We start from the raw sequence: 288358 nt of genomic DNA, 5'->3' as shown, positions 1-288358 counted from the left end.
CCCAGGACCCGAACAGAGCCCCCAGGACCCGAACAGAGCCCCCAGGACCCGAACAGAGCCCCCAGGACACCAACGAAGACACCAGGACCCGAACAGAGCCTTCAGGATCCCAACACAGCCCCCAGGACCCCCACAAAAACACCAGGACCCGAACAGAGCCTTCAGGACCCCAACAGAGCCCCCAGGACCAGAACGAAGACACCAGGACCCCAACAGAGCCACCAGGACCCCAACGAATACACCAGGACCCCAACGAAGACACCAGGACCCCAACGAAGACACCAGGACCCCAACGAAGACACCAGGACCCCAACGAAAACACCAGGACCCCAACGAAAACACCAGGACGCGAACAGAGCCTCCAGAAGCCCTACAGACTCCCCAGGACCCGAACAAACCCCCAGGACCCCAATGAAGACACCAGGACACGAACAGAGCCCCCAGGACTCCAACAGAGCCCCCAGGACACCAACGAAGACACCAGGACCCCAAAAGAGCACCCAGGACTCCAACAGAGCCCCCAGGACCCCAACGAAGACACCAGGACACGAACAGAGCCCCCAGGACAACAACAGAGGCCCCAGGACCCAAACGAAGACACCAGGACCACAGCGATGACACCAGGACCCCAACACAGCTCCCAGGACCCCAACGAAGACACCAGGACCCCAACGAAGACACCAGGACCCCAACAGAGACACCAGTAATCCAACAGAGCCCCCAGGACCACAACGAAGACTCCAGGACACCAACGAAGACACCAGGATGCCAACGAAGACACCGGGACCACAACGAAGACACCGGGACCACAACGAAGACACCGGGACCACAACGAAGACACCGGGACCTGAAGAGAGATCCCAGGACACAAACAGAGCCCCCAGGACCCCAACGAAGAAACCAAAAACACAACAGAGCCCCCAGGACCCGAACAGAGGTCCCAGGACCCAAACAGAGCCCCCAGGACCCGAACAGAGCCCCCAGGACCCGAACAGAGCCCCCAGGACCCGAACAGAGCCCCCAGGACCCGAACAGAGCCCCCAGGACACCAACGAAGACACCAGGACCCGAACAGAGCCTTCAGGATCCCAACACAGCCCCCAGGACCCCCACAAAAACACCAGGACCCGAACAGAGCCTTCAGGACCCCAACAGAGCCCCCAGGACAACAACGAAGACACCAGGACCCCAACAGAGCCACCAGGACCCCAACGAATACACCAGGACCCCAACGAAAACACCAGGACCCCAACGAAAACACCAGGACGCGAACAGAGCCTCCAGGAGCCCTACAGACTCCCCAGGACCCGAACAGACCCCCAGGACCCCAATGAAGACACCAGGACACGAACAGAGCCCCCAGGACTCCAACAGAGCCCCCAGGACACCAACGAAGACACCAGGACCCCAAAAGAGCACCCAGGACCCCAACAGAGCCCCCAGGACCCCAACGAAGACACCAGGACACGAACAGAGCCCCCAGGACAACAACAGAGGCCCCAGGACCCAAACGAAGACACCAGGACCCCAACAGAGCGCCCAGTACCCCAACAGAGCCCCCAGGACGCCAACAAAGACACCAGGACACCAACAGAGCCCCCAGGACCACAACGAAGACTCCAGGACACCAACGAAGACACCAGGATGCCAACGAAGACACCGGGACCACAACGAAGACACCGGGACCACAACGAAGACACCGGGACCTGAAGAGAGATCCCAGGACACGAACAGAGCCCCCAGGACCCCAACGAAGAAACCAAAAACACAATAGAGCCCCCAGGACCCGAACAGAGGTCCCAGGACCCAAACAGAGCCCCCAGGACCCGAACAGAGCCCCCAGGACCCGAACAGAGCCCCCAGGACACCAACGAAGACACCAGGACCCGAACAGAGCCTTCAGGATCCCAACACAGCCCCCAGGACCCCCACAAAAACACCAGGACCCGAACAGAGCCTTCAGGACCCCAACAGAGCCCCCAGGACCACAACGAAGACACCAGGACTCCAACAGAGCCACCAGGACCCCAACGAATACACCAGGACCCCAACGAATACACCAGGACCCCAACGAAGACACCAGGACCCCAACGAAGACACCAGGACCCCAACGAAGACACCAGGACCCCAACGAAAACACCAGGACGCGAACAGAGCCTCCAGGAGCCCTACAGACTCCCCAGGACCCGAACAAACCCCCAGGACCCCAATGAAGACACCAGGACACGAACACAGCCCCCAGGACTCCAACAGAGCCCCCAGGACACCAACGAAGACACCAGGACCCCAAAAGAGCACCCAGGACCCCAACAGAGCCCCCAGGACCCCAACGAAGACACCAGGACACGAACAGAGCCCCCAGGACCACAACAGAGGCCCCAGGACCCAAACGAAGACACCAGGACCCCAACAGAGCGCCCAGTACCCCAACAGAGCCCCCAGGACGCCAACAAAGACACCAGGACACCAACAGAGCCCCCAGGACCCCAACGAAGACACCAGGACACGAACAGAGCCCCCACGACCCCAACAGAGCCCCCAGGACCACAACAGAGCCCCCAGGACCACAACAGAGCCCCCAGGACCACAACAGAGCCCCCAGGACCCCAACGAAGACAGCAGGACACGAACAGAGCCCCCAGTAGGCCAATAGAGCCCCCAGGGCTCGAACAGAGCCCCCAGGACGCGAACAGAACCCCCAGGACACCAACGAAGACACGTGGACCACAACGCAGAAACCAGGACCACAACAGAGCCCCCAGGACCCCAACAGAGCCCCCAGGACACCAACAGAGCCCCCAGGACCCCAACGAAGACACCACGACCACAATAGAGCCCCCAGGACCCCAACAGAGCCCCCAGGAATCCAACGAAGACACCAGGACCCGAACAGAGCCCCCAGGACACCAACAGAGCCCCCAGGACCACAACAGAGTTTCCATAAGTCCAACAAAGACACCAGTACCACAAAAGAGCCCCCAGGACACCAACAGAGCCAACAAGATCTTAACGAAGACACCAGGACTTGAACAGATCCCCCAGGACACCAACGAAGACACCAGGAACACAACAGAGCACCCAGGACACGAACAGAGTCCCCAGGACCCAAACAGAGCCCCCAGGACCCAAACAGAGACCCCAGGACCCCAACAGAGACCCCAGGACCCCAACAGAGACCCCAGCACCTGAACAGAGGCCCCAGGAAGCAAACGAAGACACCAGGACTCCAACAGAGTCCGCAGGACCCAAACAGATCCCCCAGGACCCCAAGAGAGCTCCCAGGACTCCATGGAAGACACCAGAACCACAACAGAGCCCCCAGGACACCAACAGAGCCCCCAGGACACCAACAGACCTCCCAGGACCACAAAGAAGACACCAGGAGACGAAGAAAGCCAGCAGCACCCCAACAGAGCCCCCAGGACCACAGCGATGACACCAGGACCCCAACAGAGCTCCCAGGACCCCAACGAAGACACCAGGACCCCAACGAAGACACCAGGACCCCAACAGAGACACCAGTAATCCAACAGAGCCCCCAGGACCACAACGAAGACTCCAGGACACCAACGAAGACACCAGGATGCCAACGAAGACACCAGGACCACAACGAAGACACCGGGACCACAACGAAGACACCGGGACAACAACGAAGACACCGGGACCTGAAGAGAGATCCCAGGACACGAACAGAGCCCCCACGATCCCAACGAAGAAACCAAAAACACAACAGAGCCCCCAGGACCCGAACAGAGGTCCCAGGACGCAAATAGAGCCCCCAGGACCCGAACAGAGCCCCCAGGACCCGAACAGAGCCCCCAGGACCCGAACAGAGCCCCCAGGACACCAACGAAGACACCAGGACCCGAACAGAGCCTTCAGGATCCCAACACAGCCCCCAGGACCCCCACAAAAACACCAGGACCCGAACAGAGCCCCCAGGACACCAACAGAGCCCCCAGGACCACAACGAAGACACCAGGACCCCAACAGAGCCACCAGGACCCCAACGAAGACACCAGGACCCCAACGAAGACACCAGGACCCCAACAGAGCCACCAGGACCCCAACAGAGCCACCAGGACCCCAACGAAAGCACCAGGACCCCAACGAAAACACCAGGACGCGAACAGAGCCTCCAGGAGCCCTACAGACTCCCCAGGACCCGAACAGACCCCCAGGACCCCAATGAAGACACCAGGACACGAACAGATCCCTCAGGACCCCAACGAAGACACCAGGACACCAACAGAGCCCCCACGACCCCAACAGAGCCCCCAGGACCACAACAGAGCCCCCAGGACCACAACAGAGCCCCCAGGACCACAACGAAGACAGCAGGACACGAACAGAGCCCCCAGTAGGCCAATAGAGCCCCCAGGGCTCGAACAGAGCCCCCAGGACGCGAACAGAACCCCCAGGACACCAACGAAGACATGTGGACCACAACGCAGAAACCAGGACCACAACAGAGCCCCCAGGACCCCAGCAGAGCCCCCAGGACCCCAACAGAGCCCCCAGGAATCCAACGAAGACACCAGGACCCGAACAGAGCCCCCAGGACACCAACAGAGCCCCCAGGACCACAACAGAGTTTCCATAAGTCCAACAAAGACACCAGGACCACAAAAGAGCCCCCAGGACACCAACAGAGCCAACAAGATCTTAACGAAGACACCAGGAATTGAACAGATCCCCCAGGACACCAACGAAGACACCAGGAACACAACAGAGCCCCCAGGACCCGAACAGAGTCCCCAGGACCCAAACAGAGCCCCCAGGACCCAAACAGAGCCCCCAGGACCACAACGAAGACAGCAGGATGTCAACAGAGACCCCAGGACCCGAACAGAGCCCCCAGGACCCAAACAGAGACCCCAGGACCGCAACAGAGCCCCCAGGACCCCAACAGAGCCCCCAGGACCCCAACAGAGACCCCAGGACCCCTAACAGAGCCCCCAGGACCCCAACGAAGACACCAGGACCACAGTAGAGCCCCCAAGACACCTACAGAGCCCCCAGGACCTCAAGGAAGACACCAGCATCACAACAGCGCTGCCAGGACCCGAACAGAGCCCCCAGGAACCCAGCGAAGACACTAGGACCCCAACAGAGCCCCCAAGACCCCAACAGAGCTCCCAGGACAACAACAAAGCCCCCAGAAGCCCAACGAAGACACCAGGACCACAAGAGAGCCCCCAGGACCCCAACAGACCCCCAGGACCCCAACGAATACACCAGGACCCCAACAGAGGCCCCAGGACACCAACGAATACACCACGACCCCAACGAAGACACCAGGACGCGAACAGAGCCTCCAGGAGCCCTACCGAGCCCAACAGAGCACCCAGTACCCCAACAGAGCCCCCAGAATCTTAACGAATACACCAGGATTTGAACATATCACCCAGGACACCAAAGAAGACACCAGGACCACAACACAGCCCCCAGGAAACCAACAGAGCCCCCAGGACCCCAACAGAGCCCCCAGGACCCCAATGAAGACACCAGCACACGAACAGACCCCCACGACCCAAACAGAGCCCCCAGGACCCAAACAGAGCCCCCAGGACCACAACGAAGACAGCAGGATGTCAACAGAGACCCCAGGACCCGAACAGAGCCCCAGGACACCAACAGAGCCCCCAGGACCCAAACAGAGACCCCAGGACCCCAACAGAGCCCCCAGCACCTGAACAGAGGCCCCAGGAAGCAAACGAAGACACCAGGACTCCAACAGAGTCCGCAGGACCCAAACAGATCCCCCAGGACCCCAAGAGAGCTCCCAGGACTCCATGGAAGACACCAGAACCACAACAGAGCCCCCAGGACACCAACAGAGCCCCCAGGACACCAACAGACCTCCCAGGACCACAAAGAAGACACCAGGAGACGAAGAAAGCCAGCAGCACCCCAACAGAGCCTCCAGGACCACAGCGATGACACCAGGACCCCAACAGAGCTCCCAGGACCCCAACGAAGACACCAGGACCCCAACGAAGACACCAGGACCCCAACAGAGACACCAGTAATCCAACAGAGCCCCCAGGACCACAACGAAGACTCCAGGACACCAACGAAGACACCAGGACGCCAACGAAGACACCAGGACCACAACGAAGACACCGGGACCACAACGAAGACACCGGGACAACAACGAAGACACCGGGACCTGAAGAGAGATCCCAGGACACGAACAGAGCCCCCACGACCCCAACGAAGAAACCAAAAACACAACAGAGCCCCCAGGACCCGAACAGAGGTCCCAGGACGCAAATAGAGCCCCCAGGACCCGAACAGAGCCCCCAGGACCCAAACAGAGCCCCCAGGACCCGAACAGAGCCCCCAGGACACCAACGAAGACACCAGGACCCGAACAGAGCCTTCAGGATCCCAACACAGCCCCCAGGACCCCCACAAAAACACCAGGACCCGAACAGAGCCCCCAGGACACCAACAGAGCCCCCAGGACCACAACGAAGACACCAGGACCCCAACAGAGCCGCCAGGACCCCAACGAAGACACCAGGACCCCAACGAAGACACCAGGACCCCAACAGAGCCACCAGGACCCCAACAGAGCCACCAGGACCCCAACGAAAGCACCAGGACCCCAACGAAAACACCAGGACGCGAACAGAGCCTCCAGGAGCCCTACAGACTCCCCAGGACCCCAACAGACCCCCAGGACCCCAATGAAGACACCAGGACACGAACAGATCCCTCAGGACCCCAACGAAGACACCAGGACACCAACAGAGCCCCCACGACCCCAACAGAGCCCCAGGACAACAACAGAGCCCCCAGGACCACAACAGAGCCCCCAGGACCACAACGAAGACAGCAGGACACGAACAGAGCCCCCAGTAGGCCAATAGAGCCCCCAGGGCTCGAACAGAGCCCCCAGGACGCGAACAGAACCCCCAGGACACCAACGAAGACATGTGGACCACAACGCAGAAACCAGGACCACAACAGAGCCCCCAGGACCCCAACAGAGCCCCCAGGACCCCAACAGAGCCCCCAGGAATCCAACGAAGACACCAGGACCCGAACAGAGCCCCCAGGACACCAACAGAGCCCCCAGGACCACAACAGAGTTTCCATAAGTCCAACAAAGACACCAGGACCACAAAAGAGCCCCCAGGACACCAACAGAGCCAACAAGATCTTAACGAAGACACCAGGACTTGAACAGATCCCCCAGGACACCAACGAAGACACCAGGAACACAACAGAGCCCCCAGGACCCGAACAGAGTCCCCAGGACCCAAACAGAGCCCCCAGGACCCAAACAGAGCCCCCAGGACCACAACGAAGACAGCAGGATGTCAACAGAGACCCCAGGACCCGAACAGAGTCCCCAGGACCCAAACAGAGCCCCCAGGACCGCAACAGAGCCCCCAGGACCCCAACAGAGCCCCCAGGACCCAAACAGAGCCCCCAGGACCCCTAACAGAGCCCCCAGGACACCAACGAAGACACCAGGACCACAGTAGAGCCCCCAAGACACCTACAGAGCCCCCAGGACCTCAAGGAAGACACCAGCATCACAACAGCGCTGCCAGGACCCGAACAGAGCCCCCAGGAACCCAGCGAAGACACTAGGACCCCAACAGAGCCCCCAAGACCCCAACAGAGCTCCCAGGACAACAACAAAGCCCCCAGAAGCCCAACGAAGACACCAGGACCACAAGAGAGCCCCCAGGACCCCAACAGACCCCCAGGACCCCAACGAATACACCAGGACCCCAACAGAGGCCCCAGGACACCAACGAATACACCAGGACCCCAACGAAGACACCAGGACGCGAACAGAGCCTCCAGGAGCCCTACCGAGCCCAACAGAGCACCCAGTACCCCAACAGAGCCCCCAGAATCTTAACGAATACACCAGGATTTGAACATATCACCCAGGACACCAAAGAAGACACCAGGACCACAACACAGCCCCCAGGAAACCAACAGAGCCCCCAGGACCCCAACAGAGCCCCCAGGACCCCAATGAAGACACCAGCACACGAACAGAGCCCCCACGACCCAAACAGAGCCCCCAGGACCCAAACAGAGCCCCCAGGACCACAACGAAGACAGCAGGCTGTCAACAGAGACCCCAGGACCCGAACAGAGCCCCAGGACACCAACAGAGCCCCCAGGACCCGAACAGAGGCCCCAGGAAGCAAACGAAGACACCAGGACTCCAACAGAGTCCGCAGGACCCAAACAGATCCCCCAGGACCCCAAGAGAGCTCCCAGGACTCCATGGAAGACACCAGAACCACAACAGAGCCCCCAGGACACCAACAGAGCCCCCAGGACACCAACAGACCTCCCAGGACCACAAAGAAGACACCAGGAGACGAAGAAAGCCAGCAGCACCCCAACAGAGCCCCCAGGACCACAGCGATGACACCAGGACCCCAACAGAGCTCCCAGGACCCCAACGAAGACACCAGGACCCCAACGAAGACACCAGGACCCCAACAGAGACACCAGGACCCCAACAGAGACACCAGTAATCCAACAGAGCCCCCAGGACCACAACGAAGACTCCAGGACACCAACGAAGACACCAGGACGCCAACGAAGACACCGGGACCACAACGAAGACACCGGGACCACAAGAGAGCCCCCAGGACCTGAAGAGAGATCCCAGGACACGAACAGAGCCCCCAGGACCCCAACCAAGAAACCAAAAACACAACAGAGTCCCCAGGACCCGAACAGAGGTCCCAGGACCCAAACAGAGGCCCCAGGACCCCAAGAGAGCTCCCAGGACTCCAAGGAAGACACCAGAACCACAACAGAGCCCCCAGGACACCAACAGAGCCCCCAGGACACCAACAGACCTCCCAGGACCACAAAGAAGACACCAGGAGACGAAGAAAGCCAGCAGCACCCCAACAGAGCCCCCAGGACCACAGCGATGACACCAGGACCCCAACAGAGCTCCCAGGACCCCAACGAAGACACCAGGACCCCAACGAAGACACCAGGACCCCAACAGAGACACCAGTAATCCAACAGAGCCCCCAGGACCACAACGAAGACTCCAGGACACCAACGAAGACACCAGGATGCCAACGAAGACACCGGGACCACAACGAAGACACCGGGACCTGAAGAGAGATCCCAGGACCCGAACAGAGCCCCCAGGACCCGAACAGAGCCCCCAGGACCCGAACAGAGCCCCCAGGACCCCAACAGAGCCCCCAGGACCACAACGAAGACACCAGGACCCCAACAGAGCCACCAGGACCCCAACGAAGACACCAGGACCCCAACGAAGACACCAGGACCCCAACGAAGACACCAGGACCCCAACGAAGACACCAGGACCCCAACAGAGCCCCCAGGACCACAACGAAGACACCAGGACCCCAACAGAGCCACCAGGACCCCAATGAATACACCAGGACCCCAACGAAGACACCAGGACCCCAACGAAGACACCAGGACCACAATAGAGCCCCCAGGACCCCAACAGAGCCCCCAGGAATCCAACGAAGACACCAGGACCCGAACAGAGCCCCCAGGACACCAACAGAGCCCCCAGGACCACAACAGAGTTTCCATAAGTCCAACAAAGACACCAGGACCACAAAAGAGCCCCCAGGACACCAACAGAGCCAACAAGATCTTAATGAAGACACCAGGACTTGAACAGATCCCCCAGGACACCAACGAAGACACCAGGAACACAACAAAGCCCCCAGGACCCGAACAGAGTCCCCAGGACCCAAACAGAGCCCCCAGGACCGCAACAGAGACCCCAGGACCCCAACAGAGCCCCCAGGACCCCAACAGAGCCCCCAGGACCCCAACAGAGTCCCCAGGACCCCTAACAGAGCCCCCAGGACACCAACGAAGACACCAGGACCACAGTAGAGCCCCCAAGACACCTACAGAGCCCCCAGGACCTCAAGGAAGACACCAGCATCACAACAGCACCGCCAGGACCCGAACAGAGCCCCCAGGAACCCAGCGAAGACACTAGGACCCCAACAGAGCCCCCAAGACCCCAACAGAGCTCCCAGGACAACAACAAAGCCCCCAGAAGCCCAACGGAGACACCAGGACCACAAGAGAGCCCCCAGGACCCCAACAGACCCCCAGGACCCCAACGAATACACCAGGACCCCAACAGAGGCCCCAGGACACCAACGAATACACCAGGACCCCAACGAAGACACCAGGACGCGAACAGAGCCTCCAGGAGCCCTACCGAGCCCAAGAGAGCACCCAGTACCCCAACAGAGCCCCCAGAATCTTAACGAATACACCAGGATTTGAACATATCACCCAGGACACCAAAGAAGACACCAGGACCACAACACAGCCCCCAGGAAACCAACAGAGCCCCCAGGACCCCAACAGAGCCCCCAGGACCCCAATGAAGACACCAGCACACGAACAGAGCCCCCACGACCCAAACAGAGCCCCCAGGACCCAAACAGAGCCCCCAGGACCACAACGAAGACAGCAGGATGTCAACAGAGACCCCAGGACCCGAACAGAGCCCCAGGACACCAACAGAGCCCCCAGCACCTGAACAGAGGCCCCAGGAAGCAAACGAAGACACCAGGACTCCAACAGAGTCCGCAGGACCCAAACAGATCCCCCAGGACCCCAAGAGAGCTCCCAGGACTCCAAGGAAGACACCAGAACCACAACAGAGCCCCCAGGACACCAACAGAGCCCCCAGGACACCAACAGACCTCCCAGGACCACAAAGAAGACACCAGGAGACGAAGAAAGCCAGCAGCACCCCAACAGAGCCCCCAGGACCACAGCGATGACACCAGGACCCCAACAGAGCTCCCAGGACCCCAACGAAGACACCAGGACCCCAACGAAGACACCAGGACCCCAACAGAGACACCAGTAATCCAACAGAGCCCCCAGGACCACAACGAAGACTCCAGGACACCAACGAAGACACCAGGATGCCAACGAAGACACCGGGACCACAACGAAGACACCGGGACCACAACGAAAACACCGGGACCTGAAGAGAGATCCCAGGACCCAAACAGAGCCCCCAGGACCCCAACCAAGAAACCAAAAACACAACAGAGCCCCCAGGACCCGAACAGAGGTCCCAGGACCCAAACAGAGCCCCCAGGACCCGAACAGAGCCCCCAGGACCCGAACAGAGCCCCCAGGACCCGAACAGAGCCCCCAGGACACCAACGAAGACACCAGGACGCGAACAGAGCCTCCAGGAGCCCTACAGACTCCCCAGGACCCAAACAAACCCCCAGGACCCCAATGAAGACACCAGGACACGAACAGAGCCCCCAGGACTCCAACAGAGCCCCCAGGACGCCAACGAAGACACCAGGACCCCAAAAGAGCACCCAGGACGCCAACAGAGCCCCCAGGACCCCAACGAAGACACCAGGACACGTACAGAGCCCCCAGGACCACAACAGGAGCCCCAGGACCCAAACGAAGACACCAGGACCCCAACAGAGCGCCCAGTACCCCAAGAGAGCCCCCAGGACGCCAACAAAGACACCAGGACACCAACAGAGCCCCCAGGACCACAACGAACACTCCAGGACACCAACGAAGACACCAGGATGCCAACGAAGACACCGGGACCACAACGAAGACACCGGGACCACAACGAAGACACCGGGACCTGAAGAGAGATCCCAGGACACGAACAGAGCCCCCACGACCCCAACGAAGAAACCAAAAACACAACAGAGCCCCCAAGACCCGAACAGAGCTCCCAGGACCCGAACAGAGCCCCCAGGACCCCAACAGAGCCCCCAGGACCACAGCGATGACACCAGGACCCCAACAGAGCTCCCAGGACCCCAACGAAGACACCAGGACCCCAACGAAGACACCAGGACCCCAACAGAGACACCAGTAATCCAACAGAGCCCCCAGGACCACAACGAAGACTCCAGGACACCAACGAAGACACCAGGATGCCAACGAAGACACCGGGACCACAACGAAGACACCGGGACCTGAAGAGAGATCCCAGGACCCGAACAGAGCCCCCAGGACCCGAACAGAGCCCCCAGGACCCGAACAGAGCCCCCAGGACACCAACGAAGACACCAGGACCCGAACAGAGCCTTCAGGATCCCAACACAGCCCCCAGGACCCCCACAAAAACACCAGGACCCGAACAGAGCCCCCAGGACCCCAACAGAGCCCCCAGGACCACAACGAAGACACCAGGACCCCAACAGAGCCACCAGGACCCCAATGAATACACCAGGACCCCAACGAAGACACCAGGACCCCAACGAAGACACCAGGACCCCAACAGAGCCCCCAGGACCCCAACAGAGCCCCCAGGACCCCAACAGAGCCCCCAGGACCACAACGAAGACACCAGGACCCCAAAAGAGCCACCAGGACCCCAATGAATACACCAGGACCCCAACGAAGACACCAGGACCCCAACGAAGACACCAGGACCACAATAGAGCCCCCAGGACCCCAACAGAGCCCCCAGGAATCCAACGAAGACACCAGGACCCGAACAGAGCCCCCAGGACACCAACAGAGCCCCCAGGACCACAACAGAGTTTCCATAAGTCCAACAAAGACACCAGGACCACAAAAGAGCCCCCAGGACACCAACAGAGCCAACAAGATCTTAATGAAGACACCAGGACTTGAACAGAGCCCCCAGGACACCAACGAAGACACCAGGAACACAACAAAGCCCCCAGGACCCGAACAGAGACCCCAGGACCCAAACAGAGCCCCCAGGACCGCAACAGAGACCCCAGGACCACAACAGAGCCCCCAGGACCACAACAGAGCCCCCAGGACCCCTAACAGAGCCCCCAGGACCCCTAACAGAGCCCCCAGGACACCAACGAAGACACCAGGACCACAGTAGAGCCCCCAAGACACCTACAGAGCCCCCAGGACCTCAAGGAAGACACCAGCATCACAACAGCACCGCCAGGACCCGAACAGAGCCCCCAGGAACCCAGCGAAGACACTAGGACCCCAACAGAGCCCCCAAGACCCCAACAGAGCTCCCAGGACAACAACAAAGCCCCCAGAAGCCCAACGGAGACACCAGGACCACAAGAGAGCCCCCAGGACCCCAACAGACCCCCAGGACCCCAACGAATACACCAGGACCCCAACAGAGGCCCCAGGACACCAACGAATACACCAGGACCCCAACGAAGACACCAGGACGCGAACAGAGCCTCCAGGAGCCCTACCGAGCCCAAGAGAGCCCCCAGTACCCCAACAGAGCCCCCAGAATCTTAACGAATACACCAGGATTTGAACATATCACCCAGGACACCAAAGAAGACACCAGGACCACAACACAGCCCCCAGGAAACCAACAGAGCCCCCAGGACCCCAACAGAGCCCCCAGGACCCCAATGAAGACACCAGCACACGAACAGAGCCCCCACGACCCAAACAGAGCCCCCAGGACCCAAACAGAGCCCCCAGGACCACAACGAAGACAGCAGGATGTCAACAGAGACCCCAGGACCCGAACAGAGCCCCAGGACACCAACAGAGCCCCCAGCACCTGAACAGAGGCCCCAGGAAGCAAATGAAGACACCAGGACTCCAACAGAGTCCGCAGGACCCAAACAGATCCCCCAGGACCCCAAGAGAGCTCCCAGGACTCCAAGGAAGACACCAGAACCACAACAGAGCCCCCAGGACACCAACAGAGCCCCCAGGACACCAACAGACCTCCCAGGACCACAAAGAAGACACCAGGAGACGAAGAAAGCCAGCAGCACCCCAACAGAGCCCCCAGGACCACAGCGATGACACCAGGACCCCAACAGAGCTCCCAGGACCCCAACGAAGACACCAGGACCCCAACGAAGACACCAGGACCCCAACAGAGACACCAGTAATCCAACAGAGCCCCCAGGACCACAACGAAGACTCCAGGACACCAACGAAGACACCAGGATGCCAACGAAGACACCGGGACCACAACGAAGACACCGGGACCACAACGAAGACACCGGGACCACAACGAAGACACCGGGACCACAACGAAGACACCGGGACCTGAAGAGAGATCCCAGGACACGAACAGAGCCCCCAGGACCCCAACCAAGAAACCAAAAACACAACAGAGCCCCCAGGACCCGAACAGAGGTCCCAGGACCCAAACAGAGTCCCCAGGACCCGAACAGAGTCCCCAGGACCCGAACAGAGCCCCCAGGACCCGAACAGAGCCCCCAGGACCCGAACAGAGCCCCCAGGACACCAACGAAGACACCAGGACGCGAACAGAGCCTCCAGGAGCCCTACAGACTCCCCAGGACCCAAACAAACCCCCAGGACCCCAATGAAGACACCAGGACACGAACAGAGCCCCCAGGACTCCAACAGAGCCCCCAGGACGCCAACGAAGACACCAGGACCCCAAAAGAGCACCCAGGACCCCAACAGAGCCCCCAGGACCCCAACGAAGACACCAGGACACGTACAGAGCCCCCAGGACCACAACAGAGGCCCCAGGACCCAAACGAAGACACCAGGACCCCAACAGAGCGCCCAGTACCCCAAGAGAGCCCCCAGGACGCCAACAAAGACACCAGGACACCAACAGAGCCCCCAGGACCACAACGAAGACTCCAGGACACCAACGAAGACACCAGGATGCCAACGAAGACACCGGGACCACAACGAAGACACCGGGACCACAACGAAGACACCGGGACCTGAAGAGAGATCCCAGGACACGAACAGAGCCCCCACGACCCCAACGAAGAAACCAAAAACACAACAGAGCCCCCAAGACCCGAACAGAGCTCCCAGGACCCAAACAGAGCCCCCAGGACCCGAACAGAGCCCCCAGGACCCGAACAGAGCCTTCAGGATCCCAACACAGCCCCCAGGACCCCCACAAAAACACCAGGACACTAACAGAGCCCCCAGGACCCGAACAGAGCCCCCAGGACCCGAACAGAGCCCCCAGGACCCGAACAGAGCCCCCAGGACACCAACGAAGACACCAGGACCCGAACAGAGCCTTCAGGATCCCAACACAGCCCCCAGGACCCCCACAAAAACACCAGGACCCGAACAGAGCCCCCAGGACCCCAACGAAGACACCAGCACACGAACAGAGCCCCCAGGACCCAAACAGAGCCCCCAGGACCCAAACAGAGCCCCCAGGACCACAACGAAGACAGCAGGATGTCAACAGAGACCCCAGGACCCGAACAGAGCCCCAGGACACCAACAGAGCCCCCAGCACCTGAACAGAGGCCCCAGGAAGCAAACGAAGACACCAGGACTCCAACAGAGTCCGCAGGACACAAACAGAGCCCCCAGGACACCAACAGACCTCCCAGGACCACAAAGAAGACACCAGGAGACGAAGAAAGCCAGCAGCACACCAACAGAGCCCCCAGGACCACAGCGATGACACCAGGACCCCAACAGAGCTCCCAGGACCCCAACGAAGACACCAGGACCCCAACAGAGACACCAGTAATCCAACAGAGCCCCCAGGACCACAACGAAGACTCCAGGACACCAACGAAGACACCAGGATGCCAACGAAGACACCGGGACCACAACGAAGACACCGGGACCACAACGAAGACACCGGGACCTGAAGAGAGATCCCAGGACACGAACAGAGCCCCCAGGACCCCAACGAAGAAACCAAAAACACAACAGAGCCCCCCAGGACCCGAACAGAGGTCCCAGGACCCAAACAGAGCCCCCAGGACCCGAACAGAGCCCCCAGGACCCGAACAGAGCCCCCAGGACCCGAACAGAGCCCCCAGGACACCAACGAAGACACCAGGACCCGAACAGAGCCTTCAGGATCCCAACACAGCCCCCAGGACCCCCACAAAAACACCAGGACCCGAACAGAGCCTTCAGGACCCCAACAGAGCCCCCAGGACCAGAACGAAGACACCAGGACCCCAACAGAGCCACCAGGACCCCAACGAATACACCAGGACCCCAACGCAGACACCAGGACCCCAACGAAGACACCAGGACCCCAACGAAAACACCAGGACCCCAACGAAAACACCAGGACGCGAACAGAGCCTCCAGGAGCCCTACAGACTCCCCAGGACCCGAACAAACCCCCAGGACCCCAATGAAGACACCAGGACACGAACAGAGCCCCCAGGACTCCAACAGAGCCCCCAGGACACCAACGAAGACACCAGGACCCCAAAAGAGCACCCAGGACCCCAACAGAGCCCCCAGGACCCCAACGAAGACACCAGGACATGAACAGAGCCCCCAGGACCACAACAGAGGCCCCAGGACCCAAACGAAGACACCAGGACCCCAACAGAGCGCCCAGTACCCCAACAGAGCCCCCAGGACGCCAACAAAGACACCAGGACACCAACAGAGCCCCCAGGACCACAACGAAGACTCCAGGACACCAACGAAGACACCAGGATGCCAACGAAGACACCGGGACCACAACGAAGACACCGGGACCACAACGAAGACACCGGGACCTGAAGAGAGATCCCAGGACACGAACAGAGCCCCCAGGACCCCAATGAAGAAACCAAAAACACAACAGAGCCCCCAGGACCCGAACAGAGGTCCCAGGACCCAAACAGAGCCCCCAGGACCCGAACAGAGCCCCCAGGACCCGAACAGAGCCCCCAGGACCCGAACAGAGCCCCCAGGACCCGAACAGAGCCCCCAGGACCCGAACAGAGCCCCCAGGACACCAACGAAGACACCAGGACCCGAACAGAGCCTTCAGGATCCCAACACAGCCCCCAGGACCCCCACAAAAACACCAGGACCCGAACAGAGCCCCCAGGACACCAACAGAGCCCCCAGGACCACAACGAAGACACCAGGACCCCAACAGAGCCACCAGGACCCCAACGAAGACACCAGGACCCCAACGAAGACACCAGGACCCCAACGAGAACACCAGGACCCCAACGAGAACACCAGGACCCCAACGAAAACACCAGGACGCGAACAGAGCCTCCAGGAGCCCTACAGACTCCCCAGGACCCGAACAAACCCCCAGGACCCCAATGAAGACACCAGGACACGAACAGAGCCCCCAGGACTCCAACAGAGCCCCCAGGACGCCAACGAAGACACCAGGACCCCAAAAGAGCACCCAGGACCCCAACAGACCCCCAGGACCCCAACGAAGACACCAGGACACGAACAGAGCCCCCAGGACCACAACAGAGGCCCCAGGACCCAAACGAAGACACCAGGACCCCAACAGAGCGCCCAGTACCCCAACAGAGCCCCCAGGACGCCAACAAAGACACCAGGACACCAACAGAGCCCCCAGGACCCCAACGAAGACACCAGGACACGAACAGAGCCCCCACGACCCCAACAGAGCCCCCAGGACCACAACAGAGCCCCCAGGACCACAACAGAGCCCCCAGGACCCCAACGAAGACAGCAGGACACGAACAGAGCCTCCAGGAGGCCAATAGAGCCCCCAGGGCTCGAACAGAGCCCCCAGGACGCGAACAGAACCCCCAGGACACCAACGAAGACACGTGGACCACAACGCAGAAACCAGGACCACAACAGAGCCCCCAGGACCCCAACAGAGCCCCCAGGACACCAACAGAGCCCCCAGGACCCCAACGAAGACACCACGACCACAATAGAGCCCCCAGGACCCCAACAGAGCCCCCAGGAATCCAACGAAGACACCAGGACCCGAACAGAGCCCCCAGGACACCAACAGAGCCCCCAGGACCACAACAGAGTTTCCATAAGTCCAACAAAGACACCAGGACCACAAAAGAGCCCCCAGGACACCAACAGAGCCAACAAGATCTTAACGAAGACACCAGGACTTGAACAGATCCCCCAGGACACCAACGAAGACACCAGGAACACAACAGAGCCCCCAGGACCCGAACAGAGTCCCCAGGACCCAAACAGAGCCCCCAGGACCCAAACAGAGACCCCAGGACCCCAACAGAGCCCCCAGCACCTGAACAGAGGCCCCAGGAAACAAACGAAGACACCAGGACTCCAACAGAGTCCGCAGGACCCAAACAGATCCTCCAGGACCCCAAGAGAGCTCCCAGGACTCCATGGAAGACACCAGAACCACAACAGAGCCCCCAGGACACCAACAGAGCCCCCAGGACACCAACAGACCTCCCAGGACCACAAAGAAGACACCAGGAGACGAAGAAAGCCAGCAGCACCCCAACAGAGCCTCCAGGACCACAGCGATGACACCAGGACCCCAACAGAGCTCCCAGGACCCCAACGAAGACACCAGGACCCCAACGAAGACACCAGGACCCCAACAGAGACACCAGTAATCCAACAGAGCCCCCAGGACCACAACGAAGACTCCAGGACACCAACGAAGACACCAGGACGCCAACGAAGACACCAGGACGCCAACGAAGACACCAGGACCACAACGAAGACACCGGGACCACAACGAAGACACCGGGACAACAACGAAGACACCGGGACCTGAAGAGAGATCCCAGGACACGAACAGAGCCCCCACGACCCCAACGAAGAAACCAAAATCACAACAGAGCCCCCAGGACCCGAACAGAGGTCCCAGGACGCAAATAGAGCCCCCAGGACCCGAACAGAGCCCCCAGGACCCGAACAGAGCCCCCAGGACCCGAACAGAGCCCCCAGGACACCAACGAAGACACCAGGACCCGAACAGAGCCTTCAGGATCCCAACACAGCCCCCAGGACCCCCACAAAAACACCAGGACCCGAACAGAGCCCCCAGGACACCAACAGAGCCCCCAGGACCACAACGAAGACACCAGGACCCCAACAGAGCCACCAGGACCCCAACGAAGACACCAGGACCCCAACGAAGACACCAGTACACGAACAGAGCCACCAGGACCCCAACAGAGCCACCAGGACCCCAACGAAAGCACCAGGACCCCAACGAAAACACCAGGACGCGAACAGAGCCTCCAGGAGCCCTACAGACTCCCCAGGACCCGAACAGACCCCCAGGACCCCAATGAAGACACCAGGACCCGAACAGAGCCCCCAGGACCCGAACAGAGCCCCCAGGACACCAACGAAGACACCAGGACCCGAACAGAGCCTTCAGGATCCCAACACAGCCCCCAGGACCCCCACAAAAACACCAGGACCCGAACAGAGCCCCCAGGACCGCAACAGAGCCCCCAGGACCACAACGAAGACACCAGGACCCCAACGAAGACACCAGGACCCCAACGAAGACACCAGGACCCCAACGAGAACACCAGGACCCCAACGAAAACACCAGGACCCCAACGAAAACACCAGGACGCGAACAGAGCCTCCAGGAGCCCTACAGACTCCCCAGGACCCGAACAAACCCCCAGGACCCCAATGAAGACACCAGGACACGAACAGAGCCCCCAGGACTCCAACAGAGCCCCCAGGACGCCAACGAAGACACCAGGACCCCAAAAGAGCACCCAGGACCCCAACAGAGCCCCCAGGACCCCAACGAAGACACCAGGACACGAACAGAGCCCCCAGGACCACAACAGAGGCCCCAGGACCCAAACGAAGACACCAGGACCCCAACAGAGCGCCCAGTACCCCAACAGAGCCCCCAGGACGCCAACAAAGACACCAGGACACCAACAGAGCCCCCAGGACCCCAACGAAGACACCAGGACACGAACAGAGCCCCCACGACCCCAACAGAGCCCCCAGGACCACAACAGAGCCCCCAGGACCACAACAGAGCCCCCAGGACCCCAACCAAGACAGCAGGACACGAACAGAGCCCCCAGTAGGCCAATAGAGCCCCCAGGGCTCGAACAGAGCCCCCAGGACGCGAACAGAACCCCCAGGACACCAACGAATACACGTGGACCACAACGCAGAAACCAGGACCACAACAGAGCCCCCAGGACCCCAACAGAGCCCCCAGGACACCAACAGAGCCCCCAGGACCCCAACGAAGACACCAGGACCACAATAGAGCCCCCAGGACCCCAACAGAGCCCCCAGGAATCCAACGAAGACACCAGGACCCGAACAGAGCCCCCAGGACACCAACAGAGCCCCCAGGACCACAACAGAGTTTCCATAAGTCCAACAAAGACACCAGGACCACAAAAGAGCCCCCAGGACACCAACAGAGCCAACAAGATCTTAACGAAGACACCAGGACTTGAACAGATCCCCCAGGACACCAACGAAGACACCAGGAACACAACAGAGCCCCCAGGACCCGAACAGAGTCCCCAGGACCCAAACAGAGCCCCCAGGACCGCAACAGAGCCCCGACGACCCCAACAGAGCTTCCAGGACCCCTAACAGAGCCCCCAGGACCCCAACGAAGACACCAGCATCACAACAGCGCCGCCAGGACCCGAACAGAGCCCCCAGGAACCCAGCGAAGACCCTAGGACCCCAACAGAGACCCCAAGACCCCAACAGAGCTCCCAGGACAACAACAAAGCCCCCAGAAGCCCAACGAAGACACCAGGACCCGAACAGAGACCCCAGGACACCAACAGAGCCCCCAGGACCCCAACGAAGACACCACGACCACAATAGAGCCCCCAGGACCCCAACAGAGCCCCCAGGAATCCAACGAAGACACCAGGACCCGAACAGAGCCCCCAGGACACCAACAGAGCCCCCAGGACCACAACAGAGTTTCCATAAGTCCAACAAAGACACCAGGACCACAAAAGAGCCCCCAGGACACCAACAGAGCCAACAAGATCTTAACGAAGACACCAGGACTTGAACAGATCCCCCAGGACACCAACGAAGACACCAGGAACACAACAGAGCCCCCAGGACCCGAACAGAGTCCCCAGGACCCAAACAGAGCCCCCAGGACCGCAACAGAGCCCCGACGACCCCAACAGAGCTTCCAGGACCCCTAACAGAGCCCCCAGGACCCCAACGAAGACACCAGCATCACAACAGCGCCGCCAGGACCCGAACAGAGCCCCCAGGAACCCAGCGAAGACCCTAGGACCCCAACAGAGACCCCAAGACCCCAACAGAGCTCCCAGGACAACAACAAAGCCCCCAGAAGCCCAACGAAGACACCAGGACCCGAACAGAGACCCCAGGACACCAACAGAGCCCCCAGGACCCCAACGAAGACACCACGACCACAATAGAGCCCCCAGGACCCCAACAGAGCCCCCAGGAATCCAACGAAGACACCAGGACCCGAACAGAGCCCCCAGGACACCAACAGAGCCCCCAGGACCACAACAGAGTTTCCATAAGTCCAACAAAGACACCAGGACCACAAAAGAGCCCCCAGGACACCAACAGAGCCAACAAGATCTTAACGAAGACACCAGGACTTGAACAGATCCCCCAGGACACCAACGAAGACACCAGGAACACAACAGAGCCCCCAGGACCCGAACAGAGTCCCCAGGACCCAAACAGAGCCCCCAGGACCGCAACAGAGACCCCAGGACCCCAACAGAGCCCCCAGGACCACAACAGAGACCCCAGGACCCCAACAGAGACCCCAGGACCCCAACAGAGCCCCCAGGACCCCAACGAAGACACCAGGACCACAGTAGAGCCCCCAAGACACCTACAGAGCCCCCAGGACCTCAAGGAAGACACCAGCATCACAACAGCGCCGCCAGGACCCGAACAGAGCCCCCAGGAACCCAGCGAAGACACTAGGACCCCAACAGAGCCCCCAAGACCCCAACAGAGCTCCCAGGACAACAACAAAGCCCCCAGAAGCCCAACGAAGACACCAGGACCACAAGAGAGCCCCCAGGACCCCAACAGACCCCCAGGACCCCAACGAATACACCAGGACCCCAACAGAGGCCCCAGGACACCAACGAATACACCACGACCCCAACGAAGACACCAGGACGCGAACAGAGCCTCCAGGAGCCCTACCGAGCCCAACAGAGCACCCAGTACCCCAACAGAGCCCCCAGAATCTTAACGAATACACCAGGATTTGAACATATCACCCAGGACACCAAAGAAGACACCAGGACCACAACACAGCCCCCAGGAAACCAACAGAGCCCCCAGGACCCCAACAGAGCCCCCAGGACGCCAATGAAGACACCAGCACACGAACAGAGCCCCCACGACCCAAACAGAGCCCCCAGGACCCAAACAGAGCCCCAGGACACCAACAGAGCCCCCAGGACCCGAACAGAGGCCCCAGGAAGCAAACGAAGACACCAGGACTCCAACAGAGTCCGCAGGACCCAAACAGATCCCCCAGGACCCCAAGAGAGCTCCCAGGACTCCAAGGAAGACACCAGAACCACAACAGAGCCCCCAGGACACCAACAGAGCCCCCAGGACACCAACAGACCTCCCAGGACCACAAAGAAGACACCAGGAGACGAAGAAAGCCAGCAGCACCCCAACAGAGCCCCCAGGACCACAGCGATGACACCAGGACCCCAACAGAGCTCCCAGGACCCCAACGAAGACACCAGGACCCCAACGAAGACACCAGGACCCCAACAGAGACACCAGTAATCCAACAGAGCCCCCAGGACCACAACGAAGACTCCAGGACACCAACGAAGACACCAGGACGCCAACGAAGACACCAGGACCACAACGAAGACACCGGGACCACAACAGAGCCCCCAGGACCTGAAGAGAGATCCCAGGACACGAACAGAGCCCCCAGGACCCCAACGAAGAAACCAAAAACACAACAGAGCCCCCAGGACCCGAACAGAGGTCCCAGGACCCAAACAGAGCCCCCAGGACCCGAACAGAGCCCCCAGAACACGAACAGAGCCCCCAGGACACCAACGAAGACACCAGGACCCGAACAGAGCCTTCAGGATCCCAACACAGCCCCCAGGACCCCCACAAAAACACCAGGACCCGAACAGAGCCCCCAGGACCCCAACAGAGCCCCCAGGACCACAACGAAGACACCAGGACCCCAACAGAGCCCCCAGGACCCCAACGAATACACCAGGACCCCAACGAAGACACCAGGACCCCAACGAAGACACCAGGACCCCAACAAAGACACCAGGAACCCAACGGAGACACCAGGACCCCAACGAAAACACCAGGACCCCAACGAAAACACCAGGACGCGAACAGAGCCTCCAGGAGCCCTACAGACTCCCCAGGACCCGAACAGACCCCCAGGACCCCAATGAAGACACCAGGACACGAACAGAGCCCCCAGGACTCCAACAGAGCCCCCAGGACGCCAACGAAGACACCAGGACCCCAAAAGAGCACCCAGGACCCCAACAGAGCCCCCAGGACCCCAACGAAGACACCAGGACACGAACAGAGCCCCCAGGACCCCAATGAATACACCAGGACCCAAACGAAGACACCAGGACCCCAACAGAGCGCCCAGTACCCCAACAGAGCCCCCAGGACGCCAACAAAGACACCAGGACACCAACAGAGCCCCCAGGACCCCAATGAAGACACCAGGACACGAACAGAGCCCCCACGACCCCAACAGAGCCCCCAGGACCACAACAGAGCCCCCAGGACCACAACAGAGCCCCCAGGACCACAACGAAGACAGCAGGACACGAACAGAGCCCCCAGTAGGCCAATAGAGCCCCCAGGGCTCGAACAGAGCCCCCAGGACGCGAACAGAACCCCCAGGACACCAACGAAGACACGTGGACCACAACGCAGAAACCAGGACCACAACAGAGCCCCCAGGACCCCAACAGAGCCCCCAGGACCCCAACAGAGCCCCCAGGACCCCAACGAAGACACCAGGACCACAATAGAGCCCCCAGGACCCCAACAGAGCCCCCAGGAATCCAACGAAGACACCAGGACCCGAACAGAGCCCCCAGGACACCAACAGAGCCCCCAGGACCACAACAGAGTTTCCATAAGTCCAACAAAGACACCAGGACCACAAAAGAGCCCCCAGGACACCAACAGAGCCAACAAGATCTTAACGAAGACACCAGGACTTGAACAGATCCCCCAGGACACCAACGAAGACACCAGGAACACAACAGAGCCCCCAGGACCCGAACAGAGTCCCCAGGACCCAAACAGAGCCCCCAGGACCGCAACAGAGACCCCAGGACCCCAACAGAGCCCCCAGGACCCCTAACAGAGCGCCCAGGACCCCTAACAGAGCCCCCAGGACCCCAACGAAGACACCAGGACCACAGTAGAGCCCCCAAGACACCTACAGAGCCCCCAGGACCTCAAGGAAGACACCAGCATCACAACAGCGCCGCCAGGACCCGAACAGAGCCCCCAGGAACCCAGCGAAGACACTAGGACCCCAACAGAGCCCCCAAGACCCCAACAGAGCTCCCAGGACAACAACAAAGCCCCCAGAAGCCCAACGAAGACACCAGGACCACAAGAGAGCCCCCAGGACCCCAACAGACCCCCAGGACCCCAACGAATACACCAGGACCCCAACAGAGGCCCCAGGACACCAACGAATACACCACGACCCCAACGAAGACACCAGGACGCGAACAGAGCCTCCAGGAGCCCTACCGAGCCCAACAGAGCACCCAGTACCCCAACAGAGCCCCCAGAATCTTAACGAATACACCAGGATTTGAACATATCACCCAGGACACCAAAGAAGACACCAGGACCACAACACAGCCCCCAGGAAACCAACAGAGCCCCCAGGACCCCAACGAAGACACCAGGACCCCAATGAAGACACCAGCACACGAACAGAGCCCCCAGGACCCAAACAGAGCCCCCAGGACCCAAACAGAGCCCCCAGGACCCAAACAGAGCCCCCAGGACCCCAACGAAGACAGCAGGACACAAACAGAGCCCCCAGTAGGCCAATAGAGCCCCCAGGGCTCGAACAGAGCCCCCAGGACGCGAACAGAACCCCCAGGACACCAACGAAGACACGTGGACCACAATGCAGAAACCAGGACCACAACAGAGCCCCCAGGACCCCAACAGAGCCCCCAGGACCCCAACAGAGCCCCCAGGACCACAACGAAGACACCACGACCACAATAGAGCCCCCAGGACACCAACAGAGCCCTAAGGAATCCAACGAAGACACCAAAACCCGAACAGAGACCCCAGGACACCAACAGAGCCCCCAGGACACCAATAGAGCCCCCAGGACCCCAACGAAGACACCACGACCACAATAGAGCCCCCAGGACCCCAACAGAGCCCCCAGGAATCCTACGAAGACACCAGGACCCGAACAGAGCCCCCAGGACACCAACAGAGCCCCCAGGACCACAACAGAGTTTCCATAAGTCCAACAAAGACACCAGGACCACAAAAGAGCCCCCAGGACACCAACAGAGCCAACAAGATCTTAGCGAAGACACCAGGACTTGAACAGATCCCCCAGGACACCAACGAAGACACCAGGAACACAACAGAGCCCCCAGGACCCGAACAGAGTCCCCAGGACCCAAACAGAGCCCCCAGGACCGCAACAGAGCCCCGACGACCCCAACAGAGCCCCCAGGACCCCTAACAGAGCCCCCAGGACCCCAACGAAGACACCAGCATCACAACAGCGCCGCCAGGACCCGAACAGAGCCCCCAGGAACCCAGCGAAGACCCTAGGACCCCAACAGAGCCCCCAAGACCCCAACAGAGCTCCCAGGACAACAACAAAGCCCCCAGAAGCCCAACGAAGACACCAGGACCCGAACAGAGACCCCAGGACACCAACAGAGCCCCCAGGACCCCAACGAAGACACCACGACCACAATAGAGCCCCCAGGACCCCAACAGAGCCCCCAGGAATCCAACGAAGACACCAGGACCCGAACAGAGCCCCCAGGACACCAACAGAGCCCCCAGGACCACAACAGAGTTTCCATAAGTCCAACAAAGACACCAGGACCACAAAAGAGCCCCCAGGACACCAACAGAGCCAACAAGATCTTAACGAAGACACCAGGACTTGAACAGATCCCCCAGGACACCAACGAAGACACCAGGAACACAACAGAGCCCCCAGGACCCGAACAGAGTCCCCAGGACCCAAACAGAGCCCCCAGGACCGCAACAGAGACCCCAGGACCCCAACAGAGCCCCCAGGACCCCAACAGAGACCCCAGGACCCCAACAGAGACCCCAGGACCCCAACAGAGACCCCAGGACCCCAACGAAGACACCAGGACCACAGTAGAGCCCCCAAGACACCTACAGAGCCCCCAGGACCTCAAGGAAGACACCAGCATCACAACAGCGCCGCCAGGACCCGAACAGAGCCCCCAGGAACCCAACGAAGACACTAGGACCCCAACAGAGCCCCCAAGACCCCAACAGAGCTCCCAGGACAACAACAAAGCCCCCAGAAGCCCAACGAAGACACCAGGACCACAAGAGAGCCCCCAGGACCCCAACAGACCCCCAGGACCCCAACGAATACACCAGGACCCCAACAGAGGCCCCAGGACACCAACGAATACACCACGACCCCAACGAAGACACCAGGACGCGAACAGAGCCTCCAGGAGCCCTACCGAGCCCAACAGAGCACCCAGTACCCCAACAGAGCCCCCAGAATCTTAACGAATACACCAGGATTTGAACATATCACCCAGGACACCAAAGAAGACACCAGGACCACAACACAGCCCCCAGGAAACCAACAGAGCCCCCAGGACCCCAACAGAGCCCCCAGGACCCCAATGAAGACACCAGCACACGAACAGAGCCCCCACGACCCAAACAGAGCCCCCAGGACCACAACGAAGACAGCAGGATGTCAACAGAGACCCCAGGACCCGAACAGAGCCCCAGGACACCAACAGAGCCCCCAGGACCCGAACAGAGGCCCCAGGAAGCAAACGAAGACACCAGGACTCCAACAGAGTCCGCAGGACCCAAACAGATCCCCCAGGACCCCAAGAGAGCTCCCAGGACTCCAAGGAAGACACCAGAACCACAACAGAGCCCCCAGGACACCAATAGAGCCCCCAGGACACCAACAGACCTCCCAGGACCACAAAGAAGACACCAGGAGACGAAGAAAGCCAGCAGCACCCCAACAGAGCCCCCAGGACCACAGCGATGACACCAGGACACCAACAGAGCTCCCAGGACCCCAACGAAGACACCAGGACCCCAACGAAGACACCAGGACCCCAACAGAGACACCAGTAATCCAACAGAGCCCCCAGGACCACAACGAAGACTCCAGGACACCAACGAAGACACCAGGACGCCAACGAAGACACCAGGACCACAACGGAGACACCGGGACCACAACAGAGCCCCCAGGACCCAAACGAAGAAACCAAAAACACAACAGAGCCCCCAGGACCCGAACAGAGGTCCCAGGACCCAAACGGAGGTCCCAGGACCCGAACAGAGCCCCCAGGACCCGAACAGAGCCCCCAGGACACCAACGAAGACACCAGGACCCGAACAGAGCCTTCAGGATCCCAACACAGCCCCCAGGACCCCCACAAAAACACCAGGACACGAACAGAGCCCCCAGGACCCCAACAGAGCCCCCAGGACCCCAACAGAGCCCCCAGGACCCCAACGAAGACACCAGGACCCCAACGAAGACACCAGGACCCCAACGAAGACACCAGGACCCCAATGAATACACCAGGACCGCAACGAAGACACCAGGACCCCAACGAAGACACCAGGACCCCAACGAAGACACCAGGAACCCAACAGAGCCCCCAGTACCCCAACAGAGCCCCCAGGACGCCAACAAAGACACCAGGACACCAACAGAGCCCTCAGGACCCCAACGAAGACACCAGGACACGAACAGAGCCCCCACTATCCCAACAGAGCCCCCAGGACCACAACAGAGCCCCCAGGACCACAACAGAGCCCCCAGGACCCCAACAAAGACAGCAGGACACGAACAGAGCCCCCAGTAGGCCAATAGAGCCCCCAGGGCTCGAACAGAGCCCCCAGGACGCGAACAGAGCCCCCAGGACACCAACGAAGACACGTGGACCACAACGCAGAAACCAGGACCACAACAGAGCCCCCAGGACCCCAACAGAGCCCCCAGGACCCCAACGAAGACACCAGGACCACAATAGAGCCCCCAGGACCCCAACAGAGCCCCCAGGAATCCAACAAAGACACCAGGACCCGAACAGAGCCCCCAGGACACCAACAGAGCCCCCAGGACCACAACAGAGTTTCCATAAGTCCAACAAAGACACCAGGACCACAAAAGAGCCCCCAGGACACCAACAGAGCCAACAAGATCTTAACGAAGACACCAGGACTTGAACAGATCCCCCAGGACACCAACGAAGACACCAGGAACACAACAGAGCCCCCAGGACCCGAACAGAGTCCCCAGGACCCAAACAGAGCCCCCAGGATCGCAACAGAGCCCCGACGACCCCAACAGAGCCCCCAGGACCCCTAACAGAGCCCCCAGGACCCCAACGAAGACACCAGGACCACAGTAGAGCCCCCAAGACACCTACAGAGCCCCCAGGACCTCAAGGAAGACACCAGCATCACAACAGCGCCGCCAGGACCCGAACAGAGCCCCCAGGAACCCAGCGAAGACACTAGGACCCCAACAGAGCCCCCAAGACCCCAACAGAGCTCCCAGGACAACAACAAAGCCCCCAGAAGCCCAACGAAGACACCAGGACCACAAGAGAGCCCCCAGGACCCCAACAGACCCCCAGGACCCCAGCGAATACACCAGGACCCCAACAGAGGCCCCAGGACACCAACGAATACACCACGACCCCAACGAAGACACCAGGACGCGAACAGAGCCTCCAGGAGCCCTACCGAGCCCAACAGAGCACCCAGTACCCCAACAGAGCCCCCAGAATCTTAACGAATACACCAGGATTTGAACATATCACCCAGGACACCAAAGAAGACACCAGGACCACAACACAGCCCCCAGGAAACCAACAGAGCCCCCAGGACCCCAACAGAGCCCCCAGGACCCCAATGAAGACACCAGCACACGAACAGAGCCCCCAGGACCCAAACAGAGCCCCCAGGACCACAACGAAGACAGCAGGATGTCAACAGAGACCCCAGGACCCGAACAGAGCCCCAGGACACCAACAGAGCCCCCAGGACCCGAACAGAGGCCCCAGGAAGCAAACGAAGACACCAGGACTCCAACAGAGTCCGCAGGACCCAAACAGATCCCCCAGGACCCCAAGAGAGCTCCCAGGACTCCAAGGAAGACACCAGAACCACAACAGAGCCCCCAGGACACCAATAGAGCCCCCAGGACACCAACAGACCTCCCAGGACCACAAAGAAGACACCAGGAGACGAAGAAAGCCAGCAGCACCCCAACAGAGCCCCCAGGACCACAGCGATGACACCAGGACACCAACAGAGCTCCCAGGACCCCAACGAAGACACCAGGACCCCAACGAAGACACCAGGACCCCAACAGAGACACCAGTAATCCAACAGAGCCCCCAGGACCACAACGAAGACTCCAGGACACCAACGAAGACACCAGGACGCCAACGAAGACACCAGGACCACAACGGAGACACCGGGACCACAACAGAGCCCCCAGGACCCAAACGAAGAAACCAAAAACACAACAGAGCCCCCAGGACCCGAACAGAGGTCCCAGGACCCAAACGGAGGTCCCAGGACCCAAACAGAGCCCCCAGGACCCGAACAGAGCCCCCAGGACACCAACGAAGACACCAGGACCCGAACAGAGCCTTCAGGATCCCAACACAGCCCCCAGGACCCCCACAAAAACACCAGGACACGAACAGAGCCCCCAGGACCCCAACAGAGCCCCCAGGACCCCAACAGAGCCCCCAAGACCACAACGAAGACACCAGGACCCCAACGAAGACACCAGGACCCCAACGAAGACACCAGGACCCCAATGAATACACCAGGACCGCAACGAAGACACCAGGACCCCAACGAAGACACCAGGACCCCAACGAAGACACCAGGAACCCAACAGAGCCCCCAGTACCCCAACAGAGCCCCCAGGACGCCAACAAAGACACCAGGACACCAACAGAGCCCCCAGGACCCCAACGAAGACACCAGGACACGAACAGAGCCCCCACTATCCCAACAGAGCCCCCAGGACCACAACAGAGCCCCCAGGACCACAACAGAGCCCCCAGGACCCCAACAAAGACAGCAGGACACGAACAGAGCCCCCAGTAGGCCAATAGAGCCCCCAGGGCTCGAACAGAGCCCCCAGGACGCGAACAGAGCCCCCAGGACACCAACGAAGACACGTGGACCACAACGCAGAAACCAGGACCACAACAGAGCCCCCAGGACCCCAACAGAGCCCCCAGGACCCCAACGAAGACACCAGGACCACAATAGAGCCCCCAGGACCCCAACAGAGCCCCCAGGAATCCAACGAAGACACCAGGACCCGAACAGAGCCCCCAGGACACCAACAGAGCCCCCAGGACCACAACAGAGTTTCCATAAGTCCAACAAAGACACCAGGACCACAAAAGAGCCCCCAGGACACCAACAGAGCCAACAAGATCTTAACGAAGACACCAGGACTTGAACAGATCCCCCAGGACACCAACGAAGACACCAGGAACACAACAGAGCCCCCAGGACCCGAACAGAGTCCCCAGGACCCAAACAGAGCCCCCAGGATCGCAACAGAGCCCCGACGACCCCAACAGAGCCCCCAGGACCCCTAACAGAGCCCCCAGGACCCCAACGAAGACACCAGGACCACAGTAGAGCCCCCAAGACACCTACAGAGCCCCCAGGACCTCAAGGAAGACACCAGCATCACAACAGCGCCGCCAGGACCCGAACAGAGCCCCCAGGAACCCAGCGAAGACACTAGGACCCCAACAGAGCCCCCAAGACCCCAACAGAGCTCCCAGGACAACAACAAAGCCCCCAGAAGCCCAACGAAGACACCAGGACCACAAGAGAGCCCCCAGGACCCCAACAGACCCCCAGGACCCCAACGAATACACCAGGACCCCAACAGAGGCCCCAGGACACCAACGAATACACCACGACCCCAACGAAGACACCAGGACGCGAACAGAGCCTCCAGGAGCCCTACCGAGCCCAACAGAGCACCCAGTACCCCAACAGAGCCCCCAGAATCTTAACGAATACACCAGGATTTGAACATATCACCCAGGACACCAAAGAAGACACCAGGACCACAACACAGCCCCCAGGAAACCAACAGAGCCCCCAGGACCCCAACAGAGCCCCCAGGACCCCAATGAAGACACCAGCACACGAACAGAGCCCCCACGACCCAAACAGAGCCCCCAGGACCACAACGAAGACAGCAGGATGTCAACAGAGACCCCAGGACCCGAACAGAGCCCCAGGACACCAACAGAGCCCCCAGGACCCGAACAGAGGCCCCAGGAAGCAAACGAAGACACCAGGACTCCAACAGAGTCCGCAGGACCCAAACAGATCCCCCAGGACCCCAAGAGAGCTCCCAGGACTCCAAGGAAGACACCAGAACCACAACAGAGCCCCCAGGACACCAATAGAGCCCCCAGGACACCAACAGACCTCCCAGGACCACAAAGAAGACACCAGGAGACGAAGAAAGCCAGCAGCACCCCAACAGAGCCCCCAGGACCACAGCGATGACACCAGGACCCCAACAGAGCTCCCAGGACCCCAACGAAGACACCAGGACCCCAACGAAGACACCAGGACCCCAACAGAGACACCAGTAATCCAACAGAGCCCCCAGGACCACAACGAAGACTCCAGGACACCAACGAAGACACCAGGACGCCAACGAAGACACCAGGACCACAACGGAGACACCGGGACCACAACAGAGCCCCCAGGACCCAAACGAAGAAACCAAAAACACAACAGAGCCCCCAGGACCCGAACAGAGGTCCCAGGACCCAAACGGAGGTCCCAGGACCCGAACAGAGCCCCCAGGACCCGAACAGAGCCCCCAGGACACCAACGAAGACACCAGGACCCGAACAGAGCCTTCAGGATCCCAACACAGCCCCCAGGACCCCCACAAAAACACCAGGACACGAACAGAGCCCCCAGGACCCCAACAGAGCCCCCAGGACCCCAACAGAGCCCCCAGGACCACAACGAAGACACCAGGACCCCAACGAAGACACCAGGACCCCAACGAAGACACCAGGACCCCAATGAATACACCAGGACCGCAACGAAGACACCAGGACCCCAACGAAGACACCAGGACCCCAACGAAGACACCAGGAACCCAACAGAGCCCCCAGTACCCCAACAGAGCCCCCAGGACGCCAACAAAGACACCAGGACACCAACAGAGCCCCCAGGACCCCAACGAAGACACCAGGACACGAACAGAGCCCCCACTATCCCAACAGAGCCCCCAGGACCACAACAGAGCCCCCAGGACCACAACAGAGCCCCCAGGACCACAACAAAGACAGCAGGACACGAACAGAGCCCCCAGTAGGCCAATAGAGCCCCCAGGGCTCGAACAGAGCCCCCAGGACGCGAACAGAGCCCCCAGGACGCGAACAGAGCCCCCAGGACACCAACGAAGACACGTGGACCACAACGCAGAAACCAGGACCACAACAGAGCCCCCAGGACCCCAACAGAGCCCCCAGGACCCCAACGAAGACACCAGGACCACAATAGAGCCCCCAGGACCCCAACAGAGCCCCCAGGAATCCAACGAAGACACCAGGACCCGAACAGAGCCCCCAGGACACCAACAGAGCCCCCAGGACCACAACAGAGTTTCCATAAGTCCAACAAAGACACCAGGACCACAAAAGAGCCCCCAGGACACCAACAGAGCCAACAAGATCTTAACGAAGACACCAGGACTTGAACAGATCCCCCAGGACACCAACGAAGACACCAGGAACACAACAGAGCCCCCAGGACCCGAACAGAGTCCCCAGGACCCAAACAGAGCCCCCAGGATCGCAACAGAGCCCCGACGACCCCAACAGAGCCCCCAGGACCCCTAACAGAGCCCCCAGGACCCCAACGAAGACACCAGGACCACAGTAGAGCCCCCAAGACACCTACAGAGCCCCCAGGACCTCAAGGAAGACACCAGCATCACAACAGCGCCGCCAGGACCCGAACAGAGCCCCCAGGAACCCAGCGAAGACACTAGGACCCCAACAGAGCCCCCAAGACCCCAACAGAGCTCCCAGGACAACAACAAAGCCCCCAGAAGCCCAACGAAGACACCAGGACCACAAGAGAGCCCCCAGGACCCCAACAGACCCCCAGGACCCCAACGAATACACCAGGACCCCAACAGAGGCCCCAGGACACCAACGAATACACCACGACCCCAACGAAGACACCAGGACGCGAACAGAGCCTCCAGGAGCCCTACCGAGCCCAACAGAGCACCCAGTACCCCAACAGAGCCCCCAGAATCTTAACGAATACACCAGGATTTGAACATATCACCCAGGACACCAAAGAAGACACCAGGACCACAACACAGCCCCCAGGAAACCAACAGAGCCCAAAGGACCCCAACAGAGCCCCCAGGACCCCAATGAAGACACCAGCACACGAACAGAGCCCCCAGGACCCAAACAGAGCCCCCAGGACCCAAACAGAGCCCCCAGGACCACAACGAAGACAGCAGGATGTCAACAGAGACCCCAGGACCCGAACAGAGCCCCAGGACACCAACAGAGCCCCCAGGACCCGAACAGAGGCCCCAGGAAGCAAACGAAGACACCAGGACTCCAACAGAGTCCGCAGGACCCAAACAGATCCCCCAGGACCCCAAGAGAGCTCCCAGGACTCCAAGGAAGACACCAGAACCACAACAGAGCCCCCAGGACACCAATAGAGCCCTCAGGACACCAACAGACCTCCCAGGACCACAAAGAAGACACCAGGAGACGAAGAAAGCCAGCAGCACCCCAACAGAGCCCCCAGGACCACAGCGATGACACCAGGACCACAACAGAGCTCCCAGGACCCCAACGAAGACACCAGGACCCCAACGAAGACACCAGGACCCCAACAGAGACACCAGTAATCCAACAGAGCCCCCAGGACCACAACGAAGACTCCAGGACACCAACGAAGACACCAGGACGCCAACGAAGACACCAGGACCACAACGGAGACACCGGGACCACAACAGAGCCCCCAGGACCCAAACGAAGAAACCAAAAACACAACAGAGCCCCCAGGACCCGAACAGAGGTCCCAGGACCCAAACGGAGGTCCCAGGACCCGAACAGAGCCCCCAGGACCCGAACAGAGCCCCCAGGACACCAACGAAGACACCAGGACCCGAACAGAGCCTTCAGGATCCCAACACAGCCCCCAGGACCCCCACAAAAACACCAGGACACGAACAGAGCCCCCAGGACCCCAACAGAGCCCCCAGGACCCCAACAGAGCCCCCAGGACCCCAACAGAGCCCCCAGGACCACAACGAAGACACCAGGACCCCAACGAAGACACCAGGACCCCAACGAAGACACCAGGACCCCAACGAAGACACCAGGACCCCAATGAATACACCAGGACCGCAACGAAGACACCAGGACCCCAACGAAGACACCAGGACCCCAACGAAGACACCAGGAACCCAACAGAGCCCCCAGTACCCCAACAGAGCCCCCAGGACGCCAACAAAGACACCAGGACACCAACAGAGCCCCCAGGACCCCAACGAAGACACCAGGACACGAACAGAGCCCCCACTATCCCAACAGAGCCCCCAGGACCACAACAGAGCCCCCAGGACCACAACAGAGCCCCCAGGACCCCAACAAAGACAGCAGGACACGAACAGAGCCCCCAGTAGGCCAATAGAGCCCCCAGGGCTCGAACAGAGCCCCCAGGACGCGAACAGAGCCCCCAGGACACCAACGAAGACACGTGGACCACAATAGAGCCCCCAGGACCCCAACAGAGCCCCCAGGACCCCAACGAAGACACCAGGACCACAATAGAGCCCCCAGGACCCCAACAGAGCCCCCAGGAATCCAACGAAGACACCAGGACCCGAACAGAGCCCCCAGGACACCAACAGAGCCCCCAGGACCACAACAGAGTTTCCATAAGTCCAACAAAGACACCAGGACCACAAAAGAGCCCCCAGGACACCAACAGAGCCAACAAGATCTTAACGAAGACACCAGGACTTGAACAGATCCCCCAGGACACCAACGAAGACACCAGGAACACAACAGAGCCCCCAGGACCCGAACAGAGTCCCCAGGACCCAAACAGAGCCCCCAGGATCGCAACAGAGCCCCGACGACCCCAACAGAGCCCCCAGGACCCCTAACAGAGCCCCCAGGACCCCAACGAAGACACCAGGACCACAGTAGAGCCCCCAAGACACCTACAGAGCCCCCAGGACCTCAAGGAAGACACCAGCATCACAACAGCGCCGCCAGGACCCGAACAGAGCCCCCAGGAACCCAGCGAAGACACTAGGACCCCAACAGAGCCCCCAAGACCCCAACAGAGCTCCCAGGACAACAACAAAGCCCCCAGAAGCCCAACGAAGACACCAGGACCACAAGAGAGCCCCCAGGACCCCAACAGACCCCCAGGACCCCAACGAATACACCAGGACCCCAACAGAGGCCCCAGGACACCAACGAATACACCACGACCCCAACGAAGACACCAGGACGCGAACAGAGCCTCCAGGAGCCCTACCGAGCCCAACAGAGCACCCAGTACCCCAACAGAGCCCCCAGAATCTTAACGAATACACCAGGATTTGAACATATCACCCAGGACACCAAAGAAGACACCAGGACCACAACACAGCCCCCAGGAAACCAACAGAGCCCAAAGGACCCCAACAGAGCCCCCAGGACCCCAATGAAGACACCAGCACACGAACAGAGCCCCCAGGACCCAAACAGAGCCCCCAGGACCCAAACAGAGCCCCCAGGACCACAACGAAGACAGCAGGATGTCAACAGAGACCCCAGGACCCGAACAGAGCCCCAGGACACCAACAGAGCCCCCAGGACCCGAACAGAGGCCCCAGGAAGCAAACGAAGACACCAGGACTCCAACAGAGTCCGCAGGACCCAAACAGATCCCCCAGGACCCCAAGAGAGCTCCCAGGACTCCAAGGAAGACACCAGAACCACAACAGAGCCCCCAGGACACCAACAGAGCCCCCAGGACACCAACAGACCTCCCAGGACCACAAAGAAGACACCAGGAGACGAAGAAAGCCAGCAGCACCCCAACAGAGCCCCCAGGACCACAGCGATGACACCAGGACCCCAACAGAGCTCCCAGGACCCCAACGAAGACACCAGGACCCCAACGAAGACACCAGGACCCCAACAGAGACACCAGTAATCCAACAGAGCCCCCAGGACCACAACGAAGACTCCAGGACACCAACGAAGACACCAGGACGCCAACGAAGACACCAGGACCACAGCGAAGACACCGGGACCACAACAGAGCCCCCAGGACCTGAAGAGAGATCCCAGGACACGAACAGAGCCCCCAGGACCCCAACGAAGAAACCAAAAACACAACAGAGCCCCCAGGACCCGAACAGAGGTCCCAGGACCCAAACGGAGGTCCCAGGACCCGAACAGAGCCCCCAGGACCCGAACAGAGCCCCCAGGACACCAACGAAGACACCAGGACCCGAACAGAGCCTTCAGGATCCCAACACAGCCCCCAGGACCCCCACAAAAACACCAGGACCCGAACACAGCCCCCAGGACCCCAACAGAGCCCCCAGGACCACAACGAAGACACCAGGACCCCAACGAAGACACCAGGACCCCAATGAATACACCAGGACCGCAACGAAGACACCAGGACCCCAACGAAGACACCAGGACCCCAACGAAGACACCAGTTCCCCAACAGAGCCCCCAGGACCCCAACAGAGCCACCAGGACCCCAACAAAGACACCAGGAACCCAACGGAGACACCAGGACCCCAACGAAAACACCAGGACGCGAACAGAGCCTCCAGGAGCCCTACAGACTCCCCAGGACCCGAACAGACCCCCAGGACCCCAATGAAGACACCAGGACACGAACAGAGCCCCCAGGACTCCAACAGAGCCCCCAGGACGCCAACGAAGACACCAGGACACCAAAAGAGCACCCAGGACCCCAACAGACCCCCAGGACCCCAACGAACACACCAGGACACGAACAGAGCCCCCAGGACCACAACAGAGGCCCCAGGACCCAAACGAAGACACCAGGACCCCAACAGAGCGCCCAGTACCCCAACAGAGCCCCCAGGACGCCAACAAAGACACCAGGACACCAACAGAGCCCTCAGGACCCCAACGAAGACACCAGGACACGAACAGAGCCCCCACGATCCCAACAGAGCCCCCAGGACCACAACAGAGCCCCCAGGACCACAACAGAGCCCCCAGAACCCCAACGAAGACAGCAGGACACAAACAGAGCCCCCAGTAGGCCAATAGAGCCCCCAGGGCTCGAACAGAGCCCCCAGGACGCGAACAGAACCCCCAGGACACCAACGAAGACACGTGGACCACAACGCAGAAACCAGGACCACAACAGAGCCCCCAGGACCCCAACAGAGCCCCCAGGACCCCAACAGAGCCCCCAGGACCCCAACGAAGGCACCACGACCACAATAGAGCCCACAGGACCCCAACAGAGCCCCCAGGAATCCAACGAAGACACCAAAACCCGAACAGAGCCCCCAGGACCCCAACAGAGCCCCCAGGACCACAACAGAGTTTCCATAAGTCCAACAAAGACACCAGGACCACAAAAGAGCCCCCAGGACACCAACAGAGTAAACAAGATCTTAACGAAGACACCAGGACCTGAACAGATCCCCCAGGACACCAACGAAGACACCAGGAACACAACAGAGCCCCCAGGACCCGAACAGAGTCCCCAGCACCCAAACAGAGCCCCCAGGACACCAGCGAAGACACCAGGACCCGAACAGAGCCTTCAGGATCCCAACACAGCCCCCAGGACCCCCACAAAAACACCAGGACCCGAACAGAGCCCCAGGACACCAACAGAGCCCCCAGGACCACAACGAAGACACCAGGACCCCAACAGAGCCACCAGGACCCCAACGAAGACACCAGGACCCCAACGAAGACACCAGGACCCCAACGAAGACACCAGGACCCCAACGAAGACACCAGGACCCCAACAGAGCCCCCAGGACCCCAACAGAGCCACCAGGACCCCAACAAAGACACCAGGAACCCAACGGAGACACCAGGACCCCAACGAAAACACCAGGACACCAACGAAAACACCAGGACGCGAACAGAGCCTCCAGGAGCCCTACAGACTCCCCAGGACCCGAACAGACCCCCAGGACCCCAATGAAGACACCAGGACACGAACAGAGCCCCCAGGACTCCAACAGAGCCCCCAGGACGCCAACGAAGACACCAGGACCCCAAAAGAGCACCCAGGACCCCAACAGACCCCCAGGATGCCAACAAAGACACCAGGACACCAACAGAGCCCCCAGGACCCCAACGAAGACACAAGGACACGAACAGAGCCCCCACGATCCCAACAGAGCCCCCAGGACCACAACAGAGCCCCCAGGACCCCAACAGAGCCCCCAGGACCCCAACGAAGACACCAGGACCACAATAGAGCCCCCAGGACCCCAACAGAGCCCCCAGGACCCCAACGAAGACACCAGGACCCGAACAGAGCCCCCAGGACACCAACAGAGCCCCCAGGACACCAACAGAGTTTCCATAAGTCCAACAAAGACACCAGGACCACAAAAGAGCCCCCAGGACACCAACAGAGCCCCCAAGATCTTAACGAAGACACCAGGACTTGAACAGATCCCCCAGGACACCAACGAAGACACCAGGAACACAACAGAGCCCCCAGGACCCGAACAGAGTCCCCAGGACTCAAACAGAGCCCCCAGGACCGCAACAGAGCCCCGACGACCCCAACAGAGCCCCCAGGACCCCTAACAGAGCCCCCAGGACCCCAACGAAGACACCAGGACCACAGTAGAACCCCCAAGACACCTACAGAGCCCCCAGGACCTCAAGGAAGACACCAGCATCACAACAGCACCGCCAGGACCCGAACAGAGCCCCCAGGAACCCAGCGAAGACACTAGGACCCCAACAGAGCCCCCAAGACCCCAACAGAGCTCCCAGGACAACAACAAAGCCCCCAGAAGCCCAACGAAGACACCAGGACCACAAGAGAGCCCCCAGGACCCCAACAGACCCCCAGGACCCCAACGAATACACCAGGACCCCAACAGAGGCCCCAGGACACCAACGAATACACCACGACCCCAACGAAGACACCAGGACGCGAACAGAGCCTCCAGGAGCCCTACCGAGCCCAACAGAGCACCCAGTACCCCAACAGAGCCCCCAGAATCTTAACGAATACACCAGGATTTGAACATATCACCCAGGACACCAAAGATGACACCAGGACCACAACACAGCCCCCAGGAAACCAACAGAGCCCCCAGGACCCCAACAGAGCCCCCAGGACCCCAATGAAGACACCAGCACACGAACAGAGCCCCCAGGACCCAAACAGAGCCCCCAGGACCACAACGAAGACAGCAGGATGTCAACAGAGACCCCAGGACCCGAACAGAGCCCCAGGACACCAACAGAGCCCCCAGGACCCGAACAGAGCCCCCAGGACCCCAACAAAGACACCAGGACTCCAACAGAGTCCGCAGGACCCAAACAGATTCCCCAGGACCCCAAGAGAGCTCCCAGGACTCCAAGGAAGACACCAGAACCACAACAGAGCCCCCAGGACACCAATAGAGCCCCCAGGACACCAACAGACCTCCCAGGACCACAAAGAAGACACCAGGAGACGAAGAAAGCCAGCAGCACCCCAACAGAGCCCCCAGGACCACAGTGATGACACCAGGACACCAACAGAGCTCCCAGGACCCCAACGAAGACACCAGGACCCCAACGAAGACACCAGGACCCCAACGAAGACACCAGTAATCCAACAGAGCCCCCAGGACCACAACGAAGACTCCAGGACACCAACGAAGACACCAGGACGCCAACGAAGACACCAGGACCACAACGGAGACACCGGGACCACAACAGAGCCCCCAGGACCCAAACGAAGAAACCAAAAACACAACAGAGCCCCCAGGACCCGAACAGAGGTCCCAGGACCCAAACGGAGGTCCCAGGACCCGAACAGAGCCCCCAGGACCCGAACAGAGCCCCCAGGACACCAACGAAGACACCAGGACCCGAACAGAGCCTTCAGGATCCCAACACAGCCCCCAGGACCCCCACAAAAACACCAGGACACGAACAGAGCCCCCAGGACCCCAACAGAGCCCCCAGGACCCCAACAGAGCCCCCAGGACCACAACGAAGACACCAGGACCCCAACGAAGACACCAGGACCCCAACGAAGACACCAGGACCCCAACGAAGACACCAGGACCGCAACGAAGACACCAGGACCCCAACGAAGACACCAGGACCCCAACGAAGACACCAGGAACCCAACAGAGCCCCCAGTACCCCAACAGAGCCCCCAGGACGCCAACAAAGACACCAGGACACCAACAGAGCCCCCAGGACCCCAACGAAGACACCAGGACACGAACAGAGCCCCCACTATCCCAACAGAGCCCCCAGGACCACAACAGAGCCCCCAGGACCCCAACAAAGACAGCAGGACACGAACAGAGCCCCCAGTAGGCCAATAGAGCCCCCAGGGCTCGAACAGAGCCCCCAGGACGCGAACAGAGCCCCCAGGACACCAACGAAGACACGTGGACCACAACGCAGAAACCAGGACCACAACAGAGCCCCCAGGACCCCAACAGAGCCCCCAGGACCCCAACGAAGACACCAGGACCACAATAGAGCCCCCAGGACCCCAACAGAGCCCCCAGGAATCCAACGAAGACACCAGGACCCGAACAGAGCCCCCAGGACACCAACAGAGCCCCCAGGACCACAACAGAGTTTCCATAAGTCCAACAAAGACACCAGGACCACAAAAGAGCCCCCAGGACACCAACAGAGCCAACAAGATCTTAACGAAGACACCAGGACTTGAACAGATCCCCCAGGACACCAACGAAGACACCAGGAACACAACAGAGCCCCCAGGACCCGAACAGAGTCCCCAGGACCCAAACAGAGCCCCCAGGATCGCAACAGAGCCCCGACGACCCAAACAGAGCCCCCAGGACCCCTAACAGAGCCCCCAGGACCCCAACGAAGACACCAGGACCACAGTAGAGCCCCCAAGACACCTACAGAGCCCCCAGGACCTCAAGGAAGACACCAGCATCACAACAGCGCCGCCAGGACCCGAACAGAGCCCCCAGGAACCCAGCGAAGACACTAGGACCCCAACAGAGCCCCCAAGACCCCAACAGAGCTCCCAGGACAACAACAAAGCCCCCAGAAGCCCAACGAAGACACCAGGACCACAAGAGAGCCCCCAGGACCCCAACAGACCCCCAGGACCCCAACGAATACACCAGGACCCCAACAGAGGCCCCAGGACACCAACGAATACACCACGACCCCAACGAAGACACCAGGACGCGAACAGAGCCTCCAGGAGCCCTACCGAGCCCAACAGAGCACCCAGTACCCCAACAGAGCCCCCAGAATCTTAACGAATACACCAGGATTTGAACATATCACCCAGGACACCAAAGAAGACACCAGGACCACAACACAGCCCCCAGGAAACCAACAGAGCCCCCAGGACCCCAACAGAGCCCCCAGGACCCCAATGAAGACACCAGCACACGAACAGAGCCCCCAGGACCCAAACAGAGCCCCCAGGACCACAACGAAGACAGCAGGATGTCAACAGAGACCCCAGGACCCGAACAGAGCCCCAGGACACCAACAGAGCCCCCAGGACCCGAACAGAGGCCCCAGGAAGCAAACGAAGACACCAGGACTCCAACAGAGTCCGCAGGACCCAAACAGATCCCCCAGGACCCCAAGAGAGCTCCCAGGACTCCAAGGAAGACACCAGAACCACAACAGAGCCCCCAGGACACCAATAGAGCCCCCAGGACACCAACAGACCTCCCAGGACCACAAAGAAGACACCAGGAGACGAAGAAAGCCAGCAGCACCCCAACAGAGCCCCCAGGACCACAGCGATGACACCAGGACCCCAACAGAGCTCCCAGGACCCCAACGAAGACACCAGGACCCCAACGAAGACACCAGGACCCCAACAGAGACACCAGTAATCCAACAGAGCCCCCAGGACCACAACGAAGACTCCAGGACACCAACGAAGACACCAGGACGCCAACGAAGACACCAGGACCACAACGGAGACACCGGGACCACAACAGAGCCCCCAGGACCCAAACGAAGAAACCAAAAACACAACAGAGCCCCCAGGACCCGAACAGAGGTCCCAGGACCCAAACGGAGGTCCCAGGACCCGAACAGAGCCCCCAGGACCCGAACAGAGCCCCCAGGACACCAACGAAGACACCAGGACCCGAACAGAGCCTTCAGGATCCCAACACAGCCCCCAGGACCCCCACAAAAACACCAGGACACGAACAGAGCCCCCAGGACCCCAACAGAGCCCCCAGGACCCCAACAGAGCCCCCAGGACCACAACGAAGACACCAGGACCCCAACGAAGACACCAGGACCCCAACGAAGACACCAGGACCCCAACGAAGACACCAGGACCCCAATGAATACACCAGGACCGCAACGAAGACACCAGGACCCCAACGAAGACACCAGGACCCCAACGAAGACACCAGGAACCCAACAGAGCCCCCAGTACCCCAACAGAGCCCCCAGGACGCCAACAAAGACACCAGGACACCAACAGAGCCCCCAGGACCCCAACGAAGACACCAGGACACGAACAGAGCCCCCACTATCCCAACAGAGCCCCCAGGACCACAACAGAGCCCCCAGGACCACAACAGAGCCCCCAGGACCCCAACAAAGACAGCAGGACACGAACAGAGCCCCCAGTAGGCCAATAGAGCCCCCAGGGCTCGAACAGAGCCCCCAGGACGCGAACAGAGCCCCCAGGATGCGAACAGAGCCCCCAGGACACCAACGAAGACACGTGGACCACAACGCAGAAACCAGGACCCCAACAGAGCCCCCAGGACCCCAACAGAGCCCCCAGGACCCCAACGAAGACACCAGGACCACAATAGAGCCCCCAGGACCCCAACAGAGCCCCCAGGAATCCAACGAAGACACCAGGACCCGAACAGAGCCCCCAGGACACCAACAGAGCCCCCAGGACCACAACAGAGTTTCCATAAGTCCAACAAAGACACCAGGACCACAAAAGAGCCCCCAGGACACCAACAGAGCCAACAAGATCTTAACGAAGACACCAGGACTTGAACAGATCCCCCAGGACACCAACGAAGACACCAGGAACACAACAGAGCCCCCAGGACCCGAACAGAGTCCCCAGGACCCAAACAGAGCCCCCAGGATCGCAACAGAGCCCCGACGACCCCAACAGAGCCCCCAGGACCCCTAACAGAGCCCCCAGGACCCCAACGAAGACACCAGGACCACAGTAGAGCCCCCAAGACACCTACAGAGCCCCCAGGACCTCAAGGAAGACACCAGCATCACAACAGCGCCGCCAGGACCCGAACAGAGCCCCCAGGAACCCAGCGAAGACACTAGGACCCCAACAGAGCCCCCAAGACCCCAACAGAGCTCCCAGGACAACAACAAAGCCCCCAGAAGCCCAACGAAGACACCAGGACCACAAGAGAGCCCCCAGGACCCCAACAGACCCCCAGGACCCCAACGAATACACCAGGACCCCAACAGAGGCCCCAGGACACCAACGAATACACCACGACCCCAACGAAGACACCAGGACGCGAACAGAGCCTCCAGGAGCCCTACCGAGCCCAACAGAGCACCCAGTACCCCAACAGAGCCCCCAGAATCTTAACGAATACACCAGGATTTGAACATATCACCCAGGACACCAAAGAAGACACCAGGACCACAACACAGCCCCCAGGAAACCAACAGAGCCCAAAGGACCCCAACAGAGCCCCCAGGACCCCAATGAAGACACCAGCACACGAACAGAGCCCCCAGGACCCAAACAGAGCCCCCAGGACCCAAACAGAGCCCCCAGGACCACAACGAAGACAGCAGGATGTCAACAGAGACCCCAGGACCCGAACAGAGCCCCAGGACACCAACAGAGCCCCCAGGACCCGAACAGAGGCCCCAGGAAGCAAACGAAGACACCAGGACTCCAACAGAGTCCGCAGGACCCAAACAGATCCCCCAGGACCCCAAGAGAGCTCCCAGGACTCCAAGGAAGACACCAGAACCACAACAGAGCCCCCAGGACACCAATAGAGCCCCCAGGACACCAACAGACCTCCCAGGACCACAAAGAAGACACCAGGAGACGAAGAAAGCCAGCAGCACCCCAACAGAGCCCCCAGGACCACAGCGATGACACCAGGACCCCAACAGAGCTCCCAGGACCCCAACGAAGACACCAGGACCCCAACGAAGACACCAGGACCCCAACAGAGACACCAGTAATCCAACAGAGCCCCCAGGACCACAACGAAGACTCCAGGACACCAACGAAGACACCAGGACGCCAACGAAGACACCAGGACCACAACGGAGACACCGGGACCACAACGGAGACACCGGGACCCAAACGAAGAAACCAAAAACACAACAGAGCCCCCAGGACCCGAACAGAGGTCCCAGGACCCAAACGGAGGTCCCAGGACCCGAACAGAGCCCCCAGGACCCGAACAGAGCCCCCAGGACACCAACGAAGACACCAGGACCCGAACAGAGCCTTCAGGATCCCAACACAGCCCCCAGGACCCCCACAAAAACACCAGGACACGAACAGAGCCCCCAGGACCCCAACAGAGCCCCCAGGACCCCAACAGAGCCCCCAGGACCCCAACGAAGACACCAGGACCCCAACGAAGACACCAGGACCCCAACGAAGACACCAGGACCCCAATGAATACACCAGGACCCCAACGAAGACACCAGGACCCCAACGAAGACACCAGGACCCCAACGAAGACACCAGGAACCCAACAGAGCCCCCAGTACCCCAACAGAGCCCCCAGGACGCCAACAAAGACACCAGGACACCAACAGAGCCCCCAGGACCCCAACGAAGACACCAGGACACGAACAGAGCCCCCACTATCCCAACAGAGCCCCCAGGACCACAACAGAGCCCCCAGGACCACAACAGAGCCCCCAGGACCCCAACAAAGACAGCAGGACACGAACAGAGCCCCCAGTAGGCCAATAGAGCCCCCAGGGCTCGAACAGAGCCCCCAGGACGCGAACAGAGCCCCCAGGACACCAACGAAGACACGTGGACCACAACGCAGAAACCAGGACCACAACAGAGCCCCCAGGACCCCAACAGAGCCCCCAGGACCCCAACGAAGACACCAGGACCACAATAGAGCCCCCAGGACCCCAACAGAGCCCCCAGGAATCCAACGAAGACACCAGGACCCGAACAGAGCCCCCAGGACACCAACAGAGCCCCCAGGACCACAACAGAGTTTCCATAAGTCCAACAAAGACACCAGGACCACAAAAGAGCCCCCAGGACACCAACAGAGCCAACAAGATCTTAACGAAGACACCAGGACTTGAACAGATCCCCCAGGACACCAACGAAGACACCAGGAACACAACAGAGCCCCCAGGACCCGAACAGAGTCCCCAGGACCCAAACAGAGCCCCCAGGATCGCAACAGAGCCCCGACGACCCCAACAGAGCCCCCAGGACCCCTAACAGAGCCCCCAGGACCCCAACGAAGACACCAGGACCACAGTAGAGCCCCCAAGACACCTACAGAGCCCCCAGGACCTCAAGGAAGACACCAGCATCACAACAGCGCCGCCAGGACCCGAACAGAGCCCCCAGGAACCCAGCGAAGACACTAGGACCCCAACAGAGCCCCCAAGACCCCAACAGAGCTCCCAGGACAACAACAAAGCCCCCAGAAGCCCAACGAAGACACCAGGACCACAAGAGAGCCCCCAGGACCCCAACAGACCCCCAGGACCCCAACGAATACACCAGGACCCCAACAGAGGCCCCAGGACACCAACGAATACACCACGACCCCAACGAAGACACCAGGACGCGAACAGAGCCTCCAGGAGCCCTACCGAGCCCAACAGAGCACCCAGTACCCCAACAGAGCCCCCAGAATCTTAACGAATACACCAGGATTTGAACATATCACCCAGGACACCAAAGAAGACACCAGGACCACAACACAGCCCCCAGGAAACCAACAGAGCCCCCAGGACCCCAACAGAGCCCCCAGGACCCCAATGAAGACACCAGCACACGAACAGAGCCCCCAGGACCCAAACAGAGCCCCCAGGACCCAAACAGAGCCCCCAGGACCACAACGAAGACAGCAGGATGTCAACAGAGACCCCAGGACCCGAACAGAGCCCCAGGACACCAACAGAGCCCCCAGGACCCGAACAGAGGCCCCAGGAAGCAAACGAAGACACCAGGACTCCAACAGAGTCCGCAGGACCCAAACAGATCCCCCAGGACCCCAAGAGAGCTCCCAGGACTCCAAGGAAGACACCAGAACCACAACAGAGCCCCCAGGACACCAACAGAGCCCCCAGGACACCAACAGACCTCCCAGGACCACAAAGAAGACACCAGGAGACGAAGAAAGCCAGCAGCACCCCAACAGAGCCCCCAGGACCACAGCGATGACACCAGGACCCCAACAGAGCTCCCAGGACCCCAACGAAGACACCAGGACCCCAACGAAGACACCAGGACCCCAACAGAGACACCAGTAATCCAACAGAGCCCCCAGGACCACAACGAAGACTCCAGGACACCAACGAAGACACCAGGACGCCAACGAAGACACCAGGATAACAACGAAGACACCGGGACCACAACAGAGCCCCCAGGACCTGAAGAGAGATCCCAGGACACGAACAGAGCCCCCAGTACCCCAACGAAGAAACCAAAAACACAACAGAGCCCCCAGGACCCGAACAGAGGTCCCAGGACCCAAACGGAGGTCCCAGGACCCGAACAGAGCCCCCAGGACCCGAACAGAGCCCCCAGGACACCAACGAAGACACCAGGACCCGAACAGAGCCTTCAGGATCCCAACACAGCCCCCAGGACCCCCACAAAAACACCAGGACCCGAACACAGCCCCCAGGACCCCAACAGAGCCCCCAGGACCACAACGAAGACACCAGGACCCCAACGAAGACACCAGGACCCCAATGAATACACCAGGACCGCAACGAAGACACCAGGACCCCAACGAAGACACCAGGACCCCAACGAAGACACCAGGACCCCAACAGAGCCCCCACGACCCCAACAGAGCCACCAGGACCCCAACAAAGACACCAGGAACCCAACGGAGACACCAGGACCCCAACGAAAACACCAGGATGCGAACAGAGCCTCCACGAGCCCTACAGACTCCCCAGGACCCGAACAGACCCCCAGGACCCCAATGAAGACACCAGGACACGAACAGAGCCCCCAGGACTCCAACAGAGCCCCCAGGACGCCAACGAAGACACCAGGACACCAAAAGAGCACCCAGGACCCCAACAGACCCCCAGGACCCCAACGAACACACCAGGACACGAACAGAGCCCCCAGGACCACAACAGAGGCCCCAGGACCCAAACGAAGACACCAGGACCCCAACAGAGCGCCCAGTACCCCAACAGAGCCCCCAGGACGCCAACAAAGACACCAGGACACCAACAGAGCCCTCAGGACCCCAACGAAGACACCAGGACACGAACAGAGCCCCCACGATCCCAACAGAGCCCCCAGGACCACAACAGAGCCCCCAGGACCACAACAGAGCCCCCAGGACCACAACAGAGCCCCCAGAACCCCAACGAAGACAGCAGGACACAAACAGAGCCCCCAGTAGGCCAATAGAGCCCCCAGGGCTCGAACAGAGCCCCCAGGACGCGAACAGAACCCCCAGGACACCAACGAAGACACGTGGACCACAACGCAGAAACCAGGACCACAACAGAGCCCCCAGGACCCCAACAGAGCCCCCAGGACCCCAACAGAGCCCCCAGGACCCCAACGAAGGCACCACGACCACAATAGAGCCCACAGGACCCCAACAGAGCCCCCAGGAATCCAACGAAGACACCAAAACCCGAACAGAGCCCCCAGGACCCCAACAGAGCCCCCAGGACCACAACAGAGTTTCCATAAGTCCAACAAAGACACCAGGACCACAAAAGAGCCCCCAGGACACCAACAGAGCCAACAAGATCTTAACGAAGACACCAGGACCTGAACAGATCCCCCAGGACACCAACGAAGACACCAGGAACACAACAGAGCCCCCAGGACCCGAACAGAGTCCCCAGCACCCAAACAGAGCCCCCAGGACACCAGCGACGACACCAGGACCCGAACAGAGCCTTCAGGATCCCAACACAGCCCCCAGGACCCCCACAAAAACACCAGGACCCGAACAGAGCCCCAGGACCCCAACAGAGCCCCCAGGACCACAACGAAGACACCAGGACCCCAACAGAGCCACCAGGATCCCAATGAATACACCAGGACCCCAACGAAGACACCAGGACCCCAACGAAGACACCAGGACCCCAACGAAGACACCAGGACCCCAACAGAGCCCCCAGGACCCCAACAGAGCCACCAGGACCCCAACAAAGACACCAGGAACCCAACGGAGACACCAGGACCCCAACGAAAACACCACGACACCAACGAAAACACCAGGACGCGAACAGAGCCTCCAGGAGCCCTACAGACTCCCCAGGACCCGAACAGACCCCCAGGACCCCAATGAAGACACCAGGACACGAACAGAGCCCCCAGGACTCCAACAGAGCCCCCAGGACGCCAACGAAGACACCAGGACCCCAAAAGAGCACCCAGGACCCCAACAGACCCCCAGGACCCCAACGAACACACCAGGACACTAACAGAGCCCCCAGGACCACAACAGAGGCGCCAGGACCCAAACGAAGACACCAGGACCCCAACAGAGCGCCCAGTACCCCAACAGAGCCCCCAGGACGCCAACAACGACACCAGGACACCAACAGAGCCCCCAGGACCCCAACGAAGACACCAGGACACGAACAGAGCCCCCACGATCCCAACAGAGTCCCCAGGACCACAACAGAGCCCCCAGGACCACAACAGAGCCCCCAGGACCCCAACGAAGACAGCAGGACACGAACAGAGCCCCCAGTAGGCCAATAGGGCCCCCAGGGCTCGAACAGAGCCCCCAGGACGCGAACAGAACCCCCAGGACACCAACGAAGACACGTGGACCACAACGCAGAAACCAGGACCACAACAGAGCCCCCAGGACCACAACAGAGCCCGCAGGGCCCCAACAGAGCCCCCAGGACCCCAACGAAGACACCAGGACCACAATAGAGCCCCCAGGACCCCAACAGAGCCCCCAGGAATCCAACGAAGACACCAGGACCCGAACAGAGCCCCCAGGACACCAACAGAGCCCCCAGGACCACAACAGAGTTTCCATAAGTCCAACAAAGACACCAGGACCACAAAAGAGCCCCCAGGACACCAACAGAGCCAACAAGATCTTAATGAAGACACCAGGACTTGAACAGATCCCCCAGGACACCAACGAAGACACCAGGAACACAACAGAGCCCCCAGGACCCAAACAGAGCCCCCAGGACCCAAACAGAGCCCCCAGGACACCAACGAAGACACCAGGACCCGAACAGAGCCTTCAGGATCCCAACACAGCCGCCAGGACCCCCACAAAAACACCAGGACCCGAACAGAGCCCCAGGACCCCAACAGAGCCCCCAGGACCACAACGAACACACCAGGACCCCAACAGAGCCACCAGGATCCCAACGAAGACACCAGGACACCAACGAAGACACCAGGACCACAACGAAGACACCAGGACCCCAACAGAGCCCCCAGGACCCCAACAGAGCCCCCAGGACCCCAACAGAGCCCCCAGGACCCCAACAAAGACACCAGGAACCCAACGGAGACACCAGGACCCCAACGAAAACACCAGGACCCCAACGAAAACACCAGGACGCGAACAGAGCCTCCAGGAGCCCTACAGACTCCCCAGGACCCGAACAGACCCCCAGGACCCCAACGAACACACCAGGACACGAACAGAGCCCCCAGGACCACAACAGAGGCCCCAGGACCCAAACGAAGACACCAGGACCCCAACAGAGCGCCCAGTACCCCAACAGAGCCCCCAGGATGCCAACAAAGACACCAGGACACCAACAGAGCCCCCAGGACCCCAACGAAGACACCAGGACACGAACAGAGCCCCCACGATCCCAACAGAGCCCCCAGGACCACAACAGAGCCCCCAGGACCCCAACAGAGCCCCCAGGACCCCAACGAAGACACCAGGACCACAATAGAGCCCCCAGGACCCCAACAGAGCCCCCAGGACCCCAACGAAGACACCAGGACCCGAACAGAGCCCCCAGGACACCAACAGAGCCCCCAGGACACCAACAGAGTTTCCATAAGTCCAACAAAGACACCAGGACCACAAAAGAGCCCCCAGGACACCAACAGAGCCCCCAAGATCTTAACGAAGACACCAGGACTTGAACAGATCCCCCAGGACACCAACGAAGACACCAGGAACACAACAGAGCCCCCAGGACCCGAACAGAGTCCCCAGGACCCAAACAGAGCCCCCAGGACCGCAACAGAGCCCCGACAACCCCAACAGAGCCCCCAGGACCCCTAACAGAGCCCCCAGGACCCCAACGAAGACACCAGGACCACAGTAGAACCCCCAAGACACCTACAGAGCCCCCAGGACCTCAAGGAAGACACCAGCATCACAACAGCACCGCCAGGACCCGAACAGAGCCCCCAGGAACCCAGCGAAGACACTAGGACCCCAACAGAGCCCCCAAGACCCCAACAGAGCTCCCAGGACAACAACAAAGCCCCCAGAAGCCCAACGAAGACACCAGGACCACAAGAGAGCCCCCAGGACCCCAACAGACCCCCAGGACCCCAACGAATACACCAGGACCCCAACAGAGGCCCCAGGACACCAACGAATACACCACGACCCCAACGAAGACACCAGGACGCGAACAGAGCCTCCAGGAGCCCTACCGAGCCCAACAGAGCACCCAGTACCCCAACAGAGCCCCCAGAATCTTAACGAATACACCAGGATTTGAACATATCACCCAGGACACCAAAGACGACACCAGGACCACAACACAGCCCCCAGGAAACCAACAGAGCCCCCAGGACCCCAACAGAGCCCCCAGGACCCCAATGAAGACACCAGCACACGAACAGAGCCCCCACGACCCAAACAGAGCCCCCAGGACCACAACGAAGACAGCAGGATGTCAACAGAGACCCCAGGACCCGAACAGAGCCCCAGGACACCAACAGAGCCCCCAGGACCCGAACAGAGCCCCCAGAACCCCAACAAAGACACCAGGACTCCAACAGAGTCCGCAGGACCCAAACAGATCCCCCAGGACCCCAAGAGAGCTCCCAGGACTCCAAGGAAGACACCAGAACCACAACAGAGCCCCCAGGACACCAATAGAGCCCCCAGGACACCAACAGACCTCCCAGGACCACAAAGAAGACACCAGGAGACGAAGAAAGCCAGCAGCACCCCAACAGAGCCCCCAGGACCACAGTGATGACACCAGGACACCAACAGAGCTCCCAGGACCCCAACGAAGACACCAGGACCCCAACGAAGACACCAGGACCCCAACAGAGACACCAGTAATCCAACAGAGCCCCCAGGACCACAACGAAGACTCCAGGACACCAACGAAGACACCAGGACGCCAACGAAGACACCAGGACCACAACGGAGACACCGGGACCACAACGGAGACACCGGGACCACAACGGAGCCCCCAGGACCCCAACGAAGAAACCAAAAACACAACAGAGCCCCCAGGACCCGAACAGAGGTCCCAGGACCCAAACGGAGGTCCCAGGACCCGAACAGAGCCCCCAGGACCCGAACAGAGCCCCCAGGACACCAACGAAGACACCAGGACCCGAACAGAGCCTTCAGGATCCCAACACAGCCCCCAGGACCCCCACAAAAACACCAGGACACGAACAGAGCCCCCAGGACCCCAACAGAGCCCCCAGGACCCCAACAGAGCCCCCAGGACCCCAACGAAGACACCAGGACCCCAACAGAGCCACCAGTACCCCAATGAATACACCAGGACCGCAACGAAAACACCAGGACCCCAACGAAAACACCAGGACGCGAACAGAGCCTCCAGGAGCCCTACAGACTCCCCAGGACCCGAACAGACCCCCAGGACCCCAATGAAGACACCAGGACACGAACAGAGCCCCCAGGACTCCAACAGAGCCCCCAGGACGCCAACGAAGACACCAGGACCCCAAAAGAGCACCCAGGACCCCAACAGACCCCCAGGACCCCAACGAACACACCAGGACACGAACAGAGCCCCCAGGACCACAACAGAGGCCCCAGGACCCAAACGAAGACACCAGGACCCCAACAGAGCGCCCAGTACCCCAACAGAGCCCCCAGGATGCCAACAAAGACACCAGGACACCAACAGAGCCCCCAGGACCCCAACGAAGACACCAGGACACGAACAGAGCCCCCACGATCCCAACAGAGCCCCCAGGACCACAACAGAGCCCCCAGGACCCCAACAGAGCCCCCAGGACCCCAACGAAGACACCAGGACCACAATAGAGCCCCCAGGACCCCAACAGAGCCCCCAGGACCCCAACGAAGACACCAGGACCCGAACAGAGCCCCCAGGACACCAACAGAGCCCCCAGGACACCAACAGAGTTTCCATAAGTCCAACAAAGACACCAGGACCACAAAAGAGCCCCCAGGACACCAACAGAGCCCCCAAGATCTTAACGAAGACACCAGGACTTGAACAGATCCCCCAGGACACCAACGAAGACACCAGGAACACAACAGAGCCCCCAGGACCCGAACAGAGTCCCCAGGACCCAAACAGAGCCCCCAGGACCGCAACAGAGCCCCGACAACCCCAACAGAGCCCCCAGGACCCCTAACAGAGCCCCCAGGACCCCAACGAAGACACCAGGACCACAGTAGAACCCCCAAGACACCTACAGAGCCCCCAGGACCTCAAGGAAGACACCAGCATCACAACAGCACCGCCAGGACCCGAACAGAGCCCCCAGGAACCCAGCGAAGACACTAGGACCCCAACAGAGCCCCCAAGACCCCAACAGAGCTCCCAGGACAACAACAAAGCCCCCAGAAGCCCAACGAAGACACCAGGACCACAAGAGAGCCCCCAGGACCCCAACAGACCCCCAGGACCCCAACGAATACACCAGGACCCCAACAGAGGCCCCAGGACACCAACGAATACACCACGACCCCAACGAAGACACCAGGACGCGAACAGAGCCTCCAGGAGCCCTACCGAGCCCAACAGAGCACCCAGTACCCCAACAGAGCCCCCAGAATCTTAACGAATACACCAGGATTTGAACATATCACCCAGGACACCAAAGACGACACCAGGACCACAACACAGCCCCCAGGAAACCAACAGAGCCCCCAGGACCCCAACAGAGCCCCCAGGACCCCAATGAAGACACCAGCACACGAACAGAGCCCCCACGACCCAAACAGAGCCCCCAGGACCACAACGAAGACAGCAGGATGTCAACAGAGACCCCAGGACCCGAACAGAGCCCCAGGACACCAACAGAGCCCCCAGGACCCGAACAGAGCCCCCAGAACCCCAACAAAGACACCAGGACTCCAACAGAGTCCGCAGGACCCAAACAGATCCCCCAGGACCCCAAGAGAGCTCCCAGGACTCCAAGGAAGACACCAGAACCACAACAGAGCCCCCAGGACACCAATAGAGCCCCCAGGACACCAACAGACCTCCCAGGACCACAAAGAAGACACCAGGAGACGAAGAAAGCCAGCAGCACCCCAACAGAGCCCCCAGGACCACAGTGATGACACCAGGACACCAACAGAGCTCCCAGGACCCCAACGAAGACACCAGGACCCCAACGAAGACACCAGGACCCCAACAGAGACACCAGTAATCCAACAGAGCCCCCAGGACCACAACGAAGACTCCAGGACACCAACGAAGACACCAGGACGCCAACGAAGACACCAGGACCACAACGGAGACACCGGGACCACAACGGAGACACCGGGACCACAACGGAGCCCCCAGGACCCCAACGAAGAAACCAAAAACACAACAGAGCCCCCAGGACCCGAACAGAGGTCCCAGGACCCAAACGGAGGTCCCAGGACCCGAACAGAGCCCCCAGGACCCGAACAGAGCCCCCAGGACACCAACGAAGACACCAGGACCCGAACAGAGCCTTCAGGATCCCAACACAGCCCCCAGGACCCCCACAAAAACACCAGGACACGAACAGAGCCCCCAGGACCCCAACAGAGCCCCCAGGACCCCAACAGAGCCCCCAGGACCCCAACGAAGACACCAGGACCCCAACAGAGCCACCAGTACCCCAATGAATACACCAGGACCGCAACGAAAACACCAGGACCCCAACGAAAACACCAGGACGCGAACAGAGCCTCCAGGAGCCCTACAGACTCCCCAGGACCCGAACAGACCCCCAGGACCCCAATGAAGACACCAGGACACGAACAGAGCCCCCAGGACTCCAACAGAGCCCCCAGGACGCCAACGAAGACACCAGGACCCCAAAAGAGCACCCAGGACCCCAACAGACCCCCAGGACCCCAACGAACACACCAGGACACGAACAGAGCCCCCAGGACCACAACAGAGGCCCCAGGACCCAAACGAAGACACCAGGACCCCAACAGAGCGCCCAGTAACCCAACAGAGCCCCCAGGATGCCAACAAAGACACCAGGACACCAACAGAGCCCCCAGGACCCCAACGAAGACACCAGGACACGAACAGAGCCCCCACGATCCCAACAGAGCCCCCAGGACCACAACAGAGCCCCCAGGACCCCAACAGAGCCCCCAGGACCCCAACGAAGACACCAGGACCCGAACAGAAACCCCAGGACACCAACAGAGCCCCCAGGACCACAACAGAGTTTCCATAAGTCCAACAAAGACACCAGGACCACAAAAGAGCCCCCAGGACACCAACAGAGCCCCCAAGATCTTAACGAAGACACCAGGACTTTAACAGATCCCCCAGGACACCAACGAAGACACCAGGAACACAACAGAGCCCCCAGGACCCGAACAGAGTCCCCAGGACCCAAACAGAGCCCCCAGGACCGCAACAGAGCCCCGACAACCCCAACAGAGCCCCCAGGACCCCTAACAGAGCCCCCAGGACCCCAACGAAGACACCAGGACGACAGTAGAACCCCCAAGACACCTACAGAGCCCCCAGGACCTCAAGGAAGACACCAGCATCACAACAGCACCGCCAGGACCCGAACAGAGCCCCCAGGAACCCAGCGAAGACACTAGGACCCCAACAGAGCCCCCAAGACCCCAACAGAGCTCCCAGGACAACAACAAAGCCCCCAGAAGCCCAACGAAGACACCAGGACCACAAGAGAGCCCCCAGGACCCCAACAGACCCCCAGGACCCCAGCGAATACACCAGGACCCCAACAGAGGCCCCAGGACACCAACGAATACACCACGACCCCAACGAAGACACCAGGACGCGAACAGAGCCTCCAGGAGCCCTACCGAGCCCAACAGAGCACCCAGTACCCCAACAGAGCCCCCAGAATCTTAACGAATACACCAGGATTTGAACATATCACCCAGGACACCAAAGAAGACACCAGGACCACAACACAGCCCCCAGGAAACCAACAGAGCCCCCAGGACCCCAACAGAGCCCCCAGGACCCCAATGAAGACACCAGCACACGAACAGAGCCCCCACGACCCAAACAGAGCCCCCAGGACCACAACGAAGACAGCAGGATGTCAACAGAGACCCCAGGACCCGAACAGAGCCCCAGGACACCAACAGAGCCCCCAGGACCCGAACAGAGGCCCCAGGAAGCAAACGAAGACACCAGGACTCCAACAGAGTCCGCAGGACCCAAACAGATCCCCCAGGACTCCAAGAGAGCTCCCAGGACTCCAAGGAAGACACCAGAACCACAACAGAGCCCCCAGGACACCAACAGAGCCCCCAGGACACCAACAGACCTCCCAGGACCACAAAGAAGACACCAGGAGATGAAGAAAGCCAGCAGCACCCCAACAGAGCCCCCAGGACCACAGCGATGACACCAGGACCCCAACAGAGCTCCCAGGACCCCAACGAAGACACCAGGACCCCAACGAAGACACCAGGACCCCAACAGAGACACCAGTAATCCAACAGAGCCCCCAGGACCACAACGAAGACTCCAGGACACCAACGAAGACACCAGGACGCCAACGAAGACACCAGGACCACAGCGAAGACACCGGGACCACAACAGAGCCCCCAGGACCTGAAGAGAGATCCCAGGACACGAACAGAGCCCCCAGGACCCCAACGAAGAAACCAAAAACACAACAGAGCCCCCAGGAGCCGAACAGAGGTCCCAGGACCCAAACGGAGGTCCCAGGACCCGAACAGAGCCCCCAGGACCCGAACAGAGCCCCCAGGACACCAACGAACACACCAGGACCCGAACAGAGCCTTCAGGATCCCAACACAGCCCCCAGGACCCCCACAAAAACACCAGGACCCGAACACAGCCCCCAGGACCCCAACAGAGCCCCCAGGACCACAACGAAGACACCAGGACCTCAACGAAGACACCAGGACCCCAATGAATACACCAGGACCGCAACGAAGACACCAGGACCCCAACGAAGACACCAGGACCCCAACGAAGACACCAGCTCCCCAACAGAGCCCCCAGGACCCCAGCAGAGCCCCCAGGACGCCAACGAAGACACCAGGACACCAAAAGAGCACCCAGGACCCCAACAGACCCCCAGGACTCCAACGAACACTCCAGGACACGAACAGAGCCCCCAGGACCACAACAGAGGCCCCAGGACCCAAACGAAGACACCAGGACCCCAACAGAGCGCCCAGTACCCCAACAGAGCCCCCAGGACGCCAACAAAGACACCAGGACACCAACAGAGCCCTCAGGACCCCAACGAAGACACCAGGACACGAACAGAGCCCCCACGATCCCAACAGAGCCCCCAGGACCACAACAGAGCCCCCAGGACCACAACAGAGCCCCCAGGACCACAACAGAGCCCCCAGGACCCCAACGAAGACAGCAGGACACAAACAGAGCCCCCAGTAGGCCAATAGAGCCCCCAGGGCTCGAACAGAGCCCCCAGGACGCGAACAGAACCCCCAGGACACCAACGAAGACACGTGGACCACAACGCAGAAACCAGGACCACAACAGAGCCCCCAGGACCCCAACAGAGCCCCCAGGACCCCAACGAAGACACCACGACAACAATAGAGCCCACAGGACCCCAACAGAGCCCCCAGGAATCCAACGAAGACACCAAAACCCGAACAGAGCCCCCAGGACACCAACAGAGCCCCCAGGACGACAACAGAGTTTCCATAACTCCAACAAAGACACCAGGACCACAAAAGAGCCCCCAGGACACCAACAGAGCCAACAAGATCTTAACGAAGACACCAGGACTTGAACAGATCCCCCAGGACACCAACGAAGACACCAGGAACACAACAGAGCCCCCAGGACCCGAACAGAGCCCCCAGGACCCCAACGAAGACACCAGGACCACAATAGAGCCCCCAGGACCCCAACAGAGCCCCCAGGAATCCAACGAAGACACCAGGACCCGAACAGAGCCCCCAGGACACCAACAGAGCCCCCAGGACCACAACAGAGTTTCCATAACTCCAACAAAGACACCAGGACCACAAAAGAGCCCCCAGGACACCAACAGAGCCAACAAGATCTTAATGAAGACACCAGGACTTGAACAGATCCCCCAGGACACCAACGAAGACACCAGGAACACAACAGAGCCCCCAGGACCCAAACAGAGCCCCCAGGACCCAAACAGAGCCCCCAGGACACCAACGAAGACACCAGGACCCGAACAGAGCCTTCAGGATCCCAACACAGCCCCCAGGACCCCCACAAAAACACCAGGACCCGAACAGAGCCCCAGGACCCCAACAGAGCCCCCAGGACCACAACGAACACACCAGGACCCCAACAGAGCCACCAGGATACCAATGAAAACACCAGGACCCCAACGAAGACACCAGGACCCCAACGAAGACACCAGGACCCCAACAGAGCCCCCAGGACCCCAACAGAGCCCCCAGGACCCCAACAGAGCCCCCAGGACCCCAACAAAGACACCAGGAACCCAACGGAGACACCAGGACCCCAACGAAAACACCAGGACCCCAACGAAAACACCAGGACGCGAACAGAGCCTCCAGGAGCCCTACAGACTCCCCAGGACCCGAACAGACCCCCAGGACCCCAATGAAGACACCAGGACACGAACAGAGCCCCCAGGAACCCAACAGAGCCCCCAGGATGCCAACGAAGACACCAGGACCCCAAAAGAGCACCCAGGACCCCAACAGACCCCCAGGACCCCAACGAACACACCAGGACACGAACAGAGCCCCCAGGACCACAACAGAGGCCCCAGGACCCAAACGAAGACACCAGGACCCCAACAGAGCGCCCAGTACCCCAACAGAGCCCCCAGGATGCCAACAAAGACACCAGGACACCAACAGAGCCCCCAGGACCCCAACAGAGCCCCCAGGACCCCAACGAAGACACCAGGACCCCAACGAAGACACCAGGACCCCAACGAAGACACCAGTAATCCAACAGAGCCCCCAGGACCACAAAGAAGACTCCAGGACACCAACGAAGACACCAGGACGCCAACGAAGACACCAGGACCACAACGGAGACACCGGGACCACAACGGAGACACCGGGACCACAACACAGCCCCCAGGACGCCAACGAAGAAACCAAAAACACAACAGAGCCCCCAGGACCCGAACAGAGGTCCCAGGACCCAAACGGAGGTCCCAGGACCCGAACAGAGACCCCAGGACCCGAACAGAGCCCCCAGGACCCGAACAGAGCCCCCAGGACCCGAACAGAGCCCCCAGGACGCCAACAGAGCCCTCAGGACCCCAACGAAGACACCAGGACACGAACAGAGCCCCCACGATCCCAACAGAGCCCCCAGGACCACAACAGAGCCCCCAGGACCACAACAGAGCCCCCAGTACCCCAACGAAGACAGCAGGACACAAACAGAGCCCCCAGTAGGCCAATAGAGCCCCCAGGGCTCGAACAGAGCCCCCAGGACGCGAACAGAACCCCCAGGACACCAACGAAGACACGTGGACCACAACGCAGAAACCAGGACCACAACAGAGCCCCCAGGACCCCAACAGAGCCCCCAGGACCCCAACAGAGCCCCCAGGACCCCAACGAAGGCACCACGACCACAATAGAGCCCACAGGACCCCAACAGAGCCCCCAGGAATCCAACGAAGACACCAAAACCCGAACAGAGCCCCCAGGACCCCAACAGAGCCCCCAGGACCACAACAGAGTTTCCATAAGTCCAACAAAGACACCAGGACCACAAAAGAGCCCCCAGGACACCAACAGAGCCAACAAGATCTTAACGAAGACACCAGGACTTGAACAGATCCCCCAGGACACCAACGAAGACACCAGGAACACAACAGAGCCCCCAGGACCCGAACAGAGTCCCCAGCACCCAAACAGAGCCCCCAGGACACCAGCGAAGACACCAGGACCCGAACAGAGCCTTCAGGATCCCAACACAGCCCCCAGGACCCCCACAAAAACACCAGGACCCGAACAGAGCCCCAGGACCCCAACAGAGCCCCCAGGACCACAACGAAGACACCAGGACCCCAACAGAGCCACCAGGATCCCAATGAATACACCAGGACCCCAACGAAGACACCAGGACCCCAACGAAGACACCAGGACCCCAACGAAGACACCAGGACCCCAACAGAGCCCCCAGGACCCCAACAGAGCCACCAGGACCCCAACAAAGACACCAGGAACCCAACGGAGACACCAGGACCCCAACGAAAACACCAGGACACCAACGAAAACACCAGGACGCGAACAGAGCCTCCAGGAGCCCTACAGACTCCCCAGGACCCGAACAGACCCCCAGGACCCCAATGAAGACACCAGGACACGAACAGAGCCCCCAGGACTCCAACAGAGCCCCCAGGACGCCAACGAAGACACCAGGACCCCAAAAGAGCACCCAGGACCCCAACAGACCCCCAGGACCCCAACGAACACACCAGGACACTAACAGAGCCCCCAGGACCACAACAGAGGCGCCAGGACCCAAACGAAGACACCAGGACCCCAACAGAGCGCCCAGTACCCCAACAGAGCCCCCAGGACGCCAACAACGACACCAGGACACCAACAGAGCCCCCAGGACCCCAACGAAGACACCAGGACACGAACAGAGCCCCCACGATCCCAACAGAGTCCCCAGGACCACAACAGAGCCCCCAGGACCACAACAGAGCCCCCAGGACCCCAACGAAGACAGCAGGACACGAACAGAGCCCCCAGTAGGCCAATAGGGCCCCCAGGGCTCGAACAGAGCCCCCAGGACGCGAACAGAACCCCCAGGACACCAACGAAGACACGTGGACCACAACGCAGAAACCAGGACCACAACAGAGCCCCCAGGACCACAACAGAGCCCGCAGGGCCCCAACAGAGCCCCCAGGACCCCAACGAAGACACCAGGACCACAATAGAGCCCCCAGGACCCCAACAGAGCCCCCAGGAATCCAACGAAGACACCAGGACCCGAACAGAGCCCCCAGGACACCAACAGAGCCCCCAGGACCACAACAGAGTTTCCATAAGTCCAACAAAGACACCAGGACCACAAAAGAGCCCCCAGGACACCAACAGAGCCAACAAGATCTTAATGAAGACACCAGGACTTGAACAGATCCCCCAGGACACCAACGAAGACACCAGGAACACAACAGAGCCCCCAGGACCCAAACAGAGCCCCCAGGACCCAAACAGAGCCCCCAGGACACCAACGAAGACACCAGGACCCGAACAGAGCCTTCAGGATCCCAACACAGCCCCCAGGACCCCCACAAAAACACCAGGACCCGAACAGAGCCCCAGGACCCCAACAGAGCCCCCAGGACCACAACGAACACACCAGGACCCCAACAGAGCCACCAGGATCCCAACGAAGACACCAGGACACCAACGAAGACACCAGGACCACAACGAAGACACCAGGACCCCAACAGAGCCCCCAGGACCCCAACAGAGCCCCCAGGACCCCAACAGAGCCCCCAGGACCCCAACAAAGACACCAGGAACCCAACGGAGACACCAGGACCCCAACGAAAACACCAGGACCCCAACGAAAACACCAGGACGCGAACAGAGCCTCCAGGAGCCCTACAGACTCCCCAGGACCCGAACAGACCCCCAGGACCCCAACGAACACACCAGGACACGAACAGAGCCCCCAGGACCACAACAGAGGCCCCAGGACCCAAACGAAGACACCAGGACCCCAACAGAGCGCCCAGTACCCCAACAGAGCCCCCAGGATGCCAACAAAGACACCAGGACACCAACAGAGCCCCCAGGACCCCAACGAAGACACCAGGACACGAACAGAGCCCCCACGATCCCAACAGAGCCCCCAGGACCACAACAGAGCCCCCAGGACCCCAACAGAGCCCCCAGGACCCCAACGAAGACACCAGGACCACAATAGAGCCCCCAGGACCCCAACAGAGCCCCCAGGACCCCAACGAAGACACCAGGACCCGAACAGAGCCCCCAGGACACCAACAGAGCCCCCAGGACACCAACAGAGTTTCCATAAGTCCAACAAAGACACCAGGACCACAAAAGAGCCCCCAGGACACCAACAGAGCCCCCAAGATCTTAACGAAGACACCAGGACTTGAACAGATCCCCCAGGACACCAACGAAGACACCAGGAACACAACAGAGCCCCCAGGACCCGAACAGAGTCCCCAGGACCCAAACAGAGCCCCCAGGACCGCAACAGAGCCCCGACAACCCCAACAGAGCCCCCAGGACCCCTAACAGAGCCCCCAGGACCCCAACGAAGACACCAGGACCACAGTAGAACCCCCAAGACACCTACAGAGCCCCCAGGACCTCAAGGAAGACACCAGCATCACAACAGCACCGCCAGGACCCGAACAGAGCCCCCAGGAACCCAGCGAAGACACTAGGACCCCAACAGAGCCCCCAAGACCCCAACAGAGCTCCCAGGACAACAACAAAGCCCCCAGAAGCCCAACGAAGACACCAGGACCACAAGAGAGCCCCCAGGACCCCAACAGACCCCCAGGACCCCAACGAATACACCAGGACCCCAACAGAGGCCCCAGGACACCAACGAATACACCACGACCCCAACGAAGACACCAGGACGCGAACAGAGCCTCCAGGAGCCCTACCGAGCCCAACAGAGCACCCAGTACCCCAACAGAGCCCCCAGAATCTTAACGAATACACCAGGATTTGAACATATCACCCAGGACACCAAAGACGACACCAGGACCACAACACAGCCCCCAGGAAACCAACAGAGCCCCCAGGACCCCAACAGAGCCCCCAGGACCCCAATGAAGACACCAGCACACGAACAGAGCCCCCACGACCCAAACAGAGCCCCCAGGACCACAACGAAGACAGCAGGATGTCAACAGAGACCCCAGGACCCGAACAGAGCCCCAGGACACCAACAGAGCCCCCAGGACCCGAACAGAGCCCCCAGGACCCCAACAAAGACACCAGGACTCCAACAGAGTCCGCAGGACCCAAACAGATCCCCCAGGACCCCAAGAGAGCTCCCAGGACTCCAAGGAAGACACCAGAACCACAACAGAGCCCCCAGGACACCAATAGAGCCCCCAGGACACCAACAGACCTCCCAGGACCACAAAGAAGACACCAGGAGACGAAGAAAGCCAGCAGCACCCCAACAGAGCCCCCAGGACCACAGTGATGACACCAGGACACCAACAGAGCTCCCAGGACCCCAACGAAGACACCAGGACCCCAACGAAGACACCAGGACCCCAACAGAGACACCAGTAATCCAACAGAGCCCCCAGGACCACAACGAAGACTCCAGGACACCAACGAAGACACCAGGACGCCAACGAAGACACCAGGACCACAACGGAGACACCGGGACCACAACGGAGACACCGGGACCACAACGGAGACACCGGGACCACAACGGAGCCCCCAGGACCCCAACGAAGAAACCAAAAACACAACAGAGCCCCCAGGACCCGAACAGAGGTCCCAGGACCCAAACGGAGGTCCCAGGACCCGAACAGAGCCCCCAGGACCCGAACAGAGCCCCCAGGACACCAACGAAGACACCAGGACCCGAACAGAGCCTTCAGGATCCCAACACAGCCCCCAGGACCCCCACAAAAACACCAGGACACGAACAGAGCCCCCAGGACCCCAACAGAGCCCCCAGGACCCCAACAGAGCCCCCAGGACCCCAACGAAGACACCAGGACCCCAACAGAGCCACCAGTACCCCAATGAATACACCAGGACCGCAACGAAAACACCAGGACCCCAACGAAAACACCAGGACGCGAACAGAGCCTCCAGGAGCCCTACAGACTCCCCAGGACCCGAACAGACCCCCAGGACCCCAATGAAGACACCAGGACACGAACAGAGCCCCCAGGACTCCAACAGAGCCCCCAGGACGCCAACGAAGACACCAGGACCCCAAAAGAGCACCCAGGACCCCAACAGACCCCCAGGACCCCAACGAACACACCAGGACACGAACAGAGCCCCCAGGACCACAACAGAGGCCCCAGGACCCAAACGAAGACACCAGGACCCCAACAGAGCGCCCAGTACCCCAACAGAGCCCCCAGGATGCCAACAAAGACACCAGGACACCAACAGAGCTCCCAGGACCCCAACGAAGACACCAGGACACGAACAGAGCCCCCACGATCCCAACAGAGCCCCCAGGACCACAACAGAGCCCCCAGGACCCCAACAGAGCCCCCAGGACCCCAACGAAGACACCAGGACCCGAACAGAAACCCCAGGACACCAACAGAGCCCCCAGGACCACAACAGAGTTTCCATAAGTCCAACAAAGACACCAGGACCACAAAAGAGCCCCCAGGACACCAACAGAGCCCCCAAGATCTTAACGAAGACACCAGGACTTTAACAGATCCCCCAGGACACCAACGAAGACACCAGGAACACAACAGAGCCCCCAGGACCCGAACAGAGTCCCCAGGACCCAAACAGAGCCCCCAGGACCCAAACAGAGCCCCGACAACCCCAACAGAGCCCCCAGGACCCCTAACAGAGCCCCCAGGACCCCAACGAAGACACCAGGACGACAGTAGAACCCCCAAGACACCTACAGAGCCCCCAGGACCTCAAGGAAGACACCAGCATCACAACAGCACCGCCAGGACCCGAACAGAGCCCCCAGGAACCCAGCGAAGACACTAGGACCCCAACAGAGCCCCCAAGACCCCAACAGAGCTCCCAGGACAACAACAAAGCCCCCAGAAGCCCAACGAAGACACCAGGACCACAAGAGAGCCCCCAGGACCCCAACAGACCCCCAGGACCCCAGCGAATACACCAGGACCCCAACAGAGGCCCCAGGACACCAACGAATACACCACGACCCCAACGAAGACACCAGGACGCGAACAGAGCCTCCAGGAGCCCTACCGAGCCCAACAGAGCACCCAGTACCCCAACAGAGCCCCCAGAATCTTAACGAATACACCAGGATTTGAACATATCACCCAGGACACCAAAGAAGACACCAGGACCACAACACAGCCCCCAGGAAACCAACAGAGCCCCCAGGACCCCAACAGAGCCCCCAGGACCCCAATGAAGACACCAGCACACGAACAGAGCCCCCACGACCCAAACAGAGCCCCCAGGACCACAACGAAGACAGCAGGATGTCAACAGAGACCCCAGGACCCGAACAGAGCCCCAGGACACCAACAGAGCCCCCAGGACCCGAACAGAGGCCCCAGGAAGCAAACGAAGACACCAGGACTCCAACAGAGTCCGCAGGACCCAAACAGATCCCCCAGGACCCCAAGAGAGCTCCCAGGACTCCAAGGAAGACACCAGAACCACAACAGAGCCCCCAGGACACCAACAGAGCCCCCAGGACACCAACAGACCTCCCAGGACCACAAAGAAGACACCAGGAGATGAAGAAAGCCAGCAGCACCCCAACAGAGCCCCCAGGACCACAGCGATGACACCAGGACCCCAACAGAGCTCCCAGGACCCCAACGAAGACACCAGGACCCCAACGAAGACACCAGGACCCCAACAGAGACACCAGTAATCCAACAGAGCCCCCAGGACCACAACGAAGACTCCAGGACACCAACGAAGACACCAGGACGCCAACGAAGACACCAGGACCACAGCGAAGACACCGGGACCACAACAGAGCCCCCAGGACCTGAAGAGAGATCCCAGGACACGAACAGAGCCCCCAGGACCCCAACGAAGAAACCAAAAACACAACAGAGCCCCCAGGAGCCGAACAGAGGTCCCAGGACCCAAACGGAGGTCCCAGGACCCGAGCAGAGCCCCCAGGACCCGAACAGAGCCCCCAGGACACCAACGAAGACACCAGGACCCGAACAGAGCCTTCAGGATCCCAACACAGCCCCCAGGACCCCCACAAAAACACCAGGACCCGAACACAGCCCCCAGGACCCCAACCGAGCCCCCAGGACCACAACGCAGACACCAGGACCTCAACGAAGACACCAGGACCCCAATGAATACACCAGGACCGCAACGAAGACACCAGGACCCCAACGAAGACACCAGGACCCCAACGAAGACACCAGCTCCCCAACAGAGCCCCCAGGACCCCAGCAGAGCCCCCAGGACGCCAACGAAGACACCAGGACACCAAAAGAGCACCCAGGACCCCAACAGACCCCCAGGACCCCAACGAACACTCCAGGACACGAACAGAGCCCCCAGGACCACAACAGAGGCCCCAGGACCCAAACGAAGACACCAGGACCCCAACAGAGCGCCCAGTACCCCAACAGAGCCCCCAGGACGCCAACAAAGACACCAGGACACCAACAGAGCCCTCAGGACCCCAACGAAGACACCAGGACACGAACAGAGCCCCCACGATCCCAACAGAGCCCCCAGGACCACAACAGAGCCCCCAGGACCACAACAGAGCCCCCAGGACCACAACAGAGCCCCCAGGACCCCAACGAAGACAGCAGGACACAAACAGAGCCCCCAGTAGGCCAATAGAGCCCCCAGGGCTCGAACAGAGCCCCCAGGACGCGAACAGAACCCCCAGGACACCAACGAAGACACGTGGACCACAACGCAGAAACCAGGACCACAACAGAGCCCCCAGGACCCCAACAGAGCCCCCAGGACCCCAACAGAGCCCCCAGGACCCCAACGAAGACACCACGACAACAATAGAGCCCACAGGACCCCAACAGAGCCCCCAGGAATCCAACGAAGACACCAAAACCCGAACAGAGCCCCCAGGACACCAACAGAGCCCCCAGGACGACAACAGAGTTTCCATAACTCCAACAAAGACACCAGGACCACAAAAGAGCCCCCAGGACACCAACAGAGCCAACAAGATCTTAACGAAGACACCAGGACTTGAACAGATCCCCCAGGACACCAACGAAGAAACCAGGAACACAACAGAGCCCCCAGGACCCGAACAGAGCCCCCAGGACCCCAACGAAGACACCAGGACCACAATAGAGCCCCCAGGACCCCAACAGAGCCCCCAGGAATCCAACGAAGACACCAGGACCCGAACAGAGCCCCCAGGACACCAACAGAGCCCCCAGGACCACAACAGAGTTTCCATAACTCCAACAAAGACACCAGGACCACAAAAGAGCCCCCAGGACACCAACAGAGCCAACAAGATCTTAATGAAGACACCAGGACTTGAACAGATCCCCCAGGACACCAACGAAGACACCAGGAACACAACAGAGCCCCCAGGACCCAAACAGAGCCCCCAGGACCCAAACAGAGCCCCCAGGACACCAACGAAGACACCAGGACCCGAACAGAGCCTTCAGGATCCCAACACAGCCCCCAGGACCCCCACAAAAACACCAGGACCCGAACAGAGCCCCAGGACCCCAACAGAGCCCCCAGGACCACAACGAACACACCAGGACCCCAACAGAGCCACCAGGATACCAATGAAAACACCAGGACCCCAACGAAGACACCAGGACCCAAACAGAGCCCCCAGGACCCCAACAGAGCCCCCAGGACCCCAACAGAGCCCCCAGGACCCCAACAAAGACACCAGGAACCCAACGGAGACACCAGGACCCCAACGAAAACACCAGGACCCCAACGAAAACACCAGGACGCGAACAGAGCCTCCAGGAGCCCTACAGACTCCCCAGGACCCGAACAGACCCCCAGGACCCCAATGAAGACACCAGGACACGAACAGAGCCCCCAGGAACCCAACAGAGCCCCCAGGATGCCAACGAAGACACCAGGACCCCAAAAGAGCACCCAGGACCCCAACAGACCCCCAGGACCCCAACGAACACACCAGGACACGAACAGAGCCCCCAGGACCACAACAGAGGCCCCAGGACCCAAACGAAGACACCAGGACCCCAACAGAGCGCCCAGTACCCCAACAGAGCCCCCAGGATGCCAACAAAGACACCAGGACACCAACAGAGCCCCCAGGACCCCAACAGAGCCCCCAGGACCCCAACGAAGACACCAGGACCCCAACGAAGACACCAGGACCCCAACGAAGACACCAGTAATCCAACAGAGCCCCCAGGACCACAAAGAAGACTCCAGGACACCAACGAAGACACCAGGACGCCAACGAAGACACCAGGACCACAACGGAGACACCGGGACCACAACACAGCCCCCAGGACGCCAACGAAGAAACCAAAAACACAACAGAGCCCCCAGGACCCGAACAGAGGTCCCAGGACCCAAACGGAGGTCCCAGGACCCGAACAGAGACCCCAGGACCCGAACAGAGCCCCCAGGACCCGAACAGAGCCCCCAGGACACCAACGAAGACACCAGGACCCGAACAGAGCCTTCAGGATCCCAACACAGCCCCCAGGACCCCCACAAAAACACCAGGACACGAACAGAGCCCCCAGGACCCCAACAGAGCCCCCAGGACCCCAACAGAGCCCCCAGGACCCCAACAGAGCCCCCAGGACCACAACGAAGACACCAGGACCCCAACAGAGCCACCAGTACCCCAATGAATACACCAGGACCGCAACGAAGACACCAGGACCCCTACGAAGACACCAGGACCCCAACGAAGACACCAGGACCCCAACGAAGACACCAGGAACCCAACAGAGCGCCCAGTACCCCAACAGAGCCCTCAGGACGCCAACAAAGACACCAGGACACCAACAGAGCCCCCAGGACCCCAATGAAGACACCAGGACACGAACAGAGCCCCCACTATCCCAACAGAGCCCCCAGGACCACAACAGAGCCCCCAGGACCACAACAGAGCCCCCAGGACCCCAACCAAGACAGCAGGACACGAACAGAGCCCCCAGTAGGCCAATAGAGCCCCTAGGGCTCGAACAGAGCCCCCAGGACGCGAAAAGAGCCCCCAGGACACCTACGAAGACACGTGGACCACAACGCAGAAACCAGGACCACAACAGAGCCCCCAGGACCCCAACAGAGCCCCCAGGACCCCAATGAAGACACCAGGACCCCAATGAAGACACCAGGACCCCAACAGAGCCCCCAGGACCCCAACGAAGACACCAGGACCCGAACAGAGCCCCCAGGACACCAACAGAGCCCCCAGGACCACAACAGAGTTTCCATAAGTCCAACAAAGACACCAGGACCACAAAAGAGCCCCCAGGACACCAACAGAGCCAACAAGATCTTAACGAAGACACCAGGACTTGAACAGATCCCCCAGGACACCAACGAAGACACCAGGAACACAACAGAGCCCCCAGGACCCGAACAGAGTCCCCAGGACCCAAACAGAGCCCCCAGGACCGCAACAGAGCCCCGACGACCCCAACAGAGCCCCCAGGACCCCTAACAGAGCCCCCAGGACACCAACGAAGACACCAGGACCACAGTAGAGCCCCCAAGACACCTACAGAGCCCCCAGGACCTCAAGGAAGACACCAGCATCACAACAGCACCGCCAGGACCCGAACAGAGCCCCCAGGAACCCAGCGAAGAAACCAAAAACACAACAGAGCCCCCAGGAGCCGAACAGAGGTCCCAGGACCCAAACGGAGGTCCCAGGACCCGAGCAGAGCCCCCAGGACCCGAACAGAGCCCCCAGGACACCAACGAAGACACCAGGACCCGAACAGAGCCTTCAGGATCCCAACACAGCCCCCAGGACCCCCACAAAAACACCAGGACCCGAACACAGCCCCCAGGACCCCAACCGAGCCCCCAGGACCACAACGCAGACACCAGGACCTCAACGAAGACACCAGGACCCCAATGAATACACCAGGACCGCAACGAAGACACCAGGACCCCAACGAAGACACCAGGACCCCAACGAAGACACCAGCTCCCCAACAGAGCCCCCAGGACCCCAGCAGAGCCCCCAGGACGCCAACGAAGACACCAGGACACCAAAAGAGCACCCAGGACCCCAACAGACCCCCAGGACCCCAACGAACACTCCAGGACACGAACAGAGCCCCCAGGACCACAACAGAGGCCCCAGGACCCAAACGAAGACACCAGGACCCCAACAGAGCGCCCAGTACCCCAACAGAGCCCCCAGGACGCCAACAAAGACACCAGGACACCAACAGAGCCCTCAGGACCCCAACGAAGACACCAGGACACGAACAGAGCCCCCACGATCCCAACAGAGCCCCCAGGACCACAACAGAGCCCCCAGGACCACAACAGAGCCCCCAGGACCACAACAGAGCCCCCAGGACCCCAACGAAGACAGCAGGACACAAACAGAGCCCCCAGTAGGCCAATAGAGCCCCCAGGGCTCGAACAGAGCCCCCAGGACGCGAACAGAACCCCCAGGACACCAACGAAGACACGTGGACCACAACGCAGAAACCAGGACCACAACAGAGCCCCCAGGACCCCAACAGAGCCCCCAGGACCCCAACAGAGCCCCCAGGACCCCAACGAAGACACCACGACAACAATAGAGCCCACAGGACCCCAACAGAGCCCCCAGGAATCCAACGAAGACACCAAAACCCGAACAGAGCCCCCAGGACACCAACAGAGCCCCCAGGACGACAACAGAGTTTCCATAACTCCAACAAAGACACCAGGACCACAAAAGAGCCCCCAGGACACCAACAGAGCCAACAAGATCTTAACGAAGACACCAGGACTTGAACAGATCCCCCAGGACACCAACGAAGAAACCAGGAACACAACAGAGCCCCCAGGACCCGAACAGAGCCCCCAGGACCCCAACGAAGACACCAGGACCACAATAGAGCCCCCAGGACCCCAACAGAGCCCCCAGGAATCCAACGAAGACACCAGGACCCGAACAGAGCCCCCAGGACACCAACAGAGCCCCCAGGACCACAACAGAGTTTCCATAACTCCAACAAAGACACCAGGACCACAAAAGAGCCCCCAGGACACCAACAGAGCCAACAAGATCTTAATGAAGACACCAGGACTTGAACAGATCCCCCAGGACACCAACGAAGACACCAGGAACACAACAGAGCCCCCAGGACCCAAACAGAGCCCCCAGGACCCAAACAGAGCCCCCAGGACACCAACGAAGACACCAGGACCCGAACAGAGCCTTCAGGATCCCAACACAGCCCCCAGGACCCCCACAAAAACACCAGGACCCGAACAGAGCCCCAGGACCCCAACAGAGCCCCCAGGACCACAACGAACACACCAGGACCCCAACAGAGCCACCAGGATACCAATGAAAACACCAGGACCCCAACGAAGACACCAGGACCCAAACAGAGCCCCCAGGACCCCAACAGAGCCCCCAGGACCCCAACAGAGCCCCCAGGACCCCAACAAAGACACCAGGAACCCAACGGAGACACCAGGACCCCAACGAAAACACCAGGACCCCAACGAAAACACCAGGACGCGAACAGAGCCTCCAGGAGCCCTACAGACTCCCCAGGACCCGAACAGACCCCCAGGACCCCAATGAAGACACCAGGACACGAACAGAGCCCCCAGGAACCCAACAGAGCCCCCAGGATGCCAACGAAGACACCAGGACCCCAAAAGAGCACCCAGGACCCCAACAGACCCCCAGGACCCCAACGAACACAACAGGACACGAACAGAGCCCCCAGGACCACAACAGAGGCCCCAGGACCCAAACGAAGACACCAGGACCCCAACAGAGAGCCCAGTACCCCAACAGAGCCCCCAGGATGCCAACAAAGACACCAGGACACCAACAGAGCCCCCAGGACCCCAACAGAGCCCCCAGGACCCCAACGAAGACACCAGGACCCCAACGAAGACACCAGGACCCCAACGAAGACACCAGTAATCCAACAGAGCCCCCAGGACCACAAAGAAGACTCCAGGACACCAACGAAGACACCAGGACGCCAACGAAGACACCAGGACCACAACGGAGACACCGGGACCACAACACAGCCCCCAGGACGCCAACGAAGAAACCAAAAACACAACAGAGCCCCCAGGACCCGAACAGAGGTCCCAGGACCCAAACGGAGGTCCCAGGACCCGAACAGAGACCCCAGGACCCGAACAGAGCCCCCAGGACCCGAACAGAGCCCCCAGGACCCGAACAGAGCCCCCAGGACACCAACGAAGACACCAGGACCCGAACAGAGCCTTCAGGATCCCAACACAGCCCCCAGGACCCCCACAAAAACACCAGGACACGAACAGAGCCCCCAGGACCCCAACAGAGCCCCCAGGACCCCAACAGAGCCCCCAGGACCCCAACAGAGCCCCCAGGACCACAACGAAGACACCAGGACCCCAACAGAGCCACCAGTACCCCAATGAATACACCAGGACCGCAACGAAGACACCAGGACCCCTACGAAGACACCAGGACCCCAACGAAGACATCAGGACCCCAACGAAGACACCAGGAACCCAACAGAGCGCCCAGTACCCCAACAGAGCCCTCAGGACGCCAACAAAGACACCAGGACACCAACAGAGCCCCCAGGACCCCAATGAAGACACCAGGACACGAACAGAGCCCCCACTATCCCAACAGAGCCCCCAGGACCACAACAGAGCCCCCAGGACCACAACAGAGCCCCCAGGACCCCAACCAAGACAGCAGGACACGAACAGAGCCCCCAGTAGGCCAATAGAGCCCCTAGGGCTCGAACAGAGCCCCCAGGACGCGAAAAGAGCCCCCAGGACACCTACGAAGACACGTGGACCACAACGCAGAAACCAGGACCACAACAGAGCCCCCAGGACCCCAACAGAGCCCCCAGGACCCCAATGAAGACACCAGGACCCCAATGAAGACACCAGGACCCCAACAGAGCCCCCAGGACCCCAACGAAGACACCAGGACCCGAACAGAGCCCCCAGGACACCAACAGAGCCCCCAGGACCACAACAGAGTTTCCATAAGTCCAACAAAGACACCAGGACCACAAAAGAGCCCCCAGGACACCAACAGAGCCAACAAGATCTTAACGAAGACACCAGGACTTGAACAGATCCCCCAGGACACCAACGAAGACACCAGGAACACAACAGAGCCCCCAGGACCCGAACAGAGTCCCCAGGACCCAAACAGAGCCCCCAGGACCGCAACAGAGCCCCGACGACCCCAACAGAGCCCCCAGGACCCCTAACAGAGCCCCCAGGACCCCAACGAAGACACCAGGACCACAGTAGAGCCCCCAAGACACCTACAGAGCCCCCAGGACCTCAAGGAAGACACCAGCATCACAACAGCACCGCCAGGACCCGAACAGAGCCCCCAGGAACCCAGCGAAGACACTAGGACCCCAACAGAGCCCCCAAGACCCCAACAGAGCTCCCAGGACAACAACAAAGCCCCCAGAAGCCCAACGAAGACACCAGGACCACAAGAGAGCCCCCAGGACCCCAACAGACCCCCAGGACCCCAACGAATACACCAGGACCCCAACAGAGGCCCCAGGACACCAACGAATACACCACGACCCCAACGAAGACACCAGGACGCGAACAGAGCCTCCAGGAGCCCTACCGAGCCCAACAGAGCACCCAGTACCCCAACAGAGCCCCCAGAATCTTAACGAATACACCAGGATTTGAACATATCACCCAGGACACCAAAGAAGACACCAGGACCACAACACAGCCCCCAGGTAAACCAACAGAGCCCCCAGGACCCCAACAGAGCCCCCAGGACCCCAATGAAGACACCAGCACACGAACAGAGCCCCCAGGACCCAAACAGAGCCCCCAGGACCCAAACAGAGCCCCCAGGACCCAAACAGAGCCCCCAGGACCACAACGAAGACAGCAGGATGTCAACAGAGACCCCAGGACCCGAACAGAGCCCCAGGACACCAACAGAGCCCCCAGGACCCGAACAGAGGCCCCAGGAAGCAAACGAAGACACCAGGACTCCAACAGAGTCCGCAGGACCCAAACAGATCCCCCAGGACCCCAAGAGAGCTCCCAGGACTCCAAGGAAGACACCAGAACCACAACAGAGCCCCCAGGACACCAACAGAGCCCCCAGGACACCAACAGACCTCCCAGGACCACAAAGAAGACACCAGGAGACGAAGAAAGCCAGCAGCACCCCAACAGAGCCCCCAGGACCACAGCGATGACACCAGGACCCCAACAGAGCTCCCAGGACCCCAACGAAGACACCAGGACCCCAACGAAGACACCAGGACCCCAACAGAGACACCAGTAATCCAACAGAACCCCCAGGACCACAACGAAGACTCCAGGACACCAACGAAGACAGCAGGATGCCAACAAAGACACCAGGACACCAACAGAGCCCCCAGGACCCCAACGAAGACACCAGGACACGAACAGAGCCCCCACGATCCCAACAGAGCCCCCAGGACCACAACAGAGCCCCCAGGACCCCAACAGAGCCCCCAGGACCCCAACGAAGACACCACGACCACAATAGAGCCCCCAGGACCCCAACAGAGCCCCCAGGAATCCAACGAAGACACCAGGACCCGAACAGAGACCCCAGGACACCAACAGAGCCCCCAGGACCACAACAGAGTTTCCATAAGTCCAACAAAGACACCAGGACCACAAAAGAGCCCCCAGGACACCAACAGAGCCCCCAAGATCTTAACGAAGACACCAGGACTTGAACAGATCCCCCAGGACACCAACGAAGACACCAGGAACACAACAGAGCCCCCAGGACCCGAACAGAGTCCCCAGGACCCAAACAGAGCCCCCAGGACCGCAACAGAGCCCCGACGACCCCAACAGAGCCCCCAGGACCCCTAACAGAGCCCCCAGGACCCCAACGAAGACACCAGGACCACAGTAGAACCCCCAAGACACCTACAGAGCCCCCAGGACCTCAAGGAAGACACCAGCATCACAACAGCGCCGCCAGGACCCGAACAGAGCCCCCAGGAACCCAGCGAAGACACTAGGACCCCAACAGAGCCCCCAAGACCCCAACAGAGCTCCCAGGACAACAACAAAGCCCCCAGAAGCCCAACGAAGACACCAGGACCACAAGAGAGCCCCAGGACCCCAACAGACCCCCAGGACCCCAACGAATACACCAGGACCCCAACGAAGACACCAGGACGCGAACAGAGCCTCCAGGAGCCCTACCGAGCCCAACAGAGCACCCAGTACCCCAACAGAGCCCCCAGAATCTTAACGAATACACCAGGATTTGAACATATCACCCAGGACACCAAAGACGACACCAGGACCACAACACAGCCCCCAGGAAACCAACAGAGCCCCCAGGACCCCAACAGAGCCCCCAGGACCCCAATGAAGACACCAGGACACGAACAGAGCCCCCACGACCCAAACAGAGCCCCCAGGACCACAACGAAGACAGCAGGATGTCAACAGAGACCCCAGGACCCGAACAGAGCCCCAGGACACCAACAGAGCCCCCAGGACCCGAACAGAGGCCCCCAGGAAGCAAACGAAGACACCAGGACTCCAACAGAGTCCGCAGGACCCAAACAGATCCCCCAGGACCCCAAGAGAGCTCCCAGGACTCCAAGGAAGACACCAGAACCACAACAGAGCCCCCAGGACACCAACAGAGCCCCCAGGACACCAACAGACCTCCCAGGACCACAAAGAAGACACCAGGAGACGAAGAAAGCCTGCAGCACCCCAACAGAGCCCCCAGGACCACAGCGATGACACCAGGACCCCAACAGAGCTCCCAGGACCCCAACGAAGACACCAGGACCACAACAGAGCCCCCAGGACCACAACAGAGACCCCAGGACCCCAACAAAGACAGCAGAACCCCACCGAAGACACCAGGACACGAACAGAGCCCCCAGGACCCGAACAGAGCTCCCAGGACCCCAACGAAGACACCAGGACCCCAACGAAGACACCAGGACCCCAACGAAGACACCAGGACCCCAACAGAGACACCAGTAATCCAACAGAGCCCCCAGGACCACAACGAAGACTCCAGGACACCAACGAAGACACCAGGACGCCAACGAAGACACCAGGACCACAGCGAAGACACCGGGACCACAACAGAGCCCCCAGGACCTGAAGAGAGATCCCAGGACACGAACAGAGCCCCCAGGACCCCAACGAAGAAACCAAAAACACAACAGAGCCCCCAGGACCCGAACAGAGGTCCCAGGACCCAAACGGAGGTCCCAGGACCCGAACAGAGCCCCCAGGACCCGAACAGAGCCCCCAGGACACCAACGAAGACACCAGGACCCGAACAGAGCCTTCAGGATCCCAACACAGCCCCCAGGACCCCCACAAAAACACCAGGACCCGAACACAGCCCCCAGGACCCCAACAGAGCCCCCAGGACCACAACGAAGACACCAGGACCCCAACGAAGACACCAGGACCCCAATGAATACACCAGGACCGCAACGAAGACACCAGGACCCCAACGAAGACACCAGGACCCCAACGAAGACACCAGGACCCCAACAGAGCCCCCAGGACCCCAACAGAGCCACCAGGACCCCAACAAAGACACCAGGAACCCAACGAAAACACCAGGACCCCAACGAAAACACCAGGACGCGAACAGAGCCTCCAGGAGCCCTACAGACTCCCCAGGACCCGAACAGACCCCCAGGACCCCAATGAAGACACCAGGACACGAACAGAGCCCCCAGGACTCCAACAGAGCCCCCAGGACGCCAACGAAGACACCAGGACACCAAAAGAGCACCCAGGACCCCAACAGACCCCCAGGACCCCAACGAACACACCAGGACACGAACAGAGTCCCCAGGACCACAACAGAGGCCCCAGGACCCAAACGAAGACACCAGGACACGAACAGAGCGCCCAGTACCCCAACAGAGCCCCCAGGACGCCAACAAAGACACCAGGACACCAACAGAGCCCTCAGGACCCCAACGAAGACACCAGGACCCGAACAGAGCCCCCAGGACACCAACAGAGCCCCCAGGACCACAACAGAGTTTCCATAAGTCCAACAAAGACACCAGGACCACAAAAGAGCCCCCAGGACACCAACAGAGCCAACAAGATCTTAACAAAGACACCAGGACTTGAACAGATCCCCCAGGACACCAACGAAGACACCAGGAACACAACAGAGCCCCCAGGACCCGAACAGAGTCCCCAGCACCCAAACAGAGCCCCCAGGACCCAAACAGAGCCCCCAGGACCCAAACAGAGCCCCCAGGACACCAACAAAGACACCAGGACCCGAACAGAGCCTTCAGGATCCCAACACAGCCCCCAGGACCCCCACAAAAACACCAGGACCCGAACAGAGCCCCAGGACCCCAACAGAGCCCCCAGGACCACAACGAAGACACCAGGACCCCAACAGAGCCACCAGGATCCCAACGAAGACACCAGGACCCCAACGAAGACACCAGGACCCCAACGAAGACACCAGGACCCCAACAGAGCCACCAGGACCCCAACAAAGACACCAGGAACCCAACGGAGACACCAGGACAACAACGAAAACACCAGGACACCAACGAAAACACCAGGACGCGAACAGAGCCTCCAGGAGCCCTACAGACTCCCCAGGAACCGAACAGACCCCCAGGACCCCAATGAAGACACCAGGACACGAACAGAGCCCCCAGGACTCCAACAGAGCCCCCAGGACGCCAACGAAGACACCAGGACCCCAAAAGAGCACCCAGGACCCCAACAGACCCCCAGGACCCCAACGAACACACCAGGAACACAACAGAGCCCCCAGGACCCGAACAGAGTCCCCAGGACCCAAACAGAGTCCCCAGGACCCAAACAGAGCCCCCAGGACCCAAACAGAGACCCCAGGACCCAAACAGAGACCCCAGGACCCAAACAGAGACCCCAGGACCCCTAACAGAGCCCCCAGGACCCCTAACAGAGCCCCCAGGACTCCTAACAGAGCCCCCAGGACCCCAACGAAGACACCAGGACCACAGTAGAGCCCCCAAGACACCTACAGAGCCCCCAGGACCTCAAGGAAGACACCAGCATCACAACAGCACCGCCAGGACCCGAACAGAGCCCCCAGGAACCCAGCGAAGACACTAGGACCCCAACAGAGCCCCCAAGACCCCAACAGAGCTCCCAGGACAACAACAAAGCCCCCAGAAGCCCAACGAAGACACCAGGACCACAAGAGAGCCCCCAGGACCCCAACAGACCCCCAGGACCCCAATGAAGACACCAGCACACGAACAGAGCCCCTAGGACTCCAACAGAGTCCGCAGGACCCAAACAGATCCCCCAGGACCCCAAGAGAGTTCCCAGGACTCCAAGGAAGACACCAGAACCACAACAGAGCCCCCAGGACACCAACAGAGCCCCCAGGACACCAACAGACCTCCCAGGACCACAAAGAAGACACCAGGAGACGAAGAAAGCCAGCAGCACCCCAACAGAGCCCCCAGGACCACAGCGATGACACCAGGACCCCAACAGAGCTCCCAGGACACCAACGAAGACACCAGGACCACAACAGAGCCCCCAGGACCCCAACAGAACCCCCAGGACCACAACGGAGACACCAGGACCACAACGAAAACACCAGGACGCGAACAGAGCCCTCAGGACCCCAACAGAGCCCCCAGGACGCCAAGGAAGACACCAGGACCCCAAAAGAGCCCCCAGGACCCCAACGAATACACCAGGACCCCAGCGAAGACACCCGGACCCCAACGAAGACACCAGGACCCCAACGAAGACACCAGGACCACAACGAAGACTCCAGGACACCAACGAAGACACCAGGACACCAACGAAGACACCACGACCACAACGAAGACACCGGGACAACAACAGAGCCCCCAGGACCCCAACGAAGACACCAGGACCCCAACAGAGCCCCCAGAACCCCAACGAAGACACCAGGACCCCAACGAAGACACCAGGACCCCAACGAAGACACCAGGACCCCAACAGAGCCCCCAGGACCACAACGAAGACTCCAGGACACCAACGAAGACACCAGCACGCCAACGAAGACACCACGACCACAACGAAGACACCGGGACAACAACAGAGCCCCCAGGACCTGAAGAGAGATCCCAGGACATGAACAGAGCCCCCAGGACCCCAACAAAGAAACCAAAAACACAACAGAGCCCCCAGGACCCGAACAGAGGCCCCAGGACCCAAACAGAGCCCCCAGGACACCAACGAAGACACCAGGACCCGAACAGAGCCTTCAGGATCCCAACACAGCCCCCAGGACCCCCACAAAAACACCAGGACCCGAACAGAGCCCCCAGGACCCCAACAGAGCCACCAGGACCCCAACAGAGCCACCAGGACCCCAACAGAGCCACCAGGAACCCAACGGAGCCACCAGGAACCCAACGGAGACACCAGGAACCCAACGAAAACACCAGGACCCCAACGAAAACACCAGGACCCCAACGAAAACACCAGGACGCGAACAGAGTCTCCAGGAGCCCTAGAGACTCCCCAGGACCCGAACAGACCCCCAGGACCCCAATGAAGACACCAGGACACGAACAGAGCCCCCAGGACTCCAACAGACCCCCCAGGACGAATACGAAGACACCAGGACTCCAAAAGAGCCCCCAGGACCCCAACAGAGCCCCCAGGACCCCAACGAAGACACCAGGACAGGAACAGAGCCCCCAGGACCACAACAGAGGCCCCAGGACCCAAACGAAGACACCAGGACCCCAACAGAGCGCCCAGTACCCCAACAGAGCCCCCACGACACCAACAAAGACACCAGGACACCAACAGAGCCCCCAGGACCCCAACGAAGACACCAGGACACGAACAGAGCCCCCAGGACCCCAACGAAGACACCAGGACACGAACAGAGCCACCAGGACACGAACAGAGCCACCAGTACCCCAATGAATACACCAGGACCGCAACGAAGACACAAGGACCCCTACGAAGACACCAGGACCCCAACGAAGACACCAGGACCCCAACGAAGACACCAGGAACCCAACGAAGACACCAGGAACCCAACGAAGACACCAGGAACCCAACGAAGACACCAGGACCACAACAGAGCCCCCAGGACCCCAATGAAGACACCAGGACACGAACAGAGCCCCCACTATCCCAACAGAGCCCCCAGGACCACAACAGAGCCCCCAGGACCACAACAGAGCCCCCAGGACCCCAACGAAGACAGCAGGACACGAACAGAGCCCCCAGTAGGCCAATAGAGCCCCCAGGGCTCGAACAGAGCCCCCAGGACGCGAAAAGAGCCCCCAGGACACCTACGAAGACACGTGGACCACAACGCAGAAACCAGGACAACAACAGAGCCCCCAGGACCCCAACAGAGCCCCCAGGACCCCAACGAAGACACCAGGACAACAATAGAGCCCCCAGGACCCCAACGAAGACACCAGGACCCGAACAGAGCCCCCAGGACACCAACAGAGCCCCCAGGACCACAACAGAGTTTCCATAAGTCCAACAAAGACACCAGGACCACACAAGAGCCCCCAGGACACCAACAGAGCCAACAAGATCTTAACGAAGACACCAGGACTTGAACAGATCCCCCAGGACACCAACGAAGACACCAGGAACACAACAGAGCCCCCAGGACCCGAACAGAGTCCCCAGGACCCAAACAGAGCCCCCAGGACCCCTAACAGAGCCCCCAGGACCCCTAACAGAGCCCCCAGGACCCCAACGAAGACACCAGGACCACAGTAGAGCCCCCAAGACACCTACAGAGCCCCCAGGACCTCAAGGAAGACACCAGCATCACAACAGCACCGCCAGGACCCGAACAGAGCCCCCAGGAACCCAGCGAAGACACTAGGACCCCAACAGAGCCCCCAAGACCCCAACAGAGCTCCCAGGACAACAACAAAGCCCCCAGAAGCCCAACGAAGACACCAGGACCACAAGAGAGCCCCCAGGACCCCAACAGACCCCCAGGACCCCAACGAATACACCAGGACCCCAACAGAGGCCCCAGGACACCAACAAATACACCACGACCCCAACGAAGACACCAGGACGCGAACAGAGCCTCCAGGAGCCCTACCGAGCCCAACAGAGCACCCAGTACCCCAACAGAGCCCCCAGAATCTTAACGAATACACCAGGATTTGAACATATCACCCAGGACACCAAAGAAGACACCAGGACCACAACACAGCCCCCAGGAAACCAACAGAGCCCCCAGGACCCCAACAGAGCCCCCAGGACCCCAATGAAGACACCAGCACACGAACAGAGCCCCCAGGACCCAAACAGAGCCCCCAGGACCACAACGAAGACAGCAGGATGTCAACAGAGACCCCAGGACCCGAACAGAGCCCCAGGACACCAACAGAGCCCCCAGGACCCGAACAGAGGCCCCAGGAAGCAAACGAAGACACCAGGACTCCAACAGAGTCCGCAGGACCCAAACAGATCCCCCAGGACCCCAAGAGAGCTCCCAGGACTCCAAGGAAGACACCAGAACCACAACAGAGCCCCCAGGACACCAACAGAGCCCCCAGGACACCAACAGACCTCCCAGGACCACAAAGAAGACACCAGGAGACGAAGAAAGCCAGCAGCACCCCAACAGAGCCCCCAGGACCACAGCGATGACACCAGGACCCCAACAGAGCTCCCAGGACCCCAACGAAGACACCAGGACCCCAACGAAGACACCAGGACCCCAACGAAGACACCAGTAATCCAACAGAGCCCCCAGGACCACAACGAAGACTCCAGGACACCAACGAAGACACCAGGACGCCAACGAAGACACCAGTACCACAACGAAGACACCGGGACCACAACAGAGCCCCCAGGACCTGAAGAGAGATCCCAGGACACGAACAGAGCCCCCAGGACCCCAACGAAGAAACCAAAAACACAACAGAGCCCCCAGGACCCGAACAGAGGTCCCAGGACCCAAACGGAGGTCCCAGGACCCGAACAGAGCCCCCAGGACCCGAACAGAGCCCCCAGGACACCAACGAAGACACCAGGACCCGAAAAGAGCCTTCAGGATCCCAACACAGCCCCCAGGACCCCCACAAAAACACCAGGACCCGAACACAGCCCCCAGGACCCCAACAGAGCCCCCAGGACCACAACGAAGACACCAGGACCCCAACGAAGACACCAGGACCCCAATGAATACACCAGGACCGCAACGAAGACACCAGGACCCCAACGAAGACACCAGGACCCCAACAGAGCCCCCAGGACCCCAACAGAGCCCCCAGGACCCCAACAGAGCCCCCAGGACCCCAACAAAGACACGAGGAACCCAACGAAAACACCAGGACCCCAACGAAAACACCAGGACGCGAACAGAGCCTCCAGGAGCCCTACAGACTCCCCAGGACCCGAACAGACCCCCAGGACCCCAATGAAGACACCAGGACACGAACAGAGCCCCCAGGACTCCAACAGAGCCCCCAGGACGCCAACGAAGACACCAGGACACCAAAAGAGCACCCAGGACCCCAACAGACCCCCAGGACCCCAACGAACACACCAGGACACGAACAGAGCCCCCAGGACCACAACAGAGGCCCCAGGACCCAAACGAAGACACCAGGACCCCAACAGAGCGCCCAGTACCCCAACAGAGCCCCCAGGACGCCAACAAAGACACCAGGACACCAACAGAGCCCTCAGGACCCCAACGAAGACACCAGGACCCGAACAGAGCCCCCAGGACACCAACAGAGCCCCCAGGACCACAACAGAGTTTCCATAAGTCCAACAAAGACACCAGGACCACAAAAGAGCCCCCAGGACACCAAGAGAGCCAACAAGATCTTAACGAAGACACCAGGACTTGAACAGATCCCCCAGGACACCAACGAAGACACCAGGAACACAACAGAGCCCCCAGGACCAGAACAGAGTCCCCAGCACCCAAACAGAGCCCCCAGGACCCAAACAGAGCCCCCAGGACCCAAACAGAGCCCCCAGGACCCAAACAGAGCCCCCAGGACCCAAACAGAGCCCCCAGGACACCAACAAAGACACCAGGACCCGAACAGAGCCTTCAGGATCCCAACACAGCCCCCAGGACCCCCACAAAAACACCAGGACCCGAACAGAGCCCCAGGACCCCAACAGAGCCCCCAGGACCACAACGAAGACACCAGGACCCCAACAGAGCCACCAGGATCCCAACGAAGACACCAGGACCCCAACGAAGACACCAGGACCCCAACAGAGCCCCCAGGACCCCAACAGAGCCACCAGGACCCCAACAAAGACACCAGGACCCCAACGGAGACACCAGGACAACAACGAAAACACCAGGACACCAACGAAAACACCAGGACGCGAACAGAGCCTCCAGGAGCCCTACAGACTCCCCAGGACCCGAACAGACCCCCAGGACCCCAATGAAGACACCAGGACACGAACAGAGCCCCCAGGACTCCAACAGAGCCCCCAGGACGCCAACGAAGACACCAGGACCCCAAAAGAGCACCCAGGACCCCAACAGACCCCCAGGACCCCAACGAACACACCAGGAACACAACAGAGCCCCCAGGACCCGAACAGAGTCCCCAGGACCCAAACAGAGCCCCCAGGACCCAAACAGAGACCCCAGGACCCAAACAGAGACCCCAGGACCGCAACAGAGCCCCCAGGACCCCTAACAGAGCCCCCAGGACCCCTAACAGAGCCCCCAGGACTCCTAACAGAGCCCCCAGGACCCCAACGAAGACACCAGGACCACAGTAGAGCCCCCAAGACACCTACAGAGCCCCCAGGACCTCAAGGAAGACACCAGCATCACAACAGCACCGCCAGGACCCGAACAGAGCCCCCAGGAACCCAGCGAAGACACTAGGACCCCAACAGAGCCCCCAAGACCCCAACAGAGCTCCCAGGACAACAACAAAGCCCCCAGAAGCCCAACGAAGACACCAGGACCACAAGAGAGCCCCCAGGACCCCAACAGACCCCCAGGACCCCAATGAAGACACCAGCACACGAACAGAGCCCCCAGGACTCCAACAGAGTCCGCAGGACCCAAACAGATCCCCCAGGACCCCAAGAGAGTTCCCAGGACTCCAAGGAAGACACCAGAACCACAACAGAGCCCCCAGGACACCAACAGAGCCCCCAGGACACCAACAGACCTCCCAGGACCACAAAGAAGACACCAGGAGATGAAGAAAGCCAGCAGCACCCCAACAGAGCCCCCAGGACCACAGCGATGACACCAGGACCCCAACAGAGCTCCCAGGACCCCCACGAAGACACCAGGACCCCAACGAAGACACCAGGACCCCAACAGAGACACCAGTAATCCAACAGAGCCCCCAGGACCACAACGAAGACTCCAGGACACCAACGAAGACACCAGGACGCCAACGAAGACACCAGGACCACAACGAAGACACCGGGACCACAACAGAGCCCCCAGGACCTGAAGAGAGATCCCAGGACACGAACAGAGCCCCCAGGACCCCAACGAAGAAACCAAAAACACAACAGAGCCCCCAGGAGCCGAACAGAGGTCCCAGGACCCAAACGGAGGTCCCAGGACCCGAACAGAGCCCCCAGGACCCGAACAGAGCCCCCAGGACACCAACGAAGACACCAGGACCCGAACAGAGCCTTCAGGATCCCAACACAGCCCCCAGGACCCCCACAAAAACACCAGGACCCGAACACAGCCCCCAGGACCCCAACAGAGCCCCCAGGACCACAACGAAGACACCAGGACCCCAACGAAGACACCAGGACCCCAACGAAGACACCAGGACCCCAATGAATACACCAGGACCGCAACGAAGACACCAGGACCCCAACGAAGACACCAGGACCCCAACGAAGACACCAGGACCCCAACAGAGCCCCCAAGACCCCAACAGAGCCCCCAGGACCCCAACAAAGACACCAGGAACCCAACGGAGACACCAGGACCCCAACGAAAACACCAGGACGCGAACAGAGCCTCCAGGAGCCCTACAGACTCCCCAGGACCCGAACAGACCCCCAGGACCCCAATGAAGACACCAGGACACGAACAGAGCCCCCAGGACTCCAACAGAGCCCCCAGGACGCCAACGAAGACACCAGGACACCAAAAGAGCACCCAGGACCCCAACAGACCCCCAGGACCCCAACGAAGACACCAGGACACGAACAGAGCCCCCAGGACCACAACAGAGGCCCCAGGACCCAAACAAAGACACCAGGACCCCAACAGAGCGCCCAGTACCCCAACAGAGCCCCGAGGACGCCAACAAAGACACCAGGACACCAACAGAGCCCTCAGGACCCCAACGAAGACACCAGGACCCGAACAGAGCCCCCAGGACACCAACAGAGCCCCCAGGACCACAACAGAGTTTCCATAAGTCCAACAAAGACACCAGGACCACAAAAGAGCCCCCAGGACACCAAGAGAGCCAACAAGATCTTAACGAAGACACCAGGACTTGAACAGATCCCCCAGGACACCAACGAAGACACCAGGAACACAACAGAGCCCCCAGGACCAGAACAGAGTCCCCAGCACCCAAACAGAGCCCCCAGGACCCAAACAGAGCCCCCAGGACACCAACAAAGACACCAGGACCCGAACAGAGCCTTCAGGATCCCAACAGAGCCCCCAGGACCCCCACAAAAACACCAGGACCCGAACAGAGCCCCAGGACCCCAACAGAGCCCCCAGGACCACAACGAAGACACCAGGACCCCAACAGAGCCACCAGGATCCCAACGAAGACACCAGGACCCCAACGAAGACACCAGGACCCCAACAGAGCCCCCAGGACCCCAACAGAGCCACCAGGACCCCAACAAAGACACCAGGAACCCAACGGAGACACCAGGACAACAACGAAAACACCAGGACACCAACGAAAACACCAGGACACCAACGAAAACACCAGGACGCGAACAGAGCCTCCAGGAGCCCTACAGACTCCCCAGGACCCGAACAGACCCCCAGGACCCCAATGAAGACACCAGGACACGAACAGAGCCCCCAGGACTCCAACAGAGCCCCCAGGACGCCAACGAAGACACCAGGACCCCAAAAGAGCACCCAGGACCCCAACAGACCCCCAGGACCCCAACGAACACACCAGGAACACAACAGAGCCCCCAGGACCCGAACAGAGTCCCCAGGACCCAAACAGAGCCCCCAGGACCCAAACAGAGCCCCCAGGACCCAAACAGAGACCCCAGGACCCAAACAGAGACCCCAGGACCCCTAACAGAGCCCCCAGGACCCCTAACAGAGCCCCCAGGACTCCTAACAGAGCCCCCAGGACCCCAACGAAGACACCAGGACCACAGTAGAGCCCCCAAGACACCTACAGAGCCCCCAGGACCTCAAGGAAGACACCAGCATCACAACAGCACCGCCAGGACCCGAACAGAGCCCCCAGGAACCCAGCGAAGACACTAGGACCCCAACAGAGCCCCCAAGACCCCAACAGAGCTCCCAGGACAACAACAAAGCCCCCAGAAGCCCAACGAAGACACCAGGACCACAAGAGAGCCCCCAGGACCCCAACAGACCCCCAGGACCCCAATGAAGACACCAGCACACGAACAGAGCCCCCAGGACTCCAACAGAGTCCGCAGGACCCAAACAGATCCCCCAGGACCCCAAGAGAGTTCCCAGGACTCCAAGGAAGACACCACAACCACAACAGAGCCCCCAGGACACCAACAGAGCCCCCAGGACACCAACAGACCTCCCAGGACCACAAAGAAGACACCAGGAGACGAAGAAAGCCAGCAGCACCCCAACAGAGCCCCCAGGACCACAGCGATGACACCAGGACCCCAACAGAGCTCCCAGGACACCAACGAAGACACCAGGACCACAACAGAGCCCCCAGGACCCCAACAGAACCCCCAGGACCACAACGGAGACACCAGGACCACAACGAAAACACCAGGACGCGAACAGAGCCCTCAGGACCCCAACAGAGCCCCCAGGACGCCAAGGAAGACACCAGGACCCCAAAAGAGCCCCCAGGACCCAACGAATACACCAGGACCCCAGCGAAGACACCCGGACCCCAACGAAGACACCAGGACCCCAACAGAGCCCCCAGGACCACAACGAAGACTCCAGGACACCAATGAAGACACCAGGACGCCAACGAAGACACCACGACCACAACGAAGACACCGGGACAACAACAGAGCCCCCAGGACCCCAACGAAGACACCAGGACCCCAACAGAGCCCCCAGAACCCCAACGAAGACACCAGGACCCCAACGAAGACACCAGGACCCCAACGAAGACACCAGGACCCCAACAGAGCCCCCAGGACCACAACGAAGACTCCAGGACACCAACGAAGACACCAGGACGCCAACGAAGACACCACGACCACAACGAAGACACCGGGACAACAACAGAGCCCCCAGGACCTGAAGAGAGATCCCAGGACATGAACAGAGCCCCCAGGACCCCAAAAAAGAAACCAAAAACACAACAGAGCCCCCAGGACCCGAACAGAGGCCCCAAGACCCAAACAGAGCACCCAGGACACCAACGAAGACACCAGGACCCGAACAGAGCCTTCAGGATCCCAACACAGCCCCCAGGACCCCCACAAAAAAACCAGGACCCGAACAGAGCCCCCAGGACCCCAACAGAGCCCCCAGGACCCCAACAGAGCCACCAGGAACCCAACGGAGACACCAGGACCCCAACGAAAACACCAGGACCCCAACGAAAACACCAGGACGCGAACAGAGTCTCCAGGAGCCCTAGAGACTCCCCAGGACCCGAACAGACCCCCAGGACCCCAATGAAGACACCAGGACACGAACAGAGCCCCCAGGACTCCAACAGACCCCCCAGGACGAATACGAAGACACCAGGACTCCAAAAGAGCCCCCAGGACCCCAACAGAGCCCCCAGGACCCCAACGAAGACACCAGGACACGAACAGAGCCCCCAGGACCACAACAGAGGCCCCAGGACCCAAACGAAGACACCAGGACCCCAACAGAGCGCCCAGTACCCCAACAGAGCCCCCAGGACGCCAACAAAGACACCAGGACACCAACAGAGCCCCCAGGACCCCAACGAAGACATCAGGACACCAACAGAGCCCCCACGACCCCAACGAAGACACCAGGACACGAACAGAGCCCCCACGACCACAACAGAGCCCCCAGGACCACAACAGAGCCCCCAGGACCCCAACGAAGACAGCAGGACACGAACAGAGCCCCCAGGAGGCCAATAGAGCCCCCAGCACTCGAACAGAGCCCCCAGGACGCGAACAGAACCCCCAGGACACCAACGAAGACACGTGGACTACAACGCAGAAACCAGGACCACAACAGAGTCCCCAGGACCCCAACAGAGCCCCCAGGACCCCAACAGAGCCCCCAGGACCCCAACGAAGACACCAGGACCACAATAGAGCCCCCAGGACCCCAACAGAGCCCCCAGGAAACCAACGAAGACACCAGGACCCGAACAGAGCCCCTAGGACACCAACAGAGCCCCCAGGACCACAACAGAGTTTCCAAAAGTCCAACAAAGACACCAGGACCACAAAAGAGCCCCCAGGACACCTACAGAGCCCCCAGGACCTCAAGGAAGACACCAGCATCACAACAGCGCCGCCAGGACCCGAACAGAGCCCCCAGGAACCCAGCGAAGACATTAGGACCCCAACAGAACCCCAAGACCCCAACAGAGCTCCCAGGACCACAACAGAGCCCCCAGAATTTTAACGAATACACCAGGATTTGAACATATCACCCAGGACACCAAAGAAGACACCAGGACCACAACACAGCCCCCAGGAAAGCAACAGAGCCCCCAGGACCCCAACAGAACCCCCAGGACCACAACGAAGACAGCAGGATGTCAACAGAGACCCCAGGACCCGAACAGAGCCCCAGGACACCAACAGAGCCCCCAGGACCCGAACAGAGGCCCCAGGAAGCAAACGAAGACACCAGGACTCCAACAGAGTCCGCAGGTCCCAAACAGATCCCCCAGGACCCCAAGAGAGCTCCCAGGACTCCAAGGAAGACACCAGAACCACAACAGAGCCCCCAGGACACCAACAGAGCCCCCAGGACACCAACAGACCTCCCAGGACCACAAAGAAGACACCAGGAGACGAAGAAAGCCAGCAGCACCCCAACAGAGCCCCCAGGACCACAGCGATGACACCAGGACCCCAACAGAGCTCCCAGGACCCCAACGAAGACACCAGGACCACAACAGAGCCCCCAGGACCCCAACAGAGGCCCCAGGACCCAAACGAAGACACCAGGACCCCAACAGAGCGCCCAGTACCCCAACAGAGCCCCCAGGACGCCAACAAAGACACCAGGACACCAACAGAGCCCCCAGGACCCCAACGAAGACACCAGGACACGAACAGAGCCCCCAGGACCACAACAGAGCCCCCAGGACCACAACAGAGCCCCCAGGACCCCAACGAAGACAGCAGGACATGAACAGAGCCCCCAGGAGGCCAATAGAGCCCCCAGCACTCGAACAGAGCCCCCAGGACGCGAACAGAACCCCCAGGACACCAACGAAGACACGTGGACTACAACGCAGAAACCAGGACCCCAACAGAGCCCCCAGGACCCCAACAGAGCCCCCAGGACCCCAACAGAGCCCCCAGGACCCCAACGAAGACACCAGGACCACAATAGAGCCCCCAGGACCCCAACAGAGCCCCCAGGAAACCAACGAAGACACCAGGACCCGAACAGAGCCCCTAGGACACCAACAGAGCCCCAAGGACCACAACAGAGTTTCCAAAAGTCCAACAAAGACACCAGGACCACAAAAGAGCCCCCAGGACACCTACAGAGCCCCCAGGACCTGAAGGAAGACACCAGCATCACAACAGCGCCGCCAGGACCCGAACAGAGCCCCCAGGAACCCAGCGAAGACATTAGGACCCCAACAGAGCCCCCAAGACCCCAACAGAGCTCCCAGGACCACAACAGAGCCCCCAGAATTTTAAAGAATACACCAGGATTTGAACATATCACCCAGGACACCAAAGAAGACACCAGGACCACAACACAGCCCCCAGGAAACCAACAGAGCCCCCAGGACCCCAACAGAGCCCCCAGGACCCCAATGAAGACACCAGCACACGAACAGAGCCCCCACGACCCAAACAGAGCCCCCAGGACCCAAACAGAGCCCCCAGAACCACAACGAAGACAGCAGGACGTCAACAGAGACCCCAGGACCCGAACAGAGCCCCAGGACACCAACAGAGCCCCCAGGACCCGAACAGAGGCCCCAGGAAGCAAACGAAGACACCAGGACTCCAACAGAGTCCGCAGGACCCAAACAGATCCCCCAGGACCCCAAGAGAGCTCCCAGGACTCCAAGGAAGACACCAGAACCACAACAGAGCCCCCAGGACACCAACAGAGCCCCCAGGACACCAACAGACCTCCCAGGACCACAAAGAAGACACCAGGAGACGAAGAAAGCCAGCAGCACCCCAACAGAGCCCCCAGGACCACAGCGATGACACCAGGACCCCAACAGAGCTCCCAGGACCCCAACGAAGACACCAGGACCACAACAGAGCCCCCAGGACCACAACAGAGACCCCAGGACCCCAACAAAGACAGCAGAACCCCACCGAAGACACCAGGATGCAAACAGAGACCCCAGGACCCCTACAGAGCTCCCAGGACACGAACAGAGCCCCCAGGACCCGAACAGAGCCCCCAGGACACCAACGAAGACACCAGGACCCCAACGAAGACACCAGGACACCAACACAGCCCCCAGGACCCCCACGAAAACACCAGGACCCGAACAGAGCCCCCAGGACCCCAACAGAGCCCGCAGGGCCACAACGAAGACACCAGGACACCAACAGAGCCCCCAGGACCCCAACGAAGACACCAGGACCCCAACGAAGACACCAGGACCCCAACGAAGACACCAGAACAACAACAGAGCCCCCAGGACCCCAACAGAGCCCCCAGGACCCCAGCGAAGACACCCGAACCCCAACAGAGTCCCCAGGACCCCAACGGAGCCCCCAGGACCCCAACGAAAACACCAGGACGCGAACAGAGCCCCCAGGACCCCAACAGAGCCCCCAGGACGCCAAGGAAGACACCAGGACCCCAAAAGAGCCCCCAGGACCCCAACAGAGTCCCCAGGACCCCAACGGAGACACCAGGACCCCAACGAAGACATCAGGACCCAACAGAGCCTCCAGGACCCCAACAGAGCCTCCAGGACCCCAACAGAGCTTCCAGGACCCCAACAGAGCCCCCAGGACCACAATGAAGACACCAGGACCCAACGAAGACATCAGGACCCAACAGAGCCTCCAGGACCCCAACAGAGCGCTCAGCACTTCAACGAAGACACCAGGACTCCAACAGAGCCCCCAGGACCCGAACAGAGCCCCCAGGACACCAGCAGAGCCGCCAGAACCCCAATGAAGACACCAGGACCACAACGACGCCACCAGGACAACAACAGAGCCCCCAGGACCCCAACAGAGCCCCCAGGACCCCAACAGAGCCCCCAGGATCCCAACGAAGACACCAGGACCACAACGAAGACACCGGGACAACAAAAGAGCCCCCAGGACAAAAACAGAGCCCCCAGGATCCCAACGAAGACACCAGGACCCCAACAGAGCCCCCAGGACCCCAACGAAGACACCAGGACCCCAGCGAAGACACCAGTAATCCAACAGAGCCCCCAGGACCACAACGAAGACTCCAGGACACCAACGAAGACACCAGGACGCCAACGAACACACCAGGACCACAACGAAGACACCGGGACAACAACAGAGCCCCCAGGACCTGAAGAGAGACCCCAGGACAAGAACAGAGCCCCCAGGACCCCAACGAAGAAACCAAAACCACAACAGAGCCCCCAGGATCCGAACAGAGCCCCCAGAAAACAAACAGAGCCCCCAGGACACAAACAGAGCCCCCAGGACACAAACAGAGCCCCCAGGACCCAAACAGAGCCCCCAGGACCCAAACAGAGCCCCCAGGACACCAACGAAGACACCAGGACCCGAACAGAGCCTTCAGGATCCCAACACAGCCCCCAGGACCCCCACAAAAACACCAGGACCCGAACAGAGCCCCCAGGACCCCAACAGAGCCCCAGGACCACAATGAAGACACCAGGACCCCAACAGAGCCACCAGGACCCCAACGAATACACCAGGACCCCAACGCAGACACCAGGACCCCAACGAAGACACGAGGACAACAACAGAGCCCCCAGGACCCCAACAGAGCCCCCAGTAACCCAACAAAGACACCAGGAACCCAACAGAGTCCCCAGGACCCCAACGGAGACACCAGGACCCCAACGAAAACATGAGGACGCGAACAGAGCCTCCAGGAGCCCTACAGACTCCCCAGGACCCGAACAGACCCCCAGGACCCCAACGAAGACACCAGGATCCCAACAGAGCCCCCAGGAAACCAACAGAGCCCCCAGGAAACCAACAGAGCCCCCAGGATCCCAACGAAGACACCGGGACCACCACGAAGACACCGGGACAACCACGAAGACACCGGGACAACCACGAAGACACCGGGACAACAACAGAGCCCCCAGGACCCCAACGAAGACACCAGGACCCCAACGAAGACACCAGGACACCAACAGAGCCCCCAGGACCCCAACGAAGACACCAGGACTCCAAAAGAGCCCCCAGGACCCCAACAGAGCCCCCAGGACCCCAACGAAGACACCAGGACACGAACAGAGCCCCCAGGACCACAACAGAGGCCCCAGGACCCAAACGAAGACACCAGGACCCCAACAGAGCTTCCAGGACCCCAACAGAGCCCCCAGGACCACAATGAAGACACCAGGACCCAACGAAGACATCAGGACCCAACAGAGCTTCCAGGACCCCAACAGAGCGCTCAGGACTTCAACGAAGACACCAGGATTCCAACAGAGCTCCCAGGACACGAACAGAGCCCCCAGGACCCGAACAGAGCCCCCAGGACACCAACGAAGACACCAGGACCCCAACGAAGACACCAGGACACCAACACAGCCCCCAGGACCCCCACGAAAACACCAGGACCCGAACAGAGCCCCCAGGACCCCAACAGAGCCCCCAGGACCACAACGAAGACACCAGGACACCAACGAAGACACCAGGACGCCAACAAAGACACCACGACCACAACGAAGACACCGGGACAACAACAGAGCCCCCAGGACCTGAAGAGAGATCCCAGGACACGAACAGAGCCCCCAGGATCCCAACCAAGAAACCAAAAACACAACAGAGCCCCCAGGACCCGAACAGAGGCCCCAGGACCCAAAAAGAGCCCCCAGGACCCAAACAGAGCCCCCAGGACCCCAACAGAGCCACCAGGACACCAACAAAGACACCAGGACCCGAACAGAGCCTTCAGGATCCCAACACAGCCCCCAGGACCCCCACAAAAACACCAGGACCCGAACAGAGCCCCCAGGACCCCAACCGAGCCCCCAGGACCACAACGCAGACACCAGGACCCCAACAGAGCCCCCAGGACCCCAACGAAGACACCAGGATCCCAACGAAGACACCAGGACCACAACAGAGCCCCCAGGACCCCAACAGAGCCACCAGGACCCCAACAGAGCCACCAGGACCCCAACGAAGACACCAGGACAACAACAGAGCCCCCAGGACCCCAACAGAGCCCCCAGGACCCCAGCGAAGACACCCGGACCCCAACAGAGTCCCCAGGACCCCAACGGAGACACCAGTACCCCAACGAAAACACCAGGACGCGAACAGAGCCCCCAGGACCCCAACAGAGCCCCCAGGACGCCAAGGAAGACACCAGGACCCAACGAAGACATCAGGACCCAACAGAGCTTCCAGGACCCCAACAGAGCGCTCAGGACTTCAACGAAGACACCAGGACTCCAACAGAGCCCCCAGGACCCGAACAGAGCCCCCAGGACCCGAACAGAGCCCCCAGGACCCCAACGAAGACACCAGGACCACAACGACGCCACCAGGACAACAACAGAGCCCCCAGGACCCCAACAGAGCCCCCAGGACCCCAACAGAGCCCCCAGGATCCCAACGAAGACACCAGGACCACAACGAAGACACCGGGACAACAAAAGAGCCCCCAAGACAAAAACAGAGCCCCCAGGATCCCAACGAAGACACCAGGACCCCAACAGAGCCCCCAGGACCACAACGAAGACTCCAGGACACCAACGAAGACACCAGGACGCCAACGAACACACCAGGACCACAACGAAGACACCGGGACAACAACAGAGCCCCCAGGACCTGAAGAGAGACCCCAGGACACGAACAGAGCCGCCAGGACCCCAACGAAGAAACCAAAACCACAACAGAGCCCCCAGGAGCCGAACAGAGCCCCCAGAACACAAACAGAGCCCCTAGGACCCAAACAGAGCCCCCAGGACTTGAACAGAGCCCCCAGGACCCGAACAGAGCCCCCAGGACCCGAACAGAGCCCCCAGGACCCGAACAGAGCCCCCAGGACACCAACGAAGACACCAGGACCCGAACAGAGCCTTCAGGATCCCAACACAGCCCCCAGGACCCCCACAAAAACACCAGGACCCGAACAGAGCCCCCAGGACCCCAACTGAGCCCCAGGACCACAATGAAGACACCAGGACCCCAACAGAGCCACCAGGACCCCAACGAATACACCAGGACCCCAACGCAGACACCAGGACCCCAACGAAGACACCAGGACCACAACGAAGACACCAGGACCCCAACAGAGCCCCCAGTAACCCAACAAAGACACCAGGAACCCAACAGAGTCCCCAGGACACCAACGGAGACACCAGGACACCAACAAAGACACCAGGAACCCAACGAAGACACCAGGACCCCAACGAAAACACCAGGACCCCAACGAAAACACCAGGACACGAACAGAGCCTCCAGGAGCCCTACAGACTCCCCAGGACCCGAACAGACCCCCAGGACCCCAATGAAGACACCAGGACCCCAAAAGAGCACCCAGGACCCCAGCAGAGCCCCCAGGACCCCAACGAAGACACCAGGACACGAACAGAGCCCCCAGGACCACAACAGAGGCCCCAGGACCCAAACGAAGACACCAGGACCCCAACAGAGCGCCCAGTACCCCAACAGAGCCCCCAGGACGCCAACAAAGACACCAGGACACCAACAGAGCCCCCAGGACCCGAACGAAGACACCAGGACACGAACAGAGCCCCCACGACCCCAACAGAGCCCCCAGGACCACAACAGAGCCCCCAGGACCACAACAGAGCCCCCAGGACCCCAACGAAGACAGCAGGACACAAACAGAGCCCCCAGGAGGCCAATAGAGCCCCCAGGGCTCGAACAGAGCCCCCAGGACGCGAACAGAGCCCCCAGGACACCAACGAAGACACGTGGACCACAACGCAGAAACCAGGACCACAACAGAGCACCCAGGACCCCAACAGAGCCCCCAGGACCCCAACAGAGCCCCCAGGACCCCAACGAAGACACCACGACCACAATAGAGCCCCCAGGACCCCAACAGAGCCCCCAAGAACCCAATGAAGACACCAGGACCCGAACAGAGCCCCCAGGACACCAACAGAGCCCCCAGGACCACAACAGAGTTTCCATAAGTCCAACAAAGACACCAGGACCACAAAAGAGCCCCCAGGACACCAACAGAGTCCCCAAGATCTTAACGAAGACACCAGGACTTGAACAGATCCCCCATGACACCAACGAAGACACCAGGAACACAACAGAGCCCCCAGGACCCAAACAGAGTCCCCAGGACCCAAACAGAGCCCCCAGGACCACAACAGAGCCCCGACGACCCCAACAGAGCCCCCAGGACCCCTAACAGAGCCCCCAGGACCCCAACGAAGACACCAGGACCCGAACAGAGCCCCCAGGACACCAACAGAGCCCCCAGGACCACAACAGAGTTTCCATAAGTCCAACAAAGACACCAGGACCACACAAGAGCCCCCAGGACACCAACAGAGCCAACAAGATCTTAACGAAGACACCAGGACTTGAACAGATCCCCCAGGACACCAACGAAGACACCAGGAACACAACAGAGCCCCCAGGACCCGAACAGAGTCCCCAGGACCCAAACAGAGCCCCCAGGACCCCTAACAGAGCCCCCAGGACCCCAACGAAGACACCAGGACCACAGTAGAGCCCCCAAGACACCTACAGAGCCCCCAGGACCTCAAGGAAGACACCAGCATCACAACAGCACCGCCAGGACCCGAACAGAGCCCCCAGGAACCCAGCGAAGACACTAGGACCCCAACAGAGCCCCCAAGACCCCAACAGAGCTCCCAGGACAACAACAAAGCCCCCAGAAGCCCAACGAAGACACCAGGACCACAAGAGAGCCCCCAGGACCCCAACAGACCCCCAGGACCCCAACGAATACACCAGGACCCCAACAGAGGCCCCAGGACACCAACGAATACACCAGGACCCCAACGAAGACACCAGGACGCGAACAGAGCCTCCAGGAGCCCTACCGAGCCCAACAGAGCACCCAGTACCCCAACAGAGCCCCCAGAATCTTAACGAATACACCAGGATTTGAACATATCACCCAGGACACCAAAGAAGACACCAGGACCACAACACAGCCCCCAGGAAACCAACAGAGCCCCCAGGACCCCAACAGAGCCCCCAGGACCCCAGTGAAGACACCAGCACACGAACAGAGCCCCCACGACCCAAACAGAGCCCCCAGGACCACAACGAAGACAGCAGGATGTCAACAGAGACCCCAGGACCCGAACAGAGCCCCAGGACACCAACAGAGCCCCCAGGACCCGAACAGAGGCCCCAGGAAGCAAACGAAGACACCAGGACTCCAACAGAGTCCGCAGGACCCAAACAGATCCCCCAGGACCCCAAGAGAGCTCCCAGGACTCCAAGGAAGACACCAGAACCACAACAGAGCCCCCAGGACACCAACAGAGCCCCCAGGACACCAACAGACCTCCCAGGACCACAAAGAAGACACCAGGAGATGAAGAAAGCCAGCAGCACCCCAACAGAGCCCCCAGGACCACAGCGATGACACCAGGACCCCAACAGAGCTCCCAGGACCCCAACGAAGACACCAGGACCCCAACGAAGACACCAGGACCCCAACAGAGACACCAGTAATCCAACAGAGCCCCCAGGACCACAACGAAGACTCCAGGACACCAACGAAGACACCAGGACGCCAACGAAGACACCAGGACGCCAACGAAGACACCGGGACCACAACGAAGACACCGGGACCACAACAGAGCCCCCAGGACCTGAAGAGAGATCCCAGGACACGAACAGAGCCCCCAGGACCCCAACGAAGAAACCAAAAACACAACAGAGCCCCCAGGACCCGAACAGAGCCCCCAGGACCCGAACAGAGCCCCCAGGACACCAACGAAGACACCAGGACCCGAACAGAGCCTTCAGGATCCCAACACAGCCCCCAGGACCCCCACAAAAACACCAGCACCCGAACACAGCCCCCAGGACCCCAACAGAGCCCCCAGGACCACAACGAAGACACCAGGACCCCAACGAAGACACCAGGACCCCAATGAATACACCAGGACCGCAACGAAGACACCAGGACCCCAACGAAGACACCAGGACCCCAACGAAGACACCAGGACCCCAACAGAGCCCCCAGGACCCCAACAGAGCCCCCAGGACCCCAACAGAGCCCCCAGGACCCCAACAAAGACACCAGGAACCCAACGGAGACACCAGGACGCGAACAGAGCCTCCAGGAGCCCTACAGACTCCCCAGGACCCGAACAGACCCCCAGGACCCCAATGAAGACACCAGGACACGAACAGAGCCCCCAGGACTCCAACAGAGCCCCCAGGACGCCAACGAAGACACCAGGACACCAAAAGAGCACCCAGGACCCCAACAGACCCCCAGGACCCCAACGAACACACCAGGACACGAACAGAGCCCCCAGGACCACAACAGAGGCCCCAGGCCCCAAACGAAGACACCAGGACCCCAACAGAGCGCCCAGTACCCCAACAGAGCCCCCAGGACGCCAACAAAGACACCAGGACACCAACAGAGCCCTCAGGACCCCAACGAAGACACCAGGACCCAAACAGAGCCCCCAGGACACCAACAGAGCCCCCAGGACCACAACAGAGTTTCCATAAGTCCAACAAAGACACCAGGACCACAAAAGAGCCCCCAGGACACCAAGAGAGCCAACAAGATCTTAACGAAGACACCAGGACTTGAACAGATCCCCCAGGACACCAACGAAGACACCAGGAACACAACAGAGCCCCCAGGACCAGAACAGAGTCCCCAGCACCCAAACAGAGCCCCCAGGACCCAAACAGAGCCCCCAGGACCCAAACAGAGCCCCCAGGACACCAACAAAGACACCAGGACCCGAACAGAGCCTTCAGGATCCCAACACAGCCCCCAGGACCCCCACAAAAACACCAGGACCCGAACAGAGCCCCAGGACCCCAACAGAGCCCCCAGGACCACAACGAAGACACCAGGACCCCAACAGAGCCACCAGGATCCCAACGAAGACACCAGGACCCCAACGAAGACACCAGGACCCCAACAGAGCCCCCAGGACCCCAACAGAGCCACCAGGACCCCAACAAAGACACCAGGAACCCAACGGAGACACCAGGACAACAACGAAAACACCAGGACACCAACGAAAACACCAGGACGCGAACAGAGCCTCCAGGAGCCCTACAGACTCCCCAGGACCCGAACAGACCCCCAGGACCCCAATGAAGACACCAGGACACGAACAGAGCCCCCAGGACTCCAACAGAGCCCCCAGGACGCCAACGAAGACACCAGGACCCCAAAAGAGCACCCAGGACCCCAACAGACCCCCAGGACCCCAACGAACACACCAGGAACACAACAGAGCCCCCAGGACCCGAACAGAGTCCCCAGGACCCAAACAGAGCCCCCAGGACCCAAACAGAGACCCCAGGACCCAAACAGAGACCCCAGGACCGCAACAGAGCCCCCAGGACCCCTAACAGAGCCCCCAGGACCCCTAACAGAGCCCCCAGGACTCCTAACAGAGCCCCCAGGACCCCAACGAAGACACCAGGACCACAGTAGAGCCCCCAAGACACCTACAGAGCCCCCAGGACCTCAAGGAAGACACCAGCATCACAACAGCACCGCCAGGACCCGAACAGAGCCCCCAGGAACCCAGCGAAGACACTAGGACCCCAACAGAGCCCCCAAGACCCCAACAGAGCTCCCAGGACAACAACAAAGCCCCCAGAAGCCCAACGAAGACACCAGGACCACAAGAGAGCCCCCAGGACCCCAACAGACCCCCAGGACCCCAATGAAGACACCAGCACACGAACAGAGCCCCCAGGACTCCAACAGAGTCCGCAGGACCCAAACAGATCCCCCAGGACCCCAAGAGAGTTCCCAGGACTCCAAGGAAGACACCAGAACCACAACAGAGCCCCCAGGACACCAACAGAGCCCCCAGGACACCAACAGACCCCAGGACCACAAAGAAGACACCAGGAGATGAAGAAAGCCAGCAGCACCCCAACAGAGCCCCCAGGACCACAGCGATGACACCAGGACCCCAACAGAGCTCCCAGGACCCCAACGAAGACACCAGGACCCCAACGAAGACACCAGGACCCCAACAGAGACACCAGTAATCCAACAGAGCCCCCAGGACCACAACGAAGACTCCAGGACACCAACGAAGACACCAGGACGCCAACGAAGACACCAGGACCACAACGAAGACACCGGGACCACAACAGAGCCCCCAGGACCTGAAGAGAGATCCCAGGACACGAACAGAGCCCCCAGGACCCCAACGAAGAAACCAAAAACACAACAGAGCCCCCAGGAGCCGAACAGAGGTCCCAGGACCCAAACGGAGGTCCCAGGACCCGAACAGAGCCCCCAGGACCCGAACAGAGCCCCCAGGACACCAACGAAGACACCAGGACCCGAACAGAGCCTTCAGGATCCCAACACAGCCCCCAGGACCCCCACAAAAACACCAGGACCCGAACACAGCCCCCAGGACCCCAACAGAGCCCCCAGGACCACAACGAAGACACCAGGACCACAACGAAGACACCAGGACCCCAATGAATACACCAGGACCGCAACGAAGACACCAGGACCCCAACGAAGACACCAGGACCCCAACGAAGACACCAGGACCCCAACAGAGCCCCCAAGACCCCAACAGAGCCCCCAGGACCCCAACAAAGACACCAGGAAACCAACGGAGACACCAGGACCCCAACGAAAACACCAGGACGCGAACAGAGCCTCCAGGAGCCCTACAGACTCCCCAGGACCCGAACAGACCCCCAGGACCCCAATGAAGACACCAGGACACGAACAGAGCCCCCAGGACTCCAACAGAGCCCCCAGGACGCCAACGAAGACACCAGGACACCAAAAGAGCACTCAGGACCCCAACAGACCCCCAGGACCCCAACGAAGACACCAGGACACGAACAGAGCCCCCAGGACCACAACAGAGGCCCCAGGACCCAAACAAAGACACCAGGACCCCAACAGAGCCCCCAGGACCCCAACAGAGCCCCGAGGATGCCAACAAAGACACCAGGACACCAACAGAGCCCTCAGGACCCCAACGAAGACACCAGGACCCGAACAGAGCCCCCAGGACACCAACAGAGCCCCCAGGACCACAACAGAGTTTCCATAAGTCCAACAAAGACACCAGGACCACAAAAGAGCCCCCAGGACACCAAGAGAGCCAACAAGATCTTAACGAAGACACCAGGACTTGAACAGATCCCCCAGGACACCAACGAAGACACCAGGAACACAACAGAGCCCCCAGGACCAGAACAGAGTCCCCAGCACCCAAACAGAGCCCCCAGGACCCAAACAGAGCCCCCAGGACCCAAACAGAGCCCCCAGGACACCAACAAAGACACCAGGACCCGAACAGAGCCTTCAGGATCCCAACACAGCCCCCAGGACCCCCACAAAAACACCAGGACCCGAACAGAGCCCCAGGACCCCAACAGAGCCCCCAGGACCACAACGAAGACACCAGGACCCCAACAGAGCCACCAGGATCCCAACGAAGACACCAGGACCCCAACGAAGACACCAGGACCCCAACAGAGCCCCCAGGACCCCAACAGAGCCACCAGGACCCCAACAAAGACACCAGGAACCCAACGGAGACACCAGGACAACAACGAAAACACCAGGACACCAACGAAAACACCAGGACACCAACGAAAACACCAGGACGCGAACAGAGCCTCCAGGAGCCCTACAGACTCCCCAGGACCCGAACAGACCCCCAGGACCCCAATGAAGACACCAGGACACGAACAGAGCCCCCAGGACTCCAACAGAGCCCCCAGGACGCCAACGAAGACACCAGGACCCCAAAAGAGCACCCAGGACCCCAACAGACCCCCAGGACCCCAACGAACACACCAGGAACACAACAGAGCCCCCAGGACCCGAACAGAGTCCCCAGGACCCAAACAGAGCCCCCAGGACCCAAACAGAGACCCCAGGACCCAAACAGAGACCCCAGGACCCCTAACAGAGCCCCCAGGACCCCTAACAGAGCCCCCAGGACTCCTAACAGAGCCCCCAGGACCCCAACGAAGACACCAGGACCACAGTAGAGCCCCCAAGACACCTACAGAGCCCCCAGGACCTCAAGGAAGACACCAGCATCACAACAGCACCGCCAGGACCCGAACAGAGCCCCCAGGAACCCAGCGAAGACACTAGGACCCCAACAGAGCCCCCAAGACCCCAACAGAGCTCCCAGGACAACAACAAAGCCCCCAGAAGCCCAACGAAGACACCAGGACCACAAGAGAGCCCCCAGGACCCCAACAGACCCCCAGGACCCCAATGAAGACACCAGCACACGAACAGAGCCCCCAGGACTCCAACAGAGTCCGCAGGACCCAAACAGATCCCCCAGGACCCCAAGAGAGTTCCCAGGACTCCAAGGAAGACACCAGAACCACAACAGAGCCCCCAGGACACCAACAGAGCCCCCAGGACACCAACAGACCTCCCAGGACCACAAAGAAGACACCAGGAGACGAAGAAAGCCAGCAGCACCCCAACAGAGCCCCCAGGACCACAGCGATGACACCAGGACCCCAACAGAGCTCCCAGGACACCAACGAAGACACCAGGACCACAACAGAGCCCCCAGGACCCCAACAGAACCCCCAGGACCACAACGGAGACACCAGGACCACAACGAAAACACCAGGACGCGAACAGAGCCCTCAGGACCCCAACAGAGCCCCCAGGACGCCAAGGAAGACACCAGGACCCCAAAAGAGCCCCCAGGACCCCAACGAATACACCAGGACCCCAACGAAGACACCCGGACCCCAACGAAGACACCAGGACCCCAACAGAGCCCCCAGGACCACAACGAAGACTCCAGGACACCAATGAAGACACCAGGACGCCAACGAAGACACCACGACCACAACGAAGACACCGGGACAACAACAGAGCCCCCAGGACCCCAACGAAGACACCAGGACCCCAACAGAGCCCCCAGAACCCCAACGAAGACACCAGGACCCCAACGAAGACACCAGGACCCCAACAGAGCCCCCAGGACCACAACGAAGACTCCAGGACACCAACGAAGACACCAGGACGCCAACGAAGACACCACGACCACAACGAAGACACCGGGACAACAACAGAGCCCCCAGGACCTGAAGAGAGATCCCAGGACATGAACAGAGCCCCCAGGACCCCAAAAAAGAAACCAAAAACACAACAGAGCCCCCAGGACCCGAACAGAGGCCCCAGGACCCAAACAGAGCACCCAGGACACCAACGAAGACACCAGGACCCGAACAGAGCCTTCAGGATCCCAACACAGCCCCCAGGACCCCCACAAAAACACCAGGACCCGAACAGAGCCCCCAGGACCCCAACAGAGCCCCCAGGACCCCAACAGAGCCACCAGGACCCCAACAGAGCCACCAGGACCCCAACAGAGCCACCAGGAACCCAACGGAGACACCAGGACCCCAACGAAAACACCAGGACCCCAACGAAAACACCAGGACGCGAACAGAGTCTCCAGGAGCCCTACAGACTCCCCAGGACCCGAACAGACCCCCAGGACCCCAATGAAGACACCAGGACACGAACAGAGCCCCCAGGACTCCAACAGACCCCCCAGGACGAATACGAAGACACCAGGACTCCAAAAGAGCCCCCAGGACCCCAACAGAGCCCCCAGGACCCCAACGAAGACACCAGGACACGAACAGAGCCCCCAGGACCACAACAGAGGCCCCAGGACCCAAACGAAGACACCAGGACCCCAACAGAGCTTCCAGGACCCCAACAGAGCCCCCAGGACCACAATGAAGACACCAGGACCCAACGAAGACATCAGGACCCAACAGAGCTTCCAGGACCCCAACAGAGCGCTCAGGACTTCAACGAAGACACCAGGATTCCAACAGAGCTCCCAGGACACGAACAGAGCCCCCAGGACCCGAACAGAGCCCCCAGGACACCAACGAAGACACCAGGACCCCAACGAAGACACCAGGACACCAACACAGCCCCCAGGACCCCCACGAAAACACCAGGACCCGAACAGAGCCCCCAGGACCCCAACAGAGCCCCCAGGACCACAACGAAGACACCAGGACACCAACGAAGACACCAGGACGCCAACAAAGACACCACGACCACAACGAAGACACCGGGACAACAACAGAGCCCCCAGGACCTGAAGAGAGATCCCAGGACACGAACAGAGCCCCCAGGATCCCAACCAAGAAACCAAAAACACAACAGAGCCCCCAGGACCCGAACAGAGGCCCCAGGACCCAAAAAGAGCCCCCAGGACCCAAACAGAGCCCCCAGGACCCAAACAGAGCCCCCAGGACACCAACAAAGACACCAGGACCCGAACAGAGCCTTCAGGATCCCAACACAGCCCCCAGGACCCCCACAAAAACACCAGGACCCGAACAGAGCCCCCAGGACCCCAACCGAGCCCCCAGGACCACAACGCAGACACCAGGACCCCAACAGAGCCCCCAGGACCCCAACGAAGACACCAGGACCCCAACGAAGACACCAGGACCACAACAGAGCCCCCAGGACCCCAACAGAGCCCCCAGGACCCCAACAGAGCCACCAGGACCCCAACGAAGACACCAGGACAACAACAGAGCCCCCAGGACCCCAACAGAGCCCCCAGGACCCCAGCGAAGACACCCGGACCCCAACAGAGTCCCCAGGACCCCAACGGAGACACCAGTACCCCAACGAAAACACCAGGACGCGAACAGAGCCCCCAGGACCCCAACAGAGCCCCCAGGACGCCAAGGAAGACACCAGGACCCAACGAAGACATCAGGACCCAACAGAGCTTCCAGGACCCCAACAGAGCGCTCAGGACTTCAACGAAGACACCAGGACTCCAACAGAGCCCCCAGGACCCGAACAGAGCCCCCAGGACCCGAACAGAGCCCCCAGGACCCCAACGAAGACACCAGGACCACAACGACGCCACCAGGACAACAACAGAGCCCCCAGGACCCCAAAAGAGCCCCCAGGACCCCAACAGAGCCCCCAGGATCCCAACGAAGACACCAGGACCACAACGAAGACACCGGGACAACAAAAGAGCCCCCAAGACAAAAACAGAGCCCCCAGGATCCCAACGAAGACACCAGGACCCCAACAGAGCCCCCAGGACCACAACGAAGACTCCAGGACACCAACGAAGACACCAGGACGCCAACGAACACACCAGGACCACAACGAAGACACCGGGACAACAACAGAGCCCCCAGGACCTGAAGAGAGACCCCAGGACACGAACAGAGCCGCCAGGACCCCAACGAAGAAACCAAAACCACAACAGAGCCCCCAGGAGCCGAACAGAGCCCCTAGGACCCAAACAGAGCCCCCAGGACTTGAACAGAGCCCCCAGGACCCGAACAGAGCCCCCAGGACCCGAACAGAGCCCCCAGGACCCGAACAGAGCCCCCAGGACCCGAACAGAGCCCCCAGGACACCAACGAAGACACCAGGACCCGAACAGAGCCTTCAGGATCCCAACACAGCCCCCAGGACCCCCACAAAAACACCAGGACGCGAACAGAGCCCCCAGGACCCCAACTGAGCCCCAGGACCACAATGAAGACACCAGGACCCCAACAGAGCCACCAGGACCCCAACGAATACACCAGGACCCCAACGCAGACACCAGGACCCCAACGAAGACACCAGGACCCCAACGAAGACACCAGGACCCCAACAGAGCCCCCAGTAACCCAACAAAGACACCAGGAACCCAACAGAGTCCCCAGGACACCAACGGAGACACCAGGACCCCAACAAAGACACCAGGAACCCAACGAAGACACCAGGACCCCAACGAAGACACCAGGACCCCAACGAAAACACCAGGACACGAACAGAGCCTCCAGGAGCCCTACAGACTCCCCAGGACCCGAGCAGACCCCCAGGACCCCAATGAAGACACCAGGACCCCAAAAGAGCACCCAGGACCCCAGCAGAGCCCCCAGGACCCCAACGAAGACACCAGGACACGAACAGAGCCCCCAGGACCACAACAGAGGCCCCAGGACCCAAACGAAGACACCAGGACCCCAACAGAGCGCCCAGTACCCCAACAGAGCCCCCAGGACGCCAACAAAGACACCAGGACACCAACAGAGCCCCCAGGACCCGAACGAAGACACCAGGACACGAACAGAGCCCCCACGACACCAACAGAGCCCCCAGGACCACAACAGAGCCCCCAGGACCACAACAGAGCCCTCAGGACCCCAACGAAGACAGCAGGACACGAACAGAGCCCCCAGGAGGCCAATAGAGCCCCCAGGGCTCGAACAGAGCCCCCAGGACGCGAACAGAGCCCCCAGGACCACAACGAAGACACGTGGACCACAACGCAGAAACCAGGACCACAACAGAGCACCCAGGACCCCAACAGAGCCCCCAGGACCCCAACAGAGCCCCCAGGACCCCAACGAAGACACCACGACCACAATAGAGCCCCCAGGACACCAACAGAGCCCCCAGGACCACAACAGAGTTTCCATAAGTCCAACAAAGACACCAGGACCACAAAAGAGCCCCCAGGACACCAACAGAGTCCCCAAGATCTTAACGAAGACACCAGGACTTGAACAGATCCCCCAGGACACCAACGAAGACACCAGGAACACAACAGAGCCCCCAGGACCCAAACAGAGTCCCCAGGACCCAAACAGAGCCCCCAGGATCGCAACAGAGCCCCGACGACCCAAACAGAGCCCCCAGGACCCCTAACAGAGCCCCCAGGACCCCAACGAAGACACCAGGACCACAGTAGAGCCCCCAAGACACCTACAGAGCCTCCAGGACCTCAAGGAAGACACCAGCATCACAACAGCGCCGCCAGGACCCGAACAGAGCCCCCAGGAACCCAGCGAAGACACTAGGACCCCAACAGAGCCCCCAAGACCCCAACAGAGCTCCCAGGACAACAACAAAGCCCCCAGAAGCCCAACGAAGACACCAGGACCACAAGAGAGCCCCCAGGACCCCAACAGACCCCCAGGACCCCAACGAATACACCAGGACCCCAACAGAGGCCCCAGGACACCAACGAATACACCACGACCCCAACGAAGACACCAGGACGCGAACAGAGCCTCCAGGAGCCCTACCGAGCCCAACAGAGCACCCAGTACCACAACAGAGCCCCCAGAATTTTAACGAATACACCAGGATTTGAACATATCACCCAGGACACCAAAGAAGACACCAGGACCACAACACAGCCCCCAGGAAACCAACAGAGCCCCCAGGACCCCAACAGAGCCCCCAGGACCCCAATGAAGACACCAGCACACGAACAGAGCCCCCACGACCCAAACAGAGCCCCCAGGACCCAAACAGAGCCCCCAGAACCACAACGAAGACAGCAGGACGTCAACAGAGACCCCAGGACCCGAACAGAGCCCCAGGACACCAACAGAGCCCCCAGGACCCGAACAGAGGCCCCAGGAAGCAAACGAAGACACCAGGACTCCAACAGAGTCCGCAGGACCCAAACAGATCCCCCAGGACCCCAAGAGAGCTCCCAGGACTCCAAGGAAGACACCAGAACCACAACAGAGCCCCCAGGACACCAACAGAGCCCCCAGGACACCAACAGACCTCCCAGGACCACAAAGAAGACACCAGGACCCGAACAGAGCTCCCAGGACCCCAACAGAGGCCCCGGGAAGCAAACGAAGACACCAGGACTCCAACAGAGTCCGCAGGACCCAAACAGATCCCCCAGGACCCCAAGAGAGCTCCCAGGACTCCAAGGAAGACACCAGGACCACAACAGAGCCCCCAGGACCCCAACGAAGACACCAGGACCCCAGCGAAGACACCAGTAATCCAACAGAGCCCCCAGGACCACAACGAAGACTCCAGGACACCAACGAAGACACCAGGACGCCAACGAACACACCAGGACCACAACGAAGGCACCGGGACAACAACAGAGCCCCCAGGACCCCAACGAAGAAACCAAAACCACAACAGAGCCCCCAGGAGCCGAACAGAGCCCCCAGAACCCAAACAGAGCCCCCAGGACCCAAACAGAGCCCCCAGGACCCAAACAGAGCCCCCAGGACACCAACGAAGACACCAGGACCCAAACAGAGCCTTCAGGATCCCAACACAGCCCCCAGGACGCCCACAAAAACACCAGGACCCGAACAGAGCCCCCAGGACCCCAACAGAGCCCCAGGACCACAATGAAGACACCAGGACCCCAACAGAGCCACCAGGACCCCAACGAATACACCAGGACCCCAACGCAGACACCAGGACCCCAACGAAGACACCAGGACCACAACGAAGACACCAGGACCACAACGAAGACACCAGGACCCCAACAGAGCCCCCAGTAACACAACAAAGACACCAGGAACCCAACAGAGTCCCCAGGACACCAACGGAGACACCGGGACCACAACGAAGACACCGGGACAACAACAGAGCCCCCAGGACCCCAACGAAGACACCAGGACCCCAACAGAGACACCAGTAATCCAACAGAGCCCCCAGGACCACAACGAAGACTCCAGGACACCAACGAAGACACCAGGACGCCAACGAAGACACCACGACCACAACGAAGACACCGGGACCACAACAGAGCCCCCAGGACCTGAAGAGAGATCCCAGGACACGAACAGAGCCCCCAGGACCCCAACGAAGAAACCAAAAACACAACAGAGCCCCCAGGACCCGAACAGAGGCCCCAGGACCCAAACAGAGCCCCCAGGACCCAAACAGAGCCCCCAGGACCCGAACAGAGCCCCCAGGACACCAACGAAGACACCAGGACCCGAACAGAGCCTTCAGGATCCCAACACAGCCCCCAGGACCCCCACAAAAACACCAGGACCCGAACAGAGCCCCCAGGACCCCAACAGAGCCCCAGGACCACAATGAAGACACCAGGACCCCAACAGAGCCACCAGGACCCCAACGAATACACAAGGACCCCAACGCAGACACCAGGACCCCAACGAAGACACCAGGACCACAACGAAGACACCAGGACCCCAACAGAGCCCCCAGTAACCCAACAAAGACACCAGGAACCCAACAGAGTTCCAGGACACCAACGGAGACACCAGGACCCCAACGAAAACACGAGGACGCGAACAGAGCCTCCAGGAGCCCTACAGACTCCCCAGGACCCGAACAGACCCCCAGGACCCCAACGAAGACACCAGAATCCCAACAGAGCCCCCAGGAAACCAACAGAGCCCCCAGGACCCCAACAGAGCCCCCAGGATCCCAACGAAGACACCAGGACCACAACGAAGACACCGGGACAACAGCGAAGACACCGGGACAACAGCGAAGACACCGGGACAACAGCGAAGACACCGGGACAACAACAGAGCCCCCAGGACAAAAACAGAGCCCCCAGGACCCCAACGAAGACCCCAGGACCCCAACAGAGCCCCCAGGACCCCAACGAAGACACCAGGACCCCAACGAAGACACCAGGACCCCAACAGAGACACCAGGACCCCAACAGAGACACCAGTAATCCAACAGAGCCCCCAGGACCACAACGAAGACTCCAGGACACCAACGAAGACATCAGGACCCCAACGAAGACACCAGGACCACAACGAAGACACCGGGACAACAACAGAGCCCCCAGGACCTGAAGAGAGATCCCAGGACCCGAACAGAGCCCCCAGGACCCGAACAGAGCCCCCAGGACCCGAACAGAGCCCCCAGGACCCAAACAGAGCCCCCAGGACCCAAACAGAGCCCCCAGGACCCAAACAGAGCCCCCAGGACCCAAACAGAGCCCCCAGGACACCAACGAAGACACCAGGACCCGAACAGAGCCTTCAGGATCCCAACACAGCCCCCAGGACCCCCACAAAAACACCAGGACCCGAACAGAGCCCCCAGGACCCCAACGAAGACACCAGGACCCCAACAGAGCCACCAGGACCCCAACAGAGCTGCAAGGACACCCGAGTCAGCGAGTTCGGTGAGGCCATGGGCTGCTGGGATGGGAGGGCATCTGGATGCTCCCCAGGTGACCCTGCTTACACTGGGCCAGCGATTTCCCCTTTGCCCCCTGCCCCACTAAAGGAGAAACTTCCCCAGGGAGTGAACAAACACAACTACTTTTGGGGGGAAGCCTAGCCGAGGGGTAAATCTGTCAAAAACAACAACAGCCACAGTGTGCTGAGGGATGAGCTGTCCTGCAGGCAGCAGGAGAGGCCAGGAGCGACGCCATCTGCTCAGCACGCTCGGGGCACTGCGCATCTGAAGGACACCACGGGTTTGGGCTTGTTGTTCCAGCTTTATTGAAACAGAGCCGCTGTCCCAAGAGGAGCTGCCCCTTTGCCCGGCTCAGTAGCACCAGCAGCACAGCGCCCGCAGGGTCCATCTCGATCTCGGCTGCACCCTGGGAGATCTCAGGATGTGGATGGTCTGGTCTGCCAGGGCACGGATGGAGGGTTCGCTGTCTTCCTCCAAGGTCTGCAAGGCTGTGACGGACAGAAACAGAGCTGAGATGAGCGCCTGTGCCTGCAGAGACCCCCAGGCATCGCCTCCGGACCACGCTCCCTACTCACCGCTGCAGATCTCAGACACCTTCTCCTCGCTCTGGTCCCTCAGCGGCCGCGCAGCAAGCCCTAGACACAAAGCTGCGTCAGACCCCCTGCTCCCCAGCACACTCCCACCAGCGCAGCCCCTGGCCCTGCCTGCTGGGCTGCACCCCCTCTCCCCCTCAGCAGGGTGACCCCCAGCAAGAGCAGCAGCCAAGGAAGGGTGAGCAAGGTGCCCCCAAGCCCACCAGCGTGGGCAGGGAGGCAGAGGGAGGCCCAGACCCCGCACAGGGCAGCCAGGGCTCCAGCAGCCCCAGGGCTGCTCCTCGCTGCCAGCGCAGCGGCGGGGGCTGGGGCCAGGCTGCCCAGAGAGGGACCGGGGGCAGTGGCTCACCAATGAATCTGACGGCCGCCTCTCGCACAGGGGCCTGGGCATGCTGCAGGTACGGCAGGCTCTGCTCCAAGTATTCCTCAGCACTGCTCCAGTTCTGCGCCAGCTGCAGAGAGAAATGGGCATGGGCATGTCGCAGAGCCTCCCCGGTCAGTCGGTGCAGGCCCTCCTCCCCGCACCCCTTTTCCCCTTTCCCCCAAGGCTGTTCCCTTCTCCCAGCCGGGAGCCCTGTGGGGCTGAGGTCCAGAAAGAGCCCCAGGCAGAGCAGGGCTGGAGGTGCAGAGACCTGTCTGTCCTGCTGCCAGCCAGGGTGCAGGTGGGCCAGGGTCTCCTTCAGCACCTTGGTGGCAGGGAGAGGAGAGGGGCCTGGAGACGAGCCCCTGGGGGCTCCGTGCTTGAGGGCAGGGAAGGAAGATGCAGCTCCAGGCTCTGGAGACATGGCTGCACAGCCCAGACCATGGGCGCACAAGGCAGCCCTTGCCCAGCCTGGGCCCTGGAGCTTAGGGGTTGTCCTCACCAAGCACTCTCTGATCCTCCACGTCTGCTCCGTCCTGGCCAGGTACTTGAGCTGTTTCTGCTCCAGGAGCTCTGCAGCTGCTAGGAGGGCTTCCCTGGAGGCCTGCAGAGAAGCACAAGCTGGGAGATGGCATCACAGCCCAGGGACAGAGACCTGGTGTCCCCTTTCTCTTGGCCAGGTTCTGAGCTTTTCCCAGCCCCTTATGGGAAGAGGTGGTGGGGGACCGAGTCTGTACTGGGTTCAATGCCCAGGGGAGGGATGCAGGGCAGCCACCACCTCAGGTATCTCATGCTGCCGGCCAGCAGAACAGAGAGCCTCAAGAGCTGCTGAGCTGCCGCCAGGTATGGGGCAGGCTGAAGGGCACAGGAGGTGTGGGCCCACAGCTGCAGGCAAGGGAGTGCTGGAGTCCCAGAGACGCCGAGGCAGGACAGAGCCGGCAGCATCTCCTATGGGCATTCCCCAGTGCAACGCTTGGCTCTCCAGACAGGGCTGCCCCAGCTCCTTCACACCCAGGCTCTGGGTGGGCAGACTGTTGGTCCTGGGATGCAGGGCCAGTGCTCCTCCGGCTGCATCTCCCTTCCCACCGCTCCCCCGCCCCAGGCTGGTCTCTCCACCCCTCATGGTAACTGCACCTCTCTGCAGGGGCCAAGTTCACCAGCCCCACATGAGGGGACCTGGGCAAGCAGGGCTTTGTTCCTGCAGCAATCCTGTGCTCCAGGAGCTGGGACATGCCCTGGCCCAAACATCTGGGGGTCTCTTGGGCACAGCCCAGGGGGATGGGGCTTGGGGCTCAAAGCCCTGGCCTCCCATGCCTGCAGGGACAGCTGGGAAGCCTACAGGGACTCATGTGTTTGGTGGCCACGGGCAGCTGCTGAGCCCTGCTGGACCAGCCAGGGCAGGTCTGAGAAACATCTGTGCCAGGTTGTCTGGCCCTGCTCGTGCTGGCTCTGCAGGGAGCCTTCCTCTGGGCTCTGCCAGAGGAGGGCTGAGTGGGGAGAGGGAGACTTGGAAGTGACCTCAGCGCCCCACCCACCGCTGCAGCAGGGGGGAAAGGAGGAAGGGGTGGGACCAGTGAGGGGCAGGAGGGGAGCAGTGGGACCCGGAGATGACACACAATCCCAGACTCTGACGTCCACAAGCCCTTGTCCCTTATGCCCAGGCCACCCCTGTGGTGTTAGCACGCCCTTCCCTGCAACACCGGTTGCTTGGTCACTGCACCTTGGCCACACTCTCCATCTGGTCGTTCATCTGGAGGAACAGTGGGACCAGGACCCTCTGTACTTTCTTCTTCATCTTTTTCTTGTTTCTCCCCACCACAATCTTCATCATATCTTTGAGGAGGCTGATGGAGAGCTCCCGCACCTGGCTGCACTCCTGGTAGGAAGGAGGACAGGGGGACTTCAGCCACAGCTGCTTCCTGCCCATGGTGAGCAAGGGTGTAGGCGTGGCTAATGTGAGGGGAGATGCTCCAGAGTTGGGTTCTGAACATGGGAGCTGTGGGCCAGGCCTGCAGCTATGGCTGAATGGCCCCAGACCCATGAAAGGCCATCAAGAGGTTTCCGTCAGGTGGTGCCTGTGCCTCCGACTGCTGCCCCAGCCACCCAGCGTTCCCCAACAGCCGCACCAGCCAAGCCAGAACAGAGCTCCCTGGGGACCGGCTGAGCAGGAAACCAGACTGGCCCTCAGCAATGCCTCCAGAGCACACGTTGCCTGCTTAGCCTCAGCCCCCTGCCACGGTGCCCGTGGAGAACGTCTGGTGCTGCCTGGCAGCACAGTTGGGGCAGCCCTCAGGGCTCTGAGAGCAGATCTTCGGCTGCCCGTGCTCTGCACAGGGGCCGGGCTGGGCCCCAGCACAGGTTCCAGCTCTCCTGGAGCTATTAACCTGTCAGGGAGAAGCCGTGCTGGGCTGCAGAGCCTGGGGCAGTGAGGAGGGGAGCAGCCCTACCCGAGGGCTGACTGCAGGGCTGGGCTGACAGGTAGCTTTCTTTGCAGGATGCCCATTGCCGTGGCTCAGGGTCCCACAGCAGCCTTACATTGTTGAAGAGTGGCAGGAGCTTCTCCACCAGCTGCAGAGCAATGGGGCTGGCCTCCTCCCTTGTTATACGGCCCAGCGCGTTTCTGAAGACAAGCAGGGCCTTCATCTGGATATCCTCACTGTCATGCTGCAGGGTGCCCATGACGTCTTCCAGCAGGACCTGCATTTTTCTAGCCTGTATGTAACATAACATTTCTTTTACGTGAAGCAGTGAAAGACCAACCTGGCAAAAACGCTCTGGTCCCCGAGTGCCAGCCTTCTGCCCAGCTTATTGGCAGCGGGCTCAGGAACTGCTGCAGCAGCCTCCTGGACAGTGGTGCCCATGGACGCACGGATGGGGATGCGGGGAGAGCGGGGGGCAGGGCAGGGAGGGCAGGAGAGCAAAGGCTCCATGTCCCCTGCTCAGCCAGCCCCTTTTCCAGCCGGCCTGAAAGGCAGATGGGTTGGTAACGCCCTGTGCCTGGAGACCTCCGCAGGACACCAGCAGGCCACTCCAAGGTAGGGAGGGTGTTTGGAGCCATCACCCCGTGCCCTGACTCCCAGCCCAGGCCAAGCCACCACATTACCCACTGCCTGAGCTCCAGGCTGCCAACGTGGCTCCACTCAACTGTGCCCCACTCACCATATAAGGTCTCTGTGACAGTGTGACAAGGCCTTGGAGCACCAACGAGAGTATCTCCAGGCTTGCATGCCTCAGAGAGCTGTAGACATTGTACATGGCAGCAAAATCTTCTGATAGAACGTCACTGGCAGCCAGCAGCTGAAACAAAGATGTCAGTGAGAGTCTGGCAGAGCCCACAGGGCTCCCCACACCGTGCGGCTCCTGGTTGCCACTGGCAGCTCAGGGCAAGGGCAGTGGGGCCAGACAGCCCATCCCGGGCACAGCTCTGCTGGTGGAGGGCCGCTTGGCCCCTCCATGCCCTGCACCTCGCCGCGCACCGCACGGTGTCTGCGTCGGCTCCTCCTATACTCTGACCACCGTCAGCCTCTTGTTCTCACACCTCGGAGGAGTGACCGAGCAGCGTTTGGGGGCTGACGGGAGGGGAGAGGGCACACACAACCCTGCGGGTGAGCAAGGCTGGCCTGGTCTGGTCACTCACAGCCAGGTGGAGGACACAGGCGTCCTCTGTGATGGTGCCGAACAGACTGTGCTCCTCCTGGTTCTCAAGTTCACTGCGCAGCTCCCGCAAGACCTTCTGCAAAGGTTGGGGCATGGAGAATGTCACCTCCAACATGGCCAGGGCAGCGCTGCAAGCGACAGCATTTCATCAGCAAGGCTGCCTTGGCCACCACGCTGGGACCAAGCCAGCCCCGCTGGACCCAGGCAGTGCTGCAGCCCTGTCCCTGGCCACCCGCCTCACTCAGGGTGCCCAGGGGCCCTGCCCGGGACAGCAGCAGGAGAGGGCTGAGGTGGTGTCCCTATGGGGCTGGGGGAGCATGGTGACAGGGCTCTGGGCTGGCTCGGCCAGCTCTGGCTGCTGTGGGCCTGACTGGCCCAGCCGCGCTGGGAAGCGTGGTGGGATGGAGGGCCCTGCTCCTCGGGGGTGTGCTTCGGTGTTCCTTGGGTCTGGCAGCCAAAGTCTCTGGGATCCTCTCACAACAGAGAACAAGCCCTCAGGGCTGCCGGGGCCATTACCTGTCAGCTTGTGGAGAGAAACTCAGCAGGCTCCCAACCACTTCCCTGGAGCACCAGTTGGTCAGCACGAGAAGGAGCGAGTCCAGGCTGTACCTGGCTGGCTCTGTGAGGATGCGCTTCAGGTTTCCATGGATGCCACTTATGATCTTTGGCACCTGGAGGGGATGCAGGTGAGGATGGTGTTGTCACTGGAGTGCAGCCATTTCCTCAGCTGCTGCCAGCAAAACTGATGCCCTTCCCATCCCTCTCTGCTGGCTTAAGAGAGTTTCAGATGCCCACGACACCAGGGCAAGGGGAGGAGGGAGGGATTGAGGGGTGGGAGGAAGAAGGGAAGGAGGGAGGGATGGAGGAACAACCCCTGAGAGGGTTTATGGGTAGGGCAATCCAACCACAGGCCACTTACATCCACCAGCCAGAAGTCAGGGTCTTTCATGGCCTCATCCAGCATGCTGCTGGCCCCCTGCTTGTCAGAAATGCTGTCATCTGTCATGGCCTCAACAGCCGTGAGGATGACATCTGTCCTTTCAAAAGGCTGGAGGTGTTTTCCAAACGCCTATGGGAGGAAGTCAGAGAGCGAAGATGTGTCACACTGAGTGTCCTGATGGTGATGCTGAGCTGGGCAGCATGAGCAGCCCTGGTGAGAGATGCCCGGCCGTGCTGGCGGCAGTGCCCGCAGGAAAGCTGGCAGCAGGGGCTGCAGTCACTGCACCAGTGAGGATGAGAAGGGAGGGCCCCAGGGGGAGAGAGGAGGTTGGGCTCCTGGGCACAGTGTGCTGGCCCTGCAGAGAACCAGGGCTTGCTGGTGGCCAGGAGCTGGTGCTGGGACACTGGAGTGCAGCCCTCGCATTGTCCCTGCTTGGGGATAGCAGCAACCCTCTCACCAGGGACACTGCCACCCTCACTGATTCTGGGTCCCTCTGCTCGCACAAATCTGCTGCCAATGCCTTGGATAAGAGTCCCAGCAAGGGGGGAGCTCATTACCTCAGTAACCTGACTGGCACTGGCTGAAGAAAGCCAGGAGGTGTTCTCGGCTTCCAAAACCCTTTGGACCTGTTCCTCAGCCTCTGGAACTGTCCTGCCTAAATGGAGAGAAGCACAGAAGCGTCCGTAAGACACAGCATCTTTGCCAACAAGCTTCCTAAACTGTGAAAAGAGCTTGGAACTAGGAATGGCTGATGGGGGAGATTACAACCCAGAGTCAGGGGAGGTGGTGGTGGATGAGTGTTAAGCAAAGGGTGACGGGCAATGGGAACAAGATGGGAACAGTCCTCAGGAATGATGGGGAAGGATTAGGAGAAGGGACAGCTTCTTGCTACAGGCACTGGAGAGACCAGCTGGCATGATGGCCAGCTGGATCTGCTCTTCACTGACAGGGAAGAAGTGGTTTTGGGACATAGCTATCAATGGTAGCTGCAGCTGCAGCACCCATGAAAGAGCCAGGTTTGAGATTCTGAGAGGAGTGAGGAAGGAGAGCAGCAGAGAACAGATCCTGGACTTCAGGTGAGCATTCAGCCTCTGCAGCAAAATGACAGAGTTGGATCCCATGGAAAGCAGCTGTGAAGGGCAAAGGAGGTCGGGGAAGCTGGCCGACTTTCACGGACTGCCTCCGCCAAACACAAGAATGGTCCATTTCAGTGCTCCAGGCGTATCAAGAGATGTGTGTGTGCGGAGGTACACAGCCCACCACAGCTTCTCTTACATCCTTGCTGCAGGATGAATCTGAAGAGGTGGTGAAGAGCATCCAAAGCTGCACCGTTGGCCTCTTCTTCCTTGCAGGAGCTGAAAAGGATGAGGCGCCCCAGCAGCCGTCCCAGGATGGGGATGTGTGCGCTTCCAAAGGGGTACCAGGCCTGGGTGAAGGAGGCAGAGCATCAGAAGAGCTGAGGGGCAGCAGCTTGGGCCAAAGCCCTGTACCCCAGAGCGTGTCCAGGGCAGGGTGCAGGTAGGTCAGAGCTTTGCAGGGCCCTGATGGCCCCATCTCCCAAAGCAGCTCGAGCTGGGCAGCAGCCCCATGCAGGGAAAGCTGCCAGGCCTGGGCTCCCACCACGCTCCTTGGGCTGTCCCATCCCAGACAGGACTGGGGACAGAGCTGGTTCCTGGCACAGAGGGGCTGGGGAGAGCAGCCCATGGACCAAGACCGCTGCATCAGCACAGAGGCTGGGAGAGCAGCCAGACCTGTGCCCAGGCTTGCCTTGCAGGCACCTCTGAGCTGCCAGCTGCCGCGCTGGGCAGGGGATGGAAGACGGTCTAGCTGGCAGGTGCCTTGTCCTTACCTTCAGGGAGGGATAGATGGTGAGCAAGTGGCTCAGCGTCCTGATCCTCCCTAAGGCCCTCTCACGCACTGCTGCGCTCGAGGCCTTGGTGAAGGCCAGCAGCATCTGGGAAGAGAGAACCTGCTGGTGAACCCTGAGAGTTGATGGCCCTGCCAGAAGCAGCAGCACTGCTCAACTCCTGGCTGGACTGATGCAGTCACTCCAGGCTTCCTCCAAGTTTGAGCAAAGCCTGTCGTGAGGTTCCTGCTCTGAGTGTCCCCGCAGGCTTGGCACCTTGTGGCCAGACAGGCAGGCAGATGCCACCCCCAGTGCAGCCTCTGCTCCTTTCTCTGCCCTCCCCCAGAACACAGCCCTGTGTCCCCCCTCTCCAACGGAGGCAGGGCTTGCAGGCAGGAGCCTCGCTGGGGGTCTGCAATGGGGGATGGGGATAGGACCCCCTGTGAAGCCAGGACAGCAGAGCTTCAGGGCTGGGCTCCCCGTGTGTGACAGGCAGGTCCCCACGGGTCTCTGCACCATTCAAGTCTGGGGAGGAAAGCACGAGAGGCTGCGAAGCAGGGGAACAGCAGCACCAGCTGCCACTGCAGCGATGCCTAAATCAAAGGGGTCAAATTCTTCCAAATGCTTTCGTTCCAGGAGAACTTGGCGGGGGCAGAGCTGTCCCAGCTTTGCTGTGACACAAGAGGATCCTGTGGAGGGGAAAGGGACTTCAACCGCAGCCAGGTGACACTGGGCTCCAGAAGTGTGTGGTCTCTGCATAGCACTGGAGAGGGGACCGCCCGATCAGGAGTGGACACTTTCTGTCCTCCAGGCTGGAGAACAGCCCCTGCGAACCCCACACATTGCCCATGCCAGACCTGGAAGATATTCTGCAGCTCCTTGCTGAGGCTGGAGGCGGGAGAGCTGAGTACCAACGTCTGCAGCATGGTGTCCATGGCGTGCAGTGTCTGCAGGGAGCACAAAGGGTGGTGGCAGTCTTTTGGTGGTCCCTCTCACCTCCAGGAGATAGATCTGAACTCCTCGTGCAAGGGGAGGACAACCACACTTCCTCATGGTGCCCGGGTGAGGCCTCAGGGCAGACAAGCTGCTGCGGGCAGCACAGCAGCTGCCTGGACTTGCCCAGGCCCACGAGAAAGGAATGAAGAATGAGGGTGGGAAAGCAAAGGCAAGAGCCGGCCCTGCATTGCACACCCAGTCGTCTCTCAGCACAGGGCACCCAGGCAGCCCCAGAGCTCCTGCAGCTCACCCAGCGCTTACCTTCTGGTAGAGGGAAGTGTCCAGGCCCTGCATGTCCTCTTTTGGAGGAAGCCAGAAGACTCTTTTGAAGCAGATGCTTAAGAGGTGCTTCTTTTCGCCCTCCAGCACCATCTGCAAGGCGCTGCAAAGAGAGAGAGGGGCCTGTCGGGCACAGGGGCTGGGAGCGGTGCCCCAAGGCACCTCTGGGGAAGGGGCCCCTGGGAAGGACGGAGGCTGTGGTGTGGGAGCCCTGCCTGGAGGCACCCCTCCCTCCCTGACACTGCCCTGGGCCAGAGGACAGTCCTGATGCCTCCCGCTCTCTGGACAAGCCCCAAGCAGGGGAGAGCAGAGGCCCTGCAGTCAGTACCGTCTGGCTCTGCCCAGACGGGTGATGCCCCCCCTGGCCCAGGGCTGCTGGCTGTGGAGAGGTGCCACGCAAAGCAGGGGCTGGGCTGGTACCTCAAGGCGGCAATGGCAAGCATGGCTTGCTGCCGCACTGCCGTGTGCAGGTGGTCCCTGGGCTCCTCTTGCAGCAGCTCCTGCAGAGCACAACCAGGATGGGACCTGTCAGCCGCCAGCACCCCGTGCCACCAGACCTGGCGCTGGTCGGCAGGGCTGATGGAGCCCCCTTGCCCTCACCCCAGTGCTGGCCCCCAAAATAGCCTCCCTCCCGACCCTGGTGCTGGGTTCTCCTCTGGAAGGGCTTCTCCACAGCACCTGCATTCCCTCAGGGGCAGTTTGGTGTCTACACACGCTTGCCACCACCTCCTCCCCCCTTCAGCACTGTCGTCACAGCGTGCCAGTGCCTGGCAGCCTGGCCCCCTTCCCCAGTGCTGCCGGGTGTCCCCTCACCTTGATACACAATGCCAGTTTGTATCTGTAGCAGAAGATGTCCAGGCCCTCCAACAAGTCCTTGTGCCTGGCGGCTCTGCACAGCTTGCGGATGCTTCTCAGAAAATTGATCTTCTGGGCCTCGTCCTGGCAGCCGAGGGACAGGGAGACAAAGGGGGAGACACATGGCCAGCATGACCGGAGCACTGGGGGTGCGGTAGCTGTCGGGAGACCTGGGAGGTGCTGCTCTGCACAGCCAGCAGCCCTCCAGCAGCCAGGCAGCAGAGCTGGGGGGGCTGTCAGGAGACGCAGGCACTGCTACCAGGGAAATGACCACGGTTACCTGTTCTTTACTGTTGAGGAAAACCCAGATGCTGCGTACAGTTTGCTCTTCCTCTTCATACACAGCTAACCAGCTTGCATCTAGTCAAGGAGGAGAGCAGGGAGGGCTGCAGAGAGGGCCCCAAGGCAGGAGCGAGCAGAAGAAGGAGCTCGGCCCTCTGTTCAGCCCAGTGCCCGCTCCTCAGGCACAGTTTCCCTGGGGGTTTCTGGGCTTGAGGGTGCCAGAAAAAGGGCTGCGATGCTGCAGCACGATGCAGCGGGGAAAGACCTAGGCTCACCACACTGAGGAACTCGCTTGCAGATGGGCTGGAAAGATCCACGTGCTGCAGCATCACCACCTCCTGCCAGCCCAGCTGCCTCCCGCTGCCCATCCCCTGGAGCAGGAGCTGGGTCGCCTCTGCTCGCCCCCACCCTGGGAAAAGCTGTGCTGGGGCTCCCAGCCCTGAGCTGACCCAGCGCTCCACTGTGCCCCACGCCCACGGGATCCCAGCGTTGAGCCGGACGCTTGCTGGCCCAGGCCCTACCCCCAGCATGGAGGCCCCTCACTCACCTTTGCACAGCGGCTGGATCATGGACATCCGGGGCTCCAGGGGAGACCTGCTGTTCTCCGCCCAGGCCACCCTGGGACAGCTGGGGATCTCCTCTGCCATCTTGTGGGATGGAGGAAAGGGTGGAGGAAAGGGTTAGGGGTGGGGAGAGGGAAGTCGCAAAGAAACGCCTTGGCGCTGCAGGGGCAGCAGGCAGAGATGCAGGCTGCGCTCAGGGGCTCCTTGCCAATCCTGCACTCCCGCCCTGTCCTGACGGACACTGCAGGGAAGGGGCTGTCACACGCGGCACCACGGGCTGTCACAAAGTGAGGTCACAAACTGCCCTGCTGTGACCCGTCGCCCGGGCAACCCTTGCCCAGCACTAGCCCTTGGAGTTGGGAGATCTGTCCAAACACTCTCCAAGCCTCCATGCTTGCTCCATCTGTGTCAGATAATTGAGCTGTCTCTCCTCCACAAGCTTCTCAGTGGCTTTCTGCCCTGAAACTGTAGGTTTACACTCTAACATGAAGCTGTGGACCTTCAAACTCAGACTTTGAGCCTTAAAAATGACACTCTGGGCCCTTAAGATGAGTTTTTGCAGATTACAGGCTGGGCTTGGACCTTATATATGAGGGTTTTGACCCTACAAAGACAGACGTCAATGCAAGAATCAAAGCTTTGGACTCTGAAGATGAGACTCTGGGCCCTAAAAGAGGGGTTTGGACCCTGGAAATGAGTGCTTGGAAACTCAAGAAGCAGCTTGGACCCTGAAAATGACTGGCTGGATCCTAAAAATTACACTTTGGATGCTGAAAATAAGGCTTTGGGCACTAATAAGGAGATTTGAAAACTAATACTAAGCCTTTTGACCAGAAAAATGAGGCTTTGGAAGCCAAAACTTGAGACCTTGAAAAGGAAAAATGAGCCTTTGGACACTATAAATGTAGCTCTGGAGCCTAAAAAGAGGCTTTCTGCCTTAAAAGTAAGGATTTGGACCCTCAAAATGAAACTGTGGGTGCTAAAGAAAGGCTATAGGTCATAAAAGACATCTTGAGATCTAAAAAATAGGATTTGAGCCCTAAAAAGCAGGCTTTTGGCACTACAAAGGATGATTTCGATGCTCAAAATGTGGCTTTGGAGCCTGCAAAGGAGGGAGAATTCTTGGTTCATTAATTTCCCCATGAAATTCAGTTTTGGTCCCTGAAACAGCACACTGGGTGCTCCAATGGAGGCTTTGTGCTGTAAAAGAGAGCTTTGGACCCTGTAAATGAGAGTCTGGATGCTCCAAATGAGGCTTTGGGCCTTAAGAATGGGCCTTTGGGCCCTGCAAAGGAGGCTTGGGAAATAAAAATGAGACTTTGAACCTTGACAAAAAGTTTTATTCCCTCAAATGATTCTGTGGTCCCAAACACTAAGGATGTGCAGCCGGAAAATGGGTCTCTGGAAGCTCAAAAACAAGGCTTTGGGCCCTCAAAATGAAGAATTCAGATGTAAAAATGGGGCTTTGGGAACTGTAAAAGATGGGCTGGGTGCTACAGAGGTCACTTTAGACCCCACAAAGGAGGGGAACGTCTTGGTTCCTCTGTGGCCCCCAGGAATGGGGCTTTGGTCCCGAATATAGGGCTTTGGGCACTTGAATGGAGGATTGGAGCTGTAAAAGAGGGCATTAAGAATCTTACAAATAAATAGTTGACGTGGTAAGAAAATTATAAAAGCAAAGGCAACAGAGGGAAAAACACTAAAAAGAGACTCGGCAAACTAAATAGACAAAGACATTGAAAGAAATTTTTAAAAGTGACTTAATAAAAGACAGGCAGAAAGAAATAAAAAACTCTGTCAGGGAACTCGTTGAATGTAGACATAGAGAGAAAACTGAGAATGCAACAGGGTACTGGCCATACGGGTAAGGAGTTAAACATCAGGAGAGGAGCTGGGTAGACACTCCCAGTGAAAGGACGTTGGATGGGCGATGGTGGTGTGCAGAGCAGAGGGAGTCACTGAAAACAGACACAGGTCGCTGGGTAGAGGGAGACCTGGAGCTGCAGTTTACCCAAGCCCTGGGGAAGAAAGCAGTGTGAGAAGAATGAAATAATGGTGGATGGGGAGCCAGAAAGGAAGAGACATGGAAAGGAAAGGTAGAAGCTGACAGGGTGCAGGGCAGTGTTGCAGAAAAGCAAAGAGCTTCAGTGTGCTGGACATCCCGAAGGGAGGTGGAGGCAGGGACAGGCAGGGAGCCAGGAGATCTGGAGGCAGGATCTGGAGAAGCGTGGCAGGGATGGGCCAGGATGCACGACTCACCACAGCTCCTGGGACTGGCAGCAGACCTTCACCGACCCGAGGCCTGTCTCTCTGCCTCTGCCCCTTCCTCCTCTGCCGTGCCGGCTGCCCGACCCTCGCCCAGCCAGGAGCAGGCGGCAGGTGCCTCGACGTTCCTCTCCCGTGACACTTCCTGGACACACAGCATCTCACACGTGCAGCCGATGAGGCACCAAACTCCCAGAGCTGTGTGCTGGTGGTGTGCTCTGTGGGGATGCACGGGAGCGATCCTTCTTCGCCTTGCCATGGCAACCAGCCATTTCTTGCTAGAGGCAGCTGCCTGCGGAACCCCCTCCATTTCACCCCTCAGCCAGCTCTGCCAGGCAGGCATGCCCAGGCAGCCCCCTCCCCAGCCAGAGCCCCTTGGCACAGCAGGGCTGGCCCCATCTTCAGCATCATCAGCCGCACCTGGGGCTGCCCCAGCCCATCCCCACCTGCAGCTTTTGTCACACCTTGGCCCAGCCCCATCATCATATCACAGGTCCAGCCTGGCCTGCCCCAGTCCCAGCATATAGCTGGGGCCATTACCCCAGCCCCGCAGCACATCACCCCCTCCCCTGGACCCAACCACTGTCCTAGGGCCAGGATGCCGGTGATATGTGCCAGAAATTCTTAGGCTGCAGGGACAGTGTTTAATTTACATACGTGCAGCTGCTTCAGGGGAGATGCACCCAGCTGATACAGGACGTATGGACCTTGAAAGCTTGTCTGTTCTGTGGGATTTTGGAGCAGGCTGAAATGCTGGTTTTAACTGGGAATGAATGTAAACATTTGCTGGCACACTCTCACTCACACCCATCGATCCTGGACTGTTGGGGCTGTCTCAAGTTGTTCCATGGCCACCGCATCCAGGTCCTTCCTGCAGGGACAGGGCTAAACAAGGGGATGGCAGGGAGAAGGGGACAGGACATGCAGGAAGATGGGGACAGTGGAGTTGGGGCGGGGGTGCAGGAAGACAGTTGAGTATCAGGGGATCCAGCTAGACAGTTGTGACCACAAGGACCTGGGGAGTCCTGGGAGATAAAATAAGGGGCAGGAAGGATGCAGGGACAATTGGAGACAGTTGAGAATGGGGTAAAGGGGAGATCTGAGGGTGGCTGGGGACAGTAGTGGACATTTCAGAACAGCCTTGGGGCCATAATCACCACACACAGATCTTGGTTTCACGGCACCGGAGCTGGAACAGAAAGAGTGAGGCTGTGAGCACTGGCAGGGCCACTGCCCTCCACCAAGTCCAGGAACAAGGCTGTCCCCAAACCCACCCCTTGCAGGGCGAGCTCCATCCCCACCTATAGTCAGGGACAGGGTGTCTCCAGTCCAGCTGCCACAGCCATTGCTGTCACAACCCCAGGGACAGGTGTCCCCAGCCTCCCCAGCAATGCCACCACTGCTCCCATAGCCAGGTGCAGGGACTGGGTGCCTCCAAGCTGCCAGCCGGGCCACAGCTGTCCCCAGCCCTGGGGCAGAGCTGTTCCCGTCCCCAGCCCCAGCAAAGCTATCTCTGTCCCCAGCCCCAAGGAAAGGGAAAGCTGTCCCAGCTCCTGGTGGACCTCAGTGCTGTCCTGCGTGACGCTGCGGGCGTTGATGATGTGACTGTCACTCAGCAGTGGTGCCACCAACAGGAATGACATCACCAGTGACAAAGACATTGATGCTAGCGATGACTTTGGGCTGGTTTCTGATACTGTTTATGATACTTTTGTGAGCAATGTCATCTACGCCCATAACATCGGTGATGCCTCTGTTGAGGCCCTGCCATCGGACGAAGTGCAGGTGAATCACCGAAGCATCGTATTGCTGCTTTTGTCACGCTTGTTCACAACATGGCTTGCACGTCCCTAACACGGTGTCTAAAGCAATGGCCATGTCACTATCCCTGCTCTGCCGTGGGCGCTGGTGACTTTCCTGCCACAGCAGAAATACTTATGGTAGTGCTAGTCAGCAATTAGTGTTCGCTGCGTCAGGAACCATAGTAGAGGTCCCTTCCAACCCCTACCATTCTGTGATTCTGTGGAGCCCTGGCCCAGGCTGCCCAGGGAGGCTGTGGAGTCTCCTTCTCTGGAGATATTCAAGCCCCGCCTGGACGCGGTGCTGTGCAGCCTGCTCTGCTCTGCATGTCTTTCTTCTCTTTCATTTTCCCCCTTTTTGCCTGTGACATTCTTTTTGCATCCTGCACTGCTTGCACCCTGAGCCACTTGACCAGTGCTCTTCTCTGGGAAAAGAAAAAAAAGAAAAAAAACCCAAACAAGCCATATTTCTTTGGGTGACCTTCCTTTTCTCTGGAGCAATAAACTGGAAGTGGGTACAAGACTTGGGGAAGTTCCTGTTTTGGCATAGTGTATCCAACGTGATGTTAACAGCCACAGCTCTCAGGCAGCCATGGCCACCTTCTCACTTAGCGATGACCCTCCTAGCAAACAATACTTGTTTCTTCTAGAAAACATATCTGAGAATGTATTGATCCTGATTAGTTATTAGTTATTGAGAGCTTTGCGCATGTGGTACAAAACAAACGTTCATCACATTGCCCTTCAGAGAAAAGCCCAGGGATCAGGGCAGAGGCATCAGAGGCTCTCACAGCAGCAGACTGGATTGCTCAAACTGCTCTGAGTTAGGGAATTTCAGGTGATTTTAAATTATGAGCAACCATGGGAGAGAAAAAAGAAAAAAAACAAAGGATCAAACAAAAGCCTTTCTACCTTAAAATTAACTAGAAATGAAGACATGACTTAAAAAGAAGTTTGCTTATTGCTGAGAAAAAAATCTGTCTCTTTTATCACCACAGGTGTGGTTTCCAAGAACCACAGTAGTGTGGTATCAACAATTCCATTCATAAAAGTCAGAAACTACATTGATTTCTCTTCTAATATACAGACAGAGGTGATTAAGAGGTAGAGTTTGCATGGAAAGCTCCACTCTGCCTAGCTTGTTAGATCTATTGTGGTCCTTGAGCCTGGAAGGTTGTCTGTTGATGTCCACAGCAGCTACCTTCAGTCTCAGAGACTTTCTTTTGCTCTGCGCTCAGCTTAAAGATTCTCTTGGAACTGAGAGTAATGACAAAGTAGCAGCTCCTAAAGCTGATGGGTTTACAAAAACACAGCTGTTCAAGAGAATGAATGGATCCTTTCTACTTAAATTCCTTCATAAAATACATTTTACTGGTCCATTACAACACAGACATACTCAGGCCAGCACATGGGCACAAACCACTGCCCTCCCACGGTAAAGCCAGCCAGACTCACCCAGCAGCCGCAAGCACTCCTGCCGATGCCGCTCGTGCCAGGATCTCCTTCTGCAAGCCTCACTGCACGTGAAGACGTCGTGGCAGCACATGCAGAGTGACAGCTGAACACCAGCCGACCGCCCGCACTGGTAGCAGTACTTAAAGAATGGTAATCTAGGACAAAGGTAGTTGTAAAATAAAAACACATTATTGTTTGTTTAGGGTTTTCCTCAAGCCGACAGCATGTATTCAGATCACAGTAAAACTAAATCAGAATGGCTACCGTACAGAAATAATGTTCAACAGAAATGCTGAACAATAAAGAAACAGGAGACTCTGTAGCTGATGGCAGGAGTCTCTGGGAACAGACTGCACACCAGCTGCAACGTGAGCCCCCCGAGAAGCCCAGTGTACTCGGGAGAAGCGTGCCCCAGCCTTTCCCAAACTGACATCCACACCAGCACACTCCTTAGTGCACTCGTGACACTGACTTTGCAGATGCCCGTTTTCAAACTGGCGGGCAGACCAGATCCTAATCTGGCAAGAGACAACAGAGCAAAGCTGGCAAACTTCAAAAAGCACTCACAGACCCCACTGGAATACTGCAGAGACAAGCAGGGGTGCTCACAGGACACTGCAGCACCACAGTTACTCCAATATTGGAACGTAAAATGAAGAGTACCTGGGCTAAGGCTTTCAGTGGGACTGGGAAGTGGAACGTCACACCCAAGTGCAAGCCAGGTTACGTATTTACATCTCTTTCAAAGCATTTAAGAATCTTTTCCCAGTAGCTACCAAGGTTCACAGAGGTTTCATCTGTCTCTGCTAGTCCTTGCTGAGGTCTATTTGTAAAACATTTGTGTGCTACTTTAACCTTCTGGATTTTATTTTAGCTCACTTCACATTCTTCTGGCTATTTCTGCATCTTATGCTATCATTGATCCATCTTGGTTCAAAAAAAATGCGACCTCCAAATTTCTGTCTTCAAAAGCCCCCCAGCTCCCGACACCCATGTTACGGCCTCTTGATTCAAACACTGAGACAAAGCTCGGAAGCCTGAGAATTCCCTGCAGGAGGAGAAACTGATGACAGAATTCAGCATCCCTGAGGCAAGTATTTCCATTATGATTCAAACTTTTGTTAACACACAGTCCCAAGAGTAACATTCAAATAGTACAAGTCGTTCCTGCAATTTCTGGAGAAAAGTAAGCTACAAAATTTGTACGGGCCTATTTCTTAGCACTTGCATGCTACTCTAAGGCACTGATGTCAGGAATTGGTTTGAAACACAAGGACACGCTGCTTCCCGCAAGAAGACTGAGTATTGTGCAGACTCTCCTGGCAAAGTCAAGAGCTGAAAAGGAGCGATGTGATCGGAGCAGAGACAGAAGCGAACTGCAGCCAGTAAGTCTGGATAGACTGGAGAGGAAAATTAGTAAGGAGAAAAATGGGAGGGTGACAATAGTTTTGGTGAGAAAAAAACCAAAGCATGGTATTTTTGACTAAGGACAGTCAATACTTTCTGTGCCCTACCTCGCTTCTTCCACATGATGGCTCCCCGCTTTCTTCTTTGAAACACGAATGCGAACCTGCTACACCAACAAAATGGGGCATGGGGGAATATAAAAATCAGTGTTCTGGCTTGAGAATGATCATACTGGTCACAAGACCCACCCTCATTAAAAGTCTGATTGGCTCTGTCTACTGTATAAAATTTGAATATACATAATAATACGCATCTTCCATCAACAAGCTTCAGAAGCTAAGAAAAAGGAGTCAAGTTGCCACTTCACAGCCAGGAGGAAGAAACCACACAGATTAATTTACTCAGACCTCCTGCTTGTGACAAGCCACAGAGGCACAGGTTACGCTGAAGTGCAAAGGAACAACCTTATGTTCAGACTTCACTTCCCACGTGCGACACATCCTCTGCCCCAAAGACTGGTATTCAGAGACCTAGACTCTGAGCCTGATTTCACCACACATTTGAGCACTACTGAGGATGTAGCTCACATTATCTTAATTTATATATATTCATTGTTGCTACTCTACAGCACGAGCATTGATGGAATGGGAGTGTTAGGAAAGGACCTGAGGGTAAGTTGCCATAAGGAATGAATACACACTGAACGTCCGCAGTCCCCATTGCATGCATCCTGTTCCTCGCACTAAATGCGAAGCCATTCCAAGGTTCTCCCATGAAAGAGGAGAAAGCTCCCCCAGCCACCCCTTCACACACAGTAACAGATCTTGTACAGGGATTTATCAGGAAGCTGCTGACAGCCACTAAACTCACATTCAGATTTTTTCACAATGCCTTGTTCATTCTCTTTTAATGTTTGTCGAATCCCTACATCTCCTTACCAAAAACACAGGAGCAGTTTTTATCAGGAGTTACCTTTTCAGACAGTAACACTGGAATTATAACAATAAATTCCCCTTCATACCAGGTGATGTTACCCTTAATCTCGAACTACCCGTAGGCTGGAACTAACATTTCCTGGATCTTCTCAGCTCTTCTCGATCCCACTCTTTCTCTTTCAGAATGACACGCTCACGGAGCTTCGCTGTAATGTGTTCCAGCAGCAATCGGCACATTTGAAAAACTTTCTGCTCAGATGCCGACAGTACGTGGTACGGTGTGTGCGCAATTCTCCTGTCCTGCAACATGCCATGAGTTACTCCATTCATGTATGGGAACACTAACAAGTATTTCAGAGCTAAAGCCAACCCATTCCAAAGGCACAGCACCATCCTTGCTGGATCCTGGCTTGGAGCTCAGTCTGTGATACGGGTTAATGGACATGTCCAGGTTAGTTGTTCCAATCATCAGTTTGGTGAGTGTTCAACAAGTTAACTAACACAATTTCCAAATGTTTCTTCAAGGGGGAATCACAGAATCACAGAATGCTTTGGGTTGGAAGGGACATTTAGAGGCCACCCAGCCCAACCCCCTGCAGTGAGCAGGGACATCTTCAGCCAGACCAGGCTGCTCAGAGCCCCGTCCAACCCAGCCTGGAATGTTCCCAGGGATGGGGCATCTCCCACCTCTCTGGGCAGCCTGTGCCAGGGTTTCACCACCCTCAGTGTAAAACATTTCCTCCTTATATCCAGTCTGAAGCTCCCCTCCCTTAGTTTAAAGCCATCACCCCCTGTGCTATCACTACAGGCCCTGCTAAAAACCCCGTCCCCACCTTTCCCACAAGCCCCCTTGAAGCACTGGCAGCTGCTCTAAGGTCTCCCCGCAGCCTTCTCCTCCCCAGGCTGAGCAGCCCAGCTCTCCCAGCCTTTCCTCCCAGCAGAGGGGTTCCAGCCCTCGCATCATCACTGGGGCCTCCTCTGGCCCCGCTCCCACAGCTCCAGCTCTGTCCTGTGCTGAGGGCTCCAGAGCTGGACGCAGGGCTCCCGGGGGCTCTCAGCAGAGCGGGGCAGAGGGGCAGAATCCCCTCCCTCGCCCTGTGCCCACGCTGCTGGGGATGCAGCCCAGGGCATGGTCGGCCTGCTGGGCTGCCAGTGCACACTGCGGGGTCATGCCCAGCTTTTCACCCCCCAGTTCCCCCAGTCCCTCTCAACAGGGCTGCTCTCCGTCCCTTCATCCCCAGCCTGATGCCAGGGTTGCCCCACCCCAAGTGCAGGACCCTGCACTGGGAAGCTGCCCTCATCTTGCAGAGCTCCTCCCCAAGCACCTCTGGAAGAACCAAGAAGTTTCTTAGAAAAGACAGCTGGAGGGCACTGCTTGTCCCCTATTACTTTCCTCAATTCCCCACACTGCTTCCCTGCAGCGAGTGCCAGCGAGCAGAGTACAGACTGCAGTCCAGAGTGAGGCAGGAAAGTAAGGTACCTGGAGTATGACGATCAAGTTTGACCTGTGATGACAGCTATAAATTGCTTAATTTATTTTCCTGTTTGAGGATCAGCTGCGATGGCAAGCAAAGAAATCACATTTGAATGTCTACACAGAACATTGGTGTGGGATGCAAAAATCCTTGTTAGCTCTAAGCAGGCTGCTCCATGAAATGAGGTGCACCACTACTTTTGCTCTTTTCAGAACAACTCCTGTTTATGTCAAGAGGTAAGCAATGAGCTTACCATGAAAGCTATTAATATGGGAACTGAGGCCATACCTGGTAATAGCTGCAATAGGCACAGTCAACAGCTGTTCCCATGGCTTTTCTCTGTCCTTCCCTAAGAGTAACTGGTGCAAGGATATCTGCACCAGCTTCAAGCAGCTTATCAACCTGCAGAAAGCAAATCATCACACACCCAAGCAAAAATAAAAGCTTCCCAGAAAAGGTGCATTCACACCACAGCTAAATAGACAGGACTGAGCATCAGAGCTTAACCTCTATTTTTAAGGCTATTTTGTGCAACAAACCAGGCATTCCTCCTGCCCCTGCAGAGCAGATGATGACTTGTCAAATCTACATGTGTTGATTCTCTTCTACACCGACAAGTAAAACCTTCTGGAGGCAGTTCCTATTTGTTTCTGGATATCTCACCACCTTGCAGCCACAAACAAAGCAGGCACAACTCAGGGGGAGGGGGCAGAACAGACCCCAGCTAGGAAAACTGCCTCCGCTCCCACACCCCTCAGCTGGAGCTTTCCTCACCTCGACCCTGAATGAGATCAGCCTGGTGCTCCCTGGGCTGAGGAGAAAAACTCCAGTTTTCACAAGGCCAAACGCTGCCATTGACCTCATCACAGATGAGAAAGTACACTCATCACAAGTGGCACTGACCACCTTGCAACACCAACCAAACACAATGCATCTCTCTCCACATGTGGATGCCAGCTGTGTTTATAAAAAAGGGAACAATCAGACTCGACAGGGCCGTGGACACTACAGCCATCCCATTTGGCTCTAACGTAGTTCTTCCTCTGCTACACAAGCAGGGTACCATCCTCTTTACTCCAACATGCAAATGAATTTCCATACAAAACCCGTGTTCCTCAGGAAAGGCGCAAACAGCATTAGGAACCGACACAAATTCATTGTTCGGGGAGGCGGGGGGCGGGAATCAGCTTACCCATTAAAGAGAAAGGGAACTCAATGCACCTGACAAAAATCACTGGCTTTCTGAAGTTTACAGAAACCACCACACACAGCCGTTTCCTCAGCAAAGCAATCCTCTGTGCTGTTGTTCTCTGCCGCTCATAGGCCGTACTGACCGCTGCGCAGAGGGCATTTCTGACTGCTCCACTTAAGGGCAGATTTGGGTCAGCCCCATGTCTGAGGAGTTCAACCACTGCCTGCAAATGTGCATATGCAAAAGTGACAAATTAGTGACTGGAGAAGACATTATTGACAGTTCTACAGCAGGAAAGCAAGACCCAAGCCAGATCAGTCAAGACCCTGAAGCTTTATGGCATTTACCCCAGCACACCCGAGTATCTGCTGCCACTTGTCACAGCTTCAGCAGCACACAAAAATTTAGCCCACCAGACAGATGTTTTCACTTCTTTTAGCGTGAATCATACTGTCAGCATGGAATACTTTACCAAACAATACCATCAAACGCGTGAGAAGGTAGCTAAAATCACCTGGTCTGATTCATAACTGTATTTAAAAAAAAACCTTTACCACAAAGATAAGGATCAGATAGGTTGATCACTTACAGCCTACTAGATCATTACTTGATCAGATGTTAGCCTCCGAGAAAGTGGGAGAAGCAGTAGATGTTGGTTGATATGGGACTTTCTATTTCATTCAAAATCATGGAATTTAAATTTTTGTGTTCCAAGGAAACACTTTTGCCCAGAAAAATACCCAAATTGTCTTAGAAATTATGAAGACGCTATAAGGAAAAAGGCTCAGGTTCAAACACTTGATACAGAATCTATTTTATATTTCATGCAGTTGTAGCCACTTCTATTATAAGCCCCTCCATAGTCCACATCCTAGGTCCATATTCTATTGTATCCAGTTTTATTTTTATAGACATTTAATAACGTTCCAGTGAACGGAATACAGTTAAAGAACAACACAAAACAGATATTTTCTGCTATGTTCTACCATTTATCCTACGTAAAGTATAAATTTTGAGGCAACAGAGGAAAAGGTAGAATGTTGATTTCATCAAATATACTGAAAAGGGTTTCCCCTAGCTTTGCTCATGGCTGTGTTCTCAAGAGAATACTTCTCTGGATTATTTGTGTGCTTTTGTACTGGAGAAAAGTAAACAGGGAAGCAGAAGTCAGGCTCCAGCCCTGCCCCTTTCCGCTCATCTGAAGTGCCTGGCTCCAGCCAGCCACTCTTGCCCCTTGCTCTCGGCGAGGCCCGGTGCGCTGGCTGTTCAGCAGCCGAGCTCTGCAGGGAGTGGGGTGGCAGCCTCACCCGACACCCTCCTGCCTTGCCCTCCACAGGGAAGATTAGCCCAGATCCTGGACACACCAGTTCTGCCCAGAGAGGCAGAGCACTGCCGGCACATCCGCCTCATCCCCTCTCTGGCTGCTTACCTGCTCTCGTGCCACGCTGGCCATGTGGACCGGCTCTGACCACCCCAAGTGGGAAGCAGAGAGACCATTCCATGCTCCAGAAGACAGGCACTGACTCCACACACTGAATTCTACTGCGTGAACCATAAGCCTCACTTGTGGAGCTCTGAGCCTCCTTACTACCAAATGCTTTCTAAGACTGATCATTGATCTGTTCGTACAGCGGTATGCTTCTTACCATGAACGGCTACACTTTTGTCTCATACCCAGAAGCAAGTGGTTTGGTGTTTGGTGTTTGGTTGGGTTGCTCCGGGCAGGGAGGCAGCCTGTAAGAGAACTGAATGTTCTTGTGATTCCTAAAATGAACACAGTTCTCCAAATGCTAGTCCCTTCTGAGCCCTGCCCAAATGTTTCTGGGTACCTCATACTAGTCCTTTAGGACTTCACTAGTTCAGTTCACGAAACGTCCATAGATTTCAAAGAAAAGTAGAAAATTTATTATTCTCATGAAAATGAATGATGGCAAGTGCCACTCATTATGTAGTTTGGCTGTCATCAGAGAAGGCAGATGTGAATGGAGAAGTACACCCCAAAAATGAAGGAACTTCAAGATGCTCACCAAGTCATTCCCACTGGTAGTTGCTAGGGAAAGCTGTGAATGGCCGCTCCAAAATGTGTTTGGATTTGCCTGGTGCTCTAGCAGGAGGCAGATAACATCTCTGTCATGCTTTGTAGGCAAGTGCGGTGGAAAAAAAGTAGAATTAGATCATAATAAAGTTAACTTTCTAATATTAAATTTAATAATAATAGCATGATTAATGAGCAGCATAAAGCACATTCAAACCTTTCACTTAAACTATGATGTTACAGTAAAAACATACGTCCACTTTCTCATGACTGAGAACCCCAAGCACAGTGGCGTTACACATGAAACCTCTTCACAACAGATTATCAAATCCCATTAACCCTGCCACCAGAAAGCACGTGTATGTTTGCTTCTGAAGAAGCGGGTCTCCTCTCTCAGATACCTTTCCCCAGCTGTATGTAACCCAAATCTGCTAGAAGAATGTTACTATAGTACAAAATCAAATGCACAAAGGTTAGTGCATGCCAAAACTAAGACGGTCTAACTTCAAATTGGCCTTGTGGATGATTAAGTTAATGGTCAATTAAGCAAAGGAAACCTGACTAAAGGAGTTTCTCTTGTCGAACAGAACTCCAAAGATTTAAGAAAATTTTTTCCTCAAATGTTAATAGATTTTTAATCAGTACAATGATAATAATTCAGCAGAAAGGGAGTTTTTTCCTGGTATTCAATCTGCTCCTTACAGAGGGATGAAATGACTTCACTGCCAAGTTGTGTCATTTGAGATTAGCTTAGAACTGCTCCTTGTGAGAAGAGCCGCGATGCCATGATCTTACCTCACTGCTATCCTCTCTCTCGCATGCAATACGCAATGCAGTCCTTCCACCTTCTTCAGGGACAGGGCCACTATAGCAGGAATAGTACTCTTGTGGTGGTCCTGCTTCATTTCTCAGTTGCAAAGTGACAACACCCGTCAAGTTGGCTTCTTTGGCTTGAGGCTAAGGAATCCAAGTGAAACGATGTCCACATTTGCAACACACATTAAAGACAAGTTAACAGAAAACAAACCTGCCTGTTGACCCAATAGTCGGGATCTCAGTCATGGACAAGACTTGCTCAGCCTTACAAAAACAACTGCCACTCTTCTTCTACTTTCTGCTTGACATTCAGGTCTCATCTGCTAGACTGCTCTCACACTGCACACTAAGAAGTTTAATAAAACCACTGGCAAATTTGAGAGATAGATGTTAATAACTTTTACTGGGCCAAACGATAGGGCGTATATTCCAGGTGCCAGCTACGTTTTCATGGAGGCAAACTATCCACATACACCCCCAAAAAAAATCTGACACCATCAAAAGAAAAAAAAGGGCAAACAATACTTGGAAATCACCCAGAAACTCCATCACAAAGTGTTCTCAGCGGAGACTCATCATTTCAGGCATGTTATTAACTCAGCTTTACCCACAAGCCTTACATTCGATCGACCTTTACAGTCCAATGAACGACAGGCAATATGCACAACAGAGCTCATGACAGTTTTGTAGATGGCATCAACTGGCAGACGGGCAAAGGATGCAGATACACCTACCAGCTGTCGGAGATGAAATTCAGGCCAACATAGCCTGGCAGGAAGGCTGCGGTTTGTCCGTGAATTTCTGGAAATTTTTCAGTGACACAGCTTGTTGCTATCAGCGGCAGATTTCATCTGGATTTTTGCAGGCGAAAGATCCAACTCCAGCAGCACTCAGTCCTTGGTCTTTACTACCAGCTCAGGCTAAAGGAAAAGAAAAAGTCACTTTCTACAAGATTCATTTATATTGAAACAAGCAAAACTAAAATAAAGTAAATGTTTGATTAAAGCCTTGTATTCTTCTGAGTAACAAAGTCAGTCAGTAGTCCTACCAAGGCCACAATGGGCATCAAATCAGCAAACAAAATACTGGACTGAGCAGCACATTAGCCAAACCATTAACACCGTATCTGAACCTTTCCTCTCCAGGCTCAACTGAACACTGTCCCTCTGGGTGATACTATTTAACCAGCCTGAAAAGATTTACAGTAGAGTCTCTACAATAGACTTCAGCCCTGCAGGAAGCCAGGGAAGTCTATCCTCCATATCTCCTGAAAATCCAGTCCTTATTCAGCATATAAAAAGGTCCAGCATGGTTTAATGGCTTTTATTGCCCACTACCTGGAGGGAGCCAGAAAACCTGGCCTGGGCTAGGAGTTGTGCTTGACACAACTTGTTTGTGGGAAACAGCTTCCAACTCTAAGCTCTGCAGCTGCTTAACTCTGCAAAGCTACTGGAGGCGAGTCAGGAGAACAGGAAAATCCCCCACTGGAGAGGGAGGAAGCAAATATTATTATGCAGCAGTCACTAAAAGATGGGAATAATAGGAGTGTAATAGGAGTAGTGTGTGGGGTTCGCTGGGTGGAGCAGGGCTTATAGGCCTTGCTTGAACAAAGTTAGTGATCAAAGGATGCCCTGATGAAAGATTCAAGGACTGTGGAAAAGTACAGAAAGAAGTAAACAAGAACGGAAGGAGACTGAGTAGTTGGCCAAAAAATCTAATTGGCAAGTAAAGATGTTACTGGGAGGAAGTTATATCCTGGACTAATGAGAAACTAGATATCAAATATAATCAGTAGTTGTCACCATAAATATCAAGTATAATCTGTAGCTGTCACTAGAGAATTGCATGTTTCGATGAGATAATCTTAAAAATAGTATATAAGGTACTGAATCTATTAATAAAGTTGGACATTTGCAGCATTCATATTGTATGTGTATGCTTTGTCCATCTTCACCACGGACATGTCGCAACAGTAGTGTATGCAAAACCCTCACCAAGAACAAAATCATTTACCTCATGCAGGTATAACTTCCAGTTGTGTGACATTTGTCTGGTCCAGCAACAGGAAAATTGGAAAAACCATCCTGCTGTTTAGCTTTTGCCACCCTTGCCGCTCTGGTGTGCATGCTCTCACCAGATTCCCTTGCAGTAAGAGCCTGCTTTGCTCCTGTCCTGAGCACATTCCTCATCCAAACAAGTTGTGCCGGAGTGACCAGTCCCACCTCTGTCTCCACTGCTCTGTACTTTTGAAAATTGGTATCAGCAAAGAAAAAGGGCTTGGGCATTGCCTTCCCGCTCTGCAAGATTCCTCTGAGCAGGAGGGTGCAGAGCAGTTCTGCCTATCCTCTAAAGCTCGTCTCTGCCTGTCTTCCCTGCTCTCGGCGACGAACAGCTGCCAGCCTTTCACACATTGGAAAAGGTGCTACCAGAGATGATAAAACAAGTTAAAAATGGAATGCAGTAGGAAATAGCTTGTTAAAGCAGAGGCTGATAGGAAAAAAGCCACTAAATGAAATCCTTTTTGACTAGGCTGTCTCAATATGTCACCATAAGGAGAGTTCAGCAAAGGCTCCCCAAGACCAACTCCTAGAGGAAACCAAGCAAATGCCAAACCAGATATTCAGCAAGGGCATGCAGCTGGTGTGCAATAACTGAAAGAGACCTGTCCTAACTGAAATCAGGAAACCACTGTGCCCCAAAATCAGTGTGTGGAAGTATGGGGAAGGCACCCCTAGGTGCAGGTTCAAAGTGGCTCCTCTGCGTTCATAAATCACTGCACCAAGACATGCTACAGCCAGCACCAGTTATAAGCACAGCTGCCTTTGCTCTGCCTAGCACGAAGGGTCTGTGGGCACCAGTCAAGACCAGTGAAACCAGCAGCCTGAGCTCTTCACAGCCAGGAGCTTCCATTGAAGCTGCCCTGGGAAAGCAGAGAGTGAAACCTTGATCAGCAGCGCAGTGTGTGAAACCCAAGGGGTGAGCGAGGGGAAGCCTTCTCCTTTTGCTTCCCCATGTTTCCCCTCTGTGGTAAGAACAGCTGTCTTTAGAAAATCTACAAGTTACCTGTGCATTTTTGGAGGCTCAGGAACTCCTTGGAACTGGTTTAGTAGTAAGGACAAGGGAAAAGTGCAGCAGGGCTTTTAGCACTGAGGACCCCGGGCATTAAAGATGCCATATGTTCACAAAATCCAGAAGCTGAAAGGGAAAACCAAGGGACACCTTTTGAAAAAACAGCTATCTTAGCTTGGGCAAATGTCCCCACCACAGATACTAAGACTGGTTTTGGGCTGAAGAAATTCTCCTTTGGAAATACAAGTGTTCATAATAAAAAAAAAATCTGAAAACATTGTTATTCGAATGTATTTATAGCAAGAGCTATAAATAGCACAGCCCACAGAAGGCTAAGTCAGAAGAACATCTTTCGTTGCTTGTTTGGATGATAACCTACCCTTGCAGGTTGACGTCACTCCTTTCTCAGCAAGGCAAGTCTCCAAAGCACATGGAAGCTCCCCTTGAGCACCCGCCACGGTGCCAACTCTCAATCAAGCTCGTCTTTCACATCGCTTCACACCAGATCTGCCAGACTCTACCTCCCAGCTCCCCGGTGCCAACTGCCTGCCCTTCTTGCAGCTTTAGGAGTTGCATGGCAATGTCCTTAGGTTAGCACAGATCAGAGGAGTGCAATGACTGGGGCTTGCTGATGGCTGTTTTAAATACTTTCGGCTTTTGCAGCTTTCCCCATCCTCCCTGCAAAGCTCTAGCCTCCTGGTGGCAGCAAAGCCCCAGGACCCCACCAGGAGCCATTGTTTCACCTACAGTTTTGCATTAATCAGTGCTAAATCCACTTACACACACAGATGCGATGAACTCACATGAATTTTTTGAAGCTCTTCTGTCATCTGGTTGAGCCCTCTGGTTTGCTAAGCTTAATTTCTTGGAGATTCGATTCTGGTGACTTCACTCTTAGCATTTATGTCTCTAGAGGTGAAGTGATGGGTCACAGTGTTTAGAGTGCTGAAAATTCTTGTTTTCTCATCCCCAAAGTGATCCTGGACTTTCAAGACTCACGGGGGATGTTTCCAAGGCTCAAGGGAGAATCTACATAGAAAAAAGAATTGTTGATGGAGTAAATGATGAGCCCTCTGCTATCTTCACTGGGTCCTGGGATGAGGAAAAGCAATTACGGACACATTGATCACTGGGCCAATTTTAAAATCTACCCTCAGGGGCCTGACCTACTTTGGACTAAGCGTGTTTGTTCATTGGGAGTTTCCCCCTGCTCCCCACAGCAGCTGCAGCCAGAAGGACGCTGCTGCTCTCCTCTGCAGCCGTGCTGACAGACACATCACAGCCCCCTCCACAGCACGCGTCCTCAGCCCGGCCCAGAGCTGGCCACCCCACTAATGGGGCAACTGCGAAAAGCTGGGCAAACACATTCTTACTTTTTTTTTCTTGGCAGGACAAATCTAGCCTGGAGCCCTTGAGAGACTGTAACAATGAGATAATCTCCAAGGTCAGTTTTGCCATTGCTTGTTGGTGTGATTTACCAAGGGAAACAGCTGAGAGCAGCACCTTTTGCCTCCAGACAGCTGGAACAAGGTGTTGCGGCTGTTTCCAGGCCCGGAGCAGAGGATATAAGGCACTGGACAGGAGAAGGCTTCTCGCTAGGGGCTGGCTCTTTTCCATCTCTACCATGAGGCAGACGCAGGTCAGTCCAGATGGGCAGCACAGGCTGTGCAGATGAGGAAAGAGGGGTGCGTAAGTCCCCGGTCACCCTATAGCTGCCCTGCATAGACCTCTCCCTCCCTAGCAGCTCGGAGGCACCTGCTCATCCTTTTTTGCTGTCCTTCTGAAAGGCTGAAGAACAAAGGTACTCTCGTTTCGCCCCAAGAATGGCATGCATAGCGCTTATCCAGCCACAGATGAAATACTTTTTCCCATGTAAAGCAAAACATAAAATTGAGTGCAACCAGTCTGATCACAATCCCGCTGATTTCCCTGCACTTTTCTCAGATGGGGACAGGAAAGTAAGGTGCACATTTCCCTGTCAGAATTGGTTCTCAGGAATGACGATAATCACAACATCTACTGGATTATTATTTTATGTGCATACATATATGACTATGTATAAGAATGTGTGTATGAGTATGCATGTGTGTGGGCTATTGGGTGGACACGGGATTTGAAGTAACAACCACATACTTTTCTCTCCCTGCCTGCTCCCATTTGCTCAGCATTAAAGTAGGCTGTCGTGTATCACTGGGATTTGGGATGTTAGCGGGACCTCATGACAGAAGCGAGTGCCTGAGGGGCAGCTATGTTCTGCCTCTGACACCCTGACAGCTGGGAAAGGCTCCAGGAAATCACAGTCTCCTCCGAACTGGGATGAAACAACAATAAGAGAAACACCTTAAATTCTGCCTGCTGTTGAAATTCATAATCTTTCCAGGCTCTGTGTCTGAAGATAACATGGGGGTCAGACTTGATGCGGCAGTTTGGACATCTAGTAATGCTGCCACAGATGAGCAAAGCACAGGGCACAGCAAAAGGAAAGCAGAACGGAAATCCTGCTCACTGCTGTGACGAACAGGGACTGGAGAAAAAAAAACAGGTGAGGATGAAAAATATCCAGGATTCTGTGCCCACTTAACCTTGCCTGGATACACAGAGTTTGGACTCCGTGTCAGACACGGATCACGTGTAAATGGAAACCTCTGTCTGAAGGGCTGCAAAGTGATGCGGGGCTGCCCGGCAGGCAGCGCGTCGGAGCAGGAGCCAGACTGTTCCTGCCAGTGGCCTCAGCCGTCCCCAGGCTTTTCATGTCCCGGTGCCTCAGTTTGCCCACCTGCACAGTAAGCTCTGCTCTTCATCAGGTACTCGCAGACAGGATGAGGGGAGCTGCCTGCACTTAGCTAAACCGGTGGTTTTGCTGGTTCATTTCCTCTGGAAACACAGTATGGGAGGGGAAAGGCATCCAAAGTCTGCAGAGGTGGGAGGTGAGGCAGGCTGGGCAGCCGGGTGAGAACGTGCCCCTCAGGCTTGTGGAAAGCGGCTGGTCTGGGACACAGCTCGGGACGCAGCAGGAGCCCCATGCCTGGGAGCAGGCAGCAGGCAAGCGCAGAGGTGGAGCTTATGCTGGGTTTTTGTGTTAGATATAAAAGGCTTAGATGGGTCAGTGCCAACCACAGCGCCCGGGACATGGATGAGGAGCGAATGGAGCGGGGAGCGGTGCCGGCCATGGGCAGGGCAGCCCCAGTCCTCCTGGCCCTGCTCAGCCTGGCAGCGGCCGTGTGCGATGCCCAGGACGCCTGCCCAGGTGAGTGTCCCGCAGATCCCGCTGCCATCCCAGACAGTCCACTTCACCCTCCACGGCACAGGGAGCCGGGTGATGGGTACGGCTTTTTGCCTTCCTTGCTTTTTTAAATCCAGCTGCAAGTGGGAGGAGGGAAAGGGGGAGAATGAAGTCTCAGCAGCCACTTTACAGAACTGCTGGCTCCAGCCAAAGATGTGGCATCGTCCCCTGCTCGCCAGTGGGATCTCCAGAAACAGGCTGTCCCGCTGAGGTTTTCCATCCTGGTTAAGGGATTTTGTTCATGGTGCTTTGGCCCAGTTACTAAAGGATGCAGAGCAATATGAAGCATCAGTCGAGTGCTTGCCGGGTGCCAGGCTGCTTGGCAGCTTGAGGACACTGCGCAGCACAGCTTTCCATCTGTATTCCTTGGGAAGGCGATACGGGTGATTTCAAACTGACCTGGTGTCAGGAAATTTGGTAGAACCTTTACTGTCCACAGATCCGTCAATGTCACTTACTCTGCTGTCAGTTCCCCTAGGGCACATCTCAGCTTTTATTTTATTAAGCTATTGTGTATTTGTCGTGCATGTAATGTCATATATAACAACCTCCTCCCTCGCTGAACTCCCCTGAACCCTAAGAGAATCAGTGTCTAGCTCCTCGAATATGAGAGATCCTCAATGCCATCTGTTAATACATACAACACCACCAAACTGCCACCCTCATTGCTTTTGCTTGCACTGCTCCTGAACTCAGAGGGTTCATTTTCCCCTCCAAGACATTGAAAGCCCTAATAATCTCCACAAAGACTGTCTTCATTTCCTTAGAGGTGAGAATAGTGGGACTGGGTGATGCTGACCGGCTCGCCGTTCTCCAAGGATGCCCAGGGATCCCAGGTGCCTCTGGCTCAAAAGGAGAACCAGGTCTCCCAGGAGAAAAAGGTGAGACCCCAAAAGCCAGCAATGGACGCTGTGGTGTGAGATGGCTTTGTTGCTTTGGGCAGGGGAAGCAAGCTGAGGCTGAGCAGTGGCTGGCCTGGCACTGGTGAGCAGCTGGAGAGTCGAGCGGGAGTGGAAACCCCCCATCTAGAGATGTGCTGGCACACATGGAGACGTCTGGTTTTCCCTCCGTCTTGTCACAAGTCACAACTCCCTTGTTTCTTCTACAGTAAAAACATCCATTTGTTTTCTGAGTCTTTACTGAGCAGTCTGGGTGTGAGCAAGGCTGCGACGCTCCTGCACGTCTACCAGGGAACAGTCTGGGAAGCATACCGGCACCCCCAACCCCGGGAAACAAGGGAGATGGAGGTCCATCAGGGTTTTCAGAGTCCACTCATAGAGAAGGTGAATCACATTGACAGAGGGAGCAGATCCCACCACAGCAAAATCCATGGACTGGCTCCAGGCTGTACAAAGATCATAGGAATTCATACGTGAACTGCAAATAGGACTTACACTGGCAGTACCAGTGTGGTGTAGTTTCAATAGAAGAAAAGCAGTAAGATCTGTTGCAAGACTGAATCTAACTGAGAAAACCCAGCTTCCTTGTTTCTGCAGAAGCCAAGGTTCATCTGCCCAGGCTTCTGTATCATCTCCCCTCTGGTCAATGTGCACGCACAAATTGAGTCTTTCCTTGCAGGAGAAATGGGAGCCCAGGGACTCCCCGGGAAAGCAGGACCACCTGGTGCAAAAGGTAATGTGTAACATATTCAGCTTTAATCCATAAATCTACCCAAGTTCAGGACATGCATTGGGATAGTGGGTCTAAAGAGACGAGCTGTAGAGCCGGTCATAGTCTAAGAAACAGCCTTGAAGTAGCGTAGGCAAAGCAGGATTTGAGGGTATTGATCTTGCATGGGGTGAGTACTAGAAATAGTGTCCTTGAGTGGGACCACATCACAGAGGGAGATACTCCTATTCTTCTCGAAGTTCCCCGCTGACCCTTACCAGCCCCTAAAATCAGACCTCTCCCCATTCCCCGCTCCTACCCTACCCTGCCTCCACGGCGTCAAACCTGCCCCAATGATCCCCTCTCTGCGGAGCTCCAGGGAGCTTCAACCAGGAGGCCTGGTGTGCAGACACAACACTGAGTGCTTCCAGCAGCCTCCAGGCCTGGGCTCGGCGTGAGAGGCCATCGCAGCCCACCAGAAGGATGGATCAAACCCCCCGGGAGACAGCTGACATGGGGTGAAGCACGGAGGGAGTGGGGATTTCTTTGCAATGTGATGAGCCACTGAAAAGCAGATGATGTCTGCTGAGAAACCAGCTTTCACTCCACCCAGGCTGTGCTGAAGGTCTTCAGCAGGACCTGTGTGCTGCAAACACTGGGAAAGTGTCTCTTCTAAAGAAAGTAGTTCCCAGCCCAAGGTGGCACAGGTGCACTGACCAGCTGGGAAAACAGCCCCTTTGCAAGATGAATAGGTAGTTATTTCCTGGCCAAAAGCTCCCCAGACTACAGCTGAAACCCCAGCAGGGGATGGATAAACCCAAGGAAAAAGCAGCTATTGCCCAAAATGTCGCAGGTGCCCAAGTGAAAACAGATAGTCCCCTCAAAAAGTCACTGAGATGGATCTGTGAATCCCCATCCACTCCAGCAGACGGAGCAGTTGTTCCCTCTCCCTGATGTCCTGCTCTTCCCGCTGTTCCTGAGAGATGCAGCTGACCAGGAGAGCAGCCAGGCCGGGGTGGCCGCACCAGCTGGGTGCACGGCAGAGCCCTTGGCTTTGCGCCGCTTGGCAGCCTCTCCTGTACATTTGGGACATACGGATGGGCTGCAGCAGCCTCCTGGGGAGCCACGGGAATTCCCTCGCATTGAGTCCTCTGTGATGAGCATTTTCCTCTTGTCTCCTACAGGGGCAGCTGGAGAACCTGGCTTCCCAGGACTGAAAGGTAAGTTATGCTGTGCTGAATTTATCATCTGAGCCTGTTTAGGTAAACTTCCACCCTGTGCTTGTCTGGAACAACACACCAGATGGGAGCAACTATAGAGAAATACAAGTACCCACCAGGTCCTGGCTGGGGCTGTCTGGTGACAGTTGTGCCCCATTGTAGGCTCAGCGCCAGCCCAGGTGCTGTGAGCAGCCCCCCTCCCAGACCAGCTCTTCAGCGACAGGGGCTGCCCCCAGCTCGGGCACCCCATGCCGCTGCTCGGCACCATCAGCTACAGAACCCGCAGGGCTTCTCACGCCCCAGCCTGCGGGACAGCCAGATTTGGGCAGACATCTGGCCTGCCCATGCTACAGCAAAAGGAAGAGGCTGGGATGAAACTCAGTCCCTGCTAGTGCCAGAGGAACACGTCTGTCTACCAGCACTAGCAACAGGGCAAGGGCAAAACAAGTTTATTTCCTGATGCCATCACCCTGCACACGAGGGCCACTTGCCGAGCACTGTCTGCGCTGTGGCTTCCCTCCCTGGAGCTCAGCTGGTGACAGCCAGGGCCAAGTGCTGCTGATCTGGGGCTGGTTCAGCACATTTGCTCCCACTGTCACAGCTGCTCCCAAGCCACAGACTGAGGCCCTCTGCCAGCAGCAGCCATTCCCTGCTCGGGGCTTTCGACCCTGCCTTCCCTCCTCCCTCCCACACCGCCTGCTCCGGCCCCGTGTGTCCCAGCCCAATGGGTCTCACTGGCACCCAACGTTGGCACCCAGCTGCGGGAGCTGGCCAGCAGCAGGCAGAGCAGCCAGGTCCAACAGAGGCACGGCTTGGGTCAGTCTTGCCCTTTGGACTTCCTGGACCCAAATCAGGTGTCAGGGGAAGATATATCCAGGTGACTGAGGATGCTGGGTGCCACTGCTGTAGTTGCAGGAGTTTGTGACTTGGTTTCCCACCTGCCATTGTCCCCGGTGCTCTCGTGGGTCTATGCAGATGGGCTGGTGGGTCTCCTCTCCTGGGCCCAGCAGCAGCCAGGGCAGGACGTTATACTGAGTTATTCCTCCTGCCTGGCTTGTCTGTGCCTCTGTTGTGTGCGCAGATGAGCTAAACACTTCCCCTACCACCACAGACCTCTACCAGTGCAGAAGGATTTGTCTTGAAAAGCAAATGCTGCCAAGTGCTGGAGGAGGGGAGGGCAGGGTGTGGAAGGTGAAGAGCAATTGATGGTGGTGTTTGTCCAAAAGGAACAAAAGGAGAGCCTGGATTTCCAGAAGCATGGGGTGAGTTTCATCCTAGGTCCTTTATGCCACCGTTGGCTTTGCAGAGCAGAGGGAGGTGGAGTCCCTGCACCAGAAGTCAGGACAGGACAATCTGAAAACAAATTCAGAGTGACCCTGAAGGACAGAGTAAGGAAATATCACTGTTAACCCTTTTGCTTCTTACAGCCACATGCACCTTCTGTGTCTACTCTGTAAACCAGCCAGGGCAGGAAAGTAATCTCAGCTGAGCACTGCTCGAGTCACCCGCTCTCTGTGTCTGTTGGAGCATGTCGAGCCTCAGCCTCCTGGTTCCCAAGATGAAAGCAGTAGAAACACCTCTGTAGACATGCTGGTACCTCAAAGGCAATGGTACCACCCCACGTGCAGTGGCAGGTTCCGTAGACGCAGAGTTCACCTGTGTGTGATAGAGCTCAGACTAACTTCATTGTTTGAATAAAAAACAAGAAAGAAAGAAAACAAGCAAGCATCAGTTGACCCATCTGCCTCCATGAGGTAAAGCCAACGCAGAGCTACATCCTGCTCTGGCTACACTTGGGTGCCGTAGGGCCACACTTCGTGCAGAGGCTCGGGCACCTCAGAGCTGCTGTAACGCCTGACAGAGTGAGACTGGGATGCACTGAACCGGCCCCTTGCTGCCACGGGCACTCCTCTGCCCCTTGATGTTTCATGGGCACGTAAAAACATTTGACTAGTAAGGGACAGGCCAAGGCCAAGCCCACCCCTCCGTCAGGAAGGAGACCCCTGCCCACAAGCCAGCCTGTGCGTCCGCGCATCAATCACAGCACGCCCAGACACCCGCACCACCCACAGCCCCGTCTCAGACCATCTCCCAAGGCTTTCCCCTCTGGAAGCCACAGACACAGCTGTAAACTGGGATATCTGGCAGGGATGGTCCCAGTCTATCCTTTGGCATCGTGAATCTGAGCTTCTGTCTTCAGGTATAGCTTTGGGGAGGGAAAATAAATTTATACAGATGTGTGTATTCAAAAGTGCTGTCTGTCCAATCAACAGAGGATGATCTGAACACTGTTTTCTGTACTAAAGGTAGCTGCTTTTCTGTGTCACCACTCCTTTGCTGCCAACTACCCACACACTCCCTGTGTCTCCCCATATGCTTCTGAGCCTGGACAAACTCCTGGGCCATGAGATTGTCATCCAGCTCAGGGCAGCTCCATCACCCAGACCCCCAAAAGGGCCATTGCAGATGAGAGGAGTCTGAGCACCTCAGACCGTCTCTTAGCAGGTGCCCATCTGCCCTGTGAGAAGTGGGCTCAGGAACAGCAGCCGGGTTTGGCTCCCGGTAGCTGCGTGGCAGAGCCCTGCAGTGCACGGAGCCAGCTGGGAGGCTGACGAGTGCAAAGCTTCCAGCTCAGGGCACGAGGCTGATGCGCTCCCCGGATGCGGTGAGCATGGAATCACAATGTCACTGAATCCCAGCATGGCAGGGGTTGGCAGGGCCCTCTGTGGGTCACCCAGTCCAACCCCCTGCCCAAGCAGGGTCACCCAGAGCAGGCTGCACAGCACCGCGTCCAGGCGGGGCTGGAATATCTCCAGAGAAGGAGACTCCACAGCCTCCCTGGGCAGCCTGGGCCAGGGCTCCGTCACCCTCACAGGGAAGAAGTTCTTCCTCGGGTTCAGCTGGAGCTTCCTCTGCTTCAGTTTGTGCCCGGTGCCCCTTGTCCTGTCGCTGGGCACCACTGGAAAGAGTCTGGCCCCGTCCTCCTGACCCCCACCCTGCAGATATTTCGAGGCATTTCTAAGGTCCCCTCTCAGCCTTCTCTTCTCCAGGCTGAACAAGCCCAGCTCCCTCAGCCTCTCCTCATAGGAGAGATGCTCCAGTCCCCTCCTCATCCTTGTAGCCCTCCGCTGGACTCTCTCCAGTAGCTCCTCATCTTTCTTGCACTGGGGAGCCCAGAACTGGACACAGCACTGCAGATGGGGCCTCAGCAGGGCATAGTAGAGGGGAAGGAGAACCTCCCTTGACCTGCTGGTTCTAACTCTTTCCACTTCATCTCTTTCCCTGATTTGCACGGAAGCCAGGAACTGCCAAGAGCTGCTGGGCAGAGGGAAGGTCCTGAGCGGCTGGTACACCATCTACCCCCAAGGTTGCAATGCCACCACTGTCTTCTGCGACATGGACACGGACGGCGGAGAGTGGATTGTGAGTAGGATGAGGAGAGGGAGGTTTCTATGGCCTTACAATGATTTTTTACTAAGGCTGCAAAGGATAGCACCAAAATAGAAACAAAAAAGAGAAGAACACATGCACTGAGGGGACAGCTGAGGTTCACGTCAGCAAGACTGGGTGAGTCCCTGTGGATGCAGGAGATTCTCCCAGGAGATGTCTCTGGAACAAGCTGAGCACAGCAGACCCACTCCCTGCTTAAATCAGCAAACCATTTCCTCCACATCTTGCAGGGCAGATGGAGGCGATCTGTGAGCGAGGGACTCCCCTGGGGCTTGGTCCACAGGGATGGGCAGGAGTGTCCCAATGCAGGGGAAGCGTTTGCTGCGGATGATTTCAGGGTGCATGGCCTGGGGGGCTGAGGATCTCCTTCCCTTCCCTTCAGGTATTCCAGAGGCGCTGGGATGGGTCAGTGAACTTCTTGCGCGACTGGGACTCGTACAAACGAGGCTTTGGGAACCAGCTGACGGAGTTCTGGCTGGGGAATGACAACATCCACTTCCTCACCTCACTGGGTAAGGTCTGCCTCTGTCCTGGGCTGGGGCCCTGGGAGTCCAGCCCCGGGTCATTAAAGGACTCGGAACTTCTCGCATCCGTCTGAGGCCCCAACAGTTATTCCTAAACAGCACGCAGGCTCTTGCAGCCCATTGCACACAGGGAACTGCACTGTGTAAAAAGGAAAAATAGAAATTAGAGAGTGGTGGTGAATGGAGTTAAATCCAGCTGGCGGCTGGTCATGAGTGGTGTTCCCCAGGGATCATTTTTGGGTCCAGTCTTGTTTAACATCTTTATCAATGATCTGGGTGAGGGGACTGAGTGCTCCCTCAGTAAGTTTGCCGATGACACCAAGTTGGGTGGCTGTGTCGATCTGCTGGAGGGCAGGAAGGCTCTGCAGGTGGATCTGCACAGGCTGGATTGATGGGTCGAGGCCAACTGTATGAGGTTCAACAAGGCTAAATGCCAGGTCCTGCACTTCGGTCACAACAACCCCATGCAACGCTCCAGGCTTGGGGAAGAGTGGCTGGAAAGCTGCCCACGGAAAAGGGCCTGGGGGTTCTGGTGGACAGTTGGCTAAACATGAGCCAGCAGTGTGCCCAGGTGGCCAAGAAGGCCAACGGCTTCCTGGCTTGTCTCAGGAATGGTGTGGGCAGCAGGAGCAGGGCAGGGATCATACCCCTGTGCTCGGTACTGGTGGGGCCACATCTTGAGCGCTGTGTTCAGTTCTGGGCCCCTCACTACAAGAAAGACATTGAGTTGCTGGAGCATGTCCAGAGATGGGCTACAAGGCTGGTACAGGAAGTTCTACAGGAATTTCAAATAAACCATGGTCTCTCAAGTAGTAGAAGTTCCTCTCAAGTTAGCTTAGGGATCCTTAAACCCTCTGCCCTGAAATCCAGGCACGTACGTACCATCAGCCCTGCACTACTGCTGTCCACCTTCTCCTCTAGGACCCTGTGAACTCCGCATAGACCTGAGAGACTTTGAGAACAACTACTATTTCGCCAAGTACGCTTCATTCAGAGTTTTAGGAGAGTCTGAGAAGTACAAACTGGTTCTAGGAGACTTCCTTGGTGGAAATGCTGGTAAGTTAGCAGCAGCTCACTGGGAAAGGCTATTTTCTAAACCATTTCAGAAGTGTCCAGCATTCAGGGTGCAAAGCTGTATCATGCAAACTCCTTGTACCATCTACATGCTGGGTCAATTTTTTTAAAACTGGCCATGGTACCCCAGGTGCCGAGTGACCTCTGGGTGCAGGGAAGGACAGGGACACCCATCACCCACAGAGTGTGACCCAGAGCAGTGCCGACAAGCCTAGCCACATGGTTTAGCAGCAAATGTGGAGCATGGTCCTGCTCTACACCTCATCCAATGTAACCTTCCCAATAGCTCTGCAGCAGCCGGGCCAAGGTCTGCTTTCAGTTATATTGGAGGGAAATACGTGCCTGCGAGGTCTGGCATTTCCAGGGCTGGGGTGCTGTGGAATACTTGCAGCTTTGGCACTCCATCCGCTTAATGACTGATGGTTTGTTTTTCTTTAAAAAGCAAACAAATCCTCTGCAAAATTCAATACCACTCTTGAAGGAATGAGTGAAACCAACACCTGACATAGCAGGGCCTTGGGTTTGTGTGGCTCTGTGCACTGCGAGTCTGTCTGATCGTCAGTCCCTCAGTATGTCTGCAGAGAATTGAGCAGTGCAAGAGAAGCGACACCTGTGTAACTGCGAGCAGAATCTGTCCCATTTGATTCATAGGCATAGATAAGGTCTCTGTGTGTTTTAGCAGTCCTGGCAGGATACTCTTTTTCTCCAAGACCAGGGAGGAAACCTGGGCTACCAAGAGAACAGCAGGATTTACAGAATCTGCCTGACACCCAGCAAGGCCCGCTGATCCCCTGCACAGACACGTTAAGTTCCCTTTCGTGCTCTCTGTTGCAGTAACCGTGAACATGTGCTCTCTGCAGGAGACTCCTTGTCGTACCACAAGGACATGGCATTTTCAACAACAGACCAGGACAACGACATGAGCTCCTTTAACTGTGCTGCAGAATACAAGGGAGCGTGGTGGTACAACGACTGCCATTACTCCAACCTGAATGGGATGTACTGGCTGGGCGCTCACGAGAGCTATGCTGATGGCATAAACTGGAAGACGGGCAAAGACTACCACTACTCCCATAAGCGAACGGAAATGAAATTCAGGCCAGTTTAACACAGCAGGAGGGTGTCTAACTAGCACCAACAAGTACCACTCAACAGCCAAGAGAAGACACAAAACATAATGTTGATTGAGGGCAAAATTGGACCAGGAAGGATATTACTGGTTGTGCCTGCAGCCTAGAGCAGACTTTTAGAGAACAAAAGAGATGGGTGCTGGTTTGAGCTCCTGTAAGCACCAGATTCTTGCCCTGGACTACCCCCAGCAGCCCCGCAGATGCTGACTGCACCTGAGCATCTTTTACTGAAAACTGTTTTACCTTGATTTAAAGACAAACTGATGGTGAGGCTACTGCAACTCAGGAAAGCTCTCAGATACTATTACCCTAGTATTACCTTACTGTAATGGTAAGTACTGGTAATTATCAGCCTAATCCACATATATGATGCCTCCCATGTTCTTGCAGCCTCTTTTTCTGTTGGACCCAAGAGCCATTTGAAAGGTACTGAATTCCCAGGCACCACCCTCTCCCTGCAGGCTGTGATGGAGCCACGATGTAGGCCAGCATGGGAAGGACTGAGCTTCCAGCATAGGGCTGTCAGCATTGCCCCCTCCCTTCTTCCCTCCCCACTGCTTCACCCAACATGTGCTGCAGGACCTCAGGTGGGACCTCAGCTCCTGGAACCATAGCATCATTGCCCAGCACTTCCCACCACGGCAGAGCTGCACTGCGCCCAGAGCCGGCTTCAGCCACTCCTCCAGGGCACGTCCCCAGATCTAATTTCTTAGCCGCTGCAGACCAAGACTATAAATATCTTGAGGATGGGTGTCAAGAAGAAGATGGGTCCAGACTCTTTCCAGTGGTGCCCAGCGACAGGACAAGGGGCAATGGGCACAAACTGAAGCAGAGGAAGCTCCAGCTGAACACGAGGAAGAACTTCTTCCCTCTGAGGGTGACGGAGCCCTGGCCCAGGCTGCCCAGAGAGACTGTGAATTCTCCTTCTCTGGAGATATTCAAGACCTGTCTGGACGCGGTGCTGTGCAGCCTGCTCTGGGTGACCCTGCTTCGGCAGGGGGTTGGACTAGATGATCCCCAGAGGTCCCTGCCAACCCCTGCCATGCTGGGATTCGGTGTGATTCTGTGTTTGTCTGCAGCAGAGCCGGTGGTCTGGGCACAGAGAACACCTTCCACCGATTTTCTGAGGTGTCCTTGTGAGAGGGTTGCATCTGAAGAGCAACTAATGCCATGGATGAGTCAGGATAAAACAAGCTGCAGCTGGGGAAGGGAAATCATTTCATTGTGGTTTGGTCCTTTTGGCTTATGTGCTGCTGGGGTGGCAAAGATGAATCCAACACCCTTTGCACCATACTTGTGCTGCTGCCATTCCCTTGTGCCCACCCAACCGAACTGAAGGGGAGATTTAAGACACCAGCTGACCCTGCCACAAACTAAGGGCACATGGGGGCAATGGATTCAAAATGCCACTCTCTCATAGGTAATACTCTTCTGTAAATTACTTTAAACTAAAGGTTTATTATGCTAGCTGTGCTGATGGAGCATGAAGCCATTTGTTTAGTTGTGTTTGGTGCCTGTGTTTGGAAACACGGCATTTCAGCAGCACCGCTCAGCAGACCCAGGATGATTAAACACAGCAGTCAGGGCTGATGTGGAAAAGAACCACAAGACTTTATTCCCAAATGGCATTTATAAAAACAAAGACACAGTGGAGGATGCAGGAATGCATGGCCTGTGGGGCACAGCGTGGCCATGTCCATGCCATTGGCACCTGTGGAGCAAGTGGCCAAAAGAGGGAAGAGAGGCATAGGAGGCAGCTCCAGGCCAGGCCCAGCACCGGTGAGCCTGCTGTGCACCCAGACCCTCCACCCACCATCGCAGCTGCTTCAGTTGAGGGCCAGGAGTCTGAGACATGAAATTCAACAACTGAGCTAGACTTTGGGTCAGAACAGCGTGGGAAAGCCAGGCCCTGCGCTTCCAGCACAAGGGCTCGTACCTGGAGGGCATCTTGGCAGGTTTCCCATGCTCACCTCTCCCTCCAGTTCTGACCAGTGAAGAGAATCTCTTGGTCCATGAGATGCACCAGCCAAATTCCCAGATCATCTCTGCTCTCTGCAGACTCCCACCACTGGCTTTTCTAGTCCATGTGGTGTCTTCAGACAGTCCTGGTCCCATCTACCCCTGCAGCAGGCACCAAAGGTCCTTTTAGCGAGGACCTGATATCATTCGGTCACCTGAGATCCAGCATGTGGCCTCACCATGAGAGTGGATGGGGCACATGGCAAGACCAGAAGAAACACAGTTCTGATCCATTGCAGCTCAGACTGTGCTGACTGACGCTATCCTCTGTGCTCTGTGACGAAAATATCACCCTCAGCCCTAGATCTGTTTAATCCTTGAGCAGGCTTCTTACCCCTAAGCAGATAAATAAAACCAAAAGTCTTCCTTCAAACCACAGCTTGACCAAAGTATACACAACTCCACATGCCTTTTCCACTGTGTTCCAGCCCCGCGGCTGTTGCTCTGCAAGACCAGAGTCAGACGTATGGCTGGAGGATCAGCCCAGTCTGTGGTAGGGCACCACTAGCACCAAGCTTTCCTGGTCCTGGAAACGAGTTGGTCAGCAAGGGGGGCAGCGCTGCAGGGAAGTGCCCCTGGTCCAAGACACCTTCACCCCATAACAGGCCATTAGGATGTTGAGAGATCTTCCTTTGCTGTACTCCTGTGCAGGTGGGTCAGTGGACGAACAGACTCCAGCTTGGCAGACCAGGCAGCATGGGGAAGTCTATGGAAAGACTTTGTGAAAGCAATGCATCTAGCAAGGGACTGAGCCGAGTTGGACAGCTATCCTTCATCCATAGCAGCCTTTGGAAAAGGCTTTGTATCTTTAATGCTTTGGGTGTTGGGACATACTGTTGGATTCCTCATTCTCAAGCCTGTTCCTCTACGGAAGAAGAGCACGGGGGAGCCTGGGAGGTTGCAGTCAGCTCCTCAGGTCCATCTCCTGGTAGCCAAGTACATACCCTGTGGTTTTCATTCAACACATTGCCATGATGCTGGTGGTGGCTGGCTCTCACTGAAGACACACACTTACATCAGTGCTGTCTCCACCGCTGTTGCAGTCCATTTCACTCCACTGGTCTATAGTCCCCAAACCGGTGCAAGTCAAAAAGCGGCCACTCTCCCTCCTCTGGGTTGAAAAGCTTCCCTTATTTGCAATCTTCTACTTCTCAAGGCTTTGCTTCCCCTTGACTGGGAGTACTCAGCTGAGGTGAAGGTATTTGCTGGGAAGTTTACTGTTGAGCAGGAGGTTTTTTGTGCAAATAAGTCAGTATCCCATAAAAGCACAACGGCAGGTCTGGGGAACAAGGAGCTGCAGATGCCTCCTGATGTGGCTGAGCTGGTGACCCTGGTGCTACTCAGTCCGTTTCTTGCCAGCTCCCAGTTCCTTATGACCCCTGGTGAGAATGCACCACGCTCCTCCACTACGTCTCTGTCCCGCGGCACCACCAACACTCCCTTGCGCAGGCACCTCAGCACGGAGATGTTGGGCTGTATGTGACACCAAGTCCGGCTCCAAGAGCTTGACTTGAGGCCCCTAGGTAGGTCTACCACTATGTGGGAGAACAGCCTCCAAGCCATAGGTTGAAGGCCTACTGGGCTAAACACTGTACAAACACTTTTTGGTGGACAAATGAATGATCCTCGCTTCAAGAGCTTTCAGTCTCCAAAAACAAAGCCACAGCTCCACCACTATACATACATTACACCTATTTACACCCACAAACAATTTGGTCCCAGCAGAACATGTCTTTCAGAACAATGGCCCAGCAATCAGCTGATCTGGGGCAGGGACGCGACTGCTCTCCTCTGTCTCTTAATTTGCAATGCCAGGCCATTTCTTTCCACCTTTGGTCTGGATCCGCAGCCCCAGCACCCTCCTCTGGCCCACAGCAGAAAACACAGCATCAAAACAAAGTCCTTTCCTGGCTGCCCAAGCCATGGGGCCCACGAGGGTGTCCGCATCACCGAGGAGGTGATAAGTGCTGGGCCAGGCACAGGAATGGGTGAGATGCTGGATGATGCTGGACCCAGCTCTTCCCTGTTTTGGCCTCACAAGCTGTTGGCACTGCGCTCATTGCCGTGTTTGCAGTGGAACAAGAAGGGGGGAGGCAGATCCCTCCATCTTTGAGCCCCAGAGGAGGGTGGCAGAGAGAAAACCAGACTGCCATGAAGCTGGGACACGTGTCTGACAAAGGTTTTCTGAGAGGAGATGTTAGTCGGTTAGTTCATATCACGGTAAGGCACACCCTCCCCGTTGCCCCAGCTGGCACAGGACGGCACTGCTTGGGCGGCTCCAGCTGACTCTCCAAACCTTGCCAGGTGCCTCCATGCCTGGGAGCACCCCGAGCACAGTGCCAGGAGACCCAGCCAGAGACCCCTCAGAGCGTACCTGGCCCTGCAAGGCTGCCGGGCAGGTGCTTTAAGGCTTTGAAATATAAGGCGACTCCAAGGCTCACCAAGCACCCCAAAGCCCCTCTCCTTCCCTCTGCACAGACCCCAGCCCCTCGCAAGACGATTCCTCAAAGCCATGGGGATGGAGAAGGGGAAGGCCCTGGGTCCGGGGGGACGAGGAAGTGGGAGAGGACGGTGTTTCTTTCAGGGATTTGGAAAGCATCCTCAAGGGAATTCAGGTCCCTCCAGGATCATTTGCTTTTAACAAGCAAACAGACAAAGGCTGCTCAGTGTCCTAACTACATCTGTTATAAACCTCAGCTGGGAAACATATACCCTTCTCCATTTTTAACCATGTTTTCCATCCAAGCTATAAGAGACCAAGACTATGATTAAATAAACAGCAGTGCATCACTTAGCTCTTCTCTTCCCCACCATCCTCCTTCACTCCTGACCCCCCAGACAGTTAATTTACAGTTTGGGTGATTCCCTGCCAAGCCTCACTCGAGGCAGGCAGCTCAGCCGGAAAGCTGGTTGTCCCTCCTAGGCTCCAGGCTCTCCGCGACATCCTCCAGCTCATCCAGGATTTCGGAAAAAGATGGCCTTTTAAACGCTTCCACCTGGAACGAGAAGGGAAAGCTGAAGAGGACAGCCGGGACAGGAGGTGGGTGCTCTGCAGCAGCTCTGCTGGGCTCTCCAAGGCTGGGCAATGGCACCCATCCATTGCCAGCAGTGGTCTGGAACACGCGCCAGCCGCTGGAGCCTGCGGGCATCCCCACGTGGTGATCCAGGCCTGGCTGCTGCAAACGAGCAGACGCAGGACAGGTCCTGTGGTGCGGTGCAGCTCAGGCAAAGGCAGTGAGATGCTGAAAACCAGCCTGGCATGCCCTGACCTGGAGTGGGTGTGGAACTGCTCACCTCAACGTCCACCCAAACAGTGCAGGGCCAGGCACTGCGCAGGGAAAGGCTGCTGGCGGGTATCAGGAGGGAGACGTATCGTTCCCTGAGCCTTTCCATGACAGGCAGGATCTAACTGCCTCGTCTCCCTGGTGCAGCTCACACTCAGTGGGCTGTCATCTCCCAGCCCTCCCAGTGCCAGCGGGGTGTCCTCAAAGCGAGGGACACAGCCCGGGGCACCCCCTCCCGCACAGCCACCATGCCACTGGGGCTGCCCTGCGTGCCCGACCCTGTGGAGCCAGCCTGGGGAGCTGCACCAGAAACTCCCCAGCCCCGCACACTGCCAATCCAATGCCCAAGGGCCATTTCTGGCAGAGGTCTGGGATTATGGCAGCTTGCATTAGGAAGATGCCCGTCAGAGATACAGGATCGGAACACACATAAATCTAAGCCAGTTGCTGACATGAATCACTCCTCTGATTCAGGGCAAGTTACTCACACGTCCTCGGGAATCATGCAAGGGTTTATTTCCATTTGCTGCCTTGAGCTCCTAGCAGTTAGGTGCGTTATGATCACCCAGCTTCTCCACTCTCTGCCTGATTACTGCCTTTGTTTTTCTCTGCCTTTCACGGACCAACTTGAACCCTCACTTTCTGTCTGCTTTGCCTCCCAAGGCTTTGGGCAGCGCAGAGAGGCCCCCAGCTTTCACCATTACCTGTTGTGCTAAAGCAAGGAAGGTTGGAGCACTATGCTCTGATGCTATCTGTAACACCAGGGCTGGTGAACAGCAAGGCAGTGCCCTCCAGAGAGGATCAGCCGGGCACCTCTGCCTGCAGCCTGGCTGAAGGAAGGATTGGACATCACCAGCAACCTGCTTCCCGCGCTGGAGTTGACACACAAGGGAACAGGCAGGACCATGGGATGTTTCAGGCTCTAACACACAAACTAAATGCTTCTCCTAGGGGCAAAACTGCACGGTGGATGACAGCATCCTGCTGGCCCGGGATGATCTGATCACTTCACAGCTCAAGCAGCAGAGCCCTGCCTGCTAGCACTGAGAGCAGCAGGTTCAAGTGCGCCAGGGGTCACAACAATTTTGGTCTCTGTCATACAAGTGTGATACAAATCCAATAAAATTAAAGAAAAAAAAAAAGAAATTAGCAAGAATCTCACCCGACAGCAGCTAGCAGCAAGGTCCATCACCCGCTTGGGGCATTCGCTGATCATCCCTTCGAAGGCAGCAACATCCAAGCCATAATCCTGTGTGGAAGAGAAGTACATAAAAAAGACTTCAGCTATAAAATCCTTTAAAAGCTCTACATCCTTCTCAAGGTGTTAAAGCACAAAATGCTCATGGTTTAAAGCTTTTAGGGTCTCCACCACAGCCGTTTTACTGATGGCTGTGCAAAGGTACCGGGGCAACATCAGCTCTGGCAGACGGTAAATCATGAGCAGAGCTGGGAGCGTGCCGCATCCTTCTGCTCGCTCGGTGCTGTCCCTGTGGAGCAGCACATGTCCTCCAGGAAAAGCTCCGACTCAGGCAGCAAGAGCCACAAAGGGAGAAACCTGTAGAGGAACCCACAGCAGGACCTGAGCAGCGGCTGCTGAGGACAGGAGCTGCGGATAATCTGGGCTTCCAACAGCAACTGGGAGTCAAAGGGGTCCAGCCAGCTGTTGCCATAACTACAGCTTTGTCCCTCCGGACTTCAGACTCTCTGATACGTAATTCTCCTTCATCTTATGAACACAGATGGAGCGTTATTTCCTGGTAAGTCTCACAGAAACATGGAATAATCTCGAGTCACTGCAAGTTCTTTGCTTTGCTCCTTGGAAAGAAGCAATTTGCTGTTCTCCTGTTGGATTTTTCATCCCCGTTCAGGATAAACTTTCCCTTCCCCATGTGTTTAGGGAAGCCCACTGTTTCCACATGAACTGTGTACTAACTGCAACGTATTTGAAAATAAATGCTTGTCATGAAAGTTGTGTTTAACCTGCCACTTCAATGGAGAAGCGGAAATGTCAAAGCAAAATGAAATATTAGGAATCAAGGTCTCAACACAGAAGTGCTTAATCTCAAATTGTTGATCTAACTGAAGTTTTGAAACTATAGATACACTGAGCTCTTGTGAACTGACAATTCTGAGCTCAGATTTTCTCATGGAAAAGCCTCTAGGGAGAAACCTGAGTGTGAACATGTACACGTCTGTCCGGTCCAGAGAGAAGCCACAGCCTGGGACCATGGAGAAAACACCACCAGATTTGGCTGCAAGAGTCATTACCTGAGTCCTGGGAAGCACTTCGGGGTCAGCGGGGATCCTGCCCAGGATCTCACAGAGGACAATGCCGAAGGAAAACACGTCTACCTGCAGGAGGGGTGGGAGAGCGGGAGGTGGGACAGGGCACGCACAGAAGCAAAACATGAGAAAGCGGAGTACCAACAACAAGGTCCTTCCCTTACTCACACAAAAGCCCATCAAAAAAGCCCATTGGAGATGGAAGCAGCAAACCTCTAGACTTCTTCTTCAGAACCAACCCAGAAACACCACAGCCCCACGTGGAGTCCAGCTTCATCTGTGGGAAGCCTGGCCCCATGCCCTTGCTCAATGTGTCTGATGTGTCTGGTGCTCCTACCACAGCCCTGGCACGCCCCCACCCCAGATCCTGCAACAGGCTCATCGGGCTGTAACTCGTCAAGTGTCTTCCTCAGAGAGGCTTCACTCTGTTTGTTCACAGCAGCAATCCATTTCCCTAAAAGTTTGACTTAATAAGGCCACATATGGAACTTGCAAGTTGCTAAGCAGAGCATTAATGGCCTCAAGTTGCTTCAGGAAGGTTTAGATTGGATATCAGGAAAAAATTCTTTACTGAAAGAGTGGTCCAGCATCGGAACAGGCTTCCCAGGGCAGTGGGGGAGTCCCCATGCCTGGAGGGGTTCAAAAAACATGTAGATGTGGCACTTCAGGACATGGTTTAGTAGGCATAGGGGTGATAGGTTGACAGTTGGACTTGATGATCTTAGAGGTCATTTCCAACCTTAATGATTCTATGATTCTGTGATTCTATGTTTACAGAGCAAAGGTCCAGGTAGCAGGGCAGTGTTTCCCAGAGAAGGAGAGGAGGGCTTTTGTGCTGTTGGGACATGCCACCAGCAAGCAGAGGAGACATCTCCCATGCTTGCTTGGGAGCTCTGAGGATGAACAAGGAGCTAGGAAGCAGTGCCATACCTTGCGGTCATAGGGCTCTCCTCGCAGCATCTCGGGAGCCATCCAGAAAGCAGAGCCCACCAGAGACAGCTTCCTCTCCACATCCTTCACAGGCAGCTCCACCACCTCCCGGGCCAGCCCGAAGTCGGTCACCAGTGCCTCACGGCCCCGCGGTGTCACTCGAATGAGGCAGTTCTGAAAGGAGCCCACAGGGCATGGCATGAGTTGCCCGGCGAGGAAGGGCTGGGGGACATCCCCGAGCAGCACCGCGCCGGCCTCCAGCCCACCTCACCGTCACAGGCTCTCACCCCGCAGAAACCGGCACCCCGGCAGCACACATGTAGTGCGTGGGGCAGGTCAGGGAGGGACCAGTCACACCTGCAGCCAGGAAAAGTCCTTTGAAGAAGTTGTTCTACAGACTTGATGATCCACATCCTTTTATCTGATGTAGACCTCGAAATGTGCACAGTGACCTTGTTCACCATCCAGATGAAGGGGGGCAGGATCACAGCCACAGCCCTTCTCACTGCCCACGGCTACACAGCCCTAACACAGCTTTCTGCAGGAATTCCCATAAAATTATATTAAGATTTCTCAAAATCCCAGAGTTTTCAGCTTGCTCAGTGCCCCAGGATTTCCTCCACAGCATCTGCTCCTGGGGAACTAGCAGAAACACAGGTGTCTTCTCCAGACAGCTCTCGCTAACAACTGTATCTCCAGCAAGCATGTGCAGACTGCTCTCCTCTATCTTCAGCCATTACCACTGCAGGCTTCCTAGGTTTCTCTGGGAAAAGATGAACCTCCTTCAGGGTTGAACCACCGCAGCAAGACAGAAGGGACAGGCAGGGACCTCTGGCACTCACTGACTTTCCATGAGCAGACCCGGAAAGCTCCTGAGCTCATCAGTCACCACCAAATAGCAAATTACCTCTCACCTGACTTCAGAGCACACTGGCCAAGAAACCCGCACTCAGAGTGAGCCAGACTCTTGCCTTTTCCTCGCCTGGCGTTTGTGATTACACGGTTAGTAACCACGCCAGGTAAAGAGCCTGAGATCACAAAGCAGATTTTCATTCCTGTGCTGATGTCTTTCAAGACTGTAATGCTTGACTGGCTTCCCTACTGCCAACCTTCATCAATATTTCAAGTTTTTCTTAAAAAGCTCACAGACAACCACAAAAAAGGCCTGTAAGAGACACACCACCATCAACTGCAAGGACTTGCAGGCTCTATTGCCATGAATCAGCAAGCCAGCCTCTGGCATCAGGTGACACAGATACGGACCAGGCTGGTGGCCAGCCCCTCCGCTCACATTCCCCGTGATATCACGGACATGCTGCAGATCCACCTGAGGTTTGGATAGTTTTGCCCAAGACAGACCAACAAGGCACTGCCCCACCATGTTCCTACTGCCCCACCAGTGGCAGAGGAAGAGTCGCATCAAAGCCTGTCCCCACAGACAAACCTGAGAACGGCAAAGCCCCAGGGCTGTTCCTGCCCCCACCAAGCAGCACGAGCCCACGCTGAGGAGAACAGCCGCCCGGCCAGAGGTCCAATACACCAGGAACACGATGAGCCTTTGCCTTACACCCAGAGCCCGTCTCCAGATGCCAGTCTTCACAGGTGCCACCCATGGAGGTGACCATCCTAAAACTGGTGACCTGGACCCCCTGGATCAAGGAAGAGCAACTTCCCTGCACTGGACTGAGGAGACACACATCTCCTGAGCTCTGCCGGTGCTCTGCACGCAGACAGGGACCATCGCACATGGTGCTCGTTCCCAGAGCCTGTGACCAGCTCCTGTTAGCAACAGCTTCCTCCTTGCTGTGAGCAGGAGATAAAATCTCTATGTCTGGCAGAGTTTCTCCTGCAACCGTAGGCAAAGAAAATCATGTGCAATCCTGCACATATTTCCATCTGGTTTCTTTTCTGACAGCAACAGCACCAGCATTAATATATTTTTATCTCTATCTGGGTCTCCTGCTTGGCAAGCCATGAACACAGCATAATGACAGGTTTTATCCAGACAGCTTCCTTGCCCACAGAGGATCAGCGTGGAGCAGAAGACCAGTATGAGGCCTGAGGCTGCCTGGTTACAGCCCGAAGTGGTCCCTGTATGGTCCCCTAACGCAGTCGCCTTCAGCCGTCCAGGGGTGACCTCCCCTTTCCAGCTGCCTACCTTGGAGTTGAGATCTCGGTGGTAGATGTTCTTGGAGTGCAGGTAGATCATGCCTCTGGTGATGTCAGAAGCTAAGTCCACTTTTTCCTTCCATGTCAAAGCAACGTCTTTGCTGGCCAGGAGCTCCTCCAGGCAACCCCCGTTCACGTACTGTGAACAGAGACAGAAAGCGAGCGGCTGTGCGGCCGGGCACAGGCTCCCTGGGAGCTTCCCAGGCACTGAACCCTCCCTCACCAGCCCAGGAGCCCCTCCTTGGGGACGGAGGTTGGGAATGCCACCGCACGCAGGGGCTCCTGTGTGTGGTACAATGCAAACACCCCTCCCAGCTCAGCAAATGACTGCGGGTCGCTGGGCTCTGCCCCGCTGCAGGGACGGCCGTGCAAGCCAGCCGTGCTCCTCACTCACGGGCAGGGAACCAGAGGCAAAAAGCCTGGCAGTGGCTCAGCGAACGAACATCTTCTGCCACCAACAGTGTAGGAACAAGGTGACACCTCCCCGGTAGCAGTCCAGGCTTTTCCATTATACCACACCACCATTCCAGAGCCACCTTGGAGGTCCTGCCATTCTCTGTCTGCTGTACTTTCCACTCCTGCCCTCCATCCCTGGCTTCTCTTCTCCCCACCAGCTGGCCCATTCTGGCCCTTTGGTGCTACCAAGCCAACCTGAAACACCTTTTGGCTATCCTGCCTGAATCTCACGGCACTGCAGTGACTGTGCCCCACTCCAGCAGTGACCAGCTGTGGGGCAGAAAGGACCAGAAGCCCCTCCAAGCCAATCTTGCTAGTCCAGAGCCATTCACAGGTGCAGGAGCCACCAAGGCGTAGATATGTGTTACAGAATAACTGCCATCCTCCCTGCCAAAGAACTGCAGAGTCCTTGCTGCCCACAGCACACTGACAAGCAGGAAACCTTTACCTCCAGAATGGGGTACAGCTTGTCATCCTTCACGCATATCCCGAGATACCTAAGCAGAGGAACACACCAAAAAAAAAAGAGAAGCCGTCAAGGTTCAGATCAATCCCTCACTGCAGAACTGCCTTAGAGATACCAAGCCAACTCCAGCCCCGGCCAGTGCCTGCTGCTCATGGCCAAAGGATGCGCCCACCTGACAATGTTGGGGTGGGACAGCTTCTGCAGCAGGCTGATCTCACGCACTATCACCTCTTGGTCCACGTCGTTCTTGTAGATCTTCACCACCATCACTTTAGAAGCAGCGGCCTGGGTCACCTGGAGCCAAGGTTGGAGCAGGATATCTCTTAGCTTCCAGAGGTCTGCCAGCCCCTCTGCACAGCAGCATCCCTTCCCAACCACAGACCTGAACCTCATTTCTCTGCTGCCCAGAGCTCTGCACAGTCATTTGCACAAGCGCAAGGTGCCATTCCTTCCACACAAGCTCCAGTCCAGTGATGCCTGCCTGGGTGACTGGGGACAGCTAGGTCCCTCCTGTCCCAGCATACCACAACACCATTTGTCTGCCAAAATTTGTGTGTTCCTTGGGATGGAGCAGTTTCTCAGCCCACACTGAGTTACCGCAGAGCTGACCTTCGGCCCTCCAGTGCTTTGCATTCAGTGTCCCTTCCCAACCGCTGCCTGCCCCACACCTCCAGCCCTCCTTCCTGCCTGGGTCTGATCATTGCACAAGGCTGCAGTGTGGCCAGCAGGTCGAGGGAGGTCCTCCTCCCCCTCTGCTCTGCCCTGCTGAGGCCCCATCTGCAGTGCTGTGTCCAGTGCTGGGCTCCCCACTTCAAGAAAGATGAGGAACTACTGGAGAGAGTCCAGCGCAGGGCTACGAGGATGACGAGGGGACTGGAGCATCTCTCCTACGAGGAAAGGCTGAGGGAGCTGGGCTTGTTCAGCATGGAGAAGGCTGAGAGGGGACCTTCGAAATGCCTGTAAGTCTCTGAAGCGTGGGTGTCAGGAGGATGGGGCCAGACTCTTTCCAGTGGTGCCCAGCGACAGGACAAGGGACAACGGGCACAAACTGAAGCACAGGAAGTTCCAGCAGAACACGAGGAAGAACTTCTTCACTCTGAGGGTGACGGAGCCCTGGCCCAGGCTGCCCAGGGAGGCTGTGGAGTCTCCTTCTCTGGAGATATTCCAGCCCTGCCTGGACGCGGTGCTGTGCAGCCTGCTCTGAGTGACCCTGCTTGGGCAGGGGGTTGGGCTGGGGGATCCTCAGAGGGCCCTGCCAACCCCTGGCATGCTGGGATTCTGTGAGACTCACGTATCAGTTGTGGCCCACACCGATGTCCCGACAGCTCCCCAGGGCTCGCAGAGAATCCAGCCACATGTTTAGTTTTCTCTCATTTTGAGTTTTGTGGGGTTTTGTTTGTTTGCTTTAAGGGAAAAATAGTTTAGACGCTGCATGAGCTGGCTTAAGAGCAGCACTCCGAGCCCCAGAGTGTCACCTGTTGCCCTCTGTGATGGCCACCTTACAGATAAGGTTACTAGCCCAGGTGAGGAGAACAAAGAGCTGCATGTAAGACCTATCTGGGCTGGAAGGAGAGAAAGTTTCAGTACAATCAGGGTCACAAAACAAACTGTCTCGGGACCAACATGACCTGCTGCTTCCCTTCTGAAGGAACACAACCTGGTAGTCAGTGCTATCGTTGGAGTAGGTCTGCCTCTCCACTCGAGCAGGTTGTAAGGAAGCCAGGGCTTGGACACCCTCACCTGATGGGACTTCATAACCACAGACCACAGGTCACCAATCGGATGTAACTGATTATTAACTGTAATTGCACAGATGTAGATACAAGAGATGCCATCAACCATCTTTGCCCAAAGGCTGTGAGTGCCCAGGACAGAGTACAGAGAGCAGGTGGAATCCGGAAGATTTGAAAAACTTTCAGAAGAGCCAATACCGTGTCTCAGTGAGACCTGTTAGCTCAGCACAGGCTCTGGTGGGGACACTGAGCTACGCTGAGCTTCCAGGTGAGGCTGCACATCCCAGCTGGACACAGCAGAGTCCACACACACTTCCTGGGCTGGTGAGTCGCGGAGCGCCGGAGGAGTTCCTGTCTACAGGGCAATGCAAGGTCCAGCCTGGTCTGGAGAAGAAATGACTGAAAATCAAGGGCAGACCCACACCACAAAAAAAGTAATGGGAGAGATGGGCAAAGGTAGCAGGCTCAGAAGGCCTCTTCCAAGACCACAGGCCCTGCGACTTTGCTCTGGACAACCTAGAGCAGCCCTTTGTCTGCTCTGATTCACACACAGTGTCCAGGTCTGCCCTGGATAGGTGTAAGACCCATGCAGGTGCAGAAGGGCCTCCAAGGTATTGTCATTCCATGCTAATGAGTGATGAAAGGTAAAGATCTGGTGTCAGCCTTGAGTGGAGAAATGAAGGTGAAAAATCTGGCACTGGGAAGTTGCAGAAAGACAGAGCGTGGGTCTGTGCTTCCTAATGTGTGTGAAGCTTTTTGAGGGCCAACAGAAAAAGAGGTTGTTCAGAGGCTCCCTTTGTGAAATGCCTTAAAACCAGCCTCAGAAAAAAGAAGTCGCGTTGCATGTCTCCTCCTTTTGAGCACCTCAAACCCCTCTGTACGAGAGCTGCCAACGAAAGGAGCTTTGTGCTTTCCCTGAGAGAAACTCATACTTGAATAGCTTCTTATTGCACATCAGAAAACTAAGGCAGAAAAAGAGGGAAAGCACCTTGTGCCCAGGTCATGCAACACATATCCCACAGAGTGAAGGCTGTGCCCAGACCTCTCGAGCCTGAATCACCAAGCGGAACCAAGCGAGTCCTCTTTCCTCAGCCAACCCTCACATAACAGCTCCTGAGAATGGGCTTAACCAAATGCCAAAGGAGGGCAGAAGCAATGGGCAGCCAGCGCAGGCAGTGCCAGCACTTCGGGGAGTCCCTGTCCTCGCTGCGGGAGCGCTCTGGAAGGCAGCATCTGCCAGCAAAGAGCTTTGAAGGCCATCGCCAGTGGAGTGCTGCCACACAGGGCTGTCAGCCACAGGGGACCAGCTGACCCAAGAGGACCACAGGTCATCAGAGCCCCTGGTCACGGCTGCGCTCAAGTCCCCAGACAAATGTCATGTCCCCACAAAGGACCGTCATTGTCGCAAGTCGTCCTCCGCTGTCGTCCAACTATTTGACCCATAGCATTTCATTCAAACTTTTTTTCACATTTCTTTTTCTGCTTCTGCTTCAAGAAGTTATCTCATTCTCATTCAAGCTCCGTGTCTCCAGCCTGACTACTGCTGGAATTTCATTCACTGCCAGGGCAGGAGGAAAATGTCACGCACGCAGGAAACAGCAACTGTTACTATGAAAATCTGGTAGATAAAGGAAAGCAAAAGCAATGGCAACAGCACGCTGCGTAGGTGGGGAAAGCAATTACTAGAGGGAGGCTGGGGTGGGGAGAGGTATTTGTCATATGTTGCTCCAGCCTGCAAAAAGCTGCCGTAGACCTTGGGCTGGAGATTCCCCTTGAACAGCTTTGGTGCACCGTCCCTGGACCTGAAGTTCACCCAAAGGCTTTATCACAGCACCAAGCCCAGATGCAGCAGAGGAGGAGACAGAGCCCTGAGGAAGCACGATGTGCTTCTCCATCCAACTTGCATATTTTCTGCAGCTCCCTGGATGGATCCTGCCAGCCTGACTCCATTAGTTCCAGCTGGCCATACCAGCCAGGGATCTCACCCAGAACATGTCAGAGTACTCCTCTGGCCGAAGCATGATATGCTGGCCCAGGAGAAATGTGCTGGCATGATGTTTATCGCGAGGCTGGTCAAGCTAAGGAGCTGAAGCCAATGGCAGAGTCAGGCCCAGTTTGTTTCCACTGGGTCTGTGTTGCATTCCAACAACCACAACCAGCACCAGCAGCCGTCTTCTGGAGGGCTGCTGTGGGCAGAGATAAGGCGGACACAGCTAGCCGCACTGCGAAGCAATGGGGCATCTGCTCTCGAAATGAAGGCTGAGTTTCACTTTCTAACATGAAGCACCTCCTCCTGCTTTGACAGAGCAGCGATCACTGTGGGCTGCAGGGAGAGAGCCCCGTGTCCCATCCACTCCCCGCAATTAAGCCGTGCACTCCGGGCTGAGGAGCAGCACTGGAGGGGGAGCAAAGCCAGCAGCATCCCAGACCTTGTGCTTGCTCAGAGAGGGTTGAGCGAACTCCCACATCACCGGAGCTTGGTGCAGGGAGTGACTCACAACAGCCCCAGTCAGAAAAGCAGCTTTGCTTTGGTGACACACCACCCGCATCATGCGCTGGCTTGCAGGCAGCCATGGCTCTCCTAACACGAAGGCAGCAGAAGCACAAGCAGATGGAGCAGCACTCTGCCCCAGCCTGACTGCCCCAGGTCCCTGCTCTCCCCCAGCACCACCATAACACAAGGCGGCAGCCAGAGAGGGGTGACAGCGCTGGCGTCTCCATGGGGTGTGGGTGGCAGCTACGCTGGGAGACACACAGAGCTTAATTTTACATTGTTTTTCTCTATATATTTTGCTACAGTTTTGACAACAAAACCTGCACAGAGCATAAATATCCCCTAATCTCACCCAATACCCAGGTTAGCTCCCTGACAAGCCTGTTGTATGGCTAGATGACAGTACCAACGGACATTGATTGATCGGGCCCTCCCGTCTCCTTTTTCACTATGGAAGGGGAGATGTGCATCAAAGGTGATGTGCTGGGTACACCAAGGGGGATGTCCCTTCCTCCCTCACCCCATCCAACCTGCCAGAGTGACCTGGGAGGGCTGAAGACAGGGAAATAAGCTGGGGGACAGGCTCCTCAGGTGAGGCACCATCTCCACAGCCTCAGCAGCTGCTCGCACACTGGCCATCGGCTGCCTGCACGTCAGTTTACCTTGTAGACCTTGGAGAAGAAGCCGCTGCCTATCAGCTCGGCGTTGAAGTTTTCCCAGAACTCCAGCTTCCGGACAGCCGTGCGCAGCCTCTGCCAGCGGTCCACATGATAGTAGGTGTCGGACGACTCGCCATAGTACTGCGTGGGGCCGGAGGGCTCCGGTGCGATGAGCCCTGCCTCGCACATCACGGGGGCAGCAGCTAAAACACAGTGCATTTCACAGTGAGCCAACAGTAGCATCTGGACATCAAGCAGACACCTGCACTAGAGACCGGGACTGGGTGAAGCCTCAGGAGCGGAGGGAGAGGAGACGAGGCACAAGGTGATGCGCCCTGCAGCACGTGTCGAGCTGGGAAGCAACCGCGGGCACTGTCTCCTGGATAAGTCACCCTGGGCTTAGTCCTGCCTTATGCAGGTTGTGTTTGGACTTCTTTAGACCAGGACTTTAAGATGTCGAATTAGCATATATTCACTGATGCCTTCTAAAGGTTTACAATAGCTAGGATGCATCACCTTCCACACATGAAGCAGCCCGGGAGAGCTCAGGGGACTCGGCCTTGCTCAGCCAGCTTACGCGGAGTTAAAAGCCACTGTGTCCAAACTGGGCTTTTAGCACCGGTCAGGTGCCAGCGCCACATCCACGGCCCTGGAGCTCTAGGCAGGGCCTGGCTACTGCTGCAGAGAGAGGGTCACGGCCTGAGTGCGCTAGCAGGAGACACTCCGTCTCAAAAGGACCCTCACCTGGCAGGTGCCTGCAGTCCATTACGAGCCCCAAGGCATCACAGAACAAGGAAATGCCCCAGCAACCCTCCTCCTCTCGGAGGATTCGACTCCGAGCCCCAAGTGTCTCTGCTAGACTGCCTTCCTCTTCCACTGCTCCAGTTCCCACGCTTCCCTCTCCAGTCCCGTCCCTCCGCCCCCTTCTCTGCCTTTTACAGCACCAGGCTCACCGCCCTCCAGAGCCATATGCCATCCTTCCCCTTCCATCACCCAGTGGCAAATGGGCTTCTGACACCCTGAGCAAGGCGAATAAGGTGCCTATTTCTGGGTAATTATAAACAACCACTGGTATGCTACAAAGCTGTCTGAGCACCTTCGACTCATAGCATGTGCCCAGATTCCCGGGGCCCGGTGAGCCGCTTTGCCAAGCTGTAACCAGATCATAGGATCATAGAATCACAGAAGCATTAAGGTTGGAAAAGACCTCACAGATCACCAAGGCCAACCATCACCCCAACACCCCCATGCCTGCTAAACCATGTCCTGAAGTGCCACATCCACACGTTTTCTGAACCCCTCCAGGGATGGGGACTCAGCCACCTCCCTGGGCAGCCTGGTCCAAGGCCTGACCACTCTTTCAGTAAAGAAATTTTTCCTAATATCAAACTGAAACCTCCCCTGGCACAACTTGAGGTCATTTCCTCTCGTCCTATCACTGTTTACATGGGAGAAGACACCAACCTCCACCTCCCTACATCCTCCTCTCAGGGAGCTGTAGAGAGCGATGAGGTCTCCCTCAGCCTCCTCTTCTCCAGACTCAACAGCCCCCAGCTCCCTTAGCCGCTCCTCATGGGACTTGTTATCCAGACCCCTCTGCAGCCTCGCTGCCCTTCTCTGGACATGCTCCAGATGAGACAACGGTCAGATTAGGGTGATTCTGCAACGCTTCCAGCTGAAGCAAAGGTAAGCTCTGCCTTCCCTAAGTTTCTGTCCTAGGTCTTGCACCCAACAACATGCTGTATCAGCATGCCTTGATCCCGTGGATTATTTCATGGCTACTTTGCTTCTATAGGGTGAGGCACACTGAGATGTGCATAAAATATTTGCACCGGCCACCTCACCCACCCGCAGTCCAGCCAAGATCCAAAGAGTGAGCTGCCAAGCCAGGACAATGTGGTGGCAGGGCCAAGCAGTGACAAGCAGAGCGGGAGCCCAGGAGGAGCCGAGGGCTGGGGCCTGGGGCGGGCAGCACCAAGCGGGCAGGGATCTCTGGCGCGAATGGCAGGCGAGTTCCAGGCTGTGACCTGGGGAGCTGCAACGCAGGGGAACCACGGCACGAACTCCTGAAAGCAGCCAGACCCCAAAGCTGCCGCCACAGGACAGTCCCACGCAGGCTGCAGGAATCCAGAACCGGCAAAATCACCGTGACACACAGGCTCCTGCCTGACTGCACGGCAAACACTGCAGGACCGAAGTCCCAGCACTGCTCATGAACTGGGGAGCCCGTGGCCACCATCGGTGCAGAGCACCTGGACCAGGCAGGGCACACCACAGAGGTTCCAGGGCTACAGCTTCACCCCTGACCCAAGCACAGGCAGCCAAGGAACATCCCATGATGGGACGTGGCTGCAGGGACCTGCCCAGAGGGTTTCGCCTCGGATCGGTCACTGCTCCCGACAGCCAGCACTGCCCGATCGCAGCCGTGTGGGCACCCTCCCCTCCCACCTGCGCCCATCCACCCCATGCTGGCACCGGGGACCAGGAGGCTCGTGCAGTAGCAGGCGACAGGAGTCACATCCTGTGATTTAGCGCTCAGCGCTGCTAAAGCCACCCGGCTCTGGCTGCGGCATGGGGGGCATTGCCTTTCTCGGGGATGACTCACCCAGACTCGGCAAGGATCTCTCTCTCTGGCACGGGAAACAGCCCCCTTTGCCAGGGCCTGGGGTGCGGGTGCAGCACCGGCACGAGCTGGTGGCAGGATGCAGGCAAAGGGCTGTTCTTGCCCACGGCTGTGCTCAGCACGCAGGGCTGCGCAGCGGGAGGGCAGACACGGGAGGTGCCGCAGCTCCAGGCCAAGGAAATGGCTTCGCGCTCAGTCAGCGAGACACAGAGGAGCTGCTCCACAGCCTGCACAGCTGGCCAGGAGACAAGGGGACCCTGACAGCCTGCTACGATGGCATGACCGGCTGGGTAGATGAGGAGAGCAGTGGATGTTGTCTACCTCGACTTCAGCAATGCTTTCGACACAGTCTCCCATAACATCCTCCTAGGGAAGCTCAGGCAGTGTGGGCTGGGCGAGTGATCGGTGAGGTGGATTGAGAACTGGCCGAATGGCAGAGCTTAGAGGGTTGTCATCAGCGGCGCTGAGTCTAGTTGGAGGCCTGTAACTAGTGGTGTCCCTCAGGGGTCAGTACTGGGCCCAGTCTTGTTTAACTTCTTCATCAACGACCTGGATGAAGAGTTAGAATGTACCCTCAGCAAGTTTGCTGATGACACCAAACTGGGAGGAGTGGTGGATACACCAGCAGGCTGTGCTGCCATTCAGCGTGACCTGGACAGGCTGGAGAGTTGGGCACAGAGGAACCTGATGGGGTTCAACAAAGGCAAGGGCAGGGTCCTGCACCTGAGGAGGAACAACCCCAGGCACCAGTACAGGCTGGGGCGGACCTGCTGGAGAGCAGCTCTGCGGAGAGGGACTGGGAGTGCTGGGGGACGACAGGGTGACCATGAGCCAGCAGCGTGCCCTGGCTGCCAAGAAGGCCAACGGGATCCTGGGGTGCATCAAGAGGAGTGTGGCCAGGAGGTCAAGGGAGGTTCTCCTCCCTCTCTACACTGCCCTGGTGAGGCCCCATCTGCAGTGCTGTGTCCAGTGCTGGGCTCCCCAGGTCAAGAAAGATGAGGAGCTACTGGAGAGAGTCCAGCACAGGGCTACGAGGATGACGAGGGGACTGGAGCATCTCTCCTACGAGGAGAGGCTGAGGGAGCTGGGCTTGTTCAGCCTGGAGAAGAGAAGGCTGCAAGGGGACCTTAGAAATGCCTCGAAATATCTGCAGGGTGGGGGTCAGGAGGATGGGGCCAAACTCTTTCCAGTGGTGCCCAGCGACAGGACAAGGGGCACCGGGCACAAACTGAAGCAGAGGAAGCTCCAGCTGAACCCGAGGAAGAACTTCTTCCCTGTGAGGGTGAAGGAGCCCTGGCCCAGGCTGCCCAGGGAGGTTGTGGAGTCTCCTTCTCTGGAGATATTCAAGACCTGCCTGGATGCGGTGCTGTGCAGCCTGCTCTGGGTGACCCTGCTTTGGCAGGGTGTTTGGGCTGGATGATCCCAGGAGGTCCCTTCCAACCCTGACCACACTATGATTCTGTGTTGTTCTGTGACAAGGTCTGATGGATCCTGCTGTCCTCAAGCTGCCAACGGTTCGTGGAGAAGGAATGGCAGTGGGTCGCCCTGAGCATCGGACCCATCTCTGAGGATGCAGTCTTAGGGTTTACCTGCTCCTGTCTCCAATCCTGGGACACAGTTTGCCCTCTCCTGTTGTGTGGATGGCAAAAAATTAGCGCAGCAAGCTCTAGCCACCAGAGACACACTTACCCGGCAGGCTCCAAAAGCCTCTCCCTCCACTTTAGCACCCTTCAGCACCAAAGGAACGAGGAATAGGAGCCTTTGCTGGGCAGAGCAGCACACGCACAGGGGCCCTGATCCCCGGCCACCTCGGAGCCCCTCCTGCACAGGGTGACCCGGGCACAGGCACGACAGGACCCCGCAGGCAAGGCAGCCTGCCCAGGGCTGCCTCTTCCACCGGGAATGGTTTCCTTCTCAGAGGCCTCTCTGTTCAGTGCTTTTCCCACGTACCATCTTCTCCCGCCATGACCTAGTTCATCAATTGCCTCTTTGTCCAGCAAAGCATCCCTGCAGCATCCCCCGCACGCCAGGAGTGGCCCCTCGCATTACGCCGCCGAGTGGGAGCTGAATCTTTATTTTGTTCTTATAAATGCAGCTGTTTGTCCCCAGATTAGCGATGACAAGTAGGCTGGGGGAGAAGACGGCCTTTCGAAATGCCAGGATTTACTTGCAGGCTTCCTAGGAGCCGGGGAGGGAGGGGGAGCAGGGGGGAGAAGGACGGGGAGCGGGAAGGGGGCACTCGGGGGGCAGCCGGCAGTCCCAGGCAGCAGGGCAGGGCAAATCCTCATGACCCAGCATGGCTTAGAGCACCCAAAGCCGTGCTTTCATCTGAGCAGGCGAAGCACTGGGGCAGCTGCCCGTATCCCCAGTGCTCCCAGCGTGAATCCAACCCACGGCAGGGACGCCAGATTAAAAACACGAAATTAGCAGCCATTTTGAAAAGCAGACCTGGGGCACCATCTTCCTGCGGGCTGTCCCTGTCTGAAGGCACCAGAGAGGCACCCACACACCGCGGGGAAGGGTCCGGCTCCCGCAGGGCTCGCTGGGGCTGCCGGGGCTGGCTGCAGCGCCCGGGCTCGGCGAGGCTCCGGCAGCGGCCAGGGCTGGCGGAGAGCCGCAGGCAGCCCTCTGACGAACCCTGCGACGGCAGTCGCACAGCCCAAAGCCTACGACCGGCTGCAGCCCGGGGATCAGGTACAGAAGGATGTTTAGAAATCCGTAGGTGTTTGTCAACGTTTTGTCAGCGTCCAACACTGGGGTTCACCTGCTGTGTTGCTGCTAACGACCCTGATGCTTCGCTGAGGGCCGGCTGTTCACATCTCAGCAACAACTCGGTCAATCACTTCAGTCCCCAGATGGTTAAACCACGCAAGAGGAGTGGTCTTCTCCTGTGGCACACGCGTGGGGTGCACGGGCAACGCTCCCGACCGCTGTCCCCATCACAGAATGACAGAATCACAGAATCATTCAGGTTGGAAAAGACCTCTCAGATCATCAAGTCCAACTGTCATGCCAACACCCCCATGCCTGCTAAACCATGTCCTGAAGTGCCACATCCACATGTTTTTTGAACCACTCCAGGGATGGGGACTCCACCACTGCCCTGGGCAGCCTGGTCCAATGCCTGCCCACTCTTTCAGTAAATAATTTTTTACTAATATCCAATCTATACCTCCCCTGATGCAACTTGAGGCCACTCTGCCCTGCCTGCACAGGCTCACGCAGACGGAGGGACGAGGGCTCCCCCGCGCCCGGGTGGAAACCCAAGGCAAAGCCAGGCAACGATGGTGACATCGGCTGAGATCACCTCTCTAAGCCAGATGAACAAAGCACCTCAGCAGAGTTACTCAGCATTTAGCTCTGTCAACAGAAATGGACTTTCTTCCATTCTGGCTTTTTCTAACGGACACCAGCAAACCTGCTTGTAGCGTACGGAAAATGTAGGAAGTCAAGCAAAAGCAGAATGGATTTGCTGACCAGTACTATGGTGCTGATCCCTAAAAATTTGTCATCAGTATGTTTGAGTTCTTGACCCACAAAAAAAAGGAAAAAGTACTTCACCAATACCCCCAGCCTGTGGAGGAGGCTGAAGACAGACCACAGACCATGGCTCCTGCTGCCCAGCGAGAGGACAGCTTCCCACGGATAAAACACTGACGTTCCCCGCGTGAGGAGGTCAGGACCAGCCCTGCAGCCAACAGCTCTCAGCAGCACTGGGGGCCAGTTGCCTTCCCCTGGATGCCATCGTTGCACAAGTCAGTGAGTAGCTTTTCATAGGCATCTCACATACATGAGAACATCTCGTCTAAGCTTGGCGGCTTCCCTCAAGCTAACCCAAATATATTTGATTTCTCCCCTCAAAAAGACAATTTTCTGTTCGAAAAAATGAAAGAAAAAAATGGAATCATGAAGACAAATTCCTCTCTCCACAGGAAGGTAAGTTAAAGTAAATTATGCAGCAGGGATAAAGGGATAGTTGCATTTCATTTGAGCATGAACGTATTTTTCATAAAATATAATAAATAAATACTGCCCAGAAAGTAAGACTGAAAAACCTCAGGGTAAGTTACCAGCAGGATAAATCACTTTCCCTTTGCAAATGCAAGCGCTTTTTATGCTGCTGTCAACAAGGACACGTGTGAGCCACAGACCCGGACAAAATCCTGCCGAGCTGGGACGGCATCGTGCTCGCGGGGCCAGGATCGCACCCGGGACTGCAATCCCAGCTTTGATTTAGCTACTTTGATTTCAAACCTACCCCTTCCCAGGTAAGAAAGAAGCCTTAGGAAAGATCTAAAATCTGGGAAATCTGCATCCTTGGGAGACTGAAACACAGAGGAATGTCACGAGAGAACTGACAGTACCCTTTTGCTAAGGGGAAAATGCCAGGTAAGAGGGGCGAGGGCATTGCAAGATCCAGCGAGCAGGAACTCGACGGCCGGCCGGTTCTCGGCACAGGTGAGTACAGGTCTGTTATAACTGGCCACCGTGTGACATAAACCCCCTCTGAAATCTGAAAGAGGTAAGACTCCACACACAGTGTGCTGAGGGAAGACCTAAGCATTGGGAAGCCCAATCAGGACACAGCCTTCACCCCACTTAAATTACAAACGAGACAGATGTTGCTCAGAAAGCAACGTAACCAACAAGCATAAAGCTCCCAGGTGAAGATCTACGGCTGAAGCTGCCTACAAGGGGGAGACAAGCTCTTAAGATCAGTATTTCCCCAAGGCTTTCAAGGAAGAGATGAACTGTCCGTAACTTCAGCTTTAGCAACAAACATATCTGAAGACAAGTGGGGAGGGACCGGCTCCTCCAGCAACCGACCTGCCCCCACAGGTCTACCGGGGAACGAAGACATGGCCGGTCCCCTCCTCATCGCAGGAGCCCAGAGCTCCAGCTCCCCTGTGCCCACACCTGGCGAACCGAGTTCTGCCTGAAATGGCTTCCAGAGAACTAGTAAAGGCTCATCAGGCCAGGATGACATTCAGGCAGCTACGATGCAGCCTGGCCTCTAGAGGGATTAAGGACAGCCAGGCACCCAAGTCTTCCAAGAAGAACTCGGCTGTTCTGCCCGAAGTTTTGGGCAAGTTTAACCCAACCCTCTGTGAGAGTCTGTGTGCAGAGTGCTCCCCAGTAATGCTCCCCGCACCCGGAAAGTGCCACAGCACTGATGGAGAAGCAGGGGCTGCTCCGAAGGAGGAGAAACAAGACGCGGACAAGTGCAAACACGTTCTCCGGGGCACTCAGCAGAGCAGGCTTCAAGCTGGCTCCCCACCTTGCACACGGAGGATGAGCAACCAGGCACACAGATTCCTTTGAGATGGAAAGGTGCAGAAAAGAGCAGAAAAAAAAACAGTCGTAACAACTCAGCAGTCACAAGCCTAATCCCACACATTTGCTGTCTATCTCTGCTCCCTTTGCTGCACTCTTCATGCATTTTCTGTGATTTTTATTTTAATTCTGAAGACTCATGGTACAAGACCCCTAATTGATGTCATACGGTACTTATTTCACCAGCATATATAAACCCTTTTCCCCTGGTATTTAATTGACGCTACACAAATGAAAAAGCAGAGCAGGGCACGTGGGTGTTTAAAAGGAAGCTCAGCGTGTGGGAACTGTCAAGCATTAGAGCTGGCTAGAACCTCCCCAGCCCACCCTCTCCATCAGGAAAAACGCGTTAGGATGAGAAAAGCTCTGTGACCTTGCTGCTGAAATGTTTGAGGCATCATCTGACAGCGACGAACCGTAACTTGCTGCTTGTCACAGCCCAGAGATGGGGGCTGGAGCTGCGGAGGGACTGGGGAGGGAGATAGGGGCCGTGCTGGGCTCCTTGCAAACCCCAGTGTGCTCCACAGCAGGTGAAAGCTGTGCCCCTTAGCCCTGGGGTTTCCACCAAAACCCCAAAGGTAAATCTCCAATCTCAGCCACTCTATGAAGTTCCCAGGAGCCAAGAGATTATTTTTAGCCCAAGGATTGTTCTCGGTGTGGATGGCCAGAGCCCTAAGCCAGAGCCAAAGCTGCTGGAGGATCACCCCACGGTGAAGAACTTCTTCACTCTGAGGGTGACGAAGCCCTGGCCCAGGCTGCCCAGAGGGGCTGTAGAGTTTCCTGCTCTGCAGATATTCAAACCCCACCTGGACGCGGTCCTGCACAGCCTGCTCTGGGTGACGCTGCTTTGGCAGGGGTTGGACTGGGTGATCCCCAGAGGTCACTTCCAACCCCTGGCATGCTGGGATCCTGTGATTCTGAGGGGATGAGCTTGATGAAGAAGATACCTAATGGGGACCCACCTCCTGTCAATCGCTGTATCTCCAGACCCCCAGTGAATGGTGGAAAGAACAGCCCAATGGGTCCCTGTGGCGTCCCCCAACACCGTGGTGCCGGCTGCTGCTGGGGACAGGGACAGCCTGGAGGGACCACAAAACCCCACTCTTCTGAGGCTTTTCCTAGGAAAACACTAACCATGATAAACTGAATTAAACATTTTAAGGTCTTTGAAATCTGTAGGTGGGCAGACACCAGAGTCACCACCATGACCATGCTGCTCCACGAGGTTATTTGCATCCAGCACAGAAAAGTCTTGCAGAAGTGGCACAGCCCAGTGAGTAAGGAGCTGGCTCAGGACATCTGGGCTGCAGCCCCAGCCAGCACCTTCTCGGCATCACCTGTCCTCCTCCTTCCTCTTCTCGGCTTTTCGCAGCCCTTCAAGGTAGGGCCCAGGTCTTAACCCGCACAGAGCTTGCAAAGCAGCGCAAGTGCTACCAGAGCTGGAGGCTCGTGAGGAACAGCAGCCCCAGAGACAACCATTTCCCACCGCTCCTCCCTCTCGTCATGCCCTCGAGCACAGTGGAAAGTCTGGTCTGGGACCCACCGAGCAGAGGGCATGCTAGCCACCTCCACACGCCTGCTTTGACACGCAGTCTGACTGCTTTAGTCAGTCAGTTTGGCTGAAAACCATTTTTGCAGGGTTTGTTCTCAGCCAGAGAGGTCCCTGCCGTGCCTCAAGACCCGCGGTGCGGGCTGACGGGCGAGGACCTGCCCTTCTCTTTCAGCCTGGAGCAACACTGGGCGAGCGCACTGGTCTGCCGCAGCGTTAGTCTGGAGCATAGGTGTCCGCGGCTGTGCAGCGGCGGGTGGGCATGCTTCCCCGCCTGGGCCATGCCCGGGCCGGGCAGAGCAGCCACCGGCAGAACCCCTCGGGGCTGGATCAGCGCAGAGCAGCACAGCCGGCTGCGGGGTCTTCGCAGAGCTTCGTCTCCTCCCAACCAGCAACAGCACCCAGAGCCGGGGCACTGTGCCCTCCCCAGCACCTGACGGCTGGCTCTTGGCTGACATCCACCCAAAGCCATGCTTGCATCAAGCTGGGGAGGAAGGAAGGGACAGCTCTGCATGACGCGTTGCTGCCCTGCTTGCGCAGGAAAGCCACGCTCCGCAGCCTCCTGCAGACAAGGTGGGAGGTGGAAAGCCATGGACACAGCGCAGGGCATCTGTGTCTCCGGGGCTGGGCCAGGGGCTGTGGCATCAGCTGCAGCCAGCTGGGGAACAAGCACCTGCTGTGCCCCTTCTCTGCCTCCAAAGGGCTTCCCGGCCCCATATCCACTCACAAATCGTCATCTCCCACCACCCCCGGGACACAGCCATGCGGGATGCAAGGTGGCACACTTTCCAGACATCTCACGGGCTTGATCATTTTAAAGGAGAGCAAATCAGCCCCTGGCTCCTCAGGCATGAACAGCACTCATTTGTCACCCACACATCCCATCCACCACCCTCAGGTGAGCAAAGTTTCTCCTGTTAAGCCTGAGGCTGCCCAAAGAGCACTGCCATCACCATGGGCCCACCTCTCACGCCACGGCACCGAGCCCCAGCACATGGCGCTCCTCAACGCTTCAAAGCAGCACGCACGGGAGCCAGAATACGCTCTCCGAAGGGCTCCGCGCTGTTCTCCGGCAGGCACACAGGCAGAGCAGAGGGTTCGGCTGAAACCAGCGGGCAGGAAACAGCGGCAGCAGCTGCTCTGAACCACGGCACCCGGAATAAGCCACAGCCAGTTGGGATCCTGTGCCATCAGGGCTGCCGGGAGGCTTGAAGCTTGAGCCAAGAGCGAGAGCTGCATGTGTCAGGGGTTAGAGGTCCGATCATTACATTGCAGTGGGGGGATGCTGCTCTGCTCCGCAGGGGCTCCGGGGATGCTCGCAAGGTGCTGCCAACCTGGGATTGCAGCCATGGGCACAGCCACATCTCCCGGGCAGAATGAGCGAGCCACTGGCTGTGCTCCCACCCGCAGCCCCCAGGATGGTGCCCACCCGGCCCTGGCACCCAGAAGGACCTGCCACGGTGGGACGGACCCCATGCCCTGCCCGCAGTGCCACTGTGGAAGGACACCCCAGGAGGTGGGACCAGTCTTCCTAGGGAAGCGCTGATATTTCTCCAGCAACCATTAAACCCACCAGGGAGACCTGCTCAGACCAGGCACCCCCCTTTCAGAGAACCAAACCCGGCGAGAGGCGACCCTGGGCATCAAACACCCTCGAGGCTCCGGGGCTCCGTTCGCCCTTCTGCTGACAGCAGCCATTCGGGCGGGGAGGACCAGCAGCTGAGAGACACCCGAGGGGAACAACTGGAGAATTAACACAAAGCAAACCCAGCCTTTAATTGAAGGGCCAGCCCCGTTCTGGCAGAGGACCGGCCCTTGGCAGAGGGAGCAGAGCCTGCTGCTGCTGCCCACGGGCTTGGCAGATGAACCAGCCGTACGCAAGAACCACCAGCACGCAGGGAAAGCCAGAGAGTGGCAGCAACTTTCTTAACTCAGGCTCACACCAAAGAACAACCCACTAGATCTGGTCAGAGAAGATGGATATTAAACAGCCTCGCCGTGCGTTCCCCCTCGCTCCACCATCATGGCTTCCAACACTTGCCTGATGCCCTTCCTCGTTCAACGATGCTTGGGCTCTGCTTTGCTTTCCGAGCTCTGCCAGATCTCAGGCAAACCAAAGCGTCATCCTTCTGTTAAGCAGAAACCATTCAGCCAATTCCCTTCCTAAAGAGACCGCTTTTCCCCTCTCCACACTTGCAGGTCGCGGTTCAAAGAAAAACATAAGCCAAAGAGCTGCTGAGAAGATGGAGAAAAGCTGCTGCCCGCAGCCTCCTCGTGCCGAGCTCGGAGCAGCCGCGGCAGCGGTGGGCACGCAGGCGGGTCCCGGCCGGTGGAATGTCACAGCCTGCAGAATCCAGCAGTGAGTCTGCCTCCTGCACAAGGTTCACCCTGCCTCCAGCACAAGGTTCGTGTTCCTCCCTGAGCGCTCCAGCGTTAACTTTAATTTAAACTCTCGATCCACCACGGGAGGAAGGGCCAGGCTTCCCCCGGGCTCAGCCACGCCAAAGCATCCATTTCCCCGGCCCTTTCGGCTCAGCCGCCTCTGGAGTGAAGAGGCGGTCACCCAGAACCAGGACTTCCCACACCCCAAATCGCCCTCTGGATGTGTTTCTCTCCCTCCATCGTTCACAGCAGCCTCTGGGGCACTACCCAGACAACGCACAGCCCAACACTGCACTTCCCACGAGCTCTCTGTGCCCCGTTTCCCAGTCCGTACTCGGAGGAGACGAGCCCAAGCCCTCCCGGATGTGCCACCTCGGACCAAGCCTCCGTGCTGGGCAGGGGAAGGGGTGGTGGTGGGTCCCCAGCAAGAGGCACCCTGGCAGCAGACCCGAACCCAAGGAGGACACGGACAGGCCAGTGAACCTGGTGCAGGGTCTTGCTGGTTCAGAGGGGTCATCCTGGAAGAAATTCCACCCCTTGCAAGCTTAAGCAGCCCCCAGCACTTCTCCCCTTGCACATTTCCACCCTCCAGCCAAAGCTGGACTGTAGCAAATACCCAGCAGATAAAGCTGAAATCCAGTTAGAGCATCTCAGGCATGATTTTTCCCAGCAGCGGAAAATTAATCACGGCAGCCCCATCGACTCCAGCTGGCTCATCCCCAGTGCTGCAGCTACGGCGTTCAGCAGCTCAACTATTGATCTTTCCAGGCAGCTTAAAAAAACTTAATGAAAGACTGAGAATTTGGAGCAAATTTTCTCAACCTTTCATAGATAAAGGGCAGAAAAACCCTTTTCTGCTTCTTAGCCCGGTTCCCGCAGAAAGCTAGAGCAAAATTACTTCAACAGGTTTGGCAGAGACTGCTGTGCTTTGAAGCTTTCCCAACACTGGAAAAACACTTTTTCAGACCCGTTTTCCCTGCATTGTGCAGCGCGTGCAGGGAAACCAACCACCCCCCCCACCCCACCCAGCCGAAGTCAGGAGGGCATGAACCCTCCGAGACCCCCCGGCGTTGAAGAGGGCTCCTTCCCGCCAGCCCGGCCCTCGGGCTCTGCCACCCACGTTTTCCAAGGACCTGCTGCGACGGCGACAGCCAGCCGCACACCGCCGCTACGCCAGCCGCAACGGCAGGCACGCGGGCAACGCGCTGCCTTCGAGACGCGGTGTCATGAGAAGCGTGGCCGAGGCTCCACGTCTCCGCTGTGGCAGAGGTTTTTCAATTGCAAACACAGAGATATTCATTCATCTTTTTTTTTTTTCCCCTGAAACAGATTAATTCATGCTCAGAAAAAAAGCTACTTCGAGAAGCAGCTGCTGAGGGTGGGAGGCCAGCGAGGGAGGACCCGTGGCGGTGGGCCCCTCCATCCCTCACAGCAGTCTGCAGGCACCTGCAGGGTCTGCCAGAGTGCTGGAGAGGGACTTCTCACAAGGGCATGGAGTGACAGGACAAGGGGCAATGGCTTTAAACTGAATAAACTCTTCCCTCTGAGGGTGGCGAGGCCCTGGTCCAGGCTGCCCAGAGGAGCTGTGGCTGCCCCCTCCCTGGCAGGGTTCAAGGCCAGGGTGGACGGGGCTCTGAGCACCCTGGGCTGGGGGAAGGGGTCCTTGCCCAGGGTGGGGGGTGGAAGGAGATGGTCTGTAAGGTCCCTTCCAACCCAAACCATCTGACGATTCTATGGTCCCATCTGTACCCAGAGACTAAAACCACAGTAATCTACCCACCAGAAGCTGCAGGAGGTAAGTAGGTAACAAATAATTTAAAAGCCCGTGCTTTGAGGCGGAGGTAACCAGACCCATCTCAGCACGGTAGGCCAGCGCGTTCTCAGAAGTTCAGCATCCCCTCAGCATTTTTGGGCACCACGTCCCTGCCCTGCACTTGGCCCTTGCCCCGGCCTCCTGCAGCCGGGCTCTGCAGATGCAGGGGAGAAGGTCCCCGCTCTGACAGCCTCCACGATACGTCCTGCAGTTCACGAGTCCTTCCCAGGGGAGGGAAGGAGGGCGAGCTCAAACCCTGCCGTAACAGGAGGGCCTTGTCTGTCTGCCTTGGGGGCAGTACCCCACACTGAGTTTGCCTCAAGCATCCAGGACTGCTCTCCCGTGACACCCTGCTGTCCCCCCGCGCCACGCCGAGCCTTCCTCGTGCCACTGCCTGCTCTATCGAATCCACCACTGGCTTATTAAAAACCGTATGACTTGTGGGAAGTTCAGCTTCAGCTGGCTGACAAGCTGCCCAGCTCTCCTGCACGCCTCAGAAAGCCAGGTTACCCCTGCTAGGGAAATCCATCAATCACCCCCATTAAATCCATTTCCCCATGTCATGCCACATAAACAAGCAGTATTTGCACCACAACACGTTGTAGGAAGTTTCTCAAGGCAAGCAAGCTGCTTCCAAGCGTTCCACACACAAGGTCACAGCCAGCTAAGCCAGCGACACTGCATGCCGTAACGCCTCTCCCCGGGGAACGCGGGATCCCTCAGCAGCTCCCGAAGGGCCAAGGAGAGACAAAGAGATTCGCACCCGAGATGAGCATTTTCTTGTCAACGTAGCACAGCAGACTGAGCCCTGAAGGCAATCCCAGCTCCGTACAGATATTATCTCAGACCAGTCCACTACTGCAAAGCAGCAAGACTTGGCTATCGCTAACACATGGAAAAACTAAAGCTAAAACATGAGAAAAGCAAGTGAAGTGACTTGCCCAAGGCCATGTGCTGAGCCAGTGTCACGGCGCGGTGCCAAGTCCAAGCTGTAAGGGGTGAGCAGGGTCCTGCTCACCCCTGGGCTCACAGACCCGGCTCCGCTCCTCTGCCTGCCGGGCTCCCACCTGCAGCTCGGCACAGCAGGGACACAGCGGACTTGTCCCCTGCCCACAGCGGGTCTGCGCACTGCGGCTTGCTCACTGCCCACGGCCGCGCTGCGCAGCGAGGGCAGCTGGGAGGAACCCGGCAGCCACCAAGCAGCTGCGGAGCAGGAGGCCGGCGAAGACGCCGTCCACGCAGCGTACCTCTCCCAGGACATCACGGCCCCTTCCCACCCCGCTGTAACTCCGGCGGCTCCAACAAACGTGCAGCAGGACGGAGCTGACCCGCGGTTCCCCTAACCACAGCTCCTCTGAGGGCACGGGAGCACCGCCCCAGCCAGCCGCTCCCCGAACCGCGGCACCACGGCTCTTCGCGTTCGACGGAGAGAGCCGCACACCTCCAGCCTCCGGCACTCACACTGCGGAGCGCGTAGGGCGGGAGCCAAAGCATTTGCCATCAGCGCTCGGAGTTGAAAGTCGCCTCAGAAACTGTGCTCCAAGTCAAAACCCCACGGCCTGACTTCATGCAAAGCCAGGCTGCTGCTTTAGATAAAGTTCTCATTGCAAAATCTGCCCTTAAGTGAGAAGATTATGCAAGACTTGATTTGAACATCAGGAATGACCCTGAAGCGTGCTCGTTAAAGGCCCTGATGTTCCAAACTCCGACTGCAGGAAGCCAGCAGGCGCCCAGCCCCCAGCAGAGGAAAACCAGCTCCTGTGCTCACAAACACGACAAAGAGCGGCTTTCTCCACACAGAACGAAGCGGGGAGGTGGCAGAAAAATCACGACTTCTGCCCTAAGTGGGCTTCCCCACCCGCGCTCCGTGCTCTCCGGGTACCTCCTGTGCCACTCCTCGGGACAGGTACACAGGGGAGCAGCCTGAAGATACCGAACGTGCTCCAAAAGCTTTGCCAGCTGGTGTGGAAAGGTGCTTCGGTTACGAGAGGACCTCCCGTGCCAGCTCAGGAGCTTACACGTTGCTTTGGGATCCTCTGGAATGTCACTAGAAAGCACCAAGCCTGACGACCACAGGGCTAGTAAATCAAAGAGAAAATAACAACAGCGTCTCAACAGCAAGCAGCAGCAGCCGGGACTGCTGAGGGATTCACTGCGCGAGGAGGACCTTGCCCGGTGGCCCAGCACGCGGGAGATGCTGGAAGCAGAGCTGCATCTCCCCCTGCACAGCCTCCACACCAGCAGCGACGTTCCTGCGAGAGCGCGGCGGAGTAAGATTCAACGAGAAAAGGACGAGCAAATACACGCCAGGCACCCGGAGTGACGCAGCCCCGACTCGCGGGTGTGGAAGGGCCGGGGGCCAGGTGAGGACCCTCCGGCGGGGACCCTCCAGCCGGGTCCCTGCAGCACCCCGCGGGGCTCTGGGCTGCCGCACGCCGACGGCCCCGTCCCGTGACGAGCTGCCGCCCCGGCTCTGCAGCCTGCTGCGTCCCTCAGGCTCGCTGCTCGGGTTTGTATTCCTCTTCTGCTGCGGGGCAGGAGCCCTGCGCTCTCGCCGTGTGCTTTACAGCCGTCCACCCGCAGGGAGCTCCGCTGCGAGCACCCTGGCTCCAGCAGCATCCATTTGGCCCTGGCAGGTCCGTGCCACGCTGTGACTGACCTTGCGTGGTGACAGCAATCTCTGCACGACAGCTTCTCTATCCCGCAGCTTTACCTGTGCTTTGCACGGAGGCTTCACGCAGCCTCCCACTCCATTTTCCCTGTTGTCTGAGTGTTGGGTTTTTTTTTAAAAAAAGAAAAACAAGACACATTTGGATCGAAGATGAAGGCAGGATCCTGCAGCTCGAGCGTGCTCTCTGCTGGGTACTGTGTCTGCACTGGAATTACAGAACTCGGTAGGGAAATGGAAGACAGAGACCCTGGAGCTGCTGGGCCACCGGCGTGGGAGAATCCTGCCCGAATCACCCTGAGCCGCCGCTCGCCACAGCAGGACCCTGCTCCCAGGGCGGCTCTGGGGCAGATCCGCAGCTCCAAGCCACGAAAGGGCAGGGGAAGAGGGACCTTTGCTGCAGAGCCCGGGCTGAAAACGCATCTCTCCTCCAGCAAACCAGCCCGCGCCAGCGCCCGCGCAGCATGGGCGAGCAGCACCAGAGGCAAACCGCTTGCGTGGACGCCGGGACAGGCGACACGGAGCAGCTGCCTGGGAGCTCCACACCAAGCACACACTCTGCTTCCCTCCCCCTCCCCTTTGGAGCTACTTTTTTACTGCACTCTTCCAAAAAGCCCAGAACCCTTCTCCGAACTCAGACCAGGGACAGTGCTAGAGACGTTGGTCTCCCCGGACCACCGAGCAGCAGGGAACCCACCGCCAGCTCCGCTCGGGACCAGCCCAGGCCAGGAGAACCGCCAAGACACCCCATCCCAAAGCTGCTCCCCATCACCATCTCGGGAGCAGCTCTGCCCCCCGCCATCCCTCTGTCCCCCGCCATCCCTCTGCCCCCCGCCATCGCTCTGCCCCCGCCATCGCCCTCCCCGGCGCTGCCCCAGCAGTATGGCAGGGAGGCTCTCGGGCGGGAGCAGCGCGGTCCCCAGCCCCGAGGGGCCCCCCGCAGCCGGCTCGGACGGGGCGGGGGTGCCCCGGGTCCCGCCCGGTCCCGCCGCCGGGGAGCACCGGGACAGGGCGCGGGGCATAGCAGGGCCCCGGCTCGGCGACCCCCGCGCCCGCTCACCTGCTGCGGCTCGGCCCCGCCGGGCCCGGCTCCTGCGGGACGCGCTGCCCGCGGCTCGGCTCGGCCCCGCCGCCCTCCCGCAGCCCGCCCGGCCCCGCCCGCCCGCGGCGACGCGACGGCCCCGCGCCGCGCTCCGGGACCACCCCCCCCGGACACCCCCACCTCCAGGGACAACCCCCTCCCCTGGACCACCCCCCCCCCCCCCCCGGGACACCTCCTCCCTGGGACAGCCCCCCCCCAAGGACACCCCCCCCCAGGGACAACCCCCCCCCAGGGACAACCTCCGCCCCGAGACCACCCCCTCCCTGGCACTCTCCCCAATCGGGACACCCCCTCCCCGGGACCACCCCTCCCCCGGGGCACCCCCGTGGGGGGGTTGGGGTGATGGTTGGCCTCGATGATCTGCGAGGTCTTTTCCCACCTGAATGATTCTACAAAGCCCGAGGAGCCCCTGCGACTCCAGCCCAAGGGAGGAACGCGCTTTCTATCCCCGATGGCGGGCCAAGCTCTCCCCTGTCCCATCCTGTCCCCCCTGGACAGCCACCCAGCACCCCCCACCCTGCTCCCGCTCCCCACAAACCCACGGGCAGGAGCAGGGCGAGCCCTCACCGCTGCGACGGGCACCGCAACACACCTCCATCGATCTCAACTCTGCTGCAGCACAGGGCAAGGGTGCCCCGCGGGTCACGGCAACCCCCCCGAGCGCACCCACGACTCGCTGCGGTTCCTCAGTGAGGACAAGACGACGAACACCCGGGTGACGGCGGAGCGGGAGGCAGCTGGGGCACGAACGGCGCTGGGGAGCAGGGAGCCGGGCAGCCGCAGGCAGACACTTCCGTGCCGCAGCAGCCGCTCTGGCGAGCTCCGGCGCAGGACGGGGCTCCAGGACAGCACCGCGTGCCCCAGGCGTGTGCCCAGCCCTCCGGCCCTGCCGAAGAGCCGGGGCCAGGCAGAGGCGTGGGCAAGAAGGGGCCATGAGCTCTGCCCTCACCTGCAGCCTCGCCAGCTCCCCGGACGCCCCACGTCCCTGAAACCCCTCTGCCGAGGGATTGACCGCCCAGGGTAGTGTCCTCCAACAAGAACAAAATCAGGTGGTGTGAAGACAGCTGGCTGGATACGGCAGGGAACTTCGTTTTTGGGGTGCCACCAACCCTCTTGCCCCAACGCCCCCCCCGCCAGAGCCGGCACAGGGCACTGACAGGCGGAGAACAGCATGGAGCCGCTGCAGACCACCGGCTTTGCCCCCTCTACCCAAGGCCCCAGCCATGATGTCTTGCAGCCTCTCGTACCTCTGCGTGACAGCCACCAAGAGAGGCAACAGGAGTCCCTTCTCTGGGATGCCCAGGGGTCACGTTCACACAGGTTCCCCAGATCACAACAAGACGCAGCTTCAAAGCCACATACAGAAATACAGCACTGAGATACACCCAGCTGTCCAGGTTCTTCATGGCTTCTCGATACCTCCTGGGCTTTAAGAATATTTACTGCCCATTTACCACTGTCTTGTCAATCCAGTTGCTAAGCTGCAGCTGCACAAGCAGGAGGGGTCTTCCCGCCGCGCAGGCTGGGAGCACCGCACCGAGCCTCAGGGCAGCCGCAGCGCTGCTCGGCCCCGCCGCGGTCAGCGCCCAGGCCGCAGCGCCGGGCCACGCACCGTCCCTCGAGCCGGTGACCATCCCAGACACGTTTCCCTTGCAACCAACTCGCCGCAGGGGGAAGACGCCCATTTCCACGCGTGGCATCGGCAGCTCGGCAGCAGACCGGCACCGCAGGGCTGTCGGTCAGGCTGTGCTCTGGGTACCCACCGCTCCGTGGCTCCGTTTCCCTGCGGGGAAACTGGGAAAGGGATTAACAGCGACTAAACTCAACTCCGTTCACAGGGCAGACGTGTCAGCGGTCCCAGCAAACCCAACAGGTCAGCCAGGAAAGTCCATCTGCGGGGCGAAGCTGCTGTGACCCAAAGCTCACGCCAGGACGCGGCTGAATCCCCGGCCACTCTGGTCAGCCCCAGGGCCGTCTCCCCTCCGCGTGCGGCCGGCTGCCCAGCCAGCCATGCCGCCTTCCCCGCCCCCCTCCTGCCTGCTCCTTCTACAGCGTCCACCAAGAGCGACCTGCTCAGCGCCCAGGCAAGCGGGGACCCCCAGCCCCCCTCGGCAGGCAGACAGCCCTGCACAGGCTGCGTCCCTGTGCCACGTACGCGGCCAAGCGTGAGCAGCCCTGCGACGCCGTCCTGCCTCACGCGCGGCGCAGACCGTTCCCGCTGCGACCGGCAGACGCAGAGCGGCTCCAGCAGCAGCCGCCTGCTCTTGCAGCTGGCGGGGACGCTGCGAGCTACCAGCAGCAAGTCCCAGAGCGGAGAGGTGCCGGCCGTGCGCTCGGGCCCAGTTCAGCCCAGCACCACACCAGCAGCCCCACCAACACCAGCTGGAGGACTCGGTGGCCCCAGCGTCCACACCACCAAGGCGAACGACCACCAGACAGGCAGCCCACCGAGAGCACCGCTGCCGCGCGGACACAGCACCAGCAACACGCCTCACAGCGCTGACAGCCGAGAGGCACCGGCATTACCCCGCAGAAAACCACGAGAAGACCCGGGTGTAAGGGCCACTTCCGTCTCCTCTGGCAAGAACTTCCTTCTCTTGTCCAGGTGCTCTGCTCCTCTGGCAAGACCTTACAGGGTGCCACCAACTCTCCCCGGCTCCCTGGAGCCCCCAGCTCCCCCACGGCCCCAGCCAGGGCTCCAACATGCCTGCAGCAGCACCCTCCGGCAGCAACTCTGCTCCGATGGAGGCTTCAACACCTTCCCCCACCCCTGCCTGCAATCGCCTTAGGATCATCAAGGACCCTGGGAGGCTGTCAAGGATGTTCTCTGAGCTTGCTGTCACTGAAGCAGTCAAACGAAGGGCAAACGGTGTCCACAGAGGAGCTGAGCAGCCCACTACAGCTCTCCCCTGCAGCCCAGCCCAAGATGCCGAGGGGTTCTGGGCATTCCCAAGGCAGCCAGCAGCCAGTAACTTGTGGGGTGACGGCTGCCTGTCCCAAACGCTGGAGGTCTCCGCAGGTGGAGGTTGAAAAGTCACGGGCAGAACCACAGGGGTGACAGCCACAGCCAGGCTCTGGTCCCAAAGCACCAGCCTGAAGAGGAGCCTCTGGCAGATGCAGAAGAGCCCAGCAGGAAAGGCCTGGCATGCAGAACGTCGCCCTGCTGAGGGCAGGTGGGGGCCCAGGCGTGTCTCAGTGAATGCCCTCGTCTTGGGAGAGCCACTGTGCCCCGGGGTGAGGGGCCCCCAGGACCCCCAGACCAGGACAGCAGAGAGGGGAACAAGAGGAGACTCGAGATGGGTCTCAGCGCCTGCCTTCTTCAGACCCAACCTCACAGAAAGGCCGCGTCCTCCACAGCACAGCCTGATGTCACTCTGTAGGTCACTCAACGCAGGGCAGGATACTTGTTCTCTTTGTGCTCCTTGGGAGTTATCTTCTAGAAACGACTTGTGCAAACACTGCCTCCAGCTCTTCGTCCCGCCTTGGACAATCCTGGGTCTCCCTTGACATTTCAGCCACATTTGACAGAAGGGTCAAGACCTCAGAGGTAGCTGGGTTTGTGAAAACGGGCAGCACGCGAGGAAGTGAGACCCTGCTTGTGAGAACCTTGAGACACTCGAGAATCCACACCCCAGAGCAACTGGTCCAGCAGCAGGAGAGGCTCTGGTGGGAGCCTGCACCTTCTCAGGCACCACAAACAGCACGGCAGCAGACCCGGTTGGAAGAAACCCTTGAGCAGAGCCCCTAGGCAGCATGGGGACTGCCCACCTCGGACAAAACACCCGCCCCGGCTCCTCCTGCCAACACGGGACAGCACGGGACAGCCAGGAGACCACCGACACCGAACAGAGCACCACAGAACTGGGTCCTGCCAGAAGGGGGGAGTTCACAGCTTGAGAAATTGTGCGCACAAACCCTTCTCATACCCCCAAGGAGGTAAAACCCGGCTGATGCGTCACCCTGCAGGCACTGTGGCTTCCCTCGGTCCTCTCAGCAAGCCCGAGGCTGGGGCTGAGCCCCGTCCCACGCCGACCCCTCTCACCAGCGTGCGCACTGCTGCGCTGGCCCCGCACACTCGTGCGCAGCTGCCGCCAGGACCTCGCCCTCGGACATCCCCGAGGGCCGAACACGTCCCTGCCTGCCAGGCCGGGCAGGGTGGGCGCGTTGTCCCTCGGCACGCTCCCAAGCCGGGAGATCTGCCGCACCCTGCGCCCAGACGGGAGAGGCCTGGACTGCGGCAGCAGCGGCACGTGCGGGGAGACCCCCAGCCTCACCTCTCCTGCCTGTGAAACGCGATGCTCACCAGCTGCCCCGCGCGTGGCCGGGACGGCCCCTCAGCCACCGCCAGCCCACCCACGGAGAAGGTCCCATTTTCTGGCTTAGGAGAATCACTCTTCGCCTTTGGCATCCCTGAACCTTGCTCAGGGACGGACTGTGGCCTCCTGCAAAACCCAGCAGCCAAGGAGCACCGAACCCGTCACACACGGCCCAACCATGCCGCGCACCCACCTGGATCTGGAGACATCGCTTGCAGAGTCAATCTGGAGCAACGAACGCCTGCCAGAAGCACACGGGCGGCTCAAGTTAAGAACAGCCAACGGTGAAAGTGCAATCTCTGGGGGCAGAGCCCCTCCACAGCCCTCTCACTCACACCCTGCCCAAGCTGCCCAGCAGCCGGGCGGTCCCTCTCACAGGGGGTCCCGGCAGCAGCCTTCCGCCATGAGCCCCTGGCAGACGGGGCGGGCCCCAGAGCACAGACCACGGCGTCTCCCGAGGCTGCGGTGCCCACAGCCGCGGCCAGCGGAGCCCACCTGCGCCAGCCTCGCACCACGCCGCAGCCAGCGCCCTCAGGCAGGTCACGGTGCCACAAAACCCGACCTCCCGGAGAACGGGATCAGGAGGCTGGTGCCGTCACACCGCCTCGCGCGTGCACGCGCCTCCCGCCTTGGCAAGCCTGCGCGTGGGCTGACGCGGGTGCTCGGTCGCCCGGCTGGCACGCGCCGCGCGCCGCCTCCCGCTCGCCACGCTGCCCGCACCGCTGCCAGCCCACTGCGCGCCCGCGCTGAGCTCCAGCTCAAAGCCGCAGCTGGCGTGGCCCTGGGAACATCCACCCAAGCGCTTTACAGGGATGGAAGCAGGAAAACGCGAGGTCAAACCTGATGACCACCAGAACAAAAATTCAGGGAAGCAAAACCTCTGCGGGGAGGCCTTCCCCCCGCCAGACGCTGCAGCCTGACGCACCACATCCTCCGCGAGCCCCAGGACCTGCCCCACAGCGTTCTCCCGGGCTACGCCGTTTCTGCAACGCAGATGGAATCCAGCTGCCGCTCCAAGGCATGGCTGCACCTTCCCCCTGCCCCAGCTGCCCCTGCCCACCGCCCTGTGCTGGCACCAGCCTTGGCACCCACCGTCTCGTGAGCCAGACCTGAAGACCAAGCCCTCGGAAGATTAACTCCGTAGGAGGAAAGGGAGACTATTCTTCAGCTGGCTCAGCTCCCCAGTCCTGCTCTTATCCAACAGCACAAACCCGTGCCTGGGAGGAAGCACGACAAGCACCAGAGCAGCTCCGACCTGGGCACACACAGGAGCCAGGGGCCAGGTAAACCTTGGCCTCGCTGCAACTGCGGGGCCAGCTTCCCAGCTCCGGTGCCCGTTTGGCCTCTGCACTGCACAGGCCAATGGCCAGGGCTCCCCTTTTTGAACCCTCGAACACCTTCTCCTGTATTTTCCTCCACTTGCTTCACACGCTGAAGCGTAGGGACCTCTTGCGAAATAAAGCTGCGTTTTCTTGTCCCAGGGGACGCTCCCAGGCTGTCAGCTGAAAGCAAGGGAGAGGATGCCGTGCCCAAATACGCCACATCCTCACTCTCAGCAGGGCTGCTCCAAGCCTTGATGCTGTCCCGTGCTGTCCCAGCAGGCAGCCAGAGGAGCGCGGGGAAGGGGAGCCAGGCAGCTCTGCCAGGACCCCGCTTCGGGCAGGGAGGTCAGGGAGGCTGCACTCTCGCCTGGCCCCTGCCTGGGGTTACACGGGTGAGCACGGACAGCCCTCGGCCCCAGCCGCGGCTCACCAGGGAGCGGAGGTTCCACGCACGGAGCCGAACCCCGTCGCTGCCCCAGCACCTTCCCGGCTGCCTCCGAGCCCCCGCGGTGCTGGGGACGCCCCTGAGCAGGTAACAGGCATTGCTTGACCTCAAAGGCGCTCCGGGGACTTTCGAGAACAAAGACACATACACCCTGCTGCCTCCAGAGAGGGAAACCAAAGCGACAGTCACTGCCTGCAAGGCTGCGTACAACCGACCACAACTTCACCCGTCTGCAGCACGGCTGAACGCCCCACCTGCACCCTGCCAGCCAGGACCGAGGGACCTTTGCACCAGCCATTCCTCAGCTGGCACGGACGGCAGAAACCGATCCGGCGAAAGGCAGCGCAGTGCCACAGGCTGTTCGAGCCAGACACGCTGCTCTGCTCAGACAGGACAAACACCCGGTCTCTCCCCTCTCTCCCCTTTCACAGAATAGGACCTTAGAAACAGTTAAGAAGGATTTATATAATTTTAAATGCATAGGCAAAATAGAAATACAGCCATCTAGAAACACAGGGCTGCACTGTCTGGGTCCAGAGGTCATTCCAAGCACCCGCTGCTCTTTCATCCCACCGCGGCCAAGGACCTGACTGAGGGCGCCTGGCAGGAGCCCGTCCAGCTGGGGCTGCCCAGGGCTGATGCCCGAACATCCCACCAGAGAGGGACATGCCCTCCCAGCTCAGGACCTTCAGAGGAGTTTAATGCTACTGACAGCGGAGGTACAAAACCAGACTACTTCTTTCTCTTCTCAGATCTTGCAAAGCCTTTGGCTGTTTGTCCCATCCACCAGCAAATATTTTTACTTCTGAAGATACTTAAAAGCCTTTTTAAAAGCATGATTTTATTAGGATTGGTTTACACAAAAGGCTTTGGTGAAAAACCTCTTCTTACCCCAGGACGAGTGCCTTTGCCCATGTCACCCCACGGATTTCGCTAACCTCTTCATAAAGCCTGGCAATGAGTACGAATCCTTTCTTCTTCCCTCACAGGCCTGGATTACACACCTCACAGCCATCACTTGTAGCCTAACTCTGCAAAGCTCTTTGGGACAGAATTCAGATAAGCAGCAGCCTAAAAATACGATCCTAATCCCGCTGTGGGCAGCACAGCCTTCACCCCGAGCTCACACAGGACCCGCTCCAAGGACCAGTTCCAGCCTTTCCTCTCCACTGCAAAAGCAAACAATCTCCTGCTAACGTGCTTAGTTTTCTCTGTATCAGTTCATAGTTTAAGTCTGAAGACTATCCACTGGTTTACAAAGTCGAAGAGTCTCTTATGTCACAGCCTTCTCCTCTCTGGGGAGGTGGGAAAAAAGTTGTTTGAGCCTCACCCTTTGCAGAAATAAACCTGCTCAGGAGCATCAAGCTGAAACAGTCTTAAAAACAACCACCCCCAGAAAGTCCGGGATGTCAAAGTCTTAATTACAATGACACTTACTGAAAGTACAAACCTGGGAGTGCAGGAAATTAATTTAAAAATAATGTAATTGAAATACTGCTCAGAACTCCTCTGAGTATAGTATTTTCATTCTATTAAATTCATAAAGAAAGCATAATACTGTTTAAGTCCTAATGCACTAAAAAAAACTGTTTTTCAATCAAGTGACCAGTCTATCAGGGATAAATCTCACGCAAATTTCAGACAAGAAGCAGGCAGGAGGTCTGTACCTCCTCAGGTGCAAACACGAGCACAAAATCAGCCCTAGACAAGCCCTGGCCAGAGCCACTCGCGCATCCTCAGAGCCTGGTGCTGCTCTTCCATCACGCCAAGACAGCCTAGATCGGACTTCCACCTGCTGTTGTCATCACAGAAAGCTTTGGGTTGGAAGGGACCTGCAGAGGCCACCCAGCCCAACCCCCCTGCAGTGAGCAGGGGCATCTTCAGCCAGACCAGGCTGCTCAGAGCCCCATCCAACCTGGCCTGGGATGTTCCCAGGGATGGGGCATCTCCCACCTCTCTGGGCAGCCTGTGCCAGGGTTTCACCACCCTCAGTGTAAAACATTTCTTCCTCACATCCAGTCTGAATCTGCCCCCCTCAGCGACCGCCTGAACCAGACCAATCTCCCACGCTGCGGTTGCCGCTGTGTGGTTGCAGATGGTAACACTTCTGCAGCTTTCCACCCACGATCATATCCTTTAAACCTTCTTCTTGTAACAGCTCCTTTGGTCTTCAGTGAGCCAAAACCCTTCCTTTCTAAAATATAAACTTCATGACATTCACAGACATCTTGTAAAGTGTCTGCAACACTTTGAATAACTGACAATGCACTGACCTTTTAGGGTAAAACCAGGCCTTTTTCTGCATGTTTATAGAGCGGTTGCCTCGCACAGTCAAGCTGGAGCACAGGGACTGTCCAGTTTACCTACAACCATACCAGCAGGTCGAGCCCTGCCCAGCGTGCAGCGAGACTTCCTCCACCCCCTCTTCCTTCAGGGCCTCACGCCCTTTGGGTATCTGCTGGGGCCTCCCTCTGGAGCCAAAAACCTACGGAAATCACCCATCAGATGCCTTCATGCTGCTCCCCCCTGGTTCAGAGCAGCATAAGCTCCCTCTCCCCCCAGCACGCCCAGCTCCAGGGACACCAGCGTGCCACCACCACAGGGACACGCTCCGCTCCCGTCACACACTGACGCCCTCCAGACCCCCTCCCCTCTGCTGCTCCCTCACCACGGAGGGGGGCAGGAGCCAGCGAACCCCACCGGGGACCCTCACCCCAGCTCCCCCCAGCGCTGCGCTCCCGCCGCCCTCACCTCCAGGCGCACCGGGCCCAGCTGCCGGGCCCGAGCTGCCGCCACCCGCCCCTGCACGGCCGCCACGGACCCGGCGCCCTGCGGAGAGCGGCAGCCAGGGTCGAGGCCAGGCCGGGGACCCCGGCCCTGCCCAGCGCTGCCCCGGCCCCGCGCCGAGCCCGGAGCCGCGAAGGGCGGGCAGCGACAGGGAGGCCCCTCAGAGGGGCACACGTGCCCCCGCCAGCCGCCCCGCACCGCCCTGCCCCACCTCGGCGGCCCCGACCCCGCACCCTCCACGGGGCCCGAGAACGTGTCCCCCCCCCCTGCAACATGGCGGCAGCGCGGTGGGCACGGCGCTCCCGGATCACGTGCGGGGGGGAGCGGGTGGCCACGTGACGCCGGCAGCCCGGGGATCATGTGACCAGCCGCCGGGGCTGCCCGGTGCGCGCGGAGCAGAGGCGCGAGCTAGGCTGCCGCCATGGAAACGCTGCTACCGCTCCTGCTCCCGCTTCTCTTCCCGCCGCTGCCGCCGGCCCGCGCCGCTCCCGGTGGGTGCCCGGGCCCCGCCGCGCCCCGCACGGCCCCGGGTGGGACCCCGCGCCGGGGCCCTGCCGCCCCCCGCTCCCCCGGCCCTGCCCCGGGTGGGACCCCGCGCCGGGGCCCTGCCGCCCCCCCGGCCCTGCCCCGGGTGGGACCCCGCGCCGGGGCCCTGCCGCCCCCCCGGCCCTGCCCCGGGTGGGACCCCGCGCCGGGGCCCTGCCGCCCCCCCGGCCCTGCCCCGGGTGGGACCCCGCGCCGGGGCCCTGCCGCCCCCCCGGCCCTGCCCCGGGTGGGACCCCGCGCCGGGGCCCTGCCGCCCCCCGCTCCCCCAGCCCTGCCGCGGGTGGGCCCCCCCAGCCGGCCTCGCACCGGCCTCCCTGGGCCCCGGGCGGGACCTCGACGCGACCTCCCCGGGCGGGTGCCCCGCGCTCCCCGGACCGCGGGCTGCCGGTTTCCCCGGGGCTGACGGCCCACCCCCAGCTGCCCGGGCGGCGGGGCCCGGCCTGGAGGAGCGGCTCTTCCCGCAGGTGCGGGACCACTTCAGCTTCGAGACCCGCGGCAGTGAGACCTTCCCGCAGCGGTACCTGGTCTCAGGTGGGTGCCGGGGGTCGCGCGGCAGCCCAGCAGCTCCCAGCCCCGGCATGGCGGCAGCAGGGCCTGGCTGTGGCTCTGTCTGCGGGGCTTGAACCGGGCTGGGGCAGAAGCCTGCGTGCCCGGTGCTGGGAGGGCTGTGCTGAGCGGCGCGGAGTCGCTGGGAGCTGAGGCGAGGGAGGCCGTTGTTCTCCACGGCGTGGCCTGTGTCCTCCTCGCCTGCCCTCAGGTTGTCGGTCTGGCCGCAGGGCTGGGGATGGGCCTGTCCGGAGCAGGAGCTGCCTTTGGCTCGCACCGGGGCTGGCTCCGCGCGTGTCCTCAGCTGGCCGCAGGGTGGAATGGAGCAGACCAGTTGGGAGGGTCCTGCAATGACCGTCAGGTCCCACTGCCGGACCACCTCAGGGCTGACCCAGTTGCAGCATGGTATTAAGGGTCTGGATGCCTCTCAAACCCTGACAGGCCTGGGGCATCGACCCCCTCTCCATGGAGCCTGTTCCAGAGCTTGACGACCCTCTCGGTACAGAAATGCTTCCTCATGTCCAGTGTAAACCTCCCCTGCTGCAGATTTGAACCATTCCCAGGCGTCCTATCGCTGGATCCCAGGGAGCAGGGCTCAGCACCTCCCTTTACACGTCCCCTCCTCAGGAAGCTGTAGAGAGCAAAGAGGTCACCCCTCAGCCTCCTCCTCTCCAAACTGGACAAGCCCAGAGCCCTCAGCCGCTCCTCAGAGCCTTCCAGCCCTGGCACCAGCGTGGTTTGCCTCCTGTGGACACAGCTGAGGACGTTCCTGTCCTTTGTAACTGGCAGGGCCCAGCGTGGCACACAGTGCTCAAGGTGAGGCCGCACCAGCGCAGAGCCCAGCGGGACGATCTCCTCTCTCACCCAGCTGGTCGGGCTGGGTTTGATGCACCCGGGACACGGTTTGCCTCTGGGCTGCCAGGGCTCGCTGCTGGCTCCTGCTGAGCCTGCTGCCACCCAGCACCTCGGGGCCCTCTCCGCAGGGCTGCTCTCCAGCCACTCCTCTCCCCATTTATACTTGCGCCCAGCATCTCTTAAAAGTGCAACTTGGTGCTGTGACTGCAGCAGGAAAAGCAAATAGTGACCCAAACATTGCACTCTGTACCCGTCGTTCTTAGGAGTGAAGATAACTCCTCTTGGGTCAGTGTTTCGCGGTATTTAAAACCCTGCAACTTCAGATAGCTTAAGCCTTGCTGAACAATGAGGGCTTCCAGCAAGGCTTTTCTAAACAGCCTGTGACTAAAAAAGAAAGGAATTTCAGTCACCAGCATCACGTGTTTTTCAATCGTGCCTGCTTGGAGGAATCTGGGAGAGATTCGCCGGGACAGAGCAAAGGTGGAGCTGTGAACAGCACCAGCCCCGAGCAGAGCCTCCCGGCAGTGCTGCCCAGCCTGGTGCCTGCCCGCACCCGGAGCTTCCGATGCAGCATCCCCTGCTTCACGGCGCCCGTGGCTCTGCAGCTTGTTCGGCCCCTGCACCCCGTCATACGTGTTTCACCAAGCGTGAATTCATGGACCGGTTCAGCCCAAAGATGTGGGAATGCCAGTGAATTTTGGTAGCACACCCAAGGCTGAAATTTCATGCATTAAGTGGCACTTTTTGACCAGAACTTTGGATCACCTGGTTTAAAGCATTGCATAACTTTTATTTGTTTTCTTTTTAAAGTGTTATGTTTTGTCTGTGTGTCCTGGGCAGAGATGAAGAATATTTATGAGAAACAAAACATTAATATTGCAGTTCTGCTGGTTTACAAATAGTTCCTTACTCAAAATTCCTGTGGGTAGTTCTTTCCCCTCTACTGCTTCTTGTGCAATACGAGGCTTTTCAGATGGTCAGCGAGAACTTGAAGGAGACTGATTATTTCACAAGCAGGCATCTGACTGCCTTGAGGTTAGCTGGCAGTTCCCCAGGACTTCAGACTAAAAATAGAGACCTTTTTAAGCAACCTGGCTGGTTTGGGTTTGGCCCCTGTGAAGGGCTGTTTACTCCAGAAGCCATGAAGCGTATCAGAAGAAAAGCCAGAGTAACGATAGCACCTCTGTTCCCTACCTGATACCCAAAGCAAGTGCAACCCAGAAAGAGAATCAGCCGCTTTGTTAACACAGAGCAGCGGTTTCGCTAATGAAAGGTTTCAGACCCATTTCCAGGCCAAATCCGCCTTGGCAAGTCTGGCTGAGAATGCCAAGAACTGAATTGAGGCCTCTCTGGTAATGGAAAGGGCCTCGTGTGACCAGCGGCACGGCGTCCGCAGGACGACTGCTGCCAGAGCGTCCCTTTGGGGGATGTGGCAATGTGTTGAGCTCAACACTTAACTGACGGTCTGAGGTCCGTTGTTGAAGAAAGCTGTTTATCATCCCTCTCCTGTGCAATTTAAGATTAAGCTGAAATCAAGTGTTTGGTAAAGTCAGCAGGCACTAAAGCAACTCTTTGTTAGCCAAGCAAGTCTTGACGTCCTGGGTTGGCTTGTCCTGCCAGTCTCCATTTGCCTTCAGTTATGAACAGATGAAGCACATCATCTTCATATATCATCATATATATAATATATCATATGATATGCACATATCTGCGCGTGTTACATATATAACGTGTATCAGCGGCACCATATCCTGGGCTGCATCCCCAGCAGCGTGGGCACAGGGTGAGGGAGGGGATTCTGCCCCTCTGCCCCGCTCTGCTGAGACCCCCCAGGAGCCCTGCGTCCAGCTCTGGAGCCCTCAGCACAGGACAGAGCTGGAGCTGTGGGAGCGGGGCCAGAGGAGGCCCCAGCAATGATCCTCGGATCCTGGAGCCTCTCTGCTGGGAGGAAAGGCTGGGAGAGCTGGGGCTGCTCAGCCTGGGGAGGAGCAGCCGGCCAGTGGCTGGAGGGGCCTGTGAGAGAGCTGGAGAGGACTGTTTACAAGGGCCTGGAGTGACAGGACGAGGGGGAATGGCTTTAAAGTGAAAACGGGAAGATTTAGATCAGCTGTAAGGAAGAAACTCTTCCCTCTGAGGGTGGTGGGGCCCTGGTCCAGGCTGCCCAGAGGAGCTATGGCTGCCCCCTCCCTGGCAGGGTTCAAGGCCAGGCTGGACGGGGCTCTGAGCACCCTGGGCTGGGGGAAGGGGTCCCTGCCCATGGCGGGGGGGTGGAACTGGGTGATCTTTGATGGTCCCTTCCAACCCAAGCCCTTCTGTGATACGTGATTTATAGTTTGGCTCCGCGTTCCACATCACAGCAGGAGCAGCAGAAAGATGCAGGCAATTCCCTAACGTCCGTTTTGTGGGAAAAGTGATCTGTGCAAATGTTTTGGGATGGGTTTGGCTGAAAAGGGTATATAAACGCGGAATCGCTCTTCTGGGGGGCAGCTGTTTCCAAATGCCTTGCAGAACAGAGACTTTAGGCAGAAGTGGAAGTTCCAGGCTGTGTGCTGATCTCACGGAAGCTTTTATTTACCCCCACTGAAATGAGAGATTTCTGTAGCCTGGCCTTTCTAGCACCTTTATTCCCCAGCTCGGCTCTCGGGGATCAGCCTGTTCACAGAATTCTTCTCTGTTAAGCTCCTGCCCAAACTCACCAAATGTAGAGTTATTTCATGCTCATGGTTTCTGTTTGGGTTTTTGTTTGTTTGTTTGTTTGTTTTAATTTGCTTCTGTCAATTGTCTCAGCAAAGTTCTGGAAGAAAGGATTTGGACCCATCTTTTTCTATACTGGCAATGAAGGTGACATCTGGACTTTTGCTCAGAACTCTGACTTCATGTTTGAATTAGCAGAGGAACAGCAAGCACTTGTGATTTTTGCTGAGCATGTGAGTATTTTAGTCATTATGCATAGTGTATATTTTAGTCATTATGCATACTATAGAGTCATGTTCTGTTCAGTATTACTGAATTCAGCTTTCTGCAGGTCCAGAAAAATAATAACATCTTGTGCCGTGAAACCGAGGTCTGCCTGCTGTAAACTTGCTCCTCATGGTAGCAGCTCTTCTTTACTTAACCATGGCTTCTGAGGTTTTTGTACCATGCCTACCAGCAATCCAGGATACAGACTGCAGTTCAGTAAAACCCATGCCCTGGTGTATTTGCTTCAGACCGGTGCTTTTGTGGGTAGTTTCCACAGGCCTTGAACTCCACACTGGACTAGAGCTATTTTGTTTGGCCAATATTTAATCTCTCTAGCCTGCGAAGTCCCAAGCAAACCTTTCTATTAAAAGACACAGCACACATTCAGAGGCACACCAGTCTGTTAAATCTACTGTTCCACAACTAATGCATGAGAGATTATCCTGTTCCCTTTTCTAGTTGGGGATTTCAGGAGACACGCGCCAAGGGCCCACCGGGCACGCGCTGCAGTAGCGGCTCATGGATTGTCCATCCTCTACAGGGTGTGTCCTGGAGGACTCTGTTTATCGGGTGCGGGAGACAAGGCGCTTCCTCAGCCAAGAACAAGTTAGAGGACACCACGTGCTCTGTTATCGCGTCCTATGTGTGCACACTTACCTCGGTTCTGTAGCGAGAACAGCGAAGGCGCAGACCTTGACACCAGCATTCCCGCAGCCTCTCTCTTTCCTTTCAGAGGTACTATGGGAAGTCTCTTCCGTTTGGACTGGAGTCGACGCAGCTGAAGAAGACCGGCCTGCTTACTGTGGAACAAGCCCTCGCTGACTATGCAGTGCTGATTACTGCGCTTAAGCAGCAGTACGGTGCTGCAGACTGCCCAGTCATTGCTTTTGGAGGCAGGTAAAGGTTGTGTGTGCTCCTTCCCTTCTCTGCATCCTTTCCCAGCCACAGGCATGCTGTTCTTGATCTGTTTGTCTCTCAAGCAAGTTCTAAAGGCAGAGCTTTAAGCTATCTGATAGAGAGCACATGCCCCTGTGCCCAAGCTCCCAAGAGCTCATCACCAGGTCCTGGTCAGCACTGCCATCAGGACTTAGTCTGGATTTGTGACTGCTGGCTGGATGTTTCTAGGCATGTTCAACGTCTGAGTCAGCCAGAAGTGCAGAAAATGGAAATTCCTCCTGCAGCATCAGAACATTTTACGATGGAAACACAGAAAACTGATGACTGGTAAAATACTCTTTCCAGAGGTCACCTCGCTTTTTATTAAACACAGCCTCCTTAACAACATCTAGCCATTTTCATTGCAGGTCCTTTGTAATTCTGCCCTGCAGCCTGCTGCTTGGTTGCTCCTGGCTTCCTAGCAGGAGTCCTTCCCCAAAGTGCTTGCCCTGTTGCAGCTCAGAGCGGCGTTGATGCAATGTCCTTGTCTCCAGAATGGCCCCCCACGCTTATAGTAGAGGGACACTTCCCTTTAAAAAGCTTCCACCAAGTACGGGCTTCTGATTCAGTGGCCGCGAGCGAACAAGCGTTTGACCCAACAGTTGTTGTTAAGCTTCCAGCTCCCTGTGTTGGTGACAGGACTGTTGATCTCCGCAGGGTTTGTGCTGTGACGGTGGGGACAGCGTAGGAAGGGCCGGGAGCTGTCCTGGGCTGGGGAGGTGGGAGAGGGGTTCGGCAGGACCTGCGCGCGGGGCTGCATGTCAGACTCTGTGTCTGTAAATCAGCGTTCAGTCTGCAGCGGCCCTGAGCAGCACTAAACCCACTAGAAGAACACTGAAATTTGGCAGTGGTGGAGCAGCACAGCATTTCCCATGGGTGAAAAAACCCCGCCTCTTCTGTTGCTATAACTTTACCAAACTTTAACCTGAAATTACTTGTGGCAGGTTTCAGGTGATGCCTGTTGGCAAGGCCAGGGTTAGAGCAACGCATGCTGCTTTACACGTGGGTGGTGTGGGAATGCTGTTCACTCCAACCACCTGAGGTGGTGGGGAGGGACACTTGCATACCTGTAAGCTTGGAGTTAGACCAGGTTTTACCTGCTTTTTGGGGATGTCATTTGCCACCCCCAGGAGCGACCTCAGACGCTTTGTTGTCCACAAACATTGTCATATGAGTAACTTTTGTCACCTTGGGTTTATCTAGCAACCCTTTACATATCTGCAGATCGTGGCCCTGGCAGTGAAGCTACCAAGGTGGCTTTGAGTTTGATTGTGGTATTTGTTAAGGTCTCCCCTTCCCTATTTCTGTGCTGATCATCTGTGGAGCTGTTATTTGGGGTGCCCAGGGAGAATACTCTCCACTTCTCAGCACCAGAGAGGGCTGCACATTCTGTGGTGGTCAGGGACACCCTTTGCTAAGAGCCTAGCTAGTCTTTCTAATCTTGTGTGCAAAATATGTCTCCCTCCCCTACTGAACAGTGACAGCTTCCCTTGAGCCCCACTTGGTTCTGCGCTGAAGCTGTCGGGACACGCTCAGGGTGGTGCAGAGCTAAATATTGAGGCAGGATTTACGTCTGGCTGCAGAAGCAAACTGGGCTGCTCCATTCCCACTGGAGTTGGTGTGAGCATTTGGGGAAAGGCCAGTAAGAACACATCGTGTGCTGCTGGTTGACCATAACTGGGTCTTTTCACATGAGGATGGCATCTGCTAGATATCCATAAGCTTCTTGTTGCCTTAGGTTAGGTGAGCCTGTGAATGCTGGCCTGAACTTTTGAGTTACTATGTTAAAAGCTGTCTGTTAGCGGAAATAACTCTTTTGTCTCTTCTGTGGCAGCTATGGCGGAATGCTGAGTGCTTACATGAGGATGAAATACCCAAACATTGTGGCTGGAGCATTAGCTGCCAGTGCTCCTCTGTTGTCTGTGGCTGGGCTTGGAGACCCCACCCAGTTCTTCAGAGATGTAACAGCAGTAAGTAGCATCTCTTTTCAGGGGCATTATTTTCTTCCTTTAAGGTGGCTGGATTTTTTTCACTTTCCATGTGTTTAAACAGACACTTGTCTTCACAGCATCAGTGCTGGGCAGGGAATGCAGGGAACCCCCAAGGAAAAGCAGTGGCTGCAGATGCAGTGGCTGAGCACGGCCTTAGCTGTGCAGCTTGGGCCCAAAGGTGCAGTTCTGATGAGCAGCACGACTCGGTTCCAGCACATTTAGTACCACTAAGGATTCACTTTCCCATTTCTAGTGACTTGTCCATATTACAGCCTGAAAGTTTTCCTTTGTGCCTGCCTGAACCCCCTTTGGATAATTTGTTCTTCAAATCCTCTCCCAAAGTGCCATATTTTGCATTGATATCAATGATTCACAGCAGCTCCTTAGTCCCGAGATGGTTGCATTTCAGTGAAGAGCTTGGAAATCTTCACTTTACTAACTAAAAATATGCAAGGTGTCCTGGGTTCACTTAAAGCCAACATTTAAGTGTAGCTTTCACATTTTGAGGACGTAGGACCTATAGGAAGGTGGAATCACTTCAGACTGCCTTACATTCAGTTTATAAGGAAAGAAATGTACTACCTGGTAGTACTGAAACCTTGTGATGGTGTCTGTTTGGCCTCTTTTTTGATACACATTTCTAGATCTGGGCGATACAGATGGCTTTGCATGAACTACCTGTGCGTGAAACTTGTGGTCTTTTTGCTCTTATGCACATATATGAAAACCTTATTCCAATGCATAGACTGACAGGACAGATAGCATTACCAGTAAGTGTTACGAAGAGACTATAATATGAAAATGAACACAATAAAATACAATTGAAACTCTATAAGTCTATAAGAGAATATAAGACATCTTATCTTAAAAGTATGCCCTTTAAAACAAAAAACGTAATACTACTTAATCATCTAACAGGCCCTGCAGTGGGAATTCTTCCCTGGTGGAAGCTAATTCCTTCTCAGAAGTCCTGTTCGGCTGATAGCTCTGTCTTGCTTCAACTGTGAATACGCTGTGAGTCATTACACACCTCTGAAAGCAGGGCTTTGACCTTTTCATGTGGACAAAACTTTCCAATTAATTTTAAAATACATTCTCTCTGCAGTGGTGAGCCGACCTCTGGGCTGAGATCCTAAGCAAGCACTTTGTGTTCTTTTCAAAGTAATTCCTTCCACCTTCAGTGTATTTGCATAAAAGCAATCTGTGCATCTGAAATATGAATTCAGTTGCTCTTCTTGGTGAGAGAACACCCCTGAGAGCTGTTAATTCTAATGAAGGCACAAACCTTCCATGAATCATTGCAGGAGGTCTCTCTTGCCGTGAGTCAGATTGCATAGTCTCAAAGCAGCTTTCTCTGTGACTTTTACTGAGCTTTTCCAGCTCGTGTCAGAAGCCTCCAGCTCACTGGGGAAGTGAGAAAAGGGCAGAAAGCTGATTTTGCATAAGGCATTTGCAGCAGACTAGGCTATGTGGTGTATGATAGAACAAGGGGAGATGGCTTCAAGCTGAAAACGGGGAGATTTAGATCAGTTATAAGGAAGAAACTCTTCCCCATGAGGGTGGTGAGGCCCTGGCCCAGGCTGCCCAGAGAAGCTATGGCTGCCCCCTCCCTGGCAGGATTCAAGGCCAGGCTGGATGGGGCTCTGAGCACCCTGGGCTGGGGGAAGGGGTCCCTGCCCATGGCGGGGCCGGTGGGGTGGCATGAGATGATCTGTAGGGTCCCTTCCATCCCGAACCGTTCTGTGATTCTGGGATACATGCCAACTGGTGACCTGCAGCTGGGCAGAAAGCCGCTGCATGAGTACTGCTCCTGCAGCCACGCGCAGCTTCCCCTAAGGCTGCGGCTGCAGGGGCTGTTCAGGCCATCGGCTTCAGATAGAATCATAGAAAGTTTTGGGTCGGAAGGGACCCCTAGAGGTCATCTAGTCCAACCCCCCCGCAGCGAGCAGGGACACCACTAACTAGATCAGGTTGGACTTCTGAGTTAGGGGAGATTCAGAAGAGTAAAGCCGGCAGCCTGGAGGGGGAACAGCTTTCCTTGGAATGGCTGTAATGCCTGCTGCCTCTGCTTCTGCCACAGCTCAGCTGAACTGTTCCTGGGTCCGCAAGGGTCTGCGGGGGAGAACTGGAATGGGTGGTGGCTCCGTATCGTGCCAGGCAGCATTGCCTAGTGGGGAGCAGACCTGCTCCGCTGTCCCCGGCCAATCCGTCCCCACACTCCATTAGAGCCATTAGTAGATGAAGATCAATAAGCATATCCACCAGGATATTTAGAAACCCTGAAGGGATGCCCGCATAAACATGTGAAAAACTCCATAGTGATTCCTGGAAGCCTAACTATGAGACAAAGGCAGAGTTAGGAATAAAAGAAAGGTCCCGAATCTGTTTTCAGTTGAGGCTGGGTCTTTGTAAGACAAATGCTTAGCTAGTGATTTGTGGTTACTTAACCATCACTCTAGCAGGGTAAAGGGACCTTAACAGAGCCCTGATAATTCTTATTATTACAAAGCACTGGTTGCCAGATCTCAGACTGCCTTACAAGCTGACAGAAGAGAAACAGTCTGGGTTGCTGGAGCCCTCAGTGACAGAAACAACTTGTTCCACCAGCATAACCAGCCACAGCTCTTCAAACATACCTTAAAGTGCTTTTTCAGGTTCAGTAATGTTTTTTCCAAGAAAAAGGACATGGCCTTGGTCATCTGGCAGGTCACTGACAGGCTTAAGAAGAAAAGCAGTTCCCAAACCAGTGCTCTGCCCCCCATGGTAACTGACTTCTCCATAGCTCCTTCTCATAGACAAAGTGCAGCTGGAAGGACTCTAAGGACTCTGTTGTGTGTTGGGTTCTGCTGAGATGTGCTGACTGTCTGGAGGACAAGGCAGAAGCACCGGTGTCACTGGTCCTGGAGACGCAGATGAGGTTCTGACAGTGGGTCAGTAACTCCTGTCATCTCCTGGTACTTCTGGCAGTTCTCCCCAGCACAGCCTCCACACATCTCTCCCCTGTGCAACCGTAATCCCGTGTCTTTTCTGTCCCTTCAGGATTTTCAGAAGTCCAGCCCAGGCTGCGTCACAGCTGTCCGCAAAGCCTTCCAGCAGATCAAGGATCTGTGCCTGCGTGGAGGTAAGGAGGGACAGCCCCGCAGCAAGCAGTCCCAGCCACGTGGAAAAAAAGGTTGATTCTGGTTTACTTCAGCTTGGTCTTCCACTGGCTCAGCTAAATCAATGCAAACGCCCGCTTGGCCGGCTCTTTCTGCTTGCAGGATTGATTTTTGATGTAATGAACAGTTTCAGGTAGCATTAAATTAGTAACTGACACAAAAATGAAAGCATCTGTGTGGGGGCTTGCACAGTGCTAATGAAACTGTCTTGTCTGCACCAAAGTGCAGAAACACCCGCAGGTGCAAACCACCCGCATTTGACGCTGGTGAAGCCTCATGTTTCACCAGATGCTTGTCCTCACTACCCACACCGCTGAGAACTGCCCAGGTGGGTACGACAGCTGCGTGGCTCAGCTCACTGGACATATCTGAGAAATATTTGGAAGGCAATCTAGGTCTTGAAGCAGCCATCGCCGTCTCTTATATCCCCAGCCTTGGACAGTTAGGTGAAGCCGAGGACAGGGACTGGTGAAGATCTCTGCAGTGTCTCCCATGTCGGCCAGAGCAGATATCATGGGCTGATGCCGCATCTCCTGGGAGCCCTACGTGGTGCTGGGTTCCTGGTCTGTCTCGAGGCCTGGCTTGCTCTGTGGTGCAAGGGGATGTCTGCCTCCGACAGCTGCTGCCACTGCCTCGCTGCAGGGGCTGGTCCCCCACTGCCCAGAGGAGCCGCGGGTCCAAAACCCTGTTCAGCTTTGGATCATAGCAGGAAAAACATTACTGTGCAATAGCCAAGGTCCTGAAGCTCTGCCTGGGCCACCCTTTCTGCAGCGGGGTGGATAAGGTGGTCACGTTTCAGGCTTAGGCTCAAGTGAGTACCCAGAGGCAGGTCCCAGGCCTCGGGTTTCAAAGTAAAGGCAGCCAGGCTGCAGTGGGCAGCCTGTGGAGTAGGACGGGGACCGACGGGGGCTGCGACTCCAGAACGTGGGCGATGAAAATGAAGGGAGCAGCTTTCCCCAGCAGAAATGCAATGGTACATGGGTACCTCTTGAAGGAATCTCTTCAAAGACAGATTTCCTGACTCCAGCTGACCTCTGCAGCACACTGAAGTTTGAAGGCAGTCTCAGGAGTCCCTTGTGACTTTTTGAGGACTGTTCTTACTTGGCAATTCTTACTGCAAATGCACCCAGCTCCCAAGGAGCTCCCTTTTTCTTTTCTCTTTTTGATTATTTTTTTTTTCCCCTGCCAGTTCTTCCAGCCAGTGATTCCCACTGGGATCTGTGCGCTGCACCCTGCTCTCCTGCATGAGAGCTCGTGTGGGGAGACGTCCGTGCAGGGCACAGCAGAGCCGGGGAGTGAGCCAGGCAGGGCACCGGCGGGGTGGGCTCGTCCCAGGCTGCTCTTCTCCGGGTCCCAGTGGGCGCTGGTTCCCCCGAGCTCCCCGCGGCGGTGTCTGCAGCTCTGCGAGGGGCACAGCGCGGGCCGTGGGCCAGCTGGGACGTGAAGCTGCACAGAGAGGCTGTGCCTGGACATCCATGCATGTGGAAATTTAGATGTAATGTGTCCTTCCCACGAGAAACCTCACCTGTGTGTTATGGCATCTACTTACTCCTGAGTGAAACACGATGCTGAAGCCTGGTGTTATTTTCCTCTGTTGAAGTTTGTGCCTTTCATTTTCGTTCCTTCTGCAGCCTACGATGAAATCAGCAGCAAAATGGCCACGTGCAATAAGATCTCTAACAAGGAGGACGTTTACCAGCTTTTTGGGTTTGCTAGAAATGCCTTCACCATGATGGCCATGATGGACTACCCTTACAAAACCGATTTCATGGGTCACCTCCCTGCCAATCCAGTGAAGGTGAGTCCCGGGACGCAGGCGAGAGTCAGGGCTGCTGGTGTGCACCTCGGTGACCGCCCAGCCTGGGACGCTGCCGGCCGCTCGCTGTGGGGGTGGTCACGGGGAGGTGGCGGTGGATGTGGCAGCCCCTCCGCTCTGGCAGTAAAGCTGCACATTTCAAACTTCTCCGCGATGGTGACTGCTGTGTTTGAAGTGCCCTGCCGTAAGGCTCGTCGAGGAGGGTTTGCTGCAGCCACTCCTACCCTGCTCTGCCTTCACCTTAGACACAAAGCCCTGTGCAAGCTTGTTGACTTCAGCTTTTAAACACTAAAAACCTGTAGCTTTTTTAAAAAATGTAGTTTTGTTGTAACCCACTTCAACACACTTTCATACATTTGTTTTTTCTTGGTGGATAGAGATGGAGATGTAAAAAATCAGGCTCCTTTCTAAGTATCACCCAGGAAGATGCCATACCTTAGAGTATAACGCAGAGGAATGTCTGCTGCTGTGGGGACAGGGAAACCTGTACACTGTCAAGAGAGTCGGAGATGGCAAAGTGTGGGAAGGGGCCTGGTTCTGAGGGTTACAAAGACTTCTCAGGCACCAGCTGCTTTTGTCATGTCCCAGCTTTGATCCCAGTCACCAGCTGCTGTTGCAATTCTCGGTTTCTTCTGGTGTGCTGTCAGCTTCGTGCCGCTGTTCTCTGCTGCACTCCAGCACACCACACCGACAGCACTTTATTTGCCTCTGGCCTTGTGGCATTGATGGTTTGAGACCTACCTGGAGCAAAATGCACGCTGTGCAAGAGGTCACACAGGCTGCCCTGGGCTGGGACTCGGGAGGTGCTGTCTCGGGCACCAGTGGGCATCCAGTTCCCTCCTAGGGTCTGTTTAACAACCTGTAAAATGGAAATTATTACTCTACCCCCCTTGAGAAGGGCATTAAAATATTCTGATCACAGGAGGAAGGATCTGTTGTGTATCACTGTGACCTCTGCACAGCTGCTTAACTTGGTAAAGGAACTGGTGGTCCTGGCCCTGTCTCCCTGTTTCTATGTATTTAGTTGCTAGAAGGGGGAAAAAAGAAAAAAAACCAAAAACCTGTTGCATTAGGCCCTTGCTGAACCATGAAATGTGTAAGTGATAATTCTAATGATTCTTCCAGCTTAGCCCCACCATGGAGCAGAGACTGTTAACTGTTCTGTCTGCAGTTTACCTGTAATGTGTCCCATCCAGGTCGGCTGTGAACAAATCCTGGCCCACACAGACCCAATTCAAGGCCTGGCTGCTCTTGTGGGTGAGTTAATATTATCAGTTTAGTCTTTTATTTAACACCCTGTTTTCTAGAAGCACCTGTAAGTAGAGCTGTTGCAGTGTTGTGCGGGTTGTGTATCATGGGAGCCGGTGCGACTCCCGTCTCCCACTGGGACATTTTGGCCCACATTGGCTTTCTCCGTTGGGATCTCCCATGGTGGCCCATGGGCTCATTCTCTCGCTTTTCCAAACTTATCATGTTGGTCAACCATTGCAGCCCCTTAGCCTGCTGACTGTCTGTGAGATGTGGACTTCTAAGGTACTTGGTTCTTCTCCAAAAGCTTACCCGTACTCTGGCTGGAGCAGTCACAGGTTCAGTGCACATTCACTGAAGTTTTCTGGTCCACTTGTTGAGGACAAGGTTGTCATCACAGTGCCCTACGGTCTTAGTCCCGTGGCAAGACAGTCTTAAATACATCACGTACGTTTATCTCTGTGAGTACTTAGTCAGCCAGCAGTGTTTGTAAGGAAATATTAGAGAATTCAAAGCTCTGTTGAAGACTTCCTCATAAAGTCTCTCAAGTTGCTCATTAAAAATTTCTACATTGGTCATTATTCAGAAAAACAGGTTCTGAATGACAAAAAAATGATTTAAGAAATCCTTATGGGTTTAATGCAGCTTACTAGGATTGGGAACTCATTCTTTTTTTTGAAAATTATGCACATCATCATGACAGCACCAAGTCAGAAAGGCAGCAGTTCCAAATCACTGCTAAAGATATTTGACTGGCAACTAGAAGAGTTGTTAAAATACTAACGTCTCGGCAAACACTGTCAGGTCTGCTTGACCTATTCACATCCTACTTCTTTTCTGAGGCAGAGTGGGACTCCTGTTCCTTTGTGATGGCCAAGCTGAGGGTAGATTTTTTCCTCCTGCCCGCAGGGGAGCACTTTGCACCCCTCCCCATCTCGCCAGCTGCATTCGCTTGGGACAGTTTAATCATGCAAGAGGCATGATCCACCAGGGCTTTAGGCAGGGGACTCGCTTTCTGCCATTCCTGCCCCTCTGTGTCGTACAGGAAAACACTGTCGCCTTTCTGCATGCGCTGCAGCGACGCACCTCCTGCAACGTAGAGCGTGGACTCATGGGCTGTGATGCTGAACTGGCAGCAGTTGAAAGACAGCGTTAGCGTTGTCCACTGATTGTTTACAGGACAATAATACTCCGTCTCGTTGACGTGAATCCATTCCTCTGCCTGCAGAGAACCAGACCAACACTCACCCATCGTATTACGCCTCGAGTGGGTATCACTGTCACGTCAGGCTCGCTTGGCTCATGATAAAGAAAACCAGTGTCTCAACATCTGTTTGAATACTGTGGGACTCAAGGTGCCAGGTTTTCAATCCACATTTAGCAATGAGAGCCTCAAAAGAAACTGAATAAAATACCAGAATGGCACGGCTTTAAAGGAGCTTTCTCCTTCTTGGAACGTGAGAGGAGTGAGCTGAGCAAGGGGTCACAGGGACCTGCTGGAGCCGGCATAGCCCAGGTCCTGCCTGCTGTCTGGACATTTAGCACGTTGTGAAGAAAATCATCTAAAGAGAGCTATACTGCATTGACTTGTGGACAATAACCGAGGCTGTGTCATCTGGAGGAACCTGCTGTCAGCCTGGATGTGCAGTTTCTCCTTACAGATTTCTGTCCCCTCCTCAGTGAGCAATTAAGTATTCTAAGGCACCCTTGTTCCTTCAAAAGACACCATACCCGCCGTGGTAAAATGGGGCAGGCCCTGAGTCTTCACACGTTCAAACGGGAATTGCTGAATGATCTTTGAAAACTCGGTTCTCTTGGCTTCAGGGAGTGGGACTCTCCTCGAGGAGCCCTCCAGTCCCTGTCAGGTCTCTTCCCAGCCCACCCTCCCCAGACGGCTGGGCAGTGCTTTCCCTCCTCTTTCAGAGAAGGGAAATCCGGGTTTGAAGAGACTTTATTTGCGTTCCACGACTTGAGCCCATCTTTCCTAAAGTCTATGCTAGTGTCCTCACTGCAGCCCATTCCTCTTCCCATCCGCCAGCGTTTTGCCCCCTTTCAGCTCAAACAAGGAAAATCAGGTGGGCAGGGGAGGTGCATGACCAGTTTCACCCTTGGGTTTTCCTGTATTAGCAGGCTGCGCCTCCACCATATGTTTTCTCTATTTAAAAAAATGCTTCGAACAGCTTTGTACTCATACAAATAGAGTGTGACAACAGGGCAGCGTCTGATGCGCACAGCTGCAATGGCAGGGACATTTTCGTAAGCTTATTGGCCTGACTCACAACTGTGCCCGTCCACTGAGAGACCAAAAATAATGCAGTTGCTGGTCAGCATGGTGGGTAAAACGGTCAGGGCCGAGCAATACAGAGACTCCATTCTGGGTCAGATTTGGGGTTAGAAGAGCGAATGAACTTACTCCTTTTAGCGTCCTTCCTCCAATGCAAAAGATCCTGTCCCTGACAGTAGCCATCCCGTGCTCACAGCGGGTGAAAGCCATGGCACTGTTGCCAATCCAGCGTCGGAGGCGAGGGAGGTAGCTGTAAGTGTCTCGTATGGTTTTGCCCCCAGAGAAGCCCCCTGGAAGGAAAGCAGAAGCCTTGAAAATCTGTCTGTCATCCTCTCTGACACCCAGCAAACCTTCCGCAAACATCAGCAGAGCTGATTTTTTTTTTTTTAAAACACCTATGAAGCTCAGGTTTAAAATTTCACACCATTCTGGAGAGGTGATGCGGCGTGAAATTTAAAACCTGAGCTTCTTAGGTATGCTGAAGAGGAATAAAAAAAAAAGACCCCTTCCCAGTTGCAGCTCTTTCTGTAATAATTTTCCACAAAAGATTTTTGAATAAAGCTCTTGGGGTATTTCAGGTGTAACCAGGAACAGCTTTAATGAGGGAATCTGCTTCCAGCACACGCAGTCACAGAATAGTGGTTTGAAAGGAAAGTGTTCAAAGCTCTTTGAACTTTGGCTCGTTGACAGAAGGTCACAGCCCAGCGGCCAGTGCTGGTGGCAACTTTTTTCTTTACTAGGCACTCATTTGTGCATTTTAGGGATGCGTTACAAAAAGCTCCTTGCAGAGGAGGGTGCTGCTGTGGGGAGGGCCGTGCCTGCCTGCTGAATTCCCGCCTGCAGGCAGTCTTTGCAAAGGGGGAAGACGGTATCTCGTGTTGGAAGTAAGCCCCAGCTCACATGGGCATGACACTTGGTCTGCCTGGAGCTTGGGTTTAAATCCCGTACGGAAGTGATGCTCCTAATTGTTCGGTTTGCTTGGGCAGGGCCGTGGGCTGGCCAAATCCAGTTTGCAGTTACCCCACTAGTTCCGAAGGAAGTGGATGCCACAGGTAGGTAAGGGTATGGTGGTATCCAGCCTAGATCACTACGGTGTGTTTGAAGCTCTGCGAGGCAATTTTGTCCTTGCTCTCTGGTGGGAATCGAGACCAACAGAGGTTAACTGGGGCTTGAACCCGAGCCCCAGGCATTGCCCAGCTGACCCATTGTCCGGCCAGGCTGCTGTCGGCGGGGTACCCCCCTGGGCCGGACACCCCCCATGCTGCCTTCCCGGCCCCTGGCCCTCGGGCCTGCCACCCCGCACAGAGCCGTGCCCGGCACTGCAGCTCTGCGGCTGAGGTTAGGCTGGACTGGATGAGTGCAGCAGTCGCAGCTGGCCCTCACTGGTTAGCAAAGCCAGGAGCCTACAGCGACGACAGAACGGCCCGGGACTGGTAAATGTAGAGGCAATAACACAAAGAGCACAGCGCTCTCCCTGGGACAAACCAAAGGTTATCTTTCAAGTCCGAATTAGTACCCGCAAAAGCTGAAGCTCCCACAGTGTCCTGAAGCGTTTCAGCCCACGCTGCTCCGCTGCTGAGCACACCGCACCATCTGCCAGCAATCCCCTAACAGCTGAGGACCCCTTGCAGGGCAAGAGCTGTACGGGCTCGGTGGGTAGGAGGGTTAGAGCCTGCGTTGTGCTGCTTTTTGTGCCGGTTAACAAAGCAGCGCAGCAGGGTTAGTCCCACATCTTCCAGTCAGATGAATGGCAGGGTTTAATCCCACCCCCAGCGCTACGGCAGCCTGCTCCTGGTTTACTGTTTCAGACAGGAAAGGTTTGGGATTTATTGCAAGGTCGAAGGCGAGTAGGGGTGTGGATTGCAAGCAGATGATGTGACCTTTAATGTCATGGAAAGAAAATAATTCCTGCCATTCCGGAGGGCAGTGAGGCTGTGCTCACCCAGCAGGAAAGGGACACTGGAGCTGTGGGTGTTACTGGTGTAGGTGCAGGCTTAGACTGCGACATTAAGATGCCAGCAAAAATCAGTGACGCTATATGAAAATACAGTGCTTTCTGCTAGCTCTGTCACCTGAAATGTAGAGAATTCCCTTGTGGGTTGTGCCTGCGTGATCAGCAATCGGCGTGGGGAAAGGAGCCCCAAACTCCCACTTGTTGGCCGCGGGCTGGTACAGTTCCACGGTGCGGGTGAGGGTCCCCAGCAGCGTCCCACCACCCACGGCGAAGATGCAGTCAGACAGCACGTCTGCGTGGAAGCGTGTCCGTCTCTCCAGCATGCTGGCGACCTGGAGCCAGGACGCGCTGCGGGGATCAAATCGGAAAACCTAGGATCACAGCAGATGGGCGATGGTTAGCAGAAAGCAGGTGGCTGTCTTGCCTCTCCTCTGGCTTCAAGAACAGATAAATGTTCTCCCTGGGCTGGGGAAGGTTTTATATTCAGACCTGCTGAATATAAACCTTCCAGTGGCAGCCAGCTGATGCAGCGGTCCCTCTCCAGTGGAGCCGTGAGCTCAGTTACAGCCTTTCCGCAGGTCTGCGGGGCTCTGGGAACAGGCTGTGCTCTCAGCTTGCAGCAAGCAGGAGGGGAAACACGTTGGCTTAATCAAAAACCAGCTAGCGTGTGTCAGCTGAGAACTGTGGCAGTGAGATTTACACACGCACATTTTCATCTCTGCTTCTGTTTGAGTGTGGAGTCAGGAAAGCGGCTGAGCTTTGCCCGCTGCTCTCGCCTAGAAGGCAGCAGTGGCCTCCCCTCTCCTCGTCCTTGGTGGCATCACCGCGGGGGCACAGCACCTCTGCTAAGTCTCAGCTTCCACTCGTGTCTCATTCAGCAGCAAATTCGTCCCTGCGGCTGTGTGGTCAGGCCTGGCTGGAGAGCCCAGGTCGCTGAGCACAGGCAGTGCCTGCAGCCCCGCATGCGGCGAGTGCTGCAGCCCCGCTGCCTCCACACCCTCCTGCCTCCGGGGCAGCCCTGGGGAGCTGCTGTCGGCAGCGGCACGCTGAACCACGAACAGTGCTGAAATGAGCCCCCACGGAGCATGGGAAACTAAAACACGCTGGCTTTTCTAGCAAGCTCACTGAAGCCATCTAGGAAAACATAAAATCCTGCACAAGCCTTTTTACTCTCCAGGCAGCAGGGGAAGGTTCTGGGAGCTAAAGCAAATTTGCCTTTTAAGGGCAAAACCAAGGAAGGAGCGTTCTCAAGTGGTGTGTTAGGCTTTAACCGTGCCTCCCGAGCGCGAGTCCCATGGCAGCAGCAGCGGGGACAGGGGAAGCAGTGATGGAGTTGCTCGACTGACTGGCATGGACCTGGCTGAACCTGTGCTGTGGAAGTTGTGTCCAGATGAGGATGACAATTTACAGTAGGAGCAAGGTGAGACCAGGGCAGGACCCGATTGCTTCCCAGAGGGTTTGGAAGCCGTATTCCCAAGGGCTTTCAGTACTGCATGGAGCACTAAGAAATATGTAGAGGTGGAAAGATGTGTGGTGGGCAAGAGGAGTGATTCCCTCCCTTCCTCACCCAGCCATTTTGCCAAGGCTAAAGGTTTCTCGTGTCCTACCTCATTTGATGGCTGCTTTCCTGTGGGATCAAATTTGCGCTGTCCCCCGATGACAAAGAGGAAGCCACCGACGACGGCGACGCAGTGGTTGTACACTGGCACGCAGAGATCCCCGACCTTGTGCCAGGTGCTGCAGCTCCGGTCTGCAGCCCACATCTCTCTGCACACGCAGTTGTCAGCGGCTCTGCCGCCGGCAACCAGCAGCACGGCGGAGCCGGAGCGGAGGTTCGTGCTCCGGCTCTGCAGGACTGGCTGAGCGTACGGCTGGGAGTGGTAATTCAGAGCCTCCTGCAGGTACCGTCGGCAGCCGGAGTCCAGCCTCATGAGGGGCATCTCCTGGACACAGCTCTGCAGCTCCCGTAAAGGGATGAGCGGGAATCTTACGCGCCTTAAAACATCCGCTGCGTCTTTCAGCCGCGTCCGGTCGTGCTGCAGCCAGCTCACAGCGGCTCTGAACAGCTCCAGCTCGCTGCATCCCGCCGTGTCCGTCCTGTCTAAAATCTCACAAAGGGTTTCTCGGTCCAGGTCTTTCAGGCACTGAGGATCAGCCAGGATCTGTTTGTAATGCTGCCCTACACAGCACATGGCTTTCTGTCTCAGCTCTGCTGGGCCAAGTTTTTTAGCAATGTTAAGAACATCCATGCAGTTCTCACCATTCAAGCAACCCTCCAGAAAACGGAAGCACAGCTGGATCACCTCCCGAACCAGGAGGATTTCTGCAGCTTTGAAGGTCTCCTCGATATTCTGTAATGAGAGGTCTAGTTTGTTGGAGTAAATGAAGTTGAGAACGTTCCTCAGCCCGGCAGCACTGACGGCCTTCAGCCGGACGTTACCATCCGGGCTCCCCGCTCTCGTCACGTTTCCAACAAACAGGATCTTGCAGTAATTGCTTGCTGACGCTAAAACGATCTTGTGGGCTGGAAAGCAAACCCCCTCTGCCTCCAGCGTCACGTCACACAGCGCGCCCTGCGAGCGAAGGCTGCTGAGCCCTTCCAGGAGTTTCGCGAGGTAGGTGTCCGACACGAGCCTGGCCGTGCCGGCCTGCGGGCTGAGCAGCATCGCTCCGAACGCTGCGTAGCCCGGGAGCACCCCCCAGGACTCTTTGCCGCACGCGCTCAGTGCATCTCCTGGGCTGTCTTCTGCAGCCGAACCAGCGGTTTCATGCTTCGAAGGAGCTGAGGCTGTGCTGCCCACGCCGCGAAGCCATCCGAAAGGCAGCAGCCTCCGTCCTCAGCCCGGCGCCGTGTGCCTTGCCGAGCCGCGCCAGCCCGTTTCCAAGTGGAGCTGTTGGTGCTGGCTATCGCACAAAACCCGCAGTGTTTGTGGGTTTTGCCTGTGGGCTGTGACACTGGCAGCAGTGGACGGCCACTGGCGTAGCCGCATTCCTCCTCCTCGCTATCTGGTAACTACCCATCCGCACAAAAAGCGGCGCATTCTTTGGCAGCTCCCCAGCTATGCTTCGCCGGGCCGCCCGGTCAGGTGCTCTTTCGTCTGGGCAAGCCTGCACACGCCATCTTTCCCTTCCTGAACAACAGTCAAACAAAATCCTGTCTGTGACGTGCCACCCTCGGCCCTCTCACTGAATTTGATGCATTCAGATGGCAGCTGCTTTCAGGGTGGGGGCGGGGAGGTCTCAGCAGTTGCGTCCCATTCCGTTGGAAGCGTTCTGCTAACGTCCAGTACGCAGCCTGCTCCTGGGAGCGTCAGGGACCGGAGGCCAGGGCTCTCCCAAGGACCAGCAAGCCAGTCACTTGGCTTTGGGCACGAGCGGAGACAGCAGAGAGCATCTAGGAGCCTCTTCCTCCCTGTGGGTACAGCAGAAGCAAAGGGCATCACGCAGCCAGGCTCGAGACGCGTGAAAGCTTTGGCACAAAGCTGGGGTTGCAGCCCAACGCTGGCGCAGGCCCTGCTAGCTCTGCCCATCCGGGACAGCTACCCCTCTGCTGGGTCCTGGCCATGGGGCTCACGCGGGAGGCAGTGGGTGAGACAGCAGAGGTGCTGACGGGCTGCTTTGTGCTGTGTTCCCACCTTGCAGGGGTGTTTTACAACTCCTCCGGCTCCACACAGTGTTACGACATATACCAGCTGTACCAGGCCTGCGCTGACCCCACGGGCTGCAGCATCGGCTCAGACGCCGAGGCCTGGGACTACCAGGTGAGGTGCTGGGACACCAGCAGGTCCCAGCTGCTGCCCTGCTTATCCCCCGACACCGCGACACCTCTTGCACCTCTCTTAGGTTTGCACCGAGATCAACCTAACTTTCGAGAGCAACAACGTGACCGACATGTTCCCCGCGCTGCCCTTCACGGAGGCCATGCGTGAGCAGTACTGTCAGAGCAAATGGCGCGTCAGGCCACGGGCACGCTGGCTGCAGACAAACTTCTGGGGAGGAGGTGAGTTGTGCTGGCAGCTCATCCCTCCGCAGTCCCCTGCCCACCTGTCCCCCTCTGAGCTCCGTGGGGACGGGCGCAGCACACCAACAAGTCCTGGCAGAAAGTCACAGCCTTGTGCTGACCTGAGCCAAACAGACCTTCCTGTACCTTTGTGAGACAGAAGCGGAAAACCTAAAAACTGCCAAGAATTTGTTTTGTTCTCCTCTGTTTTCTGCTCTCAGCCACATTTGCTGCAGCAGCCAAACATGTCTGGGTAAAGGGGCAGGAAGGAGGCCTCTCACATGTCATCTCTCTGAATTTCAGACCTGAAAACTGCAAGCAACATCATTTTTTCAAATGGAGACTTGGACCCGTGGGCTGGAGGTGGGGTAAGCACGCGCGCGCACCGAGCACAGAGAGCAGCTTTCCAGGGGACGCACCGCATCCCGCTCCCTTTCACAGCCGCGCTGGCGATTCGTCTTTAGCCCACTTGAGTTCCTGCAAGCGGCTGTTTTATGCTGAGCCATTCGGGAGCCTCGGGACGTTAACGATGGACACACTGAACAGAGTCCATCAGCCAGGAGAGCTGATGCAGCAAAGGTGGCTTCACTAGCGCAGACAGAGCAGGAGCCTCCTCGCCCAGCACCCGGGGTCCAAACCACAACTGTCACGTTCTGATGCCGAGACTTGCTCGGAGTGCTGGCAGCCGAGTGCTCCTCGCTGTCTCCAGGCTCAGCAAACCTTGCGATACCCAGCAGTTGCTGTTAGCAGCGACTCGAACCAGGGCCCGTTTTGGCTTCAGAGTGGTGGCAGAGCTCTAGTTTAACACTTAAAAATGACGCAGAACTGGATTTTGAGTTAGTTGAGCTCCTGATTGTAAGGCAGGAGTTCCTCGGTTTAGGCTGGCCTGGCAATCCCAGCTGCGCAGGGTGTGTGGGCCCAAGGGTGCCTGTCAGTGCAGACTGCCTGTACTGGAACGGGCTGACAGTGTTCATGTGGGGGAAGCCTTGGCTTCGTTTGAGACAGACCATGTGGCTCGTTAGGACTGCTGGCCACGCACGCAGTATCAGCCGTGCCAAGGTCTCTGCCCCTGCTTTTCCTCAGTCCTGCCCAGCTCGTCTTCCAGTTTTCAGAACCGATGTCCAGTTCTGCCTGGTAACATGGCGAGGGTTTCTCTCTGCTCCTTCTCTTTCCAGATAAACAGCAGCCTGAGTCCTTCACTAATTGCGTTGACCATTAAAGGAGGCGCTCATCACCTAGATCTCCGGTAAGTACTGAACTCTCCTTTGGCCGACAAAATCCTCCTGCCCTGGGTGTTCGATCTTAGCTGGCCGCAACGAACCCAGAGATGCTTTGAGTAAAGGGGGCTGGATACCAGACTGCTGCAGCGTCCCTGTGGAGGAGCAGTCGTCTTCCCCAGCACGGGGCACCGGCAGCCTTCAGGGAAGCCGGGCACTAAGCTCACGTACGCTCCTGAGAACGTGTCCTTGCACAGGGATTGGCACAAGCACGTGACAGCCTGTAGCGACCAGTCCAGCGTCTCTTGGCGTTAGGCATCAGCCTCCAGGCCCAGAGCAAAGGGCAGCAGCCACCGATGCAAGGGAGAGCTGGGGGCTCTCGAGCCAGCCTCCCAACCTCCCCGTGGGTCTGATGCCGCAAGTTGTCTTGCAGGGTGTAGACACAAAGTAGAAACCAGATAACCGCTGTCCTTCAGTTCCCTGCCTTGGCTTTCCCTGCGCAGAGGCAAGGAGCTGCTGCCTGCTGACTGTCTCGCACTGCTCTGCTTTCTCTAGAGGACACAACGCAGCCGATCCCCCGTCCGTCACAGCGGTGCGCAAGCTCGAAGCCAGCATCATCGACGGCTGGGTAAAATCCGCACGGATGGAACAAGCACGGGAGCAGCGCTGGGGCGCGTCCGCAGGCAGGCTCTGAACACGTCCGTCCCCACAGCCCGGTACAGCGCGGCGAGAACCTGCCGAGCTGCGCCCGTGCTGCTGCCTCTGCTGCGACGGGGGGATTCGCCTTTCTGAAGCATCCCACCTGCCTCCATCAAGCATCAGAAGAAAAGCAAAAGGCCAAGCCACCGACTGAAGCCGAAACCACACTGTGTGTGTGGGTCTCATGCTCACCCCCGGAATGAGAAGGGATTATTAATGGTGGAAATAATAAAAGCTTGCCTGAAAGCCCCAAAACTCATCACTGTCCTAAATATTATGGTTGCAGTAGCCACCTTAAGGTTGAAGCTAAATTGTTTTTAGACAGAAAGTAAATATCAGGTGACTAATGGAAAAGCAGAGGCAAGGTCGTCACTTGCACAGGTTCACAGGGGACTCCTCTAGCGACCAGTTACATAAACCAAGGCTCCCTCAGCCTCACCCAGTGCTGTGGGTTTGGGGTTTTTTTGTTTGCTTTTGTTTTTAACTTACACAAGAGCTCTCCAGTTGCCGAGTTGGAGATTCCCACACAGTAATCCCAGTGTGCACTGCTGGCACTCAGCAGCTGTGTATTAGTGACCAGTAAAGCACACTTCCACTTCAGACATCGTCAGATGTTTTTTAAAATAAATTACAAGTTTATTAAAGTGTATGATATAATTTCATGGCTTGGTAATATAACCAAAGAAGATAAAAGAGGCTACTTCTCACCTTCCTGGGTGGAGTAAACTCATCTTTGCAGATAACAGGTGGATTCTTACCTACTGGAATTACTACGCACCAATAAATACTAGCATAACTGCAAAAATATTAAATCCTGGTAATCAATTGGGTGTCTCCATTGATCCATTTATAATGATTTTACGAGTTAGCAGAGAAGCCTCCCAGGTCAAAGGCTTACATCACGTACGCAGGCGAAGCCACAGCGTTGCTGCAGCTGTGGTTACGCTGCTCAAACCCGAGGCTTTGTGCTGAGTGTTTGCACTGCGGGGTCCTCCCCTCCCTGCCACCACCGCACGCCTGGTTCCCAGAGCTACCACGTCAGTCGCCGATGCTATTTCACAACAGTCAGGTGCTGACAAAAGTGTCTCTTCATACGACCTGCTTACCTCTGCCCTGTTCTTAGGCACTAAAGGCCAAAGCTGCTGCTGCCCACCCCGCCGAGGAGGGCGGGAGGAGCAGAACAGATGAAGCCCATTTATCCCATCTTTCAGGTACGCAGAAATGAAGGGCAGCACGTGGAAGACCCAATCGGTCAAACTCCAGCCCCCAAAGAAAAACACTTTGGGACTGTTAGTGGAATTACATCCTTGATAAGACCCGCGCCTCCTCCGTTTGTGCTGCTGAGAACCTCTGCACCCCTGCCAAGAGCTGCCCACGTCCCTTGTGCTTGTAGTGAAGTCAGGCTCCAGGTCTGCTGCTGAAACTACGGCTTGCACAGCGCGGCCCCTCCCAGCCTTACCGAGGTGCTGGACTCTGGTATTCACCCCCCACGCTCACAGACCCCCCCCACCTTTTCTGAGTTCAGATTTGCTGTGCCCCAGCAGTTCTTCAGGACTAGCACCACACTAAAAAAAGCAGGCAGCGGTGGCCGTGGCCACAGACAGAGGGGATCACCTCTGGCTTGTCTACAGCAGCATCCTCGGCTCCCCGCAGCAGGCACCCGAATCACACCAGCCCAGCAGCGCGCTGAAGCAGCCAAGGTTCCGGACGCAGTCTGTGAGTCACCGCCTTCGGCCAGGGGCTTGTTTTGTGCCTTTGAGCAAACAGAGGCCCAGGTGCCTTCTGCCCTTCCCGAAAGAGAAGAGTTCTTTAATCCTCTTACAGAGGACTGTACTGATCTCTGACTTCCCTCTTGCGGGCAGAACCTGCCCCAAAGGAATCCACACAGCGTGAGGGACACGAATGGTCTGACTTCTGTGGAAGGATGAACGAAAGACTTTCAGATGCTACCACGAAGGACTAAACAAGATACACGTGGACTCCCATGCAGATGGCAGATGAGCAGCGCTAGAAGCACTTCACAAAAACAGGCTTTGGAAACTGTGGCAGAAGGCTGAAGCCAGTCTGAAAGGGCAGGAGAAACACACAGAACTGGGTAAACGTGTTAGCCGCAAAAACCCATCCTGTCTGCATCCCTTATCACTGCCATGGCGATGGCATAGCACAGACACTCGGCTGCAGCACCAGAAGCGTACCCGTGCACTGAAACACCAGAACAGATTCCAGCCCCTGCAGTTAAGGCTTTGGTTCAAAGAACCACAGAGAACTCGCAAGAAAACTTCTCAAAGACATGCAAAATTTCTGTTGTGCTGGGGAAGCACACCATGGAATTGAGATGGGCTGTGGAGCTCAGAGACTAACCTGACACAACATATTATGTTAATGAAGTAAAAATAAATCAGCAATTAAAGTGACCTCGGCAAAGAACAGGAAGAAGCAGATGAGTTTTTATCAGATTGAGGTTTGTGACATTTCACACGTGACACAGGAGTCTGAAACAAGCATTTGTTCTCAAAAGTAGAGCGCGCTAAACAATCTTAACTTCAGATTTAAAGGACAAAGACCGTAAAGCCACACTTTGCAAAGAGATTCACTTTCCCAGGAAGAATCAGGTAGAAAAAAAATCAGTTGGACCAACAGGCTCAGCTAAAAGACAAGAAGTGTGCTTGGGACAGTGGCCATTTATTCTCTCCTTCCTTTAACTCATTATGAAATGGATTATTAGTCTCAAGCCAATCATGAGGCAAAAAATAACACCGGACTCCCACAGTCCCACTTGTAGAGTCGACTGCATCAAGACTAGTATAAGACTTCAACAACAGAAGATTTTTGGTGAGCACTGATATGTATTCCACTTTCTCAGAAACCTCCTCGTCTCCTCAGCAGGGCTGCCGTATCGGTGCAACGCCAGTCTCTGGAGGTTTTACACTCCATCGCAAAGTCATTAATTAACGGTTCAATACCAGCTTCAGTCAAAGGCACAAGGCCAAAGCAACACAAGTCAGCAGGGCCTGAATAGTCTCACTGAATTACTGAATTTAACTTTTTTTTTCTTTTTCTTTTTTTTTTCCCTGCTCTCCAGTTTTAAGCCTTCAACTTTTAGCCAAAGCTCAGCCCCTGAGTAACACAAACCTCCTCCACAAACAAAAACACTGAACGTGTTTCCTCCCACATTTCAACAGCATTTTCCTTCTTTGCTGTTATGTCAAAGAAAACACAAGTCTTAGAAGCAAATCAGTTGTGCAGACAAAGGCTACAGCTACTGGACTCCACTGCACGCAACTGGGAAACTAATTTCCAGGGTCGCTGGTGGCACGTGGACTGGAGGAACGTCAGTATTCTGCACAGACTTGTCACATCTTGCAAATCCCAGGGTCCCTCTGATGACAGAAAAAGGTGCATTTAAGTAATTTTTAAAATTTCCCCGTTTCCATAAGCCATCATTAGTGCATGGAATGATAAATATTCTTTAGAAGACTTAAATAGTGGTCCCAAGGGTAACTTCTGACACCAGCAAACAGAATCGATCAGCACAAAACAAATAAAGATGCATCTTACTTTACAAATCAAAGGTTACAAATACCATAAAATACACAAACCCCCCTCAGCCACTGGAAAATTCACCATTACAGCCAGATTTCATTAGTTCTGCTTAGCAGCCCCAGATTTAGAGGGGACTGTACCTCACTGTCGCTACCACACACCCGCGTACTTCCCACCGCTCCCACTAAGGCGAGCGGAAAGGACATTTTGGCGAGAACAGCCTCTTTGAGAAGTCTGAACAAGCACATTTCTGAGAACTTCTCTATCAATACAGGACTGTCCAAGTAGCTACAAAATGAAAAGGAAAAGCACTACAGAAAGCTGATTTCCAAATTCACGGTTTAAAATCTATTTGCACATATAAAAATGAAAGATGCCAGGCCTCCTGTAAGATTCTTAAAAAAACCTGGGTCTGCTTTGTCTTCAAGCAAGTAACAGATTTCACTAAGTCTATCAGGACCAGGAATTGTTGCAACACATTTAGACTGTCTGCTTTTGATACGACTCATGAAAATACTTGTACCCAAAGTACTCCCAAGGAGAAAAAAAAAAAAAAAATCAAAATTTCTCCACAGTCCAAAACATGATGGATAACATGAACTTTTCTGTGCAGTTGTCAGCTTGTTTTGAGTGAACAGACACCTGACAATGCAATATCTGGACAGGGAGGGACGGAAGGAGGCTGACTTAGACATCATGTGCTCACCAGCTTTCCCAGTGCCCGACCTCAGAAAGCAGCTTTCAGTCAGAATACCTGAGTCTAACTGATGCAATATATAAATGCACGTGTAGTTTCATTTGCGTTTCACATTATCTCCTGCATTCCTGCAGATAAGTTAAAAAACTGCAATACCTCTACAAAATTATATACCACTGAGCCAAACCAGCAGCAAATTCTCTTCCATCGTTCATTTCAGCCACAGCCTGAACAGATTGTTCAAAGTGCTCTATAAAACCAAGACGCGGCACAACAGACGCTTTGCTGCCACTTCCTCCTTTGGAATGAGCTCGGAGTATCAGCAGCAATTCCGACAGCGTTGCTTCTACCCGGGACAACGTTACAGTTCTTTGTCTATTCCATTTAGCACCTGAAACGCTGTCCGTTCTCACGAAGGAATGGTGCTGTGACCGAGTGCTTCAGTGAATCCAGAATAAACCAGAAACCTGTCGGCTTATTCCTTCTCTCCAGGGACAACTCTGTGCTGTAAGACACCTTGCTGCATTCCCAGTATTCAATGAGCATTTAGTAAGACTGACATAAGTGAGTTCTGGTTCACCAGAGCCCCATGATCGTCGTGGTCCACACTACAATTGTTCTCTGAACCTCATCATCAATACCAGGAAAACCAGCTTGGTAGGACATGGCTTGTCCATCCCAGAATGCGGGAGGAGATTTAAGACTGACATGACTTCTCCAAACCAGAGATGCTTTCCCAAAGGTTTTGTTTGTTTGTTTTAAGCCAAAAAAAGGTGCAATATAGCATCTCTCCTCAAACCCTGAAAAGTAAAGTGACTTCAAGATAAAAATGCCACCATTGGAAGGTCTACTGACACCCAGTCTATGCTGGCACCCAGATCGGGAGTGGATGAGCTTCCGTGTTAAAGACGTATTTGTCAAGGTTGATTAAGTCTATGTCGTCTGAAAACAGCAGGAACATGTATTTGAGCGTTTCCCCAAGGAAGAAGCTCTCCATCTTATCCCGTGGCTCTGGATTACTAGGATTCTGAACGTTGTTAATGGAAGTATAACCACCTGTAGGAACCTGTGCCAAAAAAAAAAAAAGGCAGAATTTTTCTATATTTCAATAATTTAAAATAAATTATTTTCACTTCTTACCATCCAGATGCACTTGGAGACAATAAATGACAAGGAACAGATCAGCATGTTTTTCATTTCATACTTGTTTCTCATTTACATCTAAGACTTCAGTTATGAAAAAATTCTCATTGCATTTTAAAAGAAACCATGAGGATAAAATGAAGCAAAATGTCCATTTCCACTTAATGTAAAGAGGTATCACACAGAACATCCCACTGACAAATGCACACAAAGTAACTAGTGCAACTTCTACATTAGAGTTGGTCAAAGTACCATACTACTTCTCTTAAGAGCAGACCATGGACGTTTACTGACCACTGGCAGGCAGGCCACACGTTTACAGCGTGTCAGTGACACCCCCACGAGCACTGCCGTCAGCACGAACACAAAAACCCCTCCATTAAAGCATTCACACCATTTTGTGGCCTTTTTTTTCCCCCCCAACTTCAACCAAAGGGTTCTTTCAATCCAGCCAGGTCCTTCTCAGCTTCTGAATTCTATAATACATTGCAGCAGAGATTGTAACAGCTTCCAAGCAGACGTAGAGACACTTTGGCAGTCTGCATACAGCTTCTGCATTTTACTTTTTCATCAATACAAGGTCTTTCCCTGAAAGTACCAAGTAGCATATCTCAAACCGTAAGGCACTGCCTGAACTTCATTTTTCTGTGTTTTCTTATGAATTTCCCACAGGTATTTGATGACTCGCAAAAGAGAGCAGGTTTGCAAAGTTCTTGTTAGAGAGCAAATGAGTGAGTACAGTCCTGACAGAACAAGGTCATTATAAGCTGACCTTACCCGTGTGTATTTATTGAAGTTCTGCAAGATTTCCCAGCCCCAGTCCTGGTATTTCTTATCACCAGTGAATCTGTACATATAAAAAAGGCTTTCCACAGTTTCTGGTCGCAGTAAGTTGTGCCTGTCTGCAGGCTGCAAGAGGAAAAAAAAGGCAAGAATAATTCAGACAGAGAATTACCTCACGGACACATGCAGGAAGAAAAACACTGATTCCCCTCTCCATGTACCTCAAAGAGCTTATTATGCACAACGCAGCTTCTAAACACAGTACAGGGGTAATGACAGTCAGAGGCCAGGGTACACCTAGAGAGCGAGGCAGAAGAACAAGCTGCTCCACAGCTGAGCACATCCCCAATATCCAGCTGGGAGCAGAGAGAGAAGAACCATCGATTCGCAGTTCAGGCCAGCTATCTGCTCACCTTGATTTCCACATCTTTGTGGCCCTTTTGTGCATGAAGATTGAAGTGTACAATCTCCGGACTCAGGCCTGTCTCCACTTGAGCGTACATCTGGTAACAGGTTTCTATCAGGGCTTCAGCCAGCTTCATATGATCAGCAGTCAAACCATTGTGAGCTCCCAGTGCCAACGTACCCGGCAAAAAGCAAACCAAGTGATCCTGCAAGACACGACAGCTCTCACTGGGGAAAAAACCACGCAACAAACGGGTATTTGTGTGCGCGCTTCTCTGTGTCCCTGTGTCTCTATGTGTGTGTGAGTCTTTTTCTCTTTTTTTTTCCCCTTCTTTCTCTTCTTCAAAACACACTTCAGGTACCCAGAACCTGAGGGTAGCCTTTTAGCAATCTGATGTAACATAGCATGAGGCAGGCAGCGTTATTACAGAGACATCGTTAATTTGGAAAATGTGTGTTTTTATGTCTGGTTTCTGCAAGCAGCGTCTGAGGTCAGGGCAAGGGCAAAGAGCATGTCTTTCCGATCACCAACTCATGAAGCAGCGTGGGCAGAATCACCTAAAGGTTTCTCGATAGAGACAACTAAAGGGACAACATAAGGGAGAAACCGATCATCCAAATTTCATTTTAAACTTAAAATGGAACAGAGATGGGAGTCAGCCACAGAAAACAGAGCTTTGGAGCCGAGGGAGAGGTCAGCTGAAGGAGATTTTCATCATTCTGAAATAATTACCCTGGCATTATTGTCAGAGAGACAACATCTGCAGAGACCATTAGATCCACTGATGTAACTGGAAAGCACTGGTAAGCTTTCAAGCACACTTCTGCCTGAAAGTCTGCCCCTTTCTTCCAACTTTGTTATCTGGGGCACTAAGCAGCCATTACCCCTCAGGTCTGCAGAGCACCAAGGAAGCAAGAGCACCATTTTTCTAGCGAGTCTGGGATACAGCTGACCCCCGTTGCCACAACTCGCTCTCCTACGCTCACTCTCTCATTTCCAGCCCGCTGAACGCCACAGGCGCCTCGGATGTTTTGTTCGAGGCTCTTGTACGTGTCTGTGCGGCAGAGGGGCACCTGAGGACGACTGCGTGGAGAGCATCCCTGTTTGCCTTCCCAGGACAAAGCAGCATCAATGACAGGGCTGCAGGGACGTTCCTTTCTCAGTTTTCACTTGCTACAGAAAACAATTTGTTCAAAAGACAAGAACTGTGCAACATTTGTAAACAATCGAGATTCATTTAGTTAACTTTCCAAGAAAGCTGAAGTGTCAGTCAGTTGAAGAACATATCAGAAAACAGACTGTATAAAATGTCAGAAACTAATCTCCAGCAAAATTCAGTCTGCAATACAAGACTGACTGTCTTCCTCCAGGGGCTAATCCATCTCTGACCTGGTGAGTGTAAGAATTACCGATTACTATCACATATGGGATTTCAGCCAGTGCTTACCATTCAGAATGGAAGCTCAGGTGTCACCACCCCAAAGCATCATGAAAGCACCCCGGTGCACAAGCAGCACCTTTGCAGATCTCTACAATCTTTGTCCAGTCCTAAAGCAAATGGTTAAGGTTGGCGAAGGTCAACACAGACATAGGAGACAAACATCCCCCCACTCCTCGAGCTGGCCAGGGTAAGATACCTGTCAAGCCTTTCACCCAGTAACAACCAGTTAAATCCCAACACGCTGACTCCCTGGAACAAAAGCAAGTGTACTGAGGCGTGCTGAAACCCACGCCAAACTCATCTGTCTGAATTCAGTTCTGTCATGTCTTGGGATGGAGAAGCTCCCTCTACCCAAAACTCAAGACTCTGGTCTCGCTCACAGCAGCTCTGGAGAGCCTTTGGGAAATTCAGATGCAAGAAGCACTGAAAATCTCAAAAACACGACATCAAGAAACCAAACAAGTCAAAGAAATCACTAAAGCTCACTTCAGGTATTGACAAAGTATGCATAAGGCTACACATACATAAACAATGCACCACTAATCTTAAAAAGCCACACACACATACAATACCTGCACTTGCATCAGATCTTTAACTAAAACATCTTCATTAAAGAGTAGGGATGCACAAATTAAGAGCAGGGAGTTAAGATCAATCAATTTTCCCTACAGCAAACAGCATACTATTTTACTCACTAACCTACATGCAGGAAAAGAAACAAATGTCATGAATGGACACAACCCTCCAAAATCATCAGATTTCTTGTTTTTTTAAGACCCAGTAACACAATATCAGATCACCTGCTTCTTTTGAAGGGAAGTCTGAAAAGCCAGGTGTGCAAGTGTCCATATATATTTTTAAATTACAGAAAAATAAGTACTGCCCCAACAGTTTCAGACACTAGGATTTTATGACCAAAACAGAAAAAAAGAGAAAGAAAACTCGACTCCAGCATCAAAATGTTCAAACCTACAGGAACACAAACGGATTTTACGAGAGTAACTCAGAGAGAAGGCCCCGGGTTTGCACAGGTGACTGGGCTCCACAAACTCCGTACTGCCATCACACCGGCTGTACACATCCACACAGCCTTGGCTGTCGGGGTTGTTTTTTGGGTTTTTTTGTCGGTTTGGTTTTGTTTTCTTTGGAGGGGGGAAGGAGGAAAGATAGCACAGAAGTTTTGAATTTGCCTGTCCATAGGTTTTGGTGGGGTTTTTTTGGTGGTGGTTTTTCTGTTTTCTTTTGTTGTTTGTTTTTGTGTCTTGTTTTTTTTTTTTAAACACACTTGTGCTTCTTACCATCTTGGCACTGAAATGGCCGTGAGCAAGCTCTCCTACAAAAGTCAGCTTCTTGGGCTCTGATCTCTGAAGAAGATGCTTTTTCACGCCTTCTATGGCTCTCACGTAGTCTTCCAACAGTCTGTGAATTAAAATCATTCCCAGGTGGCTCACACACATGCAGTAAGAACACATTTAATCATAGCTGATGTTCAGCACTCTCCTTTTGAAGACTCTTATTTCAATCTAAAGAACAATATTTAACCAAATGTAAAAACTGACAAAAAACCTCAAAGTCGCCTGGATATTAATTAGTTATCGCTACCATGCAGTAATATTTGGTTTACTTTTCAAGTAAACTCTAAATTTAAGCATTAAAGAAAATATACCTGCAACTCTGTTTCTAGGCAGTAGCCATATTTTATTTCAGGAATCCTTAGATTCCTGGACTACAGTAATTGAAATCACAGAAAATCTAGGCTGGTAAGGACCTCTGGGAGGTCTCTACTGCAATGTTTGACCCCTCTCGTTGTGAAACATTGTTTCACAGTATTTAACAGGAATTTCCGTGGTTGCAAAGTACTTTTATGTGGAAAAACCCTGTTGAATAAATCCATTTTGAGGCTCACAAAATGCCGTCGCTGATGGTCCCCAAGACGAGGGTTCTCCATTTACAGCGAGGTCTGGCTTGGAAAAGGCAGCAATGCAAACCTTCCCTGTAGAGATGCACCTGCTCTGACACAAAGAAATGCCTCAGAGGGGTACGTTGTCACTCCACGTGCATTAAACCCCTCGACATGAACAAGTCCAACATAATTAGCTTCTAAGTAGACAGAAACTGCTTGGATGTTTTGTCTTTTTTTGGAGGAAACCTTTTCCAACACCTCTAATTCCTCTGCTCCTTGCATTCTCTTCCACTTAACCAGTGCAGAGAAGAGAAACATAAGAGACCTAATGCAAAGTTCATACAAACATCAAACTTCAGCCTCTTGTTACAAGAAAAGTGATTCCTTAGCAACTAAATCTCCCACCTCCACCATCTTCTAGGATTCACCTTTCCCTAACAAACCCAAAGACACAGACATCACTGGTGAAACGGAGCATCACCGGTACTTCAGAAGTGTCTAATTATGCTCCGTATCTGCTGCAATGACTGAATTCTCTTCTCCTGTTTGTAACACTCCCCATATCTGATGCAAGGAGGAAGAAAAGTTTTCGGAGGAGGAGGAGGAGTTTTGAGATCACACCTAACTCTCACCCTGTTTTGACTTCAAGTTACCACAGGCCTTCTTGCTTGCTTAGCTTGTTTGTAAAAACAGTGACGTTTTCAGTTGACTGTTGGGCGCATACAGCATTTTTCTTTCAGCAGCAAACTACAACAGTTAAGTTTTACAGCTCGCATAATTCTCACACCACTACGAGAAGCAGAAAGAACTTACTCATTTTCCTTTTTCCCACCCTGAATCCATTGCTTGAGCAAATACTCGTAGTAGCTGTCGGCTCTGGCTCCCAGCGTATAGACACCCAGGTGAGTGAACTGCCCACTGTTGGTGTTTATGAACATAGGCACTAGTCCGTCATTTTTCCCTGAGAGGGTGTGAACATGCTTCATCACCTCATCTACAGCTTTCTAAAAGAAAGAAAACAGCAAACATAAATTACAGGTATAAACGATGCACAAAATAGCGGCTACCAACGTCAGGCCAATAACAAAGCTGTAACTATTCCTCCTCACATTAGCATCAGGATCATCAAGTTCAGCTCATGCAATACATCAAATACAGGATTTCAACTTTCTGACTCTCAAACAATGACGTTCTGGGTACATTTAGGTACTCTGAAATATTTATAACTGTCTCCTTTTCTCCAGGTAAGCCCACCCGAAAGCCAGTACTCTGGCAAGGGGCTATGATCTGCCTTACTCATGTTTGCAAAGCGGAAGTCCAGCTAAAACAACGGCGTGCATCATGCCATAGCTAAAGCTTCTTTCAATCACTTCAACACTCCAGCCGTGGATGAGTTTAAAACAATAACACAACGTCGCCAAACAAACAGAAGAGTGGAAAATATTCTTTTCTCTGGAATTATTTTTATTTCAACTAGCATTTCCTCACAGCGTGACCTGGTGTCAGACCCTTACCTAGCGAGTCACATTTTAGTTCCTTGGATGGCAACACCCAGGTTTTGTTCTTCACATTTAGATAATGGCATCAAGAAAAGGCACGCGGAATTCCAACAACATTAAGCAAAGTGCAGTTTCACAGTCCCCTGTCTAGCTTAGTATTTTTTCAAAATCTGGTAACCTAGTGTCAAACAAAAATGTCACTGATAAAAACTAGTGGGGTGGGGAGTTTGGTTTGGTTTTGCTGTTTGGGGTTTGTGGTTTGGGGTCTGTTTTTTTCTTTTATTCTTTTTTTTTTTTATCCAAAGCTGTTTCTGAGGGAGAAATATAATTATTCACCTCCACTACTACTTTTTGGTATTTAATAAAATGATTGGAATTACTTTTGTTTCTTTTCCTTCCCTCATTTAGAGTTTCACAACCCATTTAACATCACTTAGAGACTACAGAGACCGCGTGTATGGAGTCAGGAGCTGTGGAGAGGTGGAAAAAAGAGAAAGACGCTGACTGATTCTTTCATACCTGGAATTTCTCATCTCCAGTGAGACGAGAGAGCTCCCTAAACTCCAGCTGAATACTGGTCACCTCTGCCACAGTGCTGTCGGATGTCCAGCGAGGTGGATGTGCAGTGCCCCGGCCAATGTTGACATCAGAGAATGGGATCTTGGAGGGGGTCTTGAATGCTGGCATAAGCCTGTTCCCAATGTCCTTCTACAGAAAACCCAAGAGCACAGGACAAAACAAACAAAACAACAAATAAATAAATATACACACACATCCCTTTAGATTTTCTTTCACCAAGCAGGCAGGAAAAGAGGGAATAGCAGCTTAGTTTTAGATGGTGCATAAAAGCCAAGAATTAAAAAGGGTCACGGATTTATTCATATGAAGGACTCATATTTATTCATATGAAGTTTCTACCTTGCTCCTAGTATCGCACGCCCCATTTGAGGCTGCAATCCCTACGCACTGTGATGCGATTCCGCAGTCACTGACTGCGACTAGCTAATCTAAAGAGGCCGCTGGTGCTGTTAGAACACACAGAGAGCGTGACAAAAGACAACTATTACTCTTTGCCAGCCATTTATTTCCTCTTTTGTTTCATGAACTTTATTATGCTCAGCTCTTCATCAACCGAGCAGCAAGCAACACCTGCTAAAACACAGCAAGGCTCTGAAGTTCTCCAGAGACCAAAGGAAAGTGCAGCCTTAAAAGATTAATGATAAATCCCTTTCCCACCACTTTAAATAGCAGCAACATTTAACTTTCTGATAAATCTTCCTTCAGCTTTGTCCCACATGGCACACATAATCCAGATTCATTTGTCAGACTGGTCACTCACAGCTTTCTCCAGGAACAGGCTATCTCCAGAGAGGTGGTAGGTGCTCAGTAAGCCCCCCAGGATACGAATAGTGCTCTCAAAGAGGTTCACATCCACATTTTTATCAAATACTAAATTGTTTGCTACCCATTTTCTTGCTTCTTCAAACTCTGCAAAGTATAAAAGTAAGTTAAGTTATGAACTTCTGGCATGTTTCAACAACTAGACTAGAGACATTTGTACTCCATATAGCCATGACAGTTACTTATATCTGTCTGCAGAGATCATAATTTTAGGTGGAAAACTAAAATGAGAGCACATGCTGGGAGAATTTTGACTACCATTGGCTTCCTTGTTATTCAGCATACACCACAGCTGCAAACAGCCGGCAACGCCCAGCAAAACAAAGAGTGCCCAACAGCCTAAATAAAGAAGAAATAGAGGAATTCTTTATTTAGATAGTCCAGAAATTGAGATCTTTTGAATCTGTCCGCTAGACTTGTCAGACAAGTAGTTACACTTCCACAAAAGCCTTCTGAACTTCTTAATTAAATCTTTTAAAACCACAGCTGGTATCTACCCCGATAACAGATAACCAGTCCGGTTAACAGCCTTCAGTCTAGCAGTGTCCTGGGGAGCCTGCCTCCCGCTTCAGCACTTCACCCATAAAATCCCAACAGTCTGTAATTTTTTCTCCAGAAACAAAAATGGTTCTTTATCACACTACTAATTCAAAAAGCAATGTAAAAAAAAAAATCAGCCATTTTAGATTCCACAGTCAGCGTAGCAGCAGCACCACTCCACGACTGGGCCTAACTCCGGGGCGTGCGAGCCAGCTTCGCCTCCACAGTCAGGGGCGCGAGCTGCCCCATCCCTTCCAGCAGCTCCTGCCTGCGAGCAGGCGCAGAACAGCCACCAGCAATGGAAGCCATTCCACAGGAGATTAACTCTACAGCAAAAGGATGCATCTGCGTCCTCACAAGAGAAACATCTTGGATGTTGAGTAAATACTGGATGTTGGGCAGCCTGCGAAGAATCAGAGAAAAATCTCTGCCGTCAGATGCTAGCACGGTTGAACACCACAACAGAAAAGGCAAGGTCCTCTTTCACAGGAGCATTAGCACTCCTCAGCTTACAAGAAAGACTGGCAACCTCAAACAGAACCTCCATTTACACAGCATTTGTTATTCAGCAGAAACCCCAGGAGCTTTCTAACGTAATCGACAAAAGAACTGCTATAAAATATGACGAAGACTTCACCAAGAACCCACTTGCAACACATCTAAACTACTAATAATTTATTTTAAAAGCTCTCTGCAGTTCACAATTAATTTTTTATGAAAAAAAGAAAAAAGCATCACACTGTCAACTTGATGAAACTTCAAGAGAACCTGCTCAGGCTGAGAACTGCAGACACATGACACAGAGTTTTCGTTTGCTTTAATATTTTACACAAGCTTCAAAACGTAGACAAGACAGAACCATGAAAGACTTTTGCTGTTTATTGTCCCCTTATTAGCAGTTCTGTTCTTCCTACCTTGACACCAAAAACTGCATGATTAATAAGTTTACAAAGGTGGCTATCTACCAAGATTAAATAGGTACAGTTTCAGAAATTTTTAAATACCACTAAAAAAACCCCTGCACCACAAAAAACTCCAAACAACTCTTAAAATACTGATTAAGCGAGTTTTTTGCAACAGAATTGCAGAATTTTTGGCTTAGTTTTTAAAATCTTTGAAAGTTTTCCAACATAGTCACTTCCAGAACAGCCACGACACACCACGGACAGCAGAGCAGCTCCGGAAGGAGGTGCTGAACACTGCCCTCTCCATCCATCCGCCCCTCACGGAAACCTTCTCAAACCCAGATCTGAAACACTGGTATCAGGTGTGACAAAACACAGCCCAGGAGCCTTCAGGCCAACCAGCTAAGGCTGATGGGCAGAGAGCTTCCAGTGGCTGTAGAACGGCACAGAGATAGCACGAGGGTTTTGGCACAGAAACAAAAATCAGAAGGCTTATTAATACACTCCTCAGTTTCCAGCAGATAAATCCATTGTTATATGTAACAGCGGAATACCTTTTTTCTTCTGGCTCAAAATTCCAGTCCACAAAAACTGGTGTCCCTTAACATAGTTGGAGGTTTCTTTACATTTCTTTTATATATATTCTTTATTTATACATATGTATGTATTTACCCTCACAGGAAAGCTAAACTTCTTGGTCACACGCAATGAATGTTCCCCTCAAAGAACTCTGAACATGTACTGCCTGAATAGGAAGTGAGGAATTCTTTCAGGAGGAGGAAAAAAAAAAATAAATTACCTTCTTTTAAGCCTAAAATCCACATGGTATCCAAGGCGTCAATTAAGGTAAGCCCGAGCCCAAACCACTCGCTGTAGGACTTGGACAAAGGCTTCAGCTCGTCATGGCCCCAGGCAAAATCCTTGTATCCTTTCCAGGCGTGGTGGAAGGCTTCTATCACCGCCGTCTGACGCTCATTGATGGGCACTGCCAAAGGAAGCCAGCACCTTGCTCAGGACTTCTGCAGCGGAGTTATGCGGCTATACCAAATGCCATTTTGCTGCACTCTACCCAAAATAAACCTTCTTCCAAATGAAATTATCAGCGTAATGGGAAAACCCGCCTCAGGTTATTATTTTCAGCAGAGCTTTCCCTCTGCAGAATAACCACTGTTTCTCATCAGCCATTCCACCAGGCAGAAACAGAAATCTCTCCCTGGCAAAAAAAAGTCACTCCTGCAAATGAAATATTAAAATAATCACATGCAGCTGTTCAATGAGCATCACTAAAGCCCAAAGACCCGAAAGTCATGAAGTGTCAGAATTAAGATCATTTAAATCAACCGTAGTTCAGCTGCGGAATACATACGCTTAACAATACTACTCTTGGCTAATTTACCACATACACCATTCTTTCCTGCATCTTCCCCACCTTATTCATTGCTTTCTGCTAAATTTAAAATCAGTTCACAAAATTATTTCTCTTGAACTTTTCATTTAAAACAAAAAACGAAAATTTACATTTTCCATCTTGGGCAAAGCCATGTCTTTTTCCATGGTTCTACTGAAACTTTTGCTCGCAATTTGCCCTGAAGTTGAGCTTAGGTGACACAGCCAACACCAAACATTTCAAGCCCATTAGCTGAAATTTTGAAAAATCATAAACAAAGATTTCTGGAGGGGGAAACACCAAGCAGCGTAACTAACCCCACATATATGAAGCTAGCAAAAGCCAAATACATCCCACTGTAACACGCCACGTTTATCACAGCAGAACGTCCTCTTACGAACCCAGAAAGCAGAGCCACAGGGTCTTTACTGCACCAGGACAGCAACTGCACAAACAACTCCTACAGCTTTCTGGGAAGCCTTCAAAATGGTTCTGTTTAATCTGGGGAGGAAATCACTTTCCCAGTATTTGCAGATCAAAAGGAAAACCACTGCGGAGAGAGGCAGCTGACTCTGTCGAGCCCTCTCTCTTTAGACTATCCTTTCCTGAAGGAAAGACGGGAATGTCGGCCTCCTCCCAGAGGCCGTATTTCAAAGATTTGTCACCAAAATTTATTTTCAAATTCTGAAGGCTAATAAGCATGAGGGCTGTCATGGTGGAATAAGGACACTGAAAGGCTTGGATGTTCTAAGTACATAATCTTTCCCGTGCTTTTTGTTGCCTTTAATTAAAACAAATGAGATGTGTATGGGGAGGAATCGCACAACTTCAACCAGAAAAGTGAACGGAAATAAAGGTATCATTAACCGTACTATTTACCTGGTTCTTTCTGCTCTTCTGCTTCCACAGATGAAGGTTTTTCTGGTTCCTTTATTCTACTAGATGGAGGTTCAGTGCTTTGGTCAGGTTCTATCACTGCTCCTCTCCAGCTGCAAAGACAGAGTATTGTAATTAAGACTTAATTTGATCACAGAAAGTCATGTAAATGAATGAGACTTACCTCTGCACTTCCTTGTTCTCATGATGCTTTAATAAAACATGACTTGGATTTTGTATCAAGAATCAAAATAACTGTTGTCCACTAGATAATTTTTCTGTTCAAGGAAAGTAATTTGCACCAGAGAAATTTTACTGGATTAAGAAACGTGTCTTACAGGCTCTTGGAATTTCATCAAATACCTTGGCAATGGAAATTAATAAAGAACGTCTAAAAAGAATTAAAACATCTGACAATGCTGCAGGAGAAATATTTTATTAACTAACAGTTCTGAAACGATCACAGGAGCCACTAACACCAAATGGTACCACACAAATAACGACGATCAAAAAATCATGAATACGCACATTAAAGTACTTGCTTTGGTGTCAAGGTTCGCAAGCCTTCCCTACCACCATGGATGCATAAATCAGCTCTGACAGGTTTTTATTAAGAATCTCCTGAAGGAGAAGTCTTTCAGAATGGACTTCAAGTCAAGCCAAGTTCTTATCAAGACCAGGGAACCTCAACCACTCTGTTTAACACACAGCTATGTCGCCTTTGAGCTCATCCTGCGCCTCCTAAGGGAGGCGGGCTGACAGGACCTTTAAAGTTTATAGTGTTTACAGTCAGCATACTTTATGACATACATAAATCCCATCATTTAGTTTCTTACTTTCGTTCTTTAAATTTGTAACAAGTCTTCACTGTGTTTTCACTGCTCTCCTAAGTTTTCCTGTTACCACCCAGTTAACTCCACGAGTTACAGCGTAAGCGGAAGCACAGGAATAAAACACTTGAAGTCGTTCTCAGAGATTTCAGATTAATACCAACAGCCAAAATGCTGATGCAGGCACAGTCCTGACGCCACGATCAGCTCAGCTGTGCTGGTACTGCAGAGGACACAAACACATACAGAAACCAAGCCTAACGTTCCAAATCCTGAGAACGCCTGCTGAACCTGCAGTAGTCTTTCCCATATCCAAGTTACATCCCTTCAGTTATTCCCAAATCAAAAGATTTCAACCAATAATATCTTAGGGAACAACTTAGTATAAATATCATCACAGCAGCATAGCCCCTACCATCTCTGCCTAAGGGGTCTCTGAACTGTGCGACTGATCTCTTGTAAGAAAGGCGTCAGCGCATCTCGTACTGTTACGCGCACACGTCTACCGCTTCTGCCAGCTCACCTCGGGCTCACCGTCTGTCGCGGCCTCACACCCCTAGCCAAGGCCCACGCTGGTATAATTTGCCAGGCCTGGCCCAGGACAAAGACACTCGTGACAGTATTGTTGTACTGATACCAGTACATTAATATTGACTACAAAACAAACGGCGGAAACCTGCCGACACTGAGAATTCTCCTGAGCATTAAGAGTGTCTGAGTGCGTTAGAAACACTGACAGCCCTGCAGGGCTCCAAATCGCTGCAGCTCGAGGACGCAAACAGTAAAACCAGAAAAGCTGCACACTCACTGAAATTACACTCACCAGCCTGGCCATCTCAGCAGCTGTCAGGCCAGACCCGAGCACAAATATATGCAAGGGGTGAAATCAACCTCAGACACAGACAACAAACAGCCCTTAAACTTTCACTCCAGCATCCAACGGATCTTGACGGGAGCGAGAGCACTCTGACGCGCTGGAAACATTTCTACCTGATAACAGATTTCTCTGTTTTCTCCTCTTTATCAGCCTGGACCGGCTCTTCTACAGCCTTGCTGGTATCATGCCGGGTCTTCAGCCTCACATCCCTCCGTGGTGGCTTGATCTGCAGATTGGAAGGACCACGCCGAACATGAGGCGGCCTTGGCAGCTTCTGAGAGATAAAGGAACGTGCTTGGTAAGTTGCAGAGATGGTGGAATTTCAAACCACAAATCAACAGCATTCCAGTGTTAAACATAACTTCAGATCAATCTTTTTCTGATATCCTATCAGCATACAAGTTCTGCCCTGACTGGAAGGTACGCTAAAGACCTTCGGGTTTTTGTTTGTATTAAACTTTTGGCAAAATTATCCAGTTCTTAAGTTTACGCTGATAAATTACTTTTAAACTACCTCTACTGCTACCAGCTGTTAAATTAACACAAGGCACTGCCAACGGACTGTGAAGATACTAGATTCCACTTTACTAGCCACAGAAAATTTTTATTGGAATTAGCAAAAGCATGCAACAACAAGCTTACACAATTACAGCATCAGGTAGTACCAAGAATTACTGTACAGTAATACATGTCCATTTGTGCACCATGAGGGAAAGGTTTAATACAACCTTTCATATTCATTAACTGGAAATACCAAAATTCATGAAGAGCACCACAGTAGCCAGTATTCCTCTACCCACTAACCCACGCAGGAGTTCACGTCTCTTTCCCGTCGCATCCCCCCAGATGTAACCCTTGAAAACCTGCCAACATCTGCTGTTTGCTGCTATTTCTCAAGCCACCAGAAAAGCTGTTCCAATTCCGTGGGACACTAACTGCGTCCTATGTCTCATATTCAGCCCCGACTATTTCGGCTCCTCACAACAGCCAGGTTCACCTCTGGAGCACTCCAAGCCCAGACAGATTAATCACAGCAGGAGAGTGAAGCCTCAAGTGAGAGGTCACCGTGACCTAAAGCCCTGGCACTCCTAGGCATATCAGTGACTAAGAAACAGTATACTGAACGCTTAAATAAAAAACGTAAAGCCAAGAAACACTATACCAAAGCCCTTCCTGAGAGGAGAGCATTCCACCCAGAGCAGACTTTTATTGCAAGTTATAACTCCTTTCTCCTCAACAACTGTTGGAAACAAGCACTGTTTGCAGCTTTCACAGACTCTTTGGTAGCTTTGTAATTCTTCTCACAGTACCTGCGGTGAAAGCTCTGGGTGGTCTCCGAGACTGGAATCTGCTTTCTGGGGTGCTGGCAGCACGGCTGGATTTGCCAGCTTTAATCCAGGAATTTCTGGTTCTGTTCTCTGATCATCCAGCGATTTGTTTGCTAGACCTAGGCACACAAAACTGCTCAGCACAAGGAATCAACAGTTTAGGCTCCAGCTAGAAATTTATAGCAGTTTGCTGCATTCACGTACTAGATGCACCTCCAAAAAATGTTTCCATTCACAAATCATTGATAAACCCACAGTAATTGTTGGACACAAAGCGTCTTTTGGTATCAACACGCTCCCTAATACACAAGGAGGCTGCTAAAAAGCACATGCTGTTTTTTTAATTGCTATTATTTTAGCTTCTCAATACAGGTAGTAAGATAGTATCGCAGGTAAACGTGCCTTTGTATTGTAAAAAGCTTGTAATTCTAATCTGATGGACAATCCAAACCAAGAGAGGATTATCTCACCCTACTGTTAGGTTTGGGTTCCCGGTATCTACACACAAACATAATTAAAAAAAAAAACAAAACAAAACAACACTAAGTGCCTTCAAATCTTAATGGACTAAAACAAAACATTGCTGCAGTCAAGACAAACAACAACAGGCGTAAGGAAAGTATTTCTGATTAAGCAGAAACAAGTCATTGTCACATAAAATCACCTCACAGCTGCCCTTTAATGGACACACCCGGTCATTGTCAATAAAAATTAAAACTAATTATAAGAACTATAAATCTAACCCCGCCCTCCAGTACTTCGGAGCTACACAGAGGACGTACTTCTCCACGGTTCCCCCAGGCTGGTGTATGACACAACTCCACAGACTGCCAGGAAGGCCAACAGGAAGAGAATCACGCTCCGCTGTAGTCGAGACAGCTGCTTCCATTTCTTTAGCAGAGAAAACAAGAAAGAGGAAGAAAATTTAGCACGACATTAAGAGCCTACTCAGTCAAAACTAAACTCATATCAGTTCATTCAGAGCAAGAAACAGAAAAGCGAGCAGGTTTAATTTTACCCTCCGTTCCCAACTGCAGACATCCATGGCTTCTTTTCTCTCATGGCAGAGAGAACAGGAATACAAGGTGCTAACATGTGGCACAGCAGGCTCGGAGAAACCTCGGAGCTGCTGGCTGCAGGAGCCTCAGAGCCGGCCAAGTGCCGAGACCCCCAGCAAGCATCGCCCACAGTGCGCTGCCTCTCGCCCCGGCCTTCGCCATGCCCGGGAAATCGGCCCAGAGCCTCTTTCCTCCCTTCTGGCTGGGGAGGTACGGCAGAACGTCCACGCAAAACAAGAAACGGAAGAAAGTGGAAAGAAAACTAAAAACGTTACTGCGGCAAAGAAGCCAGGCTCAGCATGAGCTCAGCAGCAGCCGCTGGGCAAGCAAAGCCAGGCTCCCCGCCCCAGCAACACGCGTGGGGCTGCCGCACGGCGCAGGTCCTGCCGTCCCGCAGCCACCAGCCCGCGGCAGCGGGACGGCGAAGCGAACCAGGCGAACGGCGAGCGAGGCAGAACCACGCTGTTCGCAGGCTCAGGCCTGGTCCAAAATGCGTCTGCAGAACCGGCGTGCCCGCAGCAAAGCCGCTCAGCGCCAGGAGCAGACTCCGTTCGCCCGGCGGAGAAGCCTCCCCCATTTGGGGAGCGAGGGGCCGGAGCCCAACATCAGCTGCTGAGCCCCGCTCGGCGGCTTCGCTCGCGGTCCCACCGGAACCCACCGCGGCAGCGTCCCTGCGGGTACCGGTTCCGGCACCGAGAGCGGGGACTGCAGCGCCAGGGCCACGGCTGGGAACACCCCGCAGCTGCCCACCCACCGCCGCGCACCCCCGCACCCGCCGGGTCCCTCCCCATCCTCCCAGCAAGGGCTCCCACTGCCGAGCCCCGCAGCGCACCTCGCCGCCGGGCCCCGCGGCACACATCCCGCACCCCGCGGCACACCCCGCACCCTGCTGCCGGGCCCCGCAGCGCACCCCGCTGCCACGCAGCAGCCCCGCAGCACACCCCGCACCCCCCCGCCGGGTCCCGCGGCACACATCCCGCACCCCGCAGCACACCCCGCACCCTGCTGCCAGGCCCCACAGTGCACCCTGCACCCTGCTGCGAGGTCCGCAGCGCACCCCGCACCCCGCTGCCGGGCCCCGCGGCACACCCCGCACCCCAGCCCCGCAGCGCACCCCGCTGCCACGCAGCAGCCCCGCCCGGCCCCACGCACACCGCCAGCCGCCGGCCCCGCTCCTCCACCCGCACGGCTCTGCGTGCCCCCCCCCGCCCGGGCAGCTCCGCCGAGGCCCCCGCCCGCAGACCGCCGGACCGGCCCCAGGCGGGGACGGGGCTCCCCCCTCCGAGCCCCAAACCAGGGGCAAAGGCATCGGGACCACCCACCCCCCCCCGCCCGCTGGCAGAGGGAGGGAGACCCCCCCAAGGGCGCACCGCACCCCCCGGCCCTGCCCGCAGCAACCAGGCACGGCGGGGAGCGAACCCCAGCCCCGGGACCCCCCGCCCCGCCCCGGCCCGGCCCGGCCCGGCCGCCGCCCTCACCCGCCAGCAGGAGCGGCGGCGCCAGGCCTTGCTGTTGTTGTAGGGCCCGGCCCCCGCCGCCGGGCCGAGGGTGACGGCGATGAAGTCCCGGCGCGGCGGTGAGGCGGCGGCAGCCGAGTACATGGCGGAGCCTCAGGAGCCGCCGCCCCGCGCGCCCGCCGCCATCGCCCCGCGCCGCCCAGCGCAGAGCGGGACGGAGCGCCCGCTTCCGGGGGCCGCTCTGGCCCCAGAGCGCTTCCGGCCCGGGCGGGGGGAGCGGCCCGGCGCGGGGAGCCGGGCGGCGGCGGGCCCCGGAGCCCCTGGCTGCGGCGGGACGGGGGCGCGGGCTCTGGCCGCGGGCGGGTAGGCGGCGGCCGCGGCCCTCCCCGCCCCACGCAGCGCTGGTGCCGCGGCTCCCGCCGAGGGGGCCGTGAGGGGCCGCAGCTCCCGGCGCGGATCCCCCCGGGCACCCCGGCACGGGCCGCTCTCCCGGCCGGGGCCGGTCTCCTCCGCTCCCCCCCAGGCAGCCGGGCCCGGCGCGGCGGGGTCGCGGGAGCCCCCATTTCAGTTCCACGTTGCGGGGTTTGGGCGCGGAGCCCGTCCCGGAGCGGTCGGCGTGAGGGGACGCAAAGGGACGCCCGCGGGAGCACCCAGGGGACGCTCCGGGAGCCATGGCTGCTCCCGCCAGCCCGCCGCGGAGAGCACGGCGAAGGCAACCCCGAGAGCGGCCCAACGCCATCGGCCCCCGCCAGCGAGAGCCCAGCGACGCGGCTGACCCCCCGCACCCCCCGCAGCCCGGGGCCTGGGCCGCCAGCGCGGGAGCACGGCCCGAGAGCCCGCACAGCGGCGGGGGCACGCGTGCGAGCGGCTGAGAAGCAGCGTGAGCGGCTGGTGTGAAGAAACGCTTCCACGAGATCTGGCGCTGAGTTCCGGTGCGCAGCGGGACCCGCTCGTCCCACGCAATTCCCCCCCGCAGCTGCCTCCCCACGGACCCCCAGCCCCTCGTCACTCCCTCCGCAAAGAGCTCTCGGCCTCTGCGCAGAGGCGGAGCAGCGACGCTCGCGTCGTCCGCGCCGAGAGCCACGACGGGGCCGTGGCTGCGCGGTGATGGCCGCGGCCGCAGGCTCACGGCCCGACGGGAAAGCGCCTGAGCAGCCGGGCCCGACGGCTTCAAGTGCTGGCGCTGAATCCTGCAGCCGTGCCGACCTGCCCAGCTAGCACGCGTCCTCCGAGCCGCTGAATCTGCAAGCTACCTCACGCTAGGTTTCCAGATAAAACCGAAAAAAAAGTGGGTGTTTTTCTGAGCATTTCATGATTAAAAAAAACAAGGAAGCGAACAACTCTGCTAGATATTTCTGCCTGAAGAGAAGGCTGAGAGGGGACCTTCGAAATGCCTCGAAATATCTGCAGGGTGGGGGTCAGGAGGACGGGGCCAGACTCTTTCCAGTGGTGCCCAGCGACAGGACAAGGGGCAATGGGCACAAAGTGAAGCAGAGGAAGCTCCAGCTGAACATGAGGAAGAACTTCTTCCCTCTGAGGGTGACGGAGCCCTGGCCCAGGCTGCCCAGGGAGGCTGTGGAGTCTCCTTCTCTGGAGATATTCCAGCCCCGCCTGGATGCGGTGCTGTGCAGCCTGCTCTGGGGTGACCCTGCTTCGGCAGGGGGCTGGGCTGGGGGATCCCCAGAGGGCCCTTCTGACCCCGACCATTCTGTGATTCTGTGATATGAGCACTCCGCATTGACAAGCGGAGGAACAATTTAACAGAAGCCTGACGCATGCGTTCATCTTTAGCGTTTATTTTCCTATCACAGGACACTACTGATTCGTGCAGCTTAAAAAACACATTTAAAACCCCAGCAGCCTTCACAGGGGTGCCACGAGAGAAACATGGGGTGAAAGAGGTGAGGAAGGAAGAACATCTACTTCCAACTTTTGCTGGGTTCAGCACTAAAACCCGCAAAAGAGAGGACAATCTGTCATTGGTGAGAAATTACTAAAATTACGAACTTCCCCTCCTGCTGGTTCCGTCAGCGGAGCCCGGTTTACGAAGTGCCTGGCGAGGGGCAGCCGAGCAGAAGCTGCCCCACAGCGAGCGCTCGCTCCCTACCCAACAGCTGTGAGAGCCTGACTCAGATCCGGATCACTCCGCTCCACGTTAAATAAAACACACACCACCCACAGCTAACTCCCTCCCGCCCTAAACTGAGGTGCAAAGCTTGGGAATAAAATAAACAGGGATGCAGGCAAGAACAGTCTTCTGACGCAAAACCCCATCCCTCGGTGCCAAACCCCTTTGGGAACGGCCCTCGGCCGCGTCCCACGTCCCCCTGCACGCCTGAGGGGCGGGCACTGCAGCCCCCAGCCCCGCCGGCAGCCACTGCCAACACCCATCAGCGCAGAGACGCCGCCGCCGCCTGTCTCTTCCTCAGGAACAAGAAACACAGACAGACGCACAGAAATCACAGTAACATATTTATTATTAAAATTCTTCAGTGTCCAAAAATTTCTGGAGTACTACGGGACTTCCCTTTGTCTCAGGTGCTTTTTTCATTTCCTACTGCATACTACAGGTACTTTGTTACATACAGGACAGATTTTTTTTTTTAAGTACTCTCAAAATTCTTTCTGTGTTCCAGTTTAAAATGTGCAGAGTCATAGGAAAAAACCCAACAGAGAAGGCATTCAGCATTCTCACTCAGCTTCTCCTTGAAAACAACCTCTAAAACACCGTGTCAGCAGCTCAGTGTACACATGGTTAAAGCGCACAGGAACTGAAGTTTCAACAGAGAAAACACTTTAGACAGAGCAAAAGAAATATTCTTTATAGCACAGCGCAATGTAAAATGAGCAGGTACCTGAAGCAATACTCACAAAGATGCAACACAACTTGTTCTCAGCTGTAGAACCTGACCGACAGGAATGGAATGACCCACAAAACACCAGGCGGAAAAAATTACAGAATTGAGTGTCAAGGACAAATCCTTAATTTATACTAAACCCGGGATTCACTGGCTGCCCATGCAAAGTGAGGTAATCAGAACTGTCACTAGCTGGTTTGCACGTGCAAAAGGCTCGTTAGTGATGTGCATGCAGATACACTTTATATTTGGACACTGCCACTGACACTGTGAGGCTTTCTTTGGAAAGCAGGAGCCCACTTACCAACTCTTACTCTAAAAGCCATTTTTATATTTCCCCAACATTCTGAAAACAGCTTCACATGAGGAATTACAGAAAGCCTCAGAAGTTATTTAAAAGATTTACGCTTAATAAAATAGCACCAGCAATTCCTCAGTAGAAGCAGACGCGTGAAGTAACGATGTTCCGGACGAGGCCCTTCCTCACCACCCTCCTTAAGGCCGGATTCAGCTCCTGGAGCCGAGCCACGCACAGCGCAGCCCGGCGCGCAGGGCGAAGCGACCGGGGTGTGCTGGGTGCAGGGTCTGCCCTGCCAGGGCAGCGGCCCAGGGCTGCTCGGGAACAGCCCCAGGATCCCTCGGCCAGGGCTGAGCTCACACGCTACACACGTTCTGCTAATTAGCATCCTTAATTAGCTGACACTTAGCTTTTAAATGTATTACTAACCATAATGTAAAGGAAGGCATCTAAAGAATTATTTCACAAGTCAAAGAGTGCTGGAAAACTACCTGACTAGAAACTGCAGAAGCAGAGACTGGTGTTTTACTGTGTACACTGGTTACGCTGGGATTAAGTCTTTTTTTGGTTTTGGTTAAGCATCAAATCCTCACATCAGGATTTGTTGCTCTTGCTACTTTCAGGTGCTTTTAAAGAGTCCCCTTTGACAGATACAGTATACATTACACAGAAAAATGAAAAGTAAAATAAATGTTTATTATGGACAGGAAGAGCAGAGGGTTGTTGTGAAAAAAATTCTTATGATCTTTTTCTTTTTTTTTTTAATTAAAAAACCCAAGTCACTACAGCTGTAAAGAGCAATCAGTATAAGCTGTATATTTACTTATGTTTTCTTGGCATGGCACCAGCAAGCCTAGACACGCAAACTAGCCTGCTCTGCTTTGGAGCCCAAGCCTTAAGCAACGCTCACGCACAGCAGGATCCCTGCCAACAGCAGGCTCCTCTCTGTGATCCGCTCAGAGGATCCAGCTGCTGAGCCGAGTCTTCTCACCAGCGCAGGCTCAGGGAACAGCCAGATTCTTCAGCTGTGCACACAATTTAAACACAAAAACAAAACAACCCCCCCCAACCAACCCCACCCGCACAAAGATACCTAAACAAGGCACTGAAGAGATTTAATCTTCCTGAATGCAAAGCTGATATATTTGGCCCTGACTGGCTCTTTTATATATTCGTATGCCCAGTGAATAAGACACATAAAATCTGTTTGGTACCCAGAAGGTATTAATCTTCATTCACATCCAAGTCTACAAAACAGACTGAGGTAAAAGGCACAGCCTTCAAAGTTACCAAACAGAACCGGCGAGCACGTGCTTGTCTGCAAACACAGCTGCTGCAAGGATTTGGCATCGGTTTGATACTGCAAAGCCATTTTTCTTCTAATGCACTTCATACTGACATTTGCGACGTGTCAGTTCTTAGAATGGATCCGACAGACAGACGTCTGCTTTGAGGGAGAAAGGCCTCCCTCCTCTTCAAGAATTTCCTAGCACTTCTGCTTTGGTTTCATCGAGCACAAAGGGAGAAGGGAAATCTTTGTTCTTCATGTACGCCTCCAGACCCTGAGAACGGGTGAGAACAGCACCGTTAGGTCGTCAACCATCAGGCTGGTTACCTGCACTATTTTTAAGTCTATGTAACGTCCTCAAAGAACGACCGACCACCCAAAGCTAAGAGGTCCCAGGAAGGACAGACAACAGCAACAGTTTCCCCAGTGACAGCGAGGGAAAGCGTTTCAGCCCCAAGGGGTTCACCAAGGAGAGGCACCAACCAGCCGTAAAGCAACGGACCTCAGCAACACGCTGCCTGGGGAGGGGCAGGCACGGAAGGTGCGGCCTTAACTCACATTCGAATAATCCTAGCAAAGAAAAGGCCACTCCAGTTGCCTTGGTTTCATTTCGTTCCTACACTGCATTGACTGCGCTGAGTGCGCGACTTGCATGCAGAAACCTAGCGAAGACGTGAAGTTTTATGAATGCCCTTTCCCAGAGTGCCCGAAGATCCTCCCGCAATCCCCTACTCCTCATCCCGCCTGTCCAACGCGGGGAAGCTCCTCACCACCACACGGAAGCAGCTTTCCCAGCACCAATGACTTTCAGAGGGACAAACCTGAGAAACCTGTTCTCAGACACAGCTTCTCTAGAGCCCATGCACGCCTCACACTTCTTAGTCCGTGTGCACTCACTGTGGGAGGGGGGCACAGATCAGCATACAGCCACATACAGCGACCCCGTGGATTCTGTAATCGGAATATTCTGCGCTTTTCGTTCAGAAGATCTCAAAGCATTTGTGAGTCTTAATGAAACCGTGCAGCCCCACTGCAAATCTCATTTGACAGATGGCTAAAATGGAGAGTGAACAAACTGCTCAAGAGTAAACCATAGCGGAACCACGGATGTAACGCAGAGCCCAAGCCCTAGCTCCCTCGATCTTACCATTTCTCAGCAAGCGCAGGCTAAAGAAATCCCACCTTTGGAAGGAGATGAGACGCATACCTGCACACTCTTAAAAAGACCTCCACAGACAATTATTCTCACCTCTCCAAAGTAAGACACTAATGGAGAAATCTCACACACAGCCGGAGGATCTTCAGTTCCTGAGAGACTAGTGAAGAGAACACAGGATTAAATTCTTGCTGTGCTTAAGAAACAGAGCATCTGCTTTGAAAGATCAGCAAGAACAGGATATCCCGGAGGATAAGACATTTGTTATAGTCACATGCACCAGACATTATTTGAACACAAAGTGTGAAAATAAAAGGGAATTAGCAGCTCCCAAATATTTCTCGTCAAAATAACAACATCACATTTCCAGAGGTGCTTTCCAAGTCAAATGAACAGCTCATGGGTTTATTACACCATGAGCTGATGAAGTAATAGCCCCGGGGAGTAAAAGCAGCTTCCCGTTCAGTGGGATGCAGGAAGTCTCTGAACTGGGAACCGCTGTAACAGCGGGCCCTTCGGCCCACCTGAGAATCTTGCTGGGCTTTAAGCGCTGGGGCCACATCCAGGCAAGCTGGTCAGGATCACAAATTACAGTTCCTTGGGCTGGCTAAATCCTGAACGATGGCAAAGGTTGTTGCTACAGGAAGAGTTAGCTCATGACCCCAAGGGCAGGAATCCCTGCCAGAGATAAAGCCCAGAGCACTGTGCATTACTGTCTGGAGCACTCCACTCCCCAGTGGAGCCGGAGTTGTAACGGACACTACTCCTCTGCGTGTTCAGAAAAGAGCAGCTGAACCAAAATCCTGCCGAGTCACCCTGCCATCAAACCAGCGCCCGGTTCTGCGGAGCACAGTACGTGCCGCTAGCAGGGCTGGGCAGCCGCAGGCAGAGAAGCTGCGGAGCAGGTCACAGAGGTTCATACCTGAGTTTCTCCGGGATCCTGCAACCATTTTCATCTAGAAATCTGGCCCCGGCCTGGAGAGCCCAGCGGTAATGCTGGCCCAGGAGGGCTCGCCGAGCAGTGGTAGGAGTGTCTTTGTCAGCTGTGTCTGCACTTTTTAGCGGCGAGAACTCCTCTTCCCTCAAAACTTCAAATGCCACAAAATTCCTGCCAGCAAAGGGGAGAAAACAACGATACTGAAAACCAAAGCTACCTATCAGCCCTGTTGATGCAACAGCAGATTCTGTGGGGAAAGGCTCATATACATTTTAGGGAGCAGTGACGCATGCTGGGGCAGCCAAGCTAAGGAAAGCCCGCCTCCCACCCAAAGAGCAAAGAAGTACCAGGGCTGTGTCATGGAAAACCACAAGAAGCAGCCCGGTCTCTCTGGGAACTTCACAGCAGCCTCACGACCCTCCAGAGCTGCACACGGGTGCGAGGACAAGCCACAGCTCCACAGAGATCCCCCAGAAAGCTCTCCAGGCACTCGCAGGCTCATGGACAAGAAGCCTCAGCTAAGACCCCGGCGGGATGGAAAGCGCAGCGGTGGCCGAGGCTCGGGCACGGTGCCGAGCTGGGCGGCTCGCTCCAGGGCGCCGCAGCCCTGCTCCAAGGAACGGCCACTCCGCTCGGGAGTCGGTAGGCAAGGACCAACCGAGGACACCCGTTCCCAGGGATGAGTAAGCAATATGGGAGGATTCACAGCTGAATGTGAAGTACAGCTGTTTACCAGAAATGCAAATTTAAAAACCCCACAGCAGAGTTTCTGCATTTCACGTGTGAAGAGCAGCTGCCGGGCTGTTTTTGCGGTATTATTAAAAATGCACAAGGAATCAGCGCTTGCAAATGAGCCCTTTGAAAGCTCAGAACTCGGCGTTGTTTCCATCACACTGGTTTTGCCTTTGGAATGATACTTCTTTACTGAAGGCACGTCAGGAAACAGACACAGGTTCAAACCTTGAGCTCTGTCCTAAAGTAAATCCTCTAAGAAGAAAAATACTATCCCCAAACAAAGAATTCAGTTTGCCTGAGGTTTCTTTTTGACATTTATTTAAGCCTAAAACAGAACCTTTACTGCTGAAATGGCGACCGCGGAAAATAGGTTTTGCAAGACCGCTTATGCTAAATTCCTAAATTATTAAAATCCCACGTTCCCTAAGCACAAAGTACCCCTGACTGCGCTAACACTACGGCGCAGCGCTCTCAGCTATGTTTCAGAGCTTGGCAAGTCAACACTGACAGTTCCCACAGCAACGGTAACTTGGCCCGGCGGTGCTTAAGCAACCTGCTTTCCAAGCACAAAGGGTGAGCTGAGCCCCGGCCTAACAGGCACCGAAAACGGAACCAGAGCTGCGGTTGCCATGGAAGCCACAATCCTGAAAGACCCATTTTTTTGCAAGTCTGAATACTCCAACATGGGTTTCACTAAACGTTGGCTTTGTGCTCGATTTCCCTTTTTTGCTTTCTTTCACAGGGCTGGCAGAGGCCGGGCCAGCCAACACATCCTCGGCAGAACGAACAGTTCTGGGAGCACGGGCAGAGCAAGCCGGGCTGCTGCCAAGCGCCCTGAGACCGCAGCTCTCGGAGCCTGTGGCGTTCCTGTGGTGTTGGAGCTTGGTGGAGATCCGACAGCCTTTCTAACCAGCCACCCACAAACCACGCACTCCCTGGCAAGGCCTGTTACAACCTACAGTCATTGAAACAAACATTGAGAAGGGGAGGAAAAAAAAAATATCACGTCTGCCACTAACTTAGAGAACTGGAACACATCAAACACAAACTTCTCCAGCTTTATCCCGTTCGGTTTTAGTGGTTTTACCAGATTTCCCTCCTCGTCAATGTAGGGCACCTTCTTTATGGCTACGTGATGCCTCAGCTGCGGCTCATATTCCCTGCAAAAGGAGAAGAAACAAATTCATTTACTTCATGCCCACTTAGAAAAAAGTAGTACACCTCTGGGAAGCAGACGGCTTGTTACCGCTCTGGTCATCTCTCCACTGTTCTGGGTGTTGCTCTCTCCAAACGGATCCAAGCCAGGTCCGGGAAGCCCTTCCCTGAGCAGAGCAACCCGGCCAGCGGCTCTCCCCGCACCGGTGGGACGCGGCAGGGTAAAGCAGGGGGAGAGGGCTGGCCTCACGCCCAGCTGACAGGGCAGGCAGGGACTAAAAAAGGTAACCCAAATTGTTATCCGACCGGGATGACAACGGAGCAGAGCGGATCCCTCACACAAGGGTGGATGGAGCTCTTCAGGAAGGGCGTCTGGCTGCTTGCTGAATGCCCAGCGTGGCATCTCCATCTCCCAGCACCATGGTGCAGAGTCCTCCCCCAACCTCTGCTGTCCCAAGGGATGGCATGGGCGACATTCCCACTGAACATCCTCAGCGTGGGGCTGCATCACCGACCACACTGCAGCCCACTGGCTGCTCACCCTCGCAGGCCCAGGAAGGTTCGTGCACTGGTCTATCTCGGTGGGTTTAGCTGCAGCAAAGCATGGAACCTCTTCACTGGGTAAGGCCTGAAGAGCACACTGGGGCAGTCAGAAAGGGGACACAGCTGTTCTGAACTGTCTGGAGGAGAGAGGAGGGGAAGAGCAGAGCAGGAGGTCCCCACAACTGAAAGCACAGTGTGGGACATAGGAACACCCCCTCTGGGAGGCATTCTTGGGCTGCCCAGCTGCCTAGCAGGACTGCTGGAACTTACTGGGCCACCGTCTCCAGGAACTCCACTGTGAAGAAATGGTTGCAGATATTGCCAGCGCTGTACATCAGTCCCCCATCGGGGCTCTGCTGCTGCGCAGTCTCCAGGCTGATCTCGCTGTATTCCACCACCTGGCAGAGCCCGTCCACGCAGCACACCACGCCGACCGGCTCTGTCGCGTAGGCCTTCTCCACCACCTGCAGCCACAGGACAGAGGGCCGTGACAAGGGGGGAGAAAACCCCAGCACCATCCCGACTCTCATGCAGAACCAATCCTTCTCTGGAGATATTCGAGACCCGCCTGGAGGCGGTTCTGCACAGCCTGCTCTGGGTGACCCTGCTTCGGCAGGGGGGTTGGACTAGATGACCCACAGACCTCCCTTCCAACCCTGAACATTCTGTGATTCTACAAGGACAGCAGCATGCTGATCCTCCAGCACCTCGGGAGCACGGGCAGAGCAGAGCTGGGTGTACAGAATAGCCTGGAGGCACATTTTGCTCAATGACCGGGCATACACCCAGTACTCAACCGCTCAGTCGTCGAGTTGCTCAGAGACAAACCAGTTACAAGAAATGAGCGTACTGTGGGGCACTTTCCTGATCAAGGACTGGGACCTGGCATTAAATGGAAAATGTTTGCAGGTATTAAGCCTTCAGCTCTCCATTTGCATCAAGTGTTACTGATTAAAACAATATAAATCTCTCCTCAGGCACCTGCTGCGTTAGGCTGAGAAAACCAGGCTGGTCTCGCTCTCCCCATGCTCCACAGTGGGGCATAAGGAATGCAGGAATGGACCCATTAGACTTAAAGGGCATTTAAAAAACACAATGCAGTCCAATACGGCTTCTAGAGAGCCCAAGTGCCTCTGTTGAAAGGGCAGGGCATGAAGGGGAAGCCATTCCCATCTGCAGCCTCCGGCGCAGTTGCAGCCCCTGCTCTCGCAGTACACTGGGGAGGGGGGAGGAGGACACCAGCGGGAACGGACTCCGAATGCCTCACCGGCAGCAGGCAGCTCCCCCAGATCCGCCTGGAGTGAGCCGCTGTTGGACAAAGTCTGAACACCCCAGTTCATCTCAGCTCAGCCTGGCCAGCCGCTTCCCAGCGCACCCAGACCTTAACTCCCCGCGGGGAAATGGCCCCGCGCCAGCACTGCCTCACCTTGGCACCGCAATCTGCCCCTTTGGAAACACAGAAGCCTATGAAGACTGGATCTGCCATTTTCACGAGGATATTATCCACACAGTATACATGGACATACTGGATTCCACGCCGCTTCATGTCGTCCAAGATCTTATTATCCACCAAAGCGCGGTATAAGCCACCATTGCCATCTGTAATGCAACAGAAAAGAGAAAGCCCTGGTTAACTAGCAACTTTGTGGGGTTTTTGTGGCTAAGGGAGCGAATGCTGAAAGTCCTGAACAAACTGTCTTGAACAGCAGAGCGGGGAATGCTTTCTGGCAAGAGTCAGCACTACCAGATTTTATTGCCAGCTCTGCCCCACAGTCCAGGCAAGCCTGTTCCCCTCCGCACCCCAGCTCCTCCACCTCCACAGTGGGACCGTGAGGACCAGCCTCACAGAGAAGCATTACGAGACTTTATGAAGCCTTGTAAGATCCTCAGAGGGAAAACACTAAAGAGCAAAGATCATGCAGAGAGTGGGAAAAGCCTGTTACATTTCTTCGCTTCCAGTGCAATGCAAAACCATATCTAAAACTCAGCCTGGAGAAGTAGACTAAAATAAATCTTGTTCTCAGCTTATCTTCCCCCCACACATCACAATGCCTTTTTAATGGCTTGAACTGCAGCTGCACAGAAGACACCAGCACGTTTGTTCATCCCTGGATCACCCTTTCGCGGTTCCTCCTTTGACACCCCTGTCAGCTCAGGAGAACCACTCTGCAGCTGCAAAATGGCATCACTGCAACACGGCCCTGACCAGGCTGCCTTCACCGAGGCTCCTGCCATGTCCAGGGCAAGAGCAGAGAAGAACTTTCCTAGGCGAAACACTGCAATCATTTTGGAAAGAGTTAATCTCCTTGCTGCTGTCAGCCCTGCACGGGAGCCTTCCGCCAGGTGAGCCTTCTCCCCAGGCTGACAGCATCGCTCTGCTGAGGGACCGAGCTCCGCGCCGGCACGGCATGTGGCCAGCAGCACGCGCAGCTCTCGGCAGCTTCGCCCTGGGAGGCAGCACCCCGGGTACCGCCGGCACAGCCCTGCAACGCACGGTGTTCCTAACCTGGAGCTGCACCACTCCCAATCCTGCCAGTGCTCCCTGGCTTTGACAAAAAACACGGGCTGTGGGCAAGCCTCCAGCCAGAACTAAACAGAGATTGCTACACTCTTGATTACCAGCCTGCAACATTCAACTGAGCCCTCCCACGCTCATCAGAAGCATCAACACTGACCTCCCAAGACTGCTCCATGTGCCAAGGCTGGCTGATGCCCAGCAGGAATTATCAACACATCACATTCCTGTGCCACATACGAGTGAGCAGTGGGGTACCTGGAGCCATAGCAATTTTCCCCTTCTCCTCCAAGATGGCCTTCCCATCAAAGGTGACAGCGGGCAGCATCCTCTGTTCAAACATGACCACGTTGGATCTATCCAGGTTGAAGTAGTTGTGTTCGACAAAGAACTCCTCCGTCGGCCCCAGCGTGAACTCGCTTGTCATGATGTACCTGGGCAGGAATGGGTGCTGAGCCACACGCAAGAAAAGCACAAGCGGAGGACAAAACTACAAACAGAACACAAAAGGGAGGAAACCCAAGAGTGCTAAATGAGAGACACCGCAGTATCCTGCGGTACGCAGCCGAGCAGGAGAGCTCTCCTCCAGAACTCATCCCACGGGAAGGCTGCGCAGGGTCCTGTGCGCGATCCTACCCACAGGCTTAGCTCCAGCTAGGACAGCAGAGCCTTCCCCTAAACGTGACCCACATCTGGATATCCTGATGGGCTGGCAAACGAGGCAACGGGCAGTACAACAGCCTCGCTCACCCTGGACTCACACTGACATTCAGTGTCTAAGCAGCACTGACCAGCCGCTCAGTCTGCCCGCGCCTCTTCTGTGCCAACGCCAACGGCAGCGTTTTCAAATGTTGGCTGCATGATTTGTTCCTCCCTTAAGTTTCTCTATTTCCTCCTCTCCTTCCAGCTCCACATTGCTGCTGTCTCTCCCTCCACTATCTTCCTCCTTCAGCAGTGGCTAAGAGCCACCTTCGACATCTACCCATCAAGCACTTCAACAACTACTGGCACAGGTACGCGAGGTCCTCTGCCAACGTGCCAGGGGAATCAATCCCTCGCCCAGCAGTGCCTGGACTGCGCACCCTCCCCGATTTGCACCTCTGTAGCACGGCAGAGCCTGGCCTCTGGCTTACTGTAGCAGGCAACCACCTCCTCAGCCCGCGGCGAGGAACCAACCATTCTCAGCAGATGTTGCACCCTGCAAATAACCTGTCTGGCTTCCAGCAGCACCAGGGATGGTGCATTTGCAATTCCAGTCACGTGCACATGGCTTCAGAAAGAAACACAACATGGGACTCGAAGCACCTTCAGACTCCAGTCTGTAAAACAACCTGCTACCCTGAAGTCCTCAGACTCCTGCTCTTTCACCCCTGCTGAGCCCTGGCCCAGACCAGACAGGGATTTCATAAAACTCTCTCTTTATACTCTAACAAAGAACACTTAGCCAAAAACACTCCCAGGAGCGTGCCGCAGCGCCTTCCTCTTTCCCCCACCACATGCCGCAGGGAATTCACATTTTGCACCTTGCACAGAGCTAGTCTCTTGTGAAGCCTGGAGGCTTTTGAAAGCTAGGAGCAGCCAGGAGAGACAGCAGCCACTGTAACCAACAACAGCAGCGGGGGGCCTGGAAACGGAGCATGACAAGCATTCACCACTGCGAGGGGAAGAGCTTTATTGCTGCAGGAGAAATTGTGGGCAAGGGGAGGCGGAGGATCTTGGAAGGTGAGCTCTAAGGGATCCCTCCCTCCATGCAGGAACCTGAGAAAGCACAGCACACACAGATGAAATCTCTTGTGAAGGATCTGAAACAGGCACTGCAAAGTGCTGGTTGTAGTGCTGCCATGGACCGTGCTTGACAAGCCAGCGCGGCACAGCAGTTCAGACAGTGGTCAGCGATTCAAGGCCAGTGCTCAGTCCCTCAGGTCTGCAGACACGGACCTGTCACTGCCCACCCCTGCGCACCCTCCTCCAGATGCTGGCACTGCAAATCCTGCTGAGAAAAGGCTCTGCCCTGATGTGTCTCTGGACAGCACCCAGCACAGGGCTTCCAGAAGAACACGCAGGCAAGACTGCGGCGCAAAGCCCCCTGCACAGTGGGTTTGTGGCTCCAGGTCACCTACCAGGGGACGGCACACTTGCAGCGGTGTCTCTGGCCAGCGAGCTGCTCCACTTTGCAGATTCTTTCTGCTTGGATCTGATACAAGGTCTTGCCACTGGGCAGCCCCACGTTGTACATGCCCTTGGGATAGCTCACTCCCAGGCGCGTTCCTTGTCCTCCAGCCAGCAGCAGCACTGCCACCTTGTTCTGCGCAATCTGATGCAAGCCTGAATGGGAGAAAGCAGCCCATGGGAACATCAGAATCACAAAAGCAATCAGCACCCCATGCTCACCTCCTGAGCCTTTCTGCAGAGCTCAGGCAACAGCCAGAAGCTGCCAGTCCAGTGCCCGCTGCCAGCAGTTCAGAGAGAAAGATGCTGCTGCACACAATACAAAAACATCCATTTCTCCTCTTTGATGCAGCAGTTTCCTCATCTAAAGCAGCAGATGGTGTAACAACAGGAAACAGCCAGGAGCTGCAGCTTAGGAGGTTCAAAATGGACATGAGGATAAAAACTCTTCACTAGGAAGGTGGTGCAGCACTGGAAAAGACACCCAGAGAGGTGCGGGATGTACTTCCCTTGAGGTTTTCAAGGCTTACTTTGATAAAGCCACAGCTGACCCAACCTAGGGCCGGGCACAGTCCTGTTCCAAACAGGGGTGGACTAGAGACCTCCAGAGGTCCCTTATCACCAACGTTTCTACAGCCCAAAGAAGCAAAGCCTCATCATCTTCATTAAAGCACGGACATTTCTGGAATCTGTACTTGTGCTCCAGGTTCTGTTCAGCTGCAGTCAGGACTAGTAACGCAGCCAGGGCCGCAGAAGCCACAACTCGCACAATCTCATTAAGAACAGTATCATTTCTCCCAACAAACCAGGAAAGTCCAGAACCTGGGGAAGAACCAGGCTACCAATAAAAACCCAGCTCATTCACAGTCTTTGTTCCCTGCCTTCTCTCAAGCCAGCATCACAGCAACGACCGACAACCATGAGAAAGAATTTTCCCTAGGGAACACTTTGCGTTCCTCCAGGGACGGCCCAGGTCAAAAGCCACGGCTCTGCTGCCGCGCAGCCGCTGTCGGAGCCTTTCGCAGCCTGACGCAAGCAGCCCACCGCGCAGCACCGAGCCTGCCCCAGCCCCCGAGGAGGAGACAAACATCCAACTCCAACCACATCAGGGACCAAGAAATTCCTGACGTGGACTGAAAGACACGGGGACAACAGATAGCGAAATAGCAGAAAAACAGCATTGTTTTTATGTTCATCTTTAAATAACTGTCTGTTTAAATGAGCATTAGAAGGAAAATACCAACGGCTGCTCTAACAAGCTGGCTTGGTTCATTTTGTTCAAAAATCTAGCTTTCAGCAATAAAACCAGACATAACTCATCCCTGACACTGTGTAATACTGTTGACCTCCCCATGCTTACAAGCTTCGGTCCCACCACAGGAGTAACACAATGTCTCTGCCCGCCCAGGCACACCGGAGGAAGCCGGTGACACGGCCCTGCCACCGCCCCGCTGCACACCCCACCCGTGAGCTGCTGGAACTGCAGGAACGTCGCCAACAGCCACCACCGGAGACCTGCAGTCCACCCTCCCGCTCCAAGTGGGGCGAGGACAGCTCTCTAGAGGGAAGCCTGGGCTGAAGGTGGAACTGTTGGGATTGCAAAATTTCATCAGGTCCTTGGATAGAGGGGGGAGCGTAAACGGGTTTAAACTTAAAATTTAAAAGGCACAGGCGGTAGCACTGGGTGAGCTGTGCAGTGATGCAAATAAAATAACCACAATCTTCTGCAACAAACCACAAGCAATCAACGGCTCCTTTGCATCTTTACTGAACTCCCCATCGCAAAAGACTTGGAGCGCAGAGCAGGGGCTCTCGGGGATTGGTTACACCACTATTACTTGCTCTGGTCCTCAGCACGTGGCTTGCCCTGGGTGCTCGGCGGGCTGTGTGCCAGCGCACGGCACCGTCGCGGGCGAAGGGCAGAACCCGAGTGAAGGGCCACAGGAGCACGGTCCAGGCTCGCGGTGGCAGGGGGGGGACCCATCACTGCACTGGGACCCAGCGCCGGGGCAGCAAGCGCGTGCAGGAGGGAAGTGTGTGGGCGAAACCTGCGCTCTGTACACAGGCCGGGCTCGCTGCGGCCACACAGCCCTGCAGAACACAAACCTCGTAAAGCCTCCTTTCCTACCACAGAATCACAGAATAGTAGGGGTTGGAAGGGACCTCTGTGGGTCATCTAGTCCAACCCCCCCGCCGAAGCAGGGTCACCTACAGCAGGCTGCACAGGACCTTGTCCAGGCGGGTCTTGAATATCTCCAGAGAAGGAGACTCCACAACCTCCCTGGGCAGCCTGTTCCAGTGCTCCGTCACCCTCAGAGAGAAGAAGTTCCTCCTCATGTTCAGACGGAACTTCCTGTGCCTCAGTTTGTGCCCATTACCCCTTGTCCTGTCACTGGGCACCACTGAAAAGAGCTTGGCCCCATAAGACCACCCGGCTCTGCCTTCCCCTCTCAGAGGCTCAGCAAACCGACAGCCAGCTCAGCGTCAGGGTGCTCAGCTCCCTCGAGCCCACATCCCCAGCATCAGCTCTGTCTGTGCCCAGCCTTGGAGCACCAGCCACGGGCCAGGGCCAGGAGGAACCGCAGGCCAGAGGAGGGGTCAGCAGTGACAGACCTACCAGTGGGCAGGGGGAGGGAAAGCAATTATCCCAGCAAAAGGAGTAACAACCGGCATGGTCCTGCTGAGCTCAACCAGCACAGGGACCCGATTCACCGCTCTGCAAGGAAACACCTCTCGCTTGGCCAATTTGTCCCCCGAGCAAGCTCAGTCCTGGCTTTTCCACAGAAACGATGAGCCTCTCGCGAAGCAAGATAACTTGCAGTGTCTGAGCAAAGCCAAGCCCTTGGCGCGGGTGTACTCGCCGTCACTCGCACAGCCAGGGACAGCACCGCTGAGCCACACTCCAGTGATTCCCAGCCACGTTTAAAACCCACGGCAGATGGACACAGGCCGGACAGGCTCTGGAAGTCCCCACGCCACAGCCACCCAGGGCTGAACCAGTACCACCAGACAGCAGCGGGGACCACCACGAGAGGCTGGGCAGGGCCAGCGAGTACACCCCGCTGGGCAGAGGAGCTAAGACCATGAGACACACATCACCACCCAGCTGGCTTGAGCTACTCGCTCCCCGGGATGCAAGCAAATGCCCACCTCGCTCACAGCCGCACCAGCTGTGCCACACCAGTAACCCCACAGCACCAGTCAGGAGGATCATGAGGGCAGCAGCGTGAAAGGAAACACACAGCCTTCCTCCAGCATCAGGACGACCAGCAGTCCCCCAGGAAAGCAAACCTGAAGGTCCCTAAAGATCTGCACAGCCTTGGACTGAAGGTGCAGGCTAAGGCAGGTGGTCAGCAAAATCCAGGGAGGGCTTCTCCGCCTGGCCTCGCGTATACGAGCAGGGCAGCACTGGATCAGCACTGTGCCAGGCTGGCGGGCTCCTTCCACCAAACCTGACCCAAAACATCCCAGCGGAAAAAGAAAAATTAAGGGAGGGAAAAATTTATGAAGGGGAGAAAAAAACAAACTAAAAAAGATCCCCTGTGGGACACTTCCAAACTGTCCTGTTTCACACGGGCAATAAAAACATTTTAAAAACCCCAAATTATCTAGAACTGAAACTGCTTGAGCTGAAGCATTTCACACTGATTTAGAACAAAGCTATCTGAGGTCTGAACTCCGCGTTTGCTGCAGCACGGTGGGTGCTCTCTGAGATGCAGCTGAGACTCAGCCGGCAGCAGACCGAGCCAGCTGCTTGCCCCGCTCCATCCCCAGCACGGCACCGTCGGGCTCGCACCGAGACGCGCGCTCCGGCCCTGAAGCGACGGGCCACATCCCCCTGATCGCAAATCCGAGGATTACGCACAGCAACAGCCTGCGACCGAGGGGATGGATCACACGCGCGACGATCTGGAGCAAATGCTGTAACGGAAAAGCCTGCGAGGCCCCAGTCGGTCACGCAGCATCCAGCACACGTGGCGGCCATCCTCGGCCACGACAAAAAGAAAGGCATGGTCCTGTGGGAGCGGGGGCCAGAGGAGGCCCCAGTGATGATCCGAGGGCTGGAACCCCTCTGCTGGGAGGAAAGGCTGGGAGAGCTGGGGCTGCTCAGCCTGGGGAGGAGAAGGCTGCGGGGAGACCTGACTGCGGCCTGCCAGGGCTTCAAGGGGGCTGCGAGAGAGCTGGAGAGGGGCTGTGACAAGGGCCTGGAGTGACAGGAGAAGGGGTAACAGCTTCAAGCTGAAAGCGGGGAGATTTAGATCAGACCTAAGGAAGAAACTCTTCCCTGTGAGGGTGGTGGGGCCCTGGCCCAGGCTGCCCAGAGGAGCTGTGGCTGCCCCCTCCCTGGCAGGGTTCAAGGCCAGGCTGGACGGGGCTCTGAGCACCCTGGGCTGGGGGAAGGGGTCCTTGCCCAGGGTGGGGGGTGGAACGAGATGATCTGTAAGGTCCCTTCCAACCCAAACCACTCTGTGATTCTGTGACTCAAGGGTGCCAGGGCTGGTGTCACCCCACTGAAACGGGGATGGCCCAGAGGAGATGGCAGTTCTTGGCAGCTTTCCACACAGTGATGTGAAGCTGGGATCTGCCCAAGGGTGATTCGGCATCTCACGCCCACGTCCCAGAGGGGCGTCTCGCTGCGGGGACCGAAACCTCGACCTAAGCGGGATGAACCCGAGACCAAAGCCATACTACAGAGAACAGCAACGGGGTTCTCTTCTCCTCTTCCCAAACTCCAGCAGACTGACAGGGCCGTATTCCCAGGAGGGGGCTGGCCGTGGCAAGCCCAGCAAGGGGACTCTCCAGCCCACCACTTACAGCATTCCCAGTACTTACAGTGTAACCCCACAGCTACCAGAGTGTTCCAAAGGTGCTGATCTTCGGTTGCCATGAAAACTAATATCCCCCAAATTTGAGGAAGCAGGTCTGCTCTGACTTCCCAGCTGCAAAACTAATACTCATGACTAAAAATCATAACAATTGACTCATGTTGCTGCGCGTTCCTGCAGTAAATGGAAATATTTATTCCTCACAAAAAAAGTCCACCTTATCCTCTGCAGAATGTGGGATAGAAACAGCTCAGCCAAACAAAACATGGAAGATGGGCTGGCTGTTAGGTACCCACCAGTGCTGCACTAAGGCTTATTCTGCACAGAAAGTGAAAAACAAAAATAGATTTGCAGGGAGAACAGACTGATCTTGCAAGAACAGATGAAATTCTCCTGCTAAACAGGCGCATCAGCCCTATTACAGCAGCAGTCAGCTAGAGAATAACGCAAAAAACCCGAAATCCTGAATTCTGCAGAGCAGCTGGGTAACCAGAAGGGCTCATCAAACCCTCTGACGAAACAGGAGCTACGCTGCAGCTCACACCCACGAGTTAGATTTCATTAATAAAACATTCACAGAACGTGAAAGCATCTGTGCTTGATTTATACCATCACCCCTAAGGCTGCCTACAAAACGTGATTGCATGATGTTTGTGTTTAAGATCTGGAAGCAAATCTGACCAGTCTATGTTTTATCACCTCACAGATAACAACAGCGATGTGTTGGGGTTTTTTAACTATTAAAAAATACATTGGGTGATCCCAAGAATAAGTTTTCAGTTGCCTGGTTCTTTTAACCCCCATTTTTATCACAAAAAAAGGTGGAAGGGGAAAGGAGGAGACACGATTTCAGCTTTCAGTCTTTGCAGAGGACACGCTGCAGCTGGGATCTGCCGGGACCCCGGACGCCTGCAGACAGAGCACAGAGGAGCTCAGCTCCAGGCAACCCCGGCCCTGCGGCGAAGGGCTCTGTCAGCTGCGCAGCCTCGGGGACGTCGAGCAGCTCTCGTCCAGCTCCCTGCAAACACGAGCATTTCAGAGCCTGCACCCCCTCACGGACCTGCCATCCCCACAAAGCCTGTGCCGACAATGCCGGCTCCACCAGGAAATGCCATGCGGGGCACAGGGACAGGCCAGGGGCCAGCAAGTCGAGGGAGGTTCTCCTCCCCCTCTGCTCTGCCCTGCTGAGGCCCCATCTGCAGTGCTGGGTCCAGTGCTGGGCTCCCCACTTCAAGAAAGATGAGGAGCTACTGGAGAGAGTCCAGCGCAGGGCTACGAGGATGAGGAGGGGACTGGAGCATCTGTCCTACGAGGAGAGGCTGAGGGAGCTGGGCTTGTTCAGCCTGGAGAAGAGAAGGCTGACAGGGGACCTTAGAAATGCCTCGAAATATCTGCAGGGTGGGGGTCAGGAGGACGGGGCCAGACTCTTTCCAGTGGTGCCCAGCGACAGGACAAGGGGCAACGGGCACAAACTGAAGCAGAGGAAGCTCCAGCTGAACCCGAGGAAGAACTTCTTCCCTCTGAGGGTGATGGAGCCCTGGCCCAGGCTGCCCAGGGAGGCTGGGGAGTCTCCTTCTCTGGAGATATTCCAGCCCCGCCTGGCCGCGGTGCTGTGCAGCCTGCTCTGGGTGACCCTGCTTGGGCAGGGGGTTGGGCTGGGGGATCTCCAGAGGGCCCTGCCAACCCTGCCATGCTGGGATCCTGTGATTCCGTGTCATGCCAGCGCTGCCCGGGTTCAGTGGCACAAAGTCTCACTGCTGACTGCCCTCCTCGGGGAAATAAAACCCAGGGTTGATTCCCACCTCCAGCATTAAACTGGACTATAGAAACAAGCCAAGGGGAAACAGAAGAACCGCATCCCCCTCTCCCGGTAAAATCCCAAAACACTGCCTGCAGCACTGATGCGGCTCAGGGCCATCCCGGTGACCATCGCGGTGCTGCTGGTGGTCCCAGCCATGCCAGACCTTCCGGAGTCCTGCAAGCATTGCTCGCAGCAAGCGAGGCCAGTCCCATGCAGTCTGCCTTCCCTTCCCGTCCCCTCCCTGCTGCGGACGGCGGCACAGGGCAGACACACCGGCTCCTCACTGGCCTGGCAGGGCAGAAGATGAAGCACCCGGTTTGGTCAAGTTGTTAATTTAACCACACAGCCCCAACTGAGACCCATCTGCCTCTAGGATCCATGGGTTCCCTTCCTCCCACCGTGACACCCTTGAGAAAAACGTAGCGACTGCCACCTGAGCGGGTCTCCTGCCAAACCCCATCGGCTACGTTCAGGCGGCCGCTGTGGTGTGGGCCGGGTGCCAACATCCTCTTCTGCTCAGCCAGAGATGCAGGCACAGCGGTGGAAACCCTGCCTGGACCAAGTACACATGGCCCCTGGGTCACCAGAGCTTCCTCCCACTCCTCCCCCCACCCTTCCCGCTCAGCCCTGTCAGCGCAGGCTGATGCGGCAGAAAAGCTTCTCTGCCCTGTGACCCTGCCGCTTCTATTTTTGCTTTTGATTGGAAATTTTTACTCCCCTGCCCCCACATCCCCTCTTCATCGCTGGCAGATCTAGGTCAAGGCTGTTCAGACGCTTGCCACAATTTAGGCAATGCGTCTCTCCAACCACAGCCATTTATTTCCAGATTTCTTTGCTTATTTTGACTATTTTTTAACAGTGCCGTTAAGATTTTATACAGAAGGAAGGGAGACACATCTGAACCTTTGTAAATTAATGAAACAGAAAAAAGCACGGGCTGCCCACGTAAGACACACGTGTTGCGGGGGGAGCACAGCACCCCACATCCCGCCACTGCCACCCCCGTCTTTCACAGCCCCACGGGGTGACCAGGGACAGCTGCCAGTATCTACTGGGCTCCAAAACCACGGACGCTGGGCTTTGCTAGGCTGCTCCCGCCCTCCCCACCGGCTCTGCTCCCAGCTCCCTGCGGTGCGGGGCACGAGGCACCTTCCTTCGCACCCGTCGCTGGTGGGGAGACCCCCGTGCGCCCCTGATCCGGCAGCGACGTCCGCTGCAGCCACGAGGCTCGACGTCCCCCCGCGCCGCGCCGACCATGCGCTCACCGCCTTCGACACCTCAGAGGGAGAATCAGCGTCTGGGCCCCGAGGGGCCTGCCCAGCGCGCCGGGCACGGGGCGGCCCGGGGGCCTCCCGCCCCCCCAGCCCAGCGCTGCTGGCTGCCCCCGCACCACCTCTGCGCCCCGCACCCCCAGGACCGGCCCCAGCCCGGCTGGTGTTCGGGCTAGGCCTCGGGGATCCCCCCCCACACCTGCTCCCCCAACTCACCTTCCCTCCCCCACCTCCCCATCCCCTCACCTTTCCTCCCCCCTCACCTTCTCCCCTTTCACCTTCCCCCCCACCTCACCTCGCCCCCTCACCTCACCTTGCCCCCTCCCCCCTCCCCCCTCACCTCACCTCCTCCCCCCCTCACCTTCCCCCCCCCTCACCTTTCCAGCCCCCCCCTCACCTTCCTCCTCCCAGCGCCGCAGGGCGGCGGGCCCGCAGCGGCGCGCGCTGCCCAGGCGCGCGGCGGGGAGCGGCTCCATCCGGGTGTCCAGGCGCGCGGGGGGGCCGCCGGCGCGGGCCGCGGCCGCCGCCGCCACGCGGCAGTGCTCGGCCAGGCCCGGGGGCAGCGCCGCCAGCAGCGCCGCGCGCTCCGCCGCGCCCAGCTCGGCCCAGAAGCGCAGCAGGTGGCTCTGCCCGCCGCGCGCCAGCCGCGCACGCACCTCCGCCGGCGGCCCCATGGCCCCGCGCCGCGCTCTGCCCTCCGGCGGGAGCTGGCCGCCCGGGGGGCGGGGCCGAGCGGGGCCGGGGCGGGGCCGGGGGGCGGAGGACACGCCCCCTCAGCGGGCTTGCCCCGCCCCTCGCGGGTCGGAGCCGGACGGCGGCCGGGCGCGCCCCCGGGCCCCGCGCTGCGGCGCGCTCCCGCTGGGCCCTGCCCGGGCCGGCACCCACTCCCCCCGGCCTGACCCCGCTGCTGGGCCAGGGCCCCACCTCCCCCAGCCCTGACCCCGCTGCAGGATCGGGCCCCACACCCCTGACCGTGACCCCGCTGCTGGGCCATGCCCCCCCAGTACCGGCCGTGACCCCACTGCAGGGCCAGGCACCGCCCCCGGCCATGACCCCGCTGCTGGGCCAGACCCTCCAGTACCGGCCGTGACCCCCCTGCAGGACCAGGCCCCCACCTCCCCCAGACCCTGCTGCAGGATCAGGCCCCCCCAGTACCAGCCCTTTCCCTGCTGCTGGGCCAGGCCCCCCAGTACTGGCTGTGACCTCCCTGCAGGGCCAGGCATCACCCCACCCCTGGCTGTGACCCTGCTGCAGGGCCTGGCCCCCCACCAGAGACACAGCACCGGCAGCGGCGACGTGACTGGGCGCAAACCCAAAGGCCAAGGCCGGGCCCGCGGTGAGGTGCCAGACGGCGGGCAGCATGGCAGCCTCCTCTGCGCCCGTGCTGGGGCCGCAGGCTGCCGAGCGCCGGGACGGAGCAGAGCCCTGCGCCCCTGCCCTCGAGCCCCGGCGTGTTCAGCCCACTCCTGCCGCCGGCAGCCTAGCACTGCCCACCCGTCCCAGCCATCGGCCTGGCCCCGTGGCATCCTGCCTGTAGTCGGAGCCCGGCTGGGTGAGAGGGGACCGGAAGGCAGACAGACCCACAGACAGACAGACCCATGGACAGACAGACAGACTGACGGACTCACTGACAGACAGACCGACCAACAGATAAGCAGACAGACTGACAGACCAACAGGCAGACAGACCCTCGGACAGACAGACCCACAGACAGACTGACCAACAGGCAGACAGACCCACAGACAGACCCACAGACAGCCAGCTGCGGACACCCAGCCCATGGAGTGGTACAGCCCCCCCTCATCGGGCCACGCCACGATCTCAGAACCAGCCGATGCCGTGTTCCTGCCTGCACTGCGGGAGCAGTTCGCTGGGATAACGAGCCCTGGGATAACGAGCCCTGGGATAACGAGCCGTGGGATAACGAGCCGTGGGATAACGAGCCGTTTTCCTCGCCTCTGAGCGAGAGCAGCGGGCCGGGACGGCCAGGCACTCCCTGACCGGACCTGGGCCTGCTGCTCCCCATTCGTAAGGGCCAGGACTGCGCAGCCCGAGCGCACCGCGGTGGCCCTGCTGTTGGGAGTCACCTCATGCCGACCGCGCCGGGAGGGAAATCCACTGACCGCAGTCAGTCACCCGCGACGCTGGGAGCAGCGGTGCCAGGCCAGGCCCCCGCGCCCTCTCGGAGCCCAGCGTGCCCCCCGAGCCACACGCCTCTCCGGGCGCTGCGCTGCGGGTTGCCTGGGCTGGGCTGCGGGGTCGCTCGCTCCCTGCGGCTCGGACCCACCCGCTGAGGAACACCACTGGGAGTGAGAGTTCCGCCGAGCTGGAGGGGAATTCTTAACAGGTGCCTTTATCTACGCGTATTGCGTGGGTGCGAACCAACCCAAACCATAATATCCCACTATTGTGGTTGTACTGAGTGCTTTTTGATCACTTTGTGAATGCTAAATCAACCAACGATTAATTGCTGCTGAAGGGCTGTGATTTTCTCTCTCTCTGTGAACAAACCTTCGACTGCTGCTCCATGGATCCTTTCGGCATGAACCACTGCGGTGTGAGGCCAGGTCTGGATGCAGCGGCAGGCGGGCTCTTTGCTGAGGAGGGGGTTGGACAGCGAGGGGGTCCGTTCCGAGCCCGGTGACCCAGCGGGAGGGGCTCCCTTCGCCCTCACGCCTTGCTTCAGTCTCTGTATGAACCACTCAAACTCCGTCCTACTGCAGTTTTGTGTTCCGTTAATTCAGGGAGTAACAGAGTGAACGTTGCCAACAAACTTCATTAAATCACATTTTGTACATTCTCATTAAAATAATTTCTTGCAAACACCTTTGACGGTGGTTCTTTAAGCGACTAAACCACTCTTTTGCGACTTCTGCATGTGACCGGCATCAGGGGAGCTGGACCCCGTCCCGACGTGATGGTCAGGTCAAGAAGAATCCCCAAAGGTTGTCAAAGCTTCTGTTTCACCCACTTCTTTCCTATTTTGCATGACTCAGCACAGCTCCCGCTTGGGCAGAGCCTTGGGGCTTCAGAACCTCCTCGCTCTGCTCCTGTTGACACGAAATCTCTCCCCGCCGTGGTTGCGTTCCCTGCCTGCCTGCTGTGCGAATGGGTGCCAGTCCTTCCGCACCCGTGGTGCCTGCGTGACCATTGACCCTTCTTCATCAGAGAAGACTCTGTCAGACCTGACTTACAAACCCAGCCTGGCCTTTTCCTGCAGAACTTGTACAGCCCTTGCTGCCTCGCCTTGAAGGAACCCCAGCACATAGCCCCAGGATCTCGTAGCCGTGGGATCTCAGCTCTCCTAGCAGAACCACCATGAATCATGCTGCTGCCGGCCAACGCGCTCCCGCCCCCAAGATCCAGCCGTCCGCCAGAACAAGTCTGTCCTGCTGCATCGAGCCCCCCTGGGCTGATTCCACAACCCGTCGCACCCGCCTGGGTGGGAGTTTTGTTCTGTAAAGCAATAAACCCAGTGGCAGGCTGGATCAGACATACCGGGCAGGACAACCTGAGAGAGCAGGGAGCAGAAGTGCTTGGGCCAAAGGAAACACAAGCACGCAGGTGGTGGAGGAGGAAATTCGTCACTCAAAAAGCTCCGGCACCCCGCGAGCAGACAGACGGCAAACGCTGCTCCGCCGGGGCGAGACACGCTACCGGCAGAGAGGCAGAGCTGCTGATTCCTGGGGCCCTGCTTCAGGCTGCGGTATGTGAGCATCCACCGGTACGTTCCCCAAAGGAACGTGGTTTGCAGTCGTTCCCTGAATTAGAGGAAAGGCTGGGCGGGTTGCGGCCGTGGCAGGACCGTTACCGCGCGCTGCCCTCGGCCGCTCCTGCGACAGCCGGCTCCGGCGCAGCGGCAGGGTGGATGGAGTCTGGAGCAGGACAGCGCGGTTGCTGGACGGGTTCTCGTCGGTGGCCTTGCAGCAGCGATCACACTGCCATTGAAGCCCCAGACAATTCCACAGATTTAAACTCATCGTGCTGAGACCCCACCAGCTGGAGGGGTAGGGGGGGGAGGCTGGGCACGAGGGTCTGCCGTTTCCTACCAACACAAACCCTTGCTCTGCGGACCCCAGCATGTTGCAGAGCGAGCAAACGAAACCACCACCCCCCGGACAGCTTATTTTAGCTTCCCTCCCACCGCCCTTCTCCCAGCCCTCGTGACAGCCCGCGCGCCGCCGGGCAGCCACCAGACTTCCTGCTGGCCAGCCCACCGAGGGGAAAAACCGTCTGGAGGGAAGAACGGTCACTTTGTGCGAAGCACCCGGCCCCCTCCAAAGCAAACAGAGCACGTCCTCAAGAGGCCCCGTGAGCAGCAAGGTGGAAAACACAATGGCATCTGAGAGCTGGGAAGGTCAAACAAGGTACCCTCCGCCACGGGCAAAGCTGCGGCGTCTCCCCAGCCGCGCTCCTCTCGCTGGTTTTAGCCTCTGCCCAGCGGTTTCCCGGGACCGACGCGTTGCTGGGTGACACCTTGGTCCCCCGCGGGAAGCGGTTCCCTGCGCAGCTGTGGGGCTGAAGGCAGGGGTTAACACCAACTGCGCTGAACGAATCGGACAGTGATGGGGAGCACCAGAACCTGGCGTCTGGGCTGCTGTTTGCACAGCTCCTGCTCTGGTTTTGACCAAGCCCCGACCAACCCTTCTCGGGTACAGTCTGGTGGCCTGCACTGGCCAGAGACCAGCCACCTTCGGAGATGTCACGGTTTTGGCCGGCAGTGCAGTACATGGAGGCGGGCTGTGCCGTGCCGGTAGGTCCGCATGCCAGGCAGCAGCATGCACCTGCCGAGCCCACAGACACGCGGCTGGTTCCCCTCCGGACCTGGCTCTGCCCCGGGAGAAGGCAGCAGCAGGGGCTCCCAGCATCTGCTTGAGCATGGTCATCAGGAGGCAGTCCCCTGGCTGCCATCACCACGGGTCCTCTGCAGAGAGAAGATTCACACGTGAACACTACGTGCCGCTGAACCCAGCGCGGGGCTTAATCTGCCGCCACAGTCACCCAGCGTCACCCGCAGATGGTCAGTGTCATGCTGAAGGTGCCCAGTGTCCTCCACCAGCACCCTGTTCCCCCGGGGCTCTGCTGGGGTGAGGCGCAGCCGCTGTGTCCTCTCCTCCCGGGGGAGGCAATGCCGGTTGGTGGGACGCGCTGGCTGCCACCGGCCTTCCAGGGGACATTGATGCCCCGTCCCCTCCCCACGAGGGGCACTGTGCGGTGGGTGCCACCACACCAGAGCCGTGACCATCACCACCGGTGGGCCAGCAGTGAGGGAGGCTTGGGCTGGGTCCGAATGGCAGCTGGTACTTCCCAGCATCTTGGAGGAAGGAGAACTGAATAACTGCATTTTTTATATTACAAAACCCAAAGATGGCTCTGTCGGTCAGAACAGCCTGGCCCCAAGATAAACTACTCAGTGAGAGAAAAAAAAAACAAAAACAAATCCCCAAAAAGCCTTTTCCAAGAATTTTCAAAATCTCCCTAGCCTCATTCTCCCGAACAGGCCGAGCATGGGAGCGCGGGCCTGGCTTACAGCAGCCTCTTGAGGACATTGCGGTGTGGGAAGCGCAGGAAGAGCAGAGCTGGAGCTGTGTCCCAGCCCCCCGCAGCCAGAGCCGAAGCTCCACACGGAGGAGCGAGAGTATTTCAGCTGAAGCACCAGGCACGGCCAAGGCCAGGAACTGTTTCTGTCACCTCCGGATTGCTCTCCTGGTGGGACAGGCCTGCCACGCGGGGCAATTGGACAGGAGGCATTAAGGTCATTATGAATTCCCCCTGTTCTTCCTGGCTGTTCCAGGAAGCCCAGAGATGGGGGAAGAACCTAGGGAAAAGCTCATTTTCCTGCAGATTTAGCCTTTGCCAAGCAAAACAGCCCATGTGCTGATGCTACCTGGGCTGAGCGGCGTCACAGTCACTGCCTTGTTTCTGGAGGAGAAAGGGGAGGGATGATGCACCGGTTCCTTCTCCCTGTATCCTACGCAGGTGGGAACCTGTTCAGGCAAACCCAGCTAAGCCAAGCAGACATCTCAAAACAGGTAGGACAGGTCCGGGAAATTTATGAAAAGAAATGGTTTGAAGAAAAGCAGGCTGTGAACAGCCCTGCCACAGCACAGAGGAGACCAGCCAGAGCAGGTCCTCGATAGAGAAAAGACCCGGTGAGGGTCTCCAGAGGCTGCTGAGAAACTCCACGGAGAAGATGAGTGGCAAGAGCGGGCTGAGAAGACAAGAGAGGGACCAAGGTGCTGAAGACACCCAGGATGGAGTCCGGCCTGGACAGGGAAGCTGATGGCGAGGGGAGCACAGCAAGGGCCACATGGATGGGAGGGCTTGAGGGTCAGGCGTCTTCCACCCTCTCCCTCCGAAGCCAGCTCAGAACTAAAGGAAGACAACCCTGGCAGATGGCACAGGGACGTGCCTGTGGCACAGGGAGGTGTCCGTGGCACAGGGACGTGCCCATGGCACAGGTGGCCTCAAAACCTGAGCAGCCGGACAGTGGCCAGTTGCCTCTTCTGGCCATCACCCTTCCCCGGCACGCCCGGTCCCTGATGCTCCTGCTCTCAGCGTCACGAGCATCGAACCGGGATGGGGGCTCTGGAGGTGCCGGCACGTGGCTGTCCAGGGCCCCTCGTGCCTGTGACGGGGGAAGCGGGACGCCAGGGCTCGGCAGTCAGCTTTGCTGCAACGCTCCGTCTGACGGAGGGAGATCGCAGAGGAGGGCAGCAATATTCCCCAGGGCTAACACACTGTTGGGTCTAACAGACACCGCAAATTTTGGTATAAATTAGAGAAACCCGTTCTGTTAACAGTGCCAGTTCATACAAAGTTTGTAAGAGATACCATCCAAATCCTGTTTCTCTCATATTTGTCAATGCTGGTATGTAAGTTATCTCCTTTTGCCATGCCCGTGTTTCCTCGGGGCCCCTACCCCCGCTCCTGCTGGCTGGTGGCTGCTGGTGCTGCACCAGCCACAGCACTGGGGTGCCTGGACTCCACTCCCACTGTAAGCTCTTGCTTCCACTGCGGCACCGGGCACGTCGAGCACACAGGACGTCTCCACGCTGACGTCGAAGAGCTGTGTGCCCCTCTGCCGGGGAGAGAACCTGGACTGACACTGCTTGGCTGTGTTTGCAGAGCTGACAGTGAGAGCGAGCACCACGTTTGGGGTGGTTTTGTTCCTCTTCACTAACTGCGTTTGCTCTGGAGTCTTTAGGGATGTGGGGTCTTCAGGTGTCTCTGCTTAAAAACAGCGCTGCTTGCCTTTCTGAAAGGTTACGGTGTCATTCAAGGTGCAAAAAAAATAGTCTGAAGCTATTTATTACCACTGGAAGCTTGATGGTTGCACTGGAAGAGTTGCGGTCAATGGCTTGATGCCCAAGTGAAGAGCAGTGAGGAGTGGCGTTCCTCAGGGGTCAGGACTGGGACCAGTGCTGTTTTACATCTTTGTCAGCGACATGGACAGTGGAACTGAGTGCAGCCTCAGCAAGTTTGCAGGTGACACCGCGCTGAGTGGTGCGGCCGACACCTGAGGGAGGGGATGCCATCCAGAGGGACCCGGACGGGCTGCAGAGCTGGGGCTGTGGGAACCTCGTGAGGTTCAACAAGGCCAAGTGCAGGGTCCTGCATCGGGGTCGGGGCAACCCCGGTAACAAGACAGGCTGGGGGTGAAGGGACAGAGAGCAGCCCTGCAGGGAGGGACTGGGGGAACTGGGGGGTGAAAAGCTGGGCGTGACCCCGCAGTGTGCGCTGGCAGCCCAGCAGGCCGACCATGCCCTGGGCTGCATCCCCAGCAGGGTGGGCACAGGGCGAGGGAGGGGATTCTGCCCCTCTGCCCCGCTCTGCTGAGACCCCCCAGGAGCCCTGCGTCCAGCTCTGGAGCCCTCAGCACAGGGCAGAGCTGGAGCTGTGGGAGCGGGGCCAGAGGAGGCCCCAGCAATGATCCGAGGGCTGGAACCCCTCTGCTGGGAGGAAAGGCTGGGAGAGCTGGGGCTGCTCAGCCTGGGGAGGAGAAGGCTGCGGGGAGACCTGACTGCGGCCTGCCAGGGCTGAAAGGGGGCTTGTGGGAAAGGTGGAGAGGGACTTTTGAGAAGGTCCCTGGGCTGGTGGAGCGGGCCCCTGACCATGGCGGGGGGTGCCCTGAGCCCGCTCCGCTCTCGATCGGAGGGAGGAGGGGGACGCGGGGCGCGGGGTCCCGAGGGACCGAGCCACCCCCTCCCTCCGACCGAGAGCGGAGCAGGCGCCTCGTGGAACTCAAACCTCCGTGTCCCCCCCCCGCTCAGCCAATGGCCAGCGCGGCCGCCCCCCGTCGACCAATGAGAGCGCGGGTTCCGTCTCCACCCACCAATAGGAGCGCGGGGGGGGGGGGGGTCGGAGCGGCCGAGTAACGCTCGGGAGCGGCGGCCGCGATGGCCCCGGAGCGCGGGGAGCGGGCGCTGGCGGCCGGTACCGAGGGCCTGCCCCGGGTGTTCCTGCAGAGCCTGCGGACCCTCTTCGACATCCTGGATGACCGGCGGCGGGGCTACGTGCACCTGCGGGAGATCGAGTCCCGCTGGCGGGGGGCGGAAGCCCGGGAGCTGCCCGCCGGGGTGATGGAGGGCTTGCGGCGGGCGGCACCGGCCAGCGGGTACCTGACCTTCGAGCGCTTCGTCCTGGGGCTCCGCGCTGCCCTGCCCGGGGCCGACCCCCCTCCGGCCGAGAGCGGCGGCGGGGAGCGGCGAGGGAGGAGCGGCGGGCACCGGGAGCCGGGGCAGGGCCAGCCCCGCGGCCGAGGTGAGCCGGGCGGCGAGCTCCGCCCGCGGGCCTGGCCTGGAGCCCCGCGGAGTCACTGCCGGGGGTCTCGGGGGGGCGGCCGGGGGTCTCAGGAGATGGCTGGGGTGTCAGAGGGCAGTCGGGGTCTCGCAGGGTGGCCGGGGTCTTGGAAGGCAGCCGGGGTGTCAAAGAGCAGCCAGGGTCTCAGAGGGCAGCCGGGGGTCTCAGAGGGCGATCGGGGGTCTCAGGAGATGGCCGGGGGTCTCAGAGGGGGGTCGGGGGTCTCAGGAGATGGCGGGGGGTCTCAGAGGGCGGTCGGGGGTCTCAGGAGATGGCTGGGGTGTCAGAGGGCAGCCAGGGTCTCGGAGGGTGGCCGGGAACCCGCAGACCCGAGCAGCTTCTCGGGCGTGAGAGCCGCGGTCGCGGAGCAGCCGTGTGCCGGCGTGGGCTCCGTGCTGTGCGGGTGCCCTCTCGCAAAGGTTTGGTTCACCATTTCATCCACGTTTTGGACAAAAAAAAAAATAGCAAAACCTGACCTAGCTTTTTTGTATGGATAGCTCTGTAGCACTATTGACAGTAATAAATAAATAAGCATTAACGAAAGGGGAAAGCGGCACGAGGGAGATGCACTTTGCTGTCCCGAGCGCTGTCTGGGTGGCCAGGCCAGGGCTCCATCTGCAGAGCTCGCCCGCAGCTCCCCGTGGGCTCTGCCCCTTCCTCGGGCCCGGGGTCCCCGTGCTGTGTCTGCCCAGGCCCCCAGCCCGGCTGCCACGCTGACCCCGGCAAGGGCGAGACTCGCTGGCGTCTTGGTCTGCTGCTGGGCAGTAGAAGCGTCAGGAGGAAGCCAGGCTTCTGGACTTGTCTGGCGCAGGTGGCAGTTCTGTCTCTAGACTTGGGGAGTGCTCGGAGATCTGGGGACACAGAGGAGCTGGGGTTGGTGATGACTTCGCCTGCCTTGGGAAGGTTGGCTGGGCTGGGCTGCCGCCCCTTCCCCCCGCGCCCTCCCCTCCCGGCGGCTGCTGGGTGGGGAAGCAGCTTTAGCTGTGGCTGAGGTTCTCTGCTTTCCATTTTGCCTCCAGACTAATCACTGGAGCTTCGTCTAGGGAAACATTACTGAGCAGGCTGGTTCTTCTGTCAGCAGGAGTGTAGATCTGGAAAAACCTGAAAAAACAATCTTGCTTGGTGAATATAGAGCAAATTGAAAGCTCTGCCCTGGCAAGGAGCAAGCAGATGACTGCAGCAGCTGCCTGGTTGCTGAGGATCTTTCCATCACAGGCTGATGTTACCCTGATGTCCTGAGCCTGCGGGCAGGGTTCGTGCCTCGGCCCTTGCTGCCGGCTTCCCGCAGTGCAGGGCCCTGTTCTGGCAGCAGGCCTGCGTTTCAGGCTGATTCAGCAGCTGAGCGAGCGTCGTAACTCAGAGTTATCGCATCTCTTCTAGCGGCAGGTCCTGCACCGCTGCTCAGCGCTCCCCTCCGCCGCCGAGGGTTCCCCAGGTCGATGTTCTCCTCGACAGGCTGCAAGGAGTCGGATGCTGCCGTGGCAGCACGCGGCTCTTCCTCGCTGCGGGGAGATGCGCTGCGTGCCGAGCCCTGTGCCCGTGGAGGTGGTGTCACTTGGGCTCCAGGCTGCTCTGAGCCTCCAGCTGCCTGCGATAGCTTCTGCAAGAGCCCAGCCGAGGGCAGCGAGATGCTGGATCGGTGCCCGTCAGCTACAAAGGGTCTGCGGAAGCTCTCCCCGTCTGTGTTTCGAGGGAAAGGGATGCTCACAGGGTGCCACCCTAGCTCTGCTAGGGCCCTCTGTGTGCGTCAGAGGAGATCTGGATGCGAATCGTGGCACCATGGCAGAGGTTGGGACCAGGGTGTCCTCCTGGCACGTCCAGGGGTGCAGTGAGCTGGTGGGACGGCGATTCTGTCTCCTCTTCCCCGCTAACCCCCATCACGGCAGCTCCCGAAGAAGTCCCTGCTCAGAGTCAGCTTCCAGCTTCTCGGGAGCTCTCCTCATCCGACCCGCTGCTGGGTGCCAGCCATGGTCTCTGGGGAGCCAGCGGCACCCACCGGGAGCAGGGACGGCAAGGACGGGACCCGGGGAGGGGAGTCACCACCATGGCTGAGCGTCTCGGTGCTGGGGGTCTTTAACCCATGGGGTTCCCCTGAGAGCTGAGACCTGGGGAAGTCGAGACACGGAGCAGAAGGTGCCTTGCCCAGGAGGGTGGCCCTGGGTGCTGCCTCCCCCCAGCACAGCGCTCACCTCCACTGCTGGGGTGGCCTGGCTCCAGCAGCTGCCCGGAGAGCTGGTGGCCCCAGCGGGATGGGGCCGTGGTGGCTGTTGGGGCCCGGCCCGTTGCCCAGGACGGGTACTTGAAGGTGTAAAACCGCCGTGAGCTGTCTGCTCCGGCCTGGGCACCGCTCTGGCTGGCGAGCGCTGGGCCCGTGCCCGGTGGGGGCTGAGAAGCTCTGGGAGGGAGGAGGCCATCCCCTGCCTCCTGCCAGGACCTCTTCCACCCCTGGTGAGCTGGTCCTGCTCTTTGCCAAAGCAGCACTGATCCCAGCTCGTTAGCAGGGGCCCTGTTTTAGCCACTGCGTTGTCAGCTCCGAGGTGCAGAGCTCAGTTGTTTGACCAGGGAGCACCTTCTTATCGCAGGTTCTGCCCAGCTCAACCTGACACTTCCAAGCAGCAGCAGCGAAAACCTTTGTAACACGTCGTTCCTACCCGGCAGCTCTTCCCCGCGGTGCTCCCGGCTGTGCTTCGGGATTCTGCCCCTTGAAGCTGCCCTTGATCTTGGGGCTGTTCCTCAGCTCCCCGCGCAGGCTGTGCTGCAGGTCTGCTAGGAGAGCACGTGCGTGGTTGCACTGGTCCTGCTGGGTTCCTCCCAGGTGGACGTGGGTGTGCGGAGCTAAAGACAGTTGGCAAAACAGATGAATGGGCGCTGGCAAAGCCTTTGTGTTTGGTGACGTGCTGGAGACCTGTCCACAGCGGAGCACTTGCCGGTAGGAGAGGTGGCATGCCATGGCGGAGCAGGAGGAGGATTTTTCCCGTGCCGTGGTGGCTGCTTTCCCCGGTGACACCAAGCGACGGGCTGAGCACGGTGCCTGCGCGGCGTCGCCTGCTGCTCGCTGCGCCCCAGCCCGGCTCCCTTTGAAGCAGTGCAGGCAGCCCCGGTGTGGTGCAGCTCTCCCAGACCTCGTTGCCTTCAAGGTGTAGGGTGGCTCCTGCGGCCATGGCTGCCCTCGCATGCCCCATGTCCCTCTTCCACCGCGTCCCCGTGCTTGGCCGAGGAGACCTCAGGAGCAGCGGGCAGCGCCGTGCCAGCCCTTGGTGCTGCAAGACCTGGGCCAGCAGCTCCGGCAGCCGACACGTGCCCAGCGCCTGGGAGAAGGGTGCGCCGATGGGTGGGGGTGCCGGGGCGCTGCGTGGGGAGCAGTCCCGAGGAGGAGATGTTTTCCCTGGCTGGAAACTCTGGAGGAAACATGTGTGCGGGGTGAGCTGCGAGGGTGCAGGGGGAGCGCGAGGCAGGGTCTGCCGGGGGCTCAGCGGGGCGCGAGGCGGGGTGCGGCAGGCTGCTGCCTGGGCAGGGTGCTGGCGTGGCACCATGGCTCGGGGCAGCGCGTTCCGGCGGGAGCAGGGCTCCGAGCTGGCCGGGCCGCGGCCGCAGGGCTGCGCTTCTGGCGAGGTCGCCGGGGCGGGCGGCACGGGGCACGTGCCGGCTTTTCCGCGGGTGCCCAGCCAGCACCAGCAGCACAGGCAGGAGGTGTCCGATCCAGCCTAAGTCCTGCCAGGGCGAGCTCCGTCTGCAGAAATAGGTTGTGCTTGGATTTGCACCAACATCATGTGCTTGTGACGGATCAGTCTTTTGCAAGATAGGATGCTGGGATTTTAACAAAATTTTGGGACACTTACAGCCTGAGTTACTCTATAGTTAGGCCACAGGCATGGGGTCTTGGGGGGGACGTCTGCATGGCCAAGCCCGTCCCCAAGTGGGAGCTGCCTGCAGGAGGAGTTGGGATCCTGGCAGCGCCCGTGCCAGCCAAGCTGGAGCCGGGGGTCCCATGAGGGCAGGACGAGGGTAGGCAATCCCACGAACGGTTTCATTGCCTGTGCCGGCATGGAAACGGCTCTGCCTGGACCCTGCCTGCTCTGTGCAGCGGGTGACCGCTGAGCTCTGTTGCCCGCCTGGCGCAGCCGAGTAAGTTGTTGCTGAAGACGTGAGCAGGTGCTCAGGCCGGTGCTTTGCTCAGCTTCCACGTCGGTTTGCAAGAGCACCCTGCGGATCGTCCCGTAGCAGTGGCCGTGGGGAGGTTTTTGTCACGAGCAGCCGGTGGCCTGATGCTTTGCTCTGTTGCAGGTGGTGATGCTAAGGCTGCTGGGCAGTCCCAGGGAGACGGCAGCCATCCGGCGGCTGGGGACGCTCGGAGGCATCAGAGGGGACGTGCGGAGCACCGTAGACACACCATCACCAACGGCGTGGACTTCAGCATGGTGAGGGGACAGCCTTGCCACGCGCTCCGGCGAAGAGGCCCGCAGTGCCGGGGGAGAGGGGGATTGCAGGGGTCCCTCACCGCTGACACCAGCTCTGTGTGAGCTGTGGGGTTCCCCCTGCCCACCCTGCATGTGTGAGCCACGGGGTGTCGGGCAGGTCCTGGTGTTTTGGCTGCCGAGCTCCGCTGATGCACGTGGTGGTCCTGCCGTTGCTCCCGAGATGCTTTCTGTCCCGAGCTGTGCCGATGGGGAGGAGGCGCGTGCTCCCCTGCCCTCCTCGGGCTGGGGGTCAGCCCACGGAGCCAGCGTTCGAATGCACGGGTGCCGTCCCCGTGGGCAGGGAACGGCAGACGCGTAGGTGTGGGAGCAGGGGGGTCTCTGGGCCTCCCAGCACGCTCTGCGCTGGCAAGCGGTGCTGCCGGGCTCCGTCCCCTGCCAGGTGTTCTCTGTAGGTTGGGACTCCAGCGTCCTGGTCCTGTTGGCTCCCAAGAGACTTTTTGCCAGTAACTCGGAGAAATCAGCATTGGATTTAGCCGGGCAGGCCAGGGTGGAGGCATCTGCTCCGCTCTCTCCATCCCCGAGTGGAGAGGCGTGGATCAGGTTGCCTGGATGAAGGGATCCACACCACTCCCAAGCAGGATGGAGGAGCTGCCCAGGCATGTTGCCCACCGGCTCAAGCTAAATTTTCCTGGGAAGAGAGCCAGGACCCAGCCTGCAGGATGAGTGATTGGCAGGACGAGCTTTGGCCGGTGTCAGAGCTGCTGCGCAGGCTGTGACTGTCACCTCCGCACTTCCACCCCTCGCACCCCGGTGTCACCCCGCGCCCGAGCCCCGCGGGGCCGACCGGCGGTGTGGGCAGCAGTACAGCCTGATGCTGGCCTTCGGGGCCAGGAGATGCTCTGACGCCTGGCCTGGGCAGGGGGGGTTGTGCACCCATGGCTTGCTGGGCTTGCAGCCGTGCAAGGGGTTAGGGTGCTCTGGGGCTGAGGGGTCTCTGCTGAGAGGTGCTGCAAGGAGTAAGAGATGTCGGTGTGTGCGTCTGGGGACGGGGTCTCTGGTTCTCAGGGGTTTTGGTGGCTGGGAGTTGCTGTTTCAGACTGGGGAAGGCCCCTCCTTCCCTGGTGAGGCTCTTTCCTCGGCGGTCAGCTCCGGGCTGGAGCCCGTCTCTGCCATGGGCTCGAGGTCCTGCCTGCTCCTGGCGAGGAGGGGCCAGTGGCCAGCACGTCTCGCCGAGAGCCAGCGTCTCTTCCCAGCTCTGCCATGAGTGCTCTTGCTCTGGGCTTGTGAGCCTGTTTCCTCAACTTGCTGGGGGCGGGGGGGGGAGGTTGTCTGCCTTGCTTCCCCCCTGCCCATGTACCAGAACGCTGCGCTGCCTTTAGCGTGCTCCTACCCCGGAGCAGGGGTGTCTGTCCCAGTCCCGCAGGTGAGAAGCCCTCCCTGGCACGCCTGCACCAGCCTTTGGGTGCCAGTCCCGCTTCGGAGCCTGCAGAGACAGCTGGAACAGGTCTGAGCCCAGCAAGAATCGAATCCCTATGCAGGACAGTGCTGCCACCCCCCCCCCAACGCTGACCCCCGCAGAGACGAGACCCGAGGCCCGGGGCGGGATGGGAGCGCTGGGTTCACCCCGAGCAGTGGGGCGGAGGTGTGGGGGCTGTGCTGCAGCCCCAGGACCCTTGGCACCACCACTGCTGGTGTCCGCTCCACTGCCGCTTTCCACAGAATCACAGAATCCCAGAGTGTTCGGGGTTGGCAGGGCCCTCTGGGGATCCCCCACCCAACCGCCTGCCCAAGCAGGGTCACCCAGAGCAGGCTGCACAGCACCGCGTCCAGGCGGGGCTGGAATATCTCCAGAGAAGGAGACTCCACAGCCTCCCTGGGCAGCCTGGGCCAGGGCTCCGTCACCCTCAGAGGGAAGAAGTTCTTCCTCGGGTTCAGCTGGAGCTTCCTCTGCTTCAGTTTGTGCCCGTTGCCCCTTGTCCTGTCGCTGGGCACCACTGGAAAGAGTCTGGCCCCGTCCTCCTGACCCCCACCCTGCAGATATTTAGAGGCATTTCTAAGGTCCCCTCTCAGCCTTCTCTTCTCCAGGCTGAACAAGCCCAGCTCCCTCAGCCTCTCCTCGTAGGAGAGATGCTCCAGTCCCCTCCTCATCCTCGTAGCCCTGCGCTGGACTCTCTGCAGTAGCTCTTTCCAGCCCGCCATCGATCGGCCTGATTTCCCCATGGCCGCGGGGGCAGCTGGGACGAGACCTTCTGGGAGTGGCTGAGCGCTTTCGGGGCAGGTGGCCCTGGGTAGGGCACTGTCCCCTCCCCTCCCACCCCGGCACCACCAGCCAGGTCCAGCACGCTGCCTTCCCCCGGCCCCAGAAGCTGCCGCTGCCCCCGGAGCATCCCACCCTTGGCGAGATGCCGTCTGTCCCCGCTCCCGGCAGAGCTGGCAATGTCCCCCGGCTCGGCGGGACGCTGCCTCGCCCTCCGGTCACCCTGCTGGCCAGCAAGCCTGGGGGGGCCGGGGGCTGCAGCCCGAGCTGGGCGGGGGTCCTTGCCGCGTACAGCACCTTCTTCGTGCCCCTCAGCAACAGCCTGCGTAGCACCAAGGCTCTGCGCTTCTTCCTCTGGGTACGTCCCCTCCCGTCCGTCTGTCCGTCCCGGCGTGCGTGGCGGGGGGCTGTCGTGTCGCAGACAGCGTTCCCGGGAGCAGGGGGAGCAGGAGCAGCCCTGGCGTAAGGGGGGGCTGGCGTGGGGCTGTGGGGGGCTGGCGGTGGGGCTGGGGAAGTGCTGGTGGTCTGAAGAAGGCGTTGGTGTGGTCTCACTTGTCCCTGGAGGTGGGGATCCGTTCAGGGTCACTTCTGAGTGGAATCGTCCCCCTCCAGATGGTCCCCAGAGCAGCAGGAACGGTTCCCGAGCACCCAGCAGCTTCCGGGTGATCAGAGTCCCGCTGGTGCCGGAGGAGACTCTCCTGGGGCCCGATCCCTGCCGTGGGCGGTGGAGGCTGGGTTGGGTGGTGGTGGAGGAGGCAGAGGCAGCCAGGCAGGCAGCTCCCTGAGCTCGCAGCATGGAGACGGGGGTCAGGATCGGGGGAAGCAGGCTGGCACGGCTCGGGAGAAGGAGCAGGAGCCCTGGGCTCGCTGGGTGGGGGCTGGTGAAGGGGTCTCTGCGCCGGCCGCTCTGTTCCCCGGGGATCTCCCCTCTTCTTTCACCACCTCTGTGATGGCTGGTGTCCATGCGGCGCTGAGGGGCAGCAGGAGAAGATGGGGGGAGCGGAGCGGGGAGCCCGGTGTCCCCTGGGGCAGAGCCCGCAGCCCCAGCCTCACTGTCGATGGAGGGGCCGAGCCCCCCACCCTGGGCACCCCGGGGCTGTTGGGCTCCCACCCTGCCCATCCCCGGCTCCTTGGGGCGCAGCAGCCCCGGGCTCCCTGCAGCAGCACGAAGGTCCCCGCGTCCCTCTCCGGGTGACGCTGGTGCTTGGACCCCACAGCCCGGCAGACGCTGAGCAGAAAGGGTTGCGGAGCTCGGCCCGGCTCAGGGTGCCGCGGGGGTGAGGCAGAGCGGGGAGCGGAGCAGAGCCCTGGGAAAGGGGGCTGCAGGCATCCCCCGGCTTCCAGTCTGCACCCTCAGCTCGGCCGCTTGGCGACAGCCGCGTGGGTTTGTGCTGCGGGCTCGCACTTGCAGCTGGGGGGAGTTGGCAGGGCCCTCTGGGGATCCCCCAGCCCAACCCCCTGCCCAAGCAGGGTCACCCAGAGCAGGCTGCACAGCACCGCGTCCAGGCGGGTCTGGAATAGCTCCAGAGAAGGAGACTCCACAGCCTCCCTGGGCAGCCTGTCTTCCCCCAAAGCAGCATCAGACAGCAGCCATCATCCCGCTCCTCTGTGGAGTTTTGTTGGGAGAGGGGCTGAGACTCCTGCCCGTGTCGAGAGATCGAGTGCAGCCTCAGCAAGTTTGCAGGTGACACCGCGCTGAGTGGTGCGGCCGACACCTGAGGGAGGGGATGCCATCCAGAGGGACCCGGACGGGCTGCAGAGCTGGGGCTGTGGGAACCTCGTGAGGTTCAACAAGGCCAAGTGCAGGGTCCTGCATCGGGGTCGGGGCAACCCCGGTAACAAGACAGGCTGGGGGTGAAGGGACAGAGAGCAGCCCTGCGGGGAGGGACTGGGGGAACTGGGGGGTAAAAGCTGGGCGTGACCCCGCAGTGTGCGCTGGCAGCCCAGCAGGCCGACCGTGCCCTGGGCTGCATCCCCAGCAGCGTGGGCACAGGGCGAGGGAGGGGGTTCTGCCCCTCTGCCCCGCTCTGCTGAGACCCCCCAGGAGCCCTGCGTCCAGCTCTGGAGCCCTCAGCACAGGGCAGAGCTGGAGCTGTGGGAGCGGGGCCAGAGGAGGCCCCAGCAATGATCCGAGGGCTGGAACCCCTCTGCTGGGAGGAAAGGCTGGGAGAGCTGGGGCTGCTCAGCCTGGGGAGGAGAAGGCTGCGGGGAGGCCCTAGAGCAGCTGCCAGTGCTTCAAGGGGGCTTGTGGGAAAGGTGGGGACGGGGTTTTTAGCAGGGCCTGTAGTGATAGCACAGGGGGTGATGGCTTTAAACTAAAAGAGGGGAGCTTCAGACTGGATGTGAGGAAGAAATGCTTTACGCTGAGGGTGGTGAAACCCTGGCACAGGCTGCCCAGAGAGGTGGGAGATGCCCCATCCCTGGGAACATCCCAGGCCAGGTTGGATGGGGCTCTGAGCAGCCTGGTCTGGCTGAAGATGTCCCTGCTCACTGCAGGGGGTTGGGCTGGATGGCCCCTAAAGGTCCCTTCCGACGCAAAGTATTCAATATCCATATCCCCTCACACCTCCTGAAGAAACCGGCTCCCAGGGCTTGACACAGCCTTGGTGGAGAGGGGGTGACGCCTCTGTGCGCTCTGTCCTGCAGCTGAAGAACATGAAGGAGCTGGAACAGGAGAAGGATTTTCTGCTGCAGGGTCTGGAGCTGGTGGAGCGCGCCCGGGAGTGGTACCACCGGCACATCCAGTTCATGCAGGAACGCCAGAGGCTCCTGGGGAAGAACAAGACCAGTGCTGTGAGTCTGGGACTTGTTCTTGGGGTGCCCATCTGCTTGGGTGGGCCTGGGGCTGCTCTGTGGGTTTGAAGAACCGGTCTGGGGCTTGGCTGGACCTGGAGCTGGCCCCATTTAGGCCCCAGCCTCTTCTTCCTCCCCGTCCTGCAGGAATTCCTCCCAGAGGGCAGTCAGAGCCACCTGGGGCTCCTGGTCCCCAAGCTGCAGGAGGTGAACCGCTGCCTGGGCGAGCTCCTTTCCACCGCCGGCCAGGTGAGAGCAGCAGAGGAGCAGCACGTGGACGCTGGCATGAGCATCCATCCTGTCCCCACCTTATGCTGGTGGCTGGGCTGGCATCCAAGCTGCCAGAGCTTCCCCGGGCTCTGGGGAGGTGACTTGGCTGTCTGGGCAAGACAGGGGTGGTGGATGGCCAAGAGGACAGCACAGCTGGTCCCGAGCTGGGCTGGAGGATGCTCAAGGCGTTTGGGGGACTAAGGGAGATCCCCCAAAAGGTGTAGCCATTGTCAAGTGAAGAAGGAAACCATCCTGCTGAGGCAGCCCTGTCTGAGCTGGCTGTCCCACCGGGCTCCTGGCGGGAGCGGGGCACACTGTCAGGAATGCTTCCCACCTCTGCCTGCCTTGCTGGAGACCCTGCGATGGCCTGTGCTGCAACCGTAATCCTGTGCTGGGCTTCTCTCGGTTCCCTGGGTGCCACAGAAACAGCTTCCGGCCTTGGGAAAGGCCGGGGAGGGCCACAGGGCAGGAGGCTCAGTGTCTCATCCCTTCCCTGCACCTTCTCTGCAGCCAGCGACCCCCTCCTCGGCTCTGAGCAGGCTGTTCCCCAGGGCGTCCCCAGCCTCAGCAGGCTCCCAGCAAGCCATCACCATGCTAAAGGAGCAAAACCGGCTTCTCACCAAGGTGAGGGGGGTACGGGGCGAGGAGATCCCCTGGGGGGGGCTGGGAGAGGTGGGGGGTGGGATGGGGCTGGGGAGGGAGTACGAGGCAGTGGAAAGTGTTCCTTCAGCTTGGCCAACCTTGGTCATCCCAGAGAAGGGCTGCATGTGGAGACCCCCTGTCCCACAGCTGTGTCCAGCTCTTTGCTGGGTGAGGGTCCGTGGGCAGGGATGGGGCATCCCCGCCGGAGGGAGAAGACTGTGACGAATGAGTGAGTGCGAGTGAGCTCATTGGGGATGTCAAGATCGGAGGTAGCCTGGGCTGCAGTGACCACGCGCTGGTGGAACTAACGCTGCTGAGGGAAATGGGAATAACGAAGAGCATAGTCAGGACCCTAAATTTTGGGAGGGCAAATTTCCAGCTCTTCAAGGAGATAGTCAGAAGGGCTCCCTGGGAAACGGTCCTCAGGAACAGGGGAACAGAACAGAGCTGGCAGGTCTTTAAGGATGTATTCCACAGAGCACAAGAGCTCTCGATCCCCAAGTGTAAGAAGTCGGGCAGAGAAGGGAAGAGACCGGCATGGCTGAGACAAGAGACGCTGGTCAAACTAAGGAAGAAGAGGGAACTGCACAGGCAGTGGAAGCAGGGACTGGCTTCCTGGGAAGAGTATAGGGAAGCTGCCTGGTTCTGTAGGGATGGGGTCAGGAAGTCCAAGGCACAGCTGGAGCTGAACTTGGCAAGGGATGCGAAAAATAACAAGAAGGGCTTCTACAGGTGTGTCAGCCAGAAAAAGATGGTCAAAGAAAGCGTACGCCTGCTCATGAGCGGGACCGGCAAACTGGTAACAGCAGATGAGGAGAAAGCTGAGGTACTCAACAACATTTTTGCCTCAGTCTTCACCAGCAACCTCTCTCCTCACCCCTCCCGAGTCGATGAATGGCATGAAGGAGACCAGGAGGGTAAAATCCCTCCAGCTGTAAGTGAAGACCAGGTTCAGGACCTCCTGAGGAACCTAAACGTACAGAAGTCCATGGGACCTGATGAGATGCATCCCAGAGTCCTGAGGGAACTGGCTGATGTAGTTGCCAAGCCACTCTCCATGACATTTGAAAAGTCATGGCAGTCAGGGGAAGTCCCCAGTGACTGGAAAAAGGGAAACATTGTGCCCCTTTTCAAAAAGGGTAGAAAGGAGGACCCTGGGAACTACCGACCTGTCAGCCTCACCTCTGTGCCTGGGAAGATCATGGAACAGATCCTCCTAGAAGCTATGCTAAGGTACATGGAGGACAGGGAGATGATTCGAGACAGCCAGCATGGCTGCACCAAGGGCAAGTCCTGCCTCACCAACCTAGTGGCTTTCTATGATGGTGTAACAACAAGGGTGGACAAGGGAAAACCTATGGATATCATCTATCTGGATTTTTGTAAAGCCTTTCACACAGTCCCCCACAACATCCTTTTCTCTAAATTGGAGAGCCATGGATTTGATGGGTGGACTGTTCGGTGGATAAGGAATTGGTTGGATGGTCGCAGCCAAAGGGTAGTGGTCAACGGCTCAATGTCCAGATGGAGACCAGTGACGAGTGGAGTCCCTCAGGGGTCCGTACTGGGACTGGTGCTGTTCAATACATTTATCAATGACATGGACAGCGACATCGAGTGTACCCTCAGCAAGTTTGCAGGTGACACCAAGCTGAGTGGTACGGTTGATACACCAGAAGGACGGGATGCCATCCAGAGGGACCTGGACAAGCTGGAGAGGTGGGCCTGTGTGAACGTCATGAGGTTCAACAAGGCCAAGTGCAAGGTCCTACACCTGGGTCGGGGAAATCCCCGGTACCAATACAGGCTGGGGGATGAAAGGATCAAGAGCAGCTCTGCTGAGAGGGACTTGGGGGTACTGACAGACGAAAGGCTGGACATGAGCCGGCAATGTGCGCTGGCAGCCCAGAGGGCCAACCGTGTCCTGGGCTGCATCAGGAGAAGCGTGGCCAGCAGGGCGAGAGAGGTGATTCTGCCTCTCTACTCTGCTCTGGTGAGACCTCACCTGGAGTACTGCGTTCAGCTCTGGAGCCCTCAGCACAAGAAGGACATGGACCTATTGGAGCGGGTCCAAAGGAGGGCTACAAAAATGATCCGAGGGCTGGAGCACCTCTCCTATGAGGACAGGCTGAGAGAGTTGGGTTTGTTCAGCCTGGAGAAGAGAAGGCTGCGGGGAGACCTGATTGGAGCATTTCAGTACTTAAAGGGAGCCTATAGGAAAGATGGGGACAATCTTTTTAGTGGAGACAGCAGTGACAGGATGAGGGGTAATGGTTTTAAACTAAAACAGGGTAGGTTTAGGCTGGATATAAGGAAGAAATTCTTTACAATGAGGGTGGTGAAACACTGGAACGGGTTGCCCAGAGAGGTAGTGGAGGCCCCATCCCTGGAAACATTCAAGACCAGGTTGGGCAGGGCTCTGAGCAACCTGATCTCGTTAGCGGTGTCCCTGCTTGCTGCGGGGGGGTTGGACTAGATGACCTCTAGGGGTCCCTTCCGACCGAAAAATTTCTATGATTCTATGATTCTATGAATGGAGGTCACAGGAGGGTGCAGATGCTGCCGCTGGGCTCTGCGAGCAGGGCTGCCAGGGAAGGGACACCCGTGATCAACCCCCCCCGGGGTTCACATCCCAGCACCTGCAGCGCAGCAAGCGCCTGCATTTTCCTCCTCTGAGCAGCATTTTCCTCCTGCGCAGGAGGTGACCGACAAGAGCGAGCGCATCACCCAGCTGGAGCAGGAGAAATCTGCCCTCATCAAGCAGCTCTTTGAGGCTCGTGCCCGCAGTCACCAGGAGACGAGCCAGCTGGACTCCACCTTCATCTAGCGCCCGTCTCCCGCTCCTATCCTCGAGCTTCTGCGGGGGTTTCATGGGACTCTTCCCCAAAACCCCTGGCACCCGTTGCTGCAGGTGTCCGATCTCGAGGTCTGGAGCCGCCGGTGGCATCTCTGCGGGCAGATCCCCGCCTGCGGAGCGTCCCCGCGCTGCTCTGCTGCTGGGCTTCCCAGTCACGCTGCTCTCAAGCTGCTCCTGTTCTGTCTCTGAACAGAGCGCAGGGACTGGACCCCCAGCCCCGCGACCCGCAGCGTGCCGGGGGAAACGGCCGCTGCCCGCGCTGCCTGCACCGGGGATGCTCCCGCGCCCTTGGCCTTACTCAGGCTGAATTTTGACCGCTCTCAGAAAACGACGATGCGTCGTCAACACTCCAGCTGGCGTCTCCGGGCACGCCTGGCCGCCGGAGGGTGGCCGGTCCCCTGCTTGTCCCGCTGTCAGAAGGCCAGATCGAAATTCCAGTGGGCATGGCTGGCCCCTCTCTGCTGCCTGCGGTCTGCCTGCCAGTGGCACTGTACTGGGCCAGAGCAGTGCCCGAGCTGGTGCTCCTCCCGGGGTAATCCCTCTTCCCAGTTTGCGGTAGTGGTACCATAGTCGCTGTTTACACTTCTGCAGGCTCCTGTAGTTAATGACCCTAACGAGGTCGCCTGTAGCTCCGAGCTGCTCTTTGGGGCTGGTGGCAGGTTGAGGCAGACGCCTCGACACCCCTTTGCTCGGCTCGGCCTGGCAAACGCTTCCTCACGACTGCCAGGCCTGTGGGTTTCTCCTGATGACTTCAGCAGGACGGGGATGTCCTGCAGCACGAGGGTGCGCACACAAGCCTGACTTGCAGAGGGGCTGTAGGACGAGGTTTTGTATCTGACCGAACGTGGGTGACGGAGCGGGGACTGGCGGGCTCTTTCCCTGGCCCATCTCCGAGTGGGAAGTGGCAGCTCTGCCTGTCCCACTGTCGGACACCGGCTCCCTGGGGCGACATCCCGAGTGTGAACTGCACTTCTCCGGGGCTCTTGGGGTGGTCCACGCCTGGGTCCCGTTAGACTGGTGCATCCCAGGATACCTCCTCCTTCCCGCCCAGCTCAGTGATGATGCCTGAGCTGGATGATGTCTTCCGCTGTGGCTTGGTACTTGGCTTTGATGGTACTTTCATAGGAATTCCTTGTGAATCCCCGGGCAGCACACGCCTGGCCCACTGGAGCTCCAAGTCTGGGCCCTCTCTCTCCAGGGTTCCTTCATGCTCTGACTCTCCTGGCACGATGCTGTGCACTGAGCTGGGCAGAAGGTGCTGGACCTGCTCTGGGCTGGGCACTGTGCAGACCAGTTCCTTTCTTTTTTTTTTTACAAACTGAGGCACAGGAAGTTCCGTCTGAACATGAGGAAGAACTTTTTCCCTCTGAGGGTGACGGAGCACTGGAACAGGCTGCCCAGGAAGGTTGTGGAGTCTCCTTCTCTGGAGATATTCAAGACCCGCCTGGACAAGGTCCTGTGCAGCCTGCTGTAGGTGACCCTACTTCGACAGGGGGGTTGGACTAAATGACCCACAGAGGTCCCTTTCCAACCCCTACTATTCTGTGATTCTGTGATTCTCCCTCCCGTTTTTATCTGTCCGGCTGTCTGTCCCACCCAGCTCCTCTCTTTGAGGTTGAAGCTCACACCCCTGGTGCCTGCTGCCCTGTGCCGGAGCGGGGATGGGCAGCGTGCCAGGAAGAGCGAGGAGGAGGAGCAGGAGCAAGGCAAGGCATGTCCCCTTGTCTGCAGGGTAGGGTGTGAGTTGTCCCCTGGGGATGGGTGCCTGCCGTCTCGGTCGTGATGCCGGCTCTGGTGTCCGGTGCCTCTTTTGCCTGAGGTTTAGTTAAAAGCAGCCCTCTTGCTGAGGAGGGTCACCTCTCTGCAGGGGTAATAAAGTGGGCTGAACTATTGAATTTATCCTTCTGTCTCTCCTCCTAAATCAGCCCGACGACTGCTGCAAGCCTTGGAGATCCTGACTGTCCTGTCCCTCGGGATGTGGGGTGAGCTGAGGTTGTACAACCACGGCCTGAACATGAGACGCCCGGGGGGGTCTCTGCTCCAGGCCATGTTCCCGTGCCCTTCCCGCTCCCCTCGGGCGTCCCTGTGCTCTGGGGGGGTCCCCAGCCTCTCCTCGCTGCTGTGGGACGGGGCCACGGAGCCTCCTGCACCCCTTCCAGCGCTTGTAGCTCCATCTGGCTGTTCCTCCAGAAGCTGGGCGGGGGGCCCATCCTCCTCGGGCAGTGCTGGTGTAGTTCACAGCCTCTGATTTCTTTTCAAGCCCCCTCCCTGGGAGCTGGCCCATGGCTGTGGGGCTCTGCGAGGACTCCCTGCTGCGGGGACCTGGCTGGGTCCCTCTGCCCTGCGCTTGAGGCTGGCAGCTCCCGCCTGGGGCTCTGGGCCGGCCATGGGCAAGCTGGGACCCCACACCCTGTAGAGCCCTGGGGCGAGCTGCCCGTGCCTGCCTGGCCAAAGCGGAGCTGGGATGGGGACCTGTGCCAGGATCCCAGGAGAGGGATCTTCGCTTCTGCCTCGTCCAAGTGGTGCTTTGGGCAGCCACAAATCCCAGGCAGGGCAAGGAGGGGGCAATAGTCACCCTCCACTCCCAGTTGCTCGGATACGAATGCCATGGGGTCTTCCAAAGCAGGGAGGGGATCATCGTCCCCGCTCAGTGCTGCCCTGTGCAGGCCCAGGGAGCTCTGCCCCGCAGCCCCGGCCATGGCCCGGCAGCGCTGGCCCCGGGCCCGATCCCTGCGGGGCTGCTGGGGGGTGGCGGGGAGCTCTGGAAGCGCCGTGGGCCTGCTAGGACCAGGGTCTGCGGGGGCTGCCGGGACCGGGATCCACTGCGGACTGCCAGGCTGAGCTCCAGCTGCTGTCCCTGCACAGGCCACCATGTTTCTGGGTCTCTGATGGGTCTGGTCCATGCCTGACCCTCACCTGTGTGTCTGGGCTGTGTCCGCTCCGGCACGCTGAGCCCTGGGGGCTGGCACCGCTGCAGTGGTGGTCCAGGAGCCACGAGACCAGGGTTTGTGGCCAGGTCTGTGAGCGATGCATTGGGTGATGAGAGTGAACGTCTTCCCTTCAGGCTCTGTTCCCGTCGGAGCTGGGTTTGCACAGGTCTGTGGACGCACAGAGGGGCTGTTATTGGGAGCGGGGTGTGCTTGGCCCTCACCCGTGCTCATCCGGGGGACGTGTCCGGCCCCTGAGCTGCCCGGGGGGACGCAGGATCTCATCCTCAGCCATGCGGTTTGGGAAGGGTCCAGCCACTCAGGTCTATTTGTAGTTTCCCTCTCTTCTCCTGCCCAGCTCCGTGCCCTTCTCACGCCCTCGGAGGCTGGGCTGCGTGCCCAGCTACCCGCCTTAGAGAAGGGCTGCTCTCCCAGCAGAGCAATTATCCCAAACGCCAGCAGGAACAGCCGCATCTTGGGCCCCCAGCCCGTACATTTTGTGCTTTTTCTTTCCTTCCCTGCCGCACAGTCAGAAACTGCCCTGCGCACGGCGGGTCCTCGCTGCCCCGCGCCATTCGCAGCAGCTCCGTCGCGCTGCCGGCCCACGCACGCTGTGCCTTGTCAGCACGAACCCCTGGGAGATGAACCCAGGCTGCGACGACCTGGAGCAGCCGGCGGGTCCTGGGGCTGGTCCTCGCCGGGACCGGGAGCTGGCAGGGCTGTCTCGGCTGTGGGGAGCCTGGTACCTGGTGCGGCTCGGACCTGGAGCTGGCGCCCAGACCTCTTGCTCAGCCCCTCGCTCCCTTGTTTTGGGCGTTTTCCAGCCCCAGACCACCCCCGGCCCTGCTATTGCCACAGCCCTGCCTGTGTCCCAGGCTCCGGCTTGCCAGCACTTCTGTCCTCTTGGTGGAGATGAACCAGCCTCCTGCCTCAGCAGCATTACCCGGCGTGTGCGGTGCTCCCGTTCCTCCTCCTTGGCTGCCGCCATGGGAGAGTTCTGTTGTCCGCTGGCGCTTGGGGCACGGTGGAGCAAAGATCCGCTCCCGGGCCTGCCCTCGCCTCTGCGGGGACGCTGGGGCCATGACTGTGCCAGCAACCCCCAGCACCTCCATCATGGGGGTTATCGAGCGCGGCAGCCTGGCACTGCTCCGGCGTCCTGCCAAGCCCTGCCCGGCCGGCGTCTGCCCGGCCGTGACCCCAGCCCAGCCTCTCCAGGGTACGGCTGATGGAAGGCAGATGCTCCCTCCCGGGGAGACCCGGTGCGACGGGCCAGGGTGGGGCTCCCGGAATTCCTGCATCGCTCCGCAGGGACCATGACTTTCCGCGTTATGTGAAGAGGCAGCTGCCCGCGGCGGATGTCCTCCCGGTTCCTCAGCCTCGGAGCAGCAGCTGTTGGGGACCAGAGCAGGGGCTGGGGTCCTGGCCAGCACCCTGGGGGGTGGCACACGCGCTGTGTGGGTGCCCTTAGACCCAAAGACCCTGAGACTTAGGGGTGCTCAGACCCAAAGGTCCCCGGTGGGACCCTGGTGCAGTGGGTGGGAGCAGACACTGTGGCAGCAGACCACTCCTCCTGCCCTGCCACCGCGGCAGCTCTGCTCCCCCTTCCTAAGGGATGGGACCGTGCCCAGGCAGGGACAGGCAGCAGGAGGGGCAGAGCCTGCTCTGGAGGCCGGGGAGCGGTCGAAACCCACCCACGGGATCACAGCATCACAGAATCAGGACGGTTGGAAAAGACCTCACAGATCATGAAGTCCAACTGCCACCCCAACACCCCCACGCCTGCTAAGCCATGTCCTGAAGTGCCACATCGACACCTTTTTCAACCCCTCCAGGGATGGGGACTCCCCCACTGCCCTGGGCAGCCTGGTCCAACGCCTGACCACTCTTTCAGTAAAGAAATTTTTCCTCATATCCAACCTAAACCTCCCCTGACACAACTTGAGGCCATGGCCTCTCGTCTTCTCGCTGGTTACTTGGGAAACCAACCCCCCCTCACCCTGCAGCCCAGCCCGACCCAGGGCCAGTGCTGGGAGCAGCAAGCCCTGCTGCCCCGGGGTCTCTCCTGGGCACGTGCCCCCCATTTCCCCAGGACATCCCTGCGAGGGTCCGAGGGACCCACGACTCTGCTGTCCCCTGCCATGAGCAGCCAGTGACACTCCATCCTCAGCCAGGCCCAGGCAGGCAGGTTTGGGTTCTTTCGGCTGCTGAAAATGGTCCCCCGCCCATGGAGGAGGTCTGGGGGGTGCCTGCAAGCCCAGGAAGACACCAAGTAGGGACATGATGGCTGTAGAGCTGTCCCCCGGCACTTTTCCTTGGGGAGAAAACAGCCCCCGTTATCAAATCTCCCCACCAAGAAGCTGGGGGCAGGCAGGGCTGTCTGCATAGCCCCCGGGAAGGACCATGGCCATGGCCACGGCCACGTCTGTGTGCCCCACAGATAGGGACCCACGGGGCAGAGCTCAGATCACAAAATCCCAACATGGCAGGGGTTGGCAGGGCCCTCTGGAGATCCCCCAGCCCAACCCCTGCCCAAGCAGGGTCACCCAGAGCAGGGGGCACAGCACCGCGTCCAGGCGGGGCTGGAATATCTCCAGAGAAGGAGACTCCACAGCCTCCCTGGGCAGCCTGGGCCAGGGCTCCGTCACCCTCAGAGGGAAGAAGTTCTTCCTCATCTTCAGCTGGAGCTTCCTCTGCTTCAGTTTGTGCCCGTTGCCCCTTGTCCTGTCGCTGGGCTCCAGTGGAAAGAGTCTGGCCCCGTCCTCCTGACACCCACCCTGCAGATATTTAGAGGCATTTCTAAGGTCCCCTCTCAGCCTTCTCTTCTCCAGGCTGAACAAGCCCAGCTCCCTCAGCCTCTCCTCGTAGGAGAGATGCTCCAGTCCCCTCCTCATCCTCGTAGCCCTGCGCTGGACTCTCTCCATTAGCTCCTCATCTTTCTTGAACTGGGGAGCTCAGATGCAGTGATGCAAGCGGGACACACCAGCCCAGGCTCCCCAGGCCCGTGTCCCCAGGTCCGGCCCCCAGCCAGCTCCTTGCCGGTGAGGATGGCACGGCCACGGAGGGACCAGTGCTGCTCGGGCCCCGCCAAACCCACGCAGACGCCTGCGAGGAGGGTGTCACAAGTGACACGAGTTTGCTCCATCTCAGCCCTGGTCTCCTCCCTGTTGTGCCGCTGCGGTCCCGGCAGACGCGTGAACCGGGTGGCAGCGTCACGGCTGGGCAACCTGGGCAGGTCTGCGATGGAGGGGAACAAGGGAAACAGAACCTGGCTGCACCAGCTGTGCTGCACCCACCTGCGTGGCAAAATATTAATATTTATTTGCCAGGAGTGATGTGGCGGGCTCTGAGCAACCTGGTCTGGTGGAAGATGTCCCTGCTTATTGCGGGGGGTTGGACGAGACGGACCTCAGATGTCCCTTCTAACCCGAATTGTTCCGTGGTTCTGTGTGGAGCCGGGGGGTGAAGGGGAGCTCTGGACGAGCTGTGCCACGAGCAGCGCCGGGCTCGGCGGGGAAGGGCTGGGCACGGTGGGTGCTACCATGCGGGCAGGCTCTGCTGCCGTGATGACGCTTCCAGACACAGGGCCTTGCACGGGGTTTTGCGTTGCTTCATTTCTACAAAGGCACCACATGGCTTTCAGACCCCAGCGGCTTCTCCATCCCTGCTGAAGGTGAACGGCTCCCACGTGGTGCTGGTCAAACTGGGAAAGGAACAGGCTTTTGTGTCCTATTGATGAAACAAAGAAACCCGAAAGACATTGCCTCAGCCCACCACAGGTTTGTTTAGCCCAAAATGAATGTATTTTGTATTGGTTTGATTTCAGTTCAGGCTTTTAAAATACACTTCCCTTTTTGTCCTCTGCTGTGCTGATGGCCAACTGAAATGGAAAAGCCATTTCTAAGCTGCACGCAGAGAAGTGGCCCCATCCTGGTACACTTGGCGTGAGGTCTGCCATGCAGAAACCATCCTCTGCTTTGGGCTGCTTCCAAAGTCTTCATTAGATCTTAAAATCATCCAAGAATTCTTCAGTCCCCAGCTGAAACACTTTGCGGGGGAGACCTGCGTGGGCAGATCAGCTATGGCCTCGTGCCGGGCTGGGGGCTGCACCGGGGTCTGGGTCCGGCATCTCACCCGCTGCGAGGGATGTGCCCCGGCCAGCTGGGAGAGAGCCCGGGTGGGTGAGCCAGGAGGGCTCTGGGCTGCTGGACGGGGACTGGGGGAGCAAAGCCCTCCCACCGCAGGGCTGTGGTCCTGTAGATCAGGGTTGTGAGCACCTGAGGAACCTGAACG

The 288358-nt window shown here is 57.3% G+C and overlaps 7 protein-coding genes across 9 annotated transcripts; 3 read left to right on the top strand and 4 right to left on the bottom strand.

Annotated features, from left to right (window-relative positions):
- The first annotated feature begins 139310 nt into the window (after positions 1–139310).
- LOC104329734 (ficolin-1-like) lies at positions 139311–148409 on the top strand. The gene is given in 10 exon segments (XM_075439449.1): positions 139311–139389; positions 140174–140187; positions 140189–140306; positions 141004–141057; positions 142218–142253; positions 143480–143531; positions 145556–145676; positions 146041–146215; positions 147149–147283; positions 148162–148409. Coding segments are annotated over 10 exon segments (1032 nt in total).
- A 1594-nt stretch (positions 148410–150003) lies between these two features.
- LOC104329735 (dual specificity testis-specific protein kinase 1-like) lies at positions 150004–182417 on the bottom strand. Of its 2 annotated transcripts, none has more exons than XM_075439740.1 (9): positions 182354–182417; positions 164928–165127; positions 160211–160332; positions 160021–160069; positions 159106–159255; positions 156948–157121; positions 156003–156086; positions 154897–154983; positions 150004–153446 (listed from the first exon to the last, which is right to left on the bottom strand). In XM_075439740.1, exons 2-9 carry the CDS (start codon positions 165111–165113, stop codon positions 153345–153347), a joined length of 954 nt encoding a protein of 317 aa, XP_075295855.1. In that variant the 5' UTR covers positions 165114–165127; positions 182354–182417; the 3' UTR covers positions 150004–153344. The 2 variants fall into 2 exon arrangements, with proteins under 2 accessions (XP_075295855.1, XP_075295857.1); XM_075439742.1 differs by lacking the exon at positions 182354–182417 and adding an exon at positions 181285–181373.
- Positions 182418–191617: 9200 nt separating this feature from the next.
- DPP7 (dipeptidyl peptidase 7) lies at positions 191618–215735 on the top strand. The gene is made up of 13 exons (XM_075439485.1): positions 191618–191756; positions 192229–192342; positions 196000–196139; positions 196907–197070; positions 198944–199079; positions 202140–202221; positions 203890–204056; positions 205271–205331; positions 213203–213321; positions 213404–213560; positions 213864–213928; positions 214736–214806; positions 215333–215735. The coding sequence occupies exons 1-13, from the start codon at positions 191687–191689 to the stop codon at positions 215469–215471; spliced, it is 1485 nt and encodes a 494-aa protein (XP_075295600.1). The 5' UTR covers positions 191618–191686; the 3' UTR covers positions 215472–215735.
- Positions 204548–212249, bottom strand: LOC104329731 (kelch-like protein 13). The gene is made up of 4 exons (XM_009934878.2): positions 211168–212249; positions 209679–209931; positions 207736–207896; positions 204548–206544 (listed from the first exon to the last, which is right to left on the bottom strand). Exons 1-4 carry the CDS (start codon positions 212224–212226, stop codon positions 206149–206151), a joined length of 1869 nt encoding a protein of 622 aa, XP_009933180.2. The 5' UTR covers positions 212227–212249; the 3' UTR covers positions 204548–206148.
- Positions 215736–217900: 2165 nt separating the features above from the next.
- On the bottom strand, positions 217901–237743 carry MAN1B1 (mannosidase alpha class 1B member 1). 2 transcript variants are annotated; one of them, XM_075439483.1, is made up of 13 exons: positions 237572–237743; positions 235818–235926; positions 235018–235154; positions 233821–233981; positions 232004–232113; positions 230537–230722; positions 228231–228379; positions 227411–227599; positions 226206–226396; positions 224788–224908; positions 222056–222253; positions 221637–221768; positions 217901–220782 (listed from the first exon to the last, which is right to left on the bottom strand). In XM_075439483.1, exons 1-13 carry the CDS (start codon positions 237692–237694, stop codon positions 220579–220581), a joined length of 2010 nt encoding a protein of 669 aa, XP_075295598.1. In that variant the 5' UTR covers positions 237695–237743; the 3' UTR covers positions 217901–220578. The 2 variants fall into 2 exon arrangements, with proteins under 2 accessions (XP_075295598.1, XP_075295599.1); XM_075439484.1 differs by lacking the exon at positions 237572–237743 and adding an exon at positions 236054–236707.
- A 2272-nt stretch (positions 237744–240015) lies between these two features.
- On the bottom strand, positions 240016–259808 carry UAP1L1 (UDP-N-acetylglucosamine pyrophosphorylase 1 like 1). Its single transcript, XM_075439549.1, has 9 exons — positions 259500–259808; positions 251156–251360; positions 249294–249469; positions 247947–248119; positions 246791–246984; positions 245842–245982; positions 244073–244258; positions 243244–243310; positions 240016–242268 (listed from the first exon to the last, which is right to left on the bottom strand). The coding sequence occupies exons 1-9, from the start codon at positions 259774–259776 to the stop codon at positions 242182–242184; spliced, it is 1506 nt and encodes a 501-aa protein (XP_075295664.1). The 5' UTR covers positions 259777–259808; the 3' UTR covers positions 240016–242181.
- A 7668-nt stretch (positions 259809–267476) lies between these two features.
- SAPCD2 (suppressor APC domain containing 2) lies at positions 267477–283040 on the top strand. Its single transcript, XM_075439394.1, has 6 exons — positions 267477–267865; positions 272189–272322; positions 277226–277372; positions 277520–277621; positions 278153–278266; positions 280983–283040. Exons 1-6 carry the CDS (start codon positions 267502–267504, stop codon positions 281109–281111), a joined length of 990 nt encoding a protein of 329 aa, XP_075295509.1. The 5' UTR covers positions 267477–267501; the 3' UTR covers positions 281112–283040.
- Positions 283041–288358: the final 5318 nt, after the last annotated feature.

This window comes from Opisthocomus hoazin, chromosome 19, assembly GCF_030867145.1.
Source record: "Opisthocomus hoazin isolate bOpiHoa1 chromosome 19, bOpiHoa1.hap1, whole genome shotgun sequence".
Classification (NCBI taxonomy): domain Eukaryota; kingdom Metazoa; phylum Chordata; class Aves; order Opisthocomiformes; family Opisthocomidae; genus Opisthocomus; species Opisthocomus hoazin.
This window is presented reverse-complemented; position numbering and strand designations above follow the sequence as displayed.

Bases quoted from the DNA above. Each gene is read 5' to 3' on its own strand.
- UAP1L1 (XM_075439549.1), bottom strand. From the start codon at position 259,776: ATGGGGCCGCCGGCGGAGGTGCGTGCGCGGCTGGCGCGCGGCGGGCAG. The intron at 249,470-251,155 runs GTAGGTGACCTG...ATTCCTGCCCAG, and splicing joins TGCAAGTGTGCCGTCCCCTG to GTACATCATGACAAGCGAGT. The intron at 246,985-247,946 runs GTGAGGCAGTGC...CTGTGGCTGCAG, and splicing joins GGGCAGATTGCGGTGCCAAG to GTGGTGGAGAAGGCCTACGC.
- LOC104329735 (XM_075439740.1), bottom strand. From the start codon at position 165,113: ATGTGCGAGGCAGGGCTCATCGCACCGGAGCCCTCCGGCCCCACGCAG. The intron at 160,070-160,210 runs GTGGGCGCATCC...TCCTCTGCTTAG, and splicing joins TCCCACCCCAACATTGTCAG to GTATCTCGGGATATGCGTGA. The intron at 154,984-156,002 runs GTAATGACTCTT...TCTTCCACACAG, and splicing joins AAGTGCTTCCCAGGACTCAG to GATTATGGCTTGGATGTTGC.
- LOC104329731 (XM_009934878.2), bottom strand. From the start codon at position 212,226: ATGCTGCTCAGCCCGCAGGCCGGCACGGCCAGGCTCGTGTCGGACACC. The intron at 207,897-209,678 runs GTGACAGAGCTA...CTTTCCTTCCAG, and splicing joins GGGAATTCTCTACATTTCAG to GGGGCTTCTCTGGGGGCAAA. The intron at 206,545-207,735 runs GTAAGTTCATTC...GGTTCTCTGCAG, and splicing joins GAGGAAGGACGCTAAAAGGA to GCAGAGGAATGGATTCACGT.
- DPP7 (XM_075439485.1), top strand. From the start codon at position 191,687: ATGGAAACGCTGCTACCGCTCCTGCTCCCGCTTCTCTTCCCGCCGCTG. The intron at 204,057-205,270 runs GTGAGTCCCGGG...TGTCCCATCCAG, and splicing joins TCCCTGCCAATCCAGTGAAG to GTCGGCTGTGAACAAATCCT. The intron at 213,929-214,735 runs GTAAGCACGCGC...TTCTCTTTCCAG, and splicing joins ACCCGTGGGCTGGAGGTGGG to ATAAACAGCAGCCTGAGTCC.
- MAN1B1 (XM_075439483.1), bottom strand. From the start codon at position 237,694: ATGTACTCGGCTGCCGCCGCCTCACCGCCGCGCCGGGACTTCATCGCC. The intron at 226,397-227,410 runs GTATGAAAGAAT...TCTTTCTTTTAG, and splicing joins CTGGAGATGAGAAATTCCAG to AAAGCTGTAGATGAGGTGAT. The intron at 221,769-222,055 runs GTGAGCAGATAG...TTCCTCTTGCAG, and splicing joins ACAAAGATGTGGAAATCAAG to CCTGCAGACAGGCACAACTT.
- SAPCD2 (XM_075439394.1), top strand. From the start codon at position 267,502: ATGGCCCCGGAGCGCGGGGAGCGGGCGCTGGCGGCCGGTACCGAGGGC. The intron at 267,866-272,188 runs GTGAGCCGGGCG...GCTCTGTTGCAG, and splicing joins GGGCCAGCCCCGCGGCCGAG to GTGGTGATGCTAAGGCTGCT. The intron at 278,267-280,982 runs GTGAGGGGGGTA...CCTCCTGCGCAG, and splicing joins AAAACCGGCTTCTCACCAAG to GAGGTGACCGACAAGAGCGA.